The sequence below is a fragment of the Anastrepha obliqua genome, chromosome 1 (genome assembly GCF_027943255.1).
Source record: "Anastrepha obliqua isolate idAnaObli1 chromosome 1, idAnaObli1_1.0, whole genome shotgun sequence".
NCBI classification, from domain to species: Eukaryota; Metazoa; Arthropoda; class Insecta; order Diptera; family Tephritidae; genus Anastrepha; species Anastrepha obliqua.
In genome coordinates this window covers 137,985,440-138,273,797 of record NC_072892.1, presented here as the reverse complement: position 1 = coordinate 138,273,797, position 288,358 = coordinate 137,985,440, and the positions used below count along the sequence as shown (strand labels likewise).

At 37.2% G+C, this 288,358-nt stretch overlaps 4 protein-coding genes across 5 annotated transcripts; 1 reads left to right on the top strand and 3 right to left on the bottom strand.

Moving 5' to 3' along the window:
* Nucleotides 1-2,832: 2,832 nt before the first annotated feature.
* Nucleotides 2,833-4,171, bottom strand: LOC129252882 (uncharacterized). The gene is made up of 2 exons (XM_054891022.1): nt 3,623-4,171; nt 2,833-3,373 (listed from the first exon to the last, which is right to left on the bottom strand). Exons 1-2 carry the CDS (start codon nt 4,169-4,171, stop codon nt 3,020-3,022), a joined length of 903 nt encoding a protein of 300 aa, XP_054746997.1. The 3' UTR covers nt 2,833-3,019.
* Nucleotides 4,172-39,489: 35,318 nt separating this feature from the next.
* Nucleotides 39,490-40,605, bottom strand: LOC129252427 (uncharacterized). Its single transcript, XM_054890926.1, has one exon. It carries the CDS (start codon nt 40,304-40,306, stop codon nt 39,902-39,904), a length of 405 nt encoding a protein of 134 aa, XP_054746901.1. The 5' UTR covers nt 40,307-40,605; the 3' UTR covers nt 39,490-39,901.
* Nucleotides 40,606-46,232: 5,627 nt separating this feature from the next.
* LOC129236299 (autophagy-related protein 16-like) lies at nt 46,233-85,075 on the top strand. 2 transcript variants are annotated; one of them, XM_054870602.1, is made up of 6 exons: nt 46,233-46,736; nt 46,908-47,181; nt 47,303-47,465; nt 72,220-72,308; nt 84,221-84,585; nt 84,659-85,075. In XM_054870602.1, the coding sequence occupies exons 1-6, from the start codon at nt 46,640-46,642 to the stop codon at nt 84,979-84,981; spliced, it is 1,311 nt and encodes a 436-aa protein (XP_054726577.1). In that variant the 5' UTR covers nt 46,233-46,639; the 3' UTR covers nt 84,982-85,075. The 2 variants fall into 2 exon arrangements, with proteins under 2 accessions (XP_054726577.1, XP_054726576.1); XM_054870601.1 differs by having other exon boundaries at nt 84,197-84,585.
* Nucleotides 85,076-91,854: 6,779 nt separating this feature from the next.
* LOC129237429 (uncharacterized) lies at nt 91,855-192,340 on the bottom strand. The gene is made up of 8 exons (XM_054872180.1): nt 192,296-192,340; nt 191,191-192,041; nt 168,251-168,411; nt 158,221-158,422; nt 104,747-104,998; nt 100,795-101,726; nt 96,696-96,998; nt 91,855-92,118 (listed from the first exon to the last, which is right to left on the bottom strand). Exons 1-8 carry the CDS (start codon nt 192,338-192,340, stop codon nt 91,862-91,864), a joined length of 3,003 nt encoding a protein of 1,000 aa, XP_054728155.1. The 3' UTR covers nt 91,855-91,861.
* Between the last annotated feature and the right edge of the window lie 96,018 nt (nt 192,341-288,358).

Genomic DNA, 288,358 nt, shown 5'->3' with positions numbered 1-288,358 from the left:
CCTGGGATCAGCATATGGCCACCATGGGGGTCGTCGACAGCCCGATATGCCTATCCTGTCTTGAGGATGACAACACGCCAGAGCATTTTCTCTGTAACTGTCTGGCGTTTTCCAGAATCAAACTTAGGATATTGGGTTGCGATATACTGAGTATGGATAAAATTCATACTCTTCCTCTTTCGGATCTCTTAAGATTCATCAATGAATCCAAGAGATTTGTGGAGGAGTGACCTTACACTTATTTTTCCATCTTACCACCCACATTTTATCTTTCCTATCTATCTATTCTTTCTACTGAAATCTATTTGGGTGTAGTTTAATGGACTCCTAACTTAGTGCTTGGACTTGCCCAATCCCCCACAAATTTAATCTAATCTAAACTAACCAATTTGTGAGTCGTTCGTTTAGTATGCCCTTCTTGATTTTGGTTATTCAGTTCCTAAAGATTGAGGAATACGACACTAGTTTTAAAAGCAACATGGGCGCATCCAGATTATATATATTCTAGTGTAGACCTTAGCCAACTCATCGAGAAATTGTATATCTGCATTAATAAAGAATTCGTATGTGGAACTTTTCACGATTTTTTTATACAGCATTTGGAAGATTTCTGTCGCAGGTATCGGCTTATCTAAACTCTCATCTGATATTCGAACTATTCTGAGTTAGTTGAACTAAGAAGCTCCTTAAAATACTCACTGAGTTGTCTGAGCTTGAGCCTCGTATCTCCCTGACTAGGTCTCCCTACTCTGCCCTATCACTTACCTCATTTATACTTCGCTCTAGATCTTCATAATATTCCTTCTTGCTTATTTCGCATTTTTCCTTATATGTTTTTGTTTGCATTAAGATAATTTTATTTGTGTTCTGCATAACTAATTTTTGTTAAATTTCCTTAATAATTTATTAGCAGCCGCCAAGCATTTCCATAATGTTTTTCTCCGAAAACTCCGATTTGGATTTCATTCAAAATGATGCAGGAGCATTATTAGCGTCAATAATAGCTGGACTATGCACGTGGAAGAGAATAAGTTTTAAACCAAATCCCAGAAAGACATTTCCCAAGCGCGGTCGAGGGTTTGCTTTTGCTACATTGCAGAATCGGCTACCACTGGTGGAGCCAAGGATGGTATTATATGAAACTTTTAATGTCGAATTATTAGTACGAAACAGTGCAAAACTACCCACTTTGATAGGCGATTCAGTTTTGTTGAATTCCAGGCCGTTCCCCGTTCTCAGCAGAAATTAAGAGATCTACATATCCTTTCCCACGGCACTCGAGTATACGTCGTGGGAACCAAGGATGATAGATTTATCAGGTTTACTCATTCACTATGGCGAAAAAGAAGATTGTGAGGGGAACTTCGGCTGCCACGTCACTTGGGAGAATCAGCCGAATTCTACACGATCATTTCACACCTATTCACGCACTCGTCCACTCATCCGTGTTGTTCAGATGGCAACGAAGTATCATTGGTTGATTTTTGTGTTGTTATCATCAATAAAATCTTAGTTTTTTTCTAAAGACATCGCAAGTGACGTCAGCCCATCTGCTAACGAGCACACCTCTAAAAATCTTTTCAACATGGCGGGACCGCCGTGCGTTGAATTCGGCAAAGCAACATCACTTCTGCGGCACTCACCGAAACTTATAGGAAATGTTTTATGGTATTGCAACAATAACAACAATAAAAGAGCTTCGCATAATGTCAATTTTGATGCAGCTCGAGATACATTGCTGGATATCTAACTTCTATATAACTGATTTCAGTTATAACGGGGCATTGCCTAATCAGCAGGCACGCCCAGAAGATGGGTGTGCAAACACATGACTTCTGCAGAAGTTCTTTAGATGAGGAAGAGAAAGAGACGATCCCGCACCTTTTGTGTCAGTGTCCTGCTCTATTCAGAAGTAAATTTACCGTTTTAGGTGGACAATTCTTTCATGAATTGGAAGATCGATCTCAGTACCGTAGAAGTCGGGAATTTTCTAAAATGTTTGAGAAGTATACACTGGTTTTAGGAGAGATAAGGGCAAGTTCTCCAACCGCTTCAACCTGATCTAACCTCACTTCTAGTCTTGAAAGCTATTTGTAGGCATTAAAGCAACAATTATGGGTAGTGGGATTGTACTAGGCTCCATGTGAATTTGGTTGACTTGCATATTTCATGGGTACTGTAAATAGTTGAGCTAGCAGTACCCCTTTCACTACAGATATGTGCTCTCGTTGAGCAGATAAATATAACTGTCAATAATTTAAGCAGTTGCTACAGACCAAATACCTGAAAACTTGGTGGCAATGAATTTATAATGTAGTAGTAATATGAGAGCGCTGGTATTCATTGAACGCTACTTCCACCAAAAGTGCCCAGCTCCTTGCATATCTGATGACATCGACATCAGAGGCAACTGAAAGCGAGACTTTGTCGAAGCAGTTACCGCTATCAAAAGAGAGTCAACTAGAGTGGGTCTGGCGGTTAACGAGGGCAAGACGAAGTATATGCTGTCCACTAGAAGAGATACACGGTGTTTTGGATCCAGCATTACACCGCACAACTATACCTTTGAAATGGTCAAGGAATTTATATATCTTGGCACCGCCGTCACAACAACAAACGATATCAGCCTGGAGATAAACCAACGAATCAAGCTAGCTAATAGGCGCTGAAGCAGGGGTTGTGTCGCAGAGTGAAGCAGCCGCTCTTGGCAATCGACTTTCATAAAATTTGGCTCCTTTTGGGACCGGCTAATAAGCTTCCGAGTAGGTTGGATTAAGCAATGCGGTAATAATAATGAACGCAAATTTTTTTATTATTTTTTTTTATTGTAATATCGAAAAACGATTTCTCTAATTGCTTACTTTTTATTGGAAAAATTTCGTAAATTTATAGAAAAACTTTTGATATCTCGTTTTTTAAATACTGATGAAGCGCAAAATATTCCATTTCACTATAGAATGAACTAAAGAAGGGCAATAAAATGATTCCTTCACTGCTTTCCAACGAATTCACATTTTTTTTAAACAAATCTTAATTCCAAGCAGTCTTGGCTCCTAGACAAGCCTTGTATTGGATTTGCTATGGTCTTATTTTGGAAGTCTCCATCCTTCACCTCCATATAGACCACATTCGGACAGCCAGCGTAGACCGTCGTGTTATTAATCTCACATTTTGGTTTGTTTTCTAAATAACCGTTAATGCACTCATCGATTAAGCGCGTTGCTGCACCAATCGACGTCAAGGCTGAATTTACATAGTTGTAGCTACAGCTGACTGCCACATCGATGCGACTATTCAAACTACAGTCCGATGATTGCATAGAAGATGCGAAATTGACACGATTGGTATTAGTATAAGTGTTGGCTTGGGCAATCTAAAATTTATAAAAAAACACATAAAATAGTATTTTTTAACCTTTTAGTACACTCAGATGTTATGCCTGGTTTCCGTTATGCCATTTTTTGTTTTTGTTTTTTGGAAGACCAAATTTTACACGACATACCAATATAATGGCATTTTCACAGCAACGGTCTGCTTTGCCATAAACAAATTATGGCATGACGAAAACCAGGCTTGGCCATAAAGAATGGCATGATGTCATCCAGGCTTTAGTTATACTTACCACCGTTGTGACGCAAAGTGTATAATTTAACGAGGGATTACTGTGTGATTTTGCGCAATTGTTTAGACCAGTTTTCAAGTTGCTATTGTAGTAGCTATTCAGCTGACTGTAATAAGTATTGGGCGTGCTGACGATGCTGTTCGAGTAGCTGCGTGCGCTGGTAATGCAACTTTCAATATTCGCTTTAATAATATCGCCATATGGAAGCTCCGCGCGGTATTGTTGTACGCAATACTTCGAAGGCAGACTGAGCACCTCCAAGGGATCGATCCGCTCATAGGTTTGCTGTATTGTGTTGAGCAAAAGCACCTTTTGTTTGTCAATCACTTTCAATTGATCCTCCAGGCTATTCTTCACGCCATTTATTTGGTCCAAATAGCTTTGAAGTGTAGCATTGTATTGACGACGATTCTCGTTGATGTAGTCCTCTGTCTTCGTGGTTACATTCTGGACGCCGATTTCGGTACTTAAAGTCGCTGGGGATTGTGCCACTGTGGTGGCGATAACTTGAAGTGCGACGAATGCGCTGATAACTTGTCTTACGGACATCTTGCCAACTAACTATCACAATAAATGAATTCGTACACTTTATATAGCGAAAATTTGTTTTTCGTGCTTATCAGGTGGCGAATAAAAACGCGTTAAATTCTGATGATAAAACCCCCTTTTGATGTGATAAAGAAACGTTTGTCGAAAGTTGATATGAAAATCGTTGTGTTTGTAAGGCAGTAACAACAAAGAAGCATCAAGTGGATACCCGGAATTTCTTACAGAATAGCACTGTTGATATGTTCATTCACTTTTCGAGAGGAATTAATTTGATATACTCGTACACGCACAAGTACAAAATTCACTTTTGAGTGGGTCAATATAAGGAACGTTGCCAAAGTTGTGGTCCGGAAGATAAGATAGATAGATAGATATCTTGTGAAGTTTGCACTTCGACCTAATGGTCTTTTGTGCCCTCTACTCATCACAGTACTTCATCTAGACCCTTCCCTTCTAACTATTCCCTTGTTAAACTCATGATAGAGCTGGGTTGGACTGAGCAAATATGCCTTTCTTCTGGCTGCAATCGGCCGAGATATCTCAACCTTCTCCCCGCTAAAGCCCTGCATTTCAGCAGAAGGTGCATTGGAGTCTCCTGAGATTGGTCGCAGAAACGACAGGAGTCCGTAGACCAAATCCCAATCATGTGCAGATGACTACGCAGTATACAGTGGCCTGCGAGAATGCCCGCGATCTTTCTCAGTTTATCTTTGGTTAGGTTATGAGCTTATCAAACCTCTTTTGGTTGTACCCTCCCATTAAGGATTTCACCCGGCGTATCCCCATAGTTTGGTGCCAGCAAATCTCCCTTAGCCTTAGCTCTTTACTCCTAAGTTTCTCCTTGATGGTGTGTTGCCCCATAGGAAGGAAGGGATCGGGTCCTATTGAAGGCGACGCCGCATTCTATCTTGTCAATGCGTTCGCAATTTCGTTCCCAGTTATACCCCTGTGTCAAGAGACTCAAATTAGCCGGCAATAATAATGGCAATTCGCTCATTCCTAAGTTTATCTCTGTACATAGACAGATGGCATACATCTCCGCTTAGACGATTCTTGGAAAACTACCTATCGGTTCATTGCGCTTGGTTCTGGGGCCGTAGATTCCCGCGCCTATACCTTCTAGGGGTCGTCGAACCATCTGTGTACCTGTGCAGGGTACACAAATGCAGGTCTACTCCAGTTTAACTTATTGTTCAGTGGTATCACCTCTGAGAGCTGCATCGGTAGATTTACAATTTTTCCAAATGGCGTCATACGTACATATATCATATTTGACATTTGTGTACTAACCAAGCCAGCAAGAGCTACTTTGGACTGTGAGGCTCTCATCATGCCCGTCCTAACGTATGGTGCAGAAGCTTGGTCGATGATAATATACAATGAGGCCCTTAGAGTGTTTCAGAAAAAGATTCTGCGGAAGATTTTAGGAGCTGCGCACGGTGGTGACTACAGCAGCAATGAAGTTGGGTCATGTCATCCGAATGGAGCTGCGGCTCTAAAAGTATTCGATGTGGTACCAGCTGGTGATAGCAGAGGACACGGAAGGCCTCCTTTGCGTTGGAAAGATCTGGTGGAGGAGGACTTGGCTTCACCTAGTGTATCCAACTGGCGCCGGTTAGCACGAGAGTTACTTACTTACTTACTTCTGGCGCGCTTTGTTAAACTAGACCAAAATCGCGTAAGCCAATAAAGAAGAAGAAGAACTAGACAGACAATGGAGCGCGTAAAGGTTAAAGTAAAAATTTGTATCACACGAAATTATGGGTTTTTATTTAGTAAAAAGTTATTCAAAACCAAAATTGGATGATTATTTTTGTGTCCCCTTATATAAAATAATATGAACGCGAGAAATTCAAAAATTTTAACTAATTTTTTGGATATTTTTTGTTTTTTCAAATTTTTTTTATAAAAGTACAGTGTATTCCTCAACAAATACCATATAACTGAAAGCTTCAAACTTTGTATAAAATTTAGAAACAAACTTCAATATAGCAAAGTAAATAACAAAATATGTAAACAAAGCGCACATTTTTGACATAAGTGCCCAAGGCGAATTCTACTGAAAGCGAATCTATTAAAGGTGGTGTTGGTAAATCAGCTGATTTGTTTTTTTTTCTGTCCAGGATGTTGTCTGCACAGAATAAAACAAGGCGAGTTAATTTTTTCTACTTTTCCAATACTTACAAAACATTGTTGTTGGTCCAGTGCCCTCACCTTTAATATATGCTCCTTTCCTTCTATAGATACGCTTTGGCAAAAACAAAATTTATTTTCTAGGGCAAATGAATTCGCTTTGACAAAAATGAATTATTTTCAGAGCATTTTTGATAATTGGATTGAAAAATACAAACAAAATAGTGATTTTGCCTTACTTGTTCTAACTCAATTTTTTTTTATAATTGCAATTTGATGCAAATATTCGCATTTATGCAGCTTTTATTGGAGCACACCACCATTATTCGCAAAATGGCAGAGAAATACGTCGAGGTATGGGGCTGCATTACGAGATATAGGACCGATTTATATGTCTGGATGGAAAACTATCCACAAAATCGCTTACAAGCGTTTGCTCCATTTTAATTTAATACGCGATGGACGGATTAAACGGAATCAGTTGGGACTAGGAAATGCTCCATTCGGTTCGCAAAACACACTTGCCCATGTTTAAATAATATATGTGACCTGGTCTACGAAAAGGTACCTTACGTGCAAAAACAAGTTTTCGAGAAAACAGCAGTTAAAGTTTAAACTTCTAAAAACCCTTGTAACTTTTTTAAATATTCATAAATATTTTTCCATCGGGTTTGGCTTATTTTCTTCAGCATAGATCACGGTATCAATAAAATCCCAGAAGCAGTGAAAAACATTTTTTTATATATAAATAAATAAGAAAAAGTTAATGCAAATCGCAGAAATCGTTTTAAAAAATAAGTTAGCTTTTCTATTTTCGTATTTGTACTTTTCTTTTTTTTTTTACTTTTAACAAACGTTTAAACAAATTATGACTTTCTGGTTTTCACCATTTTAAAGACCCTTCCACACACTATTAGAATCAACAAAAAAGTGAAAAATGATTTTTTGACACGTAAGATACCTTTTCATAGACCAGGTCACATATATATTTTTTAAAATTATTTTTCACAAAAATATGCCGACATAATTGCACACAATTTTCAAATTAAAATGTCAACAAATATCTCATTTTGACAATCCCCAAGCCAAAATAAATTTGAAAAAATCAAATCAGCTGTTCCATTGAAATCACCATGAATAGATTCGCCTTGTGTCAAACTTTACGATGGTACAAACTAATTAATTTTACATGTTCACACCGGTGTTGCCATATCTCCAAACTTAAGTAGTGTGTGTTACACAAGGCACTTTCTCTTTCTCCCTCTGGATCTCTTAGTGCCTAAAACAATTCATATTACAGTAGGTACTTAGCAGGTTATTATAAAGAACTATTTGTAGCTAAACTCATAAAGCATGAATTATAAAATAAAAGTGCCTCTTCATACTCCCCTTGCCCATGAAACTGCTACGCAATTGAGACAATAAACCATTGGGGGAAGCACCCACTTGGTTTTAATGGGATTGAAGTAGTAAAGCATTGATATCGGCAGGGAAGTAAATTTCAAGAGCTTTTTATATTGAAATTCAGTCAAAATAGTGCACCTATTTATAACTCATGAATGAATGAACGAACACATTTCCTTCGTTCGTCACTACTCTGGAAGCAAGGCAGTGTGAGGGTATTATACAGTGAGTGTTAGTAAAAATCGTACAGGGAGTTTTTGAAGTGAAACTTCTTAGGCGTCGATGGACGAGCGAGAATGGAGAGTAAAACTTTAAGGTCATGCAACGTTTTAAGCACTTCCGTTCCGCGAGAGAGACAAAAGATATAACGTAGAGGAAAAGGAGAGAGAGAGAGCTATATTTTATATATAGCTTAGATACAATTTAGGCTATTTTTTCTGAGTTTTTCCTTGTGGTTGCTAATTTCTAGTGAGAAATAACACTGCCTACTTTTTGGCGCTTGTTTGTTGGTGCAAACTTTAGGAAATATATTTTTCGTGGCTACTTTTTGGCGTTATATTTCCTTGGTGCCTCCTGTTTGAGGCGTTTTTTGGTCCTAATTTTTTTTTCGTTTTTTTTTTTGGCGCCTACTTTTTGGCGCTCATTTCCGTTTTCTGGCTAGTGCTTGTGCGTAATAATAATTGCTATCCATTCCGGAGTAGGATTTATTGGTATTGCCTTGTGGTAATTTGTGCTGTTGCTGCGGTCCTGGAATCGATTCGTTTGTGCTGGTGATTAACGCTCGGAGTAGTGCGCGTTGTTGCCGCGGTTTGTGTCCGGTGTGTACCTACACCGATCGACCCTTCTCCGTTTTTTGTAAATTTTGTCTCTTTGTATTCTCTGCAAATGTTGTGAATTTATTTAGATATTCTTTCTCTCTCTCTCTCTCTCTCTCTCTCTCTCTCTCTCTCTCTCATTCTCTCTCGGGTCACTCCCTCTTTTTTTTCCCGCTTCGAAAGTTTCACTTCTGTTATGTGTACTACTTAGTATGAAATTTTGTTTAATTCTTTAAGTTAGACATTGATTTCTTCTGCTTTTAAGGAAGTTCTAGTGCATTAAGTGCCTATTTGGACTACAAGTGGTCTGAGTACAAATTCCAGAAAAACTGAACTCTTATTCTTCACTACTAAAACTGAAGTACCAAGCTTCGATTTCCTCAAGCTGAATGGTGTCAGACTGACACTACCAGCACTAACCAAATATCTTGGTGTAATTCTTGACCCCAAATTTAGTTGGAAATCTTATATAGAGCATAGAGCTAAAACCTGCAAACGAGTTCTAGGTAAGAAGTGGAATATCCAACCAAAAATCACACTCTGATCTTACACTGCAATTGTGAGGCCTATTCTTACAAATGGGTCACTCGTATGCTGACTTTTTAAATTTTTTTGAAGTGAAACTTCTTTTGTCTCGAAGGATGAAACGCTGTGAGGAGTAAAACCATAGCGTTTCATCGACATGTGACGCTACGCCAGCGCCATCTGTTAAAAGCGTGGCGTGGATGAAACGCTGTGAGGAGTAAAACTACGCTAAACTACGTAAAACTCACGCTATGCCAGCGCCATCTGTTAAAAGACTGGCGTGGCGTGTCGTCGTGAATGTAATGCGGTCGTTTATTATTGCATTCTTATCGAAATATGGCAACAATGATTGCAATTTGTAAATATGACATTTGATTGACGGCCGCCGTAGCCGAGTGGGTTGGTGCGTGATCACCATTCGGAATTCACAGAGAGGTCGTTGGTTCGAATCTCGGTGAAAGCAAAATTAATGAAAACATTTTTCTAATAGCGGTCGCCCCTCGGCAGGCAATGGCAAACCTCCGAGTGTATTTCTGCCATGAAAAAAATCTGCTCATAAACATATCATAAAACAAAATGAAATAAATGTATAAAAAAAAAAAAAAAAAAAATTTTCTTGTGATTCGAACCAAGGATTTCGGATCGGAAGCCCACATTGCTAGCCGCTGGGCTATCGCGCTGTGCTGTCGCCGCAAAATAATGTATCATAAATCTGTTTACCATACCAAAGACCATACACCTTGCGAACGCATTTCGGTGGAAACAGTTGACAGTTCTCCCAAACACAATATTATTAGTAACGCGAGACGCGTCATAGAGTGTGTGTGTAGTTTTGAGTAAATCTTACAAACATATTTTGTTTTGTTGATTGATTTCTGTTAAATATGGCATCAAATCAACAAAAACGGAAACCGAAAACAGGTGCTGAACGGCAACGTGAGTATTTGGAGCGTAAAAAATTAAGAGCTACTGTTGAACACCGTGACAGTGAATCCTCCGGTTGTACGATAAGTGATAATTTGTCATCTGTGCATCAGGATATCGATGAAGAACATTTCTCCGTAAATCGATCAGTCGATGGACGGTCATTTCATCAGTATCATGGACCTAATTATGTTGTCTGAGTTGCTAGGACAACATGATCATCAAATTCCGATGATTTTAAGTGGCGACTTTAATGCCAATTTTGCAGAAGAGCGATCAAAGACTCTAATAAGTTTCCTCAAAGAAAAATTAAATTTAAATATGGTTAATGATGGTGAAGTACCAACAACAAGATGCGGAACTACCATTGATGCAGTATTTCATCGATACCTTGATAGATTAGAATGTAGATCATTTTTTACGTATTTCAGTTACCATAAAGCCCTTGTTTCATTTTTGGAAAACGAATCCAATAATGATAATGACAATGCCGAGAACCAAATGTAATTGAGTACAATAAATTCATTTCTTTTTATATTAAAATAAATAAATAATTCTGTTTAATAAAATTCCATTCCATGCTGTCCATGACTTCTGCATGCATTATATTGAAATAATAGTTAAATTATTGATTTGTTGATAAAAGAAGTTTCACTTCAATCGTGCGGGTTCCGTGAACTACCACACATTTTCTTTTTTTATAATTGGCGCTTACACCCTTTTTGGATGTTTGGCCGAGCTCCTCCTTCTATTTGTGGCGGGCGTCTAGATGTTGTTCGTCAAATGAAGCGGCCTGACTCCAAACGACAGATATTTTTTATGAGGAGCTTTTTCATGGTGGCTTGCTCTAGCTAAAAGCTACAACTACACCAAACTCGGGAGAATACAAATACTACTGTGGGCAAAAAGTCAGGTGAATTTATTTGTCAAACTTCGCGGGATTAAAATTTCGCTCTAGTTATTTTTTTCATGAGTTGGCAGCACTGTTAATAACATCTGGGCCAACTTTCCTGTGAATCTCATTATCAGTAATATATTTACGCTTGTGTTTACCAAACGACCAAGAGTGCATTTTTCGATTTTTACAATGTCTGATTTGATTGAGCAGAGAAGTGCCATCAAATTTTGTTTGCGGAATGAAATTTCGGCTGCGGAAACGTTTAGCTTGTTGCAGAAGGCATTTGGTGATTCGACCATGTCGCAGAAAAATGTTTATAAGTGGTACAAAGACTTCAAAGAGGGTCGAGAACGTGTTGATGACTTGGAGCGCTCCGGACGACCATCGACGTCAACAGATGACCAACACGTCAATAAAGCGAAGGAGATAGAGCTCAAAAATCGTCGGTTGACTGTTAAAGACCTTACTGATATGATCGGAATATCAGAAGGATCTGTGAAAACCATTTTGAAAGACCTTTTGGGCCTACGAAAAGTCAAATCTCGTTTGGTACCGAAAACTCTCAATTTCTTGGAAAAAAGTCGTCGCGTTGATGTGTGTGAAACAATGCTTTCAGATTATCAAGACAAGCTCAAATGCATCATTACGGGAGATGAGACTTGGATTTATGCTTACGACCCTGAAACAACCGACCAATCAAGCGAATATCGTGTCAAAGGCGAGGCCACACCGAAAAGAGCACGTCAAAGTCGTTCAAAAATAAAGGTCATGATGACAGTTTTTTCGATTGTCGTGGTGTGGTGCACTATGAATTCCTTCCACACTGTTAATAAGGAATATTATTTGAGCGTTATGCGTCGTTTACGTGAAGGAATTCGTCTAAAAAGACCAGAATTATGGGCCAACAACTCTTGGTTTTTGCATCACGATAATGCATCGTCTCACACTGCACTCGTTCTTCGTGACCATTTCGCCAAAAATTCCACGCATATCGTTCCGCAACCACCGTATTCGCTTGATTTGGCTCCGTGTGACTTCTGGCTATTCCCAAAACTCAAGAGACCACTCCGGGGAACGCGTTTCGAGTCGACTGAGGAGATAAAAGGTGAATCGAAGAAGGTGCTGATGGCTATACCGGAAATGGACTATTTGGCATGTTTCGGGGACTGGAAAAATCGTTGGCATAAGTGTATTTCATCGAGAGGGGATTATTTTAAAGGAGATGAAATTGATTTACAAGAATAAATAAAGATTTTTCATTTTACTACCAAATTCACCTTACTTTTTGCCCACAGTAGTATTACCATGTATTTCAGTAACGGGTTCATTTTTTTCGAGTTCTGACAATACACTCAACTCACTCACTCATTTACTACCAATAGATCTACACATCCGTCTCTGCAATTAGTGCATTCAGTTTAAGGGAAATGGAAAACGTATGATCACAGCAAGATCCCTTTGCAAGGACCATCATTTGCTAACATCACCACCGCGTACCTATGTATTACCGAGCTTTCACTTCACAAAACATTTCTCTGTGGTATTTCCATTTAGAGCAGATTGGAAAAGTAGGCGAATCTTTAGAGATTTCAATGCAGAAATCTTCACCGGTGGGTCCAAAATTTACTACAGGCTGCTTACTAAATTGGCCGTAACAACCCACTACCTGCCGAATAATGAAGCGCTAGGTGTCCCTGGCGTCAAATAATCAGATTCAACTACTCTTGGAGTTTTCGAGAGGACAGTACTTCAAAAGATTTTTGGCCTTGCTCCCGTAGGTCATCTACGTATTTCGATGAACTGCATGAACTGTACGGAGATATTGACATAGTCAAACAAGTCACTTGCAGCGACTAAGGTGACTGAGTCATGTTGTCCGTATTGAAGGAATTGCTCCGGCGAAGAAGGTGTTTGAGACGGTAATTGGCGGTGAACCGCGAAGAGGACGTCCCCGTGGAAGGAACAAATTGCCAAGCTGCTACAAAAGCGGTAAATACAATCATCTTACTAATACTTCAAAATTCAGTGTTTAGAGGAACTTAGCTCGCTCAGTCAATGGCTCGATATTACCCTACATTGAATGGATTCCAAACCATAGAAATATCGAAGGTAACCAGAAAATGGATGGATGATAGGCTAGTATCCTCCTTAAGCTCGGCGAGGCAGAAGCAGTAGAAGTCAATACTAGAGTCTCAGTATTACTGCATTGCAAGTAGACGATCAACCTGTGTAATATGCAAAAAGACATGGCCTGTATATAATGCCTAAAAGATTAAACAACTACTTGGGTATGGTGGACCCGATGTTTCAAGACTAACCGTAGTTCTTAATGGACACTGGAAGGTGGGAGAGCTCACGACATAAACGTACCACACAACAATAAAAGCCATAGTTGTGGAGAAGTGGGGAAGAAGGAAACTCATTTTCAGTATCTTTGCAATTTTCCGAATTTCTCCAGAGAGAGACTACCAGCTTTCGGCAAACCATTCGCCAACAGCATTGAATAAATTCCCCAATTGGAATATATATCTATTTTTAGAAATACGAAAACAATGACTTCTGTAGACGCTGCACACTGTGACTTTTTATCGTTTTAGGATGCCAAAATTAAAAAAAAAAGTTCTGCGAAAATGATTTTCTTTCGGTATGTTGTGTAAAAATGACCAAATTTTACGACAGTGTACTCAAAATTTATCAAAACAATAGTTTTAAGAAAGATAACCGTTTACAAACACAAACCGGTGCGTCAATTGAATAATTTTTATTTATTATCCGAACATCGCTGTGAAGTTTGTCAAAAGATATAATACGAATAAGTATCAATTTCATAAAATTGAGTATTTGCTGATTAAATTTCAACAATTTTGTACTTCAGGGGTAAGTAAAAGGATTATAAAGTTTTTATTATCGATACAAATCCGCTCAGTAAAATATCACTAAAACAGCCATAGCTTAATATTATTTTTGATATTTTACTGAGAAAAACTTATATTGGTCCATCGAGTTCCGTCTATTCTTTAACAGCGAAACGACCTTTAGGACTCTGTGTTTCAGATACTGGAAAGAAATTTTGCAACAATTTGCTACCACAGCTTTAAAAGAAGTTTTCATGGCGATTCCTCGGAAAGAACTTTTTGAAATTTGGCTGACGAGCTCAAAAGAAACGCGTCGTGATGCGGTGTTAGAGAAAATTTTTGCGGTGATCGGAAGAGACGTGGATACTAAAAAGCTAGGAGAGCGTATAAAAAAACTGTTTTACCAATTTTCTTCAAAGTGGGAGGGGTCTTGTCGAGTTAAGGCCCGTGTTCTAGCCCGTACTCTAGTTAATGAACGTAGAGTTGTTATATGGAGGAACCCTGTTCCATCATCAACCAGATATTGCCGTCCCATTAAATTTTTGTTTGAAAAAGAAACGCGAGATGCTATTGTGAGAGAAGTAAAGATTGTGGAAGACCAAACTTCTAATCTTCTTCCTACAATAATTAAGATGAAAATTTTAAACTTTAAAGTTACTAGTACACTAATTTTGTGTATGATTGACGGTAAAGTATGTAATGAACTTTCAGCATATACCTCATCTCAAGCGTGTTATAGGTATATGTGGTGCTTCAGCGAAGGATATGAATAATTTTAGCGCTTTGTCGGAAAAACTGAAACAGAGGAAGGAAAGCATTCAAAGCAGATTTAGAAACGAAACTGGGCTTTTAATTGATATGCCAAAAGAGAAATCTTGCAATACAAATGACGGAAACACAGCACGACGTTTTTTTAGGAATGCAGAAGTTACTGCAGACATTACAGGCATTAACTTATGTCTCTTAAAAAGGCTTTTCACCATATTGTCTTGCTTAGGGTGTGAATTTCAGATAAATGCTGAGGCCTTTGAGGTATACGTGAGAGACACACGCGATATTTATTTGAGTGAATATGAGTGGTACCATATGCCAGTCAGTCTGCATAAAATACTGTTCCATTCAAGACATATAATATCGTCATGCATGGTTCCTATTGGTCAGCTTTCCGAAGAAGCGCAAGAATCGAGAAATAAAGATGTCAGAAATTATCGCGAATGGTATACAATGAAAAGTTCACGAACTCAAACCAATGAGGATTTATTGCACAGGCTTCTAATATCATCCGATCCCTACATTTGCAGTATTTAAATTGGCACTGGAAAATGCTTTTAAAGTAGAAAATATGATTATGGGCGTATCACGCCCATTTTTATTCTCAAATCAGGTTTAGGTATCTGCAACCACACTGCAAAATTTGAAATGAATTGCTCCTTTGGTTTGGCTGTTATTAATTTTGGCATCCTAAAAGTGAAAAAAGTCACACTGTGCGCTGTGGAGATGAAGAAGAAATTGAATCGTGAATGTTCTACTCTTCAAAGAAGACGTGCCAAATATCTTGCCGTTTATTTCTTTGAAGACCTGGGAAACTTGCAAAATGTCTCTCAAGTGGTTTAAGCACTTAGTTAGCGGATGGAAATCAAATGCAATCAAATGTACAAGGGCCTTAGGGCCACCGAATGTCTTGTCTTAGACAAGCAACCTGGCTAACCTAACTTAAGCTAGTGATTGGCAGTGAGCTTCACATATTATTATTGGGAAAGCTAGACTCTAAATGCCTGAGTTCAAATTGCACGTTTTTGGAGATCATTGCACTAATCCGAATACAAAAAATCTCATCTTTCGATTTACTATTAAAATCATCGAATTTAAGCATTCAATCGCACAGCTGACAAATTCATTTCGGGGTTCATACCAGAAAGTTCTCTCTTTCCAGAAATAAGTTTACGAACGCATCGTTGCCAGTTTTCGCGACATAACTAAATTTCCGGAACTTAATTTTCACACCTCGCAGTTATTACTACTAATATCCTCCGAAAAACAAAAACAAAATGATATTAAGTTTACGAAAATTCCATATGCACTACCTTAGAACCTCATAGAATAACTTTTATATAATCTAAAGATACTTTTTTTTAATTCTCTTCCCGGTATCATAGATTACCGACTTTTCTCTAAATTATTTATCTTGCAATTCATTTATATTTTGGGTATGAGCGAAATGGTCAATAGATATGCTTTTTAGATTTATCTCAGTTCCAGTCTGATCTGCGCTACGCATTACGGGCACTGCTCCGAAAATTCAAATCCAATAGCAATCGGATGAGTGGCTCAGAAGTGCATACGTGACAATCTTATAGAGAAACCTTAGTAACATTGCAAAAAAAAGGTGTGATCTTAGTAGCACTCACTGTATGTTGATGTACAGATACGGGCCAACGGATAATTTAAAGTTACTGGTGTGGTAGTCTTATCTGTCTATTTATAATGTGAAGATACACACATACATACATATAGACATATATTCGTGTATCTATTTACAATTCAGTTATGATCTTTGTGCGCATAAATCAGCGAACCTTTCGAGTTCAAACGTCTATAAAAGCAGATACACCTTGATTTGATTCCCCGAAATGCTTATACCCAGCGTCCATCAGGTTAGTTTTAAAATTGGTTTGAATAGGATAGATATTATATAACAGATAAGAAGAAGAATCGATTTATTGTGCCAATCTAACTGCCGAAGCTGGGGACAACTCGTTGAAAAATGTATAAGCCAAGACAAAATTGGATAATCATATTACTCCTGGCTGAAGGTTGTTATTTACGTTCAAGACGAATATATTAAAGGTGATATGAGTAGACCAACTGTTTTTTTGTTTGGTCTTTCGCCGTTTCATTCGGAATCCCGAAATAAAATTCGGAAAAAATAAAATAAATAACTTCAAATGCCTGTTGGCTGTTCAACGCAGTTTGTCCTTTTCTTTCTATTTCCTTTTGTAGTGACATCCTAATGAACAAAACGTTGTTGCTGGCCTAATGCCACCACCTTTAGTGAATGGTCTATTGCGATGGTCTATTTATTTTTCACTCCTCCCTGACAACTTTTTTGTAGCAATCAATAGATATAGAATGCTTTGCCGTCTATTGTAATACCACGAGGTTAGAAAGAGTAGAAGAAAAACAAAGGAAAAGAAATAGTGCAGAAGCATTTTGGAAATATTTTTGAACGGCACTCTTGCGTCGCATACAGATCGTAAGGATATTAAATGTTGATCAAATGAGAGCCAAAGCAAAAGAGTTGATGAAAGTATGGTATTATTTCATCTCATACTCATCCACGAAGCCATATCTGTAGAGACTAGAAATGCTGTTGGTCAAGGTTACCATTAAAATGGAGAGTTGCAACTTTGTAAGCTGAAAAAGCTCCCGCCAATAGTTCCCCCTTAAACATAGCACTATGTTCCCATTTCACGTTGAAAAGCTGATGAAATCTATATAAAATTCTTCGCCGTGAAAGATTCAAATCAAAATGCATATCGCGCACTTCGTGAAGAAAATCATCTTCAATGATGAGGCACATTTTCACCTCAGTGGACTCGTCAATAAGCAGAATTGCCGCAATTGGGTGAATGATAATCCAAGAGTGATTGCCGAAAAACCAATGCACCCACAAAGAGTGACTGTTTCGTGCGGTTTATGGACCGGCGGCATCATTGGGCCGTATTTTTTCCAAAATGAGGCCGGTCAGGCAGTTACTGTGAATAGTTTTCGCTATCGTGAGATGATAACGAACTTTTTATGGCCCGAATTGGAAGATATGGATGTGGACGATATGCGGTTTCAACAGGACGGTGCCACTTGTCACACAGCTAACGAAACAATGGCTCTTTTGCGCGAAAAATTTGATGGCTGAATAATTTCACGTCGCGGCGATGTCAATTGGCCGCCAAGATCATGTGATTTGACACCGTTGGACTCTTTTCTTTGGGGTTATTTGAAAGAAAAGGTGTACGTCGATAAGCCAGCAACAATTCAAGAGCTAAAGGATGAGATAATTGGGCACATTAACGGCATAGAACCTCAATTATGCCTCAGGCGTCATCGAAAATTTGGACCATCGGATGGAGGTGTGCCGCCGAGGCCGCGGCGGCCATTTGGCCGATATTTTGTTCTATACGTAATTGAACCATATCAATATTATCATAATAAAGAGAAATGATATTACTTTTCTAACAAAATTGTATTTTATTCAAAATCAACACCGGTCCTTGAAACTTAACCACCCTTTACATTTAGAATTTTCTAAAAATAATTTTTTTTTTTATTTTGCTTCTTAATGTACATATATCAAAGAATACACAAAGAAAATTTAATATCGCTTCGAAGTTACACGCAAATTTGGCGTGCTTGAAAGGCCAAACTTTAAACGCGTTTTTCTCAAAATTGTGTGTTCAAAGTCGGTGACCATCATTACGCGAAAACGGCTTAACCGATTACTCTCAAATTTTAACACGAGCTTCTTAAATATATTTTTTAGTATTTAATCGAAGATTTTTTCTCACTGATAAATCTTTTTTTTATAAACAATTTAAGATCAAAATTTTGGTCAAAAATCGACTTTATTTTTTAGAAAGCGCCATTTTGGCAAAAAAAAATTTTTTACATATTCCTTCGACTAATTACTAGATTTAACATTACTTTAACGAAATCTGTTTGGTTTTTGAATTTCAGAGGATTCAGTTCAGAGATATAGTGGTCACCGCAAAACGTCTTTTTTGAGAGGAGCTCCCGGAGATCAGCTGTAGCTCCTTTCCAAATAAATATTTTTACTAATACTAAGTCTTAAAATACAGTTAAAAGATAGAATAATATGTGTACAAGTTGTTAGATCAATAAATTTAAGAGTTTTCTCAAAAAAAAATTCTGAAAAACTCGCTTTTTTTCGGCCTTCTAACTGTATATAACCCCTTAAACAGCTCGTTTTGGAGATATCCACTTCTGAATGGCAAAATTGCTTTACAATTTGGTTCGTAAATTGATAATAACTATTGACTGTAAATACGGGTTGCCAATATTCGACGGACCCATCTGGCAACCCTGTATCTTTTGACAGACACGTCAGATCGCTTAATGACATACCGCGTTAGAAGCGTCTGTCCAAGCAGATTTTTACCATGGAACAGTACACGCCACGCGAGCGCTCCCAAATTGTTGAAATTTACATTCAACAAAAGAAGTCAATTGTGAAAACTCAACGTGCGTATAAACATTTAAATAATGTGAAAAGTGCACCTTCTAAGAACACCATTAAACGTTTGTACGAAAGGTTTTCGACTGGTGATGCTCTTTCCAATCCAAAGAGGCCAAATCAAAACCGACCAAGGCGTCGCCAAGGACATCCCAAAATCGGCGTTCTCAGCAGTTAGGCATTGCTCGGACCACTTTACAACGAATTATCCGCGTCGATTTGCATTTATTCCCGTATAAGATTCAATTGACGCAAAGATTGTTGCCTGCGGACAAGCTTCGTCGATTGGAATGGGCCCAAAGAGTCATCGAAATCCGTCGGGTCCGTCGAATATGGGCAACCCTGTATATAATAATTAAGTTGGAAAAACTCTAATAATATTTAACTCAAATATGCGCTGGGTATATACTTATGTACATATTGATAGAGTTAAAAATATTTTACTTTAATTCAAGTAGAACAGGTGTTTTTTTTGCTTTATCACCAAACTGAATTGTTTATTTGTAATTTGCTTATCAGCCACTTGATTGGTATTTAAACTTTTTACTATTAGCAAATATTAATGTAGTTTGTAGGTGTGTATATCTATAAATAATCAGTGCCCAGTTAGGCTGGTTATCTTAAACAGATTTCCGCTCTTTTATTTACACTCATATAATTTTCTAAGAATTAATACAATTTATTACGAATGTTGCTTTTTTAACGGAATAGAGGCAAATTTGATAAAAAGGCCAAGTTTCAGAAGCAAATAAACACCATTTGAAATATCATATAATATTTATACATCATTTGTATGGATATTTTTGTTTGTTTATACACTCAGAAGGCCCACATAACGATTGTTTTTTATCAGAGCCCAGCACAATCAAAAGAGATATGGACATTTTTATGGCAACATTTTTAAGAAGACGAAATCAATCAAAGGACGAGCTGCTCTCCCCTAAGCTTATTTAAAGGATATCACAGATGAAAATATATTTGAATTTGCGAAATTTGGCGTAGAAGTGAGATAGGTTTTTATAGAGATTAATGAGGAGATTTGAGTTGTTATAGCCTATTGAAGTGGGGATATGATATTTCTATATATAGGATGCTGATAATGAAAATCTAATAACTTTTTTTCTGAGTGGCTGTTGTTGTCGTTGAAGTGGTTGAATATTTCCACTCGTAATTAGTGACCAGCACCGTTTCACTGTCATGTGTGATGATGTCGTTTGTTTTTTTTTTTTTTGTTTCGAAGTCAGATCCATTTAGTGAGGTCTAAGTATAACAGCAAATCCTTTATCTAGATGTCTGAGATCTCCTTAATTTGGATCTCCTTAAAAGGCTTACCGAAGGAGCGGAGTCGTGCCCTAGCTAGCCTCGGACATGCACATAAATAGTGGAAAAGACTTTCCTTCGCCCCTTCCGCTTGACAGCTTCTGCAGATGGGATTAAAGGGGAGGTTGAGTCTGGCTGCATACTCCCCTACTTTCCAATGACCTGTAAGGGTTGCAGTGATGCGTGAGATGTTTGGCCGAGAACATCTTAATAGGCGGTTCGTCCTTTGGATTTTGTATGACGGCCATGTGTTTTTGGTGTAATACATGTAGTTAGTTGCTTCCATCTTCTTTCGGCTAAAGTATGATAGTGTGAAGCAATGGATGCTATTGAGTGGGGTGGAGACTGCCACCGCTTCTGCTATGTCTAGGGTGCTAGCTCATCCGCCATCTCATTACACCGTATGATCCTATGATCGAGAACCCATATCAGTACACTGTAAGACTAGCTTGGATGAAATGGAGTGGGAGTTTAAGGCCTTGATAGCTGCTTGACTGTCTGAAAAGATGCTACCCTTGCAACAACTTCCTTGTAGAGTTTTAGTGATTTGCATGCTTCTCTGATCCCTAGAAGTTCTGCCTGGAACACGCTGGCATAGTCAGAAAGTCTAATTGACTGAGATAGGTTGAGTAGCTCCGAATGGAAGCCAGCTCCCACACCATAGTTCATCTAGAATCGTCAGTGTATATTTCAATGTCGTATCTACCTATCACCTTCGCTTTGTTCCATTCGGCTCTCGATGGAAGACGTACCGTAAAGGCTTTCTTGATGTTTAGGTCGGGGACTGTGTAGTCTGATCTGTTTTTGAGCAGCGAGGGTGCCTGTAGGAGGATCTTGTTGTCCAGCTTCCTATGTCTCTGAGTCTCACCGCGCTGCAAGTAGCGATTGTTTTTATATGTAAGTCTAATGGTAATAGATGAGTTAGTACATTGAGCGCTTCAGTAGGACTGGTGCTAAGCGCTCCTGTACTTAAGATACACGCTATTCTTTGTATCTTGCTCAGCTTGGTTTGGTTGTATTTCTTTTCTACTGCGGGCCACCAGACTAGTGCTGCATATGTTAGTATTGGCCTAACAATGGCTGTGTAGGACCAATAGGATAGTTTTGGTTGGAGACCCCATTTTTTACCCAACATTCCCTTACACGTGTAAAGCGCTATATTCGCTTTCTTTACTCTGTACTCTACGTTGGAGCTACGTTCCAGCTGAGTTTGGGGTCTAGGATAACACCTAGGTATTTTGCCTGTAGGGTTAGCGTGAGACTGAGTGGTACTAAGTTCAAGAATAATCGAGGTAGGAGACAAAACTAGAGAGAATTCAAAGGTCTGCTCTCATTGGAGTCAGTGGAACGCTGCGAACCACTCTTAACACTTAATGTAATGCTAAATGTGGTACTTGTAGACATCGCAGGAAAACTGACGCTGTACGTGCCGCAATCAGACTGAAGGGCTCGGTCTACAGACTTGACATCACTTGACGGTCACTTGACCTCAAGTATTCTCCGAAGCTGTGGGTTCATCCCACTGGCGACTGATTAATGTACACCCTCGCATAGTCCAAGCGGGACATTCTCCATTCACATTCAATCAAGAGAAGAGTGGGCAGGGTGTGGCATTTCACCAAGCCCGGTGGGGAACCTACCATCTTGCCCCAGAAGTTCCCGGAACAACCGCCAGGTGGCGGATGATTTTGTTTGTTTTGTAGCTAACGATTTGGGTTTGCTCCGTTTTGCTGCAAAGTTGCTCCCAAAGCATCTGAATTTCAAAGGACCAAAGACATTATTTCCATAGCTGAATCCGATCCAACATTCATCAAACGCAAAAATACTGAAGACGAGATGTGGGTTTATGAGTACGACTCGGGATCCAGACAACAGACAAGTGAGTGAAACAAAATACCCCACGAATTTTTTCCAGAAGATCAGACAGTTAATAAGAACTATTATTTGGTCGTTATGAGACGTTTGCGCGTAGCAATTCGCATAAAAAAAGGATTTATGGAGAAACAACTCGTGGATTTCACACCATGAAAACGTCCTTTTGCACAGGGCCATCAATATCCGTGAGTTTTTGACTAAGAACGAAACGAATACCTTCCAACAGCCATCAAATTCACCTAATATGGCTCTCTGTAATTTTTTCTACTTGATCGAGTCAAAAAACCACTAAGAGAAACGCGTTTTAACAGCCGAAAGGAAGTAAGGGAAAAAACGAAGATGTATCTGATATAGAGCTCCACTGGTATACTGAAGAGCTCCAGAAATGTTTTGAGAGCTGGATCAAACGCTGGCATAAATGCGTTGCAGTTGAAGCGGTGTTCTTTGAAGGCGATAATATCACTTTTGAGGAATAAATTTGTATTTTAAATTTTCTGAATATATTTCGGTAACTCTTTGATCAAGGTATTCACGGATGGCTTGAAGTTGGATAGAAGGGGTGACGAATGAGTATTTTGCGAGGAGATCTTCCTCAGAATCAAGTTCAGGTTACCGGGCCACTGCAGTATGTTCCTAGCAGAGATAACTGCAATCGAAGAAGCCGCTCACTTCTGTAATAACTGTCACAGAAGTAAATGTCCACTCCGACAGCCAAGCGGTAATCAGGGCCCTGGGCTTGATGATAGTACACTCGAAACTGGTCGGAGAATGCCTAACTTCACGATCGCATCAAAATTCTTTAATATAAGGATTTGTATACCTGATTTAAGCGAAATCAGGAAACTACAAGGCGGATGAGTTGGCTAGACAGGGGACTGGTGAGGTAGTTTCCCCGAGAAATGAAAGGATTGGAATACCCTTGACTACTTGCGGTCTGCTCCTGGAAGGGTAGGCTTTGCGTCAACTCAGCGTCAATTCACAAGCTTGTAAGGCCACGTATGGATCGGAAGCGCTCGCGGAATCTTCTACGGAATCTAACGTTAACAAAATCTCGTTTCTTGAATTTCGTGGGTACCTTTATGGGGCACTGTCCGCGCGAGGTACACATGCTGTGAGAATCGACGTTACTTCGAGTCTTTTTTGTGTCAGCAAGTCCGTCCTCCTTATTTCCTATGCAATGGAAGGACAACTTGAATTTCTTCGCCATCACTAAGAACGAATTTAATTTCTTCGTCCAAGTGTACCCACCCCGAGTACTGGGCACTCATTTAACCTAACCTAACCTATTGATTCTTAAGCTACTACTCGCTGTCTACACGCAAAAGCTCATCAATTTCATTATGCTTCGAATTTCTATAAGCTTTGAGCTTATATGAACATAACTGCGTCTGGAGTAATCAAATAAAAAAATTTCATAGACACAAAGTTGAGTTCAGTTTGCTCAGTTTGAATTTGAATGCAATACTATTCACACAGTTCGTACAAAGTGACCTGTTTGCTTGATGTTTTTCTATTAAATGTCGCATATTTTCAAACAATGCATTCATATTTGCTTAAAAATAAGAGAACTAGGCATTAGAAACCCACTAAATGAAATGGAAGAAGCGCTTAAATTTGCAAAATTGTCAATGAAAAGGTGATTCTTTTTTGTTAGAAATAGAATAGATGTAGTTTTAGAGTTACAGAGAGTAGCAAGGTGTTATTTTTTTTTTTTTTTTTTTGAAAATTGTCAAATTGTCGTACCAACCAAAACTGTGACTCCGTTGAAAGAGTGATGCTTAAGACTTATTTTTCCCCGAGGACCAAATTCATATATCCTCTGCAAATAAAGCCACACTTTTATATGAACTTTTTTTAATGGCAACCTACATAAATCATGAGTCATCTATAGTGTAGATATATCGTTCAGATTTAGTTAAACGTAAAAATTTACAAACCGATTTTACAAACCGTTTGTTAAGTTCTGAAACGCAATCGATTTCAGATCAGGTATTCGTTTTGAGAAGATATACGATTAGATTTTGAAACCAAAGATAACAAATACTGTGGGTAATATGGAACAAAATGAAAAATCCTGGCAAAATAACTGTGGACCCCCAATTCCTTTCAGTTATACAATTTTTTCTAGATCAAAATAGATTGGATATGAAGAATTTAGATACAAGAATTTTCATGTAGCACTGCATAAAATGCAATATTTTTTGGGTTGCCTCTTTTTTATAATATTAGAAATAAAAACATATTTTTAACAGCTCTGCTGAAAATGTGATCAAATAAAAATATACTTATTTTTTTACGCCTAAAAAATCCCCTAACTTACTTGTTTAGATAGCGACTTGATTGTGACTTGCAGGTATTTTGGCCCGCCCACGGACAATGGCTTTTTTCAGCGTCTAGAGACTGGTGAATCTTTTAGTTCGGACTTTGCTCTTCAAAATGGCCCAAAGAGAATAATCCATCGGAATCACGTCTGGTGAATTTGAAAGCCATTGTGTGAACTTTCTGAAGTTCGGAACCTTGTTTTTTAGACATTCTTGGTTCACTCGAGCTTTGTGAGGCGATGCCAAGTCTTGTGGAAACTTCCATTGTCTGCCACCGAAATGTTTGTCTGCCCACGGCTTCAAAGCAACCTCCAGAATACTTTCCCGATAATATTTCGCATTTACCTTGACGCCAGGCTCGAGGAAAACAATTGGAGAGCGCCCATCTGCGGTTACAGCTATTACATGTAGTGGGTGCTGCCTCCTGGTGGCCAAGCGATTACTCAAATTCTCGTATGAACGGTCGATCAAATAAACCCTATCGTTTTAATAGTTTACGAATCGCTCAATTTGAAAAATTGTCTCGTCAGAAAACACAATGTTCGAAAATTGACCGCTTTCGGTCAAGCGAAGCAAATCCTTCGCTTGCTCAAGTCTGACTTATTACTGATTTGGTGTAAGATCATGCGTCTTTTGGATCTTGTAAGACTTGACTTTGAGATCGTCTTTCAGTATGCGGGCGATGCTACGGTCAGATATTTTTAGTTCTTTCGCCATTTGATTGGCACTTCGTCGAGGATTTCGCTCAAGTCGCTTCTTCATTTTACGCGACGTTGCAGTCTTTTGATGACCACCTCCATGACGTTTCGCGATGCGACCAGTATCATTGTAAGGAGCAATGATGCGATAAAGAAAAACTTTATTTACTTTAAGATGCTCGAGCTCACGAACAATCGCTGGTTGTGATTTTTCAGCAGAATATGATGCAATCAAACTATTGCGTTTGAAATCCATTACTGATTTTCTTTTTTCGCGTTTACTCTCGGTAAAATGCTTCCGCCCGATTCTAAACAATACTCTGAGCTGTCATTTAGCCAACTAACAGACAGCTGATGCTCGTGCATCAGCTGCGCAGCGGTCTGAAGTTGGTTACACTTCGTGCGCCGGACCCTGTACTCAAAGTAAAGAAACAATTGATTTAAGTTTTGTAAGTTGATATTTTTAAGTAAACTTTCTTGTTCCAACAATTTGTGAAATTTTAAAATTCTAGACCGTTTGTCAATTTTAACGAACTGTCAGTTTTCGCTCAATTTTAATGCCATTCTGACGTCAGCTCCTTTCATAATACAAATCAAACAAAAGTAGGAGAAATTATATGTTTGTGAAAATATAGTGAGTGACTTGGTAGTTTTGTTATTTGTGAGATTTAAACTTATCAAACTAATGAAAACGAAGTGGCGTTCTTAAATTGTGAAAGCACAAATTTTAATAAAGCCTTCAAATGCAGTTCGCAGAGAACGTTAAATATAGAGAATTCTCACGAGCTACGAATAGTGTGAATTGTCAAAAATGAAGTGAAACCGCGAACACTATTTCACCTCGCTTAACTCGACAGCGGGGAAGTTCTTAACAGGGCTGATTACAGTGAATTATGTACAAGTACATTGGCTCTGCTCAGTTTTTGGTTTCTGTATGAAATCAAATTGACGAATGCCGACGGCATTTTGCAAGGCATTTGCTTGTGCATTTTTATGTTCCCTTGGTAAACGAAAATTTATTCAATTTGTATTTTCAAACAAAGATGATGAAGAAAAAATGATTGAATTTATTATATGCGCCAAATAAAATCAAAGTAACTTTAATATTTTGATTTAATTTAAAAAAATACATTATAAAACGACCTCTCACATTTTGGTATGTGCGTTTTAGTAAATTTAAAACTAAACAAATTTGATGAAAATTTTTACTAATTTTTTGAGTCGAAATTAATTCATAGCATACAAGTGTTTTGGTATATCGACATATGTATTTACATTTGATTTATTTGTTCCTTTGGCAAACCAAATCTTTTTCGATTTACATTTTATTACAGGGAATAATAATATACATACATTTGTATGTATGCATTTTCTAGATAGTATAAAACTTTAAAATAAATAAAGGAAAACTTCAAAGAAACGTATTTGCATATGTATATGGGACAACTAAATTCAATTGCATCTTTATTAAATATGTATATGTTGCACGCATATGTGTGCACTGAAGCAACATGACCTACCTCACGAGCATCGCCTTATATTTCATGTAAATAACCTAATGATCAAATTCCTGCCTCAAATGCTAAAACAAATTTCTTTTGAATACTCATGTACATATTTGTATGTGCGTATGTACACTTGGTGCCCATATCCCTTCAAACAAATCAAAAAATTCTGTATACAAAACGCTTCATTACCAGGCACACAGAAAGATGGCATATGCAAATATAAATATTGAATTCAAGCAAAACAATGCTTATTAATATACACATATGCATGTACATACAAGCGCACACACAGGGCATTCGCTTTATTCCTCAAAATGCGTATGTCGTTCAAAGCTAAAATTCTATGCCTAGCGACTACAAGAACAAAATGCAGTCATAGACGCAGGCGTAGCGGCCATCATTCTAGTTGCCATAGCGCTGAACAGTCGCGGCGGCGCCGAACAGTTTCAACTATTGTAGTGTGCAACAAAAACTCATCTTCAAAAAATTCATTGATAAATTCGAGCTCATAGTTCTAAGAGCAAGAACTTTCATTCATAAAACGAGCCGCCCATATGCCAATTTTCTCGACAATTCGAAATTAGTCAATATTGGAATATTTCGCGAAGAATTATTTGCCAATATTTGATAAATCTTCAATTTTTGTCAAGTCGAGTGCCCGCGGCATCGTACATATGTATGCACAAATATATGTATGTAAATATGTGTATATGTACAATGCTGTGCTTATGAATGTGCGCAGCGCCTATGAGTGCGCGCTGGATTTCTTGAGAAGTCTACCGTTTTATTTTGAGCTGTCGCTAGTGAGCATACATACACACGCATATACACATGCGCAAATGTATATAAATTCACAAATTTACATTTGCATATGCCATCTTCCTGTGCGCCTAGTAATGAAGCGTTTTCTATAGAGGATTTTGATTCAGTTGGAAGGGATTCAACAAAGTTTTACAGACACCAGACAGACAGACATAACATATGTATATAATTTTGGATGATTTGGAGAAATTCAAATATATACATAGGTCATATTAAAAAGCTACCTAACATTCTTTGCTTCTAATCACCAAGAAATTCTTATCGACTGCTGCTAAATTTACATAATTCAGCCCCTCACTGTTAATTTTTGTTGAAAAATGTGTCAGTGGTGAATTGTCTTCGCGAGACGAGTACCCCTCGAAAATGAACACTTTCCAGTCATTAAGACTTCTCTATTCATTAACGTTCTCTGTCGTAAGAGCCCAAGAATGAACAAGCAAAAGGAAGGAGAATTACTTGTTTGTGAAGAAGAAGAGGAGGCGAAAGCAATGGAAACAACCAAACACAAGAAATTATAAGCACACATACACACTTTCTTGCCACGGCGTCTTCCGCATAAACTGCAAACGAACTGCAGAGAACGTTAATGAATAGAGAAGTCTTAATGACTGGAAAGTGTTCATTTTCGAGGGGTACTCGTCTCGCGAAGACAATTCACCACTGACACATTTTTCAACAAAAATTAACAGTGAGGGGCTGAATTATGTAAATTTAGCAGCAGTCGATAAGAATTTCTTGGTGATTAGAAGCAAAGAATGTTAGGTAGCTTTTTAATATGACCTATGTATATATTTGAATTTCTCCAAATCATCCAAAATTATATACATATGTTATGTCTGTCTGTCTGGTGTCTGTAAAACTTTGTTGAATCCCTTCCAACTGAATCAAAATCCTCTATAGAAAACGCTTCATTACTAGGCGCACAGGAAGATGGCATATGCAAATGTAAATTTGTGAATTTATATACATTTGCGCATGTGTATATGCGTGTGTATGTATGCTCACTAGCGACAGCTCAAAATAAAACGGTAGACTTCTCAAGAAATCCAGCGCGCACTCATAGGCGCTGCGCACATTCATAAGCACAGCATTGTACATATACACATATTTACATACATATATTTGTGCATACATATGTACGATGCCGCGGGCACTCGACTTGACAAAAATTGAAGATTTATCAAATATTGGCAAATAATTCTTCGCGAAATATTCCAATATTGACTAATTTCGAATTGTCGAGAAAATTGGCATATGGGCGGCTCGTTTTATGAATGAAAGTTCTTGCTCTTAGAACTATGAGCTCGAATTTATCAATGAATTTTTTGAAGATGAGTTTTTGTTGCACACTACAATAGTTGAAACTGTTCGGCGCCGCCGCGACTGTTCAGCGCTATGGCAACTAGAATGATGGCCGCTACGCCTGCGTCTATGACTGCATTTTGTTCTTGTAGTCGCTAGGCATAGAATTTTAGCTTTGAACGACATACGCATTTTGAGGAATAAAGCGAATGCCCTGTGTGTGCGCTTGTATGTACATGCATATGTGTATATTAATAAGCATTGTTTTGCTTGAATTCAATATTTATATTTGCATATGCCATCTTTCTGTGTGCCTGGTAATGAAGCGTTTTGTATACAGAATTTTTTGATTTGTTTGAAGGGATATGGGCACCAAGTGTACATACGCACATACAAATATGTACATGAGTATTCAAAAGAAATTTGTTTTAGCATTTGAGGCAGGAATTTGATCATTAGGTTATTTACATGAAATATAAGGCGATGCTCGTGAGGTAGGTCATGTTGCTTCAGTGCACACATATGCGTGCAACATATACATATTTAATAAAGATGCAATTGAATTTAGTTGTCCCATATACATATGCAAATACGTTTCTTTGAAGTTTTCCTTTATTTATTTTAAAGTTTTATACTATCTAGAAAATGCATACATACAAATGTATGTATATTATTATTCCCTGTAATAAAATGTAAATCGAAAAAGATTTGGTTTGCCAAAGGAACAAATAAATCAAATGTAAATACATATGTCGATATACCAAAACACTTGTATGCTATGAATTAATTTCGACTCAAAAAATTAGTAAAAATTTTCATCAAATTTGTTTAGTTTTAAATTTACTAAAACGCACATACCAAAATGTGAGAGGTCGTTTTATAATGTATTTTTTTAAATTAAATCAAAATATTAAAGTTACTTTGATTTTATTTGGCGCATATAATAAATTCAATCATTTTTTCTTCATCATCTTTGTTTGAAAATACAAATTGAATAAATTTTCGTTTACCAAGGGAACATAAAAATGCACAAGCAAATGCCTTGCAAAATGCCGTCGGCATTCGTCAATTTGATTTCATACAGAAACCAAAAACTGAGCAGAGCCAATGTACTTGTACATAATTCACTGTAATCAGCCCTGTTAAGAACTTCCCCGCTGTCGAGTTAAGCGAGGTGAAATAGTGTTCGCGGTTTCACTTCATTTTTGACAATTCACACTATTCGTAGCTCGTGAGAATTCTCTATATTTAACGTTCTCTGCTTACGACACGGCGAATTGGGTGATACGAGTACACACGAAATTTCACGTGAAACGCGAACATAATACTGCCGAAGTGTCAGAAAATAAACAAAAAAGTCTTTACTATTTCCATCTACTATTCCGTCTGGGCTTTACACATCTGGAAAAAAACACGTTTTGCATACACCGTTGGACAAAGTTCGTACATGTTTGCTTAAGAATAAACAACTGTTTCGTAAATGTCATTATTGTGCTCATAATTCTTTTATTTCTTTACAAAACCAACAAAGTGTTACAATAGTACACAATTGCGCTACCAGACAATCAGTGTTGGTATTGCTTGAGGAAATGAAACTTGATTGTTGTGTGAATTACTTTTCAATTGAATTTCTTGCTTTTTTTTATATAAAACTTACTTAAAATATTTTTATGATCATATTGAAAAGTGGTCTTTAAAGGGTTAATTTTGGGAAACAATCACTTAAAAAGTTAAATATTAAAAACTGCCACACATAGCAGGTACTTATAAATACCTAAAGATGGTTCAGTAAAAAGTGTTGACCTTTTTTCACTTCATTTCTACGTGGAAGTTAACATAGGATCATCTGATTTTGTTCGGTTATACCCGGTTGTATCCGATATCATTCGACCAATTTGAAAGCAGTTTTATAATTTCACGGTTGAAGAAATCCTCGTTCCCATTAGTAAAAAGTTTGACCAACTCGTTTTGAGAAGTCTCTCTTGAGGCCAGTTTTTTACCATCAGGAAGATTTTACAAGGTAATAATAGCTTGGTGCCGCGTTAGGAATAATATAATATATCGGATGTGTTTTCAAAACCTGGGAGCTTCTGACAAGTCATGAAAATTGTGTGGAGCAATACCCTTCCTTTTCGTCAACTCTGGTCACATACCTGGTCGATAGGCTGTTTTAATCTGTATTTTAACATATGTCCACTAAGCATTGAGACTAACTTCAGACATATATTTGAGTGCATAAAAACACACAGATGTAGCTCCATGCACTTGTCATGCCCAAGTGTGCTTATGCTTAATTGTCAAACTCATATTACGCGAAAGTTTCCATTCAAAATGCCGTACAAGCTGGATTTACGTAAATGTGTCGCCAATCTGTTTGGACGACTCAGTACAAGTGAAATTCTGAAGGTGTTTGAAGATAAACCAATCTCCCGTCCGACTATTTCTCGAGTTTTGAAAGATTGCCGGAATGGAAAAGAACCGGAAAATAAAGTTATACCGGGTCGCATCCTAAAAGTAAGTGCCGCAACAACGAAAAAACTCTTGAGCTCTTCTATGTTCTTTGGCTTATTAATATAAACCTCTGATTTTAAATATCCCCACAAGATGAAGTCAGGTGGCCTTAAATGGGGCGAACGCGGTGGCCAGTCAAAATCGCCATTTTTCGACATCAAACGACGAGGAAAGAGTTTCTTCGAAAAATCGATTGTGGTGCGAGCTGTGTGTGGTGGAGCGCCGTCTTGTTGAAACCAGAACTGCCTCATACGCTTTCGACGAATAATTGGCATCACAAAAGTGGTTATCATATCGCGATAACGCTCCCGATTCTTCTTCTTCATTTGACTTCTTTTGTTGAATGTAAATTTCAACAATTTGGGAGAGCTCGCGTGACGTGTACTGTTCCATGGTAAAAATCTGCTTGGACTGACGCTTCCAACGCGGTATGTCATTAAGCGATCTGACGTCTCGGTCAAAAGATACAGGGTTGCCAGATGGGTCCGTCGAATATGGGCAACCCTGTGGCAACAAAAGAAATTAAATATACTGGGTGAACGATATGGAATTCTACCTATTCAAAACACCATAACTTTTTTGTGTGAAATTAGTTTTTATTGATTTCAAAGACAAAATTGTTCAAAAAAAAAAGAGGTTGTCTGTAAAGTCGGTTTACTGACGATAGCTTAACGTGATAACGTCATAAGAAAATACTGATTGAATGGTTGCATTTTCAAAAGAAAATTTTAATTTTATTTGTTTGATAGATATTTTGTATGGATATAGAGAATGAGTTAACATTAACATAACATAATATACTTTAACATAACATAACATAACATAACATAACATAACATAACATAACATAACACAACACAACATAACATAACATAACATAACATAACATAACATAACATAACATAACATAACATAACATAACATAACATAACATAACATAACATAACATAACATAACATAACATAACATAACATAACATCACATAACATAACATAAGATAACATAACATAACATAACATAACATAACATAACATAACATAACATAACATAACATAACATAACATAACATAACATAACATAACATAACATAACATAACATAACATAACATAACATAACATAACATAACATAACATAACATAACATAACATAACATAACATAACATAACATAACATAACATAACATAACATAACATAACATAACATAACATAACATAACATACCATAACATAACATAACATTACATTACATTACATAACATAAAAAATTACCCCGTATTAAAGCACTTATCAACAGCTTTCATTTGATACCCATATTGTACATACACAACCAAAGGTTACCCGGGTCCACGTTTTGACCTATATCTCGAGACCCCAGTCACGGAGCGGCATGAAAAATACTCTGTACTAAAGCATTCACCAACAGCTTTCATTTGATACCCATATTGTACATACACGTCCGAAGGTTACCCGGGTCCACGTTTCACCAAACTATACGGAAATCATCTTCAATACCTACTTAACAATGTGTGTAAGTTTGGTTTAATTCGGTTCAAAGACACGGCGGGTCCACGTTTTGGCATATATTTCCAGACCCTACTCATCAATAGGTATGAAAACTACCCCGTATTAAAGCACTTATCAACAGCTTTCATTTGATACCCATATTGTACATACACAACCAAAGGTTACCCGGGTCCACGTTTTGACCTATATCTCGAGACCCCAGTCACGGAGCGGCATGAAAAATACTCTGTACTAAAGCATTCACCAACAGCTTCAATTTGATATCCATATTGTACAAACACATTCTAGGGTCCACGTTTTGGTCTCTATCTCGAGACCCTAGTCACGGAGCAGCATGAAACATACTCTGGACTAAAGCATTCACCAACAGCTTCCATTTGATACCCATATTGTACATACACATCCGAAGGTTACCCGGGTCCACGTTTTGACCTATATCTCGAGCCCTATTTCCAAAATAAAATATAATCCATGTTACTCGTGGATGATGTAGCTTTCGAATGGTGAAAGAATTTTTAAAATCGGTCCAGTAGTTTTGAGCCTATTCATTACAAACAAACAAAGTTTTCCTCTTTATAATATTAGTATAGACAACATATCTTATAAGGTATATGGTAAATATTACCATACATTTTTTCCTTCATATATAATAAAAAAATTAATAATTATAACATTAAAACAACAGGTATTATTAACAAACTTGGTTTTATTTTAAATTCTTCAAGTGAATCAAATTAATAATAATCAATAAGAAGGCATATGCAAATAAAAATACGTGAATTTATATATGTACATTTGCGCATATACATACATACATATATACGCTCACTTAAGTAGGAGAGAGCAAGATATCGAACGTTGCCGTTCGTTTGCTTTGTTTGCTTTGTCGTTCGTTCCGCCCTTTCGCTTGCAGTTCATTCAATGCAATGAGCAAGGTAACGGCAATGAGCAAGGTAACACTAATATGAGCAAGGTAACGGCAATGAGCAAGGTAACACTAATATGAGCAAGGTAACTACATATGAACAGTAATGAGCAAGGTAACTACATATGAACAGTAATGAGCAAGGTAACGACACATTTTTTCGTGCGTGCAGCCTGTTAAATCGAATTATAAGACGTTATCACGTCAATAATTACAATTTTAACATATATTCACTTTAGCTCGATATGACCACCTTTTTTTGCCTTGACTATAGCCTTCAAACGGTCAAAAAATGAGTTGCATGCTGCACGAATGTGATCTTGAGGTATTTTGGCCCATTCTCGTATAATCGCTTTTTTCAGCACATCCATACTGGCATATTTTTTAGTCCTCACCTTGCTCTCCGAAATGGATCAGATGGAATAGTCCATCGGACTTGCATCTGGCGAATTCGAAAGCCATTGTGTGGACGAAATGAAGTGTGGAACATGATTTTGTAACCATTCTTGGTTCACACGAGCTTTATGAGACGGTGCCGAGTCCTGTTGGAACGTCCATGGTCTACGACCGAAATGTTTGCGTGTCCACGGCTCTAAAGCAACTTCTTAAACATTTTCCCGATAATAAGTCGCATTCACTTTGACACCAGGCTCGATAAAAAACGATTGGAGAGCGTCCATCAGTGGTCACTGCGGACCAAACCATTACTTGCGATGGGAAATTGCTTCGAGTGGCCATACGAAGGCTCAAATTCTCGTATGAGCGTTCGGTCAAGTAAACACGATCGTTTTGAGTGTTTATGAACTGGGACATTTTTTTCATCAGAAAACACAATGTTAGAAAATTCGCCACGTTCGTGCAAGCGCAACAACTCCTTTGCTTTTTCACACCGAACTTTTTTTTTGCTGGGGTGCTGTTTGGAACTTGTAAGTCTTGACCTTGAGCTCATTTTTCAATATGCGTGGAATGCTGTCTTGCGATATTTTCAGTTCTTTGGCCATTTTTCTTCCACTTCGACGTGGATTTCGTTCAAGTCGAACCTTCACTTTCCGAACCACTTCTGGCGTTGTTGCGGTTTTTTTTTTGGTCCACCTCCATAGCGTTTGGCAATGCTACCAGTATCATTGTAACGTTTTATACTGCGATACACAAACATTTTATTCACTTTGAGGTGACTGAGCTCACGAACAATGGCTGGTTGTGATTTTCCAGCCAAATATAACGCAATCACACTTTTACGTTTGAATTCCATCACAGAATAAAAAATTTAACAAAACTGAGACGCAAATGCTTTTGATGGCTTATAAACAATATACTGGACTGTGGTTAGAACAGTTTTGACGTTGATGTCATGAGCTGCTTTACAGATACAAGCAGTGTGAAGTTAGTATCACTTCATGTCGTCCTACCTGTGTATTAAAAGTAGACAAGGACGAAAAATTTCAAAAATATATCGCATCACTGGGAGCTGCTAGAGCTACAAACTATACACTATGGAAGGCCTGCAAAAAAATCGACAACGCAGTTATGCACCAACACCCTTTAAAGATAAGAACAAATTCTTGGGCAAAAACACCAAAATAAAAGGGAAAAATACTCGCTGAATATTTAAAAAAAAAAAAAAAAACATTTACAAATCAACATAATAACCAAGGCATTGACAACTCTGAATTTCATCCTCAACTCACGAATAATATAAATATATATATATATATATATATATATATATATATAATTGACGCGTACACCTTTTTTGGGTATTTGGCCGAGCTCCTCCTCCTATTAGAGGTGTGCGTCTTGATGTTTCAAGCCGACTCCGAACGGCAAACATAAATATACCAATTGAGAATATAACTTCGAAAGAAATACGAATAGCAGTTGAGACAAAAATTGACGTAAAAAAATCCCCAGGATATGACGGAATCACAGGAAGGATTCTAAAGGAGTTACCTGACAAAGCCACTTTCTACTTAAGAAATATATTTAACTCAGCATTACGAATGAAGTATTTTCCACTGCCTTGGAAAGTTTTCTGAAATCATTGCAATACAAAACCTCATAAAGACGTCTCTGAAGCTTCTTCATACAGACCAATTAGTTTATTACCATCATTATCCAAACTTTTTGAGAAGCTTATACTTGACCGCCTTGAGCCACACTACAGGCGCGAAACTTATTTCCTTCACACCAATTCGGATTTTGTAGAAAACATTCAACAATAGAACAGGTACATAGAGTAACAAATAAAATATTGTCAGAAATTGATAAAATAAATACATGCGTTGCTGTGTATCTTGATGTAGCGCAAGCTTTCGACAGCGTGTGGCACAAGGGTTTAATATTTAAACTTAAACAGTATTTTCCACTCGACTACTACTTCTTAATGAAAACTATTTAGCAAACAGATACTTTTATGTGAAATATAGAGACAAATACTCTAACATTCAACTCATGGAAGCCGGTGTACCTCAGGGCAATGTACTAGGGCCTGTACTACAGTGTTGGAAAAAATAATAGAAATGACAATCACTCCATATTTCATATAAAATTTTAAGTTTGTAAGTATGTACCTATTTATGCAGATACACACTGTGTAATACTGTTTGATAACGGTACTGTATTTTGTCTTGTTTTTATGTGCATAATCGCAAATATTTAGGCTCAGTATTCTTTTTGGTGCAGAACCGCGTGTTTTAGTTGGAAAAAAAATAGAAACGTTTCGGAAAAATTTGAATAGCTACAGTTAAAATTAATAATATACTGTTATTTTTAAACTGTTTGATATTTTGTTGGAAAAGTATGTAAAAAATTATATTTATTATTGTCTTGTTCATAAAATATTTCTTATCTTATGAATATTGCATTCAGAATGGGACGTGGTAAACACTGTACTGTTAATGAAAGAGAAATTATAAAAAAACTAAAAAGTGATGGCCTTTCTATTTCACGGATTGCCGATTTAATGAAATGCTCAAAAAAAAGGTGTTTTCTGCGATTAATTTTAAAATTACAGAGGAAAAACGAGACGAAAACAAGCGCCAGTAAGCAGTCGAACAATCCGAAATAGATTAATATCTGGGGGATTAAAGGCCTATAGTGCAAGAAAAGTACCATACCTTAGCAAAAAAAACATAACCTGCAGATTATCGTTTGCAAAGAAACATCTACTGCGTGCAAATTGGAAAAACGTATTATGGTCAGATGAAACAAAGATTAATTTGTTTGGGTCTGATGGCAAGGTACATGTAAGACGACCAAAAAACTCTGCATACGATCCAAAGCACACGTTGAAGACCGTGAAGCATGGAGGTGGTAATATACTACTTTGGGGATGTTTTTCGTCGGCAGGAGTTGGTCCTTTATTCTGGATTAAAGATAAGATGTGCGCTGCGGACTACGTAAATATTTTAAATAATGTTTTGCTTCCATATGCCAAAGAAGAAATGCCATTGATTTGGGAGTTTCAACAAGATAACGACCCAAAACACTTCTCTAAACTGGCGAAGAAATGGTTCCAGGATATCAATGTAAAGTTAGTAGAATGGCCTTCACAATCCCCGGACTTGAATCCAATAGAGCACCTTTGGGGCATTCTGAAAAAGAGAATTGCCGCCTATAAGGCAAAAAATAAAGCAGATTTGTGGGAAAAAGTCCAGGCAGAATGGTTTAGTATAAACCCATCAGTTTGTGCCAAGTTAGTGGACTCAATGAGCCGGCGTTGCACCGCAGTCATTAAAGCCCAGGGTGCAACAACCAAATATTCAGTTGTTTACAATTTTAAAAGTTTTGTTTAATTATCTTAAAGAAAAATACTTATGTTTATTAGCTTTAAGGACGTCGTTTCTATTATTTTTTCCAAGGACAATAAAATGAACTTCATGATTTCTTTTTTACAAAAATGTAGCAAGAGTTGAGTACCTCTATTTTTATAAATAAAACTGTTTCTTTATAAAAAGATATGAACTTCAACAGCAAAAATTATTTTGCAAGAAATATACCCAAAAGAAAGAAAAATTCACATCGTTTCTATTATTTTTTCCAACACTGTATATGTGCTGTGCACAGCTGATATTCCCTTACCTGCAAGTATCGAAATGATAGCAACTTTTGCAGATGACACCATCCTATTGGCAACTCATAAAACCTTAGAAGCAGCAACAAACAAGTTACAACAGATTTTGAACAAAACACTAACATGTTTTAATGTTTGGGGTATACAAATCAATAGTGGCAAAACAATTCATGTAGTTTATTCTAACAAGAAAGTAGGACATAAGAATCTGACAATAAACAATTCACAAATCCCGATAGACACTAAAGCAAGATACCTTGGAATGACTATTGACTCCAAACTTCTCTGGAAAGAACATATCACTTTGAAAAAAATGAGATAAAATACAGATTCCGACAACTATATTGGCTACTTGGCAGGCGCTCGAAACTGTCATTGCTGAACAAAAACCCTTTTATACAAAACTGTGAATGTGCCAATATGGGCATACGGCATAGAAATCTGGGGAACTGGAAGTAAAAGTAACATTAACATTATTCAACGACTACAATCAAAAATACTCAGAACTATAACCAGTGCACCTTGGTACGTCGCAAACGAAGATATTCATCGTGACCTCAACATCGATACAGTAGCAGAAATCATCCGCAAACGCAGCACAAATCATATTGTCCGTTTGATGTACCATACGAATACTGACATGCGACAACTCGCATCAGCAGAAACAGCAAACTCCAGACGGCTCAAACGACCAACCCCAACTCAGCTGATAACTAGAATAATTTAAAGCTATGTACATTAGGGTGGTCCAAAAATGCATGGGAAAAAATTTATATTAAAATTTTTATGCTGCCGCCCCCCATAATGGTAAAGAATGAAAAATAAAAAGACCCGTATTTTTTTTTTTAATCAGACCATATTTAATGGTGCCGCCGGGGCTTTGAAATATCCCATGTATTTTGCATGGGAAAAAAATACTTTTTCGTAGATTTCATGTAAAAACCTGGAAAATGAATATATTTTAACCGGATACCTCAGTTTCTCTTCATAATTGGTCAGGGAATAACAACCAATTATGAAATAATTAATTTTTTTGTATTAACTATTTTTTATAGAACCCCAAAAAGCCCCCATAAAACGAAAATCTAAGAAAAAATCGAAAAACAATATTTTATATTACTTTTATGAAAATAGTTAATACAAAAAAAAATTAATTATTTCATAATTGGTTGTTATTCCCTGACCAATTATGAAGAGAAACTGAGTTATCCGGTTAAAATATATTCATTTTCCAGGTTTTTACATGAAATCTACGAAAAAGTATTTTTTCCCATTCAAAATACATGGGATATTTCAAAGCCCCGGCGGCACCATTAAATATGGTCTGATTAAAAAAAAAAAATACGGGTCTTTTTATTTTTCATTCTTTACTATTTTGGGGGGCGGCAGCATACAAATTTTTTTTGGACCACCCTAATGTACATACACTTGTAAACTCACATAAAAACTTAACCAAAAAAATGTAATATTGAATAGAATGTAGTTAATGTTATGAAATCCAAAACACAAAAACACAATGGACTATGAGCCTTAGTGTGTACCACAGGACAACCGCTTCAACCTAACCTAAGGACTGAGTGAATAAAAAAATTTAATATCCTTGACACAACTTTTTTTTTTTTATTAAAAAACAAACATTTTATTAATAATATTTTGCATGTCAGTGCAAAAATCTTGATGATCCAAGGAAATTTATTGCGATATTTAAACTTTAGTGATTAATGGTCACTTATAGTGGCTACAAACTGTTGTATGAGTGCCGACAGAGGCAATATAAACACAATTTATAATTTCACACACAATTTTTGCACCGCAATATGTATGTATTATGTATGAGTAAAACGTAAGTGCACAAAACTTCGCAGTTCAACTAAAAACCGAAAATTGTCGAAATTCACTTTATCAGCCTTCGGCTTCAATCAGCAAGTAAAGAAGGTCTCGTGTGCGAGTGGGCGTGTAGTTGTAGCAATGAATGTGTTAGTAAAACCTAAAACAGTTTTAGCACTGAACTCCGAGAAATCTCGCTATCTCCAATACCCGCAAGCGTACTTTAGCTGACACGCTTGAAACGACTGGCTTCGGCATAGTCACGCGGATCTGAGTGGTTGCGCTCTGGTTTGATGCGTACATCGTTGGGATCGAGCTGAAACTCGCCATTCCATTGTACAGGCAATACTGTGGGCTCCGTATTGTATTGATAGTATTCAGAGTCATCGGAACGATTGCGATCGGGTTGAATAAATGTTTCGCCACTCTTCACAAAATTGCCATCCCAGCTGACGGGCAGAATGATCGGTTCACTGTTGTAGCCATAGAAATTTGAGGTATCGGTGACATTTTGATTGTGACGTCGCACTTTCGAAACATTATTCGTAGAACCGTTATTGTAGACGAATTTGCCATTCCAACCCTCACATTTGATAGGAATATAATCGCTTTTCTTCTTTAGCGGCATCTTAGTGACGTGTAAGTAATTATTATTAATTTGAGTTGTGTCTCCTTTTGCGTAATCCTTTGCACGGGAATATCCTTTGGTTTGTTAATAATTTTTATTATTATATTTATTTCCGTTTCTACGAGCTGTGCGCACTCTGTTTGCGTTCCAAGTTTATACTGGGCAAATCACGCTGTTTACCTATTTTAAAATATGAAATTGTTGCGAAAGTTGTTCGACCAGCTTATGATGATTGTTTGAAAAGATATTATGGCCACGATAAATTTGCCTCGACACTCCGCAAATTGTTATTGCCTTGAGTGCGGCTGCTGCTGTTGTTGGCGCCCACACTAAGCCGTGCTCTGTTTTTCGCTCCATTCGTGTTTTATTTTTTCTCAAACACCCCAGAAAATGATCGAACCAAAGTCATATGCGAATGAGAAGCCAAGCCGTTTCACCATATAAGCTGAAAATCTCGACAATTCGGAGGTGTGCGTGTGTGTGTGTGTGTGTGCGTGTTCGTTAAGCGCAGGGGCGGTTGTTTTGTACGGACTTGTAAATAGTTGTAGTTAATTGGCGCACGAGCTGAGCAGTATAATTATGACGTGCCAAACATGATTCCTCATGCTACAGGTCTACACACACGTGCATACACAGCCAATGGCGTGACAAGCCTGACTCATGAATACGAACACTTACTTGGTTGGCGATAATTTTCGCTTTTGGTCTATTTTTAGCTGTGTTGTCGCGTTTTTCGGCATTTGGCTTGGGCTAAGACTTATTTGCACATCTATTTGCTTTATTAATTCACCTTTTTTCGGTTGTTTACGCGCGATTGCCTCTGCTTCAGTGCGCCTGCGCGTCTGCTGAGCTGTGCAAACTATTTTTATTATTACATTTATGACTACAATTTGTTATTTGTGCTGTCGTCAGTCTGGAACACGTCTAATTTGTTATTTAGCGTAATTTGCATTTGGTATTTGTTGTGAGAATATTTAATTTTTTTCCGCATTTACAATGCCAAAGCTGACTGCATTCAGCGTGGGCGACAATTTCAATTTTGCATTACTGCTCGCATGCGATATATGGCGAATTTCTTGATAAACACTAATTTTTATATAAAGAAAATGTAATTGAACGGTAGCAAGTAATCATAAATGGGCATTTATTAAGTTTATTTATATCTTTCTCTATATAAGGCATTATATGCATCCCTAGCAATGCTACTTCTAAGTGTGAATTTAAAAAAAAAAATACCAGTCTAACGATTAGACGCGATAGAAGTGAAACCTTCCGTAAAACAATCTGAGAGAGAAAGAGGAAAGCAGCATTAGGAGCGGGATAATTATAGGTTCATTATAATATTGCTATAAAGTTCATATTTTATTTTCTTCATTTTATTATTATTCATCCTCAATGTTTTCAATTTCAACAAAAGATACGAGTGGCTTATGACAGCTAAAATATGATACAAATGCTTTGGTTTCGATGTTGTCAACATATCTTTGAAATACCGCGTCAATTGTTGTTTTTGATCGTGTTGTCGATTCAGTGGGATTGTTCAATTGAATGTTGTATTGAGAAAGTCAATTAAAGGAACCGCTGTGTCCAATTCAAAATTTACGTTAAAATCGCCACTTAAAATCATTGGAACTTTATCGTAATCTTTTCTAAGTATCCGCGATACTTCTAGTGTATACTTTATTAAATTTTCGTGAATGAATTCCGTAATGCTATTTATTGATTTTTTTTCTGTCGATATTCGCGACACTTTTCTGCATTATTTTTCGGCATAATTGCGGTAAATATTTAAAAATGAAAATATTTACGAATATAAAAATTCGGACGCAATACAGCACACGCGGTTGCTATTATGAGCGTCGTAACGCGTATATTACACAGATGTACGTTAAAAATTCGTAGGACGCTTGGTCTAAGCAAGTATTAGGTAGTGTAGTATAGGTATACATAATGCCTTCTCGCTCACCGTGGCTCTGTAATACGCAAGCGCGCACACATACGTACTAGCATACATACAAACATACATACGTATGACGCTTGAACTAAACACCAAAGCAAGTAATAGGCAGTGTAGTATACATACTACAATACTCACTATACTAACGTGGCTCAGCAGTACGCAGCCACACACATATACGTATATCAACATATAACGCTTCGTAGCCAAGAGTGTCGCTTTTTCGTTTCATCGAGTCTCAAATCACTCCCAACGATTCTAAAGAAGTTTTCACTTCAAAAATCATTTAAGTGTCTTTGTCGCAACTATACAAACCCAAAATTATCGAGTACATGGAGAACCACGCCACACCATTATTTGAGAGAGGGATCAATTCTGTAAATCAAAGATGGATTAGTGCCAATACCCGTGAAATTGCAAGGCAAACATGGTCAAAGCCAAATTGAAGTCTATGCAAGGATATTATACAATTGAGTAGACCTGAAACTTGGACCTTAGTAGGACCCCTCACAAGGCATTGGTCATAGGAAATCATGCAAGGAGATTAGGCGTTTACATGTGTTATTTCCGTCATAGCTGTAGGTAAGAGGAGGAGCTGGAAACCATTCAACACCTTTTTTGCACATGCCCGGCTAAAAGTGCGATTGCATCATATTTGGCTGGAAAATCGCAATTGCTTATGAGTTCGATCACCTTAAAGTAAATATAGTTTTTGTTTATCGCATCATTACTCGTTACAACGACACTGGTAGCATCGCGAAACGTCATGGAGGTGGTCATCAAAAGACTGCAACGTCACGTGAAATGGTTCAAAAAGTGAAGAAGCGACTTGAGCGAAATTCCCGACGAAGTGCCAATCAAATGGCGAAAGAACTGAAAATACCTGGCCGTAACATCTGCCGCATACTGAACAATGGTCTCAAAATCAGGCCTTACAAGAGCCAAAAGGCGCATGATCTCACATCAAAGCAGCAACAAGTCAGACTTGAGAGAGCGAAGGAGTTGCTTCGCTTGGTCGAAGCGGTCAATTTCCGCACATTGTGTTTTCTGACGAGAAAATGTTTCAAATTAACCAATTCGTAAACTCCCAAAACGATAGGGTCTATTTGACCGACCGTTCCTACGAGAATTTGAGTCATCGATTGGCCACCAGGAGACAGCACCTGTCACAGGTTATGGTTTGCGCCGCTGTAACCGCAGATGGGCGCTCTCCAATCGTTTTCATCGAGCCTGGCGTCAAGGTAAATACGAAATATTATCGGTAAGCTGATCTGTGTGTGAATTGTGGTGTCCACGATGGCACAAAACCCAAAAACTTCGTGTGTCAAATTGTGCGAGACCCTGCAAAATTCATTTGCAATCAATTTCAACCTCCAAACTATTCGGAATACCCTACATAAAGTTGGGTATCATGGCCGAGTTCCTCGACGCAAACTAATCATTTCGAAGGTAAATAAGAAAAAGAGGCTAGAATTTGCTAAACAGCATTTAAATAAGCCCAACGCTTTTTGGAACACCACCACATTTAGTGATGAATCAATTTATTTGGGTCAATTGGAGCATAAAAGATTTGGCGAAAGCCAAATAAAGAGCTTCAAGAGATCAACCTGCTCAAAACAGTTAAACACGGTGGAGGAAATGTGATGGTTTGAGGGTTTTTCACGGCATCTGGTGTCGGAGAGCTCGTGTTCATAGATAAGACAATGGATAAGCATGTGTATCGCGACATTCTAAAAGAAAATTAAGGTCCAAGTGGCGAAAAACTGGACAATAATGGAACAACCTGGCAATTTCAACAAGATAATGACCTAAAACATTCATCTTATCTTGAGTAGGAGTGGTTGATATACCATTGAAAACAGTTTAAAACACTCCCCCCAATCACCGGACTTAAATCCTATTGAGCATGTGTGGCATCTTCTGGAACGGGAGATACGGTCTCACCACATAACGTCAAAGGATACTCTAAAAGAGGCAATAGTTGCTGAATGGAATAAAATAACACCTTCAAATCTGGTAAATAGTATGAAGAGACGTTTGCTGGCCGTTATTCAGTCTAAAGGAGGACACACAAAGTATTAGCGCATTACAGCTGTAATGGAGCAAGCTGATTACGCTACCTTTTTTGATGTGAATTCGTGCCTTATTTTACCTTTCAAGGTTGAGCTTATAAACCTAAGTCGAAACTAATTTTTTTTTGTTCAGATACGTAATAATTAAATATATTTAGAAAATACCGTTTTCTATTTTTTTATACTTTCATCAGAAGAAAAGTTATAGCTCTGAGAACTTTGATTTTCGGAGTGTGCCAATACTTTTTTGGCTCACTGTACCTCTTTAATATCTTTCCAACTAAGAATGATACAATTTATTCAATTCGCCTCGAGTTGGCTCCATACAAATTGTAAGTGCATAAGAAATTTTTAACAGAAAATTGCCGGCGTGCATGAATATTATTCCACATCTCGACACCCAATTGTTCATTTTATAATAGGCCTCTTCTATTCACCACTTCTCGGCTCGACTAACTTGACAACAAATTTGAATGCAAAACCAGCAAGACAAGAGCTTTTCTTTTTGCCATGCGTTAGCCAGTATCGAATAGATGAAGGAACTGGTAGAAATGCACATATATTGGCAACGCGGTAAAAGAGCTGCTTTAAATTACAAGTGTTGGTAAGGCTGTGCGGCATACCGGTCTAATGAGCTATAGCTGTATGGTGCTCACACTCACCAACGTAAACGTACGCCCGTTTCAGCTGCTACGATGAATATAATGAGAGCCCCATATAAAAGAGGTAAAAGAGAGGAGATTGTTTCATCGTGCCAGCTGATGCGGGTGTGTGTGTGTACGTTTACGTTGGCGAGTGTGGGCACCAATACTCGCTTGTGGCGAATCTTGCTTGATAACTTTGTTGTTGCTTTCGCATGTAAATTTTTTCATTAAGCTAATCGAGCATAAAGATAGTGAGCGGGAAAGTGACGAATTGAAGAGGCGTAATATTTCATTACATGAACTGCCAACTTCATTCAATTTGCTGTCTCCCTTGGCACTTTCATTGACATTGAGCATTAAAAACATCAAAAAGGTAGTGTCGAGGCGTTAAGTTAGGCTGTACTGTTACAGAGTGTTTCTATACTACACAACAACAACATTTCCAAAACAATAACAAGAACAAATGCAACAGTTGTTGTGCATACATGTTTATTTTCATGTAAATTTGAATATTCGATTGAATTATTCATCGATATTACCAAATTATTAGCGAAGCCTTTGAATAATCGATATTCAATTTGAATATATCCCAACTTGGTTCAAGCGAAAAGCGCAAATTTAAGTTAATTGTATGCTTTTATTATTTGGTATTATTAATTTGAGATCTAAGAGTTTAAAAAGCAAAAAAAAAAATAATACGATTATTATTGAAAAGTGGCATATTTATTACTACAAACGATAACATCCGCAAATGTTCGTTGAATAACGCGCAACTTGCGAGCAAATGTCACGCCGAAAATCATTGTATAGAGTTGTCGACTTTTAATGCCAGTAAAGCCTGAAAAACTTAAAAAATCAGAACGCCTGAAATGTCTGCTGCGGGATTTAGGTTAAGCGCTTGTTTGCTATTTTTAGACTGTTTTGCCATTTTTTTTTCTGTTTTCTCTTTTAATTCGTTCCCGTTAAATATTATTTCTCTGTTTTCTCTTTTAATTCGTCCCCGTTAAATACAGAAGTGCGCAATATTCCCTCTCATCATATCTTCCCCAAGAGCAATAATCGCTGTATATTCTTCGGTACTTTGTATTAATCGATAAATAATATAATTATTGAATTATTGGTTATTTTTACTTCTCCACCACTGTACAAGTAAAAGCTCAGTATGCTTTATTAAGTTTTTCGGCACGCTTTCAGGCAACCCTGCCGCTAGCACATCCTCCACCCAGTCAGCTGTCAAACATCAAAACAAAATTTGTGGGAACTTGCGAATAACACGAATTTCGTTCCGCTATTTTTTTTGTAGTTTTTGTTATCAATTTCATCAAATTGTATCTGCATTTATATCTTATTGATATGGATTGCAAATGAATTGGAATGATTTGCAATATTTATCATGTGTAGAAAAGTGTGATGATAATCTTAAGCTGAAAGTTTAGTGTTGTATTAGAAGCAGCAGTCCAATAAATTACGGATTGACCACATCACAAAACAACACATACGGCTGGGGCGAGTAGTGGAGAAAACTTTCACAGTTATAACAACAAACAAAAAGGGAATTCACAAAGTTAGTGCAAGGGAATAACGCGTCATTAGAGCGAAGTGTAGTAAATTGCAGCAAATCGTTTACATATACACCCACTCGCCCAATAGCTAAGCAAATATGTCTACAGAGGAGCCAGATTGGCGCCGGTGCATTGCGACACGCTTACGCGAACGATGTCACAATGAGTCGAGGTGCAAGGAAATCATCCTGCAAAGTGAGTTAAGCATAGGTCTGCTGTCAGACAGCTCAAACGAAATTTGTTACTTTCAGTCCCAGGCATTTGTTATTGGACTCTAATAAAGTGATAACAAATTTGAACTCTCTCGCCTTCGCTTTTATCTTAAAAGTGCACGATTTAATTTGATACATCTTATTTGCATTGCAGATAATCGTTTACTTGATCAGCTATCGCAACAAAAGGCGGAGAACTTAAAGATTTCAGTTGAGTATGAGCAATTGCGTGCAGCTCTTTCAACAGGTGGCGGTAAAGACTCATCGGGCGCACACATCGCTATTGCGGCGCTCGAGAAGAAATTGTTGGCGCAGCAGGAAGAGCTGACCGATCTGCATAAGCGCAAAGGCGAGAATTCACAAATGATTGTCGATTTGAATGTGAATCTGGAGAAGCAGAAGAAAAGCATAGCCGAAAAAGACCAAAAGTGCGAATTGCTACTACATTTTTTTTTATAAATATCTATCGATACATTTAGTTACTATGCAAAATGCGAAGCCAATCTTAACTAACTAATGTACAAACGCTTACTTATGCCTCTTTTGCAGAATCACCGAACAACAAATTGCCAACAGTTCATTGCGCGCAGAGGTGGATATGCTGAAATCGAGCTTGGAACAATTGAAGAAACTTAATACGACCTTACTCGATGAACACACTGCATTGCAGTTGGCGTTCAGCTCTTTGGAGGAGAAAATGCGTGGCGTGCAGGTGAGTTAGTTGGCGGCGAATAAAATTGTGGTTGGGTTTTAAGTGGGTGGCGAATTTGAAACGCAGCCGAAATTATTGCATGCATTGGGTGGGGTTGTGTATACAAGAATTGAGTTACCATTTTGGCTTAACGTTTCATTGCCAACTGAAGCAACATGTACAATGGTTATTTAGATTAAATATGAGTTGATGGATGAATTTCGTCTAAAGCCAATTTTCGTATATAAACTAAAAACTTATTTAGTATTAGCGCCTGCAGCATATTATATATTAAACTTTCTGCCATTATAATAAAAATGTGTCTTCCATATCTTCTCGAGAGCACGCCACATCGAGAATCACTTACATGCACGGCTTTGTGGACGAGTTGTAAAATCGACTTTATCTCAACCATCGGCTATACGTTAACGGAACGAACTGGATTTGCAGTCAACCAATTATGCCATTTCCGCAACATTTGCTTCAAAATTTAATCGAAATGATTACGCTGTTACAACAATAACAAACACTGTACTTCGGGCTTGTTCCGATGTTTTCGTAGTATACAGTAACCCGGGAAAATGCCTATAAACATCCTCCTGGTTCAATCAGCACGAAACATCACTTCCATTCCTATGACAGTCGGTTTTTGCGCCGCCGGAAGTATACAAAACCCACATCGCGTTTCGTTTGACTACGTCTTGTTGTTGTTGTTGTTGTTGTTGTTGTTGTAGCAGTATCTTCGCCCTGTCAATGTAGTGTAATTACCGGTCGTCTTCGTCTAGCTCATCTAACTGTAGGCCCAGGAAACTAGCTGTTTTGACGGGTTGGGTCCAGAGGGAGAGAGGTGTTAGTTGAGTGGGTTTGATGGGGCATGTGAAAAGGTGGTTAGTGTCGTGCGGGGTGCCTTCACATGCTCGACATATGCTTAGTATGTCGGGGTCGATTCTGGATAGGTAGGAGTTTAACCTGCTACAGTATCCAGAACACTAGCCCTGTCTAGTGTACCGTATCCTTTGACTACGTCTCGATTATAGTGCTTGAAAGTATGATATTATCGGCCTTAGGGCTGGAATAGTGCTGCTATAGCAAAGCGCTTTATAGTCGATCGCACTAGATCTAGTCATCATAAAGAGATGTTGTTGTTGTAGCAGCAAAAACATTCCCCATACATGCACGGGTGGTGCTGCTGGAGTAACAAGTCTTAGCCGAATATAAATCCGGGTCATTCCGGTTACGTAGATCGGACTGTCGTGACGATCGCTCTCCCTCTTGGCGCACACAACCACAATTGCCACTAAGGTCCAAAATCGCAACAAGTTTCCCAAATCGCTAGCCGGTAGGCACTTGGGGCATAGACAAGGCAATGTTACTGTCGGCATATCTGGCAATCGGCCGATCGGTTCAAAATTATGCTGCATCCGTCTGGTCGTCTACTTGCCTGGTACTAGTGAGTTGCAGTGGACAAAGCTTCAGACTTGTCAGAATACTGTCATCAGAACAGCCAACGGGATGTCTACTGATGTTATCCCTGCAACATCTACACAATGAGTGCTACCGCAGAAATCGCCAATGCAGCCATTTTCTAGAGGCTGAGCCACCTCCCCGGCGAAAGGTGGATACATCTTTTCCTACCCGGACAATTGGTTCTACTAATCGACCAGAGTCGGCTGCAACTACTGGATCGTATATATATTTATATATGATTGGCGCCTACAGCCTTTTTGGGTTTTTGGCCCAGCTCCTCCTCCTATTTGTAACATGTGTCTTGATGTTGTTCCGCAAATAGAGGGACCTACAGTTTCAAGCCAACTCCGAACGGCAGATATTTTTTATGAGGAGCCCTTTCATGTCAGAAATACACTGAGAGGTTTGTCATAGCCTGCTGAGAGGTGACCGCTATTAGAAAAAACTTTTTCTTCATTTTAGTCTTTCACCGAGGTTCGAACCTACGTTCTCTCTGAATTCCGAGTTGTAGTCACGCACCAACCCATTCGGCTACGGCGGTCGCCGTATAGACAGACATTAAACGATATTCATCGGGAGTCTCTTACCACCTTCCTAAACTCCCGATCTCCGAATGCCTCCATCGTAATCCAATCGCGTCCATCGCAGACAAATAACTTCAGCTTCAACTTTGTCTCGATACGTTCTGGATATTGTAACAGAATCGACCGCGACATCCTCTGTATATGTCCGGCATGTGAAGGTACACCGCACGACGCTAACCACCTCGTTCCCACGACAGTTGGCTCTACGTAACCGGATCGACCCGGATCGACCCGGATTTATATCTGGCCAAGGACTGTCACTTCAGCAGCATTCCTCGTTTATGCATGCGGAATGCTTATGCTGCTACAACAACAACACTAATCACCACTGACCTTACACCGCTCTCTCTCTGGACCCAAGCCGCCGAAATAAATTTTTTCCTGAACTTACCGTTAGTTGACATATACGATGCCGATTGGTGACTGCACCACATTGGCAGGGCTTGTTGCACTGCTACAACAACTACAACATAGCAGATGCATAAATGTACCCTACGAACCAAGTTCTAGTTACTTATTCTTATTTGTATTTTAACTCCCTGTTTTGTTTTGATTTAGAAAAATTTATTGAACGTCAGTTTTTTTTCATTATTTTCATATTTATTTACTTGAACTTTTAAATTTTTGTTTTTTTGAGAAATTCTAGTATATTTTGCTTGTATAAAAGACATAAAAGATATTTGGAAAAGTGTGCAAATTCAGTGTCTGTGTGCTTTTTGGTGTAATCTGTTAAATTGGAACCAGTCAAGAACAGTGCGGAACAAACCTGTAATATCGGTAAAAGGGCTATGTCCTTCACAACATTTTAGACCATTCGAATGAATGTCAACCTCCATCTGGAAACGCTGGAGATAATAAGCTCTATGCGTGGTTTAATGCCAGCTGGGTTAAATTAACGTACTCTGTGAATGTTCAAGCGTTAATGCTGAAAAAATATTAATTTTTGATCAAATTAGGTACTGCTTTAGTCGTTAGCCAATGCATATTTGTATTTTTTTATATTTCAACATGCAATTAGAATTTTTATTGTTCGCTTTATTATCGCGCGTCATGATACCCTTCCTCCATAGCATTAAAAGCAATCGAGCCACACAGCTGTTTCTCTAATTGATACTCTGGAGCTTTTCAACAGTTCGCACATCTTAGTTGATAAGATATATGTATGTGCACAAGTGGTCATTAAAATAGGTACCTCCCACGTTCATACGGAAAAAACAGGTCCGGTGACTGCCTGGGCTAACCATAACTTTAACATTACTTTGTAAAACCCATTCACGTACTAACATTGAGCAGCGCTTTGGGTCATTATCTTGCATGAAAAGCCACCGAAGTGGTATATTCTCCTCAGCAAATGGTATCATCACTTCTTGAACTATTTCCTTGCAAATAAATTGGTTGTTGTTGTTGTAGCAGCATAAACATTCCCCATACATATAGGAGGAAGGCTGCTGAAGTGACAGTCCTTGGCCGGATATAAAGCCGGGTCGTTCTGGTTACGTAAAACTGACTGTCGTGGGAACGTAAATAAATTTGTCCATTTTATTGGTTATGAGGTGAATAGGTTCTACTACATACCAAGAGAAGCGCTCCAAATCATTATGTTGCCACCTTTGTTGTTGTTATTGTTTTTTAGAAGCTTACTAAACCCTGTCAGTGCGATGCAGTTACCGGTCGTCCCCGTCTAACTCATCTAACGGTAGGCCTGAGAAACGTGTTGCTTCGACAGGTTGGACCCAGAGGGAGAGGGGTATTAGGTGAGTAGGGTTGATGGGGCATGTGAAAAGCTGTTTAGTATAGTATGGTGTGCCTTCACATGCTGCACTTATGTCGGGGTCGATTGGGGATAGGTTAGTCTGCTACAGTATCCAGAACGCAGTTGGATCAAAGTTACGCGGGTCTCTCGGGGTAGCTGAAGCCCTTCATCTGGTGGAGGTTGGACTCCGATGACGGCCTTCAGAAGTGAGGAGTTTAGGGAGGTGGTAAGCGTTTCCCGACGAATGTCATTTAGCGTCTGTCTATATACTGTCCGGTCCTGTAATTGTAGATTCGTTTTGTCCTGGATCTCGTCAGAATAGTTTAATAGATGCCTCCTGACATGCTTGGAAGTCGACTCAGGTTGTAGCAAGTGTCTGCAGGGGCTAAAACTTCGGTAGCACCCAATCAGAAACAGCTTGCTGAGCATTTTATTGTGCTCCCTGACCGGAAGCATTAATGCCTCATTGTGTAGTTGTTGTGGGGTTGACATCAGGAGACATCCTCTCGTAGCTATCCTGATTGCAGTATTTTGACACGCTTTATCGACTGCGAATCACTAGTGCTAGGCGACCAGACATACGCGATATAATTCAGAATCGCCCTGTTTTCTTTTATTTGTGAACCGCGGTGAGAACTCTTGTCCTTTAGGACGTTTCAAATTTTATACCATTTTTTCATATCCTTTAGTCTATGACTTGCGGTTTTAAGCAAAACTTTTACTCTTCCTTAAATTTGCTTGTTTCAACAGAGGAATTTTACGAGCTATTCTGCCTGCTAGGTTCATGTTGTACAATCGACGCAGTACAGTTGTCGCTGATACCTACTATGTTGTTGATTTCAGCTGCAATGGGCTTTGATAACTTAAATGAACCGTTCTTGGCAAGAGACGCAATTAAATTATCAGTATCTTTATCGTTTTGCCCCCACGTCGTTCTGTGGATTTTTTGGGCTCAAGGGCATTTGCAACAATTTTTGGACCGCCAAGTGACTGCGTTAAATTTCTTAAATTCCTACGATTTTTCGTTTTTGTTTTCGAAGATCGAAAACAGGTCTCCGCTGTGCAATGCTGCGCACGACTCATCTTTGAAAGAAATTTATATTCACTCTCCGTTGGGCACCCGGGTCTGGCCCGATTGGCTTTTTCGACTATGAAAGTGAATTTAATATATTTCTATTATAGCTAACGACTTGAGCTTCCTAAAAATTAACCGTCTCTCGATTTAACCTTTTAAAAAAGATCTTCGAACAGGCGGAAAAAATGCCAGACCCGGGTGCAAAAGCGAAGAAAAGGTGTCCAAAGATGTTATTAAATGAACTATCTAATTCGGTAGAATTCTCTTACGTTACATTCAATATTTTTTACTTAATTAGTTAAAAAGCAAGAGTTATAAGCAAAGTACCTGTTTTTGGACCATTTACTGGCCAAGCAAAATTACACTTAATGAAAATAACCGAACCTGTACAACCAATAACGCAACGAAGCAGTGATGCCATTTGGAAAAAAGCGGAAGTTTAATAAAGCTTTACATTTTTCTGGCCGCCGTAGCCAAATGGGTTGGTACGTGACTAGCATTCGGGAGTGTAAAGCATTCGAATCTCCGTGCATGAACATCCAATAATAGAAACATTTTTTTCTAATAGCGATCGCCCCTCGGCAGGCAATGGCAAACCTCCGAGAGTATTTTTGCCACGAAAAAGCTCCTCAAAAAAACCATGTGCCGTTCGGAGTCAGCTTAAAACTGTATGTCCCTCCATTTTGAGAAACAACATCAAGACGCACACCACAAATGGGACCTTGAGCTTGACCAAACAGAAGTGTTCGCACCAATTATTCATTTTTCTTTTTAACTGACCTATATTAATGACCGTTTGTGTATGATTTGTACATCTATAAGCCAGTATGTACGTTTTGACACTTTCCCTTTTTCGTGCGCTCTTCCTGTATTCTTCGTCGCCAAATGCTGAAGCGTTAAATGCTTCCACTTTGGATACTTGGGCATGCACATTTTTATAATCAATCATATCGAGTCGATAATCTCTGCATATATAATAGTTTGTATATGTATATGCACTTATGCTATAACAACAAATTATTTATGCGAATACATACATACATACGTATCTAGATGGTTGCCTACTTTTGTGGTTAACGGCTTGGCTGCTTGACTAGCTAAATCATGTTTTTGATTAAGTATGCCAATTTTTTTATCTAATAGCCTAGCCCAGTGTGGATGTGATATCTGATATCTGTTGTAGATTTGGCTATCAATGTGTCTGCTAGTGCTACAGTAGCCTTTGTTGCAATTAGGTGGTTTTAAAAATACACTACAATCCATAAACATCGCAAACTGTTCGTGCTCAGTGAATAATAAAAACGGTTTATCAACAAAGAAGAAAAAACAAATTCGGCCTGGTTGAAACGAATTTTAAACAGTAAGTCATTTACAACTTTCAATTTAGATCAGGTCACTACTATAATTGCAGAGAAGATCCATATTTGCATGGCATAAAAAACATTTAAAATTCGTAGTATCGGATGTTTTTTTAGCTGCACGAGAACTATTGTATATCTCTGGTTTGGCAGCTGAGAATGGCACGCAGGTTTGACATTTCTGTTCATTAAGTTGTGTCGAGTTATCATTAATCGTCTAACGCCAGAACAACGCTTCATTCAACGATTCATTGTAGAAATTTGCTACCAAAAAATTTAATTTGTTCGCGGAGTTCATAGAGAACTGGCGGCATCATCGATTTTTATTTCTTTCGAAATGAGGAAGGAGCTGCCGCGACTGTGGCGCGCTTAACAATCGATCTATTGCAATATTCAAGCCACCATTCGTACCATATGGCTAGATTGATTGGAAAGTGTAGTGAAAAATTGGACTGATCGAAGCTGTACAAAAATCCGTACCTTTTTAAACTACATAAATACTTAACTATCCTTAGGCATTGACCTGATTTTTTGAGTTTGCGGAGTGCATAGTTGCTAAGAGTGGCATGTTGTTGTTGTTGTAGCAGCATAAACATTTCCATACATGTGCTGTAGTGACAGTCCTTCGCCGGATGAAAATCCGGGTCGTTCCGGTAACGCAGAACCGACTGTCGTGGGAACTACTCTCTTAAGAGTGGCATAATCTGCTACATTGCATGTCCAATGTGCCTCTCTTCTCCATTTCATACCCACCGTGAGATCCTAATAATTTCCGGAAGATGCTGAAAAGTCCAGCGCGTGATGCCGTATTGGCTAAATCTCTACACCCATTTCGCAGTCTAAAATCAGTCCAGCTATAGAGTCACCTTGACACTAAAACATATTTTCCAGTTTCTAAGATATGCTTCTGGATTTATAATTTTCCATAACTAGCATTGCAAATCTGCACAGTATTGGAATATGCTCCCCTGACCCTTGTCGATATCGCCACCAATCTCCTGAGACTCATATATGCATTTTTTAAAAAAAGTACCGGGTATTGTTCAATAAAACGCAAAATAATTGTATAGTCATCAATATTTATTTTGTCGCCTCCAAAAGAGGCTCCATTCGAAGCAATACACGTATGCCAACGATTAGTCCAGTCATCAAAGCACCTTTTAAACGCGTTTGAAGAGATCTTCAGCTCCTTCAGGCTTCTCTCTTTAATAACCTCTATCGACTCAAAGCGGCGTCCGCGGAGGGGCAATTTAAGTTTTGGGAAAAGGAAAAAGTCACAGGGGGCTAAATGGTTGTTGTTCGATGATATTTGTCGCGTTTTGGGTAAAAAAACTGTTCACAATATAGGCCTTGTGAGACGGTGCGTTGTCATGGTGCAAGATCCATGAGTTTTCTTTCCACATATTGGGCCGTTTCCTAGGCATATTCTCTAGCAAACGTAGCATAACTTCCAAATAATATTCTTTATTTACCGCAGAACCATTTGGAACGAATTTCGCGTGCACAAGACGAGCATAATCAAAGAAAACGAGTAGCATGACTTTCACTTTTGACCGACTTCGACGTGGTTTTTTGGGTTTCGGCTCATGTGGATAGCGCCATTCAGCCATTCAGCCGTCTGTTGACTGGTTTGCATGCCAAACTCATGTAGCCACGTCTCATCAACTGTTATGATGCGCTGGATGATGATGGATAAACGTTGGGTCCGAATTCACATTTCTGCAACATTTTAAACGATTCGACTCACGAAATCCCGTTCAAAATACAAAATTTAAGACAAATTCTTTGTTCGACATTTTTATCCATTATCAAAATCGCAGAGCACACCTGCGGTTGACTGATATAATTAAATGCCAAAAACAAGCAAATTGACAGATCCAGCGAAAACTCTGCGACATTATAGAGGACAGTTGTACCAACACTCCAGCAAAAGAAAAATTAGACATATGACGGAATGTACCTTCTCCTTGAGTGTAGCATTATAACACGGAGAAGATTGAGACATATCGGCCAATTGAAGCCAGAAAAAAGGCACATTCGCTCAATTCAACTCGCCTCTATCTTAAATCTAATGAAACACTATGTTTGGATGATATACTGTGATGAGTAGAGGGCACAAAATACGATGAGGTCGAAGTGCAAACCTCCAATTGAATCTAATCTAATCTAATAACTAGCAAATACAGCATCCATGCACAATTTCCTTGCATGATGACAGCTTTGAATATTTATGTAATTTTTTGTTTGTTTATAATTTAGGTAGCAGTAGACAAAAGGTGATTGAAATCGGCCTCTTCAGATTAAAGTCGACCTAAAGTCATACGCTCTGCAGTTATTATAATAAGTTGTATCGCTGTCTGAAAATGAGCATCGAACCCACATTTATAAGTCGGTTTACTCTTAGATTTAGTAAAAATTTGAACCCATATTTGAATAACAATTTTCGCAATCGTTCCCACGACAGTCGGTTTTACGTAAGCCGAACGACTCGGACTTATACCTGGCCATGGACTGTCATTTCCCGGCTGAACAAACAATAACAATCTACTTTATCGAAACTACTGGGATTTATATCAGGTCAAGATTAAAATATCGCAATTTTTTATAGAGAACATTCTGTGCTTTGTAACAATAAACAACAACACATTCATTTGATTGTTTGGTAAAGATCAGTCAACATCATCATTCGACTCTGTGATTTCGTTCCCACGACAGTCGGTCCTACGTTACTAGAACGACCTGTATTTATGTACAGCCAAGTCTCCTCTTTGAGACACATAATTTTTTAGAAATTTCAAAGATATTGATGTAAAAATTCAAATTCATAATTACAATAATAATCAAATTCTTCCGATGATTTTATCTTTGACGAAAACTGCTCTCCTCGAAGTGATAATTTTACCTTCGGGTACAGCAAAAAGTCCGATATTAAACCGCTGGCTGGCAATTGTTGACATTTTCACCAAAAACTTTTGTGAATTGGCGCCAGAATGTGCCAAAAATTCTTCAGGATTTGTTTTCCGTTCGTCTTTCAAATTTCAGATCCCCCCGGGTATTATTTCAAGGCTCTATTCCAATACTTCGATATTTCCCTGCAGCTGATTTATAGACGAAAATGTATAGCTGTTGTTTATTATTAATTAGAAGACACTTGGCAGCATTTCTGGGGAATACCGTTAGCTCTTAGACGACCATAATTCCCTGTCGTTCCGGTAGTTTAGAATGGATTCTCGTGAAAACGTGCTGCTCGCTTTGGTATGCTGGAGTTGGATCGGAACAATTTTCCAAATCAATATTGCGTTGTGCTTTTATTCCACCAAATGTGCTTCCACTCTTCACACGCATATTCTAATTAACATTTTTTTTCTGAGCCTGAGCCAGTCGCTTAAATTTTAAAAAATAATTTGAATAATTTTTGTTTTAGTTCTAATCCCCATCGTACTATGCATCTGTGCGTGGAGGCGAATCCCGCTGTTGTCTATTAATAAACCAAATAAATTTCGAGCATTTCAATTAAAATAAATTTGAATAATTATTTGTTGCTACTCATCGGAATTGTGACCAATTAGCTCATATGTATGTGTGAATATGTTAATCAGACAATAAAAATTAAACACTTGTTTCCACTTTTGGAAATTCATATACAGGCTACGTGCGATGAAATATAGCCTCACTTAACATACATATGTTTTCATGGATTTCAAAAAATGTAGAGTGGTAGTGTTAGCATTTCTTTGGTGATAGGGACAGCCCAATCGCATAAACCTTGTTTGCTCAGATAGGGAGTACCGCATGAAGGAGAGATTGACAGTTGGGAGAAGAGGTCTTTGTGGATTAGGAACGGTGACTAATTTGCGGCTGTGTTAGCCGCTTTATGCTGTTGATAAAGTTCATCAGATTTTTGATATCAAGGCCTGCTATGTCAGCAGACGTAGGAAAGAGGTGAGAACCAAGATGCTTAAATGTTAGTCCCGCGATAGCGAGACAGCCTAGCAGCAGGTGCTGAGATGATTCCACTTCATCCTCCGTACAGCTGCCACAAAAAGGACTCGAAGTAATACCGAGTCTCACCGCATGTATATCCCGCGCCGATTAGTGCCCCGCGAGGACGTCCACGAAATTTGAGAGCTGAGATTTTGTCGTCCTCAGAATATCCCTCGAACGTCTCCGATCTACGCTTGGTCAGAAGGATTTCGCGACTTTACACGTTTGTGTACTTACTCAACGCTCGCTGAGTTGACGCATAGCCCATCTTTCCAGGAGTTGAGCGCGGGTTGTCAAGGAGATCCCGATTCTCTCCTTTTGCGCTGACACTACCTCACATATCCCTTGTCTGGCCGTAGATTCCCGCAATGCCACTATGACCAGGTACCTAGGTTAGCCTTATGCCAAAGAGTTCGGATGCAGTCGAAAGTGAAACCAGGCATTCCCTGACCAGTTTCAGTGCAGCAGGTCCCTAATTGCCGCTTGGCTATCGGAGTAGATGTTTACCTTCTTAACAGTTATTTCGCAAGTAAGTAGCCAATCGGCAGCTTCTTTGATTGCGACCACCTCTGCTTGGAACACACACACAGTGTTCTAGTAACCTGAATTTGAGTCTGATGGAAAGCTCTTTGCAGAATACTCCCCGTGCAACCCTACCGTCCCACTTAGAGCCATCCGTGAACAGGTTAATCAAGCCCTGTCCCCAAGTGTTGCATCCAATCCACTTCTTCCCTGATGGGATATGAGTGGAGAAAGTTTCGCTTGGACTAAGCGAGGGTACATCCTGGTCCGTTATCGAGTGGTTCAAGCCAAAGTTTCTGAGGATACATGAGTGTCCGTAAGTGAAGTCGCGCCCTAATCCTAAACCTCTCAGCCTGATTGCAGTACGTGCAGCGGCAGTTTTACTCGCGATGTCTACAGCTACCACATTTAACATTACATTAAGCGCTAGAGTAGGAGCAGTTCAAAGCGCCCCACTGATTGCAATGAGTGCAGACTTTCGAACTCTCTGCAGCTTCTTAACCGATGCCATCCTCTCGAGTGTGTTCCACCAGACTATAAACAGGACTGATACTTTCCGAGGAACTTTCTTCCATAATCAGCATTTTTCATGTTGTGGAAGTATCGTCAGTATGGCTGGTATACTGATTTTTGAGAGCTGAAGATGCCGTATTTATCTTTACGAAGAAATCGGCTTGAAAAGTAGCAACTAATTTGCGCTTTTAACTTCTTTTTTCTGGACGTACTTGGTAATTGACGCCATTTTCGAAGTTGTCTTTTGAGAACCTAACTATTGCAGCGGTTTTTTTGCACTTCCGGTGTTAATGAAGTTTTTGTTTCTCATAGTTCTAATATATCAAATTTTATTTTTAGTTAATTAATATACATATATATGACCCAAATCGAACCATAAACATGAACCCAGCACCTTCTAGTAAAGTATTTTTTCCCCAACACAAAGTCCCTAGCGCCACCTAGGCTCGTCGTCCATTCGTTACATGGGGAAAACGTGACACTTTATTGTACTCAAATTTAAGAGGATTCCCCCAAAATTGCGGCGATACCCCATTTTTGTTTTTTAAATTCTGATTAAAACGTTTGAAAATTGTATACTAATTTTTCGAATTTTTATAAATTTTGTATATTACAAAGTTTGAAACTCTGGTTTATATTAAATTTTTTGCAGAATGATCTAAATTTTTATAAAAACTTTATTAAAATTAAGAAAAAGGTAGCCAAACTTAGTACATATATATGTAAATGTCCCCATATTTATGAGACTCTTGCACAATCACTGGATTTGAACGTGAGTATTGTGGCGCATTGAAGTTTTCCGGAGAAACGCTCGGATTGTGCTGCCTTAGCGGAAGAGTGAAATTGGCATTATTGACTCTGTCACCTGAGCCATTGCATTCATTGCTTTGTGGCGAAACACCAGAATCATTTCCTCAGTATTTCTGTAACTTTCTCTCATCGAATGACGAACTTATCAATAAAGTATTCCCTAACATCATTAATAACTACAAAAATAATGAATGGTTGAGTGAGCGAGCAATTTTAGCGGCTAAGAATAAAGATGTAGATGACCTAAACTACATAATTCGAAATGATATCATTGGAACAATGCATTCATTCAAATCCATTGACTGTGTAACAAATGAAGATGAAGCCATCAATTATCCAATTGAATTTTTAAACTCCTTGGATGTGCTTGGCTTACCACCGCACAATTTACGCTTAAAAGTTGGCTCCGTAGTAATCATGCTTCGAAACAAAAGCCCACCAAAACTCTGCAACGGTACGCGATTGGTGGTAAATGAATTGATGAACAATGTGATTTACGCGACGATACTCAAAAGAAAATTCGAAGGTGAAGAAGTTCTCATTCCGAGGATCCCGATGATGCCAACCGATCTTCCGTTTGAGTTTAAAAGACTTCAATTTCCGATTCGTCTTGCATTCGCCATGACCATTAACAAATCACAATGCCAGTCTTTGAAAGTTTGTGGTCTGAATCTAGAAAATCAATGCTTTTCACATGGGCATGTTCACGAATCGGAAAAACCATATGCGTTGTTTGTTCTTGCACCTGATAATAAAACAAAAAATGTCGTGTATTACAAGGTGCTTAACTGAAGAGTGCAATCTATTACAGCTTCATTGAAATACTTGATTAATAAAAAAATTAACTTAATAAAATCAAAAATCTGCTTTTTTATTGCCTCTAGGGCGAAACACAGTTCGCCGGGTCAGCTAGTTAGAAATATATAGTTGCTCTGTTTTAACTGTATTATTTAAGCTGCGACATGAATTCTCCATTTTTTTTGCATTAGAACGAAATGAGCGGACACGTTTTTGTCTTTTATGTTGAGAAACGACTTGACACAAAATAAATAAAAATCTGCATTCTCTGTGTTTCCATTTTCGCCAAATGTTATGAAATATAGAACACTTTACAAAAAAATCGTATCTGTATCAAATAAGGTGTGAGTGACTGTATGCATAAATGCTGCTAAATTTTTTGCGAACCATGCAAATAGTATTAACAGCTGATTTGAACTGATGAATGAACTGATTTTTGTTGTTTTTCTACTGTCTGTTTCATGTTTTCAATGTTCATGCAAAATCACTAACCACCTGTGAATGAAAACATTTTTGTTGTTGTTGTTGAGTTTTACTCACATAAGGCAGGCGCACATGCGTTTCTACATACAACTGATCATTTAAATTCGTAATGAATTTGCGTAATCTAGTGGCAGCAAGCCAATAAGGCGCCACAAGCGCAAATCATACTCGCAAGTACAAATGTACTCTCATTTATATGCGAAATTTAAAAACTTAAAAAGCAAACGTACACACATAATTAGTATTTATGTATACTTACTTACCCTGCAGTAAATCGAACCATCCCCAAATCAACTTAGAACTGGTCCTTTCTGGAGCGACACAGGTCATCATTGTTCAGCAAATGCTTAGGCTCTCTTTTCTCTTAGACTCTCTCGTTTCCACGACAGTCGGTTCTACGTTACCTAAACGACCCGGATTTATATCCGGCCACTGGACTGTCACTCCAGCAGCATTCCCCGTATGTAAATATGTAAACAACACATCTCTTTTTTCCACCTTTTGGGTTGTGGCAGTTGGCATATTCCATACTGCAATGAGGTCTGCACAGTAGAAAAACTTGTGTTCAAGTCCAAATTTATAAGAAAAAAAAAATGGAATTTTGGTAGACTTCACTGGATTCGACACTTTCGCTTTTACCTACTACCGTTATGTGCGTCTGCAACTTTCTTACTTATTTACTTTTCTGCTTTGTGAACTGGCACACTTCACGTTCACTTGTCGTTAGTTTGAAGGCAGTCATTAAACTGAGATTATTGCAGCCTTTACTGTGGGGTAGTTACACACTCGTGTATGCAAAAATTTATTAAGTATTTGAAGGCCTCTTGGGTGTGTACTTATAGATATGTAGATGTACTTATATCGGTTATTGGCCCTTGACTGATGACAATTACCGGATGGCGTGCGCTACTCGTACTAGGCAAGTGCCAATAATTGAACAAATGGGTTTGGCATTCACTTTTTAAATAGAACACGATGGTGTTTTTATTTTGTATTGTTTTTATTTTTTATTTTAATTTTTTTAAGTTTTTTTGTTTAAATAGCAAATGCACTCGTCATTATAAATTCTTTGGCAGACTTGCTGGCCAAGCGGTTGAGCAAAACCGAAGAAAATTTGTTATTATTGGCGAGCAACTGATTATATGGAACGAAAATTGCAAGAGAAAGTCGAGAGAAAGGGGCATAGTTTTGTTTTTGATCTCTACCCAGAGCAATGGATTTATTTAAAGCTAAACATTTAATTACTATACAGCTTGCAGCGCATCTGCTTTCACTAGTCGCCTCCACGTGTCAGATGGCCTACCACATCTCCGACTGCCTTACGGGTCCTAGTCTAGGGCTGCTTTTGTATTTATTTCCTTGTGGTTTTCGCAGTATGTGACCGATCGATTTCCTTCTTCTCCGCCGGATTTCAAGATGAACGGGTATCTGCCTCGTTAATGTCCAAAGGTCGGTGTTAGTGATGGTATCAGGCCGGAAAACGTGCACAATTTTGGGAAGACTGCCATTGATAAAAACCTGGAGAGCTTGTATATCACGCATTGTTGTGTTCCATGTCTCACACCGCTACAGAACAACTAACTTTACATTAGATTCAATGATCCTCAATTTCGTGTGCCTAGATGTAGGTGACACAAATAGGAGGAGGAGCCCGGCCAAACACCCAAAAAAGGGGTGTACGCGACAATTATATATATATATATATATGTAGATGATCTCTACACTTTGTCCAAAAGACCAAACACAGCGCGCCCCTTCGATATTCGACTATGAATGTCGGCTGTTGAGCCGCAATTTTTGTTGATGACGCTTCCGAGATAGCAGAACTTGTCTACTACTTTGAGTTTAGTTCCGTTTATCTGAAATCCTTCTCTTCGCAATGTTTATTTTCAAACCTACTTTCGCCGCACATTCGCTGTGTCTCGTGCTATGTGTAAACGTAATATAACTGGCATATTTCAAAGTGAAAAATTTAAGAAATAATATACAATTTTAATAGTATAATGGCAACATAGTACCAAAATAAATTGCAAATAGAATGGGAATATTATTATTTGCCCAATGAATGGGGTTAGTAATCTCTATTTCGCCTTGTAGAAGAGTGATTAGTTTACGCTAGATTCCAATAGAAACATAACTTTTCGTCGTAAAAAAACTTCTTGGACAGTTTTGTGATTGCTTGATTCTGTATTATTTGAGCGCTTGGCAAAGATGGACACCAGCCCAGAAAAAAACGCAATATTTTCTTTGATAAAGACGGTAGCGCAAGCCAGGCTGCTGAAAATGTCAGTAGTGTTGCGACTCTGAGACTGCAACAGCCAAGCGTGGCATCAATCAATCGCTGATTTCATTAAGTTAATTTTTAAAATTAAAATTTGCACAACGCTCTGAAAACCCAATTATGAAAAAACGTCGACAAATTAATTCGTCTAATTCTATCGCCTTGTAAACATTCGATTGCTCATGAGCTAAACTTTGTACAAAATACCATTTAGAAGCACTTTAAAACGGCTGGATACAAAAGAGACTCGAGGTATGAGAGGCATACGAGTTAATACAAAAAACCTGTATGCGCCAAATTTCCATCTGCAAAGCGCAACAAAATCGTCTCATATCTGAAGCGGGTGATAATTGGTGATGGAAAATGGGTCACTTACGATAGTGTCAATCGGCATCAATAGTCGGGGTCAAATCGCAGTGAACGTTGGCCAAGTCAGAATTGATGATCGGTACGTTTTTGTTGAGGGATTGGTGAGATTGGCAGGGTCATTCTGCTGAGGGCTACTCCTTCCTGGCCAAACTTTTAATTCGGATATGTACTTTTAGCAATTGGCCTTCTGAGAAAACTAACCACTCAGCTGTGGTCAATGCGAGGCGAATTTTTTTCCATCAGCGTTACGCCAGACCGCACAAATTGGTAGTGACTTCCCCGAAGCACCGGGCGCTTGGTTGGGAAATGTTTGCACTCCATTTCATAGTACGGAAATGGTTATCATCTATTTATATCTGTCTGTAGTGAATGGTTTTGCTCAGGCACATTCATTAAATTTGGTGGCACTAGACCAACAATAACGTTTCGTACATTGCAATATTACGACAAAAGAAAGTAGAAAATAAAAGAAACGAACTAAGTTGCATAGCCGACATGAAGTTGGAGCTAGAAGCTTACGACGATAGTGCTAACATTTTATGTTGACAACCGGATGGAACCAGATGCTGGTGAAAAATTCGCTTTAATGTAAGCTTTGAAAATCTATTGTTTCAATTTTTTTGGCATTAGGCACGAGGAATTTTAGGATGAGAGCCATATTGGAATTACCCTTAAAAAGGCAACAAGTTAGCTAAGGAATCGGTGCGCATTTGACTTAAATCGGATCATTTCAAATATGCTAAATAAAGCTTTTAATGTCTAATAAGAAATAATGTACTTCTTTACAACACTGTAAATAAGTGTGTCTCTTATTTGAATTCTCAATAATTTTAGCATACTATATTTACTATTTGACGTCAAATAATAAAATAAGCAATATTTATACCTCCGATATGGTAATTATGAATTTCCTTCATTTCCACATTGTTTCGATCTGCTTTTTTATGTGGGCACGTGCAAATAGTCATCATCGTATATATACATCATCTTCGGAAAATAATCAACAGCCGTTGCGCTCAGACTTACTTTCCATTTCACAACTTTTGCTTCACATTCAAAATTAATGCAACAACTATTTATACACCGACCATACGTTTGCATTAATCAAATTGTTGGCAGCCACATTTGCGATGGAGACTTTTGCAACCCAACAAGCACCAAATATTGCTTTTTCAACTTTTAAGAAATTTTAATTCTCAGGAATGTTTCCTCAAACTCTGGCATTCCAGTTCACTTTAACAGTCGAGAAAAGTATTCTCGTTACTCGTTAAGATAAGGATAAGGATGAGGATAAGAATAAGGATAAGGATAAGGATAAGGATAAGGATAAGGATAAAAATAAAGATAAAGGTAAAGATATATATAGAAATAGAAATAGAGATAGAGGTAGAGATAGCGAAAGGGATAGGGATGGAAATAAGGATATGGATAGGGTCTAGGGATAGGGATAGGGATAAGGATAGGGATAAGGATAGGGATAGGGACAGGGATATGGATAGGGATAGGGATAGGGATAGGGATAGGGATAGGGATAGGGATAGGGATAGGGATAGGGATAGGGATAGGGATAGGGATAGGGATAGGGATAGGGATAGGGATAGGGATAGGGATAGGGATAGGGATAGGGATAGGGATAGGGATAGGGATAGGGATAGGGATAGGGATAGGGATAGGGATAGGGATAGGGATAGGGATAGGGATAGGGATAGGGATAGGGATAGGGATAGGGATAGGGATAGGGATAGGGATAGGGATAGGGATAGGGATAGGGATAGGGATAGGGATAGGGATAGGGATAGGGATAGGGATAGGGATAGGGATAGGGATAGGGATAGGGATAGGGATAGGGATAGGGATAGGGATAGGGATAGGGATAGGGATAGGGATATGGATAGGGATAGGGATAGGGATAGGGATAGGGATAGGGATAGGGATAGGGATAGGGATAGGGATAGGGATAAGGATAGGGATAGAGATAGGGATAGGGATAGAGATAGAAATAGAGATACAGATGTAGAAATAGAAATTAAGATAAATATAAATATAACCATAGAGACGATAACTGGCCGCACATTACGGTATACAAATTTCCAGATTGATCTCCAGTTCAACTGAAACCTAAATGTTTATTGGGATGCTACACCCACTCTGCAGTATATGTACGTAAGTGAATACTCACATGCATACATTTTGACACATATGAAATGATTGCCGCATACAAGAAATACATCTACAATTATTATATACAAGGTGGTCCCAATACAAGCGAATCCCTAAAATTTTATATAAAACTAGCTGTACTCGGCGTGCGTTGCTACGCCAATAACTAAAATAAATTTAAGAAAAATAACTTTAAAGAAAAATCAGTATAAAAATATTCAATTCATTCTAAACCATTTTAAATTGTGACATTACAAAGTTTAGTTTCAATTCGACGTGTATTGAAGTGCTGTGGGATGCACAATATTTCTTGTTTTTCCATCTGGTGCGTAGGCGAAAAAATCAGGTTTTCCAACACGTGAGCACAGTACATAGAGCTGTCCATGTGAGAAGCATGGATTCTCTAAATTTAATCCATGCGCCACCTGGTGGCGTGTGGCATCAATGAGCATATTCTACAAACCTTCGCCGTAGAAAAATACATATATATAGCAATTTTTATAATAATCGGTCCAGTAGTTTTTGAGTTCATTGATGACAGACAAACATTCATTTTTATATATAATATACATATATTTGTGAACAAACAAAATCATTGGTAATAGAACACGATTTTATTGATGTAACTGGCTTGTCTGGTTTCGTAGTTATGCATCCTCTCAATTTAATTTTTTCCTGGACACTTGAAAAATAAGATATAGCGGATTCGAATGGTTCCGTGGCGGCTAAATATATATCTTGGCCCCCTTTCTGATCGCCCAGCGCTTATCTTCAAATTTCAGCCCACAAAAATCCGCTATTTTAGCACTTTAATCGAAATTGTGTTTCTTGCGAAATTTTCCGCAATTTCAGCACGCAAATATATTTCAAAATATTTGTTCCACCCGGTATAGGTACTTAAGTATGTATGTATGTATGTTTTGTAATTTATAGGTATTTTATAGCCAAGATATAAAGTGTAGCACAACGACCAGCTAACGATTCGAAACCCATCAACCCGTCAGCCGCTTGATTTACCAGCTGAAAAGTTTTGGTTTGGTAACCCTGCTTGTGTGTATTATTTTTAAATTCTTCTAGCACACAATATTTTTATTTGGCACAGTACGTAGGTATAATATGAGAATGAATATAGTTGGTTTTTGATGGAATTCCAAGCATCAAAAATCAACTTTAATAAATATTTAGAGAAAATCAATTTTTCATTGCGACATTCTTAATGCGATATTTTGCGGCGAAAATGGGCTATTTTTATGTTTAAAAAATTATATACATAAATGACAGCATTGCCCAGCAAATATTCAAATGGGGTCGGATAAACAGGAAGTCATTTCTGAAACTACAGTTTTGTCTCAATAAATTGATTTTACTATCATCATTGGGGTTATGCATCACAAAAAAATGTGATCAAAATTGGTTCCACTTCTTTTAGATAGGTCTAACAGTTAGTGCTGAATACAGGGTGAAGTCCAAAATAAACAAGCCTCGCGTCATAAAAATGTTTTTGATAGCGCCAGCAATTTAATGAGTTAGTGCTTTGGAAGTTACATCCCCTGCTGACTTCCAGTGAAAGCTTGCTGACACTCGGTTCAATGCAAGCGAAGTTATTGCGTCTAAAGTGTCAGTATGTTTGTGTCATCGGTATAAAAATGAGTTGGAACAAAAAGCTAATATGAAATTTTGTTTTAAAATCGGTAAAACGTTTTTCGAAACATTTGAATTGACGAAAAACGTTTATGGCGATGATTGTCTATCTCGTGCCAGAGTTCATGAGGGGTTTACACGTTTCAGAGATAGTTGTGAGGACATAAATCACAATGAACATACGGGCCGTCCAAAATCAGTAATCACCGAAAACTCCATCGAAATTGTTCGTAAATTTATCAAAAATCAACCGTTATCATCGTTGAAATTCATGGAATCGGAGTTGAATATCTCTAAAACATCGTTGTATCTCATTTTAACTGATCATTTCGGCTTACGAAAGGTCTGTGCATGTTTCATTCCGCAGAGGACCAAAAATTGCTCAGAATTCAACATTCGAAAGACCTCATTAAATAAAGAGGCGAGAAAAGACGAGAACTTCCTTCACAACATTGTAACTGGCGATGAAGTGTGGTGTTTCCAACATGAACCTGAAACCAAGCGTCCAAGTGTCGAATAGAAGGACCCAGACGAGCCAATACCCAAAAAATCGCGTTTGGAGAAGTCAAAAATGAAGTTGATGCTCATTTGTTTTTACGATTCCAAGGGAATTGTCCACAGGAGTTCGTGCCAATGGGCCAAACCGTCACTGCAATTTTCTATCTTGGCGTTTTGAGGCGATTGTTGCATTCGTCGAATTCGCCCTGGATACCGCGAGGGAGGAAGCTGGCGCTTATTGCATGATAATGCACCATCTCATCGATCCACACTTGTGAGTGATTATCTGACTGGAAATCGCATTTTAATCATCACTCACTCACCGTATTCGCCTTATATGGCTCCCTGTGACTTCTATCTATTCGGAAAATTGGATTTGAACATGAAAGAAAAACGTTTTGCGTCCGTAGAGGCCATCCAAACTGCTTGTACCGACGTCCTGAAGGACATTCCGGATTCCGGTCAATGACCTCAAACACTCTTTCGAAAAGTTTTTAGACGGCGCAAAACAGTGTATCGAGGCCAGAGGGACTATTTTGAATAAATAAACTCGAAGTTATCAGAGCAAAGCTCCTGTCGTTTCTATTTTAGCTCAGTCTTGTTTATTTTGGACTTCATCTTTTTGTATTCTAAGTTACCCTGCCATGCAGACGGAAGAGTTGGTGGGGGAGTATACTGCGAGCAGGCACCCACTAAGCTCCAATTTAGGATTCCCCACCTCTGTAGTGTTTTCCAAGCGGAGGTAGTCGCAGTTAAGGAAGCAGTGAATTGGTTGCTTACTTCTGCAACTACTGTAAAGGGCGTAAATAATTACTTCGATGGTCAAGCGGCAATTAGGGCCTTGAGCTCGTTGTTTGTGAGATATGAGACATAAATCGCTGGGTTTATTTTAAAATATTTATTTCAAATTTAAACGAAAAAAGTGTAAGTACCCACCACTCCCATTCGAAGAAATTTACAAAATACTTTATTTTTATAAACCTTTAGGCAACTTTTATAAAGTGTAGAAAAATCCTGAAGATTAAAAAAAGTGTTAGAATTATCGCGCATTGCATATAAAAAAGTTCCGTTTTAACCCGTATTTTTTACTGGCACTTGTTTATTCCTTCTTCTGCACAAGCTTTAGAGCGACTTAAATGGGGTTGAAGACTACGTAAAAAAATCTCATTGTCCAATTGTCTTCCCTTTCGTTGAACACACCTATTTTTACTGCCACTGTACGAGTCCGTGGCGGTATTTATTAATTAAATTGACTTATCAGCCTTTGTTGCGTAGCATGAAATTATTTACACACACGCACATCCACGCCTACAGTGATACAAAGCATAAACTTTGATATACAGTTGCGGACATTGAAATATGGATGCCTAAAAAAGTCTATAAAAAAATCAAAAAAATTATTGCGAGTGATGTTGCGCTGGGGAAATATTACCTGAAATTCTAATTATAGTCTGATTCGACTCAGTTTCAAGCATATTTTAAATAGATGAGAACGAAAACAATATAACAGTAAATGGCGAACGCTATCGTGCCGCACAGTGCGGCCGATTCCCGAAAAGCTGGCAAAAACTCAAAAAATTAAGTAATTGATTCAAAATTTCTTACTCGGGGGTTGTCGGGGTCGCTGATTACGAATTTGATCTTAAAATTTTGAAAATCCACCCCCTTCCACCCCTATTGGCCACCCCCTCACGTGAAATAGCGTATATTCTAGAACATAATCAAGATGCATGTTAATTTATATGTTTTCGGGGTCGCAAGGTAGCAAGTGGTAGCAGCTGAATCTTGTTTTATTCAGTAACCATTACTTTTTTGAGTAACCTTTAATAGGTTTCAAAGCAGCATATGACGGCGTTGTATTACTAATATATACAGTTTGAAAACTCAAATTTTATAAAAAAAATTGCAAAAAATGTATCTACGTATTGCTGGAGCTAAAAATTTTGTGTCCAGGTATTGATATGTACTAAAGATTTCTCGTATTTTACTAACCTTCCGAAGATGATTCCATTTGGTTTTGTTCAATTTACTCCATTACAAAATCTTTCAAATGTGTACAACTTTCACTATTCATCGACAGTAATACGATGCTCAAACGAAGGCCACGTTGCGACTGAAAATACAGAGGATACTTAAGCTACAGGACGTTGCTATGAACGGTTTTCACTGCTCAAGGCATTACTGTAGCCAACCCAAAGACAAAAAAACTCTATCTAGAAACTTTTTTTTCGACTTTTGGTCAGCTTTTTGGGAATCGGCCGCACTGTGTGCCGTCATAAACGACTTTTTGATACCGGAAATTGAAGCCTGTGATCTGCAGAACAATTGGTTCAAACAAGACGGCGCTATTTGCCATACAGACCGTGAAACAATGGATTTATTGCGACGTCGTGGATTGGAACAAACTGCGTGCAAAGACCAAATTAGGATTTCACTGCGCCAGAAGTAAAAGAATAATTTTTTTCCTGCGGAATCTTAGTAAAGTGTGAGACGTCTGTCTACATTTCATTGCCCGTAACTGTGTACAATATATACGATGGCTTTCTCATCTCTGCATATACTCACATACCTGTACATATATCACTTTGATCAAAAAGTTCCCGGAACAATCGCCTGCTGACTGACTGAGTTCAATATTTTTTAGTTAGGTTCCCACATCTGTGATTAACATTTCTACCAAAAAATCGTCATTGCTTGACATTTGTAAAAGTTATGCGCCTCGAAGAAATCTGTTTTTGCACGTGTTTTCCATTTTCATTTGCAACAAATAGTTTGTATAATTTTGCATTAAAAATGAATTCAATGGTGCGAAAACCTTAGAAATGTTGGGCAACTTTTTCGGCAATGACATTCTAAAGAAAGCAGCCATTTACGCTTCAGAAGAGATCGTGAATCCATCGAGGATGATTACGCAGATCGTTCACATCGAAAACTGATAAAAACATCAATAAAGGGAAAGAAAAGTTGATCGATAACCGCAAATTAACCAGCAGAGAGCTGGAGAAGGACTCGAACATTGCTTGTGGATCCTGGATTATGGATATTGCAGCTAATGATTTGAGTTTGCGCAATGTTGCTTCAAAGTTGGTCCCTAACCAAAGTTGGACCTAACTTTCATGCAAAAAAGGGATCGCGTTGATATCACGAAATACCTGATTTCCAAGGCTGAATCCGACCTAACATTCATCAAACGGATCATTACTGGAGACTAGACGAGACGAGAAATGTGTTTATGAGCACGACACACAATCCAGGCATCTGGCGAGTGTGAGGAGAACTCCGAATTAATCAAGACCAAGCAAACATATCGTTTCAGTCAAAAAAGAAAGCGATGCTCACGGTTTTTATGGATTACAACGGTATTATGGTACACCACGAATTTTTGCTAGAAGGTCAGACAATTAATAAAGACTATGTATTGTGCGCTATAAAAAATGTATGTGAGGTAATTCGCCAAAAAAGAAAGGATTTGTGGGAAAAGAACTCGTGGATTTTGCACCATGATAACGCATCGTCGCACAGCTCCAGTAAATGTTTTACCAAGAGCGAAACGAATACCATCCAACTGACATCGAGTTCATTTGATATGGCTCCCTGCGATTTATTTTCTGCTTGATCGAATCAAAAAAAAAAAAACTTAGCAGAACCACTTCGGCGTTCCAGCAGCCGAAAGAAAGTAATGAAAAAATTGAAGACGCCTTCAACGGCTATATCGAAAATAGAGTGCCAGCAATGCTACGCGGGCGGAATCAAACGCTAGCATAAATGAGTTGCAGTTGATGGCAAGTATTTTGATGGCGATAATATCAGTTTTGAGAAATAAATTTGTATTTGGAATTTTCCGAATATATTCCGGGAACTTTTTGACCAAGATGTACTTTCGATCCGGCTGTTAGACTCTTACAGCTGACGAATGGCACATTCGCAAGCAAAATAAACAAACTGTTAACCAACTGACCAGCAACCCACTAACTGACCAAGTCACTAAGTAGTCTCCGCGTCACGTCAACAAGCCAAGCCGTTACATACTCAGCACTTTTCGCTAGATTTTCACTACCACACTCGTAATTGTGTATTGTGTGAGTTTGTATTTTGGCCGTGCCTCTTGACGCTTCCATTTAGTTGTTGGTGGTCGGTCGATGTTGGCCACTTGACGTTGGCTAACAGATAGATTTTCCCCAACAATTCGTTCGTTCGCGCATTTTAGTCGCGTCCAACGCATTTCGTGCGATTTTCACGGAAATTTACAAGACAATTTTGTTTAAATGCTGTATTTTCTGCCTGTTTGCTGCGCCATATATTTGATTTAAAACATTTTAGTGCAAAAAAAAAAAAAAATATTCTTAAAAAATACAAATTGTGATTTTGTGCAAGAACGAATTATAAAATTATTTATTTTTAACCATAAAAGGGGGAAAATTACTAAGTGCCAAGAAAATGCGTAAAGCAATTACTAAACGTCTTTCTATTTCCATGCAGGACGAAAATCGCTGCCTTCTGGACCGTTTCATGCGTTACAAATCGAAGGATGCCGACAAGTTGAACGAAGAGAACGAGAATTTCCTAAGGTGAGTTTGTATGGTGTGTGCCCAGTTGTTATTGTTCTTGTTTTGTTGCTGTTGTTGTTAGTAAAAATAGAAAAAAAAAACAGTTTCTTTGATAAAATGCTAAAATTTAACTTTTGCTTCTTAAATAAAACTTTGTTTTTTCCAATACAAACTGAATATTTACTGATTTAATTAGAATCTTCTACGTTTAGTTTTATTACTCCAAATGGTGTGTTTTTATTTAAATTTAATTCCAATTTTCAATTTTGCATTTTTAATTTTTAATCAAATTTAAGAATTTTTTGAAATACATTTAAAAAAGATAAAAGTTAAACAAAAAATATTAAAAAAAAACAAGGAAAGCACTTTTTGGCTCTTATCATTCGGTAGATGGACACTTTGTTTTTAATCCCCTATCTAAGCACTTGTGGATGCGGGAATACCAAACAAAACAAAAACACAAAAATGCAAACAAAGTCTACACAAAATAACTGTGCTTCCGAAAAAACTAATTGCAATCATTAAAGCAAGCATAAAAAGAAAGAAAACAAAAAAACGAAGATAAAAAACAAACAAAAGTTTAAATCTCACACAAAAAAAAATTGAATAAAATAAAAAAATTTGCTTCGTTATGCGCGCGCCATTGGCAACGTGTGTATTGGGATAAGAACAACAAAAAATAAGAATAAAAATAAAAAATAAAAACAAATACATCATGTGGAATGTAGTCTCATGTGGATTGTGTCTTTTTTTATGATTGCTCGCGCTCTAAGCTCTTTGTTTATCATAGACCTAATTAATGTATGTTCATACCTATAACGGTACGGTATAAGTATCCAAAGTATATTTAGAAATTTTAATATTTTTTTAAGCGCATATTCTTGTTTCTTTTTGGGAAATGCATACATTGTGTCATAAATTGCTTTATGTACATACATATATATACAGTACCTGGCCATTGAATTATGAGCGATGATAAAAATTACATATTTATGGCTTTGAGAGCGAATAAAAAGCAAACGGTTTTAAAGCATTTAAAAAGTTTACATATTTGTTTTTATTAAAAGCTTCTTGACGTTTTTGCATTAAAAATATTTATTTTAAACTAATATTTCGTGGCTCCTCCACTTGCTGTTAAGACGGCCGCAATTCATTGAGGCATACTGGCTATGCACTGTGTTATCTTCGTCTTAAGATTTTGGTCATTATACCACACATCTTCGATGTTTTCCTTAAGCTGTTGTATTGTGGTTTTATTCCGCTGGTATACTGTCGATTCTAGGTGTTTGACCCTTGGAAGTTCGCAATCTTCAGAATATCGGTCTCCGGCTCTTCTGCGAACAAAATTTGCTGTTTTTGTGACCGCTTCCAATCGGCATTCGTCGCTAAAGATGATCTATAAGAAGAAAAACACAACCACAAAAAAGTGTGAATATTTACATCTTCTTACTACTGCTATTTGATAAAGGAAAAACATATTTTTTTATAATTTACTTTTTTCCAATATTCCGCGTCGAAGTCTCTGTGAAGTTGTGCCCAAAGTTTCCGCCGATTTCGCATACACGGTGTCACTTTTGGCTTTATTGCTGGTCGTCTGCAAAAGAGTCCATTTTCGTATAAGCGTCGTCGTACCGTTCTTTCCGAAATATTTACTCCAAATTCCTGAACCTCTCTTAAAATCATCCGACTTGAAGAATTTCTGTTCCAGAGTCCGGTCTCGGTGACAATTTTTGCGATTATTTGAAGTTACCGCTAAAACGTTGTTGGTATTTTTCAACTTTTTGGCAACATTTACCACAGACGCCTTGGATATTCCAACGGTTTTTGCTATGGCTTTCAAAAGAACTGCAATTTGTTGCTTTTGTCTCGATGTCAAATCCGACTTTCGGCCCATTTTCTAAAAAAAACTGGTTAAATTGAAAAACAAGGATAATCCACTTTACAAATTCAAAAGATATGTATATTTTGTACTTACTAAAAAATAAATAAGTAATTGGCGCGTACACTTCAGTTAGGTGTTTGGCCGAACTCCTCCTCCTATTTGTGGTGTGCGTCTTGATGTTGTTTCACAAATGGAGGGACCTACGGTTTCAAGCCGACTCCGAACGGCAGATATTTTTATGAGGAGCTTTTTCATGGCAGAAATGCACTCGGAGGTTTGCCATTGCCTGCCGAGGGGCGACCGCTATTAGAAAAATGTTTTTACTAATTTTGGTTTCACCGAGATTCGAACCAACGTTCTCTCTGTGAATTCCGAATGGTAATCACGCACGAACCCATTCGGCTACGGCGGAACTAATTGTACTTACTGTTGTTTTATTTCAGATATATGAATATTCACTATTCAATTCTTTCACTTTTCAGACGATCTCAATTAGTTTTTTTATGCTCCTCACACAAGATCGAATTAATTCGCACTAACACTTGCACACTTAACTTTTCACTTGTAAGCAAGTAAACTGATCCTTTTCTAATCGTCGCAGGCCAATTGACCGGAAATTCTTAAAAACAGCTAACAACAGGTTAAAAACCCCTTAATATCCTTTTTTACTTGGAAAAGTCCAAATTAGATTGAAAATTTTACCTGATATTTGAAGTTTTCAGAAAAAATGCCATCGGTCATAAATCAGTGGCCAGGTACTGTACACTCCTCTCCCCTCACTGTTCCCATGCATTTGCTAATGAAGCTATTTGTTTACGTAAAAAAAAGAAATAAAAATAAACTTTTATACAAAACTTTTATATACTCTTATAAAAATATGCATGCACGTACAATATGTATTGGTAGCATCTTTGTAGTAATAGCCCCGCGGTAAAAACATGAATTAGTGACGAATTCCTGGCCATTGCACCGTGCGGCAAAATTTAATTTTTTTTCTTATTCGAGAAAGATTTCTTCAAATGCACGTGAAACTACAGATTTTGTATGTGTGGTAATGCTGCATACTCAGTTTTTAATTTGCTCATCAATTTAATTTTTTAATGGCCTCTAAAGTTTGAAAGCGCAGACGTATGCGGAGGTGTCCATTGCGTATACTTAATTTCGTGGGAGGAAAGTTCAATTTTTTTTTTTTTTTACATTTATATAAAACAGCCAGCAGAACGAAAGTGTGAGGTATGTATTAAGTACATATAATATTTAACAATATATTGTGTATTTTGTTCAAAATAAATCATTAGGGTATTTAATGCCACTTTTACCAAAGAAATTATTCTGCTCTATTTGTCCTGTCCTATATTGAGCTGCTGGTTAGCTAGGCAAATTCTCTTTCCCTTGACATCCATACTAATGCCATAGATTGGGTATTAGTATATAAAACTGTTTTTGGAATTATAGTCCTCTGACTCTTTAACGCCATTTAAGAAATTAACTTGATGAGAAAACGAAACAATTCAACATCAGGTATACAGTAATTGAAAAAAAATGTTAATGTAGTTTTTTTCGGAATTCATATTTAACAAAAAAATTAACAAAACTACAAAAAAGCAAATTGACAGAAGTCTATACACAGTTCAATTAGCTTTTGTTTTTTTTTTTTGTTTTATTCCTTGTTCACTCCACTCGGGAGCATAGGGCATCAACAAGACTCATCCATCGTACAAGGATCTGTGCTGTTGTTTTTCCACCATCCCATGAGATGTCGGCATTTGCTAGTTCGCAGCATCGACCTTCTCCAAGTGTTTTTAGGTCGACCGCGACCTCTGCTCCCTTGTGGGTTCCAGTCCAGTGCCATTCTGGAGATGCTATCTGGTGGTTTTCTCAATGTGTGACCTATCCATTGCCACTTTCTCGTTCGTTAATCTTCACAGTGCGCCGTTACTGACGGTGTTTGGCCGGAATATTCTGCAGATAATGGGGAGGCATTTGTCGATGAAGGGTTGTGATGGTGTTCCGCTTCCGTACAACAATACGGACTTCACGCATGAGCCGACTATTCGTAGTTTAGTGCGCCTGGAGATTTGCGAACTCCCGCATACTGTATGCATTCGCCCGAATGCCGCCTTTGCTTTGTTTAGCCTGCAGTTGACATCTTCATCTGCTCCACCATCTGCCGTGATGATACAGCGGAGGTAGTAGTAGCTTTCGACGAATTCCACCACGTATCCGTCAACCAATATCTGCCTTGCGTTATTGTGGTTAACTCTCATGACCTTGGTCTTGGCGATAATGACCTTCAGTCCGACAGTGCGTGCCAGCGCGACTAGTTTGCCCGCCCTCAAAATGTCTGGTGAAACTCCACTGTACTTATATCAAATCTACAGTTTGACGTGCATGTGAAATTTTTCGTCATTAACTTTTATGGTCGCTCGTCGTTTTCGTAAATGAGCGCTACCCTGGAGATGGCAACGTTAATAGTTTACTGGCACCGGCATTCTCACGAATTGGCGTATAAATTAAAATCCAACCAACGCGGGACATTCCCACACATTTCTTTGAGTTGCCTTGTCGTCTTTTAGACCTTCTGTCCCAGTAGATCAATTCAATTTTCTTGAGTTTTATTGAGTCATAGCGCACTGCGATCTCTGATGTGACCTATTGTGCTTCACCGCGAGCCTATAATTGTATATTTCTGATGAATTTGAGCACTTCCTCAGCGTTTTATTCCATAAATACCAATGAATCCAAAGCTACATCACCAGAGGTGACTTCGTCTCGGTAGAGCTGCACATTCACTGCACTCTGGTGTTTTATGATTCAGCTCATGAACACGAAAGACATTTGATTCTACTAATTCTAGTTTGCTGACATGATGGGGAAGACTCTAATGCCTCGAAAATCCATTATTTTCTATTTGGTTTTAAGAGCCTACTTGACGCTCCTCTAAAAGCAAGCATTAATTGTTTTACTTGCCCCTGTCCCGAATTTTCCATTCAGTGTAGTATAAAGTCCGTAGTCTCCCAGTCGTTGACAATTTTCTTTTCGTGGGCTTTGGAAAGCCTGCGGAAGGGTTTCGGGCCATGTAATTTTGATGTAGCGCCAAATTTTGCTAAGCAGTCTGACTCATCCGTGCCGTCATGACCTTCATGTTCTGGTACCGAGCTTAGCAAGATGAGCAAAAAAGTGCTCTGTGGTTTGCGTGAGCTTGCCAATGGCTCCCATGTCTGCGAAAGTCAAAGAAATTTCAAAAGCCTAAAACAATGCAGTATTTTTCGAAACCTACTGTTGAGTGAAAAATTCAACACAATCAAAGGGACGAAAAATCATCTTTATTTTGACTTTATTAACATAATAAACCGATGCCAAACCCCCGAAAATTCTTGGACCCAAATGAAGTTGAGGCTCCACAAAACTGGGTCAAAACTGGGTTCACAGCAGCTCTCTCAACAAATTTAGATAAATTTGGGATTTTTTTTCGAAAGATCAGGACAGAAATCTCGTGGAGGCTATGTGCCGAAGAAGGCAGTCCCTTTTTTTATTTATTTGGTATTAATAAAATAATATTATGAATACTCGATACTTCTTACTTTGTTTCTGCCAGGCTTTTTTTTAGTACAATACTTAGATTAGGTTAGGTTAGACAGGTTGCTTGCCTAAGATAAGATACTGAGAGGCCCTAAGGCACATACCCTAAGTAAGTTGCTTAAAGCACTTAGATCTTTTTTAGTAGGTGACTGATTCCTCCGAGGCTTTGTTATCGCTTTCATTGGAGAAGTATTTTTGCGAGGCGGCCCCGAAACCAACGCGCACAACCAGATATTCTGGAATGTTTTGCCTTCTCACACTGGCGAAGAGAGACTAATTGGGCGGAACTATTTCGTGGTATAACGACCCGGTTTCCCTGCTTTGCGAATAAAGACCACACTGACTTTCCTCCATGAGTTAGGGATATTGACTGCTGTAACATATTTTGTATAATTCCATCCGATCCTCCTGATGTGTAGGGTTGGAGGGAGTTTACCGCCCAGGTTACCTTAGTTTCACAGATAATCTTCCTTGCAAGTTCATCTTTTTGAATTCCAGAAGAGCTCGAACTTTGTGCATTGTTCGTCCATTCTTGGCATCCAGGGAAGTTTGTTTGTATGAGATACTCAAGTGTTCAATACTTAATATCGATAATTTTTAGAGTTGAATTTTTTATGGAAAGGAGATTTCATGAAAAGGAGATTGTCCTGTAAGCGTAGTCGTGGTGGTCATTTGCCTGATGTTATTTTCCACTATTAACTCTCTAGAATGAAATAAAATTGCATTCTCCTTGGAATATCAAAATAACACCTCTTATTGGAAAACCGTATATAATGTTTGCCTCCTTAAAAATGGTAAAATATCTTATTTGATAGCGGTTCCTTAAGCGGCGTGGGTGAAACTCCAACTTTTAACTCTGTTCGTGTCTCATAAATGTTTACTTATAGTCGCTCCATTTGTTCGCTGTGATAGGTTTACCTCCAAAGTAGTTAATATGATATAAGGTGACCTCCTTTCTTATTTATTGTGGTGAAATACTTGTAAAAAGTACTGCGTGTTGTTTCGCTTGATTTTGATGATAAAATTATCGTAGTCAGGATTACCCCATTCATATAAACAATTTCGTGTCTAATCTTCAGATCCTGCACAGTGAATAAGCGCTCACATATTGAGCCGTCCCCACGATTTTTTTAATTTATCAACACTTTCGACGATAGGCCTATCAGAGCGTGCGTCAATTTCGACGCCCATAACTCCAGAATGGAATCATGGCGAACTAAAGAGATTACTTCACCCAGAACTTGTCACCTCACTTCATACAATAATGCCCGAAAAGAGACATCAGGGAAATAATTAGAAATATTTAGAAAACCACATGTATTTGGTTTTTGTAAAATTAAACCATAAAATAAAATTAAAATTAAAAATAAAATAAAAATTAAAAATACATCTTTTTTTCTCTTTGCTATAATTTTTTCCCATATTTCCATCTCTCAGCACTTTTTTTCGCACACTACACGCGAGTATACAAGAAATGCTCGCTAACCACATTTAAGAACCTTTTGAATAAATATTTTTGCACAAGGTGGCCAAAAATTATTCATTCAACTTTGTTTTCAAATTACTTTTTCACTATAAAAAAAAATACTTTGCAATACTTTGCACAATGAAAACCTTATTTTAACCCATTCGCGCTCCATTCATTACTGCAGCTGTCTAGCTCCCAAGTGTCAAATATGATTGAAGTACGCCGCCATTTGCAAAAATTATAAATCTTCCGATAGGCTGATAAATTTTGCACCACCTTGTAAAATACTGAATGTAGGTATGTATTGCGATGCAATTATTTTGCTTCAGCTCGTTAGAGAAGCTCATATTTTTCACTTTTCACGTCCATGTGCACACATACTTGTATATTATTTGCGAGTACATTACAAAAGTATATGAAAAAATATTACACAATTTTGCAATTAAATTTCGAAATTACCAATTAAGAATTTTCATTAAATTTGCGGAATTTTCTTATATATATTTTTTCCATTTTATGATACTTTAAAAGTTTTCAAAATATTTTGGTTCACTATTTTTTTCAAAGTTTTTGGCAAATTCATACATACAGTATTTTCCAAAAGTGTTCACGAAATTCAAAATTTTCATACTACTGCCAGTTGTCCTTTTTTACTGGTTATGGGAACAAGTCTCCGTCCTTTCTTAGCCAAAGTTAAATAAAATATGATATTATGTGAAGTATGTCCAGACAGCATACGGATTCCTCTGTCGAAATATTCGAGTTCCTTTGATTTGATCCATTCATTGAGTCAGTTTGCGATGCTAAGAAGTAAACCGCTTTCTAATAAGGGCTGGCTGCATTGATCGGAATTGATGGTAGTCCGAAGGTGCAATGTCTGGGGAATACGGCGGGTTGGGTAAGATTTCTCAATTCAGTCCCTATAAATATTTCTGGACCGATTTAGCAACGTGTGGCCTGGCGTTTTCATACAACAAAATCAGTTTGTCATGTCTACCGTCTTTCTTGGATAGTTCGATTCAAACGCATTAGCTGCAGTCGGTAACGATCGCCAGTGATGGTTTCAGATGGTTTAAGAAGTAGATGCCACTCTTCCGATCCCCCCAGATGCGCAATACAACCTTTGAAGCATGAATAGTTTTTTTCGCTGTCGATGGAAAATTAAAATATTTAGTTTTTGTGTAAACCGAAGCAAATCGGCGTTTCTTCTAAAACCTCAAGAAGCCGTGCCCAATATTTGTCATTCTAAATTGTATTTCCCATCTGCAAATAAAGGGTTTTCCAATAACAGGTTTATCTATCGCTATCGAGAGATGATTAACGATTTTTTATGGTCGGAGTTGGATGGTGTTGATCTGGTTTATTTTCAACAAGACGGCGCTACGTGCCACACAAGCAACGAAACCATTGATCTTTTACGGGAACAGCTTCCGGACTGTGTTATCTCTCGAAAAGGTGATCACAATTGGCCACCGAGGCCACGTGGCAAGAGAAGTTCTGCGCCAACAGTCCAGGGTCGATTCAAGACATCAAAGATGGAATATTCGTGAGGCTATCGAGGAAATAGGGCATCCTCGTTGCAATTCGGTTATGGAAAATTTCATGAAACGGATATTGTCCTGTAAGCGTGGTCGTTGTGGTCATTTGCCTGATGTTATTTTCCACTATTAACGGCATACCTTCCTCTTTATAATGAAATAAACATTCTATTATAAAATAGAAGTTTTCTTTGAATATCAAAATAACACCTCTTATTGGAAAACCCTTTACTTAATTTTTGTGGAATCCGAGGCAAATCGTCGTTTCTTCTAAAACATGAGGGAGTCATGAGTTGGGGACGATCTTTAGTTGGCCAATATTTGTCATTCTAAATTGGACGAGGCAGGCGGCCGCCGTAGCCGAATGGGTTGGTGCGCGACTACCATTCGGAATTCACAGAGAGAACGTCGGTTCGAATCTCTGTGAAACACCAAAATTAAGAGAAACATTTTTCTAATAGCGGTCGCTCCTCGCAGGCAATGGCAAACCTCCGAGTGTATTTCTGCAATGAAAAAGGTCCTCGTAAAAATATTTGCCGTTCGGAGTCGGTTTGAAACTGTAGGCTCCTCCCTTTGTGGAACAACATCAAGACGCACACCACAAATAGGAGGAGAAGCTCGGCCAAACACCCAAAAAGGGTGTACGCGCCAACTATATAATATATATATATATATAAATTGTACGAGGTGTGTTTAAAAAGTATCGCGAATTTTGTGGTATTTCAAAAATTATTTATTTATTCATTAACATTTATTTTGTCCCCTTCACAGTAATCCCCATGAGATATTAAGCACTTGTGCCAACGTTTTTTTTTCAAGCTTCGAAGCACTTCAAAAAATCATTTTTTTATCTTGTTCAGCTCCTCCTTCGATGCCGTCTTTATCTCGTCAATCGTAGCGCAGCGTCGGCCTTTCATGGGCCTCTTCAGAAAAATTCACAGGGGGTCACATCTGGAGAATACCGTGGCTGTGGCATCATTAACGTGTTGTTTTTGGCCAAAAAGTCGCGCACAACCACGATTTGTGAGCAGGGGCGATATTGTGATGCAAGAGCCAATTTTTTTTCTTCCACAAACCTGGACGTTAATGGCGGATTGCTTCGCGCAAATTGCGCATAACTTGCAGGTAAAATTCCTTATTGACCGTTTTACCCTGTGGCAAGAACTCATATTGCACAACGCCCCTGCAATCGAAGAAAACGGTAAGCAAAACTTTTACATTCGGTCGAACTTGGCGCGCTTTTTTCAATTTGGTTCGTGCGGCAGCTTCTATTGAGATGATTTCCACGTCATAACCATAAACCAACGATTCATCACCAGATATGACCCTCTGGAGCCAATATGGGTCATCGCGGGCATTGTCCAACAATGCATTAGCAATGTTAATGCGATGCTGCTTTGGTTCCAAATTGAGCAGTTTTAGTACGAATTTTGCGACGACCCGTCTCATGCTCAAACTATTGAAAAAAATCGAATGTCACTAGCCAATCGATATGTCTTGGTCCTCAACAACGTCTCTAACGGTGATTCGACGATTGGCCAATACCATTTTCTTCACTTCGTCAATGTTTTCGTCTGTTGTTGAAGTGCTCGGGCGTGCGGCTTTCAGCGACGCTTTTCGTCGTTCATATCTTCTTGGCATTCAGAGAACATTTTTCACCACCGATAAACGTTGTTTGGATCCAAAGTAGCTTTTCCGTATGACGCACTCAACATTCGGAATGCATTCGCGCACTTAATTTCATTGTTCACACAAAATTTGATATAGGTTATTTGATTAACAGCTGTCAACAATTAACTGAACAGTCAAAATGGCCAAACTCGTCGGCATGAGTTGCCTTCATTTTTCATCGCAGAACCTGTATTTTTCGAAAAATCCAAGCTCGGCGAATCTATGTCTTGGGGGAAAAAAGCAGATTTGGTGCCTCTTTTCTACGACTAGCGCGAATGTCGTTTTCAAATTTTCGTGTTCTTTACCTATTTAGACACTTAGCACTTAAAACACGCATTCAAATTGCTGCGATAGCTCGTGCATATGTCTACAGCTTCCTTGCAGCACATTTGAAATTTGGGTATCAGTTTCTTGTTCTATTCTATTCTTCCTGTTTCTAAAAGATTTCTCAAAAAAAAAAAAAAAAATCGGGCGGAGTATTTGTAATTGTGATCGAAGGAATTTACGAATGAAAATTATAGTTGTAGCGTTGCCGTATAGCAAATCCTGCAACAAAGTATCGATATCAAGTGCCGAACTCGAAAAAAGTATCGCGTAAAAAACGGCTTGCTTCAGGAAAAAAGTATTGAGTATTTACTTGCAAGTACAGGCATCGAGGCATAATTACATCTGAGATGGCAATACCCACGTTAGAAGGTTTTTTTCAACCACTCTCGTTCAAATAATTGTGTTCTATCAAACAGGGAGGGTATGAAGAGGAAATGGAATTTGTGGGGTTTGTTGAAAATAAAATCTGATAATTTTGCATGTCTCTACTTATTTTTGCATTTACTTTTAGCAGTCGTTTCATGTATTGCGCTTTGAGGTAGCTAATTGGCTTGTAATTGGTGTTATTTAATTGCATAAATATTTGTATTATATCATTCACTGTACATACATACATATACATATATATATAAGCATGTATGTATGGTATGTATATATCCATGTGTGTATGTATGTGTGCATGGAAGTTAGATCCTAAGCGCGCATCCCGTAAAATTTTCAAATTTTTAGCATACAACTTAGTTCTATATCACTTATGTGCATATGTATGTGTAGTGTATTTGTATCTGTGTTTCCTGCTATTTTATAATTTATTGTATTCTCTTATTTTCATTTGATTTTGAAAACAATGCAATTTAGTAATTTTACTTTTATAAATATCGTTAACATTGTTGTTAGCCATTTGATCGTTTCAAGTCCATTTAACATTGCCATCGAATGCAAGCAGAAATCATCACAAAAAATAACAAAAAAAAAAAAAAAAAATGTTTACTACTCATTGCGGAAAAAAAACATTAAAAGAACTAAAAATTATTTTGCATCAATCTAACCAAATTCGCCTGTGCCATTTTGACATCTGCTCTCGATACTACTCACCATTCGACTCACTCTCATCACCTTCCTGTCACACGTGTACCCAACGCTTAATGGCTTAGCAAAATACTACACTCTTAATTGCAAAATAATCCAAAGCAGAATTTTGAAAAAAAAACAAAAACCAGAAAATCTTAAGTGTAAAAACAACAACACAAGTAACGCTGATGATAGCCATTAAATGCATCAAAACACCACCACCAAAGAAAAAAAAAGCAATTTTTTTTTTCAATAAATTTTTCTTTTGTTGCAAACGTACCGAAAAAACAACTATTTTCCTTCTCTTCTTCTTTTCTTTTTGTTTTCGAAATCATAAACAAATTGTGCACTCCCACTTTTAAATATCTAGAAAAAGACTGCCGTCAATTTTCAGAAAACGTTCGGATAAATTGAAACGCGATCTAGAAGACGCTGTCCGTGAACCAGGCTCACCGCGTCGCGATTCGGCTAGTCCATCGTATTTGGGCGACGACGGTGATAGCATATCGCTGACAGGTGGTGGCAATAACGGTGCAGCAGGCGGTGTTGACTATTTTAATCTCGATGATATGTTGGGACCATTACATGAACTACCTCCCTACAATCCATGTATAATATCTTCCACAACACCAACAACAATATATGTGAATTTCGAAGCGCACGAAAACGAATCACATGCGGTGCGTTGGAGTCCGGTGGAGCGCATGGTGGCAACTGGTGGCGCCGATCGTAAAGTAAAACTGTGGGATGTGGGGAAAGGTAAGCGCGATTGTTGCAATATTATTTCAATTCAATAAATGGATTTATCTTTTTCTGTTTTCTTCACTTACAGTTGTTCAAGATCCGCGTGCGGTTTTGGGTGGCAGTAGTGCCGGCATTAATTCTGTGGATTTCGATTCGACTGGCACGTATATACTGGGCACCTCGAATGATTATGGCGCTCGCGTGTGGACAGTGGCGGATAGTCGTTTAAGGGTAAGTGGAAAAGGTGAAAAAGCGCAGAATGGCAATGCCAATGACAATGACGAGTGTGCCAGTCAAAATGAAAATAATTTAGCGGATATTAAGGCAAATAAGACGTGTGCTGCACGTGGCAACTGTGCAACGGATAGTCTGATGATCAACGCTGATAGTCAGTACTTTAGTAGCGTTTGAATGTGCATACATCGAATGTCAACGGAATAAGAAAAATTAGAAAGTAGTTCTTGGTTAATGAAAACATTTTTTAATTTAAAAAAAAAGAAAACAACTTTCACCACACCCACCACTAAATATTTTATCCGTTCATATTGGCTACTTTTAATTTTAATATGAAAAATATTAATATATTTACAATTTATTGTTCATTCATTTGTTAGTTGGAAAATGAAAATAAAAAATAGTAATTACTATGGGCTGAAAATGTCAAAATCATATGTTAATATTATATAAAAGTAGTTTCGTGCGAATAAATATTTTGTATTAAACATATTTTTGACAGCTAATCGGCTTAAAAAATATTATCGAAGTAGGATGCGTACATTATGTCAATTAATTTTTTGCAAATGCAAACACAACTTGAAGTAAAACTGCAGCCAGCTAACGACACTTTTTTGTTTGAACGCAAATACACGCTGGTTATAATCGTAAGTTTCTGGCACACATTAAGTATGGCTGATGCTTTTAAGAGTGAACATTTTAATCAGTTTAGCAATGCCGGGCAAACGAATTAATCAAAATTTGATTCAGTTAGTTTATTTTAATTATTATAAGGGGAAGTCAGCTAAAGAGTTGCCGGAGAGTTTTTCAATTAAGCTTAGAACTATTTACAATATTATTCAACGCGCATAAAAAGAAAACAGGCTTGAATTAAAGCACTCAAGAGGCAGACCACCAAAGCTCTCTAGACGCGATCATTCAAAAATTTTAAAAAAGTTCAGCTAATCCCCACAAACGAGTCTCAGGCAGTTGGCATTTCATATAAAAATGGATTGCGGAAAACCAGTAAGTCACGAGACTGTCCGGAAAGTTTTGAGACTGCACAAATATTCTTCGATGCTTTCCATTTCAATTCAACCGGGCTATTCGGGTCATGTTCTTCGATTTCGTTGTAACTCAATAATGTTGCTCTCTGGTCAAATAACATTGAAACAATATACCGAAAATCGGCTCCGATTTCGAACTTCGAAGGCCGATTAAAAAAAAATTCGAACTAACATAAAAAAACGGCGCGATACGGGTCTTCTAATTTCGCCTCTATTTTCACCCGCCACTCTCAGAATGGACCTAATTTTTGCTAACCTGAATTTGTTCCACAGTGTAATGAGACACGTATTTTTTTGTTCGCCCGAAAAAAATCTTTTTCAAGAGTTATCGGCAATTTTGTTTTTCGGCTCAAAATCGATTTTTTTTAATTATATAAGAATTTTTTTTTTAAATGCCCATTACATTAAAAAGAAAAAAGTTGAAATTTTTTCGAAATTCAATATTTCAAAAAGTGTATTTGACTCAAACTTCAATTGAGCTTTATGCCCAGTAGCTAAAATGAGTTGTTTTTGAGTAATGAATTTTTTAGTAAAAAACCTGTTTCGCACTTTTTGTTTTTTGGAAAATAATAAATGTTCAACTACTTTTTTGCAATTGTTTCTACATGAAGTCGTTCGTGTAAGTAATAACGATCATTTTGAACCCAGAATCATTAAAATCGGTTAATTTTTGACTAAGTTATAAGCATTAAAAAAAAAATTCTTATATAATAAAAAAAAAAAAAATCGATTTTGAGCCGAGCGGGGCTTTCTCCAACGAGATTTTACTATCTTACTTTCTTTTTTGGTCCAAAATTTGCGCTAGGTCTTATATTATTATTTAATATTATTTTATACAGAATACTAAAATTAAATTTATTCAATTACAGTCAAGTCATCTTCTTCTGGAACATCGACATAAATAAAATTCTGAATTATAATATATATCTTCTTTTCTTTCTTCCAAATCCAACCCGAATCTCTTATCACTTGCAATATAGCTATCGATAAATGAATACTTCTTGTCTAAGTAGCCTGTTCGTAGTGCATTGGAAACACCCCTATCAATCCCTATCCCATGTATTTTTTTCCCAATTTACAACTTCTTGTAAGCTTGGTTTTACAAAATTACCCCGATGATTTCTCGCCATTCTATTTTTAATATTATATATTCATTGATTTCCATCCGCAAATGATCCTTGAATGGCTTGTTCATTGCAATGTCAAGTGTGTGGAGGTAGCCAGTCATTCCTGCCGGAATCTTTATCAGATCAATCTTCTTCTCAGCAAGAAAGTTTTTCATTTCTTTAGCGCGGTGAGTACTGGCTGAATCTCATACTAGTAAACCTCTATTTTCACCCCTCAACAGTGGTGGCAGCATAAAATCAACCCATTTTCTTATAACTGCTTGGGTGCAGTAGGCTTTTTCTCTTTCAATGACATAAATTTCTGAAAGACGTCTGTTTACCTTTAGTGATTAAAAATTGCCTTTTTTACCTTTAGTGATTAAAAATGGCGATACTTTCTTGCCATCTAGACGAATCGCCAAAATACAGGTAACACGTACACTATCGTAACCGGTAGAAGCAAAGAAATAGACGAAGAAGCTTTGTGGTGAACTGTCATTTGAGCACCTTGGCTTCGGATATTTCGAAAAATCGATGCCATCAACAAAAAGCTTAAACGCAAGTGCACGTTTAACAACTTCATTGCTTCCTGCATAAACACTGTTCTGATCTCCTTAGAGACAGTTCATATCGTTTAAAGAAGTTTTCCAAACAGTGCGACGATGCTTTAAGTTCTTCTGTGGATATATCAAATTCAATTGCTGTTTTAAGGGAACATTTTTAAATATCAGCCCTGCGCACAGCCATTGCTCCCCCGCCTATAATCCATTCCAATTCTGCGTTTTTTCTCATTTCCTTTTTCCACCAGTTGACACAGGTAATCGTAGTCTGCACGCCATTTATGAACTATACGGAGATCCAGCATCTTATCTTTACAGAATGCTACTAGATTTACACCCCTGGAGTCTTCCATGATTCCCTCTTTGTACTCGACGGAATAGCTCTTTCTTACTCGTTTTAACTGGGGTTCACAGTTATTCATTTTATTTTTAAATAAAATTACGTATGAGGAAATAATCAGACTTACAAGACTGAAAGGAATAAGCGTTGTATACCTGCACTGTCGCTCAATGTAGACTGCTGCCTTATGTTGTATTTTAAGATAAGGTCCAAGAATTAATTGGAAACGAACTTCATCGAACTTCTCGAACTTCAATTAGTGATTTTATATATATATATATATATATAATTGGCTGGGTCAATTCTCACTGCACTAAACAGGGTATGGGTAGAAAAACCTATCTACCCTTGGATCACGTCCTTGCTGGGTTGTAGGAAAATTAATAATAAATGCTGTGGCAGGTGGGACCAGAATCACTGGGTTCGTACATAGGAGTACACCGCAGGGCGGCTACCTCTCCTCGCCCCTAGCGAGACAAAGCTTTAACTCGTTTAAACAGGGGTCGAGTAAAGGTGGTAGCATATGCTGATGACTTGGTTCTAATGGTTTAAGGGCCCTTCCTATCCTGTCATGGCTAAGATTTTAGAAGGTGCATTAGCTACACTCAGTAGATAGGCTGCCAGTTGCGGTCTCAGAGTCAACTAAGGGTCAACAGAACCGGTTTCAGTTGTTCCCATATCAGACATCGGTGTCCCCTTGACCGTTGTTAAAGGGAAACAGCACAATTTCTTTTAAAAAAAAGCGTAAGATAGATGGGGGTCTGTCATATCGTGTGCTATCTCAAAAACACTATGGCGTAAATACAGCAGAAACAGACGCTTAAGCTGATGGGAATGTCCCGCCATTCAATTTCCAGCGATGTTCGCTGATCACAGGGTGATCGAAACTCATGCGGAGAAGCTTGGACTTCAGTACAACCCCTATTGCAGAAGATGTGGGGATCGTGCAGAGAAATAGACTGTTGGGCACTTTCTTTGCAAATGTCTGGCTCTGGCGGCGAAGCGCTTGAGATTCCTTAGCGTGACCAGCCTAGTTCCCTTTTCTCCCCTTCACTACATCAACAGTACCAGATGGCTGTTGATAGTTTCTCTTCCCTAAACTTTTCGCAGCTAGTGGTCCACATTGAGGTATCATAACGACACGTTAGTGTACCTGCGGTACTCTTCGCATCTAACCTACTTACCTACCTGTATTTTTTACGTTGCACTTTTATGAACATTTTTAAAGCATGATTTCTCCATAGGCCCAATTTTTTATTAGGGTTGTTCACAAGTTAGTGAAAATCCGTGTGGGGGTATTCTGGTATTTACAATTTACAGTGATAATACAACAACAAAATGTGTGTGTTTGTGTTGACGGCTACTCGCACTTAATTCTGGATTGCCCTATTATATTTTTAATTTTTTTTTTAATAAAAATTTAAGAAATAAAACCATTTGAAATTATTTAATTACTATGTCATTTTATTTATTTATTCATTTTATTAAAAAAGAGTACAAAATCATGAATTGTATAAAAAAATTTAAATGATAAAATAAAAAATTTCACACAATTTAAATTAATATTTTTTGTTGCGTACATTTCTGGGTTTAGCACAAAGAGGCGATTTCAGCGTTTTAATCACTTTTTTACGTTTGTGTGAACTAAAAAATATTTTTGCCTATACCAACGGCCTTCATACTGCACCCGTAATTAGTAGTTAGGTTGCATATATGGAAAATACAAACTAAACGTTAACTAGAAGAATAAATTAAAGAGGCAGAATTTTATTCCGAAATCATAATTATTATAAATAATTAAATAAAAAATGCGCTATTAATTATTAATATTGTTTTTTTTTGCTTTGTTATTGCCTGACGTGTTAGAAAAAAGGACAAGTGAAAAGTAGTGGTGGCATACAAAATACGCGTTCAAATTTTAAAACTAAACTAAAAAAAAATTAATAAAATAAGAAAAGAAAAACTGCATAGCTAAATTAAATTATATTGCATTCAATTATGGTTTGCTTAAGCGTTACTAGATTGCTGATTGTGTAAGTGTGTGTGTATGCGTGTGGCTATGTTTTGCATATGGACGTTGTAGGGGTTCCTACTAATACTAAATAGAACCACTGCTCCTATAAAATTCATATTGTATGTCCCAAATCCTGTAGGATATGGTGACAAGGTAGCTCAAAATTAATCGCTCTAACGGAAGATTTATATTTAATTGTTGCAATGTTTGACACTTGTGAACTAGACAACTGCAGTATATAAATAGGCGGACATACCAGCATTGGTCAAGCTCAACGATCTCCATCTTTCGAAATGATTTCAATTGTTTTTTCTTATTTATCGAAAAAGTTATTCAAAGACAAAAAAGTTATTCATTTAAAATCAATTCGAATTTTTTTCTTATTTATCGTAAAAGTTGTTAATTCAAAATAAATTTGAATTTTTTTTTTATTTATCGAAAAAGTTATTCAAAAACAAAAAAGTTATTCATTCAAAAGCAATTCGATTTTTTTCTTATTTATCGAAAAAGTCATTAATTCAAAATCAATTCGAATTATTTTTTTATTTATTGAAAAATTTATTCAAAAACAAAAAAGTTATTCATTCAAAAGCAATTCGATTTTTTTCTTATTTACCGAAAAAACAAAAAAAGTTATTCATTCAAAATCAATTCGAATTTTTTTTTTTCTTATATATCGTAAAAGTTATACAAAAACGAAAAAGTTATTAATTCAAAATCAATTCAAACTTTTTTCTTTCGTATTTATCGAAAAAGTTATTAAAAAAAATAAAAAATCGATGATTAATTTTGCGCCACCTTGTATCTGCGTACAAGGATGAGTGTGCCGGTGACTGTTCTGCTTAGATGTGTGTGCATGTTCCTGTTCGCATGCCTATTATAAATCTAGTATTCTACGAAAATAAAACTATTGCAGTGAATTTTCTATTTTAAATCCGCCATAAATGCAGCTTCTCTAATAGCTAAGTTTTCATGTATGTCACTTTTCCCGCTTCTGAGTGTAACTATGTGTCAAATGCATGTAAGTATACTCTTACATACATACATACATATGTATGTGTGCTGCACTCGCATGTATAAAATCTACTTAAGTCTACGTTTTGCTTGCAGCTCAACTACGCCATAGTTTGCTAACCGATTTTGTGTCGTATTAATTTTCTTTGACGCGCTGCATTTTCAATTTTGCAATTTTTCCAAAGAAAAATAATACAAACTTCAATAACCATCAGTCGTCCTTTTTTCTCAATATTCTCGCATTTTCACTATTTCCTATGTTTTTTTTATATGAAATGTCTTATTGCGTTCGTTCGATCGATTACCGATTACTTAGTATTTGTTGAAGGGTAATTAAATATTTTGTTTTCTTGCATAACTTAAAAAACTAGTATTTTAGACTATTTAATTCCCAACATTTTGCTGGCATCCAAATGCGCTTTTGCTTCTTTGCGTTCTTCGTTACAGAACGGCTATAAGAATTTTATGTTTTTTTTTTAATTTTTTTGTTTTTTTATCTACCCTCGATAATAATAATAATAATAATAATGTACCTACTATTAAATATGTAATTACTTTAATCAATATTATCAATATCGTTAATATTGCCCACGAGTTTCACTATCCGGCACCATGTAAGTTTCATCTGCTGCGCGCACCTCAATTAAAACTTCTTCGCAGTAACTTTTTCTACTCCTACCTAAGCTCACTTTGTTTTCGTTACTCTGTTTAATGGCGTCATCGTTATGCATTTTTTTTTAGTTTTATTTCTAATTTTTTGTTTGCTTGTTTTGATCATTGCTTCAGCTGAGGCTGTAATAAGTTGTTACTCCTCTTGTGGCAAGAAGTCTCGCATTTTTCTACCCCCAAACCAATCAGCTAACACTTGCATCATTTCAATAAATCCTTTCGAGGTGGTTTATCGTTTGTTCTCTACGTTAAGCCGTCGTCGTTTTCATGTCGTTTTTTTGTGTGTTTCCTTTATTATCCCCTCGCTTCTAAAATTGACGTCCATGCCGTCCAGCGAAACCAGTGTCATATAGTTTGCACAACGATTCGGATCGCGCATTTGGCACACTGGTCACCATTGTCGAGCCATTTACCGAACTGCCATTGTGTGAGCCATAACTGGAGCCGCTGCTGAGCACATCGTTGCTGTAGGGTTGTTGCTTTCGGCGTCGTTGATGCAGATAAGTCCAGATGGCAATAACGGCCAGTTGTGCTAGCAGGAATACTGTGACAGCCACAATGAGCCCTGGAAAATGAAAGGGAAAAAATTAAGTTTTCTAAAAGGTGTTTTTTGGTGGCGCAGTCGGTGTTTGTTCGTCTGGTTAAGATCGCCTTTGACTGTGCGGAAAAATGCTGATTATTGTCGTGAAAACTTTTAGTCTTGATTCTGTCTAGATGGCTTTGTGTATACTCGTACACATACATATGTACAAGGTACAGAATGCCCAGTACTTTTTATAAAGCGCAATGCGTTTCCATTATGTAGCAATACGTCGAGATCGTGATTGTATCTTATACGATATGTTGCGTCATCTCGCAGCATCTTTCTTTCAAACCTCAGTATTGGTCGATGTCACGTTGCTGCTGTATCTTAGTATGGGTCTTCCAAGCGTTTTATACATTGCCATCTTTCGAGCTCTTAATAGCAATCGAAACTTTAATAATTTTATGTGTGCAAAGAATGCTTTAATTGCCGCGCTTACTCGGTAATTTATTGCCACGGGAATGTCATAAATACTGCTCATACAGAGACCTAAGTATTTGAATTTGTAGACTCTGTAAGCATTCACCCTATCGGAAGATTTATAATTTTTGCAAATGGGGTGCATGTCAATCATATTTCATACTTGTGAACAGACAATCAATGGGGCGCGTGAAGGTCAAATAAAGGATTCCATCGCAATAAACATTTTTTTATATTAACTAAAACAGTTTTTTAAAATAAACGCCAACTTGCGTATAGTCAGTGACGGAAAAATCAATGCAGCAAAGGATCCGTTATGCTGGTGGCTTGAGACTATCATCACTCTGTTAAAAGTGCCGTAGATATGCCCAAGCATAGGCCCGGCCACCGATATAACAATAAAATTGGTCAAAAAGTCTATTAAAGGCCAAAATATTTCCGTCATATATTTTAGCGAGCTGGCTGGAGGGACAGCTCTCCACTATTTATAAATTAGAGTTTTTAAGACGACATGAACTCTAGACTCTCTGGAGAACGAGAACGGTATATCGCGAGTTTTGAGAAGAAACCATACTCTCCATTTATATTTTTTGTAATGCTTTTTCTTGGCGGCCGTTATAGCCGAATGGATTGGTGTCTGCGTACTATTTGGAAGTGCCCGGAGCAGAAACTCCTGTCCTAAGCCATGATTGATAGACACATTTTTCTAACACCTTGTCAAAACTGGATCCCAGACAGGAAGAGTGCTGCTGAAAAATATTTCTCACCTCGAAAAGCTAATAACGAAAAGAACAGTTGAACCTCGATTGGCGGATGCAGGGCCGCACGGTCGACTGGCGCGGAACAAGCCATTGGTAACAGCATCGCAACGACAACACCGAATTTAGTTTGTTCCGAGAGCTCATATTCTGGACTCAAAATCAGTTGGATTTTATTATATTTAGCGGTGAAACAAAAATAATAGAGTTCATTCAGATGGTAGGAAATACCTGCGGTGGCTGAAAACGCGCAACATTCGACCCGAAGTTGATCTCACCAATCATAAAGCACCGGAGAGACTCAATAATGGTGTGGGGCTGCTTTTCGTGGCACGGAAATGGTCGGGGCCAATTCATCGTAACGCAGGTAATATGGATGGGGTCAAGTACGACCGTTCAGATACTTCAAAATGTAATGCTACCTTATGCGGAAGAGAATTTGCCGGTGATTTGGAAAAGTCAACAAGACAATGATCCGAGGCACACTTCTCGTATGGCAAACACGTTATTCGAAGACAATTTGTTCATTATGTTGGATTGGGCATCATCGAGTGCCGCCTTAAATCCAATAGAAGATCTTTGAAACGACGTAAAAAGTGCGCGCAGTACGCAAAATATCACAGATTTGGATGAGTTGTTTGAAAAGGCCAAAACAGTATTGGAATCTACGCCTGTTGAACGTTGTCGAGGTTTAATAATGTCAATGCAAAGGCGCTGTGGTCGGCGTAGGGTTGGTGCGTGACTACCATTCGGGAGTGCGTAGGTTGGAATCTGAACGTGCATGAACATTAAATAATAGAACAACTTTCGTCTAATAGCGGTTGCCCCTCGACGTATCTTATGCCTTTACTTTTACTTTGGGAGGTATGGAAGGTAGGTAGGTAGGTAGGTAGAAGAGGCAGTTGGTCGCTGAAGTAACTTACTTAGACCGTTGCCGATCAAATATGATATGACAACAACTACTAATCGTTAAACCATTTGGTTTGAAGTGCAAACCCATGGATTTGGCTGACTCTTATGTATATCTTTAAGGTCATCAGCATCATTCAAGAGCGCTGAGCCAAAATGTCTAAACTTAGACATGTCTGACAGACTCTTCCTCATTCTTACAGCTTCTGCAATAGTCGCAATGAGGTATGTGATCAAAGCAACTAACAAAAAGACGTTTTTTCCTTGACCGATTAAATAGCGCTTTTGAGTATCTCACGTCCAATTCTGGCCAAAATTTTTTTTGTAGCATTACATATCCGACTATCAACCCATCTCGTGTTGACTGAAGTGGTAATACTATTTGTATCACGCCGTTTGAGTGGGGTATGCCTACAATCTCTATACTAAGAGGGAGGTAAGTGGTAGTGCCCTCTTTCGCTAACTGGGAGGCACAGGTAGGCAGGGAGGTAGGATGGCAAGAGTACCCTAGGTACACTACAAGTAGCACTTACGTGCCGTTTTGATACCATAATGTGGACCAATACCTGTGGAAGGATTTAGAGAGGAGAGAAAACCGTCTACAGCCATCCAGTGCTGTTGATGTAGCGGAGGAGAGAAAAGGGATCTAGGCTGGAGAATTTCATCAAGTCATCCTCAAAGGGCACGCTAAGGAATCTCAAGCGCCTAGCCGCCAGAGCCGGACATTTGCAGAGAAAGTGTTCCACAGTCTCTTTCTCTATAGGATCCCCACAGCTTCCGCAATAGGGGTTGTACAGAATTTCAAGCTTCTCCGCATGGGTGCCGATCACCCAGTGATCACCGCAATGAATTTGGAAATTGAATGGCGGGGGATTCTCATCACCTTCAGCGTTCTGTTTCTATCGTATTGAGGCCATAGTGCTTTTGAAATAGCACACGATGAGACAGACCTCCATCTGTCTTGCGCTTTTTTTAGAAAGAAATTGTGTAGTTTCCCTTTAACGACGGCCAAGGGAGACCGATGTCTGAGAAGGAACCGGTTCTGCCGCCCCCTTCCTGACAAGGTCATCGGCAATTTCATTTCCCTCTATGTTCCTGTGCCCACGAACCCAGATGAGGGAAATGTTTCCTGCACGTTCGAGACGTTTGAGTTCCTCCTTACAGGAGTTCACAAGAAGAGAGCTGCAATACGGCGACGACAGTGCCTTGATTCAGCTTGGCTATCGGAAAAAATATTAATGTCTCTCTTCCAACAGCGATCCCGAAGCATTTTGCATGCCTGCAGGATCGCGAAGACTCTGCTTGAAAGACGCTGCTTGTCTCCGGCAATTTAAAGGAGACGAAATGCTGGCTGATTTAGAGTAAAGCCCCGCTCCCACTCCAGACTCCATTTTGGATCCGTCAGTGAAAACAGAGGCATCTATATCCGGCATAGTAAATTGAAAACTTTCAGACCGTTTTTCTCGATTATTTTTAATTTTTGATTTATGACGTTCTTCCAGCAGACTGGCGATATATACCCACATCTCTTAATGTAATGCAAGTATTTTTGTCTCTTCGTATCTCGCAAACATTTCAAATGTTCGGTTTTTGTTTTCTAGCTTGCCACACCTTGCTGCTGATAAAACGCATCCAATTCAAAATGTCAGTTTTCTATTGTTGTAGTGGCGCCAACGACACTATCAGCTACAGCCACCAATTTCCCATTACGACGCTTATCACATATCATTTATGTAGAAGCATTTTTCCCGCAAAACCAAACCATCAGCCTTGAACGACGCCACTCTCTCTATCTTGCCTACATACATACATACATGCAACTATTCTGCGCTAATCTGTGAAAACAGACACTTGAGCTCTCGCCCATTATCGCATTGGCGCTATCTGTTAGCAACAATGTTTGCCGTATATTTGTTGTTTGCATTAACAATCGCCGATTGAACAATATCCAACATGTATTATACGTATGTGTGTGTGTACAGTGACGGTAAGAGATATCACAAGCAATTACGTCAACGCTTAACGCCTGATTGCGCTCGCTGTGACTACTCCGTGTACAAATATATGTAGGCACTGGACAGACGCAACTCCAATCTAAGAGTCTCTGAGTACTACATACTAACTACCGACTACAAAGTTAGTTGCTTTTGTCTCGGTTGATCATGTTCAGCAATAGTTTATAAATGTACCTTCATACACAAGATTAACACACCTTTGCAAAGGTTGGTGTTGTTGCTTTTGTTGTTGTTGTTGTTGTGTTGATCGTCTTGATTGTCTCGACGATCGCCGTTAGTGTGATGATCGTCTGCCCTACCACGATCATCAGTTGCGCTTGTCGTCTGCACGTCTGCACTGTACGACCAACTTAGAACTGTGTATGAGTATGTGTATGGGTGTATGTATGTGTATGGGTGTGTGCAGTATTTGTCTGCATGCAGTACTACTGTCTATTGTCTGTCCGGCCTTACTTACCGATCGCATTAACACAGTATCCTTGTCCTGCTTCGCCGTTAATGAAAATCATCTCATTGCCATCGTACGCTGTTGACTTGGGCTGTTGTTGTTGCTGTTGCTTATCGAAGCCAAATTTGTCAGTGATCTGAATTGATTGTACCAAAAGCATATCCTCTTGACTAGGTTTGCTGCTCGTCGAGGCGGCTGTCTCACGTCTGGTGCGCAGGCGCAATTGCTGTTGTTTACTATGCAGGCGCTGTTGTTGCTCCACCTGTTGTTGTTGTTGCACGTGGCTGCTCTGCACAGTGCCGGCAAAAGTTTCTACATGTTTACCGGCATAGCAAGGGGCAGGAGGCGATGTCAAATAATGAAAAGAAAAATGAGAATAAAAATGAAAATATAAGAAAAAAATGTAATCAGTGAGACAGATACAATTTTTCATTTGCTACCATTTTTTTTAGAACCTTTGTTTTTACTCTTATTTTATACATTTGTTTGGCGTTTTTTTTGTGACTATTTACTTGTTGTTGTAACAGTTTATTGCAACAACAGGTGATAGCATAAATTTACGTTTCGTACAGAATGAAGCCATAAAAAATGAAATGCCGTCATTAAATTGAGTTCCACTCGTACAACATAGAATTGCTTGCCTTAACCCTTGTAAATTATTTGCTATTTATTCTTTTTTGTTTCTAATGCGAATTGTTTTTATTTTATTCCGGCGAAAGCTAAAATGAGGTGGTGATTCCATGTATTATTCTGGAGAAAGGTTGGGTACTGTATAGAAAAGGATGTGCGAACTGTTACTGTCTGTAATTGCTTTTGAGTCAAACTACGTAGTTTTGCACTTTTAAATTTAAAAACTTATCGGCAATAATCTTCTCTAATCGAAAGCACTTGATCTTTAACTTCTTGCTTCGGCAGATCTTTTACTGCGCGAGCAAAAGGCGTTGGCAAAGATTTTCGCAAACTATTGAAATTATTTCATTTATGCGAAAGTTCGTTTAGCTGTTTACTTTTCATATCAAATTAATGCCAGTTAAGAGACGTTGCTTTCTGGACAAAAAATCTTCTTGGCTGTATATATTTTCTGTAAAAATTCGCAATGCAGTGGAGTGGAGTAGGCGAGAAGGTAATCGAATACAAATACAGATACAGACTGTGCCATTAGTCCATGATTTTGAGAATCTTAGCTTGTGTTACTACTGATCGCTCTCTTCCACCAGAAAGTTCCAGAAGTCCAAGAAACAAACTTCCAAGGAACCTCTTTGCGCTTGTGTTTCGCAAAGAGAGCCTTTGTTGATAATATTTTTTTGGCGTAAATGATGCTTTCACACTGATTGCTGTTCTTCAGACTGGCTGCTAGTGAAGCAAACCTACCCCATCAACACATGAAGCTTACCAACGAGAAGCTCGAGCGAAGCGAACATAGACTGGCCATAGAACTCAGCAACTCAAGAGAAGTATTTTACATAAACCTCTTATAGCCAGCGACAGACCGTGGCGTTAATTGGGATTAACGACTTAATTCGAAATTATCTCAGGAATTAAGTTCAACGAATGCGGATTGACAACTAGACTTAATTTTCATAATTTAAGCGGATTAGGGGTATTTTCGATGGTGACAGTTAATATCTGCTGTGAATGAAAAATAATGAAGCTTTTAAAGAGAAGAACAAGAAAGACTGAATGTAACGCTAGTTTGCACTAACACGTTCGAAATTACATATTTTTGATGCTTCGGAGCACTTTGAGAAATTGGAAGTAAAAGATGCGTTTATGTAAATAATTATTTCTTAGTATCAGGGCAGCTAATACCCGTATTTGTTGTCTGCGGCCCTTCCGTTACTGACAAAACTACCCAATAAACAAATCAGCTGTTCACTAATCTGTGCAATAACCGTCTGTTACACTACAATTTTATTTAGATTAACTGCCCAGGTAATCCGTATTAACGCCACCGTCTGTCTAGGCTGTTAGATAATTTTTTTGTAAGATCCAACTGACTGAGGAATTAAAAGCAAACGATCTTCTCAGATTGGTTCTTACGTGTAGAGTTGTATAACGAATCGAGTTGTATAACGAATTGATCGGAAAATCATTTATGACAGAAAAAAATTTCACATTACTAGTGAACAATGCCATAACTGGCCGATATTGCAGATATATGTTGGCTTGGATGGTCAATGATCTGAACAGGTGGCGCGACATGTCATTCTGTTAAAAAATAATCGATTTTTCTGTCTGAAATGAAGTTTTAACTATTTAGCTGGTATTTTTTTACTGCTTCCGAGCTGCGATTGGACTCGGCTAGAACATATTTTTCGTTGGGTGTGTTGACAGAACGATGTCATGTCTACAAACTAGAAATTATTTAGGTACTGAATGCTAAGATTCTCCATATCGATCGCTAGATGAAGTTAGAATTAGCCAAAATAGTCTTAGCAAACTGTGCTCAACGATTTTTCCGCGAAACATGCCTAGACTTTCTTATTGTCTCGGTTTTAAGAATGATGGTCCGGCTTTGAACACTGCAGAACTGCAAAGTGTTTTGTGACTTGTCCTAACAGAAAACTGTCGAAATGTCTTCTAAAACTTAGAAGAAAAGACATTCGGTTGATCTGAGGGGTCATTGAAATCATTGAGGACCCGATTTGCCTGTCTTGCTTAGAGGAGGCGGATATCACTAAACATTTTTCCTGACTTTGCTATAAATTTTGGGTACCGATGTCATGAGAATTAGCATTATTCCTAATCTCAAACCGGAGGATATTTTCAGATTTCCCAAAGAATCTGGAACATTTTCACAGGACATGCTATCTGTTTCTGTCTCTATTATATCATATCTCATTCTCCCTCTCTCTCTTTCTCCCTCTCTTTCACCCTCTCTCTCTCTCTCGCTCTCTCCTTTCCTCCTTCACTATCTATTCGCTTACGGGGCTTACGCTAATGGGCTTTTTGATCTGAGTGTTTGAGGAGCTACCATTTTTCAATGCTTCTTGGCTCCCCTTCTTCAAATTCCATTTCAAATAATGTCCTGTTAGAGCAAAATATGCGTCCTCATTTTGAAGAGAGCCCATTGCTGTGAGAGTTTCCGTCGAGGCAGCTTGCTTAACAGCAAATTTCCTCAGTAGTGGTCTGAGAGTAGAATACAGCATCTTTTCCACGACCATCTGTTATGTCGTAGCTTACCCGACAAGTTCAACTAACCTTTAGTTTCTCTCAGTATGCCCATGACTTAAGCTTAGTCCAGCTTTTTGAGAGTTCGGAGACAGTATAAAACGAGTTTAGAACTAGACGTGGATATGCTCAGAGCTCTGGAAAACGTTACAGTGATCGGTGAACCGAAAAGCTGACGGTGGACACCATCTTTTTGCTCGTCCATGAACTAATATACCAATTGGAATATAGGAATGAGCTCTCTTGCAACTCTTCTGTGAAGTCCAGTAATCGAACTTGTTTTTAACTGAACTTTTACTTACTACTCTTCAATCAACTACCAAGCGGAGTATAGTAAATACTTCGGTTAATTCGGGGTAATTAGATCGGACTTGTTTTACTTTACTTCGGTGTCAGGTCACACGATTGCGTGTGGAAAAGCAGCATTTGACGACACTGTCTGTTCGGCAAAAGAAGATAATCGTTAGATTTTTCTCGTACTTTTCTCGTCAAACAAAAATATGACGAAGTTATAGTGTTTTTAGAATTTTTGTTATATATGATGAACGAGCGGTCACATAAACGCTTATTAAAAAAAGCTTCTGAGGTTCTGATTAGTGAGAGGTGAGAAACTTTGCTTAGTTGCATAGGAACGGAGAAGCTTACCAAGCTTTTTTGAGGTATCACCTTAATTTTGCTCGATTGGGTACGAAGACATGGAAAACTGCTGGGCGGACATTCCGTATATTTTCTCAGTGATTTCAAAAAGGGTTAAATAATTTTCCATGGCTTGCAAATTGTACGAATATTCTCTCAAACAAATCGCACCAAATTTAATTTGACTACGGGATTCACGGCTTAAGGTATCACATTTTTTTTAAGTATACATATATTTACAGTTTGCAATTTCCTACCTATACTCGACGAAACCTCGATAAAACTTTCCAATCGTACTCACCTGTCACATTCAGTGAACGCCTCCTGCGTCCATATGAAATCAATGACTTGAATTCACCACCGATATCTTCTTGATCGCATTGCACCGGCTCGCATGTTGGCATACAGGGCGTGACGAGTGCACGGAACTGTACAACTTCTGATGAGGGGAATTTGAATGCATCAAAGTGTGAGAGTAGAATTTTACCAGATAAGGAGCTCTTGTAGATCGGTCCCATGATGAAGTGGTCCGTAGGACAACCATTCGAATCGATGAGCGTAATTTCTGCATTATCACTACCATCCATAGCAACCAATTCGCGTACAAATATCTCGTAGGGACTGTGTTCATCAAGTATTTCGAATTTGAGCGCCAACGGATCACCAACTTCAGCCGAGCGCATCACATCGGAACCATCGCGTGAGGTGATCTTCATAATCACATTCGGTGAATCGACAATTACCTCCTCACTAAGAGCTGGTTCAATGTCACCCTTCACGCCAAGATCAACTTCATTCGATACCGATTTGTTAGTTAAGTCATATTGACAAGTGACAGCCAAACCCAAATCTGAGGAGGTGACAATGGTATCATGATGTTGTATCACTACATCGTTCATGTAACGTCCAGAGCCGCTTTGACGTACATTACATTCAAGATCCTGATACCCCATGCGCAGTTCAAAGTCTAGCGAGTTCTTTACATCGACAGCGCACGATTTGGGTGAACCCTTAGCGTAAACTTTGCCGTCAAAGAGTTTTGAGGTACGTATGCGTGCAATCATATCGCCAGCGCCGCATTCGATCGTCACATTGTAGCAAGACGAGAGTTCGTAAGTGGCTGCTTCGGGTACTTCCAGGTAAGGATCTTGAACATCGGAGAGAGTAGCGCGGCTGTGATGCGAAAGGCGGCAAACCATGTCGCCGGTGTCACCATAGTCGTAGGAGTGGCATCTGGGGTAAAGAGAAAGAAAAAAATATGTAGAAAAAAGGAATAAATACAGAAATTATTGATCGAGCTTAGTCGACTTATGGTTGTCTGCTGGTGCCTCTTGTGCCTGAATAAGCACACTATGAGCCTGATAATTCGAAGCTAGGCTCATTTGCGTTTAACACGTTGAGTGCCACCATACAACAAAAAAAATGGGGTTCGTCCGGCCACGATTTTTTTTTTACATAATACAATAGAATATTTGAATTTTTGAATAGGCCATATGATGCCACATTGGTCTCATACCCATAGGCCAAGCAGCATAAACAATGCAATGGCTCTAGTATGGCGTGAATACACTACTACTAATAGCCTCTATGAAGCAGCTGATGCACAAACCGAAATCTCACACATTATACCGCGAGACCAAGTGTCACCACGAGGCCTGAAAGTCTCTTCGCACTGTGAGACCAACCTGGACTCACATGGCATTCAACGTGTTAAGCTTGAGAGAGCTAGCAAAAGTACCCAAAACCGCCTGTTAAAAACCTACTGTGCTAATTTGATGAAAGTTTTGTTGCACGGAAGGAAACAGAACCTTCAAGCTTCACAGTCCTCGAAAATTGGCTGGAAGGGCTACAAAAATAAATTTGAGTAGAGTAGCTCAGGACTTTCGTTGTCGCACAGTTAACTGATTCTCTTTTGTATTTACTCAACCGGAGCCCTCAATTAACTTCGAAATGCCATTCACTCCGCAATGACGGTTTCTAGCCAAGTGTTGGATCATCCGTCTTATTTGACAGCTTTTAAACCTTACAATTTCCATCTGCTTCCTCAGGTGAAACAGTATTGAGAGCGTTTGAGTTATAATTTCTCCTGCAGCTGACAGAAGAATACGTCTAAAAATGTTTTGAGTATTGGAAGATTTGCATGGAGTGTCTTAGAGATAGAGAAGGGGTTTGTTTGGAATCAAAGTAAACATTTTTTTGCGTCAGTATCGTTTTTACATCATCTCCTGCGATGGTTGCTATTTATATTTCTGGCCTGGGAAATGAACATTGGTGGTAGAAAAATGTTTTTCAAAATATTATCCGTGATGATTAATACACTTTTGCATTCTTGGACCAATTTTCGAAACACCTTGTCTAGTCGCGTTTTCAGGACGAGGATTTTTAAATTGTTCGAGATTCAACGCGATGGGCTGGAGGAATCATAGGCCCATATTTCTTCAAAGGCAAGGCTGGCGCCAATGTAACATTGAGTGGCGAACGCTATCGCTTTTTGATGCCGGAAATTGAAGCCAGTGATCTCCACGCCTCTGACCAGTAGATTAGCCACCAAGATCGTGTGATGTCACACCTTTGGGTGGGAAATGCCTTGTGGGGGTAAACCTGCTTCGATTGAGGCATTGTAAGCCCGCAATTCTAAAGCTATTCCAGAGATATCGACCGAAATCCTCCAGCTAGTCGTTCAAAATTGGTGCTTACGGATGGCCGAATTGCGGCGCAGTTGCGACCAACATTTGCAAGGGATTAGAGATATATATAATTGGCGCGTACATCCTTTTTGCGTGCTTGGCCGAGCTCCTCCTCCTATTTGTGGTGTGCGTCTTGATGTTGTTCCACAAATGAAGGGACCTACAGTTTTAAGCCGACTCAGAACGGTAGATATTTTTATGAGGAGCTTTATCATGGCAGAAGTACACTCGGAGGTTCGCCATTGCCTGCCGAGGGGCGAGCGCTATTAGAAAAATGTTTTTCTTAATTTTGGTGGTGTTTTACGGAGATTCGCTCTCGCTGTGAATTCCGAATGGTAGTCACGCACCAACCCATTCGGCTACGACGGCCGCAAGGGATTATCTTCAAAAAATAAACGTCATGAATGTTTCTACACAAAAAAAAAAAAAAGAATACGCAATCAATTTGAATTTTCGTTGTCCGATACTTCTAAATTGATTAGCCTTTACTTGTAACTATTTTTTTCATTTATTTTATTTCAGTTCTTAAAAACCGCTCAACTATTTCCATCTTTCTCACAGCGAACTCAAAATGTGATTACCGCCAACGAATTACACAAAAATTCCAATCTTATCGGTAAGCAGCTGTCCTCCACTGAATCCCAGTTGGCCAACTCTGTGAGTGACAGCAACATTTGCTCTCATTGATTAGATCGGCTGCCTGCATTGTGCTGCCAATAACTACTATGCGGTAATAAGTGACAACGAAACTTTGACATACTGCATGCACGCATACACACATACATGAAAAACTAGCAGAGTTGCACTTTTTGTGTTTTGGCATTTAATCTAATCGTACATCTTGAGTTCTAATCAAATTCAAATTTTCCATGTCAGCTAAGCGCATAAAAGTGGCTGGGAGCACATTTGCACCCACTGCAACACAAAATAACGGTATACCTAAAATACTTGTTATTGCAATTGCGATGGCATTAATTTGCACAAAATCGCAATTCCATTGAAATTTCCCAGCAAGAGACAGTGGATTAGCTGCGCGACTTCTTTTTTCGCATCACATCGCGTTAGCATCAACTGATTAAGCAACACAGCAACACTGCAATACTGAAACACTTGTAGCAACATGTTGCGGATACAAGCAACATGCATTCGTGTTATGGCAATTGTCATGCTGTTGCCGCATCAAATGTTGACATGCTAATGCATTGGCATTGGCATTGGCATTGTCCGAATGCAGCGACTGCAGTCGATGATTATATTGGCCATTTGCGGAGAAGCATCTTTGTGGCCGTAAAAGATATGACCAGTTTTTGGCTATAATTTGTTGGCGCTGAGTGGCCGCCTACTGAATGCACAACTGACTTGACCGCATTTGGTGGCAGCCAACGGCTTTTTGTTGCTGTTGTTACGTGCAGCAATATTTAATGGCAGTGTATTGTTAGCCATTCTTCTATTAGTTGTCAGTTTTTTATATCTACATATAAATTTCTTGTATTTTGTTTTTGGGGGGGATTTGGTTTTCATTGTCCTGCCACTGCCACTGCCACAGCGGCTGTCTGTCGCACTTACCTGTACGGCGAATTCAAACATAAATCACGACACTCATCAATGCTGCCAACATCCTGATACACCGAATCCACCGTCTTCAATATGCGGCCGGACAAGCGTTTGAACTCGCACAATTTATTTGGCTCATCGGCGCAGTTATTCTCCAGATAATCGACAGCATCGTGCGGCTGGAATGCGCCTGTGCCGGCCAGCGTAATGCGATCCATTTCCGAGAGCTCACAAGTGTTTGTATTGCGATAGTAGTTGGCCGATCTGTAAGAAAAAAGAAAAACAAGTTGGGGGATTAGCGAAAAGTGCTGCATAAGAAAAAATGAAATACAAATGCAGTGAGTTATGAAAACAAAAACAATCGTTAACAAACTAAAGCAAACAAGCTTGACTTGACCGACCGAGCGGTTAGATATGCCCATTTTGTTCTATTTGTTAGCCAACTACCATCACCAGCTTAGCTGTATCCTTTTTTGTGCTGTGCAATTTATCGCACATTAATCTGCCACCACTGACGTTGTTGCACAGTTTACGCGCAGTCCAATTTTGCTATTTATGGCATTAACACGACCGTTGACTTGACTGTGCATTCAGTGAGTGAGTGAGTGAATGAGTGAGCGTGCAAATGAATGGTGTCTGCTTGAAGTTTATGATCGCTCATTGTTGGCAGTTTTTTTTTTGCGGCCAAAGCAAAGAAGTTTGTGTTAAAAAGCGATTTACTCTATGTTTGGGCGGACGTGTTGTTGTGTTTTTGCAGCAGGTGCAATATGAAATACGCCCCAATAAATAAGCGCAATAAATAAATCTGGAGAATAAGTGGCGATTAATTCGTCGTTAAGCGGTTAAGTGCAGAAGGTTAATAGATTTAATTTTTGCTATTGCAGATAGTTTCGTGTGATGGTTTGAGATTGTTTTTATTTAAGATCTCATTTAAAGGTGAGATTGTTCAGTAAAAAAATACTTTTATTAATTTAGCTGATGCACACTCCGCAGTTCATCAATGTTTTGAAAATATGTGATTGTTTTCCGATTTTTTTGCAAGTTCATTATTTTTTTTTAGAAAAGGGAAATAATAGAAATAGAAAAAAAAGTTCATTGACTAACTAAAACCATGTAAATCCAATTTTCAAATTTTTTACTAAAATTTGAAAAATTCCACAAACTTGTTATCAAAATTCTCCGGTTTTCAATAAGAATTTCCCGAAAGATTTTTGGTATGCAGTTTTATATATTAGTTAATCAAATCTTAAATTTATTAAAGTGCAAGTTCGAGGTTGCTGAAAAACCCCGTGGATTTAATTTAATTTTTTTCTTTGACTATTAATACGCATTGTCGTTCGTTTTTTATATTTAAATCCAGTACTCGGGTTCTATTCGACCTGTTCCTACTCATTAACGCGTTGGGTAGTTATTTAGTTATGCTTGTATTATAGTGCAAGACTTTTGCGAAGAAATATTAACGCAGACAATAATACGGGACTTGAAATCCAATGAAGAATATATCTTCTTTTGGAATGATAAGACTGATTAGAGAATTGGGCAGTCTCTCGATGAGCAAAACCCCTTATCTTACCCGACATTGTAGGTAGGTAGGTTAAATGGTTGAAGTCCCACTCTGGCGCTCCCCAAGTAGTACTAAACCGCCGTTTTGATACCTTGAGATCTCCAACAGGCAGATATATACAGCCAACCAGAGCTGTTGATATAACAGGGAAGGTTGATGGTGTTTAGGTTGGAGCACTGCCCGAGGCTGTCGAGCAAAGGAGCACCCAGTGACCTTAATAGTTTGGCTGCCAAACCTGGACATTTACGGAGAAAGTAAAGTAAGTCTCCTTCTCTGAAAGGTCTCCACAGCTGCTGCAAGGGCGATTAAATGGTATGCCTTCTTCTGCATTTCTAAGTGAGCGCCGATCGCCCAATGGCCGGTAAACACAGCTACGAGTTTGGAAATTGAATGGCGGGGAGTCCCCAAGACTATTTGCGTTTTGTGTCTACTGTACTGGGGCTAAAGGTTTCTCGTAATAGCACACGAAGCAATGGAGCTTCATCTGTTCTGCGCTTTTCTGGGAAATAAGTTTTGCAATTCCCCTTTAACAACAGTCAGCGAAGTGCCGATGATAGAGCGGAAGACTTCTGAGACCGATTCAGTCGACCAATTCCTGGCAAACTCATCACCAATTTTCCTCGTATGTTCCTATGTCCTGGGGCCCAGATCAGAGAAATGTTACTACGCACCCGAAATATGTGATCTTCTCCTTACAGGAGTTGACCAGCTTGGATCTGCACCACTTGGCTCGACATTTATTTATTAAGAATTATCGATATCATTGAAAAATTTCAAATCTCGTAAATTAGATATATCTCGAAAAACGATATTCAAAAGTTTGAAATTCGTTTAATCAACGTAAGTTAGATACTTGTATGTATATATGGAGAACTATTGATGTGCGTATATCGGGAGTTTAAGGTTATCGGTTTCCGCAGAGTTATCGAATAATCGATCGATACCTCAAAAATAACGGTTGTATCGAAAATTATGTTTTTCTTTTAGCCGTTAGTTAAAACATTGAAATTATTGAAAGTTATCGATTGCGATTAAGTTACATATGCTTTGAAAGTGTGCAAATTATTGTTGCTTTAGTTTAATAAGATTTCTCAATGAGTTATAGAAAATTGCAGATTTTGCAAATTATAGATTTCTTAAAAATTATTGATTTTGTAAAAGTTAAATTATCGATTTGTTAAAATAATCGATTTTTTGTGGTATCGATTTTTAAAATAATCGATATTTTTAAATGATCGATCACTTGAATAATAAATTTTTTGAAACAATCAATTTTTTAAATTTCGTTATAATTTCGATCGATTTTTTTAAATATCAATTTCTTAAAATAATTGATTTGTTAAATTACTGATTTTTTAACATAATATATTTCTGAAATGATCGATTTCTTAAAAATTATCGACCGTTTAACACACAATTTACTACAAGAATGCCTCTAATCTCGATAATTTCCGAAAAAAAATATAAAAATCGTGACAAATCGAAATTTCAGACATAAGACTATTTTTCCGAAGTAAATGTCTTGGACAAGGTTCTTCGAATAACTAAATTTAAAGGGTTTTAAAACGTTAGTATGTTCAAGGTTGGTTACATTTGGATTCTATTTAGATCAAAATTCTAAAACAGCAGTGATAAATGAAATATAAGAACTCTCTCTCACCAAATTGTTCAAAAAATGCAAAAATGCTTACTGAACAACTTTCCAAAAATGATCCTCATCTGCCCATTTGCGACATTTCTGTGGTAATTTTTTTTTCTATTTAAGTGGAATTTGGACGCTTTGAGTTTATGAAAATTCTACAAAGGAGTGCTGGTCAGAGACTAACCAAAGTTCGCTTAGTGTGGTTGGTAACATGCGGTTGGTTGTAGTTGATCAGGAAACCATATTTGTAATGTTTCACTAAAGCTTCACTCCTGTCCGGTAGACATGGTTCAATTCAAACGGGCGTCTACTGGGAAGGAGTTGGCAGTAATTCCAACGCCATCAATAGGAATAGATTTAGTTTGCCATTCTTTATGGATTTCGGTGCAATCTCAGGTCTCTTTAAATATTTAATGAGCGTCAAGTTGCTCTTCTGAAGAATTTTAGACTAACGATCAAACCTTTAACCAAAAAGTCGTTGTCTAGATTGAATGAGAGCATGTCATTATTGTATTGCGAAAATGCGGGGTTTCTCTTGGTTATGCAAAGAAATCAGTAAGATAGGCTCTCTGAATTAGAACTGATGCTCAAAAAAGGGAGCTTTGGCATTTTTCCACTATTTTGTGCAAAAATTGAGAAATTTAGTGTCCAACAGTTTCAAAATAATTGTAACAAAAGCTTGCTGCTTAAAATGTTAGTCATAAACTAGAGAACAGTCATTGATTTGGAACTAATAAGCCGCTAGTTCATCCATTTGTAACTAAGCACGGAAGTAAGCGGCAAAAATAGTGATGAAATTTGGCGTCAGGCGGCAACAATTTTAGTTGTTTTTACGCTGAATATTGAACAGATGGCAGCTACTGAATGGTATACCGAAATCTGCTTACCACAAGTATTCAAAAACTTGCTTTTGGAGGCCAGCAAAATATTATATATACTAAGTTGCTGTATCCAGATTTCTAATAACACCTCAGGTCAAAGCTGCTGCAAAAATATACAACTTTATTGCGCTCCAAGGAATTACGAAATCCATCCATCTCCTGCACCCAGCGGATACTGCAAACCTAAAAAAAAAACGATTTTTCGAAGTTGTTCCGTTTGCTTTGCAATGATGAGAGATTACCATGTTTATGCATGCGCTATGGTGAATAACAAAATTGTGGGAGTAACAGAATTCTGCTCGCTCATTTCACACGTACATATTCACACACTCGTCCAAAAGCAGTTGCTCTTCCGATGGCAAAGAAGTAACATAAGGAGAGACTACGTTGATTTTTTTTGTATATTAACAACACAATCTCAGGTTTTTCGTAAAAAAAAAACACTGTCATCACCCGGGTTACGTCAGCCAATCAGCTGTTTGCTTCAAAATTGCTTAGACCCGGTTGACGATCTGATGTTGATCGCACTTTTGAATTTCTTTCATTATGTGGGCTTTGAAAATCTATCGAAATCCATGACAATTAAGCAACTCGAAAAATTTGAACCTGATAAATTTTCAAATTGTGAATTTAAAATTATTTGTGGAGAACTTTAGTTAGTCCCCTTGTAAATATATTACACATATATACACACACGCACACACACAGTGCCAACATTTGCAAATGCAGTGAAAGGTAAAGCACCACTATTACTACCCCACACACCACACCGCGTCTGTGTCGAGTGTTAGTGTGATTTAATCAACAGTTTGGCTGGCAAACAAACGACCAACCAAATGCAAATACTAGAAATGAAATAAAAAAGAAAAGAAAGAACGTTGGACCACACGCAATGTTACTTTGCCACCAGTTCAAAGTGCCACTTCAGTAGCCAGCCACCGTAATGATACACATTTCAAGTTGCACGAAAGAGACCAGCTTCATTTAACAAGCTGACATTGCGGCCACTGCAACATTGGCACATCTAACAATCCAATTCAACTCAACAACAACAAACACACGAATACCATAGCAAAGTAAAGGATTTGTTGCAAATATTTTGTATCTATTTTTTTATTTTCATTTTTTGTTTTTGTGTTAAAATGCAAAAGTTCAACTTTAATTGACATAAATAAATGTTGTTGTCAGTTTGTCTATTTAAGGTAAGCGAGTACGGCGCACTTGTAGTAGTCATGAAGGTGAACGTCCTTGTCATCACTACTATAGAGCACCTCTGCATTTAGTTTTTTTTTTTTGATGTATTTGAGTGTGCGTTTATGTGTGGTGATATGTTGCGCTGCTGCGCGATTTCCTGGAAGCATTCAGCGGTGCTGATAAGCTCAGATGACCACGAGTGAATAGGTTTGCCTGGATATAATCATGTGGGTATGTATGTGTGTGTGTAGGTAACCAGCAATGTCTAACGCTACTTATTGCCTAACAGGTAGTGTGGTGGGCAAAACAGTCTGCTAGAAGATTATTGATAGCAGTCAAAAAGGATAGTATATAAATATTTAATTTTTTTTCTGTATAAAACCTGCTGCAGTCAAATATTGAAGAGGAAGAACAGAGATTTTTGAATTTTTTAAGCTGTACTTGTATATTTATGGTACATTAGGGCGGGTTAAATTGCTTATCTACCTTGTTTCGGTGACTGAAGTATTCTATGGGCAATTCTGAACAGAAAAGCCCGTGAAAGCGTAGCTCTAAAATGGATTTCGAGACCTCTTATTTTTAATTTTCTTTATCGATTATTAATTTTTTTTTTATTTTTACTTAATTTTTTTGGAAGAAAATGTATGTACAAATTTAGTCTTTGGGAGTGAGCGATTCATTTCTGATTTTTATTTTGTTTAAAACCCGCCGCTAGAGAGCGTAGGATTGCGAGTCAATTAAAAATTTGGTGTACTTATGTAGTTTTTTCTACTTAATTTAGTCTGAGAAAAAGGAAAAAGTTCCAGTGGTATCACAACGGACCTACGACAGGTCTACCTAAGTCTGAGAAAAAGTCTATTTAAATTTTTTTTCCCCGCACAGTGTAATATAGAGTGAATAATGTTGTGTTGATGCATTCTATTGCTAGCGTGTTTTTATAATCTTTATTATTTAAATATATTTTTTAATGATTTTCAATAAAATAATGGTAATATATATGTTTTTCGTCAACAGTTAAGGGTTTTTAGTATGAACAGAAAAAATTGAATCTCTCGTACCCAAAAACCACATACAACCGTTTTCTTCCACCAAATTTAAACTAAAAAAAAAAAATAAATTTAAAAAAAATGTATTTGAGATTAATAACAAAAATTAAAAATTAAAGAGGCTGAATATCCATTTTAAACCATTCGCTACGGTGCACCTCTACCATACTTTGCCACTTCCCAATTCTGTGTTGCCTTAATTCGCATCCAAAACTCTTAAAAATGCTATATTTCTCTAACAAATTCTGCCGCTGTCACTGCAAACCGTTAGGTGACTACCGTATCTGGATGGCGTCAGCCGCTGTAAAGTAATAAATTACTGCCGTGTACAAGCGACGTCAGTCTCTGTGGACCAAAAAGTGATTGCCGTATATAGACGGCATTCGTCGCGAAAGGTTTATTGCAATGCTTCTTTTAACTTTTTTGCTTCAAATTGCAGGCAGAATACTTCAGGTACCCAAACAAATTCGGTTTAATTTGCCAAAAATAGATTAACCCGCCCTAATCTACAAACCTATATAAAAAAGTGTATTCATTTTACGCAACTATAATTTACGTGCGAGAAGAGAATTGAACTATCACTTTTTTAACCTAATTTTGTCAGTTGATGATCCACCAGCAAAAGAAAAAGTATTTTTGTATATCATTCCCGACTGCCAAACCGAGTGAAGTACGGCACTTCTACTTCTACTTCATCTACTGTCTAGATAAAATATCAAATCGAAAAAAACAAAACCTTTTCTATGCTTGATTTGCTCCCCTTGGATCTTAAGATACAACAGAAAGCAATAAAAGCAATGTGTAGACTCCATAAATATAGTTTCTGGCACGAAGACGGAACTGCGGGACACAGAGCAATCTTTAAGTTGCTATCTGAGCGGTATCCACTGTTTTTGGCACCTAAAGACGACTTGATACCAACAGTTTCATTTGGCAGGAAATTTGATGTCAGATTTCCTTTGCCTGATAGAAATTTTTATTTTGACCTTTAAGAACTCCGTTGCTTGTCTGTTTGCATTCTGCAGCTGTCTAGTCCACAAGTGTCAAATATGAGTAACGTACGACGCCATTTGCAAAAACTAATAATCTTCCGGTAGGGGGATGCGCCAGCTTGTACTTCGCCGAAAGCTGATTCGAGTACAATGGTCTATATTCGTATGGTATCAATACAGCGCGTCAAAAGTGGCACCTCTGTAGGTTACTTTTTCGTTTTTTCCATTGGGCACAAACAAATTACTACGCAGATAAAAAAAAGTTCCTGGTGTGCCGAAAAATGCTCATATCGAGAAGCTTACTTGTCACTAAATAGTTGGACTGTTTCGAATACAAATATAATTTATTACCCTATGATCAGAAAGTACCGGAACTGTTTAATTTAAACGAACCGCGCACGTGGGAACCGGTCCATATTTTTTTCTTATGTTGGTAGGACTGTAAGACACACATCTGTCACTTTTTAGCGCCATCGGATCATTAGTGTCTGCCAGCCGGCCGGCAATGTGGGCAAACAATTCTTGGATGTTGCATGATGATAACGCACCATCGCACCGAACCCAAATTGTGCTGGATTATTTGACCAAACACCAAGTAAATACCATCGTACAAGAAACGTATTCGCCTGATATGGCCCCGTGCGACTTCTTTTTGTTTCCCCAAGTTAAAGTTACCACTTCGTGGAAGGAGATTTCAGTCGATAGAGGAGATCAAAGAAAATACGACGAAGGAGCTGAAAGCCATCCCTTCGTCGGCGTACCAGGTCATATTTTGAAGAAGACACAATAAATTTGCCTGAAATTTAACCCTGTTTTGTTTTGTTTAAACATTCCCGGTACTTTTAGATCATAGGGTAAACCTCTACGGTTGTAAGTATTCAGCATTCTGAAACCATATCAACAAAAAGCAAAAATAAAAAATGAAAATCTCTTGAAAAACCACATAACATAGAAATCGAAGAGCAGGAAATAAAATCGTACAATACAAACAGTTATGAAAAATTCTAAATTGTAGTGGCCACCAGAATTTGCGTGAGTACAACTTATTTTGCTAGCTAAGTGTTGGCAGGCAGGTCGACTGACTGGCTGGTGGCTGGCTGGTTGTCTGAGTGGGTTGGGGTGATCGGCTCGGATAATTGACTATCAGTTCACACGTAAACGTAAACAACTACAAATAACAGTAATAAAAACATTGTGCGCACAACAACTTTTGAGTTAATTATAAATCAATGTTGCAGAAACCGTTGCTCTGTTGTTTGCCTGCCACTGCTGCAAGTGTAAGCGCAAATGCAAACGCAAATGTAGTAGCTGCGCATGTGGACGCTGTCGTTGGAGTGAACCGACGCAGTTCGCAAAGCGCAAACACCTTCTCATTTGATGTAGGAAAAAGAAAAAGGGGTAATATAAAAAACAAAAACCAAAAACAACAAACAAGAAATAAAAATTGGATTACAACCCACGATACAAATTACCATTGATGATCACTGGTTGTGGCCGGTGCTGCTGCTGCTGGTGCTGAACAGGAGCATCCATGTAAATGTATGTGTGCAACATGAAAGTAACGGATGCGCGCACCATCACCAATAGCACACACACGCATGCGCATGCTCACATTTAAAAAATTACAGCATTGCAACTGATTAAGTGGTGCACATGCGCAACAAATCAAATGCACGCGGTGCACGCAATCACAACAACATATTATAAAAAAAAAAAAAAAAATATGAAGTAAAGATAGTCAAAGATTTTGCCACTGCCAACGCCACCGCCACCACTACCGCGACTACCAACAACATCATTAGCGCTGCTGCAACGCATGCATATAATGCAACGCATAATAATTTTTTGTACAACGGCGCGGCGCATCAACACATCAAGAAGAGCAGCGCGCATGCGTACTGCCGATAAGGCCGTTAAACGGCCGGCGAGTTGGTGAACTCGATTGGCGGTGGCAGCAGCAGCAGCAGCAGTCACATCGATCTATTTGAAACTTACAACAACCGGCCAGTTAGTCAGTCATTCATTTGGCGTTCAAGTGCGCTATCGGCGTCTCAAGCCGAGTAATCGTACGTACATCAATTGGCTCAAACGTGATTTGTAATCCTTGTGAAGAAATGTTGTTGGCGTTCGCATGCAATCTAATTGGATTAGATGTGCGGTTTTTACGTAGCAGCGTTTGAAGGAAGGCGTTGCCATTTCTTGGCGCAAAACATTTCCGCTTTTTCCGTACTGCATGCCTTTTCAACACGCATTTTTAGCATTACATAAATAATAAGTTTCTTGCACTGGCATGAATTATGAATCCGAATACAGATTTTGCGTTTGATATTTGTTGCAGGAAGATCTTATCTTTGGCATTCATGCTTTACTTGTTACGTGATTAGGTGGCAAAGCCAATGATTTCCATAATAAGTCTAAGAGAAATATTAAAATCGATTGAATTTAATGGGTGGTGGTGAGCACATTATGTGCGGTTGGTACAAAGCGTCTACAAAGTCTGAAAGTTACATTTTGTGTAGGGAAAAGTGCAGACTTTTGTGGCCAGACTTTTGCGACTTTGAACGTGAATTTAACAAATTTCTGATATAGCTAATAACTTGAGCTTTCAGGTGGCATTCTAAAACTTAATTTTCTATCGATTTATGGATATAACCTTTTAAAAAGGATCCTCGAACAGGACGCAAAAAAAGCCAGACCCGGGTGCCCAACGGCGTTTTTAAAAAAGGTGTTCAACGGAGTGTTAACCGACTTGAAAAACCTCCAAAAATACAGAAATATCACGGCAGGTTAAATTCTTGTTAATAAGCCATTGGATGGAGCTCCATTTCATCGTGCGCTATTTCGAAAACCCCTCGGACCCAGCACAATAGACGCAGGACGCAGATAGTTCTGTGGACTCCACACCATTCAATTTCCAAACTTCTAGCTTTGCTTCTTACTGGTTATTGGACATTCTGTTGCTATTTATGAAAAAAAAAAATATTTTTTTGCTAATTAAAGTTCAACCAAAGTTGTTTCAACAGCGTTGCTTTCCTCAAAAGTGAGATTTTTGTGACGAAAATTTTGTTAATTATACCGATGTACTGAAATTACACTACAAAATCCCCCGATTTAAATCGATTAATTCCGGTAGTTGCAAAACGTAAAATAGGCAATGCTCTCGGAATTTTGAGATTGGCATCCGTATTAATATTATGCAAGCGCGACCCCGGACCCTGGCGACTGGCGCTGATCTTTCCTCGTAGCCGGCTCCGGTCCATGGGGAGCGGTGTTATACTTTTTGTGAGACCGACGGTATTTAAGTTAAAAGATAAACGTAACCCGAATGTAGTCAAATGTTCTTTTAATGAGCTTTTTTGAAGCATTCTAAGCAAAAGTGTGGCTGGGACTTACACCTGCAACAAAATATAACTTTTTTTTTGTTAAATTTTTGGCTTTCGCAGACCCAAATAAACTTGAATTTTCGTCATAACAACAGTATTTCCGAACTTTATGGACGTCTCCTTCCTTTTTCTGTAAATTGTGAACAATTTTTCCTTGCCGAAGTGGGATTTGTTCATCTACTCGCCGTGTCAGTCCATTTACCAATTGCCTCCGAAATTCTGTAACTGATATTGTTTCTCCGGTTCCCTCTTGAAAGAGGAACAGGGAATTGTATTTTTTAGTATTTTTCGCTAATTTAATTTTACAGCTCATTATCGGAATCTACCTGTAACTCTTTCAGAGCCTTTATTGGTATGCTTGAAATTCAACAAATCTGAGATATTCTAAGTTACAAGGCATGGTGGGATCTTGTAACTGTCTTTGGTTATTCAACATCCGCAAGCCAACTGCTGAGCTCAGATTTCGATAGTATTATTTCTTTGGTTACTAATTTCTTCGGCAGAAATAACAAATGGACGCTATGTCGGAGGTAGTCTTTATTTAATGTATAGGTAAAAAAAAGAAACTTAATTCTAATAGTTTGATAATTTTTTTTTGATATTATGGGCAAATTTAAACTTTAAAATATGTTACTTTTGTTGTGTGTTATTTTCGTGAAAAAATGCACTGTGCCAAAACTTTTTTGGCTCACTGTATGCATATTGAAAATGAAAATAAATTCATACTCCTATCTTGATACCAAACTTAGTCTACTTCTGGTCTACGGGTTCTATTAGAAACATATCTGCATAGAAAGATGTATGGCTGCTTAGCCGCACTGCTAACTTTTCTTCCAAGTGCGTGATTGCCAATTAGCCGAAGTTACTTTTTTATAGTGTGCCACAATACTAAAAATACTAAAAAACTAAGTGTGCTTGCCACCACACTTTTGGCTGCTCACACATATTGCAACTGGTCATATTTCTTCTAATACCAACATAAGTCCGCTCTTGTGTCCAAATTTGCAGATAATCATCAAAAATCACGCCAAGATGCTGAAGCGCTTGCGGCGCGCGATCACTGATGATAAATTATAAACGCTTGCAGAGCACTTCATAAAAGACGCGATGTCAATAAGTACATAGTTCAATTAAACAAGACAAAAAAATTTTTTATGCTGTTGTAAATAGAGCTTAAGACAGTCACGAAAGAGGCGCAAGATTGTGAGGCGCGTAAGACACTTCAGAACTAAGGCTTAGAAAATATGTTTTAAAGCTCACTTGAATGGTTTGGTGCGTGACTACCATTCGGGAGTGCGTAGGTTCGAATGTTCGTGCATGAAGTTCAAATAATAGAAACAGTTTTTTTTAATAGTGGTCGCCCCTCCCAGTGTATTCCTGCCATGGAAAAGCTCTTCATAAAAACCATTTGCCGTTCGGAATCGGCTTGAAACTGCAGGGTCCCTCCATTTGTGGAGCAACATCAAGACACACGCACGTCACAAATAGAAGGAGGAGCTTGGCCAAACACCTAACAGAAGTGTACATGCCAATTATTTATTTATTTTGTTTTAGAATTTATTTGTTTTGCTTACAAATAAAATTTTTTACGTGCGAAAAATTCATTGCTGCTGCTGAACAAAATTATTCGAGTTTAAGCTAAAAGTTTTCAGATTTTTATTGCGCAAGTACCTTTTTTGGATGGTAACTAATTTTAGTTTGTTTCATTTTTGAATATTCAGCCAGTTAGACCGCTTAGATCTCTCAGTAACTAAGATAAGACAAAAAGAACACAAACCAAAACTCCTTTACAACATCATTATTCCTAGCGATGAAAAGTGGTGTTTGCAAGGTGCCGAACAGAAGGGAAAGTGAAAAGTGCAGGCAATGTTGATTTATTTTTACGATGTCAAGCGGACTTCATGAAAAATTAGTAACTTAATTCATAATTCTGTGAACATAAAATATTCACGTTGCGAAGCATTTTGAGTCTGGCATTCAGCCATTAGTCATATGGTGCAGAAGAATTCAGACTTGTGCTCTTCAAATTTTGCCCACCAAACGCTGAAATGTTACGCCGTGTGCAACCTGTGTTCCAAACTGTATGGTGCTCGAGTTCCAATATTTATTTTTGCTACAGCTTGGAATCACATAGCGCAGCGCCAGCCTTGATAGCCTTCCTAGAATCACAGCCCACATTTCCGCTGCAGACAAACTTGTACCTAATATCAGATCGAGTAGATTTGATACTTCAGAAAAGGGCCCAGTTCATTTTGAACTTTGAGTGGTATTGGTGCACTCCATATTGTGAATAATAAAATAAATAAATAAAAAAATTAAAAATTGAATGAGAATAAATTATAAAATAAATTAAATCAAAAAATTTAACAAAAACAAAAAAATCAACAACAAAAATTTTATAAAAAAAAACTTTTATTAAAAAAAATTTATAAAAAAAAGTTTATAAAAAATTTAATAAAAAATTTAATAAAAAAAATGTATAACAAAAGTGTTATATAACAAAAAAAATTTAATAACAAAAATTGAATGGCATAAAATTTAATAGCATAGAATTTAATAACTCTCGAACCTGAAAATCGAATCTCTCATCAGATTCTCGAAACGAATTAATATCTTTGACCAAAATCTACAATAAAAATCTCGGTTAGGTGGGGAAATCATATAACATAATGAGCTCTAGGGCAACACAACGGACCCAACTTGCGGTCTATGTGGCACTCCGATGCGGGGTCACCCTTAAACCAACCAACCAACCATAGAATTTAATAACAAAAACTACTGATGAAAAGAAAAAAATAAAAAAAAAACATAAAAAAATACTGTAAAAAGAATAAAAAAATAATAATTGAAAAAAAAGAATATAAAAAACAATAAAAAAATAAATAATTGAAAAAAGAATAAAAAAATAAAATAAAAATATGTGAAAAAATAAAGAAATAAATAATTGAAAAAAGAATAAAAAACAAATAACTGAAAAAGAATAAAAAAATCTTATATATAAAAATGGAGACGTTTTTTTGTGTTCGTTAGTCGCCGATTCACGCCTAAACGCATCCACCGATTTCAATCAAACTTTCACAGATCATTGGTATTGGTCCATAGATGGTTTATGTGAAGTTTTAAAGAAATCGGTAAAAGTATGCGTGCGTTGTGTAAGTGTGAAAAATGCAATATTTGCGTGTTTCCCTTATACGGACATTAGGTATACGGAATGAGAATACACGCGAATGAATATAATATACACAGACATGAATAACATTGCTTCGATGTCGAGTGACGTATGGGACTGTATTATTCGTAACGCAATAGTTGTCCTCTCTTTTGTTTCCCTTTTATGCATGCCTGACACGGCATCAAAGCACATTGCTTTTTTTTAAACTGGAAAAATATTTTGAGCTTCATTTGAACGTTTTATGATTTAGATAAAATAAAAATTCGTTAAATATATTTGATTCCATTAATAACCATAAGACTGTATTTTTCGAAGTTCAAAGCCGACGAGCAAAATGTAAAAAATAAATCCTCCTGTATGTATATATACTCGAAAAAGTTATGCTAACACTTTTTTCATGCATTTAGGTAGTCAATTTTATATGGGCAAACGTACGTTTACGAGATAAAGGCGCTGAAGACAAATGCTCAGGATATAGTACAAAAATGCATATTTCACATAGTAATATTATCATTGTTAAAAGAGAACAAGTTTGTATTAGGTAATAATTAAATAATGCAACCTTATGTTCTGCTTTGACGAGTGGAAAAACCAAAATAAATAATTATATTTGTATGTGTGTTTAAAAGAGTTGGATTATTTTGTGAGTGTAAGCGGTTTCAAAGCCAAAGAATAGTTGCAACATTAAAAAATTGCTGAAACACATTTTCATTTAACAACTAAAATAACAAATATGAGCAAAATATGTACTTTCTTCAATTTTCTTCTGTTGCCAACTTTCTGAAAAACGTGAATTCACCGCGATGCGATACAGAAACAAAAAGACAGCGACAGCGCGCAGAGGGTTTAGAGCAATAATATAAATTTGTATCAAACAACGCATTAAATAGTCATTTTAGTATACTTTTGGTGTTTACTTATTCAACTAAATGCATGTATTAGTTTTTTTTAAAGAAATTAATCTAAAATTTGCAACTTTTTTTTATGATTTCTAAAGATTACTTTATTTTTGCCCAAGAGCAACCTTGCGTACAGAAAATTTTGTTGTACCTAAAACTTCACCACTATAAACTTGGTCCTTATAAAGGACTTTCACCACAGTTTGTTTACTGGATATACTGAGGTCAAAATAATCAGCTGTATCAAAACCATTTGATGAGTGGTCAACAATTTTAAAGTGCGTTTTTCATTGTTGTTTTTTTTTTTTTTTGGGAAAAAATGTATAAAAATAAAATATATTGTGCGTAAAATTTTAATAATCAGTGAAAATAAAAACACGGTGGTTTCGTTGTTGTTGTTAGCGATTGTAATGCACATTGTGAGTTTTTCATGTTTTTTTGATTAAATTCAAATCCGAATAAATGATATCGGTCGTCGGTCGCCTAGAACGCAAAATAGATCAAATGAAAGGCAAAATCAATCACAAGAAGAGCGAGAAATTAAAAACCAAAATCAAAGGGAACGTATGGCCAGATCACTTTCAGGCCATTCACCTGAAGAACGTATACAACGTAATGAGCAAGATAGATTAAAACAAACACAATAAACAAAGCACAAGGACAATCGCTAGAATTATGCGGAATGGACTTAGAATATCCATGCTTCTCCCACGGACAATTATATGTATCATGTTCACGTGTAGGAAAACCATCAGTTCTGTTTATTTATACCACAACTCAGGGCAAAACAAAAAATGTAGTTTACGAAAAGGCTTTGCGTTTGTTTAAGTTTAAAATTAACATTAATTTTATATTCTAAAAAAAGAATAAATACACATAGAGTGAATTTAAATCGAGTGTTCATTATTCATTCTTAATTTTGATATGCCTAGCGAAGCAGGCGGAGGGTCCGCTAGTAAAAATATAATAATTAAAAAAATAATAAAAAAGTGTAGCAAATTTTTAAATAAATCGAAGTGAAATTTAAATTAAAACAAAGGTAAAACTAAACTAAGAAGCACAAAAATTGTATTAAAAAAGGAAAAAAAGAAAAAAAAATTAAAAAATAAATAAAATAAAAACTGTAGCATATAAAAATTGTATAAAAAATGGGATATAGGTATATATTTTGTTTGATAATAGCACATTTTTCCGTCAATTATTAATCCTTTCTTTACGTGCGCAAGAACAAAAATTCTCAACCTCGGCGTCATTTATTTGGCGGTCTATTTTTTGCAAGCGTATGTCTTCTAATGTAAGTAGCCCATATACAAACAATTTTAAAGTCAATCTGTGAATACAATTTTTAGAAATATCTCTATCTACATACCTATTTAGCTATAGGTTAAGAATCATCCAGTCGACTCCATGACTTCATCAAAGTCGGTTGCGTCGTTTAGGAGCAAAATTTATGACTAACACACGCGCAACGAAATTTTAAATTAAAGGTCTGTTTTATTATAAATATAATATTTTTATTATACATTTTTTTTTGACTCTTGGTGTTTTTTCGTTAAATTTTGAGAATCAAAAGCGTTTCTTTAAACAAAAAAAAAAAAGGTTCGAAAAATTTAAGGGTAGAAAACACACATTTTGCTATTAGTGAACGAAAATGTAGTTATCTACATAAAATTCGAAATCAAATCACGCTTGCTATTGAAACTAGATAAAATTTGATGATCTTCTCCATACAACGGTAATTTTCGAAAAGCATAAAAATTGCGTTATTACAATAGATAAAAAAGGAAATTAGCTTGAATGTCGTGTTAGAAATGAATTCTGACAAAGAAATGGGATTTCATACGAATAAAAGTCTTCAAAATTATGTAACAAAATGTCAGTTTTTTTATAAATTTTTTTTTTTATTTTTTTTATTTATTTTTTTTTATTTATTTTTGTTTTATTTATTTTATTTTTGCTATGAATCGATTTTGTGTTTTGTGTTTTGTGTTTTTGTAATAAAATCGATTTTAAATTATTTAATTTTTTTATTTGTTATTTATTTTTATTTATTTCTTTTTGGTTTTTTTATTTATTTTTTTTTATTTATTGATCTTTTATTTTTTTATATATATTTTTTTTATTTAATTTTTTTTTGTTATGAATCGATTTTTTTTTTGTTTTTTGTAATGAAATCGATTTTTAATTTTGCGGGTTCAACGTTTTTAGTACAATTTTTTCCAGGTAAAAATTAATTCGTTTGGTGAGCCAGAAGCTATCCATCCATCTTGCACACGCATTTTGGCGGACATTCCGGCTGACAAGCTAAAACACTGGATTTAGTCACTGCCTATCACTGTATTTAGTCAGAAAGGGGCGTACTTTGAATAAAATATGTTAGTTTTACAAAAAGAAACTTTTTTCTCACTTTGGGTTTCTTTACTTTGGAACATCCTTCAATTCGTTTCAACTTAATTTCACTTAATACTTTTATTTTTAAAAGATTCCTGCCTATCTCTAGTACTCGAAATGTCAAAATATGGCACCGCCCTACTACATTCTTGCATTGTTTTTCTTTTATGCCTACTTTTTTTTTGTTACTTTCTTTACCACAGTTTTCATTATAGTCCAAATGTAATGATTTTCGCAAATTGCATGTCATTTTTTCAAACACACGGGGACAGCATTTGTACTTTGTGTGACGGCGAGCTAAACAAACAAAAAATAATAATAATAAAAAAAAGCAAAAAAAAAATTTGGTGAAAAAGCGTGTTGTGCATGCGCCTAAGCCGTTTGTTATCCGTTCTTTGTGGTTTGGCCCGTCGTCGAATAGCGTCGAAGAAGTAAAAATATTTGTATAAAAACAATAACAAAGGAGTCATCGCCCGCAGTTGAGAATAATTGCGCTGCTAGCTGAGGTGTGAAGTTGCAATAATTTATTTGCAATTCAAAAGGCAGCTGGGCGGCTTTTCTGTGCGTTTATTTGCCAAAGCGCAACTGTTTAACATTTTTCTTTGCCAACTATTTCTTTCTATAACTTTTTCTTCGCATTTTTTTTTTTTTAATTTTTTATGGTTTTCTTTATTTTTTATGGTTTTTTTTTATTTTTTATTTTATTATTTTATACTTTTTTTATATTTTTTGTTTTAATTTTTTTTTCTATTTTTTTTAATCTTTTTTGTTCAAGTTTTTTTTTCTTTTTTTCTCTGAAAATTTTTTTCATCCTAACTTTTTTGACCATCACATCCGCCTCTTCATAACTCTACCGCTGCCAAACAGAGCGCAATTATCATTAAGCCCAGCACTATTTCGCATTTATAACAGCCTCGCAGCCAATTACATTTTGACACATGCTATATGCCGCATTGTTGTCTACCGTATGCCGGTATGTGGCAGCATGTTTGTTGCATGCAACACGCGCACAACATAGAAACATTGCTAGTTTCCTTAAAGTGAATTCAATTCTATTGCATTGTATGTATGTGTATGTGTGTGTGTATGTGTAGCCGCGTGCGCCAGTTGAAATGGCATGCCCGGCAGGTCAGCGCGCTCAAAATGTCTCAGTTAATCATTATGTGCATATAAAATAGTGGCACACAACAACAGCACATTGCAAAATCAGCCTCCTTCTTCTAAGCGTGTATTTGTATGTTTGTATGTATGTAGTTACCGTGTTTTGTTGGCGCACTAACAGCTTGCAACACGATATAATTTATTGATTTGGTTTAATAACGAGTGTTTGAGCAGCTGTGTGTGTGCCCAAATATACGTTTGTGTGTATGTGCTTCCGTGCGTGTGTATTGTTGTTGTTCAATCTGCCGAGCGCACCCGTTGCTTTGGCGCTCCTTCACATCCTCGTTTCTTCTGCGTCCCATTGGCAAGTCGTGCAACAAGTGTTGTGATCAATTGCTTTACAACACCACGTATGCGGCTGCAACAACAACTGCTATATACAAAAACATCAGCAAACCGCTTGACAACTGCAATAAAATATTAGTTGAGCGAAAAAAAGCCAACACTCAGGCGGGCCTAAGCCGCTAAGCTTGTTAAGCCGGCGCTGGCGGTGGCGGAGCCGTTGCAAATAGAAATATCGCCGCACTGCATGCGAATGTATGTATGTATGTGTGCACATCTATTTAAAGCCATCCGTTGTCTTGCTACTTTGCTTGTTGTATGCGCTGCAGCAGCAGGTGTGTTCGCACTTTGCGCCTGCGCCACTGCCTTTTGCTTCCGCTTCCTTCTACCTTATTGGCACGCAATGTGCGGCAGGTGAGATTTATGTGTTGCAACACACTTTGAACAAAAACAAAAAAAAAATTGGAAATCTAAGCAATAAAATAAGAAATAATATAATAATCAATCTGGCGATACAGCAAAGGTGTGGATACAGTTGCCAGTCGTTGCATCCATGCGGCAGCCCTGCGCTGTTCACAGATTTTATGAATGAAATGTGCCCGGTGTGCGCCAGATCTTTTATAGAAAGTGAGCTGCAGTTTTATGCTGCTCGTCGGGAAGCTTTCTGATTGCAGGGGAGCTCTTACAGGTACGGCTGGTAGTTAATGCAGTTGTCGAATTTTATGCATTACTTTAGGGGTTTCTTTTATGAAGCGTTAGTGTTGGTGTATTTTGGTGTAATCTGCCAAATCTATTGTTTATTATACACAGTCACTGATGTCAAATCATCCTAGGCAGTTATACGATGGAGCAGCGAAGGTGATTTGAATTGGCCGCCAAGATTGCGGTACTTGACTACGCAAGGCTTCTCTTCATGGGTTGTGGAGTTCTCTAAAGTTGCAGGTCTATGCAAATAAGCCGCATGCGGTCCATTGCCCGCGCAGTCAATATAACTCAGGCCATTGCATTGGGGTAATCGAGCGTGCAACTGTAGATTAATTCATACGTAAATTTAAAAAAATTGCTTTTGTTAGATTTGTATAACTAGCACCAAATTTATTTCCGATTCGGTTTCAATAACAAATTCTGTTCAGAAGCGATAGGTTGTTAGTCTAGGGTCCTATCCGCACGTTTGGCCTGTCATCTTAGATTTACCTGATGGGAGCAGCATTACCATTACGTGGTTTAGCCACTTGCTACAAGGCAGATGCTCTTTTCGGCTAAATGCTTACTGAAAGGCGGCACTTCCAATGGATTTAACCCTGCAGTTTTTATAAGATTGTACAGAGCCCACTGCACAACCTCATAAGTTCGTAAACAAAACTCGCTGCGTGAATGAAACTTTTTATTTGTTAGGAAAAACTTTTTCGCAGCTAACCTCCATATTTGAAAGTATTTCTCTATCCGCAATCTGTGACCCGTTCGATAGCCAGTATGTCGGCAGCTAACATCAAATACAGTAAAAGTAAAAACGAATCCACAAATAGTTTAGGGGGAAATTTTGTTTATTGAGGTTTTTAAAGTATTAAGAAAAAGCGAGAAAAGGGAGCGGTCGCTCCTGGCAGACAATGGCAAACCTCTAAGTGAATTCCTGCCTTGAAAAAACTCCTCATAAACAACTGTCTGTCATTCGGAGGCGGCATAAGACTGTCGGTCTTCTCATTTGTGGGAAACAACAACAGGCAAGCCACAAATAGGATATTTCACCTAATTCCAAGTTCTAAACTCCAAAAGAAAAAAAAAGCTTGGCAACTAAAACATCGGCTCAAATGTCCTGGGCCTAACACAAATGGCACTAGTTTTATTGTATTCACCTCTTTTTCAGTTAGTATAGGGTTTTTCAGTAAGAGCGCTTCAACTTTTGAACTTTTTTGAATAAAACACAAACGGTTTGACTTTTTTAACTAATTTTTTTTTTTATTATCGAGTTTGAACATATACATTTAAGTATGACCGCGTGCACGTTTTACGAAGTCCAATCGTTGAACCCAATTTTCGACCACTCTTTTGCTTAAATCGGCCGAAATTCCAGCAATTTCGCGTTCAATATTGGCTCTGAGCTCACAAATCGTCGCCGGCTTATTACTGTAGACCAATGACTTCACATAACCCCAAAACGGGGCGGCTTGTTAAATGGACCGTAAAATGGCCGTAATGCTCTTAAAGTAGCAGCAACAGAACGATTATTTTCATAAAAAATTTGCACGATTTCCAATCGTTGCTCAAGTGTGTAGCGTTCCATGATGAAATGTATACTAATGAAGTTTACAAATAACAATCGAAAAATAAAAAATATTGCGTCGTTCGCCCTCTCTATCGGAAAAAAGTTGAAGCGCATCTATTGAATAACCCTATACTAGCCTTAAAAACGACGGCTGCTAAAATTTCATTATATTCTATTCATTAGTTCGTGAGTTGTGACGCTACTTTTGTTATTTTGAAACAATGGATCAGAAAGAGTTTCGCGTTTTAATTTTACACTGCTTTTGCGAAAAAATATCGCTCAAGCGAAGCAATGGCTTGAAAAGTGTCATGGGGACTTCAAACGTGATCGTAGAGACAGCGATGGTGCACAACGCACAATGATCGAAAAGTGCAGTTGCGTGAGTTAGCTGCCACCGTAAAGATATCAGAAGAATGTGTTGGCTTTATATTGCATTTGACTATGAGAAAGCTCTGTTCAAAGTACGTGGCGCGTTTGTTCATCATTTTGATTCATCAAGGCAACCTACCGTGTCACAAGTCCATTAAAACAATAACAAAACTAAATGAATCGCACTTCGAAATGCTCCCACATCCACCGTATTCGTGAGATTTCGCTTCCACCTCCTCCTCGCAGACTTAAAAAAATTCTCCTGGCTAGAAATTTCGCTCGAATAAAGAGGTTATCGCTGAAACTGAGGTCTATTTTGGGGCAACAGATAAATTGTTCTACACAAGAGGTATTGATATATTAGCGCTGCGCTGGAATGTTTGCTTTGTTCCTTATGGAAATTATGTTGAAAAAGAAAGAATGTGCTTTCTTTGTTTGGCTCGGGACTTTTCAGCACATATGTTAATTGTAAAAATATAAGCTTTTCTAATATCGTCGTCATCTTCGCTTTCGTCATTCTGATCATTATCATTTCAATCAACATGTTCATCACCCCTATAATTCTCCATAATTATCAACTGTAGAGCTTCTCATACTTGTTATAATAGAGCCGAAGTCGTCAGGTGTCCATTGCCTATATTCGTCTTCTTTCTGCTGTACTTGCGAGAAAAATGTTCCCTGCAGCTCTTAAAATCTGTGTTTCCTGCTAACAGAGCTTTTGACAATTTCTCGTCATGATTGAGTTCTTAACTCTCTCCAATAGAATATCGTTTGTAGAAACTGATTACAGTAAATTCTATACTTTTGTAGCCTCCTCCTTGAGCTCCACAGGATCACGCAATTCTATTCTTGATCCTATTTTACCGTCCCCATTTTTATTGACACATGATTTAAAGCTGTTTAGAACATACAGTTTTTGGTCTGCACGCTATTTGTCTTTTTCTAGTCTCGACAGAGCCATTGAAATTTTTGCGCCAACCGCTAAATTGTTGACGCATTCAGATGATTATTTCTACAAAAAAAAAAAAAAATCACGAATTTTGCGATATGTTGTGCTTAGAGATCGACCATTTTCATAATAAGTTCCAATAATTTTAACGCGTTGCTCTATCGTGTAAAACTGTTAATCTTTCTACTTGGCAAATGTCAGAGATGGCATAAAAAAGGTAGCGTCTCGAAGTTGTTCACTACTGACATTTTATTTTAAAGTATGCTTTGCTTTCATTAAAGACTATTAAGTCGAACACAGTAACTTGTTGCTGGTTTTGTTTTTCTTTTTAATTTTTTTCAATGGCGTCTTGCACAGTAGAGAATCAGTTCTGAATTTATCTTAAGTGCAATTTTTTTTTAAATCAAAAATGTGTTTACGATATTCTCTGCCTTCAGTATTTCATACACCTCCTTGGAATGTGGGAATACTTCTTTTCACAGTTTCTTTGCAATAACCAATTTCAGTACAATACACAAACTCACACCCTTTTATGTCTTTATCATAAAGGAGTTTGTAACGTATGTATGCATGTGTGTATGAAGTTATGCGTGCTCCTGTGTAATTGCCGAAAATGCTTTTTGACCGCCCTTTTACCATTCCCGGCAATTATGTGCTCTTGTGCTTGGTTCTTACTGCCCAAAAACGCCGAATTGCCTTTCTAATGACATAAATTAACCAAGAAATTTCTTGTTCTCCTTTAAAATTAAAGTCTCTTTAATGCCCGCTGTTGCTCTTCATGTCACGTCTGCCTTTGCTGTTTCGTTCTTAATTTTGCGCGAAAATTCCTTTCTTGATTTTCGGGGAATTTTTGATTTCTTTGGGCGTTTATAATTGACTGCGAAGAATTCTTTGTAATAATCTTTTTTCGGATGGCGATTACTGAAATTATTTTGCTTCTGCGTTTTTTCAGGTTGTCAAAGGACAAAAAATGTGTAAAAAATCAATGCTTGAATTCAATTTTATATGTATGCACATTAGGGCACACTAATTTCGTACTGAATTGATGGTAATAATAAAAGCCATGGCACTGATACAGTCTGATGCGAAACTTCGAGATGATATCTACATTTTCACTTCACTGATAGCCAGACGGCGATAAAATTCCTCGCTAAGCCTCTGGATAACCTCTAAGTCAGCCATGAAATACCGCACATCTCTTAATGGGATAGCTGGGTCATTTATCCTAAAGGATTGCTGAACTAACTAGCGATATTTGGCACTGCAGACAATGGCATATACACCGACTTATTTTGAAGAAATTATTAGAGCAAGCGAATGAAAGATGGCGTAATGCAACCACTTGTAGAATCGCCCGACAATTGTCGCCCGACTCTCGAAGCTAAACGCATAGAATTTCTGCTAAGGCAAAATAAGCCTAATCTCAGCGCACTGATTTTCGTTATAAAGGGGCACTGCCTATTTAAGGGGGGACCCTCATTTAGACGGTCGAAAAATGCATCATTTTTGGGAATTTTTTTCTCAGGTAAAATAACTTCAAACGTTTTGTAATTCATAAAGTACTTTAATAAATGTCTTGACTGTCTACAAAAATTTTCGGAGAAGAAAAAAAAACATTTTAAGTATGGAAATATACACCTCGTCCATGGCACCTCATTCTATCTGTGTACATTCTAGCGCTCTGAATTTTTTTCTGAAATAAAAAAACCAAATTTTTTTTAAAACTTTAGGATAATACCTTCGATGTGACATTTTGATTTAAAAAAAAAATGTCGAAATTGATATTTTTTACCCAGTTTTATGTTAAAAGTGATTTTTCATGCATAAAAATTGACTTTAAAATTACAAAAAAATATGAAAATCTTTTTTTTTTAAAAAACACTTAATGTCACATTGAAAACAATTTAATTATCTTTAAAATGAGCTATTATAAAGCCTGATTGGTTCAATACAGCGTTCTCAATTGTGTACACAAAATCGAAAAATGATGTTTCGAGAAAAACGCGTTTAAAGTTTTGGATACAGGCGATCAGGCCACCCGTCGCGTCCTGTTAAAAATTTTGTCACTCCTTCAAAAATACAGATATCGACTTGAAATTTTGAAAGTATATTCTTAAATAGTTGTAGAATAGATTAAAATTATTTCCAAAAAATCGATTTTTTTGACCCGATAAATGAGGGTCCCCCCTTAATAGGCAGACACTCGCAGAGGATGGGCAGGCAAACACCTTCGCACCTTCTATGCCATTGTCCTGCTCTATCCAGATGTAGATTCCCCACTTTAGGTAGACATTTTTGTAATGAGTTGAAAGATCTTAGTACTACGAAAATCTTGAGAAAATTAATTTTCGAAAATTTTCGAAAAGTTCACACTGGTTTGAGGGGGACAAGTTCCCTCTGCGTCATCCCACTGTGCTATGAGCCTGAGTTTGTCCCATAGTCGTCGACCGTTCGCTACAACCTTGCGAGAAAGTTAGGCATACGGGAAAATTTCCGGTTCTATCAGAAAAAGGAAAGCAGGCAGAAATCGGCGATTACACAAAATTGGCCCATTTGAATTGTGATCCTATCTAGAAAAAAATATTATACAATATATATCGCGTATAAGGTTGTAGCGAGCGTGTTGTGTGAAAGGCTGAAGCCCACCATCAACCAACGGTTTGGAACTTATTAGTGTGGCTTGAGATCTGGAAAATCTATAATCGACCAGATATTCACCGAACTGGCCAAATCTTGGAAAAGGCCCATGAAAGGAGTATCGACACATACCATCTTTTTGTCGATTTTAAAGCTACATTCGACAGCACGAAAAGGATGCGTCTATAGACGTTGCTCAATACCAGGAGTACCCGTCAGAATTGGGAAGGATGTCTCCGATCCGTTTGATACCCAACGAGGTTTCAGACTAAGATCCACGTTGTCGGGTGACTTCTTTAACCTAATGTTGGAAACTATCGTGCACGTCGCAGAACCTAATCGCTCAGGTACAATTGCAGACGTATGCCGATGATATTAGCGTCATCCGCCTTAATAACCGAGCTGTTAGTTTTGCCTTTTCCAAACTAGAAAAGAAGCGAATGGGTCTGGTGGTGAAGGAAGAAAAAACGAAGGACCTTCTGTCATCAAACAAACAGTCGGCGCACTCGCGTATCAGCACCCAACTCATTGCTGACAAATATGATTTCGTGGTTGTAAGAAACTTCGTTTATTTAGGAACCAGCATTAACACCGATAACAATGTCTGCCTGGAAATCCAGCGTAGAATTTCTCTTGACAGCAAGTGCTACTTTGGATTCTCGACCCCTCTGTCGACGAACAAAACTAACACTCTATAAAGCTCTCATCATGCCCGTGCTAACATCTGGCGCAGAAGCTTGGATGATGACAATTTCCGATGGGGCGTCGCTTGGAGTGTTTTGAGAGAAAGATTCTGCGGAAGGTTTTTGTACCTTTGCAAGTTGGCAACGGCGAATATCGCAGGTGATGGAACGATGAGCTGTATGAGCTTTACTACGATATAGACTTAGCGCAACGAATAAAGATCCAGTGGCACCACTGGCTGGGTCATGTCGTCCAAATAGATGCAAAAGCTCCGGCTCTGAAAGTATCACTTGAGCTGCTATCCCGCTAATCAAGAAGAAGAATCTCAATTTTTGATTTCAAAAATTTACTGCATCATTTTAGCTGTGAGTCACTTTAGACCCACCTCTGTTCCTATAACGCGCCATGTAAACCTGCGATTCTTCGAGACAAGACTCTCTATACTCTAAAGACATTCAGTACTTTTTACTTCACCTAATACTTTTCTTCTTTTTATTTCAATGCGCAAAAAATTTTCATACTAATTGCCCAGACACGCGCCAAACAATCCACTTGAGTAGATGGATAGTAGAAACAAAAGTCGTACAAATTTGTAGAACGTAAAAACATTTCAAATAATTGCAACTAATGGATTTTCATGGCTGATCAGTAATTTTCATGGTTATCAAATTATATTTGTTCAAAACAAAGAAAAAAAAAGGTAATGATTTTATGTAATACTCAGCCAACTTTTCTTCTACACAATAAGATCTCTATTTGGTTTGGCCTGTTGCTAATAAAAGCAATTTAAAATAGTGCAGCAGTTGCAGCATCGCCATTAAGCACACTTCTGCTGCACCACGCCAACGAACGTGACTTTCACCAAAGCTGGAAATTTGTTGTAACACCAAAAATAATGTTGAAAAATTGCAATAAAGCAACTGGAAATTTTTGGTTGCAAATAGCAACACAGCAGCAGCAGCGGTAATTTGCGGCAGCATGCTAGTGCTGTGGCTGTTTCTACTTCGGCTACTTGCCACTAAAATACACACAAATGAGAAATTTCCAATTTGGCGCACAATTTTTTTGGTTGGGTTTTATTTTATTTTTATTTTGCTATTTTATTTGCCAATAGACACACACATACATACAGATATGTATATGGGTGTACTTTTGGCTTTTTCTGTGTTTGTTTGTTTTTGTTAAGTTGTGTTTTTGTCTCTCTTCGGTTAACGAACGAAAGGTGGCTCTAGTTGGGATAATGATCAAATATTATTCGCTATGCTTTTTCAGCAAATCAGTTTGGCTCTTTCTTATTGTTTGTTTTTCTATTTGTTTGTCGATTATTGTTAAACTTTGTTACTGGCATTGTTATCGTTGTTATTAAGTACGTTATGCAACAGTTATGTTGTAATTTTTTGTGGCAAGATGTTTTTTTTTTCTATTTTTTTTTCAAATTTCTTTCTTTACGAGGTTGCAAATTGTGGGTGGCTCAATTGCTTTTTTATCGCAAAATTTCAATTAAAATTCATTGGCGTGGGCGCAGAGTGCAATAAAGGGCATGTGGCGTGGCTGTTCGATTAGTCGTTTGCTTAGTTGGTTGATTGGTTAGTTGGTTGGTTGGTTGGTTAGCTGCTGCTGCTGCCTTTTGACCGCAGCGCTTGTTGGTCGATTGCGATTTGGCGATTGTAAGATGAGATATAACAGGCGAATACTTATTTGTGGTTTTTACTGCTTGAAAATTAGTTTTGAGTTAATTTTTGTTGCATGCAATACATTGCTTTCGTAATTGCGTTAACTGTTGCACAAATCGGTGGAGAATTTGGTGAAAAATAGCAATGTTTTTTTTGGTGAAACAAAACTTATTGCAGTAATGAATAATGGCAAAGGAATTTGAAGATACAGGCGCGTGATTTTCTACTATATAGTGAAAAGTATTCAGGAAGGAAATAAAAAATATATAATAAACATGCGAAAAATAGTATAGCATAATTTCGGTAAATGCTTGGGAGTTTATGAGTGTAACGAAGCTCTTGGCTGGAGTTATTCAAGCAAAATTTTCATATCCGATATGACGCCTGAGATGAGGTTCAACGACGTCCAGATACTTTGTCTAAAACGTGAGTTATGGCTCAATAAACGCATCTAAGGAAAAATGCTCAGAACTTTTTGTTCCACTTAGTAATAATTTGAGCCATTCGTTGATTTGAGAATCCTTTTTCTTAGCTTTTTGGGCGGGTTACTAGCAAACTTGGAAAATTACAGTTGCTGGATGTGGCCTTTCGCAAGGTCGTACTATTAGATTCGTAGAGAAATGCATGGAAGTTTATTCAGAGAATTACATATCAATTATTTGTTGTTGCGAAAATTGGATTTTCATAAGTTTAAGTCGACAAGAGTTCGCTCTCCATATGGAGCTGAAGATGCATTACTACTTCCTTTAACCACTGGGAATTCGTACCCGCGCGATTTATTCTCATATACACCCTACAAAATTAAAAACTCGCCACAATTTTTTTATGAAAATATAGTTCATACTACCAAAAACCCATGTAACATTTCAAACGTTGTGCAAAGATTTTTGAAGTTCCATCAAAATTTCCCGCTTTATACGCAGAATTTATTATCATTATTATTATCAGAATTATTAGAATTTTATTCAGGGTATTCAGTTTTATAGCCCATTGCATTTTGGTATAACAAAGTGCAAGTTTCACGTAACTACAAAATACCGTTGATTTTTGACAATTTTTTGGGGGTGTCACGACTTTTCTTCTAGCAAAGTAGATGACGTTTTATATCGAAGAAAATTGTCAAAGCGATTACATTGTCTACTCACACATACGCCTAGAGTTACATACAAGGTGGCGCAAAATTAAGCGTCCTATTTTGCTTTTGAATCACTTTACTAAATAAAGAAATGATTTTACGAATTACGTGCAATTTCGGTTTCGTCAATTCCGATCAGCTATTTTTGACGTTAAAGAAATATATACATTTTCTAATCGCAGAAATTTTCGAAGTTGACCGGCATATGCTGGTAGTCGTAGCATAGCCAAGGAGCTAAAGATCGACCATAAAATAGTTTTAAACCATTTGCGCAAAAATGTTTTGCCAAAAAAATGGATTTCGTTTTCCACAATATAATATTCAATTTGTTTCTTTCCTTCATTCATTATTTATTTTTTATTTAATTGATTATTATTCCATCGATCCACATTTCCAAACATTCATTGGAGAGCTACTGTCGTAAGGCACAAACGTCAGTATAAGTTTTTTATTTGAAGCGTAAACAACAATATTTTTACCACACTTGAAAATGTCGAATTTCGTGCCAAATAATGTGTTTTTGCGGGGAATTCTTCTTCATTATTTTAATATGAAGAAAAAAGCAGCCGAAAGTCATCGTATCTTGGTGGAAGTTTATGGTGAGCATGCTCTAGCTGAGCGAACGTGCCAGAAGTGGTTTGCACGCTTTAAAAGTGGTGATTTTGGCCGCGCCGCCAAAGTTCATGGATACCGAATTGGAGGAATTGCTCGATCAAGATCCGGCTCAAACGCAAGAAGAGGTTGCAAAAACTTTGGGAGTTGATCAATCAACCATTTCCAAACGTTTAAAAGCCATGGGAATGATCCGAAATTCAAACTTCGAAAAAAAAACCGCACGAACTTATTCATAGACCTATTAGTTCTTTCATTTTTTTATTCACTTATTATTAATATTTAAAAAAAAAAAATTTTAATTTTTTTATTTTATCTTTTATTCACTTAATTAATTAATCTATATATATAAAAAGAAGTTACATTTCCTTGGTAATCTTATAACTCAAGAACCGCCAAACCGATTGACACAAAAATTTTAGAGTTCTTTTCTATCTTTGAGGAGGTGGTTTGTGTGAAGTTTGATTGAAATCGGTGCAGCCGTTCCTGAGTTATGACATTTTATGTGAAATGCCTGTATGGGAAAAACAACAACAAACACACAGCCGCTTATGAGCGTTTCTGTTGTACTGTTGTGGTTGTAAGTGTATTATGTTAATATTAATTTTGGACGAAAATATAATAAAAACTGGAGCATTCAAGGAACTGGAAAAACATTTTTAACTTTATTTATTTTAGCATAATTTATTTAGTGTAAAAAATTGAAATGGAAATTAAAGAATCAAAGTTTAATTACAAGTTTTTATCGGCTCTTTCACCTTACCTGTATATAGGTGACCACCACAATCAAATTTTAAAAAAGTACAGAAAAGGCTATTGTGACATCTTTAGAAAGTATGTTGAATGAAAAAAATCAACTAATTCAACTGTTTAAACATTTTACGAGTTCTATAAAGAAAACTTAATATGAAAAATTTCTTGCGATATAAAAAAAACATTTTATGTATGGTGGTGCGAAGCCCACTGGGAAATGCTAGTCTTATATATAAAATAAAGTCAACTTTTTGTGTGTGTTCGCTAACCGGCCGTGTCTTTGCACCGAATTAAACCAAACTTACACACATTGTTAAGAAGGTATTGAAGATGGTTTCCGTATAGTTTGGATACCTATTGGTGGATAGGGTTCGAGATATTGGTCAAAACGTGGACCCGGGTAACCTTTGGATGTGTATGTACAATATGGGTATCAAGTGGAATGTTGATGAATGCTTTAGTTCAGAGTATTTTTCATGCCGCTCCGTGACTAGGGTCTCGAGATAGAGACCAAAACGTGGACCCGGGTAACCCTAGAATGTGTTTGTACAATATGGATATCAAATTGAAGCTGTTGGTGAATGCTTTAGTACAGAGTATTTTTCATGCCGCTCCGTGACTGGGGTCTCGAAATATATGCCAAAACGTGGACCCGCCGTGTCTTTGCCCAGCGAAGCGGGCCGGGTTTGCTAGTATTATTATAATTTTTTTATATTGTCTTTTTATTTACATTTTTTTTATAATTTTCTTATATTTTTATTTAATTTTATAAATTTTTGTTTTTTTATTTTTTATGTTTTTATTTATTTCTCAATTTATTTGTAATTTTTTTTTAGTTGTTATTATTATTTTTCTTTGTTTCTAATTGTTTTAATTTTTTTATCTTTTCATATATTAAAATTTTTTTATTATTTTTTGTAATTTTTTTTTTTATTTTTTTTTAATTTTTTTATTTTTTTTTTTATATTTTTAAATTGATATTTTGTGTCTTTATTTTTTACTTTTTTTATTTATTTTTCTTTATTTGTTTCTCAATTTATTTGTTATTTTTTTATTTTTTTTAGTTGTTATTATTTTTCATTGTTTTTTAATTGTTTTAATGTTTTTATCTTTTTATATTTTTTAATGTTTTAATTTTTTTTAAGTTTTTTTTATTTATTATTTATATTTTTAAATTGATATTTTGTGTCTTTATTTTTTAATTTCTTTTTAAAATATTTTTTTATTTGTTTATTTGTTATTTTTTTATTGTTTTTGTTTAATTGTTTTAATTTTTTTATACATAAAATTATTTTTTTATTTATATATTTTCTAATATTTTTTTTATATTTATTTTTTATATTTTTAAATTGTTATTATGTTTCTTTTATATTTTACTGTTTTTAATTATTTTTCTTTATTTCTTTCTTAATTTATTTGATTTTGTAATTATTATTACTGGTTTTTTTATTTTTTTATATATTTTTAAATCTATGTGTTTTTTTTTTTTTGTTTTTTTTTTTTGGGGGTTTAGTTATTATTATTTCTCATCGTTTTTTTAATTGGTTTAATTTTTAAAATTTTTTTTTAATTTTTTTTTAATTTTTTTTTAATTTTTATTTTTTTTTTAATTTTTTTTTAATTTTTGTTTTTTAATTTAAACATTTTTTTTTTTAATTTTAAAATTTTTTTTTTTAATTTTTAAATTTTTTTTGTATAATATTTGTGTTTTACTTTTAATTTTTATTTTATAGTTATTTCGTTAAACTTTTTTTTGTAGTTGCGCTTACATATGTTTTTAATATTTGTTTTGTAAACTCAGTGTTTTGTTTTCGTGCACTTCAAGTTAATCTAAAGTCGGGAACAACTTCTGCATTAAAGAAAAAACGAAAAGCAAGAATCTTATCCTTTCCCATACACAGCCGCCACAAGTCTTAAACTATCCAGATGCGTGTCAATATTTTAAGTACACTGTCAGTGCTTTATCACATTCTTATGACGTGCAAAGCCTGCAATGCATCCACTACGACCATCTTTTGTGCCGGACCACATATCGTTTAGATCTGCAGTGCATTACACTAACGACACTTTGATTATAAATATAGCCAATAGCAATCGCAACCAGATTGTAGTGTATGGACAGCGTAGCGCAGTTAATTTGCGATACTTGGAACAACAACAAAAATCTATAGAAAGGAACCAAGACCAATCACTTCTACGCAGCACAGCGGCGGTGCAGAGGATGCTCGTATGAAGTGAGTGAAGTAGCAGCCAGCTGAGGAAATGCTTTAATCCGTGACAGCATCTATGCTGGCATTAAACTAATGCCACCTTTCAAATGCTAACTACCTTATAATTTCTCGACAATATTTTTGCATTTATGTCACAATTGCGAACATCAACACGAAGGGCGAACGGACGGCGGGACGGCAAACGAATGAGGTGCGTTTCGAAAGGAAGGGATAAAGACGCCTGCACTTGGTGGTAGCTAGGCGCTGGAAGCTGTGTTGCACAACGCTCGATTACAACGTTTCCGAGAAGTAGTTGCCGCATATGCATGGATGTGTGTTTGTGTGTACATGTGTAATAAACTACACAGCTGTCATTCCCATCATAAAAACGTCACACAGCGTTGAAAGTTGCTGGATGGTGGATGGCGGCACATGCGGCTAGGCGAAAAGCAGCTTGAAGGTGGAAAGGTGGATTTGTTGATAGGCTTATCGAGCCAATAAGATTGCAATGTGTGCAATAAAGAGTGTAGAAAATTGTGGCACCAACAGCAATGGATGTTATGGATGCTGCAGATGATGGCATTTAAGCGATTAACATGCCACATGAATACATACACACAGACGCGCGCGCGCACACACACTTACACACCGGAACGTGCTTGTCTGCGCGTATGAGCGTGTCCAAAGCTGAAATGCTAACCTGCTACATAATACAGTTAATTAATTTCTATCCAACAGCCATCGAGCTGCGCGCTCGACTAGGCGCACGAAAGCTGATATTCCTGGCGTCACCATCGCCGCCACCACCACCGTCACCGTCCATCGCCACCTTTTCGCTTGTCGTGCTGTGTCGACGGCGACGACTGCGCCATTTCCGACTTGCAGCTGACGTCTAACGTGCGCCAAATCACTATAAAGAGCACAATAACAAAAACAACAGCAGCAACAACAAAAACAACGGCCACCAATATGCATGCAGAAACAAGAAGAACAACTCGTTTAGCAGCAATGCTGTCAAAGACAGGTCCAACAGCCGCAACAGGCTATCCCAGTATAGCAGCGCAAATAAATCAAGGCAGAGCAATAATTATTTTTAAATAACGTCGCTGGTCGCTGGTCGCCGCTTGACTAGCTTGTTTACCTTGCAGCAGTGCCGGCGGAGGCGGAAGGTTGTTGTCAGGCTTTGTGGCTTCTATCGCCACGCTGCTCTCGCCAACTACGCATATTCCATGTGTTGCTGTTGTTGTTGCGCTTATGTATTTGCAACATGCCAATGTAGCTGTTGTTGCTACTGCTGGTTCGATTGTTTTTGCTGTTGTTCCATTACACTCAGCGGCGTAAGTTGCAGCTTCTTGCATAAATTTTTCATTGGGTTGCCTGTGTTAACGAGGAACATTTTCATCTTGTTACTGTTTTTGCTGTAGTTGTTGTTGTTGCTGTGGCATTGTAACATTATAATGTTGATAGATTTAATGGTAATGAAGCTGAAGGGCATTGTTGGCTTGACAATAAATTTGCTTAGACACATGTTGCCCACTTGCAGGGAGACTGCGGGCGTTGTTTTTGTAGCTTTTGTTTTCCACACCCACTGGCAGTCATGTCAAGTTACACCATAATCGCCATGAATATATTTCGCCTATTTATGTTCATTGCGGATGCGTGTGTGCATGATTGCCTGCTGGAGTAAATCCGCACTCGTAAATCGTTTTTGGAATTTAAATTTTTTATATTAATAGCTGCGTCTGCTTTGCTTGTGGTCGTCCCTCTCTAGTGCGTATAACGCATGCGCTGTAAAGGATCACACGTACTCGGGTAGGTGACATTCATGGGAGTTGGTATTTATTGAACGGATCTAAAGATGCGGGGATAATAGATCTTCCGCAAGGTTTGAGCGAGGAAAGGATAAAGGAAGCTTGTAATACTCTCTTTAACTGTAAGAAAACATATGGCAAAAAATGGGGGTGCAATATAAATCACTGGGTGTACAATACGATAATTAGATCCATTTTGCCTTATGGAGCTTCCATGTGGTAGGAGGCGGTGCAGACAAAATCCTACCTAAATAATCCCTTAAAAGTCCAATCAAAAACGGACTATCTGGTTTCCAAGATTAGAGCTGAACAAAAACTATAAAATACGAATACCCGACAAAAAAGATTGACAGACAAGAGTCATATCAAATGATAGTTGTCACCATATTTATACTGACGGCTCAAAGATGGACAACGGCGCTGGGTCGGGAGTGTACTTAGAACAATTCTCCTTAAATTGCTCTTAAACCGGTGTAGCGTCTTCCAAGCTGAGATCTACGCGATAGGCAATGCAGCAAAAACGATAAGACTAATGGTAAGTCCAAACACTCCGGCAAACTTCACCATTTTTGTTGATAGTCAAGCAGCGACCAAGGCACTGACCTCAGCGCGCATCCATTCAAGAGGTGCTAAAGAATGCAGGAAGTCGCTTTCACTTATCCAGCAACTCAACACAACACTTCGCCACTCTTGAGTGGCGGGAGAAATGAAAGAGTGAAAGAAGAAAGGCTCTGAGCTTGACCTTCAGTGAGTGGTAGAGGGCATTAGCATTCCTCTTAGCGAACTGTGTGTTGCGATTGTCTTGAGCGTAATAGCGGAAACCAATAAAAGTAGGTCTCTGACTACTAACGGCAGGCTCTCCAAAATGCGCTGGTCTGGCCAACACTAAATCTTAAAAGAACAAAATGTCTGGTTGCATTCAACAGATCAACTACCAGCGTCCTCGCAGGTGTTATAACGGGCCAATGGAGCACTATTGGCACCCTAGGCAGTAGAATGGGTGTACCTCACAACGACTTCTGCAGGAGTTGTGGAGATGAAGAAGAAATTGAGTCGGTACAACAGAGGAGGTCCTCTGTGAATGTCCTGCACTTCAAAGAAAACGTGTGAAATATCTTGGCAAATTTGTGTTTTATATTATACAAGTAGTAAAAGTTAGCACTTAAAAAAATTCCTTTCACAGGAATTACAAATAAAAAATGTTTATTTTTCATTCAAAAAATTCCGGTTTCATAGGTATATCTCCGTATATGCTGCCATTTTTTAGCTATCCACATTAGTTCACTGCCTCAAAAAAGTAATCATTTTACGAACTTGCGATGCATACGTTAGCCGCTAGAAAATGTTTAGTACATACTTTACAGCTCACATCTTTCACCACTAAGTGCAGCTCGTTTATGGCTTCTATTTTGCTTTCGGGCAGGATACGCAGCTGTGGTTGCAACACTTGGTGGCTAGTGGTGGAAAATTAAGCTTTCATGTTTTAACTACAAGTTAAGTTAAGTAGCTAAGTTAAAGTCAAAACAAAAGAAAAAATAATAATAAAAAAATAAAAAGAAATTCTCGAAAGGAATGTATAAAAAAAATCTCAATATCCCAATTAATTGCAATTAGTTTTTTATAGAAATATAGTTCACCAATGCAAAGGATGCCTTCCTCTACCTCTGCTACCACCAGCTGGTACCGCATCGCATACTTTCAGAGCCAGAGCGTGTGTATCCATTCGGACGACATGACCCAGCCAACCTAGCCGCTGGATCTTTATTCGCTGCGCTATGTCTATGTCGTCGTAAAGCTCATACAGCTCATCGTTCCATCGTCTGCGATATTCGCCGTTGCCAACGTGCAAAGGTCCAATTTTTTCTCTCAAACACTCCAAGTGATGCTTATCGAGAGAGGACTTTTCTGCTCAGTTGCCTATTTTGTCCAAAGTAGCACTTGTTGGCAAGTGAGATTCTACGTTGGATTTCAAGGCTGACATTGTTATCGGTGTTAATGCTGGTTCCTAAATAAACGAAGTCTTTTACAACCTCGAAATTATAACTGTCTAGAGTGACGTGGGTGCCGATACGCGAGTTTGTTTGATTTCAGGAGGTACTTCGTTCACCACCAGACCCATTCGCTTTGCTTCTTTATCCAGTCCAGAATGTCAGTATCATCGGCATACGCCAAGAACTGTACGCTCTCATAAAATATTGTACCTGAGAGATTAAGTTCCGTGGCTCGTACGATACTCTCCAACATCAGCTTAAAGAAGGCACACGGCAGCGAGTCACCCTGTCTGAAACCTCGTTTGGTATCAAACGGCTCTGAGAGGCCCTTCCAAATTCTGACGGCGCTGCTGGTGTTGAGCAACGTCATCTTGCAAGGCCGTACTCGTTTTGTGGGTATGCCAAATTCAGACATCGCGGCATACAGGAAACTCCTTTTCGTATGGACGAATTCAGCTTTGAAGTCCCCGAAAAGATTGTGTGTGTCGATTTTCCTTTCATGGGTCTTTTCCAAGACGTGGCGTATTGAAATATTTGGTCGATGGCAGACTCTCCAGGTCTAAAGCAAAACTGATAAGGTCTAATCAGTTGGTTGATGGTGGGCTTCAGCCTTTCGCAGAATACGCTCGCTAGTACCTTATAGGCGATATATAGAAGACTAATCCCGCGGTAATTGGCACAGATTGCATTATCACTCTTCTTATGGATTGGGCAGAGAACACTTAAATTCCAATCGGCAGGCATGCTTTCATCCTTTCTTTTGCATAGAAGCCGATGTATGCATCTTACCAGCTCCTCGCTGCCATGTTTGAATAGCTCAGCCGGCAGTCCGTCGGAGCCCCCAAAGAAACAAAAGTGTTTTAATTTACTCGAATGCAAAGCTTTTAATTATCTCCTAACAAAAAATATATGGGCTCCTTGTTTAAAACTCAAGGTGACTATGGATTTGATGTGCTATGTATATTTGATTTTCGAAGGTTTTTTTTTGTTATCTGCGCCGGCATAAGTGGATTATATCTGAATTCACAATAGTCAATAGTTAATCGAAGAGTCAGTAAACTAAAGTTTTTTTGTGAAAACTAAAAAATCACCTTTTTTGAACAAACCTGGTATGTAGATTCAGCAAAAGGTTTGTGTAACGAAAGCTTCTTACTAAAATAAAAATCTCAAAAATCTTTAATCCGATATACTCATCCCGCTGCTATTTGGTGAATGCGCAATTCGTGAATTTCTCAGATAGTTCCTAAAATAGTTGCATTCCACTTTTTTGTACCTTTCCATTTCAGACTTTTCGTACATCAACATTTGTATTTCTATCTACTATTGCATCACCCATCGCAACCTTTAACTTACGGTACATTGTGGCATATAAGCAGTGCAGTAGTTGCAGTTTTTGCCGCTATTGCTGTTGTTTGCATACTACAGTTGCTGTTACTCGTAACAGATCTGCAATAAACCGACCGAGAGAGTTGTAAACAACACTAAGATTTTATTGCGCAGATTGGTTTGTTAGTAACTGCGTGTGTATGTGTATTTGTGGGTTTTGTTGTTTCATACGAAGTTACTGACCGCTGTCTAACTGCAAAGCATCTTAGTCGAAATTGCTCAGCGCATAAAATTGATCATATTGCGTTGGGTGGAGCCAAATGTACTTATGACATATATGTACATATATACACATATGCTGAACATATTTGCATTCGGATATTCGTCATTCCTGGTGGGAAAAAGTGCTGAGGAAAAAGTGCAGATTTGGCTGCTTAATTTCTTAAATTTCTTCGCAACAACAGCGTCACTGGAGAACAAAGTGATACAGTGTATGAACGGATAACAAAGGCCAATCAATATTTCATTCGCACAAGGGTTAGCTTATGTGCCTTCCCTATTCAACAGTTTTCCACACTGCTCTGCACACATTTGCATAAAAATATGGCTACTTAGATAAACGGAGTTTTTATGCCCGGAAATTTGGCTTTTTGCAGTTAGTAATTTAATTATTATGTATTGAGTTGTCAGTCACTCAGTCAGTCAGTCACTTATTGGAATACTAGTCAACCAACAAGTCAATTCCGATCGATTATTTTTCAAGTTCGTGTCTTAAGTCTTTTGTTTTTTCACAAATTGCGAGTATTAAAATTAACAAAATTATGCCAAAATTGATTATGGAGTATCAGCCTCTTTTTATGATTTGAATTTCATTCATGTGCCTTTCAATTCAATTTTCGCAGACCTTCATGCTCGTTCCTAGCTTCATGCCACAAATGACTTTTACGATATGCGCCTTAATAGGCGCCAGGTTCGATCTTACACATACTTTAAGAGCTCAAATTGTAAAAGAAGCAGCATCTTCTGCCAGTATCTGCCATAAAAAATGTTTCAAAATGCAGCTCGCTTTTCGCTCCCAGACAAAGACAAATGCAGAAGCGAGGCACGTGTTTTTAAACTATACAGAAACAATTTGGCGGTAGAGAGAAATAGGCTGAACGGAACGCTTTAACGACATCTGCACAGGGACGCCCATATGCTTCTGGTTCAGTGGCTGAAATTACGCTCAATAAGTATATAGTTTCTGTTTGGTTGCCTTAACTTGTCACCCAACAGGCACTCAATAGAAGCCGACCCGTCTGTCTTGACATAACAAAAGTAATTTCTTTAAAGTTAAGATCGCGCTTCAGTAACAAGTACACCAGCTGCTGTACGCAACGGACTATAGCTTCGAACGAAATTGCAAGATAAATATTTAACATCTTTACAGTCTCTCGTCGCATGAATAAATGCCGTAATCGGATAGCAGCCACAAAGCAATACAGAAAGATGTGGGATTGGCTTATGCGGCAAGTCTTAGGCTCGTATTAATATGTTTTAGATGTTTTAGTGGGTTAAACGCTAACTTATCCTTTATAGATTCTTGAATATAAAACTTATAGCTGAAGCTGGAGAGGTCTTGCTTAGTATCAATCACCTTTTCAAATGAAACCACTCTTCTAAATCCCCTTTCTCTTAAGTTCAACCTCGAACTCGCATGCTTCCTGGGGCCTCCATTAGGTGATTGGTGGAACACCCAAATAAGGCGGAGCTCAATGGGGCTGGTTGGTTGGTTGAAGTGGTGATTCTCCGAAAATCCAACTGGTGTTTCCACACCATTTGTACGGGTTATATCTAGCGATTGCGAAACCGAATAAGGTTGCTAACGTTTATACCAGCCAGCTCTGGAGGGTTTCAAAAAGCTGTTTAACGAGGGTTATCATCCTCACCTTTAATAGGACAGCGCATTAACAGAGGAAGTTGAATGTAGTTTCCTTTTTCTCCCATTAATTACAACTATGCCAGTTTATATTGTAAAGGATACCCATTTTCGCCGCTTGCCCTCCCATAGATTAGATGGCTGTAGAGCAGGATTCTTACATCTTAATAGTGGCTTAAGTTACACTTTTCAATGATCGATGATGAGTGCTGTAGCCTAATGTAGCTGTGGACATGAAACACTAAAATGATTAAAAAAAAAATGTTCAATAGCAGTTGCCCCTCGGTAGGCAATGACAAACCTCCGTGAAAAAGCTCTTCATAAAGGACCATCTACTGTATGGAGACGGCATAAAACTGTACGTCTGTAAGGTGTTGTTTTATCAATGGTCCCATATACGAATTAAGATGCTAATAAGCAAGACCATCAGCTCACTTTGGTGCAAAAATAAATTGCAGCATTTATAAATATGTAAAATTTTTTATATATAAAAGGCACTTAAACCCTTTTTGGGTATTAGGCCGAGCACCTGCTCCTATCTGTGGTGGGCGTGTTGATGTTGAGGAGAGAGGATATTCAGTATTTAGCTCAAAGATTTAATCGATAGCAATTAAGTAATATTAGCGTGATCATGGGAGACGGATTGCATAGGCAATGTCAGAATAGCTTCTGGAATGCCCACACAGACAAGGGTACGACTGCTCTCTCCTAAGAGGCAAACTACGATTTTGAGTGTAGAGTTTGACCAGGCAAGGATTTTTTATTTATTTCTATTCCTTTATTATGCTATTAACTGCTGTTCTCTTTGCGACATCCCACGTCTAAATCTCGAAGGTTAGAACGCCTACATGTATTTCGTGGACGACTGGGTCGTCTGTGTTCCTGAGGGTCTCATTCCAACGCTGTTCTGCTTACGCTTTCTCTGTCCTTTCTGAAAGTGTGCCTGTTTCATCATCCTTTATGGCCGCTTTTGATCTTTTGGATTGGTTATTGTTCGGTGATCTCTCGCAAGTCCGCATTTCGCATAGTCTTTCGTCAAAAAAAAAAGTCTTCGGCATAATTCATTCTAAAAAGATCAGAGTTATTTACTTACTTCTCTAAGTGTTCCCATGGTTATCTATGCAAGCCGGGAGGCCATGCAAGGGTTGACGCTACGCTTCATGTGCAATAGAGTTCAGCGCCAAGGCAAGAGCTAGTCAAAATTGTTCAGCTGAGCCTGCACCACCAACTTAATGGTGACGTGTAAGGAACGTAGCCGGCTTGCCGGAGTTTTAAAGGGACAGAGGCGATTAAAATATTAGCCTATCAGTCAGTGAGGTGTCACCGTCCTGTGCTGAGGTGACAGAATACTACTTCCACCAGCCCATAGACTGTCTAATATGAAATATTTACCAGTATAAATCAGGATCTTTCTGTTGTCGTTGCTGATGAGCTCTACAACCCTGCCGCTGGAGGTTTTCGCGGTGTATGAGACCTTTCGAGCCGAGCCCGTTCCTCTCCTGCCAGATTTTAGTCGCCGCTTACGACAGGCATGCCTTACCGCGAATGTATTATTTTCCCCGACCCGACTGTAGTTCTTGGAGACCAACCGCTACTTATGAAGCAGAACGAAGAGCTGAGGCTACTACGGGTAACCTGCTGCATACAATATAATACAATAGCGTAGCAATAACCAAAACCACTTAAGCATATTCGCAGGCATAAACATCATCCTCATCATCAACTACAGTTACTTCAATCATCGTGCACTTCGTGAATTGTCTATGGCGACATGCAGCTTTTGTTATTATAATCCTCTTAGCTGCATACTGCATTTGCACTGTTAGAGTTTATTTACTTAGCAACCATAAACAGCATCATGCACTTAAGATGAAATGTGAGACATATGCACGAGCTTGAATTTTTCCTGCTGTCATAATTACTCATTCCAGTCCAACCGCCAACAATCAACCTGCATGTAATGCAACTCAACTCCGACTGCCAAGCGGAATGCGAAGACTTGCTCAGGCTGTCAAATACCTGTATTAGATCTGCCGCCAGCACACCTGGGCATCTCTTGCTTGTTTCTATTTTTAAAGCTAAGCCAGAGTTTAGGCAAAATTGTCTGTATTGGCTGGCCACTGATAATCATTTGCATAGCCGCATTTCGTTTAATTTTGATTTATGATTTTTACAACCATCACCAACGTCAGCTGGTGTAGGTGTCTGTTATATGCACAGATGGTTTTGTGCATTTGGCTGGGTGTTATTTTTAACAGACAGACCCTCCCTTACGTGGTTCTTTAATTAATTCGTCTGACATGCAGTTCGTTTTCAATTAATATTTGGCAATATGTCACGACTTGTGGCCAAAGTGCAGTTGTCCAGTTGCCCAGTTGTTCAGCTTCCGGCTACAGTTATGCAGGCGCATATTGATATGTACGTGGTTACATACTTAGCGTGTAATTGTTATCAGATTTTTGATAAATTGTTTATTTCTAGCGAAATTAATGATGCACCGTAAATTGAGCGTGACACTTCGGAGTTGTTCAGAAAATAAGAAAATTAATAACAATCCATATATCCATTTTATTTTTTTATAGAGCTACAGATAAATGATAGTAAACTGCAAATGTTGGTCTGACTAGAGAAGAGAGAGCAAATCAAGGTTGTGCCTATCGACTTGTTTATTTGAGCATGTTTATTGAGCATCGTCATCATTAAGTAGCGGTTACAGCTCAGGGTGAGCTCTAGCCTCTTCCAATTTGCACGGTTCATACCAATAGATTTCCAACTCCTTACTCATAGCTTTTTCAGGTCGGCTATGATCTGGTTAAGTCACTCATAGTGCCCGGCTCGTTAGAGAGTTTGTTGTTAAAAAGGATTTTTGAGGGCGGCTGTCCCCGTTTTAGCATTTGGTAACTAAAGGATGTACCTTTTTTAAACGCAACGCTAGTCTTGCGGGTCTGTCGACTACGCGTTGCTACCACAGCCTTTTCTGAAGTTCTGGTAGATACTAAAAACAAGAGAAGCCACGTTACTGTTGGCAGTTCTAATTTTGAAGTTGTGAGGTACTGCTGGTGAACATAGTCAAACGCATTAATATTCAGCGCTTGCGTTGGCTGGGCCACGTCGAGCGTATGGCTGCAAGCAGTTCTAGCATAGAAAGTGTTTGGATGGCAAGTTAGAGGACACCGACCATGCCTCCGATGGAAGGACCAAGTTGAGGGAACCCTATCAGTGCTTGGTGTAACAAATTAGAGAAGGCGCGCGCAAAGCAGAGACGCCTGGCGAGACTTGTTACAGTCGTGCTTAATCCGGCAACAAGTTGTGATCCTTGATCAGGCCATATAGTAAGTAAGTAAGTAAGATACTGCTTTTTATTTTGCATTAACTTAGTCACCCCATCGGAAAATGTATAATTGTTGCCATTGGCGTCATACGTGAAACTTATTTTATGCTTGTAAGCTAGACACTTCCGTATATAAACCGCCAAGATATAGAGCTCGTAATGGCCAAAATAAAAGATTTCTGTCACTCAAAATATTTTTTTTTTTTGAATGAATGAAATTGAGGATTCCTCTTCGACCTCATGGTCTTTTATGGTCTCTACTCATCATAGTACCTCATCCAAACCCAGGTCGCTTAATAAGCCTAAGTTGGAGTTGAGTGGGCTGAGCGTACATGCCTTTCTTCCGGCCTCATCCGGACGAGGTGTCTCAGCTTTCTTCACGTTATAGCATCATATTCGAGAAGAAGTTGGGCTGTAGTCTCCGGCGACTGGTCGCAGAAACGACAAGAGTCAGTGAACCATCTCACAATCCTGTGCAGATGACTACTCAATTTGCAGTGACCTGTGACAATGTCCGGGAGTGCGCTCAGGTTATCCTTAGGGAGGGCTAGGAGTTGCCTCATTCTAACCCTCCCTCCCACCAGTATTTTGACTTATTTAGTAAACATTGAACAATTTCAAGAACAAATTTTGCGCCTCATTCATATACCACATTGATCAAAAAGCTCCTGCGATAACCGGTTGATATTTGTGAAGGTTATGACGTCTTGAGTAAATTTACCTTTGCGCGTGTTTTCTATTTTGTACAATTTTTTTTTGAATTCGTAATAACTATTAAATTAAATAAATTAAGTTACTATTAAATTTTGTGGTAAAAATGGATTCAATGGTGCGAAAACCTTAGAAATTTTGGGAAACTGTTTCGGCATGTTAGGTTAGGTTATGGTGGTACATAGTCGGTTTGTACGACCAACTCACTTAGACCTTACAGGTCCGTTGTGATGCTACTGTCCTGCACGGGAACCTCATCTACTTTCCCTTGTGGAACCATTTTGTAGCTCTTATGAAACACAGAATTGGTCCCCACGTCACACAGCTCTGTAAGAGAATTGAAAAAGTATTTACCTAGACAATCTGATCTGATTTTAGCTAGGGCTGAACAATTTCGAAGGAAGTGCTCAACTGTTTCTTCCTCTTCCTCATCTCTACAACATCTACCATATTCATGGGCGAAAACTCCTAGACTCAAGGAATGCTTACAAAATAGCCAACGACCGATTATACGAGCCGCGACCTTCGTGATATCTTCTTTTGAGACGCTAAGCAATTCCTGTTCGGTAATGAAACTCTACAGAAAACAGCCGTTTACGGGTGACATGAACGCCAAAGAACAAATCGCGAGTTCATAGAGAATGACGAACGGCCTGCATATTGGCATTCCGTCGATATCGAATACTGATGAAAACTTCAATAAAGTGAAAGAAAAGTTTATCAATAACCGCAAACCATCAGAGAGCTCGCAGGGGTCTTGAACTTATGCTTATGAACCCATTAAGGGTATTAGAGTTAATGATTTGTTGGTCCCAAAAGACCTGAACTTCATCCAAAAAGGAGACCGCGTTAATATCGCCAAATACATGATTTTCAGAGCTAAATCCGATCCAACATACATCAAACACATAATGAATGGAGACGAGTCATGGGCTTAAGAATACGACACGCAATCCAGGCATCACGCGAGTGAGTGGAGAGCTCCGAATAATAGGATGAAAACAGGCGTCGCTTTCAGTCAAGGAAAGAGATGAAAGGAGTCAAAAGAGCGCGATGCGCACAGTTTTTATAGATTTCAACGGTTTTATGGATTTCATTTTATTTTAATATAACTCTTCACATTTAAGTTAGTTTGCGGTATTTTATACAAATCATTAATTTTCAGTTCGTGAGAGAGATACATAAAATTACAAAAAAAAAAAAGAAAAATTTGAATAAAAAAACAGATTTCGATTAACATTAATCTCACTTGTAACCTGAGCTGCATTCGCATTTCTGTTTTAATGAAATTTTCATTTATTTCCATGCAAAAAGCGTTAAAAAGGCCAATAGCTGTATAATGAATGAGGTATGCAACAGCTTGCATAGTGGCCATGACCGCTGAGAATTAGCAGCTGAGAAAGATTTTGCAACAAAAAACGTGCGGGAACAAACATGTACTTGCGCGCACACACTCACACACAAACACAGTAAGCTTTGCAAACTAATTACATAAATTTGCAGCGCCAACGCGAACTCTACATAGTTTCATGCCACACCAAATGTGGTAAGGCAGCCACTAGATGCACATACATACACACATATGTAAAAAGTTGTCAGTTGCCGGTGCTGCGAGTGGCGTTTGCATGTGTGTTTGTTTTTGTTTTGCTGCGTTTGTATGCGCGCATTTCGCATTTCGCGTTTTTTTTCTTTTCATAAAAACTGCATTGTTTTTGCTCCCATTTATTTATTTTTATTTCTTTAATCTATTTATTTCCCTGTTGTTGCTACTTGCTTTGCTCTGTTGTTACGTCGTGCAATTTTCAAATGCGCCAATTTGCTGCATTCTTGCATAATATCACACGCCAAACGTTCAAGCTGCTACCAAGCCGCTGATTGGCTGGCAACAACAACAACAACAACAATAACAATAACAATAATAAGAATAAGAGCAGCGCCACCACCGTCACCATCACCATCACCGCTACTGTGAAGGCGAATTTAATTTAGAACGCAATTGCTGCGCAGGCGCAAATATTGCCACCACTGGCAATAATGCACTTACATACATATGTAAGCGTGTGTGTGTGTGTGATTTGCTTGTGCTTAACACAGTAGGCAGCAGACAAAAGCATCTAATTAGATTTTTATTTGTAGGTGCTGGCTGGCTGGCTGCCACTGTGTCGGCTGATTGTTGTCCGGCAGTTGCATGGAGGTGCTGCTGTTGCCTGAATGCGGCGTTGGCTGCAATGCGCGCTTCTAATTAATTTTAGCGGTAAATGGCCCTCGCCGTTGCACGTTTGCCTGCAACATTCCATTGTAGGCTCATATAGCCGTTTTTTTCGCGTTGCGTATGCGACGACATTCGTTGCACGACTGTAGTCAATAGTCAGTGACCAATTGGCAGCCTGTTGCTTGACTCATTCTGTCGCGCTTCTTGTGTGCTTCTATTTGTTTTTTTCTTCTCATTTTTGCCATTTGCTTGGTTTTTTGTTTTCTTTTATTGCCGTTTGTCCATTTCTGTTTGCTGTCCACTTTTTTCGTAATATTCTTTTTTTTTTTCATAGCTGCTACTGCAAGCGTCTAATTTGGAGAAACACTTTTCGTATTAGCTTAAGGCGCGCCAAACTACTTAGTCATATGGTCATTAACGTAGCCACCAGTGCAGTAGTTCTGTCCAATACGGACATGTTGATACTGATTGGCCGTTATGTGCGAGCTCTGGTTGTTTTGCCAGCTCTTGCGGCCAACTTATTGCAAGACAATCGTAAGTAGAGTAGACCAGCAGGAAATTCCATGCTTCCATTGGGAGGATGTTGGAAAAGTATGTTTCATACTTCTAACGCTTTTGGTGGATTATCATATTGGATTATTTTATATTGGTGGAAAAACTCAGAAAAATTTAGACCGAAAATGTGTGTTCTTGTTTTCTTGCACGCGAAGTTCGAAGTCCACTTTGGTTGTGATTCATGAGCGAGCTGAGAGTACAGAAAAATTATGTACGAGTATATCGCTGCTCATAGTTCTGATATATTCAAATAAATAGCAGAGCATCTTTACTTTAAATCTCAGCTTAGTTACCAACGCAATTTCGTGTGATTTGAAAATGTGCTCTAACAGATTTTTTCAAGTGCGTTTAAACTTTTTACCGCCTAGTCAAGTCCAACTCACTCAAGAATTCCCTCACTTCTTGTACTAACACCGATAGACGCCGAATCAAACACTTGCCATGAATACTGAGGCATAAATATATGGGTAGATAGATTTAATTAGGAGAGATTATTAATGATGGCTCATGCGCTCAGCCATGGATGCTTATTGTACAGATAGGAAAAACAGGAGGAAAGGGAGATATTCCATGATTAATTACTTACTAAATTTTCCAAACACTTTGAAAAAAAGAAAGAGAAAAGAGAGAGTACACTGAATTGTGATTGCCCTCTTGACAGGAGTCACATTTTGGCTTGTCGCTGACGGGTAATGGGCGTTTTTTTTTTTTTTTCATTCAATCAATGAGCAATCGTAGGTCTTTACTTCTCAGCTTGAAGAGCAATTCCCTTACCGCCATTCTCGGATTTTCTGTGAATCCTTTACTTGCTGCGTAGTAGTTGAGGCTGAACTAGCGGTGCTTGTTTCTTTGGACAAGACAATCCGCATCTAAACAACGATTCCTGCAAAAGTTAACCACAACTGGCTCTTGTTTTATTAAATGAGCCACAGTTTGGCAGCTCTTCAGCTAATTTAATACCCTGAAATCAGTACTCTGGGACTCAAATATTCGCGACTGTATTTAGCTTTCGTTGATATTTAATCAGGCAACCCGATGAACGAAGCTTAAGAACCCTCGAAGAGCTTACCACTGAGTACTTATTCAGCCTTTTCGCGCTCCCACTCTTAAATATTTATGTATGTATAATCATAAATGAAATAAGCATGCTGCTCTATCGACAGGTGTTGGTGAAAGCTCTCAGCTCGAGATATTTTTGAGTATCTCCTTCCTCACGTTATACACATCATTTAAATTCTTGCTTATGAAATCCCTGCACATCTTCACAAAATCAAGTGTCAAAAGAAGCCTCAGTAGGATATATAAATACCTAAGATATACAGGTTGCTCCCAAAATGAGTTCAGTCGTTGGTTACGAGGACTCATTGCTCAGTCTGTGAAACATTTTTTCGTACTGATCTTTATATGCTTTTAAATCATTGGGATCTTTTGACAAATGCGATCGGCACCTCCCCCTAGATTGGGTCTGCACTGTCCACGTACTCGAAGAAGTGGCTTCCCAGAACACTGAAGTGTATTCCTCGCTGAGCGAGGCATTCGCGCACAAAGTGCGAAGAGACCGAGCTTCTACAGAAATCGTTATGCCGAGAAGAATGCTTGGGCGCAGAAATGAATTGAATGGAATGGAAAAAAACTAGGTTTTACTAGAATATTTTGGTTCCGACATCATTGGAAGATGTCTCACTACAGGTTATTGCATTGATAGTTTCTTTTCTTTTATGGATCTCCTTTTACACTTTTGATTTATGCAAAAAATGGCACGCCCTTGATTATCAATTTCACTTGGCTTAGCCCCATGGTTTGATCCCAGCTCACACACGCACTTAGCTTTAACTCTTCACTCCTAAGTTTCTCCTTGATGGTGTGTTGTCCCATAGCAAGGAAGAGCTCGGGTTCTATTAATGATGAGACCGTAGCTTCTTTACTTCGTTCTCAGTTGTACCCCTGTGTCCTGGGACCCAAATCAGCCGGATGCGATTGTGCGTTCCTAACAGATTCAGTTTCTCGATACACTCAAGAACCAGTTGGGACTTAATCTCACGGGATGATAGAGGCTTCAGAGCTGCCTGACTGACGCACAGAATGGTCATTCTCCTATTCCAGAAGTTCCGGTCTAATCTGATCTTTGCACATAGACAGATGGCATACACCTCCGCATGGAAGATGCTTGGAGAACTACCCATCGGCACTGGTTCTGGGGTTATATATTCCAGCGCCTATGCCTGCTGGTGTCTTCGAGCCATCTGTGTACCATTGCAGGGTACACTTCTGTAGTTTTCTATCAAGTGCAGGTGTATTTCAGCTTCCTTGTCGTCCAGTTCTGTTCTGAACTTCTTTTCGTATTTGCTGACTTTAGTTATATCTTTACTGGGTAACGGGGTAAGTTGGAGCTGCGGACTTAGCATAGATCCTTAGTTCTTGCATGAAATAGTTCTGTCATATGCGCCCAGTGGTTTTTGTTTTTCCCCTCTACAATTCCATCCTTTTACATTTCCTACTGTGCCGCTTTCAAGAGCTTTTACGCTGCCGGCGAAGAAAAGTACTGCACAATTGCCGCAGTTATTGCCTTCGTAGCCGTTTTAGCTTTTGCGTCATTAATTTGACCATTTTACCGTGAAGTAGTGTTTCGTTAGATGACTTCCTTATGTGTTTTGCGATATGCAACCACGGTGAAATGTTTAATATATGCGAAAGTCAAACAATTAGTTTAAATGATAAGAACCATTGCAGAAAAATTGGCTTTGATGCTTCGCTGGGCGACTGAGCGCAAGCCTGTAGTTAATTTAGCTCCCAGCAGATGTAAGCTAAAATATTTTAATGAAATGCCATTTAATGCGCGCTCTTAGGTATTTATGTGTGTGTGTGTTAGGAAGGTCTCTGCTAACCGGAGCAGAGCCTGATTGTGTATGGGTGTGTGTGGTCATACCTGCAGTGAGGACTTGAATTACATCAAAGGCACTTTTAATATTAGTATGCATATGATAACTGGCAGTTAACTGAAAATTGCCCAGCACTGCTGATCATGGCGTCATATCGTGGATACTCCTTAGCCTGTGAAACTACAACACCTACTAATTGGCGTTGCGCAGGACTATGTTTTATCCTCTTTTTTTTTTTTTTTTTTTTTTTTTTAATTATAAACAAATCAGTATTTAGTGCTATACAAATTTCTCTCAACTAAAGCCGGCCGTCAATAAATCCTTCTATTTTACACTTAAGCGATTCATCCACTAGCTGGTTTCACTATGCCCCGTAGTTGCATGCAACTTTTGTCAAGCTATTAAAATACCAAACATATTGCTGCTGCTGGTTTGACAAGCGGAAGTGCGCAAATTAGTAAAGAAATTTCTTTGAAGACAAATAATTACTCATAGAACGCAGAGTGATTGCTGGTGAAAAATTCCATTTCTATCTGAGACCTGCTACGCCACTTTCTGTGCGTCATTCAATGCGCTCTGCCGCTTTGTTATTGTTCGTCGCTTGTACTGCTACGATTTTTATCCGTTCAATAAATTTGCTATTAATAATTTAATTACACATTTCCGCCATTTGCGTGCGAAAGTGTTGTTTGAATGCCACTGCAGGCTATTAAGAATAACAAAAGACTTAAGCGATAAACTTGAAATCCTGTTGTTTTCAGTTTCGCTCATAAACATGCGTTCGCGTAGTTTCATGGGGAGAATTCATTGCTAACATCAAACATAAATTTCACAATAACAACAATATTAAAAGAAAAAGTCTTGGCAGCGCATATGCGTCTGAAGTTTCACTATTAAAAACTAAGCACATTGCGCTCATGTATGGAGTGCATTCGTCTAGCAAATTGGAAGAAAATTTGCTGGATTTTGCGATAAGTGGCAGCGCTAGTGTCGAGATGTTTTTAAAAATCGTATTTATAATCTGATCTGGCTCAAATTTGAGACGTAGTTAGCGATACGAAGGCAAATATTTTGATCATAGATTGACTCGATAGGTGGCGCTGGTGTGGAGATATCTCCGAAAGTCGTATTTATGGTCCGATTTGGCTCAAATTCGATACATGTTTTAAGTACAAGAAGAGAAAAATTTTACTTCACAATTGGCTCGATAAGCGGCGCTGGGGTCGAAATATCTGTAAAAGTCGTATTTATTGTTCGATTTGGCCGAAAATCAAGACAAATCGAACTACAAGAAGAAAAATATTTTGTTTAAAAAGTGATTTGATAGGTTTCGCTGGGAGATATCGCTATAAATCGTGTTTAATATCAAAATAACTCCCATTTAAGTCAGTTCTATGTTACCTGAGCGACCTGAATTTTATCAGGCTAAGAATTATCAAATCTGCAGCATTTTTCATGATTATGGGAACTATTTTATGCTGCTACAACAGCAACAACAACATTCAATTAAACGCTATGCTTTTCTTCATACTATCAAGTCAGTCCATAAGTTCGTGCGTATTTTACCCATAACTTCACTTTTGTATGATTTTTGCATACAAAAAATTATTAGCGAAATATAAGGGAAGGGTGTTTTTTTAGAGGTTAGGTTTTCAAGTTGGCACTACTTTTTTCGTAGATGGTCTTTTTGACAGCTGTCACTTGATTTATGCTCAGTTTGGTTTGCCATTTCATAATGAATAGACTTACACCTGAACAACGTTTGCAAATCGTGCAAATTTATTACGAAAATAATGGTTCGGTTCGCGCGACGCATCGAAGAAAATTTTGTTCAGCGATGAAGCTCACTTTTGGTTAAATGGGTATGTCAATAAGCAAAATTGTTGCATTTGGAGTGAACATAATCCACAAGCCATTGCTGAGACGCCGTTACATCCTCAAAAAGTCACTGTTTGGTGTGCTCTTTGGGCAGAGGGAATCATTGGTCCATATTTCTTTAAAAATGAAGCCGGCCATAATGTTACAGTCAATGGAGAGCGCTATAGAGCCATGATTAATGACTTTTTCGTGCCTGAATTGGAAGATGTTGATGTGGACGACCTTTGGTTCCAACAAGACGGCGCTACATGCCATACAGCCAACGCAACAATCGATTTATTGAAGGAAACTTTTGGTGAGCGCATTATCTCGCGCCGTGGACCTGTGGCGTGGCCTCCAAGATCGTGCGATATAACACCGCTGGACTATTTCTTGTGGGGATATGTGAAGTCGCTTGTCTACGCAGATAAGCCCGAGACGATTGACGTCTTGGAAGAGAATATTCGGCGCGTTATTGCTGACATACGGCCCCAATTGCTGCAAAAAGTGGTCGAAAATTGGGCCTCTCGGCTGGAATTTATTCGAGCCAGCCGCGGCGGCCACTTGCCCGAAATCATTTATTAAACATAATGGCAAACCCTTATCTTTATAATAAAGCTAAATTCTTGGCCATAACATTAAATTATATACTTTCTATTTCATCTTGAAAACCTAACCTCTAAAGAAACACCCTTTATTTATATTTTCTTTGATATATTGTGCATTCAACAAGTGATTTTAATCGCGGATAGAAGCACATGTTGTTAAAAAAAAAAATGGAATCTTCGAACGCGTATAAGAGGCATATTTTGTATTTTTTTTATAAAAGTGCTAAATATGCAATAACTGCTGCTGCAGAAACAAACACTGTTCACGGAGAGGATACCGTGAGTGTAAGGAGTGCGCAAAAGTGGTTTTCAAAATTCCGAAGTGGTGACTGCGACGTGGAAGATGCCCCGCGCGCTGGTCGCCCTGAAGTCTTTAACTCCGACGCCTTGCTCGAACTCGTGGAAGTTGAGCCAAATTTGACAGTCGATATGATAGCTCAGAGGTTAAATTCATCGCATGGAACAGTTCACAGGCACCTGGTTCAGTTGGGAAAGGTTTCAAAGCTGAGAAAACGGATTCCGTATAGACTTTCCGTCGCCAACCTTCAGCAGAGAGTGAATGTGTGTTCTCAGCTGCTGTAACGGGTTGAAAATGACAGTTTATTGGGTCCTTTACAATAATCCTGTTCGCAAACGCCAATGGTTAGATAAAGATGAAACACCAGAACCGAGCCCTAGAGATGGCCTTCACCCCAAGAAGATTCTCCTGTCTATTTGGTGGGATATGACCGGTATTGTTTATTATGAACTTCTGGAATCAAACCAGACGATAACTGCTGATTATTATTCCCATCAGCTATCAAACCTGAATGAGGCACTTAACAAAAATCGACCGTCTTTAGTGAATAGACGCAAAGTTTTGTTTCACCACGACAACGCAAGACCTCATACCGCAAGGCAAGCTGAACGAGCTCGGATGGGAGCTAATGCCGCATCCATCAAACTCTCCGGATATTGCACGTTGTGATTATCACCTTTTCCGTGGACTTCAATTCCATTTGAGTAACAAGAACTACTCCTCAAAAGAAGCTATAAAAAGGGATATCGAAGCGTATATTGGCTCCAAGGACAAACAAGTTTTTGAGCAGGGAATTAAAAATTTGCCTAAACGTTGTGAAGACATTGTAAATAATGAAGGAAAATATATTTTTGATTAATAAATACTTTAAAAATCTTTTTTATTAATTTTAAAACCAGATTTAAAAAACGCACGAACTTATGGACTGACTTGATATACAATCTGTTCCAAAATCATTTATGAAAATTAAAAAAAAATTTAAAATTGGTCGAATAATCCCCACTGTACAAAGGTACTACAACGACTATAGGACAGTTTAAATTGGCTTAATTAAATTTCGTTGAAATTGTTTTATATGTCTCTTTTTTCGTTGTTTTTTCTATTTTTACCTTAATTCGATTACGTTGTTGTGCCCCCAATAATTTTTTTTCGTGCGGTTTCTTTTATTGTAATTGATTTAGTTTATTTAAATTATGTTAAACATTATTTTATTGTCTTAAGTTCACTCGTTTTTAATTTAGTATTATTTCCTTTCAATTTGAAATATTTCGCGTTACAGTTTTTTTTAATTCTTAGTCTGTTATCAGAATATTTTCTTTTTTTTTTAAATTTTTGACAGTTTCTGCACGTAATTTTGACATCTTCCTAAGTTACTTCCTGTTGCAAACGTTCACACGCGAAGTGTTGTAATGACATGCTTTGCTGCTGTTTGTCGTGTCAAGCATGCAGGCACGATCGATGCTGCCGATTTCAAGCGCCGCATGTAGCAGAAAATGAGATTATTGGAAGTGAGGGAAAATACAAGTAAATGTTTGAGGTTCTCACAATTTGTTTTTATTTGCTTGAATTTTTCTTGGTACTCATAGGGTATGTTACCATTTTTTTGTTTTAAAGGAAAAGAAGGGAAACTGTTTTCCAGCGAAAAAAGCAGAGATATTTAATTACAACAAAAACTGTTAAAACTCTGCACATTCATTTTTCGAGTGGCTGAACTTTTAGGCAGTAGAAGTAGAAACAAAATTGAACGTTTAAAAATGCTTTTATATCCCGGGCTTGAAAAGGAAAAGTAGTCTAAATGTTATTTTAGAAAAAAGCTAACTACGAGTTACTAGAAAAATGTTTTGCTGATATTTTTTAATGAAATTGATTCCAAAATCTGCTCATACTTCATACTAACATGTATAGCTATGACTACAAGAACACTATCCTCACATAGAAAACCTAAAGGTGAGAGTGCTTTACAAATTTAAATACTTTTTGTATATTTTTTATTTGGGGAATATTCCCTCCGTCCGCTATAGTTGGCTGGTAATTTTTTTCATACGTTGTTTATGCTTTGAAAATTTGAATATGCATATGCAAACTACGTTTACTCACCTGCACGTGAATTCGTTTTCGCCCAAACACAATTCCAGGCAATCACGTCGCGATATCACCGGTATCGTGCGCTTCGCATAGCCATTCAGCTTGTAGCTCTGCACGCGATCGACACACCAGGCACGTGCGCACGGCCGTATGCCGAGACATGATTTTTGTGCATAAATTGTGAAGACAGGGAATTGCGATTTGGTGAGAGCGCCTGGTGGGGAAAACGAAGAAAAAATAAAATTAAATTAAATTAAAAATCAAATAATTATTTTAAGGGAATAAATGCAAATAAATAAAAAGGTGCTTCTAAAATATAATTCTCACAAAATATTTAATAATAACTAGAAAATATTCATTTATTTATTGAAATGAAATAAAATTACAAATAATTGCATTATAAGAGTAAGGCAACTAGTTGCTGGGGCTAACGGCCTAAACTAAAATATAATTCACTATAATTTGACTATACAAACTAAACTGAAGAATGAAATTAAATATTAAGAATATCGAATACTTATTTAAACTTTTTGAAATACGAAATGCACGAAGTATCTTCTTCAAAGAAATGCTACCCTGATTGAAAAATAAAATTAAATAAATAATAAAAAAAAAAAACTAAAAATTTGTTTTTCGTTGTTGTATTTCAAAAAAAAATCCGAGGTATCGGATCAGTATCACCCTTTATATGCCTTGTAGTTTAGTTCTCTGCGTTGCTGAATTTATCGATTTCACTCAAATGAATTCCCTATTAGGAGTGCAACTAAGTTCTCGCTGTTTTTTCGATGAAAATACAACTTTATTCTGAATCATTGAAAGTATTGCCCATCGCTGGCTACTACTTTTTCCCATCTTTCTGGTGGATCTCGTATATCGTCGCGGCAAAACTGTTCATCTTTCGAGGCTATCTACGGATCAAACCATTTTTTGATGTCTTCGTATGAATGGTTCTGCTGGTGAGCTAGACCATGTGCCATCGATCGGAACAGGTGATAATCGGACGGCGCAATATCTGGAGAATATTGCGGGTGGGGTAGGATTTCCCATTTCAGTGCTACTTTATCCAGTTAGGTTTTAACGGATTTGGCAACGTGAGGCCGAGCGTTGTCAGGCTGTAGAATCCCTTTTCCATGCCTCTTCGCGTATTGCGGCCGCTTCAATCGCATCAATTGAAGTCGATACCGATCCCCAGTGATGGTTTCGCTTGGTTTTAACATTTCATAATAAATAACACCAACTTCGTCCCACCACATACAAAGCGACGACATAGAAGCATGACCTGGCTGTCCCCAAGTCTTTCTTTTTTTTTGGATTTCTGTAATGGATCCATTTTTCATCACCCGTCACGATGCGATGAAGAAAACTCTTCTTTTTTTTGCCGCCGGAGCAGTTGTTCATAGACGAAAAAACGACGTTCAACTTCCCTTGGTTTTAACTCACAAGGAACCCAAGTCCCCTGAATCATTCCCAAAGCATGCCATCGTTTGGAAATGGATTGGAGGGTAACTCCTAATACTGAAGTAAGCTCTTCTTGCATTTTACACCGATCCTCATTGAGCAATGCCTCCAATTCAGCGTCTTCGAAGGTGTTTGGCCTTCCTTCTCGCGGACGGTCGCCAACATTGAAATCACCGTCTTTGTAGCGACGGAACCAATCTCGGCACGTTGTTTCACTTAAAACAGCATCTCCATAAACTTTTTGTAGCTCTCGATGCGCTTCAGCCGCCGTTGTTTTTGAATGAAACTAGCAAACACTGCTGGCGGCATCTATTGACAAACAGCGGAAACTTAGTTGCGCACCTAATAGTTTACTTGAGTTATATTTAACAGCTACAGTACAACAAATCCTCAAAATAAATTACTAATTTAATATTTTTATTTTAAAATCCTTAAGGGGTTATATACCTTGTGTTTTTCAAAAAAATCAAATTAAATTTTATTTCTTTATCGTAAAGTACAATCCCTTGAGAACATTTTCCAAAAATTTCATAGAGATCTGAGCAATAGATCGAAAGTTACAGCGTTTTAAATTGTGCGTCGTCACGTTCTGAGCGTACGGCCTCATGCGGCGCTTGAAACTTTAAACGCGATTATCTCAAAAACGTGTTTTTCCAAAAATGCTTTTGCGGTGGACGCGATTGCAAAAAAAGTATTCAATCGATTTTTATAATTTTTTTTTTAAATTGTTCGTAATTGATGTCGCCTCTTAGTGAACGATCAACTTTTTATGTATAAATTTTATTTTGCAGATATGAATTTTTTAATGCCAATTTTAGGACTGTAGAAGTGGAGTTTTTTAAAAACATGTTCCTATTTTCACAAAAATCAAAATATTTAATATATTGATCGTTCACTAAGAAGATATAACCCTATACTAATGAAATCTTTTCGATTTTTTGATTTCAGTTGACTTGGTGGACTTGAATCGCGTCCACCGCAAGCCTCTTCCAAAAAAAGGGTCTTGGGGGAAAACGCCATAACTCCGCCATTTTTAAATATTTTTACACAAACAAAGCCTTTTTTTTTCTTTAAACATTGTAATATCCAATAATAAAAACTTTTATACAATAAAATTATTGCTACATATCTTTAAAAAAAACCCAACTTTCGCTAATTTCACCGGACCACAAGGTATATAACCCCTTAAGTCACATTTCTTTTACCGCTCAAACATCTACAGATGTAAAAGTTGTCATTCCTGATTTCACGTCATACATCGGCCTTACATTTCTTGAAACCAATCTTGCAAATATTAAAGTGAGAATAACTTATCACTCTGCACCAAGAAACACTGCAACCATTTAACGTGCAGTCGTTGCTACTGAATTACGTAAATGGGGCATTACCACACCAACTCACTGAAGAGTGTTCGAATGCGTAAATTACCCTTCTTTAGGCTTTACCTCAAGCAAATTTGCGTAATTTGTACGATCTGCGTAAGATTGTAACAGCGCAGTAGCTGAGCACAACGCTGTAGTAGCTTGGCAGCACTGGACTGAAAAGTTGTTAGTGCTCTAAAATTATTACAACTACAACTTTTAACCGAGTGCGACTGGAGCTTAAAGCAGAGGTAAACGATTTTGTTTTCGTTTTGTTTTTTAAAACTGGTGAGAAAGGCAATGATAATGGTTGGTAACATTAATAATAATAATGATAATAATAATAATAAAGACAACAATAAGAATAGTTACTATAAAGCGCCTAAACAAGCGTGTAGCTTAGCCTGGCATTTATTATAAATATTTTTTGTCTGTTTGGCTTGAGCACTTTGCGCCTTATTCCTAGTTCCTTCTCTTCTTGCTAGGCGCGATAACCACTTAAGCGGCTCCTTGCTGTCATATAAATATAATACCTCAATGCACATGCTCAGCTCGTATCATTACGCAGCATGTAGCCGTATCATGTCGCTACATTGTTGTTGATTCTGTTCTTTTCACAGCTCGCTTTTTTTGCACGATATTCTTAAATTTATTTATTTTTTTGCTATTTTTAAATCTGATTAATTTTTTAGGTTGCCTTTTAAGATGATTCTCGTTTCCTTCTTTGTTTGCAGTGTTTTGATTTCTCACTTTTTTCTCATGAATTTTTCCATAGCGCCAAAAAATGGCTCAATTATTTTCGCGTCTCTTCCCACCATTTCTGCAACTGATACATACTTTTGGAGAAGACAAAAAAATATAAATCTCAGCTCACTGTTTATGTTTTGCTTGTTAGCTTTTGTTCATTTGCACTGCTCATGATTCGCGGTTTATGTTTTTTAAAGTTGAAATATTTTGCTGCTTTGTGTTTGTTAAGCTTCTTGAGGCTCATAACCTTTAGGATTTGTTTGGTTTTTGTAGAGGTAGAAGTCGTGTGACGATGTCTTTCATGGATTGTAGCAAAACTTTTAAGCCACATTGAAGCGACTCTTAAGCAGGGGTTCGCAACTTTATTCGGGACTGAAATAATTGTTTCCAGGCTCGTAAGCAGTGCTTCCCAATTTTTTTTTTTGGTACTGAATTAATGTGTTTCTGATGGGTATCTGATACTGGCACCTTCCATAGCAAACATCAAAGCGACTTTATTTCTTATTTAAAGGGATCTCTGGGCTGAAGAACTTTTATTATAATTATTAGATAATATTTAATATTTTTTTTGTTAAGCAATTAATGCTCTGCTCTGAAAAATTTCTCCAGTCAGGGCTTAAGTTTTGATATAGTTTCTCTTATTTTTTTCCATAAATTGCATTGCGACCTGCGTTCCGATTTCATTATAGCAACTGCAGTAAAACAGATTCTACAAACGGTAAAATAATATTGACAGAGAGGGGGTCGTGTTTTCTCAAACATGTTGTTCTTAAGACCACCAGAAATAAGAAAACCATGACTAGGTAGTTCTAATTTTTGCGCTGTGTGTGCATGTACAAAATTTACTAAAATTTTTGAAATTTCAAAAAAACAAAAACCTCAAAATTTTAAAATTTTTATTCAGAATATTTAGAAACATTCAGGAAAAAAACCCATAAAAATTAAAAAAAAATGCGTCAACATTTTTTCTTTTTATTCACAATAATTCGGAAAAAGTATATCAAAATCTCGCAACAAAACACAACAATTGTAATAATTCAACCAGAATATTTTATTCACAATATTTAAAAAAATCCCAGAAAATTAAAAAAAAATTATAACAATTTCAAAAAAAAAAATTAAAATGTCCTACTTTTTATTCAGAATATTTAGAAAAATACGGGGAAATTAAAAAAAAATACGTTGTAAAAATAAAAAATACGTCTAAAATTATACAACAAAAAATAATATATCCAGAAACAAACCATAAAAATTTTAAAACTAAAAAAAAAAAAATGCATCGAAATGTCTTATTTTTTATTCACAATACTTAGTTTCGGAAAATTACCAAAAAATAAGTACATTAAAATTTCTCAAAAAACACAATAATTATAATAATGCATTCAGAATATTAAAAAAAATCCCGGAAAATTAAAAAAAACAAAATTAATCAAAATTTAAAAAAAAAATACATAAAATTGCTTACTGTTTATTCAGAATAGTTAGACAAGTAGCGGGAAATAAAAGAAAATACCTTATAATTTTACAAAAAAAAAAAACTACATCCAAAACAAAAAATTGATTGAACCTGCTTATTTTTTCAGAATATTTAGAAAAATTCTGGAAAATAAAAAAACCAAAGTCCATAAAAATTTCAAAAAAGAAAATCGAAATTTCTTATGTTTATTCAATATATTGTAGATAAATACGCCAGATTCGTACTAGAAAATACGCCCTGTCTAGAAAAGAAAGCAGAACTATCGTAGGTATACTAACAGGCCACAATTTGTTAGCGGCATACACATACAAGATGGGAATTACAAATGATGATAGCTGCAGATTTTGCAATGAGTTAGAAGAGAGAGAAACTCAAGAGCATCTTCTATGTTCTTGCCCTCCATTAGCTAGCACCCGAATGATAAGTTTAGGAGCTCTATAATATGAGAGGCTAGAAGGTCTCTCGGGGTTAGAGCTTCAGAGCTTACTTAGATTCGCAAAATACGCAGGCTCACTACAAGAGGCCTTCTTCAAGGAAAGGTAAGGGTCAAGCTCCGTCTGGTATCATCAAGGACCAATAGGTCTATATGATGGCTTTCAGCCAGCCTAACCTAACCTATTCAAAATATTCAAAATTTCCTAAAATTAAAAAAAACATGCATTAAAATTTCAAAGAACACATTTACATATAATACATCCAGATTATTTTATTCAGTATATTTAGAAAAATTCTGGAAAATTAAAAAAAAATTCATCGAAATTTCAAAAAATCAAAATTTCCTACTTTTTGATCGGAATATCTAGAACAACTCCGGCAAAATTTAAAAAAAAATATTCATCAAAATTTCCTACCCTTTTTTCGTAATATAAGGTTGTCAAAAAAGTCTTGCGGTATTTCCGCAAGCTTGTCTTTGCAAGCGCATAGCTCTAGTTGTATTCGTCGCATCGGTTCACGCTAGAGCTTTTTGGAAAGCTCTTTTCACGTGCTAACACGTGTTTGATTAATTGTTGTTTGCTTTTAGTCGTTCGTGAGTTATAGCGTCGCAAACATGGAGCAAAATAAAGAGAAAATACGGCATATTTTACAGTACTACTACGATAAAGGCAAAAATGCATCTCAAGCTGCCAATAAAATTTGTGCAGTTTATGGACCCGATACAGTTTCCATTTCCACCGCCCAACGATGGTTTCAACGTTTTCGTTCTGGTGCAGAGGTGATCGAAGATGCGCCACGGTCCGGAAGGCCTGTCGTCGAAAATAGCGATAAAATCGCTGAATTGATCCAAAGAGACCGGCATAGTAGCAGCCGTAGCATCGGCCAAGAGCTGGGTATGAGTCATCAAACCGTTATAAACCATTTGAAGAAGCTTGGATTCAAAAAGAAGCTCGATGTATGGGTGCCACACGACTTGATGCAAAAAAACATTTTTGCCCGTATGGATGCATGCGAATCGCTTCTGAATCGCAACAAAATCGACCCGTTTTTGATGCGGATGGTGACTGGCGATGAAAAGTGGGTCACTTACGACAACGTGAAGCGCAAACGGTCGTGGTCGAAAAGCGGTGAAGCTGCCCAGACGGTGGCCAAGCCTGGATTGACGGCCAGGAAGGTTCTTCTGTGTGTTTGGTGGGATTGGCAGGGAATCATCCACTATGAGCTGCTCTCCTATGGCCAAACGCTCAATTCGGACCTGTACTGCCAACAACTGGACCGCATGAATGCAGCACTCATGCAGAAGAGGTCATCTTTGATCAACAGAGGCCGAATTGTTTTCCATCAGGACAACGCCAGGCCACACACATCTTTGGTGACGCGCCAGAAGATCCGGGAGCTCGGATGGGAGGTTCTTTTGCATCCACCGTATAGTCCGGATCTCGCACCAAGTGATTACCATCTATTTCTGTCCATAGCGAACGAGCTTGGTAGTCCGAAGTTGTCCACAAGAGAGTCCTGTGAAAATTGGCTCTCCGAGTTTTTTGACAATAGGGAAGCGAGCATCTATAAGAGGGGCGTTATGAAGTTGGCATCTCGTTGGGAACTCGTCATCGAACAAAACGGCGCATATTTGACTTAAATCGCATTATTATAACCAATTTTATGAACAATTGAAAATTCAATAAAAATACCGCAAGACTTTTTTGACAACCTTATATAATATTTTCAAAATTTTAGGAAAATTAAAAAAGAAAAATTTAAATTTATAAAACAAAAAAGCATGAAAGTTTCCTACTTCTTATTCAGAATCTATAGAAAAATTCCGAGTATGCAGTTTGATAGCCCATTCAGTATTAGTAGATTATAATTATTAATTGCTTTCGCGCCGGCTTGTGCGCATAGTGCCGCATATAAGTAATAGGTAGGTAGGTAGGTAAAATGATTGAAGTGCACCTGCCACCCCTCAAGTAGCACTAAAGCGCCGTTTTGATACCATTATGAGAACTCTAACAGGCAGATATCTACAGCCAACCAGAAAATGTTAGTATCTCCCTCGTTCCCGCGTTCCCTAATCATTTTATATGCGTGCAGGATCCCAAAGACTTCTGCTTGAAAAACACTAGCAGTGTTGGGCAGTTTAATGGAGATAGATAAATTGGTTGATTTAGAGAAAACCCCTGCTCCGACTCCCGATTCCATCTTGAAACCGTATATTAGTAATAACGAAAGGCAAAATTCAACTGGCTCAAAATTCGCGTCGATTTTGGAGAAGTCTTTTTTTCGTTGAGCAATTTCTTTTATAACATTGACTTCCGAACATGCGCTTTATATCCAAAACAAATTCTCAACATTATTCGTACAAAATTGTTAAAAATTAACAAGATTTTCGAGCGACTTAAAGCATGCATCTTCTGCTATTTTACTCTTTCTACGCCAACCATGTTTTGGCTTGAAAATTTTAATTGCGAAATCTCTTCAAAATTTGCTATGTAATTAATCCATGCACAGTTTATTTATGCTTCTATCTACAATTTAATTTTTAACTTTTTAATTTTTTTTTATTATTTTGCAGCAATGATTAGGTAGTCGATGAAAACAGTGAAAAATTTTATGCTAATTATTATGTTGGATTTTTTTTTAATACAAATTTGTGAAACGCCTTTTTAAAACACTAAATTTATTTCATTTATAAAAACTGTATCATGTCAATATAAGTTTATTTAGTTTTGAAAATGATGAGAAAACAAAATAAGACGAGCTGAATTTTAAATCACTTCTATAACAAAACCAAAAACTTCGAAAATATACCGAAAATCACAAATATCGAATTTTGAAAAGCAACATTAAGTGCACTACCCAAGGAAAAAAGTAACATTTGATTCGTTGAAAGCCCTGTACAGCAAAAAATAAAATTAAAGGTTTTGAAAATGGATTCTGCAAGAGAGGGCAACAAAAATATACGAAAAGTGTACATTGAATTTTTTTAAGGATTTAAGGGAGATGAGGAGGGCATATTTTCCACCACGTGGACAACGAATTGTGGTAGGGAGGAAAAATTCTTTTTGTTAATTGAAAATATTGTGACTATTACTATGAAGGAATGTAGTACTGCGATCTGAAAGATCTATTGTACTCCCTTCAGAGATTCCGAGTATTTCTCTAGGCTCAGTTACCTCAATAAATTTTAATTTTTTCTTACTTTATTGAGTTTCATATTACCCTTTGTTAAAATATGTTTATCGAAATGTTTGTACTGCTTATGCATCAGTGCTGTGTTGATGCCAGCAAATGTGCTAAACATTATCAAATTTCATATTTCTATGTTCGATGTACGCAGTTTCCGCTTTGATTTATTTCTGGTGTTTAAGTTGAATTTTGGGCTTTGGTGTATTAAGAGATTTATAGCAAAATTGTATGGCAAACATTTCTGTAGTACATTTTAATGCGTTACATCCCTCTGTTATGCCTATTTTTGGCACATTCTCACACATGAGACAGAAAATACGACTCTATTGCGGAGTTAAAGGGCTAAAATGCTCCACAAAAATGTTCTTTGCTTCTTTTTACACAGAAATGCTGAACGGCTTATATATCTATATCTATGTAAGAATCCCATATCCACCAATTTGTATATATAAAAGGTGGCGCAAATTAATCACTATCCGCAGATATATAATTTTTGCAAATGGACGTCAGTCACATTTGACACTTGTGAACTAGGCAGCTACAGTAAACAAACAGGCAAGAAATGGCGCTCGTAAAGGAAAAAATAAAGATTTTCATCACCCAAAAAAAAAATCTTGTTCTTTTAGTAAAAAAGCTGCTTATTTCGTGCTTGTTCCCTTTTCTAGAATACATTGTGCGAATCGTGTTATTTAGAAAAAGAAAAAAATACACACTCAATGAATACTCACATACGTGACATAAACAGTTAAAGGGTTAATAGCATTCGTTTTTTTTCTTCATTTTTTCCTAACACTTCTGATTTTTTTCGCCGATTTTCTCACGTATGAAGATGATTAATGCCTTATTGCTTTATTGCTGTAAGTCCATCAGTGACAATCAATTTGATTTTTGTTGTTTATATTGAAGTAGTGCCAAAAATGACTAATGGTTTTTGGTGTGAGCACAAAGTCAAGGTCAATGGCTAAAATAGATTTCATGCTTGTTGAGAAACAAAATTTACACAAAAAAATAAAATAAAATAAAAAATTGTATTTAATAATGAACCAGCTCGCGGTAGTTAACTATGAAGCCACTGTTGATGGTGGTTGCCTTTAATTATTGATTTTTATCTTATTCATTCCTAACTTCTACAACGCTCGTTAGGGTCACAGTTTTTCTAATTATGTTTTAAACATTTTTTCTATTAAATTAATTTGGCCAATTACTTCTAAGATGATTCGTTGTGTTTTTTCTGTTAATATTATATATTTTTTTTGTAATTTTTTTTTGTTTGAATTGCTCACAAAACCTTCGGCTAGCACAGAATTTTTCCTTATATAGCATTAATACTTGAACGAGTAATAATATTATAGTTTTTTCTGTAAATGTGTCTACTTACCAGGCAATTTATCTGCATTGGCCGAGAAGAGTACACACAACCCGGTCTCATAGTTCACTGCACGACAGGCCTCATTCGTTTGACACGCTTCCAAGCAATCGGTTAGCATTAATGTGCCAGGCAGTGAGTTCAATAATTTTCCGGGAGCAGAGAAAACATAGCTGTGAGATAGATAAAAAATAAAAAAATTTAATTAAATAAAAAACATAAAATTAAAGGGCTTTCGCTTAAAATAATTGATTTTTTTGTATAAGAATTAGATGTATTGAAAAAAAAAATTCTAGTTTTAAAAACTATTAGCTTATCAAGGGTAATTTTTTTCCATTATCAAGAGCTTCTTCTGTGTTTGCAATATTTCACTTTGAAACAACTTTTACTTAAATTTAGATATGAATCAAAAATCTAAAATTTAACGTATTGGAATTCGTTCTGCAACTTACTTCTCAAACAAAAAAATAAAAATTAAAAGAGGAAAAGAATAAAATAATATAAAACAAAATAAAACAAATAAAATTAGAATCAAAAAATTAAAAAAAGTATAAAATAATAATAATAATAAATGAATAAAAATTTATAATAATAAATGAATAAATAAAAAATTAAAAGTTATAAATGAATAAAAATAAAAGAATAAAAAATGAATAAAAAATTAAAAATAAAATAATAAGAAATGAATAAAAAATTAAAAATAAAATAATAATAAATGAACAAAAAATTAGAAATAATGAATGAATAAAAAATGAATAAAAAATAAAAAAATAATAAACGAATAAAAAATTAAAAATAATAAATGAATAAAAAATTAAAAATAATAAATGAATAAAAAATTGAAAATAATAAATGAATAAAAAATTGAAAATAATAAATGAATTAAAAATTAAAAATAATAAATGAATAAAAAGTTAAAAAAAAGAAAATTAATAAAAAAATAAAAATTTTAAATGAATAAAAAAATTAAAAATAATAAATAAATAAAAAAATTAAAAATTTTAAATGAATAAAAAAGTAAAAATTAAAAAATTAACACATTTTCTCTCTTTCGTTGGACGAGACAAGAAGATAACACCACAACGACATAGCCCAGTTTTTTGCATTTTTAACAAATAACCTAATAACTGATTATCCAATCTCAATTTAGTTGTATGTATTTCTATCCCTAGAATCGATTAATTACTGTAACCGATTAATACTAAATCTGGTAATAAATTAAAGAATCGATTATTCAAAATTATTTTTGTTCCACTATGAACATTAGAAACGATTTTTAGTAATCGGCTCTTTTTGTACCTTATCTCACTCTCCTGAAGAATGAAGAAACGCTCTGCTAGCTTAACTTAGAAGCACGATAAGAGGGTCTTGCCGCAACTTTTTGTCAGCCAGCAGACAGAGTTCAGCAGACAAATCAAGAAAGAAAGCATACAATGTGTGACAACAGGAAAAGTGGCCAGGAAATTGCGCAAGAAAGATCTGCGAATTGCACAATTTGTCAAGATCGATGCAAGTTTGTGTTGACTAGTTATGCATCTTTTTTATTGTACGGGATGATTTCTGTTAGCAATGGCAACAATTACAATTACGAATGATGGGAACAAACTAATCAAAAGTATTGTTCGAATTAATCGAAAAGGCTCAATATAAGTGAACTCACTCAAAATTTTCGAGTAATGATCATTGAACAGGTATGCGAGCATTCGTTGCTCATTTGCCCGGACGGTTCGAAAATATGCGCACAAAACCGAGAGCTTTAGTATTTACCTCCTATAATTAAACGAATTGTGGTAGGGGATCACTTATGCTTAGGAAATAATGACTGTCTGTGAATTTATGTATGTATGTGTGGGGGTTGGGGCTGATAAAAGTCAAAGACGCGGGTATCAAGCAAATGTTTTATTCGACTCATAACAATTCCGCCGCATGGAAGATTTTTCATTGCAAATACTCGTACGACCATGGTTAGAAAGGTGTTAGGTCCGATTCGGAGATTGTTGTAATTTTTTGTTTAATAGTTCGCTGAAAGGTGTATAAATGTATGAATGTACATAGAAGTGGTATTCAAGGTGTTCGCCACCATAGACACATTTTTCAAACGAGAACTTCTATCTGACATTAGCTGTGTCATCAGAGAAGATTCTAATGCTTGAGCCCTTCAAGTGTTTTGTTGGTTTGTTCTGTTGTGTAAATACCAATTGGAGAAGGATGTGACGTAGTAGGCCTAATTAAGGCCAAGAAGAAGGCCATGATTTATCGGGCATGAAATAAATAGAACTCACTTGTCTGAGAGTGTAATTAACAACTACCTAATTACTTTTCCACATATCTACTAAATTTTAGTACCTTCCCTTCTAATACGTGATCAGCCCCTCCCCGCTGCGTCTGCTGATGAGAAATATACCAACTACACCAATATTTTATCTGTGTAATCTGTCATATTTGTGACTCGCATGATTGTTTCGTGTCATTCACAAAAAGGGCGGTGACGATGAATGCCATTTACTTTTCTCTTTGCTTGGAAAACTAGTTAGCTATGCATATGTATGGACGTGTGCTTCTGTGCTTTGAAGACAGTCATCGTGCAACCTATATATTTTTTGCATGTAACAACTGCTTTGTGTGTGTGTAGGTATTCAAAAATGAGATATCTATGAGTGATGGTGGAACATACTCCTTACTGCTTGTATGAATACTTATCATATGCAGAAAATGTATGGCTATCTACTTACACTAAGCGTCAGTTGAAAGTTTACGGCAAAATGTTTTAGATCAAATTGAACATATTGCGAAAAGTTCGCGGTCTTTTTTATTAATGGTTTTGACAGAGTCAACGCAAGAAGCATAACAAAAGAATGTCAGAGAATTTATGCTTTAATATTTGTGGATTGGATAAAAAAATTAAAGTATAGGCTGGTATATTAAGGCAGACAAGGAAAAGAAAAAGCAAAAACTAAAAAAAGGTGTATCTTTCGTACATTTTCTTCACGTTACAATATTCGACGTTTACGTGATGCCCCAAGTAAACACTTGCTTAGATTATGGGTGCAAAGGTACTGAGCAACAAGTTCGGTGGCAAACAGCCCACGGCCGAGCATCGAGAACAAAAGAAAATATTGAACCCATTGCTACAAGTTTGCACGATAATTCACGTCAGTTCGGGCGTAAGAGAGCGACTGCCTGCTGTACTGGAACTTCCAAATGCAATTTTTGTATTGAGGCAGGGTTGAAGCTACACTTCACCGCTTCAAAATTTAAATCGTACAAGCCCACAAGCCTAACAATTTGCGTTAAAATTTCTGCGAGATATTGGTGGAGCGATTTTGTATGGTAACCATCACGTTTTGGGGTGATGATGCCCATTTTCATTTAAATGAAAGTGTAAATAAGGAAAATTGCCGTAACTGGTCACCTAAAACATCAACATCCACTTCACAGAGGCAAAAGTGACGATTTTATGTGCATCGTCAAATAGTGGAATAATCGGACCAACTTTTTTGAAACTCGTCTAAGGCAAGAAATTACTGTGGACGCTGTCTCTTATCGGCGAATGCTGAACCATTATTTTCTGCCAATAACGGGAGAACATTCATCCTTCAGTACACGCAAATGATTTCATGATGCTATCCCGCACACGACCAGAGTGATCATTGTTATACCCTCGTAATTTCTTCCTTAACAATTTGATAAGCCGTTCCTGGTCGCCTAATCTTATGGATTGTTTTTGCTGGAGTTGCCTCAAACGTGAAGTCTAAGAAACAAATGCAGCGACCATTTAAAAAAAAAATATCGTTCGCGAAATTAATCGCATTCCAACATCAGTTCTCCAGCGAGTGGCACGGAAATATACTTTCGTTATTTAATTTAGCTTCTAAATCCTAATTCTGCCATCGGACATTCAGGGTTGACAGAATAGTTTTAAAACTGACCCAGCATATCTAATGGATTTGTAGTACTATTGACTGTTCCGAACCATATCTAAAGGTTGGGTTCAAGCGGTTGCCTTGTGGGTCACACTCAGGCTCATAGCCCATTGGGATGCCGTGTGGGGAGCTTGTCCCTATATCTTCTAAAACCAGTGTGTACTTTTCAAAAATTTTAGAAATAGCCTAGAATAGTAAATCTCCGTCTGGATAGAACACGACAATGGCACAGAAGGTGCAAGATTGTCTCTTCCTCTTCTTCATCAAGACAACCTCTACAGAAGTCATGTGCTTGCACACATATTCTTTGTGCCTACCTATTAGGCAGTGCCCCGTTATGACTGAAATCAGTGTGCTTAAACTGTGTTTATTTTGGCTTAGCGGAGATTCTGTGTGTTTAGCATTGAGAGACGGCCACAGTTGACGGGCGATTTTGCAGATTTTGCAAAAGCATCATTTGACATCACAATTGCCCAAATTCACTGTGATCTGCAAGTTGCCACAATAGCTGAAGAAATGAAAAGGCATGTCTCGTTACACAATATAAGACTTCAATTGCACACAAACCCCTTAATTACAGAAATTACCACCAATCCCATTTCCTTTAACAGATTGAAGGGAATCACCAACAGATCTCATATGCGTTGAAGCAAAAATTGAGGAATGGTTGCACCACTGAGTGCCTTCCATGCGTGTCTCGTAGAGTATTTTAGTTTTAAGTATAAATCTTGTTAAATGTAATTAAACAGATCGCAATACATAAATAAATGGATAATTAAAAGAGAAAAAAAAACTTTTGCTCGTTCTAAACTTTTTGTCCATATCAGACTACAAACTTCTATTTCGGTCCTCACAGTTCATTATATTGTGACTTCTCTTCATTTCCTTGCTATTTCTTACCGTCACAATTTAAAGACCTGGACATCCTGAGTAAACTGATAACTCACTTCAAATGCGGACACAATTTTTATTTTTATTTATTTCTGCTAGTAAGAGTTTATTTTATACAAATAATTTTTTACTTTCGACATTCTAACTTACATGACTAATATTTACACAACTCTATGAACGCCGGCATTCATTTGTAGACTCTCCAAAAACAATTTTTGTTTTCCTCTCGGAAAGACAAGACAATACTCTTCAATCGTACACGGTTCTATGCTGTTGTTTTCGCACCGTCCCATGAGATGTCGGCATCTGCTAGTTTGCGCAACTTCGACCTTCTCCAAGTGTTTTTTGGTCGACTGCGACCTCTGCTCCCTAGCGGGTTCCAGTCCGGTGCTATTCTCGTGATGCTATCTGGTGGTTTTCTCAATATGTGACCTTTAACCGCCACTTGAATGCCCAAACAAAAGTTCCTTGCATAGAATCGTAGACTTTCAATTATCCTCTACTGTATAATATATTTTTATGTTTATTTTATGTGTTGAACGAAGAAGATTTATGTTGCACTTAAAATTTTCCTATGCTGATTCTTCTTTTTTGAAATAACAAATCACAAATGTGATATGATAGGTGTTGCCCTGTCTCTGTTCTGCATTTCCACGAGTACTGCTGCTGCTGATGCTGGCCTGGTTATGGCAAATTAGTGGCTGACATCAGTTTGGCTGACATTTTGACTGATGATTTGTTGGGTTGTTGCACGATGTTGAGTGTGTGAGCATGTGTGTGTGTGTGTGTGTGTGACAGGTTGTAGAAATCAGAAGCCGAGCACAGTATGAAGTAAGTAATAATATTTACAGCTTGTAGAATAGAGTAGGCGAGAAGGAGAAGGGGGGAAGTTAAAGAGGTGGAAGAAGTAATGCAACTTGTTGCTGTAAAGTGAGTGCTGCTGTCATGTAATTGGATGATTTGAAAGTAATTAAATACTAGCATAGGGGAATGAGACGGCACAGCAGCTGCACTGCGCTGGCGTTGGTACGATTGCCGCCCCAACTACTAGTCGAGTAATTTCATTTTCTGTTCTTATTTTACGTACAACTGTGCTCACAATAATAGCAGCACGATATATTGCAAAGCCTATTGATTTTTTTTTTTAATATTTTATAAAAAATATACTTCTTCTTCCGGTTCTGAAACCCTCGTGGACAAAGAGTATCAAAAATCTCACTCTCTGGGGTTTAAATCATACTCTCTGCTTCCCGAAGCAGGCGTAGCGCGAGTTAACCATGGGCAATACAGCGGGCGATGAACGAAGATTGTATTCCGCAATAGCATGAGAGCAGTGTGGGTAATAGCAGTAATCTAAGATATCTGTTGCATGATCTCTGTGACCATTAGTCAGCATTAGCTCAGAGAGCAAAAACGTTAATTGGAGGCTGATGAGAACCAGCTTTCTTTTTTGTATGTTCTGAGCTTCTTTAACTTATGTGAAGTCGTGATTAGGATAGGCGCTAAGGGCTACACCAGGGCCTTTGGTCATGTGGAAAGGGCGGCTTATGAGCCCCTTGCGGGTCAACTGTGGCGTTACAAGCCCCAGAAGCCGGTTACTTATAAACAAGGCTGTTTGTAGTCAATAAGGAGGACAAGATCTGCCACCAGAATCGAATTAAATAGGCAGGCGTCCTATGTTTCGCAAAATTTTTGCGCCAACGAAACATATACAGTGTATCCTGTCCTAACGGATACCTCCCTTGCGTGGACATTTTTTTTCTATACCAAATCTTATATGTGTCGGAGGAAGTTACCTGCGTTTGAATGGACACCTTGAAATTGGAATTTAAAAAAAGTAGTGCCAAGAAGCAACTAAACATTTGGTAACTCCTAAGCACTCAAGCTAAAAAGCCCATTGCATTTAAAGTTCTGGAAAATAAAAGGGTAGCTTGTGAAGGAGGAAAGAAGATAAGTAAAAGAACGGAAGAGATAGGATAGAAAAGAGACATAAAGATAGCTAGACCTGTGAGAATTTTCCATATTCTTTGTCAAATCTTCAAATATTCTCGCGTTTGAGAGAACGAATGTGACACATTCTCAAGACACCGGAACCCAAATTTGCAGCCTGGCTCTAGTTAAGCGAAAATGCTCAGTGGTATTCGCCTCCTCTGAGCAAGGCAAGCAAATTTGGGTTCTCAATGATTCCAATGGTGGTCACATGAACACCTTACTGGGCAGAACAAATGCTGACTAAGGGTTACTGTCCGCCCGAGGGAGGATTCACTGTAACTCATAGTTTGAAATTGAAAAAAAATTTTAAAATTTAAAAATTAAAATAAAAAAATCTTGAAAAAGTGTTCTTAAAAATTTCTAACTTTTTCTTCAGAATTCATAAAAAATTCTGAGTATGCAGTTTTGTAGTCCATTAAATTTTGATATAAAGCATTGTAAGTTTGAAGTGACTAACAAATCTGGTTAATTTTGAAAATTTTTTTTCCTGCCGATTTTGGGTGTTTTCTGCCATATAAAAAATATCGAGCATGCGTTGCATGGAGAAACTACACAACATCATCACTAAAAACAAAAACTAAAAATGTTTAAAAACCAACGTTTTGTTTTGTTTTAGCTGAAATTAACCAAATTAAAAAAAAAAAATAGAAGTATGTATTACAATTTTCAAACATTTCATTCAGAATTCATACAAAAATTCAGAATTTGACTGAATTAATGAGGGTTGCACTTCGACCTAATGGTCTTTTGTGCCCTAATTCAGAATTTATACAAAAATTTAGAATTTATACGAAAATTTAGAATTCATACTAAAATTCAGAATTTATACAAAAATTTTAGAATTCATACTAAAATTCAGAAATTATACAAAAATTAAGAATTCATACTACAATAAAATACAGAATTTATACAAAAACTTAGAATTCATACTAAAATTCAGAAATTATACAAAAATTTAGAATTCATACTAAAATACAGAATTTATACAAACATTTTAGAATTCATACTAAAATTCAGAATTTGTACAAAAATTTAAAATTCAGAATTTATACAAAAATTTAAAATTCATATTAAAATTCAGAATTTATACAAAAATTTTAGAATTCCTACTAAAATTCAGAATTTGTTTAAAAATTTGAAATTCATACTAAAATTCAGAATTTGTTCAAAAATTTAGAATTCATACTAAAATTCAGAATTTATACAAAAATTCTGGTTACGCATTTGTCGCCCATTCAATTTTTGTATATGCCTGACTAAATTGGCTCAAAATTTGCATTGGTTTTTATAGTTTTGTTTTAATGATGTTGTTTTCCATGTAACGAATGCTCAATTTTTTTTAATAGGAGTATAGCGAAAATGCACAAGACTCCCATCAAACAAAAAAAAAAAAACAAAAAAAAAAATTAAGTAATCTCGAGTTTGAGCTACTTCAAACTTGCGTTTAATACCCCAAAATTCAATGTACCATCCATTGAATACCCAATTTTTTTGAGTTCTGATTAAAAAGTTTGAAATTTTGGTGAACTTTTTTTAATAAAAATTTTTTGTAATTAAATTTTTTTTTTTTAATTTTATAAAAGTTTGAAACTTTAAGTTATTAGGTTTCTGTTCTAGTTGAAACTGTATTAAAAACAAAATTTTTTAAAAATATTTAACCAAAAATTGCTGCTATTATTGTGAACACAAAACTGCTATTATTGTGAACACAAGTTCACTTATCTACATATGCATATATGTGTGTGTGCATACAATATTTCTAATTTTTAAATCCACTATATTCGCATGAATTTGTTTTTGTTTTCGTGCGCAACTTATTTCTCCTGCATTTATTACCCAACTTTTCTTTAATCGGCATGTTGGGCAATCTTAATTGAAAATTTTCGCCTGCCAGCCTGTGCCAAAAATAAATGGAGAAAAAAAACAAGAATGTTGAAAATTGCTGGCATTTTTTGCATTGCTTGCTGTACATCTGTTTGCGCAAATCATTAACTTTTATTGCATAATTTTCACACAGCTCAGATGTCAGTGGCAAAAAGTGTAAAAAACGCGCATACCAGTCTTGCAACATCTCGCGGAACATGGCATGTAACATGATCAGTGTCAGAAAAGGTTATCGAATTGGCAAATCAATATCAATGCCATAAAATCAAAATAACATTTGAAAATTGCTGCGGGGTCAGCGCTAGCGTTGCCGTTTTTTGTTAGTTTTTGCTGTTTTTATTTTTATTTTTATTTGTTCTTTTTTTTATTTCTTTATGTTGCATAAACATCAAAGGCAAGTTTTATTTATGCCTTTGCCTTGGCTGATGATGACTAGCCGCTTGTCGGCCTGCGCCTGCTTGGCACAATCAGCAATGAATATGAATTGTCTGCCTACTTGTGCGCTCTTCTTACACCACCCGCCTGCTTCCAATTTACATCCTCCCCCTGCCACTTACATGAAAGTAGTTGTCCTTAGATTACGCTCTTGTGCTCTTGCCAACCAACATCCACCACCGCCAATGCGCCAATTCGCCTGAGGCCAATGACAAAATGCGCTTTAACTTAATAACAAATTACGTTTGGCTTTCAACGTAGGCATTTGTTGCATTTGCTATGGCCCACAAAACGAAATTGTAGCCAGCCATTTGCCACATTTGCTCGTTGATTGTCTTACTACTGAATGTGGCAACTGTAATGTTTCAACATGAAAACGAAGCAGCAAAAATAAAAATTTTAAAACTAAGCAGAAAAAAAGAAATAGAAAAAAAACAATCACACAAATCGAGATGAAATCAGCACAGCAGCAATAAATACAATAACTGTAATAAAAAAACGCCGATACCGCTATGATTACGCCACGAATTTATTGAATTCACGGCCTATAATTGCGACAACAAGAAAAACAATAAAAGTTGTCTGAAATCTTTGCCACAGATTCTAACAGATCCCACAAGATGCTCGTATCTTTATATGTACTGTGTGTGTGTATGTATGTATGCATGTATGTATATGCGTTTATGTATCGGGTGTTTGTTTTGTTTTGACTGCATGAGAACTATTGAACCACAGTTATCGATGGTTTGACAGCTGAGAAAGGGAAACTGTATTGGCATTTCTGTTCAGTAAGGTTTTTCAAGAGGCTTGGAAACAAACGTTCCGGTATTCGATGCGGCAGAGAAAGAGGAAGGTCCCCTCTGCGTTGGAAATATCAGGTGGAGAAGAACTTGACTTCACTTGGAGTGCCCAACTGGTGCCGGTTAGCACGAGAAAGATACGACTAGTGCGCTTTGTTAAACGCGGCCAAAATCGCGCAAGCGGTTGACGCACCAATCAAGAAGAGCAAGAAGAAGAAGAATTCTGCCAAGCCGCCATGAATCGTTTAACGCCAGAACAACGTTTCCAAATTGTGAAATTTACTTAAAATTTCTTCATGAAGTTCATAGAGCACTGGCGGAGGGCATTTCTGGCGAAGTTCATTTCTTTCGAAATGAAGAAGGAGTTGGCATTACGGTGATTGGCGAGAGCCATGCTTACTGGCTTTTTGTTTCCAAAAATTAATCAACTAAACATCGACGACATTTGGCTCCAACAAGACGGCGCAACTTGCCGCTTAACAATCGATTTATTGCAATATCCAATCCAGCATTGACGCCAGATTTATTGGAAAAAGTAGTCGAAAATTGGGCCGATCGAATGGTCCCTATAACTTGTATCTGTGGCAAACTCCACCAAAATAAATGCCATGAAATTATCCACCAGATTGTAATAACAATATGTCTTCCAACAATATATATGTTTTGTCTTGTTATTTTCAAGCCTTTTTTGTCTTATTATATTCATGCTCTTAAAAAATCACCCGATATATATGCGCGATCGGACACAGTTGCAAACGTGGCACCGCGCAATAATCGCACATTGATTGCTACAATCAAAGGAGTAGTAAATACAATTACAAAAACAATAAAAATTCCTCCAATAACAATAATTCGTTCTAACTCTTTTGTGTTTTTTTTCTTTTTCTTGTCTTTGCAGGTGAGTTATTGCATTTTTTCGCGTACTGGGTCTCTTCTGGTCATTCCTCTAAAGTGTTGGCAGCTTTAAGGTAGTGACATATGCACGCGCTCCTATTTACTGCTACAACAACATGCCACATAACTAAGCAACATACTAAAAATGCCGTTTGAAAGTGGTGGTCACCTCACGTACCGTTCTAGCGGTCGCTGCCCACTGCTCACTGCGATTACCACGACGCTCCGTGATGCAGCGAAAATCACTCGTGCGCACACAACACATACACACATATATATATATATATATAGCAACACTGTCATTATGGTTGCTGCTGCTTGTCAGTGGCATACTGTTGCTGCTTGTAGGCTGGTGTTGCCAATATTCTAATGGCTTTTTGCCATGTATTTCTTAAGCGTGGCCCTCCGTTAGGGGCTCGGTCATTTGCATTCGTCATTTCAGTTTTATTTGGTAAAAGATAGTGAAAGTGCTGTATGTAGTTTTTATAGCCCACACTAATTGCGGCTATTGGCATTCGAAGAGTTTTAGGTTTTAGTGGCGTAAGCAACAAATGGTCCCATATGCAGCTAAGTGCGACGAAATATTATTGGTGTTTATGTAGCGTAACTCACAGTAACCGCAGAACTGTTCCTATGAAATACTCAGTTTATGGTGTGTTAGAACAACGACGCCGATTCACGCATATTTAGGCTGTGCTTTTCCAAAGGTGTGGATTTGGTCATTTGCCCGATGGTTGTATTAAGTTCCCTTAGGTGAAATACAAAAACGTTAAAAGCTACTCGGTGCGATATCATCACAGAAATGTTAAGCGGTTTTAGTAGCGCAACTACTACCTATGCAAAGGGTTAAGGAAAGTTTCTTTTAATTAGTCGCAAAAAGAAACTCAATACAACTCAGTAAAATCGTTTCATTAACTGCGGAGGTATCGCAAGATAAAAAAAATTAATTGGTAAAAAGCCGCCAGTTCTGGTGCTATGTACAAATTCCTCATCCAGCACTCAAGACCACAACACATCGAATTGGTAGATTTGCAATCTATTTACGGGTGCTCGAGCTCAGCAAAAACAATGATTTGTAATTGCGATAGTCTACACAAGCAAGGTGGAAAGTCTATTATTAAGATTATTACCATAGAAAATGATTGCGGTGACGTTCTCATTGTTGAGAATTCGAATAAGTTAATGTTTACTCTGTTTAAACTCACTTAAACTTTTTGTTTATCATTTAATTCGCCGTGCAGATCGCTGCATCTCGCAAAGGGCTTATGAAATAATAAACTTAGAGCGCGCACTGCATTCATATGACAAGCATAACGAATGCGTCAACACGCTGCATCAACAAGCTGTTCCAATACAGAGCCCCTCCACGAGGCACAAAGCTCACTGCATTTATGCGAAGGTGTGATGTGGTACGACTCCTCCACTCTCCTTGAGCTAATCCCTTAAGATTTTTATTAAATTAAAAAATTAAAAAAAAGGAGCATGAGAAGAAAAATTACTAATGACACTGAATTAAAATTGACCATTTTCACCTCTTCTCTCAACGAGTGAATATCCCAATTTATGAGTGTCTCATCACAAGTTTCTAAGGGGCATGAACGATCTCCGGATTAGGTGAGTTGGTGCGTACAAAAATTCTGAGTAATGAAATCTGAATGAGTGAAACAAGGTGAGCGCTATCTCGTAAGTACTTAAGAGGAAATATTTATGTCCGTACAAGGTGGCGCAAAATTAATCACCGCATTGGAAGATTTATAATTTTTGCAAATGACGTCGAACGTAAATCATATTTGACACTTGTAAACTAGACAGCTGCATCTTACAAATAGACGAAGTGGACAAAGCTCCAGATTTGCCAAAAACACTGCTATTCGGACAGCGACGGGTTGCTTCCTGATGTCTCCTCTTCAACACCTTCACGACGACACACAGTAAAGGAGCACAATAACTACTCAGCAAACAGTTTCTGCTTGGGTGCTACCGCAGGTTTCACCCTTGCATACACCTGCTTCAGCCAGAGCCGCTTCCCAGCCACGTCAGGAGACACCACCTCAATTATGCCGACGAGATCCAGGACAAAACGAACAGAAATCTACTGTACCAGACAGACAATAAACGATATTCATCGGCAAACCATCACCACCTTCTTAAGCTCCCGACCACCGAATGCCGTACTCGTAGTCCAACCACCACCTACAGCAGATGAACGGCTCCAGTTTCTCCATGAGACCCGCTTAACGCTGGCACAATTACGTTCTGTTAGGTTAAACTCCTACTTGTCCGGAATTGACCCCTACATACCAAACATATCTCCGGCATGTGAAGGCACTCCGCACGACACTAACCACCTTTCCACATGCCCCTCTAAATCCACCCATCTAACACCCCTCTCCCTCTGGACCCAACCTTTCGAAACAGGGCTTAGTATTACCTAGTATTGCACTACACTGACAGGGCTTAATATTGCTGCTACAACAACAACAAACCAGTTGCAACTCCAGCCCAACGAACAGATAAGCGATGGAGCGCGCCAAGGTCAAAATAAAGATTTCCATCACTCAAAATCATTTTTTTATTTAGTATAAATGTTATTTAAAAACAAATTGGATGATAAATGAGAGCGTTTTCTTCTGAGCTTGCAATGAGCCTGCCAATCAGGTAGTAACACTGTGCTAGGATTTCCAACTTTTTTTTTTTGCAAACGTTTTATAGGTGACCCCACTTAAATGACCTTTCTAAAATCAATGGCGGCTCTCGTTGTGCCAGATTGTGTCCAATTTTCGAGATGAATTTGCTTAAATATTTTATTTCTGTATATTTTGAAGAAGCGGCAAAAGTTGAAAACTTGTTTAAAGAAATTTACTGACCCTCAGAATGTAATTTTTCCGGTATTCGATTTTTGTATTGATTGATAATGTATTTTTTAGTTCATGTATCAACCCTCGTTAAACCTCTTTATTTTAAGCGCAAGCTCATTGATGTGGCCATCAATATCATTCAAGAACGATGAGCCGAAGTATTTAAACCTAGTAGCCGTGCCGCGCGGGACAGTGACAAAGAAGATGTCTGATAGACCCTTCCTCTTCCTCATTCTTGCAGCTTCTGCAATAATCGAATTGACGTACGTTCAGTCTTTGAGCATGTTGACCTAGGAGACGGTGGCCTGTGATCAAAACAACTAATATGGATACCTTTTTTCTTGGCCGATTAAGTAGCACCTTTGACCGCCTGAGCGCCCATTTTGGCCAAATTCTTTTTGTGGCGTTACATGTCAGACTGCCAATCTATCTTTTGTCGGCTGAAGTGAATTGTACTACTTGTACTCAGCAGTTTTTAGGTTGAGAGAGGTATGCCTACAATCTCCATACTAAAAGGGATACGAGTGGTAGTGCTCTCTTACGCTAATTTGTATGTCACTGTGCCCAGTCACCCATATCGAACGGATGCGGAAATACCCTCCATCTCGTTAAGAGATGTCCGGCATTTGCGAACAATGATGAAATTAGTGACAACCCCACCAATAGATTTAATGGACGCTCAGCAATCGGAGTAAATAGGCATCTCTAAACATCACATTTGTGCTTGTTCATTGTGCTATTTCATTAATGGCTGGGATTTCATCCTCAAATACGCTACAAAGATTACGAAGACGAGCCGAAATGCTTACTTTTGGCTTCATAGCGTAGACGCCAAAGCTGAGTAGTAAAGTTCTCTCTCAACGAACAAAACTAAGATTATAGGGCTCTCTTCACGCCCGTCCTAACGTATGACGCAGAAGGGTGGACGATGACAACATCCGATGAAGCGACGCTTGGAGTGTTTGAGAGAAAGATTCTGCGCAAGATTTTTGGACCTTTGCACGTTGACAGCGGCGAATATCGCAGGCGATGGAACGATGAGACATAGAGCAGCGTGAGACTTACGACGACATAGACATAGCGCAGCGAATAAAGATCCAGCGGCTACGTTGGCTGGGTCATGTCGTCCGAATGGATACAAACTCTCCGGCTCTGAAAGTATTCGATGCGGTACCAGCTGGTGGTAGCAGAAGAAGGGAAGACCTCCACTGCGTTAGAAGGATCTGGTGGGGAAGGACTTCGCTACAATTGGTGTGCCCAATTGGTGCTAGTTAGTACGAGAAAAAAACGAATGACGCGCTTTGTTAAATTGGGCCAAAATCGCGGTTACCGCGCTAATTAAGAAGAAGAAGAAAGCAGTTTTTCCGACCAGTTTTCCCGACCATGTTAACTCTTTCACGTCTAGCTGGCATTGATCCAGCCTTATTGTAATCCAATTTAACATACAAAAGCTCAAATTATTAATTGCCAATTGACAATAAATCTCTCCCAGATTCTCCATGCGACCTTGTGAAGTCTACTTAATGAGAAGAGCAAAGCGTCTGTACAGTGAAAAAACGAACCGCCATGCATATGAAGCGACATTGAAATCAAACAGAGAAAAATCAAAACCACGAATTTTCAATGAAATTATGTTGTAGTAATCAATTTCTTTTGAAAATGATTCTCTTTATGAAAGCAAAACCCCGAAAGTGTGTTTTTTGATTTTTAGTGGGTGAGGAAGGGTTCAAAATGTCTCCGCACTTACAGCGACCGTCGTCTACTGCGTTGAGTGGTGTGCCCAGTGAACCAATCCCTCTTTTTTTTCTGGGGAGACTCACGTCCGGGACTACTTTCGACATTACTTCGGTAAGGCCCAGAACGGCATCCATTAAGTAGGCAGCTTCCTTAGGCTCGTCTTTTTCTGTCTATCTGTTCCCCGTTTGTGTCTATTGACCACAATTAGTTCTTGCGTGGCGAGCCCTCTCTTTTTGGCGTATGGAGCTTTCAAAAGGAACATCGGAAGAATGCGATATCAGATTTGTCAGTATCGGGACTGATATAGGGTCGATATAGCCGTGAGTCAGGTGTTCGTGAGTGTCGTACGTCAGTCAAACAGTTAGTGCCTCCTTTGCAGTCGCTGTTCTCGACTTATGGGCAGAGCGTGTGGAGAAGCTCGGTAGGTTGAGGAAGAACGCAGACGTCCAACAAAAAAAAAAAAAGGAAAAGGAAGCCGTGTCTATAGTAAAGCATAGGTTATTGTTGTTGGCTGCGGCAACCACCTTTGAGTTGCGTTTTGTTTCTAAAGCAGTAAGGAGCTAAAAGCTGCCTCCTTTCAGCTCTCAAACACTTAACTAAATGGTGCAATTTCAAGCTTAAATCGCTCAGCTAATAGGACTGTTTGACTGTCTTCATCTGATAAGAAAAGCTTTAGGTGACTTAATTTAAGTCAAAAATGAATTAAATTTTTTTGTGACAATTTTTTTTCAGCAGATTTTATTATTCTGTTTCGAGAGCAACCAACTTCGAAATGCTGCAGCGGCTAAGGAGATGCTTCGAATCGTTAATTTGTTTTAAAGATCTTCATTAATTTTGTTAATTGCAAAGTGCGAAGTGAATTCCAAATATAAAAAATCTGAAAGAATTCAGTCGAGATGATCAGCTAGGCTGTCATCACTAAACACTTTATTAAATTTCAAAAAATATTATTCCCGCAGCTAATTGAAAAATTGCTGCTTCTCCGATCTAAATTCGAGCACCTGCTCTTTAGAATTTTCCCAACCTTTCATAATTGCTTTTAAATATGGCAAAACCAGCAATGAACAGCTGTTCAGCTACAGAGAATCCATGAGAAAATAATTGATTGGTTATTTATTAACTCAATTAAATTTGCGCTTGTAATGTTGCAATAAAAATTCTTAAAAATGTTTGCTGATGGCTGCGCATATCTCCCGGCAAGCATAAATAAACGCATCTTTATTTAGTATGCATGTATGTATGTATGTATGCATGTGTATACATATGTATGTACGTATGCATGCAAGTTCATCAATGCGTTCGCTTGTAAGCATGCAGAAAATGCCGAACGACAAGCGCTTGCAGAAAGTATGACCGCTGATCTGATCCATTGCTAATGTTTATGACATGCGGAGCATTCATAGCAAGCCGCAGCCCACAAATGCCGCAACAAAAACAACAACATCAGCAAGAACAGTAATACGTAATAACAGCACGTTAAGATATTTATGTAAAAATATTTTGTAATATGTTGCTATTATTATGTATGATGCCCTCCCCTGGTCGGCCCCTCATTTGCACAACACACAATGGCACTTGGAACAATTGCAGCAAATAACCGTAGCGACGACAAACAACAGCTTCCGGCTATGCGTTGCTGCATCATTGGCAACATGGCAATAACAGCAATTGTTACAATTGCCATTTGCTGTTGGCTGTTGGCCATTGGCTGTCGCCTGCCGCTCGTTCGTCGCTTAAGCTATTGCAGCCTTGGCGTTGTGGCAGGCGTAGTGACAGTTGTCGCTGCACTACCTTGACTCTAATGAAAAATGTCCTACCTTAACTTGAGCTGCAATTTCAAAATTGTTGGCGATTTTTTTTCTCCATTCCCCTCCCCGCCGACACTCGTTTGCTATGATTTTGTTGGCTACCAGTCATGCGCAGACAATTCGATGCGCTCCCCAGCACACCCTCAGCAATGTGATTTAGCCAACTTCAATGGTGCATGAGTTGCTTTGTTCCCTGCATTGGCAAAAATACTTCGACTGGCTGTGGCGGAGGAGCTCACCAAAGGCTGGGATAACGAACTGCATGAACTGAATGAACGTTCCCTTTTGAGTCATTCGTGCGGCTCTAAATGTATGTGTGCCATTTGTTTGTGGTTTTTGTTGTGCCGGCAATTTATTGAATTGCGCTTTCTAATGTAATTGTTGTTGTTGTTGTTATTATTGCTTGCAGTGCTCGTTTTATTGCGATTCGTAGCCAGTCACTTTTATAATGCGAACGAAATTCCTCCCGACTTGTCGCGGTAATTGTTTATGTTCGTTGCAGATATCTTAAATTTCCTTTTTAAGTTATTCAATTGCCACTGCAACTACAACAATTGCTGCTCGATTTGGCTAAGCACTTTGCGGTCACCGGCACGTCGCTCCTTCTTGATGCCAAGCACCAAGCACCAAGCTGCGATTCTAAGTATTGTATGCGTTGACCGTTTTTGGTCTTATTGAATGTATTTATATAAATTTTTTTCGATTTTTTGTTTGCACTGCAGGATTTTTCACGCCTTTTTGGCCGACACGCAATGAGGTGTTACGGACATGTGTACGTATAAATATGTGAAAAAAAACTTAGCACTGGGATTGATAAATGTGTGTGGAAATGTGTTAAATATATGATTGCCTGCGTGACAGGTGGCTTTGGGAAATGCCAAGTAGCAAAAGGTGGGAAAATTTATGAGCTGCCGGAAGCAAAAAAAAAAAAAAATAGAATGAAAAAAAAGTCAAATGTGATGCTGTTTGGAAAAAATCGTATATAATATAGCTTTTATAGCACCAGTTTTCGGAGTAATACAAAAGTACGTACAAATGACTGTGTGTATTCCACAAAAATTCTACTAATATTCTAAACGTTAACGCAAAAGTTTGCCTACTTAGATACTTGGATGTTATGTTTGATAGTTAAGTTGGACTTGCGTGAAATTCTGCGCATAGACGGACCATGAACTGGAAAAAGTTACCGGTCTTTTGAGATATATTTCTTGTGTTTATAAAGAGTGATATGATTGGAAATTGGAGATTTTTCCAATAGGTAAACGTGACCGATGTCGCGTGACTACTGTTAAACTAAATAATTATTATAATTTGTTTCAGTATTCATTGAGATTTCATCATGGAAATGCTTATGCCTCAACAACGTTTACAAATCGTATGATTGTTGTACGAAAATCGACGCTTAGTGAAAAGTGCTCATAGCGCGCTCAGGTCAACTTATGGTGTACATAACCGCCCTACCGAACGAACTAATTGGTAAAATTGAAAATAATTTTACACTATTGGATGATACTCGACCGACCAGACCACGAACAGCCCGAAGTGAAGAGAATATTGAGGCTGGAATTGAGAGTTTTGCTGAAGACCCAGAAGAATCGATTCGGCGCCGATCTCAACAACTTGGCCTATCTTATGGCACTACTTGGGCGATTTTACGCAAAGATTTTGGTTAGAAAACGTATAAATATAGCTAGTCCAAGATTTGCAGCCAGCAAACCTTCTAAATCGTTTTAATTTCAGTTGTTGGGCTCTTGAAAAACTCGCCATGGATCCGCATTTTGAGACCCTGATTTTGCTCAGTGATAAGGCCCATTTTTAGCTTAATATTATTATTATTAGTGTTATTACTGTTATGAGGCGATTTAGCGCTGTTGTATATCCTCCTCTGATAAAATATGTTTATCCAAGTGTTTGTACCGCTCAGTTATTAAATTTTCAATATTCACCACGCGACATTAACTGTCACTAGCACTAGACATCATTCCAGTCTTTGCTCGAACTGAACCGCCGTATCCGAACGAGTTGGCGCGACAGTACCATTCGGTAGTGCCGAGGTGCGAAACACCGGGCATGAACCAATAAATGATAGTAGTTTTTTTCAAAAAGCGGTCGTCCTTCGGCAAACCTTCAAGTATATTTTTGCCTTGGAAAGACTGCTCATAACCACGCATCCGCTGTAGGTATCTCCATTTGTGGAAAAATATCAAGACGCACGTCACAAATATGAGGACATCTATACATATACCCTATGATCAGAAGGTATCGGGAATGTTTAAATAAAACAAAACAGAGTTAAATTTTTGGCAAATTTATTTTATCTCCTTCCAAATGTGGCCCGTCTGAAGCAACACTCATCTACTAACGTTTAATCCAGTCCTCCATGCACCCAGGTAAACCGACGAAGGGATGGCCTTCAGCTCCTTCCGGCCATTTGCGACGTACAGAATCTCGCAAACGCTTCAAACGGATAAATAATAGCATTTATTGACTGTCTGGTGCGATGGAAGGTACTCATGGCTACTACGCGCCAATAGAATTTTTCAAATATTTCAACCTGATCTAAAGGATACCAGTAATAATATTTTTCGAAATATCTCGATCCGAGTCAATGTTTTTGCACACTTATTTGGTATTACCTAGGCAGTATAATTAAAAAAAAAAATGAGCCGTATCGGATCAAAAATAGTAGTTTTAGAATTATTTCGCTGGCAGCGCCACCTGGAGTGTAAAAACTCCAGAATGAAAAACAGTATGTTGCCCACTCAAAATACTTCTCAATCAGCGGAGTTTAGTTTAGAATTATTTTGACTACGCGGTTTAAAGCTCTTTTAATAAAAAGCAGAGGTCCTCTGTTGGGAGGGAGACATTAATATTGCTTCTGGTAAACTCCTGTAAGGAGGAACTTAAACGTCTGGAGCGTGCAGAAAACATTTCCCTTATCCGGGTTCCTGGCCACAGGAATATATAGGGAAAGGAAACTGCCGTTGAGCTTTCCAGCAAGGGGTCTATAGAACCGACTTCAGTTGTCCCCTACGCAGACATTGGTGTACCTTGGCCGTCGTTAAAGGGAAACTACACAATTTCTTTTTAGAAAAGGCGCAAGACAGGAAGTCTGTCTCATCGTGTGCTATTTCGAAAACATTATTGCCTCAATACGATATAAACAGAACAGACTTAAGGTGATGGGAGTCCCCGCCATTCAATTTCCAAAGTCATTGCGGTGTTCACCGGTCACTGGGTGATCGGAACTCATGCGGAGAAGCTTGGAATTCCGTACAACCTCTATTGCAGAAGCTGTGTTGAACGTGCAGATTAATAGGTTGTTGAGCAGTTTCTTTGCTAGCGTCCGGCTCTGGCGGCTAAGCGCCTGAGATTCCTTAGCGTGCCCTTTGGGGATGGCTTGAAGAAATTCTCCAGCCTAGATCCCTTTTCTCTCTTCCACTACATCAATAGCACTGGATGGCTGTAGACGGTCTTCTGTTCCCTAAATTTTTTCGCAAGAAGTGGTCCACATTATGGTATTAAAACGGCAAATAAGAGTTACTTGTAGTGTACCTGTGGTACTCTTGCCCTCTCACCTACCTACCTATGCATGTTGAGCTTCTCCATTTTCTTATTTCCTCTAAGATTTAGTTTGTTTGTAAAAAGTTTTTATTTTATACTTCCATTTGTGATTTAAAGCTCCATCCTTGCATCACATCAACGTCATACATTTCACAGATCTTTCTGGCTGTCAATGTGATTTCAATGGTTGAATTGTTAGGAGATTGTAATTATTCTTTAATATTTCTGCTCCTTCATTTGAGCGCACTGCTATTTTCCAAAAAAGGACAAGAGCTTAGCAAGAATTTTATGCTTCAAAAAAAAGTCAGCTAACTTGTCATCTGTACTACCATAAAGAGTCGATAATTGTGGCATTCCTGGCGAAGGGGCAATCAAAAAGTGTCAAATATAAGTCACCAGTCATTAAATGAGTTTGTTTGCCTGTTTCTAAAAAAAGTGAAAAAACAAAAAAATAAAAACGATCGGTGGAAGGAAGCAAGAAACTGCTTACATAATGGGTCCTATTATGCGAAGATTATTAGAAGATTACAACACAATTATTAGCTTCTATGTAATATGAATACAAAACTTGATCTCTGCAATGTTTCGCTGACGGCAAATATACTCTAGAAGATGAATACAGTGTTTTAATCAGCAGAGTGCCAACTAGTCCTGTTTTGTTTTGCAAGAAACACAAACTACCCAGAGGTTTGGGATTCGAAACAGGAAGTGAGAAAACTGAACGTATTTGGCTCTTATATGTCACAAGTTAATTAAAAGTTATGTCCGATCTTCAGGCTGGTAAACCTACTGTGTAGGCGCTCTAAGCCACACCCCATGGTGCATTTGGTATTTAACAAATCAGTTCGAAAACTTTGAAAGATATGGCTACGCTAACTTAGACAAGATGCGCTCACAAGTATTTGGATGAGCTGTAAGAACAGCTTTTCCCCTGACGTGCTCCTTCTTATACTTAAATCATCCTGGCGACTCTATTTGTTATTTTCAACGAAAAATCTCTTCCTCGAAAAGCTGGTGCTTCAGAAACCTAAAGCGCGTTCTTCGGACAGCTAAAGATACGTGAAATGTTGACTAAACTGCACCGCTTTCTCATCTCAATAGCTCCTAAAGAAGCTGTGTGAAGCTCCAACCGTGTGCCATGAGTTCTTCCGTATGTTCTCTTTTGAAAACTTCATAAAATTGCATCTTCTTCGTTCATCGTGTGCCGGCGCAAGTACTTCTGATGCTCCTCTCGCGGTGTCTAGGTGAATCTTCCTGCTCTTAACAACAATCCTAGCCTCTCCTTCGCTAGGAAACCTTAGGCAAAAGTGTTGCAAGTTTATGTTTGATCCATCAAACCCTGAACACCATTACGTTTCGAGGCCGAGTACGAGTACAGATTTATGTGATAAAGTTAAAGAAGCTTTAGACAAGTCGAGGTCATACTGTGTTGGACACAAGATGGGTAGAATCGATTTTAAAAAATATGCACATAGTTTATAGGAGCAGTGGTGTCTAGTAGTTTGAGTTCCTTGCTCATAGTCTTGGCTCGAATAGTAGAGAAGCTTCCAAGCCCAAACTGGATAACTCGAGAAGCTTCGTAAATACTTCTGATACGGAAATAAATTATAAAAAATCGCAGCCATATTGAATTAAAGTGAGAAGGTCAACAGCCGAATTTGAAAACTCTAAACTCGCTTTGAACGACGAGATTTCGAGATTGAAAACCTCTTAACTTTTGCAATTCCAAAATCAACTCAGAAGAATGAGTCGCAAATCTCACAAACTTATTCTGGTATCCAGCTGTTTTATAATCTTCAGCGTATTATCGATACCCTTAAAATGTTTTTAGATTTTCTCAAAATTCATACAGCCTTGGGATTTATTGCAGCTATCGAATCATCAAATGATAGGAAAAATTTGTCTTTTAGCGGCCCCTCGTAGAAAATTCTGCCATGCACACAGTTTCTCATAAGCTCAACTTCTCAGGTTCTAACATACATTATTTCAAAGCTGTGCCAAATCAAATGTAAATGAGAATTTCAGTTCTTAGTTTAAAATTGGTGTTATATTCCGGCCCTTTATTTCTCAGCTTTCAGACCTCTTACCCCTATTCCCATTATTATTTTCTATACTATTCATTTTTATGATTTTCCAAAGTGCCCAGCCTCCCCTGCGTCTACTCACCCCGTTACAATTTCGAAGCCAATCAACTCCGGATCGCATTCCTCAACAGTGTTGCCATGTCCGCCGCTAGCTGTCCCAACGCTACTGCCACTGCCCAGCAAGTCAACGTCCTCATCGCCAATCTCTGTCGGCAATTCTTTCTGTTCCTTTGGTAATTGATCCTCCTCTTCATTGGCATTGTGGAGTTCAGATGCAGCCAACTTTTCAGCGGATGCTACTGCAGCACTGGTTGTCGAATCGTATGCCGCAGGTGGTGCAACGGCCGCCACCGCTGCTGCCGCCGTATCTGCTGCTGTTCCACCTACTGCCGCCGCTGCCGAGTTTGCTGCATCTAGTTCTTCACTTTCTGCATCGCTGACTGCTGAGTTGTCAATGGCATGTTTTGCCTCGGAGCTGCCCCCCAAATCGGTAGCAACAGCTGGCTGTTTGTTGTTGACTAAAACCTCTGATTGACGCTTTACATCATCGTTGGTTGCTGCATCAGCGGCAGTGGTGGCTCCTGCTGTACCTATGTTGAGTGAAACTGGTGCCGCCACAGGTGCTGCCGCTGCTGCTGCTGCATCGACGAATGTTGCTGTTGCAGTTTGTTGCTCTGCAATAGGTAAATTGCTGTCCTTAGTTGTGGTGGAGGAGACTGCCGCAGCGGCAGCGGCTGGAGCTACAGGTTGTGCGCTCGCAGCTAAATCCAGACGCGAACGTCTGGCTGCCATGGTGATGGCAGGTGAGGCTATTAGCAGACATAGCAGCAAAAGCCATGTTGTGTTGTTGTTATTTTCGTTATTCAGCGTTCGTTTACTGTGCCGCATTTTTGCGTGGTTGCTGTTGTTGTTGTTGCAATTTGTGCCCGACAGCTGGAAAACAAGAGAAAACAAATGTGTGGGGAATAAGTAAATGCGAAACAAATGAGCAGCAAATAATCGAAATTGTTGTAGTAAATGGTAGGGAGAAAATTTACAAAAGTGTTGCAAATGCGATTGACATGCTGCCGGCTGTGGTGTTGCTGCTACCGCACACATATGTATGTGTGTACATGTACAGCAGCTAGACAGCGTGAAGGCGTTGCGAACTAACTGCCAACAGCCGCGCACTTGAGAACTCAATTTACACGGTATGTGCGATCACTGCCCTCCTCCAGTTGGTGCGCCACCATCGCCTTTGCGTTTGCCTTCGCCCTCGGCTATATGGCAGCGCATTTAATTTGAAGTTATGTCTGGCCAGTGGCTCTGAAGTCGGGCTCGCCTAATGAGCTTCTTGCTTACAACTAATTTATGGTTCCATTAACTTTTCATATTTCTGTATTCACCGCATTGATATCGACGGCTGCACACAGCTTTTATTCTTTGTTTTGCGGCAAATAGAAATTAACTTAATATATTTCATTCCAACTTTAATAATAAAAACTCTACTCTATTATTATGGCTCGGAGGTTCTGTTGGAATTTTGCTTGCTTTACTCAGCTGAGCATCTTTGATTTCCGCCCTTGCGCCTTTTGTTTCGCCCCTTTACTTGTTTTTATAACCTTTTTCCCGTTTTGCATCAATGTTCTCCGTATATTCGCTTCCTTCTTAGCTCGCGGCCTTCGCATTCGTTTCATTTCACATTTCCGCTTGTTGGCTTAAGCAGAAGCTTTAATTTGAATCAATTAACCGCGCACGATTGCTTTGACGGCAGATAAATTCGCAAAAAATTACACCTTTTGTAATGGTAATGGAAATAAATTGTTTTTTAAATGCCTTATGGTATCGCTGAGCAATAATTGAGTTTGGATTTGGATGAAAAGGGCAATGATAAAAATAATAAAATAAGCGATATTTTGCAAATAACTTATGAACTGTTGAATAGGATTCTCATTGATGTTTATTTTAATTGTAATTTAGCAAATTATTATCAGTTTTTTTTTTTTATTAACGAGACTTATTAATGTTTTAGAAACATTGTGCAATTCCAGCTGGTATATGTAAGAGATCTCCTCTATATGGCTCCCAGGTGGAACATAGGGCTAAGGATACTAATAAACAATTATCATTTGATCATTTTACTTCATTTAAGAAGCAATTTACAATTTAATTGCTATTCGCTCTCCATAAGATGCGCTACTGTTGTGCGGTTTAAAAGTCTTCGAGAAGAATGCAATCAAAGTAGGCTGGATGCTGCATCGTTGCCTAATTTCATGTTAAACAAATCGTGAGCAATGCAAAGTTTATAGAAGTGTATGCCATGCAAGTTCTGCACACATAACTGTGGTAATAAGAATTACAATGGAACCATTCTTTTTGGGTCCCTACTATGGACGTAAAAGATCAAAATTGCAGGAAAAAAATATTTTTCTAGTTACAGTTACAACTCCCCTTGATTGGTTGTGTTCCATTGGTGATTTCTGATAAGGTGAAGTACATAGGTTTAATCCTTGACAGTAAGCTAACGTGGAAACCCAACATTGAGGAGAGGATAAGGAAAGCAACAAAAGCCTTGTAAGGATGCAAAGGCGGTGAACTCTCGCTTAAAGTTGTTTTTTGGCTCTATAATACCATTATAAAGCCAATTCTGTAGTATGGAGTCGTAGTCTTGTGAAACTCACTGGAAAAGATGGAATCGGTGAAGAAGCTGGATAGAACCCAAAGGCCTGCCTTCATTAGAATCAGTGCGGCGCTTCGAACTACTCCTACTCTAGCGCTTAATGCAATGATAAATGTGGAAGCTGTAGACATTGCAGGCAAAGCTGCGGCTACACGTGCCGTAGCCAGACTAAGTGGCTCACGCTACAAGTTTGACCGCAATCACGGACATTCAAGTATCCGTAGGAATTTTGGGTTCATCAGTTTCGCGACTGATCAATGCGCGAGTGGACATGTGCTGTATTTGGAGGCACGGATGGCTCAAAATTAGATGAAAGGGTTGGCGAAGGAGTATTCTGTAAGGAGCTCCCCAGCAGACTCAAGTTCAGGTTACCGAAGCACTGCAGTGTATTTCAAGCACGGGTAGCGGCAATTAAAGAAGCAGTTGATTGGATGCTTAATTGTGTAATAACTCTCACGGAGGTTAATATCTACTCCGACAGCCAAGCGGCAATAGCGGCCCTGGGCTCGATGACGGTGCACCTAATAGGGGTTGAGGACTGCCGGATTTCACTTTTGATTGCATCTGAATGCTTCAATATAAAGTTCATCTGGGTTCCTGGTCATAGCGACATCACAGGAAACTGCGAGACAGATACGCTGGATAAACAAGGAGCACCGACTTAGTTACCGCGCAAAACGAGAGGATTGACATCCCGTTGAATACCTGCGGTCTGCTCCTGGAGAGGTGGACTTCACGTGAACTCAGCGAGCATTGGTCAATTACATAAAGTTGTAAGGTTGCGAAATCTTTCTGGCCACAAGTGGATCGGAGGCGCTCGTGCGATCTCCTGCGGTTAACAAAATCTGAGCCCTCGAATTTCGTGTCCTTATAGGACATTGGCCGCGTGGTATACATTCTGTGAGATTCGGCATTATCTGGAGTTCTTTTTGTGTCAGTTGCATGGAGGATCACGAGGTAGAATCATCTCAGCACATTCTCCTCAACTACTCTGCTTTCGCAGGGCTAAGATTTAAGTATATTGCCACGTTTACTGATATGGCACGCATTGATCTTAAAAACCTGATGAATTTCATCAGTAGTATAAAGATGCTAACACTACCGTAAATCAGTCATCGCTCGGTTGTCTTCAACAAGTACGATTGTATGATTTTCGTCCAAGTGTGCCCTCTCTATGTGCAACCATTTCAACCTAACCTAACAGTTACCCTTCGACAGTCTATGGAAAGCCACTGACTCTGTTTCTGTCATGGAAAAGTATATTTAAAACCATCTTTTATGCGGAGGAATCGTAAAATAAAATAGTTTTCCTAATAGTTTTTTACTTATACTTATACTTAGACTAATACTCATAAGTATATGGTATATATTTTTTATACTAACTAAAATCTGTACTATTGGATAGAAAGTGATTACTTGATTACTTGGGTGGAAAAAATCTGTTCCAGCCCTACTGCATTATTCTGAAATTCAATGCGCCAAAAATTTTCATCCCCAGATGTCTTAAAAATGCGCATTACAGCTGCGAAATGCCATAGGGAGAGAATATCGGCAAATGCTGTTGCAGTACATGTTTAGTAACTTACAAAAATTTACACCGCGAATATCAAAATCTCACTCCAGAAAATATGTCAGCACTCCTATATCATTCATTAATAGCATATTTTCCAGATTTTCAGATTTTCATTGAAAATCATGTGTTTATATATAACTTTATTTTTCTCTTCATTTTCTTGACCCAACAACTTCTGTAGAAAAAAAACCTAAAAATGAAATAATTTATGAGAAATATTTGCGGCGCTTAATTTCATTAAAAATTCAATGCAGCGCATCCTTCACCGTGCATTTGCTGCAACATTGTTTTTCCCACACAAAATTTCCATACTATTGCACGTGCCTGCCTACATTACAGCGCATTGCCATGTTTGAATGCATCCATCCACCCACAGGCAGACTGATGCAAAAACAAAACAGCGAATCCGCCAAGCAGCTGAAACAGGCAACAGGCGACATCACGGCAAAGTTACTTGCAAGGAAGCTCGAAAATTTTTAAAACAAAACGAAACATGGAAAATTGTTGCGCTAAGTATGGTGCAACAAGCAGCGTGGCAAAATACGTTTGTGACGACAGCAGAAACTACTTAACTTGCCACTTGCAACATCAGTGATAGATATTGCCGCCCTTGCTGTTGCTGCTCGCGCTGCTGCTGTCGCGTCAACGTGCGTAGGCTGTGCCGCACTGTGTTGCACTTACTCGTACACAAAAATATAATTATATATGCAACGCTGGCACCCAGCAGCCAACTAGCAGCGCCCACAGACAGTTAGCGTTCGCAACGGCAAAGGCAACAGCAGCAGTCGGTATTGTCAATACATAACTGCTGTTGACTGCCTGAAAAAATGCTATATATTAGACAGTGGCGTGTGTTGAGAGCGAGGCAAGAAATTGGATGAGATAAAATATGGCATAACTAGTGCAGGTTGCAGTTGTGTTCCCCTTTTTCAACGTACTTTATTTTATTGTATTTCTTTGTGGTTACAACGTCTGTGCACTTTTCTTGCACTGTTTGTTGTTGTTAGTGAAATATCATATTATAATAAATTTCTTGTGTAATAAAAAAAATTTAATAAAAGAATTGGAATTAGAAGAGATATTTTTCATTTTATTTTTTGCTCATTCTTGAAAGGGAGAAAAAAAGATTTGCCTTTTGTTTTCGGCCTTTAAATGTTATGATATTTGTAGACCAATTAACGTTTGCATTGCAGTACAGAAGATTTAAGAATTGCGCGCCATGCACATCGATCCACCCTAATACTCATAAGTGCAAGTAGTAGGCATTAGCTTAATCTAAACTTTCTTACGCACTTAACGTGCACGAGTTTTTCATCTTAGGGACCTCTAGTAAAATTGTCTGTTTAAAATTTTCTTAGAACACTTCAACCCTCTAATTGCTTTTTTTTTTTAATTCGGTACAGCAGTTCTGAAAACGGTTCAGAAATTCACATTTAAGTAGAAGTTAGAGGGCCAAACTCTGCCACAAAAATTTCTCTAAATTCTATTTTAGAAGTCTGAGTATAGAAATTGTATTTGATTTCATTTTAGACATAATATTTTCGTGAGTTAATTGTACTTTTGATCAAAATGTTAAAATCCGACGGGGTTAACCCCCCTGAAAAAGAATCCCACCCCCTGAACTAGTACTATGAGATGTCCCTCTCGGTCTGGGAGATGTCCTTTTTCATAATTATTAGCGTTGGTTCGTGTTGAGTAACCGCTTTTAGACGGTGTAATTAAGTAAGAAAATTAGCTGTAATAGAATAAAAGAACAGCATAAGCAGTCTGATGTGTGCCCACAATAGCCGCTTAACCCCAACGTTTTTCGCTTTTCAACCTCTTTATTTAAGTGAAAGAACTCCTAACGTTTAAGAGCTCGACTAAATGTTCCAATATCTCTCTCGGTAGAGTCTGACATTTTAATAAGATTCACAGACATCGTTCTCAAGTAAGAGTCGACAATCTTCTATCTCAGTAAACAGGCCGCAGGCTGCAACGAAAGTTGTTTCTCCGTAACCTAAGCGAACCGGATTTAAAACCGACCAAAGACTGTCACTTTTGGTCAAAAATGTATGCGGAATATTTAAATTGTTATAACACACAGATCGATTGTAAGTGGTTAGTTAACATAGGGTAAGCTACCTCTTAACAGCTCTGTCTAACAGCCTAATACTCTTTACAGAATGGTTCCGATCTCATAAAGAAGTTTGCCGAAGCTGCTCTTGCTAGCTCGTCGGTGAACTTATGGCCTTCAAACGCAACCTGGCTACCTGGTCAGCAGAACATTCCTATGCTTTTTGCTAGCGGAAGCGAAAGAGGAATATCAGACTATCCTCTCGAGCTCGCAAACGACCACTTTACAATAAATTTGTTTACACTGCTCTGATACTCCGTGTCCCAGGAGTCGGGAATATGTATGGAAATAAACCACAATGTCTGCATGATAACGAGATCGAAAGCTATTATACAAAACTATGGTAATAAGAATTATACTGGATCTATTCGCTCTTGACCCCTACTATGAACGTAAAATATCAAAATTGCAAGAAGCAATTTGTTTTTCTAGTAACAGTTACCCTTCGACAGGCAATCGAAAACCTTTAGCTGATCTCTTAACTTTCCGGCCTTCCGCCGGTCGTATGCTACGTATGACCAAATTCAGCTAAAACGCTCACTCTTTCTTTCTGCTTTATTTAACTCTATACCCTTTTTCCATATTTTTTTCTCCAACATCACAGTTTTTCTTCTATAACGCCATACACGTCGAAACGCTTGACCACTTCACCCCTACATTCACATACTCGTACAGTAACGCACACTCTTGTGTGTGTGTGTAGCTTGAGGTGTGCTCTTGCGTTGTTGCGCATGATAGATCTGCCACAACCAACCCACTTTATTTTTCATATCTCTACACCACGTGCACGAGACCTTCCGCCATATGCCCGTTTTTCTATGAATAGATAATCAAAGGAAGTAAGTGGCTTCGCTTCTCGCGATGGGAAAGCTTTTGTTTGCATATATTTTACAATATTCCTTTAAGTATGCACTCAAGTGATCTTGAAAGTAAATCAGCTCACCCACTGTGTGGTTAAGGGAACAATTTGCCCGGCGGCATAAACAGTTTTTGAGAATTTGCAAACAAGCCTCGGACAGCATGAATTTGGCTTTGTTTGTACTGAAAGGTCTGGTTGGTTGGGCATTGCCATGCATTGCATTACCTTGTATTGTATTTACTTTTGGTCAGATTTTGTTGTTTCGTTTTTCTTTGCAACTTACTGATTTACTTCAGCTAGTATTGTTTGCATTCGCTTGGGCAGGTTGAGTGAATTAATGCCACATATCAATGCAATCTATCAGTTTATTAACTAAATGCTGGCCGAAAGCATGCTGGAGTCCTTGCGAAATACATACATACTATACATACATAAACATTAACTGACTAGCGGATTAACTGGCAGGATGAGCGGCTAGTTAGTGGAGTTGGATGTGACTGTAGGCATTTTTCGGCATGTTATTACTCTGTAATCGGTGTGTTGGTGATTTAAAATAATTCAACGAAATGTTGGCAAAAAAATAGAGAAAAGCGATGAGTTTATCCCTTGGGAAAAAACAAATAAAAATAATTTTAATATTATCTTTTCTAAATTAGCAGTAAGCAAGTAACATCTGCTTTTGAAGGAAGAAAAGGAAAGAAACTTCACTCTTCATAAAAACTTCTGGACTGTTCCAGAAAAAAAAAAACCTGGTAAATTTTTTGACTGATAGGAAAAAAAAGGTCCTCTACCACACTTCAGTTGCCCATGAAATGTGGTGTTTGACGAAGTAGAGCTTGAGATAAAGAAATGTTGGTTAAGCTGATTTGACGTGAAAGGTGCAAAGGCTGTTAGTGCCACGTGTGGTTCCTTCGTAATCGAGATACACAGTGGCGAAATATATAATTGATGGCTTTTTTTTTTGATAGTTATTATGTTTTTTGGTGTAAACACTTGTTTTCGGGCACGCAGTAACGTGGCTTACAGTTTTATGAAATAAGTGTGTGTGTTTTTTTTAATAATTTTGTTTTCGGTGACTGTTTTTTCTTTATTCCATGAAAAAGTTAATTTCTTGTAGAAGAAACTCCGGAAGACTGTCTAAAAAAATTAAAAAGAATCCACTTGAGTTTTTCTTCCATGAATTAGACATGAATTTTCATTTATGGAACATCAAGACGCTCGCAAAAAAAGAAAACTTTTTAAAAATCAACGCCATTGCTTAGCCGCTTGCATTTTATCACACCGAAATTCAATAAGCTACAAGTCTGCATACTCGAAATTTTCCTAAAATTACAGATTATATATATATATAATTGGCGCGTACACCCTTTGTGGGTGTTTGGCCGAGCTCCTCCTCGTATTTGTGGTGTGCGCCTTGATTGTTCCACAAATGGAGGGACCTACAGTTTCAAGCCGACTCCGAACGGCAGATATTTTTATGAGGAGCTTTTTCATGGCAGAAATACACTCGGAGGTTTTCCATTGCCTGCCGAGGGGCGAGCGCTATTAGAATTTTCACCGAGATTCGAACCGACGTTCTCTCTGTGAATTCCGAATGGTAGTCGCGCACCAACCCATTCTACTACGGCGGTCGCCTGATTAAAAAGTTCGGCTACAGATGAAAAAGTTCAAAAGTTAAATGGAATTTGTGGAGTTTTTTAAAATTTTGTATAAAGTGTGATTTATGTGGTTTCGAAAAAAATATAACACGAAAAAATGTGAATATTAAAAAAAGTCTTCATGTTCTCAGTTATGCTCGCCACTGCATGAAACTTATCGGTATTAATTTTGAATAGGTAGAAGTTTCATTTTGCTATTTTCAGAAGCCAAAAATGAAATGCTGTGCCACAATTCAAGTGCCACCTTAACCTCTGTAGACTGCTGTGCTATGAGGTCCTCTCTCGGCGAACAAACACTGCTCTTTGTACGTAACTATCTCTCTCTCTCTCTCTCACTATTCCTATCTCTATCTATATCCTTCTCTTTCGATCTATCTCACTCTCTCTATCTCTCTCCCTCTCTATCTATCTATCTATCTATCACTCCCTCCGATGGGAGCCAGCTACTCTTGGCGAATTCGAAAAAAATAATCTGCTATAGGTAAACTGTACAGATCCTAAAATTCCTGTGTTATCGTTGGCTAGAACAATATAGTACTTGCTGCTGGTGGAGGAGAAAGATGTATTCTGCTTATGTTGGGAATCAAATACAGAAGGACTCAGCTTCATTTGCTGTTTGTAGAAATAAGAAATGGCTTTTGGATGTCTTTATTGAACTCGGCCAGATTCTACCACTTCTTTCTTACTTTTCAATAAATAGCTTGGTTTCTGGCCTGCCTGTGCGACCTTTGCTCCAGCATTTTATCATTTTTCTTTAGCTTAAATTGAGTGCCACCTTGGACAAGTCGCAGTAAACTGTTCGCCACTTGCACGAATGTTTTCAATCGGTTTGGTTTCCTGTAGGAAATTCTCAACTGTATTGAGTGGTTTAATAACAATTCCTCTAAATTCGTTACTGACACTTGACACTTGTGAGCTAGTCAGCTTCAGTAAATGAGCAGTGGAGCTCGTAAAAATCAAAATAAATATTTCCACCATTCAAAATCATACTTTTTTGTTTTAATTTTAGTGAAATGATTATTCAAAACCAAAATTAATTTTGATTCATCATTAGCGTTTGGCGTGACCGCTTCTTGTGAGCTTTGGTCGGCTGAATAGCCTATGCTGTTCTATCTGTGCCGCTTCTTTCCAGTTCTTTAGATTAAGCTGTTGCAGGTCTTCTTTCATTTCATCTATCTATCTCGATCTTGGTCTTCCTCTTGCTCTACTTGTGTATGCATCCGCCTCCAAATTTTCTTTTAGGCTTTTGAACTGCCCATTCGCATAATGTGACGTAGTTTTGATTGCTCTTATTAATTTTGCGCCCTGTTGTATTTACTCGCTGAAAATGGTATTTAAGTGCTAAAAAATTTCGTCTTATAAAACAGGAAAATGTAAAATGGTCCGAATGTTTTCCTATGTTAAATATCCATCTGGAAATTCTACATTCTTCTTCTTAAAAATCTTCATATAAGAAATTTCCATTTGGCTTAATAAATGTTTTTTTTTTGTAGTAAAGCACTATTTTTTAAATTATTAATGGAAAAGTAATCATATCTTTCGGCTTGAAATATCACTACCCCAGCGCCACCTGCTGGTTCTTCAAATACGATTTTTAGAACCATCAGCGCCCCTTGGCTGAGAAGAAAAAATTTACTAATATTCACGAGCATACCACAAAAATTCATCATTTTCATCAAAATCCGTTCAGCGGTTTTGGTGTGTATACGAATCATACACAATTACATCGATCCAGGTTTATATATACAGTTAAGGAAAAAACTCTACATACACCCCCTTAGTTTGTATTTCTAAGATATTCGTAAGGTAAATTAATAAAGCGTTTGCTTTAATATTTAAAGGACCAAAAACAAAGTTTATTTACATAACAAAATGCTAATTCAAAAGCATAACAATAACAGAAATAACAAAAACAATAAAAATTCATGAGAAAAAAGTCTACATACAGTGTTAAAAATCGAATAGAATATTTGATTTCTTTTAAATAAATAAAAGGAAACAATATATATTATTTTAATATTTTGTAGGACCACCCTGGGCTCCAATAACCGCCTGAAGAAGACGTGGCATAGACATCACCAAATTCTCCGTAATACTGGGCGCAATTTCCGACCACGCCCGAGTTAGGGCAGTTTTCAGTGTTTCACGACTTCTGATATCATATTTGCGAGCAGATTTTTCCAAAACGTCCCAAATATGCTCAATTGGGTTAAGGTCTGGTGACTGGGGAAGTGTCTTAAGCTGTCTTGGTGCATGATAAAGAAGCCAATCTCGAACAATATGCGCAGTATGCTTGGGGTCGTTGTATTGTTGGAAAATCCATTGGTTTCCCAGGCCCAAGCTTTCCACAGATGGCTTCAGATTTTGTTCCAATATTGTCTTATACTGATATCTATCCATAACGCCTTTAACAAAAACCAATCGACCAGCTCCAGATGCCGCCATAGCTCACACTACAGTAATATTCGAACATCTTGCAAGGTATTCGGCTAGTTTTGGGGCACTTATTTTTGGATATTTGTGGACTTCTTTAAGGACACTACTGACATCGCGTCTTGAAAGCTTCTCGGCCTTCCAGATCTTGGCTTGTTTTCGGTACTGTTGGTTTTTTTTATAGTTTTTGACAATAGTTTGCACTGTAGAGCGACTTAATTTTACTATTTCAGCAATTTCCCCGTAAGATTTGTTTTCTTTTCGAAGAATAACCACCAAATTTCGAACTGATTGCTGAATTTCTTTTCTATTTGCCATTTGTAAAGTTAAAACGTGTTTTACGAATCGCTTTCTGAATTTAGATAATTGTAATGTTTGACAGATAAAGCAAATCAAGAAAACTAACGGGTTTTTCCCTTTAAGTTCTTCATTTTCCAATGTATTTTAAGAGTTGCCCAAGCTGTATGTAGACTTTTTTCCCACCGATTTCTATGTTTTTCGCCAATAGTTTATAAGTTACCAATACAGGGTAGGCCATTTAAAGCGGGCCCATTTGTTTCTGAAAAAAAACATTGAAAAAAACATTTTTTTTTGTGTTGATATAAAAAATCATTTATTTTGATTCAAGGAGATTTGTTCCAGCTAGTTTTTGAAAATGATATTCTTCAAATGTTTGCCTCTGGCCTTGATGGCCAAATGTGTCCTTTTTTCGGCGTTTTCCATCGTTTTGGCCAATATTTCGGCCGGTATGGCGGCGATTTCGCGTCGGATATTGTTTTTAAGTTGAGTTAGAGTCCTTGGCTTGTTGATGTATACCTTGGATTTCAGATAACCCCACAAATAAAAGTCCGGTGGCGTCAAATCTGGTGATCTCGGTGGCCACGGAAAATCACCATTTTTCGAAATCAACCTTCCAGGGAACAATGGCTTCAAAAAATCGATTGTAGCGCGTGAATTTGAATTTTGTACGGAAACATTTTCAAATCGATGCGAATTATGCGCCTGAGTGTTGTCCTGGCGATGCCTAATTCCTGAGAACGACGATAACTCGATGTTCGCGGAGCCTCCTCAACACTGGCTCGTACAGCCTCGATATTTTCAGCAGAACGTCGTGTACGTTGTCTGGATGCGTGGCTGGTATTGCTGAGACTACCGTGGTTAATAAATTTTGCGTATAAACGCTGTAAAGTGCTTTTGGATGGCGCACTTTTAACTTTATTTTTTTTTTTAAACGCACGTTGAGTTTTCACAATTGAGAAGTTATTTTGGATGTAAAGCTGAATTATTTCAGCGCGTTCTTTTGGAGTGTACTGCTCCATGGTAAAAATTGTCTTGGACTGACGCTTCCAACGCGCTATGTCATTAGTCGATCTGACGTTCCTGTCAAAAGTTATAGGGTTGCCCGATGGGCCCGCTTTAAATGGCCTACCCTGTATTTTCAAACTTTTTTTTTCTTCCAACATTCTTAACTATTAATGTCGTAAACATTCACATCAAAATTATGTTGAATATTATCACTAGTTCTCTAGAAGTTGAAAATAGTCGGGTGTATGTAGAGTTTTTTCCTTAACTGTATATATACATTTGGGTACTATGTAGATACTGATACTTTTATTGAAAATATATGAAAACAAAGTTCATAGATTCATTTCTATACCAGCGTCATTGCCATTCACACACTCATATTCATTTATGACGCTCACAAATTGCGCATCGCACAGAATCTGAAAATGCTAGAAAGGAGTTAAATTGGTTCATTAGATTTTATTGAATCTTCTAAATCTCCACTTGGCTTCAAAGGGTTTGGCCAAACGTTATTCTGTCATGCCAGAGTAGTCATAATTTCTTGAATATTCCTCAATGGCCTTTTACAGGCAAGTGTACGACAAAGCATTACAACTGCATTTGCCATTTGCTGCTCAAAAATGTGCAAGTAAACAGAAAGAAAAGAATAATAAAAACGACGCTGAAACAAAAACTAAAACAAGCCACGCCAGTGAGTCATAAATTTAAATGTTTATTGTTTGTTGCATGCAATTTGCCAAAGCAAACACACTCATGTGGCAAACATGGTGCTGTGGTGTTGTGCAACACAAACTAAAAACAATAACAACAACAGAATTAAAATAATACCATTGCGCAGTGTTGTCTTCTCAAGGCTCAACTGACCGACCGGCCGTCTGCAAATCGCTGGGCATTCGCAATTGTTCTACTAGACAATGGTCATTCAGCATTTCTGCACTCACTATTCAAAATTTTTCTCTTTTTTTTGCGTTTCTAGCTAACTTTACACTCGCATATTTGCATTTTCATTGTTTGTTTTGATTTCGTTCGTTTTTTGTTTTTGCTTTTCAGTTTTATTTTTTGTTTGTTTGCTTGGTATTCTGTTTTCTTTTTGCTTTCGCCAAAGCGCTGACGCTTTATTAGCTGCACTCGACTGCAATGATTGGCAATAAATTGGTAAGTGCAGCTGTTGTGGAGAGAATTTTCTTGTTGTTGTTTTGCATTTTGCTGTCACTGCTGCTGTGGCCGCGTTTATTGCAGCATTCAATCAACTTTCTTGATCTCGCATTGTACATTGTATTACTTCGTTATTTTTTATTGAAATTTTATTCATATCAAATGGCTGGCGGAAGGGCTGACTGACTGTACATGGAGTGGGTACTGGCATTTGAGAAATCAGATACAAAAATACGGATTTTACAAATCATACATTATTTCTTATAAAGTACAAGTATTATGAGACAAGCTGTCATCCGCAGAAATTGCATAAAAGCAAGCTGAAGTGTAGAAAAATACCAATTACATGGCTGAGTTGTAAGTAAAACAAAAGACTTAAGCAACAAACTTTTTGTACTCTAGAACGCTGCTCTTTTTGGGCTGGACTTTATATTCAAAAATTGTTGGTTGAGCGTTTAAAAATTCATATCTGCAATAAATGTGAAGGGGGAAGGAGTGAAGTGCGGAAGAATAGAAATTTTTAAAAAGCATTTTAAGTTGAAATTTGTGATTATGGAAGTGACGTACCATTTTTCTGAATTACGAAACTAACCGAAATTATTGGCAGTGCTAATTATACCATAGCGCTTTGCGACCTCTGATGTGGCCTATTGTGTTTGAACGTGAGGCTGTAATTGGGGGCTTCTAATGAGTTTGTGCACTTCCTCATACAATGGATTTGGAGTCACTCCACCTAGGTGAGAGGGTTGTGGTCTAGAGAACAGAAAAGATGCTCTGGCGTTTCTTCGCCCAGTTCGAAAAAATGTATAAATGCTGGTTTCTACTAATCCTAGTTTCCTAAAATTTGAATGATTGTTCTAATTTGCAGCTCTATTATTATTTCCTGTAGAAATTTTCGAATATGTTGAACTTAATGAGTGCTGATTTACTGTAAAAATTTTTGGCTTACAAAATATTTATACATTGTGACAGAAGCGAAAATGTGCATTTTCACATAAGTTTGCCATTCGTAGGCCAACAACTTGAGTTTAATAAATCGTGAAGGAACCGTCAACGAACCGGAAGTCGAAAGGAAAGTAACTACCTGGACAAGCAGAAAAATCTTCGACTTTGCAACAGATTTGATGAAAAAAGAACACATTTGTAATTATAAGTCGTATTGCTAACAAAGGTTAATATGTCGGGATACCAAAGAGAGATATGCGAAAAAAACTAGAATAAAAAAACAAGGATGCTAGATTACAAGGATGAGCCATTAGCAGCAAAACTGTTAGATCAACTTCAGCTGTTAGGTCATTGGGGATTCGGCAGCAAGATTATGTCCGCAAATACGTATTCTTACGCTCGTCTATTCAGTCGTTTTTCCGATGGCAATAAAGCAATATGAGTAGTAGCTGCGTTAATTTTTTCCTTTATCATAAACGTAATCTCAGTTTGATCGTAAACAAACCGCTGTCCCATGTGACATCAGAAAATCAGTTGATTCCTTCAAATTCTCTGGGTGCCGATTAATGGTGTGATTTTCGCCACACCTTCAGAATTCTTTTCATCCTGATAACAAAATGTATAGAGAGAGAATACAATTCATATCTAAAGACATCCACAAACTAAATTTTAGTCCACAACGATGGTGTTAGCTGCGACTGCAGACGACATATATCTGTTGATTAGCACTCTCGGGCAAAAAGAAGTGTTCGGATTGTGGTCGTTATGGGGCCGCCCAAAAACTTTTCGATATAAATGAGAAATCGTGCAATCGATTAAGTAAAAAAATGGTGTAGTGTAATACTTGAAGGGACGATATTTTATACGGGTGTACCTTACAAGTCTGGCAAAGACGTCATTTATATGAATTGCATTTAAATAACCATTCGCACCTGGAATTCATTTATACACACTTTTGACTTGGAAGAGTTTGTTATGTGAATTCATGTATTTTTTGCATTTCAGCTCCATTTAATAATATACCTACATGTATACAAGGTGGCGCAAAATTAATCATCCAATTTTGCTTTTGAGCTTCTTTTTTCCTAAAAGAAAAAAATGATTTTGATTGATAGAAATCCTTAATCCAGTGCTTGTCAGTTAGTGTAGCTGCCTAGTTAACAAGTGTAAAATATGATTGGGTGATTAATTTTGCGCCACCATGTATAATGTAAAATTTTTTAATATAATAAAAATAAAAAGTTGAAATATGTATTGATCAAGCAGCACCTCCAATCGAAATTTTAACGTGAGATATTCTTAAGCGATGGAACATCAATTGCGAATTGATCTAGAGCTACAAAGAGGCTCTACCTTACCCTAGCCCATCTCAGATCTACCCGCTTAAAGCTTGTCTAGGACCTGTCAGGGTATGTTTTTATTTACCTTAGATCTAGAGATCATGGTTGTTTTTAGGTTCCCGAAATTCGGGATCTCGAAAAATTATTTTAAAAATATTCCGAAATCCCGGAATCAAAATTTTTCGCTAATATTGTCGTCCCTATTACCCATCATGCAACAGCAGCCCCTTAGACTCGACCTAAGAAAATGTGTTTGAAAGAGTTCCGCATCAGTCAGTTTTATGTGACCGAAACGACCCAAACTTATATCCATTGCAAAATCCTTTGAACGATGTAAGCCGGTGGGCTGCATCGAGTGCTCTTGAGATAAATCCCAACAAAACAGAACTAATCATGTTCACCAAAAAATACAGGATACCTGCTCTAAACCCCCTTACCCTTGAGGGAATCACACTGTCAATTAGAGAAGAGGCAAGCTACCTAGGACTAGTATTAGATAGGAAGCTCTTATGGAAACATACGATTAATGATAGAGTTAAAAAAGCAGCCACAGCACTCTATACATGCAAAAGAATTGTGGGGGGAAAATGGGGCCTAACCTCAAAAAATAGTTCACTGGCTATATACAGCAGTGGTAAGGCCTATCATGACATACAGTGTCTTAGTCTGGTGGCCAACACTCGAGAAAAGAACAACAGTAAAATGCCTAGAAAATATTCAAAAGGGTGCTAGTCTCTGCATAAGCGGGGCAGCAAAGACTACGCCCACGGCAGCAATCAATGTCATGCTGCACTTATTACCGATTGAGGCCTACGACAAACAGCTGACGGCGAAATCGGCACTTAGGTTAAGAAATACCCAAGTGGAGTTGCATTTAAACACATCCTTTACCACAACTTTCCCAACGAGAGAAGATTGGGATAATGAGGTAATGGGCAATAAAAGCGGAATCAGCATCTATACTGATGGTTCCAAGCTAAATGATCAAGTGGGCGAAGGCCTTCATTCTGAAGGAATGAATGCCAACATCTCATTCCGGTTACAGGATCACTGCAGCGTATTTCAAGCTGAAATATTGGCTATCAGAGAAGGCCTGCTAGTCCTAAATAAAAGTGTCCTCACAACAAGAGATATAAACATATATTGAGATAGTCAATCGGCCCAGAAAGCTTTAAAATCGCCTAAGATTAACTTGAAGACAGTAAAATAATGTATCGACGTTTTGATAGAACTATCACAGTACTTTGTAATAAACCTGCTCTGGGTGCCGGGTCATAGAGACATACGAGTAGAAGGCAACTGCAAAGCAGATGAACTGGCGAGATTGGGTACCACATTACCGATCCAACCAGACAAAGCGAACATACCTATACCTTTAGTAACTTGCAAGATGCTTATAGATAAACACACTAACAGTGCTGCCAACAGGCTATAGTCTCACCCCTGACCTGTGTAACTAGTAGAATTACGTGGCCGGAATGGAACATGGACCGCACAAACCGACTGTTGAAACTAAACAGGAAGAACATGAGAAATCTTCTCGGTTTCCTAACAGGGCATTGCAGAAGCAGTAACGACATTGAAGAAGAAGAGACTATAGAACACTTTCTTTGCGGGTACATGGCTCTGGATAGAAGAAGGTTCAATATTTTAGGAAAAGGCTCCTCTTGGCAGAAGTATACAAAATAAAAATAACACATCTTGTTAGATATATGTATCAAAGCCACAGGTTGGTTCAATGAGGACGATGTAGAGTGAGGAGAGGGGACAGCCCCGGTGGTATCTCAATGGGTCTACAGCAGGCCTCGGTGTGTCAAACGACAACCACTATACCTACCGACCTATATCCGGCAAAGAACTGTTTCTTCAGCAGCATTCCTGTCGTGGAAGGTCCATTCGTGTCGAATGTTACCATAAAAACAGCAATAAGCGAAATTCATTCTATGATTTTTCCTTCAAATATGAATTTGCATGAACTGAAACAATGATAACACCATTCATATGCCCACATTCGGTTATTCCTATGAATGAAATTCGTTTGTACCGGTCTTCAGATTCAGTTCAGTCACATTACATTTCGCTATCCGGTAACTCGGTAAACTTTCTAACTCTGAATGTACTGCTCTTTCTCCTATTGCGACCACAATGTCATGACGTAAAATTATTCTTCTCCAACATCATCATCCACCGCATCATTGGAATGCTCAGTGACACGATCTCTATTATTGTTACCATCATAACTAAGAAAACTGTAAATAAAGGCAGTGAAACTGCTGAAGAGAGAGAGAGAGAAAGAGAGAAAGAGCAGAGAAGAAATGCATAGCTCTCTAAAATGTAAGCAAACATATTGCGTGCTGGTATGGACGTAGTTAAATAATGAAAAAAGCTGTAGAAAAAATATTTGTAAAAGCGCTGGGGAAACAGGCGAATAGTTCAATGATCGATCGATGCATTGCCGGCTGGACAACCTACAATTGAAATGCACGTTGTCACTCTGACACGCTAAAAGTAAACATATTTATTTATATAAATATTTGAGCTCACAAATATTCAAGTATGTGTGCTTGTGGATGTGTGTTTGTATGCTGCTGTGCATTTGAAGTTGTGTAAGAATTCTTATATCGGTGCCCAACAAACCTTTTTGTTTGGTATTTAGCTGAGATACGTTCGATATCGAAAAGCTTTCTAAAGACTCCAATTTAAAATTCACTTTTTTTAGATGGAGGTTTGCTCATAATGTTTTAGTTAATATGAAAATATGTGGCCCATTTTATATAAAAAAGCATTCTATAAAAAAATAAAAAATAAAAAAATAATAATTGCCGTGTAGGCTTCTGTTAGGTGTTTGGCCGAAATCCTCGTCCTATTTCTGGCGTACGGTTTTATGTTTTTCGAGGAATGTGGGAGGACCTACAGTTTTAAACCGACCCCGAATGGCAAATGTTTTTCGTGAGAAACCACTATTAAAAATAACTTTTTCTTCATTTTGCTGCTTCATGAACAGAGATTCGAACCTACGCACTATGAATGATTGTCACGCTCCAAGCTACTCGGCAAGCTTCAACTTTGATCCTTTGTTTAGATGGCGGTTTATTCTTAGTGTTTTCATTTCTACGAAAATATTTTCGTCTTCAACGGTTTACAAATTGCTCAATTTTTTTTGCACTCAACCCTACAAAAAGGCCAGTATTTTGCCGAGCATATCGTAATATTAAAGTTTTAAATAGTTGACTAATTTTCAGGGCAACCAACTGCGCTGACAAAACCTTTCACGACATTCGGTACTACGTTACCGGAACGACTCGGACTTATATCCGGCCAAGTACTGTCAATCTTGCAGCACGCCCCGTACATGCATGATGAAAGTTTATATTGCTACAACAACAACAAAGCTTTTCAAGGGAGAAAATTTGCCTTCTTTGTCTTCGTTGAGTACAGCATATTTGGAATCGAACACAGCATCTTCTTGCCGGACGACAGTTATTGTAGGATTAAAAATTAAAAAAGGGGAGGGCAATTAAAAGGCAACATTTTTTGTGAAAAACGAAATCGGCGCTTAAAATATCAACTTGAGAATTTAGTTATTTTCCATTTCATCTTAAAGGGGTTTCTTCAGTTGGTATCAAATGAATTTTTTTTTTTACTTTTTTATTAAACATTTTTTTATTTTAATTAATATCTTATTTTCTGAAAAGGTCTCAATCTCAACCATAATTTTAGACACTTCTTTTGATAAAATATTAGCAATGTAAAATAAAATTAATTCAATTTTCGCCATTTAATTGATATAAAAACTTACAAGGCAATCGAAAAATAGGTTTACTGGGAAACGGCACTGAAAACAAAATTTAAAAAAAGGTACTCAAGCAGGGTGCATTCCGAATCAAAATACGAGCCTTTTTATAAAAATTTTTATAAAAAATTATATTCATTATAATTAAAAATAATTATCGATAGAAACAAGCTGTCTTTAGTACTTTGTCGGCAAGGGGTGTCGTAGAAACTCGCATTTTTGGTATCATTGACCCTGGCAGGAACAACACCCAAGGTGGTGATAGAAGGAACACCTTCAGACTCATTAGATCTTGTCACAGTTGTAAAACAAGGAGGCACACGTTCTAGCGCCATATTTAACCTAGTTTTAAATTTTGTAGTCAGCGATGCCGACCCTTCACGAAAATCATTCAGATCTGCTATTTGCTGACGTCCTTGCTACCGCGAAGCAAAACTAGGCGGCTATTAAATGTCGATAGGACAAAATACCTCGTTAGGAGTTTCAGCGCTACACACTATAGCAACCTAGAGGTCGGCCCATATATTAATTTTTTACAAAGTGAAAAGTTTTAAATGTGAGTGTAAACCTGAGCATTGCAGCAAACCCCCTAATCAGCGTGAATGATAGATTACAAGTTGCTTATAGCAGTTATTTTGCTCACCTGAAACTTCTCAAAAACTAATTACCCTCGAGGTCGTGTAAGCTACAAATCTACAGGACGCTAATAAGACTAGTAGCAACATATGACTGCGAAGCATAGATACTAACATCCAACATAAATAACTACCATCTCCGATTTGAACGCAAAATCCTGAGAAGGATATTTGAACCAGTGAGAGAAGCTAAGAGAACGAACAGCTAATATCAGCAGAAAATATTGTGCGTTTCACAAAAGCTCAGCGGCTCAGCGAACTCAGGATGGCCGACAGCACAATTATGAAAAAAACCTTCAACTCTCTTATTATGGGCAGTAAAAAGCATGGGAGACCGCCAAGAAGATGAGCAGACGATGTTGTTGCAGATTTACAAATGCTAGGAGAAGCAACGCAATGAACCCTGTCGTATGGAGCGCGATTGTGAAGGAACCACTGGATAACTCACAGCTGCAATTGCTATGATGATGATGAGGATGATATAAACTAAAATTGCAAGGAAAGTAATATATAAGCGCTGCCAGAAAGTTGTTAATGATTTCTCAAATATTCATCAACTTCAGCTCAAGTTGAGGAATATGGCTTGAGAAAATGGCAGAACTAAGTGTTGAAAAATATTTTTCTTGTGCTTGTTGGGTATTCATTTATACATATGTATGAAGGTATTTGCGTATACATACAAGGTGGAGCAAAATTAATCATCCTCGCGAAAGATTTATAATTTTTGCAAATCGCGTTACATCTGCTGTATACAAACAGGGAAACAATAAAGCGCTTGAAGTTGAAAATAAAGATTTCCATCATTTAAAATATTTTTTTTTTTATTTATAAAAAAAGTTATTCAAACGCCAAAATTTGCGCCACCTTGTACGTACATAAAAGTGCCTGCATAGATAATAGTTACGCTGCTCTCGGCTGCCACAAGTAAAGTGGCCGCAAAGGCGCAAATATTGCACAGCAGCATCATGACAATGGAAAAATGTCACTGGCGTAGACAAGCAGCGGCATTTGGGTAGTTATGCCGGTCAACTAAGCATCGAAACAGGTTGAGTTGAAGTGGACTGGGCAGAAAAGAGAATTAATGAAATGAAAATAAATCAAAACCAAAGAAAACTAAGCGTTCATTGTCCACACACACACACACACACTAAGAATGCGAAAAAAGTGCTCAACACCAACAACAGCAACCACAAGTACTACTACAGCCAATTGCCATTTAGAGTCGCTATGTAACTGAAAATAATGCATTTGCGCAGTTATATTTGCGCTGTGGCAGCAAACAGCTACTAACCTCATCAGAGTTGAGCTTTAGGTGAGGTGCTGAGGTGTTGTTAGCGGAGCTGTAGATGCAGTGGACGTAGTAGAAAGGTTATTGCTGATGGCTGTGGCAAGTGTTGAAGCAATTGACTGACTGACTGCTGCTGCTAGCGGTGGAACGTCGTACAGTCACAAGTAGCTGTAGCAATTACTGTACGACTGTTAAGAAGAACCACACAGCATAAGATAACATAATATTATATGTGTGTGTGTGTATGTGAACATAAAAACCTATAAACAAAAACATAAACAACGATGACAATAGCAAAAATATTAGTTAAGCAACCAGCATGATTTGCGAATATTTCAAATTTTCAATGAAATGGCAAGACGAAACAGTTGGCAGTAGTGAGTTTGTGGCTAATTGATGGAGCGAGTGTTGCTCTTCAAATGTGTGTGTCTGGATGTATGTGTGTGTAGAGTATTCCCTACCAAAAATGCAACTTGTCCCAAAGGAATATGCGACGACTACCACTTTATATGAAATGTTAGAGCATACCCTATAAAGAGACTAATTGTCCCTTTTTGTACCCGAATGAGTATGAAGTGAGACTAGTCAGTCTCGAAATTCGAAATTTTATATTTATGGAGGGGCCATGCAATAGCCGGTGGGTTGTAGTAGTGATGCGCCACACTTGAGATACCGGGTGAAAACAGCAACAAAAAAAAAATACAAAAAAAAAAACTACAAAAAACAAAAAATAAAGTACATAAAATAAAATACAAAAAACAAAATACAAAAAATAAAATATAAAAAATAAAAAATAAAATACATAAAATACATAAAATGAAATACGAGGGGTGCCTTTTATATGTCGGGATTAGAGAACAAAAACAAATTTTAATCATCGAAAATCACTTTATTGTTTTTCAAAATATTCTCCATGAAGATCTATACACTTTTGCATGCGTTTGAATCAATTGTCGAAGCACTTTTGCCACTCTGAATGAGGTACCTCCAAAACATGCATTCTGAATGCCGCAACCGCTTCTTCAGGTGTCGAAAAACGTTGACTTCTCAGTTTGTTTTTTACGTACGGGAATAAAAAGAAGTCCTTCGGTGCCAAGTCAGGACTATACGGCGGATTACCCATTAATTCAATGTTTTGGGTGCTCAAAAATGCCGTTGTTTGAGCCGATGTGTGAGAGCTCGCATTGTCCTGGTGAAGAGTGATCCGTCTTTGGCGATTGGTTTTCCTAATTTCTTGGAAGACAACTGGCAAACAAATGGTTGTGTACCACTCAGAATTTACTGTTCTGCGTTGTTCTAGTGGTACGGTTGCGACATGTCCGACGTATAAAAGGCACCCCTCACAAAAAGTAAAATACAAAAATAAATTTATACAAAAAAATAGAAATGAACAATTTAGTAAATTTATTACTTAAGTTTTTTCATTCTAAATGCTTTGAAACTTCAATTATGGCAAAAATATTAATATATGCTTTGAAAAATTCACATACCCGAAAGCAGACTCAAATCAGAGCCGTCAGAACCTCAAGGTGCAGTCGTCACATGATGCCATTGTCGTTAGAATTGATACCCAATTTTTATTCCTCGTATCATTTTCCTGAGCATTTTTCCACAGAAGTCTATCTCCTACCATTGAGTTGGGAGCTTCTTGAGCTTCAGCAGAAGTTAAACTATTTAATCTATTTCAATGCCCTCTATTAAATACAGCCATTTTATTGGCCTCAGTAGTTACTGCAACATGAGCAAAGCATAGATTAACAGAAGGTAATCGTTTTGTACCCCATAGAGACTAATCCCGGAATACTCCCCTTTTAAAAAATAGTTGCACAATATTTTGCATTGTTGGATATGAAAGGTAAAAAATACATAAATATGTTCATTTTGATTCATATGTGTCATATGCGGGCCCACCTGGCGAACTTCTGCCAATTGGCTGCTTCAGTGTTTGTTTGAAAAATGCGCTGAAGTGACGTAAACAAATGATGTTCAATGACAAAAAATACAAAGTACAAGTAAAACGGCATTTGTAATAGAACAAAGATAAGGAAAATGTAGATAGAAATTCGGTCGCCCATATTTGACTGCCTAACGGTGCACAGTGCAGTAATTGCGATTGCTCAATCAATGTTAAGAAAACAACTTCTATTGCCCGCTGGCAAAGTTCGTTGCTTAAGTCTTTCGCTTGTTGGGCTGAGATGCGAGTATAGATCGTAGGTAGCTAGGAATAGAGAAATTCATTTTATTATAGAGAATTTCATAGTTTGATATGAAAGCAAAAAATATCGGTTCAGAATTGAAAATTGGAATAAAAAAATCGTGGTGTGGAAAAAAAATCCCTTATTTTCTCGGTAGATGACTGTAGTGATCGATATCTCATAAAGTATCTATCAAACAATTTAAAGTTTATGCTCGTTGTCAAGGTGGCTTTTCGCCCTAAACAAATTATTTTGCTGTTTTTTGTTTATTCCGTTCAGTTGGGAGTTGCAGAGTGCTAACAATGGAAGTCAACTGAAAAATTCGTTACATTTTAAAGTTTTTCTTAACAAAGGTGAAAATGCAAACCAGGCCGCTGAAATGGTGCCGATACTGTAACAGCCAATTACGTGCAATTTTGGTTTGGTCGATTCCATTCCATTTAAAGTAGATGTCGAAAAAGTCGATAAAATCACCGGCAAGTTAGTAGTCGTAGCATTGCCTAGAAGCTAAAGATCGACCATAAAGCAGTCTTAAACCATTTGCCTAAACATTTTTCGCAAAAATAATGGATGTCTTTTTTCCGGCACCAATACATCAATATCAGTACCTTCGAATTGTGGCTTTTAAGTAAGGATAGTGATACTTTCCAACAATTTTGTTTGCATTAAAGAAAATTATCTAGCATCAACGCGAAAGAACCGCCATCTCCTATCGCTATAACGCTCCATTTGCACCTTCAACAATCTGAATCAGTGCTGCTAGTCTCCTTCTTTCGGTCACTCTTTCGGGCCTGCCTTTCCACTTTCTTTCACTGCTTCAACGAACTCAAGTTGGAACATCACACTAAACTTTCAGAGCGTTGCGACTCTCAGCGCTCTATTGAGCTTCTTATGGCATAGCGCCTCAAATGCGAAATATGTATGCAGCGGCGGCTTGCAATTTGGTCACTTTTATCACATTTCTGATGTTTACAAAGCGATAATAATTGCACAGCGTAACACCTGCGTTTGACTGAAAATGCCTTGATAGACATTCACCAATGGACTAGTGTCTTGGTAATGAACTTATGATTTGTCCTTCCGCAAGTAGTGTCGTTTATTGTCTTATTCTATCACGGAGTTCAGCGAGAACATGAAGAGGTGTTAATGCTTACTTTTAGGTTGACCTTCTCCAATCCAATGAAGGAGAATTGACTTTATATATTCATTCACTTACTCGAGCTTCTTTGGCTTTCGGTGAAGTTGATTGCGTCTTCTGTTAGAATGGCACTTTATTTTCGGATATTTATTTATTTATCTTAGATATGTTGGTGTATATGGCAAGCTTAAAAAAAAAATAATAAAAATTGGCGCGTATCGGTGTTTGGCCGAGCTCCTCCAAACCTCCTCCTATTTGTGGGATTCATCTTGATGTTGCTGCACAAATAGAGAGACCTACGCTTTTAAGCCGACTCCGAATGAGAAATGGTTTTTTATGAAGAGCTTTTTCATGGCAGAAATACACACGAAGGTTTGCCATTGCCTGTCGAGGGGCGACCGCTATTAGAAAACACTTTTTCTATAATTCTTCCTGTTTCATGTGCGGAGATTCGAACCTACGCGCTACCGAATGGTAGCCACGCATCAACCCATCCGGCTACGTTGGCCGCCATGCTTTTAACCTTTTACAATACATGTATGGATATAATCTTTTGTAAGAAATCTACATATCCTCTTCACATTTTACATATGAAACGTGGAAATAGTGACCGATACAAACCCACAAGTTTTCACTCATCGCTGCCTTCGCGAAATCATTAAAATCGTCTTCCAAACTCTATATTAAATGCTGATTTGGAGTGCTGGAGCAAAAGCTCAACAAACCATTTGTTTTGGCCGTGTCCTTCGTAGACAATGTGACGGCCTAACATGAGCCGCTATTGAGTGGTATCCCCAAAGCAGCCGTAGGCGAGGAAGGCCATCGAGCACTTGGAGACGATTGCTGGATTTGGAAATGTGCGCCATGAATTTAATCTGCTATGAAGCTAAGAGGTTGGCGCCGAACGGATCTGAATGAAATGAATGTGTTGTGGCATTTTGTTCTTCCGTGGAACCATATGAAATAATAATAATGATAGTACAGATCCACAGGAAAACCAATTAAAAAGAAGAAAAGTAAAAATAACCACAACTCGTCGGGTGTTAGTATCTTTTTATGGGTTTAAGTCTTATTGAATAAAATTCAGTAGGTCAGCTCAAATATTTTTCAAAGCTTTTTAATATTTAGATATGATAATTGTACCAACTATCTGGCCACACATTAGCAGGTGTGGGATGACAAAAAAAAAGAAAACTTTAATTGAAGCAAAGTCAAGGGCTACAAATTCTTTGCAGGAACGAGAGTCAGTTTTGTAATCTCAATATCATTATCAATATAGTAGATAGTCACAGCAATATAAATATCAATGTGAATAGAATTTTTTTTTTCAAAATATGTGAAGGGTAATTGAAATCTCTTCTCTGCCCCCTTCTTTTACATAATACCGAATTAAATTTAAGAGGGAACACCACTGTGATTTTTAAAAAAATCGATTTTATGTTTTTGCATTTTCTTAAAGCAGATATATTTAAAAATATTTAAAAAAAAATTTTAACTTAAAATCTTGAATATTTTCGAAGGTATACCCAATACAATAAGTGCAGGTAGTGAGTTACAACGGCCAATGAAAACTTTAAACGCGTTTTTCTCAAAACGACTTTTCTGAACACGGTGGCCTCGATTTCTCGAAAACTTATGAATCGATTTAAATTTTTTTTGTTTATTTTTTTTTTTTTAATTTTTTTTTTAAATTTTTTTTTAAATTTTTTTTTTTTAATTTTTATTTTTTAATTTTTTTTTTTTTTATTTTTGTACATGTATTGGCTACAGTCGTACATAGCCTTTTTTAAGAACTTAAAAAATAGTATTTTTTCAAGCCTTTCGAAAGCCAAAAAACGGTAAAAACACAAACTCATTTTTCAAACCTGCACCAATTCTCAAGAACAAGAAAAATTTAAGAAAAACCGCCAGATACGACAATAGCCATTGATGTAGAGATTGAGAATTTTTCTGGTTTTTTGCTTTCAGATGATTTTTCACCGCTGTATCGTGGCCACCAGGGTGCATCAGTTTTTTATGACGTCATTGCATTAATATTAATAGCAATTGTAATTTTTAATATTTTTTAATAAAAATTCGTGTCAGTATAGTTGAGTATATGTTAAATAAATTAGAATTTGTCCGATCCTCAAATAAACATGCCTACTTATAAAAAAAAATTCATGAAAATCACTTAATTTTCACGCGTTCACAGTGGTGTTGCCCCTTAAAATCTTTTAAACAGCATACCCCCGAGATCATTCACTGCTCATCACGCTGAGCGCTGACTCTAGTCTTACCACCTGCTGTGACATCTTACTGTCCAAATTGTATGACACGTTTTTAATAGTTTTGCTAATTTTTTATGTTAATTTCCTTGTTACATTGTATTTGTGGAAGAAAAGCCGACACATTTCACAAGCGCTTAACGGTTAATCAGCAGTAGCCAGTTTTCTACAGAACTCATCCGACAGCAGATATGGAGCGAGATAAAATTCCGCTAAGGAACACACGAAAAAAAAAATACATGCTTACAAGTCGCTTCTGTTTCCATTACTCAATGTTTAAACATTATTTTGTTTGCATGCCGCTATAAATTAAATTAACATAATAAAAGCCAACAAGGCAGCTGCTGTGGTAATCTGCGCCACCAACAACCAAAGCAGACAGTTATTAGTCGCCCTCTTTCTCAGACAATCGTGTACGTAGTTAGCCTTGGGACGCCACTAAAGAAGCAAGACAGCACAACAACTACAACAACTATACACGGCACACTTAGTGCTGGCTTTTCGTTGCTGTTTATCTAATAGTACAGCGAGAAGAAAAGCAAACAAGAGCTGCGATTAAAATTTGAGGAAGAAACAAATTTCATAATTTTTTGTAGATTTTTCATTTGCCATTTGTGAAAAGCGCCATGCAGAGCAGAAAAAAGAAAGAAAAAAAAAACACAACAACTACACAGCACTGCGGATTAAAAAAAGTTATGCAATCAGCATTGAAGAGCGGCCATTGACTTGCAAGGAGCTAAAATCTACCAATTCAAGGCAATTTCCACCGTGATGTTACAATGCGAGTAAAAGTTCAAAAGAAAGGGCAAACCGAAGTCATAATCACAAAAGAAAGAATCTAGAAGAAAAAGAAGACAACGAGCATTTGCTGCCGTTGGCTGCCATAATTTAAAATATTCACTCAACAAAGTTTTTTTTCTCCAGTTTTTCTACAAGTATTATTATTGTTATTATTGTTATTAACAAAAAAGATTTAGTTTTGGGTGGCACTTCAAATTCACGTAATGGCAGGTACTTGAACTGAGAGTGCGGTTTTTGTTGCTCAATATTTTCTTAGCTGTTTAGGGAAGTTGTTAAGCTCATATAACAGGACATTTAGAGGTCATAAACGTGGGCTGTGCCAAAGATGCGAAGGCTACCTTTTTCGCTGGCTTGTTGTGAGTGTAAAAAAGCAGTTAGAATTTTACAATTAGGGCTTAAATTATAAATTTTGCACAAATATGTTTTTGTTTTTTTTTTTTTTTTGAATTACCCACAAATGGTTTTTGATTGCCTGCTTTTTACGATTTGGAAGTAAACAAAAAAAATTAGGTAATTTAAATCTACCTTACATTAAAATTACCTTCTTTTTTGTGGAAAGAGGAAAAATTCATAGCGACATTGTTGCTTTTATTTCATTAAGAGCGCATCAAATTAAGTATATGTGCATTTTTTATACAAAATATAAAGTAATCACACACACACATCACTGAGCCAAAGCCATTAGATTGAATTTTCGCCATACCTGTACCGGAGGGTACTGTTTGAATGTCTCAAATTAGTATGGCTGATAATAACCCAAAGCAAAAAAGCTGAAGTACCGTAATCGGCAAGTACATGGTGCCGTTAAATTAATTATCCAATTTTGTTTTTGAATAACTTTTTCAATAAATAAAAAAAATTGATTTTGAGTAAAGGAAATCTTTATTTTGACCATTGCTTGTCTGTTTGTATACTCCAGCTGTATAGTTCAGAAGTGTCAAATATGATTGATGTGCAAGGCCACCTGTAAAATTTATAAATTTTCCGATAGGTTGATTAATTTTGCGCCACTTTGTATTCACGTTTTCAAACAAATATTTTATACACAAACTATAGTAAAAACACTAGAAAAAATATATAACAAAACAAAATAAAACTATTAAGAAAAATAATAATAATAATACAAAACTATTTAAAATAAAACTAAAAGTAAATATAATATAAAAAAATTTAAATAACAACTTAAAATAATAAAATAAAAAATAATAAAATCCAAAAGTAAAAATTATACAAAGGTAAAAGAAGAAAATAGAAAAGTAATATAAAAAAACTAATAAAAATTAACATAAAATTAAATAAATTAAATAAACCAATAAAAACACAAAATAAATAAAAGGAAAAATAGGTACGAAAGATGGTTGGCGTGGGAAAACACAAAGACCTGTAGTAGACCCATTGTTGTACCACTGGAACCTTACACTATGGTCTCCTTTTTATACTATTATGTAACTTTTTTTCATTATTTTTAGATGCGCTGTATCCGCTACATCTGTTAAAATGCAGTAACATATAAAAAAAAATTTACAAATAATAAAAAGTAAAGGAAGTAATAAAATTATAAATAAAGAATTAATCTAATAGAAAATGTTACAAATAAATAAAATTAGAAAGAGAAAAAAACGATAAAAGCTTTAGTTAAGCTTCAAACAGTTCGATTGATGTACAATAGTAACCTTCTGTGAGCTTTACAAAAAACAGTTATATAAAATAATAAAATAAAAAAGATTAAAATCCAAAAAATATAGAAGTACAAAAAAGAATAAAACTAATGTAAAAGTAAAAAAAAAAAAACAAAAAAACAACAAAAAAAAGAATATCAAAGCAAAAACAAAAACACAACATGAAATCAATATAAAACCACAAAAAATGAGAAGTAAAAAGCAAAAACAAATCAAATGAAAAACATAAAGTAAAAAGAGAAGAAAAAAACTAAAAGAAAAAATGAAAAATATAACATCAGAAAAAGGAGAAAACAAGACATCTCTAGGTAAGCTTCAAAAAATTCTATTAATCTAAAATACTTGCTTTCTGTGAGCTTTTAAAATATCAATATAATAAAATAAAAATAAAATCATAGTAAAGCAAAAAACGAAATGAAATGAAATAAAATAAAAAGTAATAAAATAAAAAAAAATAAATTAAAAAGTAATAAAATAAAAAAAAAGTGAAATAAATAAAAAATCAACAAAAAAAAAAAAAACTAAAAAAAGGAAAAACAAAAATAAAAATAAAAAAATTAAGAAAAAAGTAAAAAATCTTTAATAAAAAAATGAGAAAAAAAGAAAAAAAAATTAAAAGCAAAAAGAAAAAATGGCGAAAATACATATGATGCGATTCGAGCCGAAAACAAATTAGCTTAATTCAATTAAAAGGCGTCTCGGCTTATCTGTTGACGGCCGCGGAAACCATTTGAAACTAGTTAAGCCATCGCATACGCATCAGAATTGACATCCCATTCTGCTACTAAATGCCTAGATTGGACAAATAATATAAAAAAATATTTAGTAAGGAAAAACGCACCCGTTTCTTTTTAACAACATTTTGATAAAATTCAGTGGGAGTATAAAATAGAAGATGCGACATAACATACATCTGGCAAACTTGACTTTGAACTAATCCCAGAACTAAAGTTTACACTTCAAAAAGAGGTCTCTTCAAAAGAGGTGCCAGTTCAAAATGTTAACAAATTTGTTAAAAAAGTATTTGCAGCTGTCAGTCGCAAGACTTGGAAAATATACAGAAAAGTGTGCTTGCAGAAGCGGTTGTTGCCTTTTAGACAATTGAAGTTAAGTTCTGGAGCATTCAACAACATTCCGGCAACAATGAGTTGTTATGAGGCCAACAATGTGGATATGGCGTCAAAATATTTCAGTGCACCAAAATACCCTTAACTTACACCGAATCGAAAGATACTTGTAAAAAAGAAAAAAAATATAGTGCAAATGGAAGGGCTGTAATTACACATGAATTATTGATAGTTGAATAGAGTGATTTCGCTGCTCCGGTCTGCAGAAACGTTGCTACGACATCAACGATTAATATCAATATAAATGCCCAAAATTTCATACTCATTAATGAGTTATAAATTTTTGTTTCATTACTTTTTAGTAGCATGAATTTTCTTTCACCTAAGTATCAAATATTATTTTCCCAATATTTATCAAAAATTATACAGCCGCATTTCGGCGTACCAATTTTAAGTGAACACTACTTTATAAGCAGAAAATTAGGTAATTTGACCTCCTGTGCGCCACGACACCCAGGATCTTTAAGAGCAGCTATTTGGTTATGTTCTGGGGTCATTCGCATGCCCTTCAGTGGGAATGGAATGTGGAGTAGCTTTCTAAGTGAAACATAATGAGCATGCAAATTCTTCTTATATCTGGCATAGGCCTTCATCCAGTAATGCCGACCAGTTTCTAACTTTCAAATTTGTTCTTCTATCTGAAACTTTTTCCTCATCCAGTAGTGCCGCTCATTTTCTAATCTTCAAACTTGTTTTTCCTTTTAGAACGGTTGCATTCCTCCACATACAAAAGACCTGCGCATATTTCTCAAATCAGGCTTATCCTCATCTAGAAATTTGATACCTATTATTGGCGCATTACAGCTAAACATTTCGCATAACTAAAGTTAAAGGGAAAAATCGTGTTATGAAAAATCTACGTTTTTTTGCAGAGACTCTGTCTACTTTTGGGACTTTGAGACCATAAGTTTTTCGTTGTGTCACTAACTAAAGCCTTAAAGAAACAAAAAATCATCTGGAGAAGCAAAGGCTAAGGGGTAGGCACTGACAGGCTGCAGTTCTTGACAACCTGTATTTTGGCAAACAGCCAAACTCGAAAACTTCATCGAGATACCTTAATTAGATAACAGGAAAGCGAATTGTTTTCAGTGTTTAAAATAAAAAAACGAGACCTAACCTAAATGCTACAAAGTCATCTCGACTGGGCGGCACCAACAAATCGATCAACAACCTTTCCGAGCTCGCGCTACTAAATGCACACATTGATACGAGTATGTATACTTGTATGTGCATAAGAACCGCGCAAGCGGAACAAGATGCTCCCCACCAACTCACTCATACCAAACGCCAGCACAGCCAACTTACATAGCAACCATAATCATAGCAACAATACCAGCGCATTTCGTCGTCAATCAATCACGTGCGCAGCAGAAAACCAAAGCAACAACGACAAAGCAAGAAATCTACACAAACTACTAGAAATGAAAAAAATCGTCAAACAATGGCGCCACTTTAATGTTGGAAGTTGGTGCAACAAAGTGTTGGGGTGGGGAAGTGCTTTTGTTGAGTAGACAGCAGAGGCTAAGCAAGTAGAACGTTTTTGTGAATTTGCTGTAGTGAGCAGAAGAGTTTGTTAACAAGTTAAGCAGCGGCGGCGACATTGAGTCAACTACTGCCACGATTGACTTCGAGTTGTTGTCTGCCACTGCTTACCTGCTGCGCAATGCGCCAACACGAGACTCCCTTTCATGCCCAGTGGGTATGCCTAGAAAAAAGTACATAAATAAAATAACAATATATATGTATGTCTAACAAAATTTAAAAATTTCAAAGACTCCTGGGAGCGCCTGAATGAATGGTGGTTACTGCTTGCTTGTGTTTACATTTGCTTTCTGAGTTGTTGGGTGTCGGGCGTATGTGTTGCTGTGCTGTATTGACTGCTTCGTCAGTATCACTTTTCAATAAATGAAAGTTAAAGGTGAATTGCAAAAGTTCAAGCGAAAATTTCTTCCTGTTTGGCGAGTAGGCAAAAAAAAAAAGCAAAAACTTGCGCTTTACAGTTAAACAAAAATATAAAAAAGTGAGTAATTTAAAATGCATAACATGCCGGGTAGGCCGTGATTAGAACGGTTACGGAAATATGTTGAAGTCTATAATTTTGCTTAAGTTGTATTTTTCAGCGTATTATCAGTAACGATAAAGTTCTCATACAAGTTTAACGGCTGTCTTTGCAACAAAAGACTTAAGCGACGAACTTGCAGACTTTGTAGACAGCAATTAAGTTAATCCAGCCGTAATAAAGTAAATTTATTTATTCCAAAAGAAATAAAAATGCATGCATTTATACCACCAAATCCTAGGCGGCGGCTGTCATGTATTCGTGCGTGACTCATAGATACTAGATCCTGAAGCCTTCCTACAGCTTCTCATTGCAAACTCTCTGCCGTGCAGAGGCGACATTAAAGTTAGGATAATATATCCAGATAAGAAAATTGGTCTAAACAGTAACCAAGGCAGTCCAAAAGAATTCTTCACTCTTTGGTATGCGAATTACAATAAGTGGTAATTATGCACTTTAGCTTCTTCACTCAAAACTCCCGTTTCGAATAAGTCGTTTTGAGTGTTGTGCAGTAATCGTAATGTTCTGCCTTGCCTCCTGTCCCAACTAGACTATAGAAATTCCTAATTTATTTTTTTCTTAATTTGCTTAAAAGATTTTCCATACCGGAAAAATTACTTATTCAAAAGATTAAGGTTGCAAAAATGTCTAAATACGTCTGTTTTGAGTTTTGTTCCTGTAATATGTCGTAACTCTAAACTTCATTTTCTCAAAGTCAGTCCATAACTCCAACAAATTCTAACTTGAGCAAAATTGACTTGAAAGTATAACTGTAAACTGGCATCGAGGTGTTGTTTTCAACATTTCGCAGATTTTTTGAGGTAATTTGTGTTTTTTCTTTCTTGTTTTTTTTTTTGTTATTTGTCAAACTTTATACAAAAGTTACAATAGTAAAATTCAACAAATTTTCATCTAAATTTTGAAGTCTTTCATCTTAGAATTGTGATATTTTATCTTCGAAATTTTAGAAAATTGTTGGGTATTATGGGTGGTAACATGGCTCATATAAAATATGTGCAAGTTTTAAACGGCTAGAAAATCGCGTAAATGTATAAAATTTTTTTTGGTGCGATTTCAAGCCCATATGTTAGCCACTTAACACAATATTAAAAAATTAAAAAAAGGACAAAATTTTAACTCGACAACCATTAACAACATTAAGAAAACCACTAGGCAATCATCTACGTTCGCGATTTTTTATGCACTAGTATGAAAAATTTTTCTTTACAATACATTTTTTTTTATTAAAAATTTTTTTTTTTTAATTAAATTTTGTTTATATAAAAAAAATCTCCATTTAATAATTTACGTGCGTGATAACTTTCGCGAAAGAATTTCTTTTACAATACATTTTTTTTATATTAAACAAATTTTTTTTGATTAATTTTTGTTTATATTAAAAAAATCATCATTAATCATTTACGTTGGTGATTACGTTTCCGGAAGACTTTCTTTTACAATACATTTTTTTTTATTAAAAAACTTTTTTTGAAATAAATTTTGGTTTTTTAAAGAATCACCGCTTAATCAGTTACATTCGGGATTTTTTATTCACTAGTGCTGAAGAATATTTTTACAATACATTTTTTTTGTATTAATAATTTTATTTATTATTATTTTTTTTTATTAAATGTTTTTATGAAAATTGTTTTTTTAATAAATTTTTTTTTTATAAAAAGTATTTTTGAAGAATTTATCATTTTCTTTAAAATATCTTAAAAAGAAAAAAATTCAACAGTTTATATAGAATAACGAATATTTTTCGGAAAATTTATTTATTTCATTATTCCGCTGCAGTGGTAAAGAGAAGCTAAATTATTCGTAAATTTGAACCCTCGTGTTGCAAAATAGTCAGGCGTTTCATCGACCAGCAGGAAGTATTTCTTATAACTTGGTGGTGGTTCAGTGGGCGAAATAACTATTTTTTAACAATGATTTCATTTCTCTGGCACAGGTTTTCCATGAAGGGGTACTAATGTGTTTTAAATCTACATGGCAAACATAATTTTTTTTTTTCAAATTAATGGTGTGTGTAAAATCGGCATAGTTGTTCAAAACATATGAAAAAATTTATTTTTGAAAAATCAATTTTCACCACCAAAGTTAAATTTTCATCTGCGTGAAATTCTTCGCAATGAACCAAAAAGAAGTCTGTGTGATCAGTGGTTGCAAATAGACACACTATAGAGAATTGTATAAAGATCTCACCGAGAACTTATTTTAGAATATCTTTTAATTGAAAACACACTTTCAGTCCCCCAAGTAATAATAAAATACTATTTTTTACTCCATAAAATTTATGAAATGCACTTTTAATTTTTTTATATTCACTGAAAATCGGCGCACTCCCATTGAAAACTTTATTTGTTGTAAAGAGCGGTGAACTTTTTCAGTTCTCAAGTCTTTCTCCTTTCTCTCCGCTTTTGAAAGCCAGCGGACAATCATATTTTATCATCAGTCAATTTCTATAGACAATCCGCCATTTGTCTCAAAATTACATCACTGCACAGCTACCGCTAATCTAAATAACTGTAACAATAGCCGACTGCTGCGCGAAGCTAGGCAAAAACGGTTATTTATTGGTTATTCAAACCCACTTTGTCACCTGAGCCTTTTGTTTGTCAAAACAATGAAGCCGGAAAAACGTTTCCTTTTAATTTAAGCATCTCCGCCTGTGAAGCGGAAATCGAATCGCCCAAAAATGTCATAAGTCACCACAAGCAAAAAAAAAATAAAATAAAAGCAAAAACAAAAAACACCTAAAACAAAATCATAACAGTATCAAGAGCCGCTAAGCAATAACCTCGACTGGTCACAGAATTTGCAACGACTGCACCGTTAGAGATGACGGCAGCCGCAGTGATCCTGCTTGCCTACAGTAAAGCATTAAGTGCCGCATTGAGCTTCTTCACTTTTACCTCTACAATAAAATGCAATTATTTCCAATTTCCAATTCAACAATGATTGCTTGAAAAGAAAAGTTTCCAAATTCTTTACTTAAATGCACTTCGGAGGTTCACTTTGCTTCACTTGTAGCTGGAGTTGGTAAGTCTTATGTATGTATTTGTAGTGGCAGCAACCATCGATAACCGTTACGATGCGGCTGCGGTCGCTGATGATAGCTTTTAAATAAATTGGTTTTCCTCAAGCGCAACATTACACACACACACACACACACACACATACATAAATACCGATGAGTATTTGAAAAATCGGCAAAATGGCAAAAAACCAAAAATCACAAGTAAGGGTGGCTAATGTGTGGCAGTCACAGCTGCCTCAACCGAGATCACCTCTTGGCTAATATGAAGATCACACTAGGCACGTATGCGATGCAAGCCGCCGCATTGGAAATACAAAGTACGACTGAATCAGTCAGTTCACATACAAATACCAGTTCACATGGCTTCAAACTCGTACAAAGCACTCAGCAATCAGCTAAGGTCAGCTGTGGAGACCGCTTCATTACTATTTTCTTCATTCAATAGCAAATGGCAGAAAATATTTTTGCAGAAACGAAAAAAAAAATTCCATTGAATCACCAAAAATTATTGTATCGATTTGAGGTCGAGTCGGTGCTGTTGAAAGGCATCTAAATTAAAGTTAAACCCTCAGTGGGAGAAAGTTAATAAAACTGCAATTGGCACTTGGAATTTCGTGCAGTTATTTGGTCTGCGAACATTGAAGATGTTACTTTTTACTGGGCAGCAGTTACGCCCTTGGCGCAAAAGTTGAACTGCAAAATGTGTTTCGTTTTGTGTTAAACGGTACTTTTGTGGGTGGAGGCAGGTTTTTAATTTTGTTTTTGGTTTTTTGAGAATAACACAATCATTTTTTTTATAAAGTTTGATTATTTATATTTGTTATTTTTATGGTTCAATATCCTCAAGAAGTACGCGGTTTCTTTGTACGTGAAAAAATATTTCTCAAAAATATGATCGCGGCTTAAATGAAATATTAGCAAGATATTGAGCCTTAACTCTCGATTTCGTTGTGTGTGCTAACCGGCATTACTTCGAACTCCTATTGCGGTAGCTGTCTAGAGAATAAAGTGGAATCATCTCAACTACTGCTTCGCAGTTGTCCTGCTCTCGCGAGACTAAGATTCAGTTATAAAAACAAAACGGTGATACGCAGAAGCATAGGAAGTTAGACAACGAGATCGTACGCTCACAGCAAGATCCTCCTACAGGGACTTTCACTGCTCAAAAACAAATCTGACTTCACAGTGTCCGACCTTAACTTCAAAAAGATTTTACCGTTGGTTTTCCACCGAGAGTTGAATGCAGGAAGAGTCTATTTCGAATCTACTGAAGGTCTACCGAAATTTACTTATACACTGACGTTTCTAAAATGAACTGTGTTGTGGGAGCTGACCTCTATTCGGAGCCGATCAACTCATCCAGATCAATTCGACCTCCTGAGTATGCGAGAGTGTTCCAGGAGCAATTAGTCAAGCAAGCAAATCACTCAACAATTACAAAAAAATTGGTGCAAGAGTAGTTATCTTTTCAGACACTCAAGCAGCTATACCTTAAAATTCCATTTCCTCCAAAGCACAATAAAAACACCCGATGCTTGACACTACTATACTTTAGCCAAAAGAAGGTAGAAGGAATTAACTGCATGCAATAGAACAAGAAAAACATGGCCATCGTACAACATCCAGAAGACGAGGCTCTCGCCCAAGTATCTCAAGCATCACGGCAACCCTTACAGGTCATTGGAAGGTAGAGGATCATGCAGCCAGACTTAACTTTCCTTCCAATCCCATATGCAGACGCTGCCAAGCGGAAGGGGTGAAAGAAAGTATTTTCCACTATTTATTCGAATGCCCAGGTCTAGCTAGAGCAAGACTTCACTCTTTCGGTAAGATTTTCCTGCAGCAAATTAATAAAATCTTAAACACAGAGATAAAAGATTTGCGTCATCTGTGGAACACCATCAGTACGCGCACTAAAAATTTTAGGAGTATCTCGGGGGAAATGATTATTTTTAAGTTTTTTGGCAACTCTATAAATTTCTATTTTGATTTGAACGACTATTTAATTTTCAAAGCTGTACCAATTTTTTGCAGCTATAAATTTAATGTTCAGATTTTCAATAAATTACGTTAATCCTGTGAAAAAAAAGTTGTCAACTATCTTCAGAAATAACAACAAATGAAAAAATATTCCAAGCTATTGGACTATAAAGTTATTTTATTTTTGTATTTTCTTAGCACTGAGCGGAACATCAAAGCTAATCCTAAGTCGTTTTCGTGTTTTATCAAAACTAAAAAGTCGAGTTCGAGTATACCTGCTTCGGTGATGTCGGATCATAAATTTGAAAATCCACCTGCCGAAGCAGTTAACTTATTTGCAGACCTTTCTATGTCAAATTATGTCTCGGTATATGAGGCTAGCCCTGGTCTTTCATAAGTAACCTAATAAACATGGGTTTGTAAGTAGCCGCTCTACAGTTACTAATCTTGTTGGCTTTAGTGCATTCTGCTTGGAATCGTTTTCCAAAGGACTTGCAAGTTGATTGGATTTACACAATATTCTCTAAGGCATTTGACAAAGTATTGTATTGCCGGGGCCTCCACTCTACCTTTCTGCAGTGGCTTATTTTATATTATGAGGTATATACGTATGAAATGAGACTTTCAGCTATTTGTCCAAAGACGTCACTAGGAGTATTTTTAAACCTTCCCAAATGTCTTGTTTTTTCCGTATGTCATCTGTCAACAATATTCAGTTCATTGTTTGTTACGTTTCATACAACAATGTATTTTTGTCGCTCTTAAAAATGTCGAATTTCGTGCCTTCAAACTACGATTTGCGGACATCGTTGATTTTCTGTTATCAGTTGAAAAAAAAACGCTTCTCAAGCTCATGTTTTTTGCATCGAATCGTTACGGGTGCTGAAAAATGGGTGTATCTCTTCAATCCCAAGCGTAAACGATCGTATGGTCCGCCCGGCCACAAGCCAAAAACAACAGCCGAACCAAATCGCTTCGGCCGCAAGGCAACGCTGTGTGTTTTCTGGGATCAGCGCGGTATGATTTGGTACGAGCTATTAAAACCAGGTGAAACAGTTGACCGTGCATGCTACCAACGACAATTGGCCCTTTGAACAGCGCTATACACCGAAAACGCCCAGAATATGCCAATCGGCGTCACAAAGTAATTTTTCTTGATGACAATGCACCGCCACATCGAACAAGAGCGACCCGGGAATTGGTGGAGACATACGATTGGGAACCGCTTGTGTTGCGCCTTACTCACCAGACTTGGCGCCGTCCGATTATCATTTGTTTGCCTCGATGGGCACTATCATCGCACTATCCGAGCAGCGCTTCAATTCTCACGAAGAAGCCAAAAAATGGCTCGATGATTGGTGTGCGGCCAAAGACGGCCAATATTTTTGGTGCGGCATCCACAAATTGCCTGAGAGATGGAAAAAATGTGTCGCCAGCGATGGCTACGGAGACGGACAGACGGTGCGTGGTAAAAATTGATGGAGTATTATCGAACCACTTTGTTGCTACTTCAGGTGTCCCTCAAGGGTGCATTTTAGGGCCACTGTAAATAGCGGCTCTACAGTTACTAATCTTGCTGGTTTTAGTGTTGTTTAGGTTTGCAATGACCTAAGCAAATGTTTTTCCTTTTTGAATTTCTTGCTCTTCGCGAATGATTTGAAATGTTCCTCATCTGTTATGGACTCAGTAGATGCGCAGAAGCTTCAACTCGACTTGGACAAATTTTCATCAATGGTGCATTAGGTCGCGTTAGAAACATTTTTCCTTTAACATTTTCGAGGCGTCATGGCGTACATTTTTACCACCAACCATCCAACACCAGTTCTAATAATGCACTGCGAAATGTAACAGAGTTTAAGGATCTTGGAGTTTGATTCAATATGAAGTTTTCCTTCAGTGTTTACTTTAATTTTTGTGCTTTCAAAATCTTAATCGGTTCTAGGCATCATACGTCGCAATACATCCGAGTTTTCTGATCTGTATACCTATAAACTGCTGTTTACGACTATTGTTCATTTCCACTTACAGTAATCGGTTATCATTTGGAGACCTTACGGCCACCTTTAGATAATTAGAATTCAAGCGTTCAAAAAATATTTCTTAAGTAGGCATTACGTTCCCTACGTTTTGAGTCGCCTGTTTAATGCGATAATACTTAGCTAAAACTAATTAATTTAGAATCAGTAGAAAAGAGAAGGACACTCCTTTCATCTCCGTTTATTTTTCGTGCTGTTAGCGGCATCGTCGACTGTCCAGATCGATTTAAACGGCTAAACTTTTATGTAACACAAACAAGTCTGCGCTATTTTTATACTTTTTATGGGAAAACTTTAAGACTAAATTTGCGAATACTGCACCTATTGCTCGTGCACTTCGAGGCTATAATTTAATATCCAATGCCAGGCTGCTTGATTTCGCTTTATCTAAGTATAATTTTGTAAAAAAATTAAATTTATTTTAGTAGCCAAATTTGGTTTGTTTTTCGTTACATTTTCGTCCAGCCTGTACTGTAATTTCTAATGTAGACAAGTAAAAAAAAAAATTTAAAAAAAAAATAACAAAATAAAAAAGTGCGTGTAGCGTAGTACACATAACAGAAGGGAAACTTTCAAGGCAGACAAAGAAAGAGGGAGAGACCCGATAGAGAATGAGAGAGAGAGAGAGAGAGAGAGTGAGAGAAAGAAAGAAAGAATATATATCTAAATAAATTCACAACATTTGCAGAGAATTCAAATAGACAAAATTTACAAGTACCAAAAATATATTTCCTACAAGTTTGCACCAACAAACAAGCGCTAAAAAGTAGGCAGTGTTATTTCTCACTAGAAATTAGCAACCACAAGGAAAAACTCTGGAAAAATAGCCCAAAGTGTATCTAAGATATATATAAGGTATAGCTCTCTCTCTCCTTTTCTTCTATGTTATATCTTTTTTCTCTCTCGCGGAACGAAAATGCCCAAAACATTGCATGGCTTTGAAATTTGACTCTCCATTCACGCTCGTCCATCGACGCCTAAGAAGTTTCACTTCAAAGTAAATAAATTATCAATTCTATTATAAATATTTTTAGTCTAAAGTGTCTGTTAAGTATTTAAATTTCAATTATGAAGCTTAGTGCCAACCCTCAATTTCCACCACCGGTTTATGCAGATAAAATGCTCACATACTGCATATTTCTGTTTGCAACAAGCCAGCGAACTCTTGCCGGTGTCTCCGCAATGTTGCTACAAACAACAAAAGCTGTAACAAATTAGCGCTTATAATTTCTTCATAAAACTAGCGCCGTCTATGTGTGATTTTACTTGCCACATGCTACACACATTTTTATTATCTACACTCTTTATTGATCTTCAATTAAAATTTTTAATATCTTACTCTGCCACGTCTCGTACACGTTTTATTCACGATATTTAATCTTTGTATTTTTCTAAATTTTCGTTTTACTTGAATTTTACATCCATTATATTGTATTTTCATTATTACCGTCATTGCCGCCAATGTCATATGTGACATTGTTTCCAAACACTTCTTGCGGTTCTTCAATCGCATCTTTATTTGATTCAATGCTTTGTTGTTTTTGTGGCAAATTATGCCATAACAATTTGCAGCTAGCAATTTACAACTCAGTTTCTAATCTACAACTCGCATGCCAGATGTCATTTATTAGCTAAACAAAATTGAAGATGCTTTGCCGAAACATTCACCGCATCCCGGCTGCTGGCTGCTTACCACTCAGCGCTCACCGCTGATGACTGACGACTGACGACGCCAATTGGTTGGCAGCGCTCAATATTAAGGCGGGGTATGTAGAGCTGTCGAGGCAGAGGAAATATTTGTGCCACTGCCATTTGGTGGTAAACATTAACTTCAATTGCTGCCGCACTCCAGCCACACAACATTTCCTGTTGCTGTAGTATTTAGCTAATAGTCATAAGTGTTGTGTTATTCTGGTGTTGGCGCGCACTTTGTGTTTACGATGACAGCGATTGTGCTCTTTATGGAACAATAAATCCTTGAAGATGCCTACATGCATGTTGTGAACTTGACAAGCAATTAGCCAAGCTGTCAGTGAGACATTAACCAGCTTTTGGCTTCATTGCATTTCATTTCGTTTATTTCATTTTGGCTTCTGCCATTCATTCGTCTGCTAAGAGTTGACCGACTACAAATTCTTATATGTAGTAATTATTATTAAGAAAACGGGAATTTTAATGCCGTTGGGCCTAACCGCGCAGCTGTTTGGTTGACTTATTGATCGATGGGCTGAGTGGCGGTGAGCTTTTTGCGGTATTAATTATTTGATTGCTGCGGAGAATTTGAAATTAGATCTGGTCAATTTGGGTTACAGTTCGGTCTTTCTATATATTCAGCCTCAAGTAATGCCAGCGTGTTTTTCGGGGGGCTTTTGTATAAAACTCTCCTGATGTTTCAAGAAAAAATTAAGAATAAAGCAAAAAAAAAAAAAGTAGTCTAAATATATTGTTTAAAAGGTGTGAAATTTGGGTGAAAAGTTGTTGACTTTTTTTATGTTTACACAGTTTGTAGGAAAACGAATTATATTTAAAAAAAATGTTAAAATTACATGAGAAACAAAGAAATTGTCAAAACTTTTCAACAAGTGCCTGTGCTATTGTTTTTAACGCATTCTTTTTTATTGTTTTTTTAAACTAGCGCTGCATATAGCGACCAGATGGGTCACTGCAAAATTAGTGGGCGACTATTTTGTGCCTAGATAATCTACAAGGCTAACTGTTCCAATAACATCTTTTGGTGGCAGTTGAAAAAAGGTTGGATTTTTAGTGATGCTGGATGGTTAGATGGTGGTTAGTTTGATAGTTGGATGGTGAGCCTGTGAATCGTATTCTTGAAACTTGCTGCTTTTGTTGTTGGGAGCAATACTTTAAGCTATACAGCTGCTCTGTGTACAAAAGCCAACAAATTGTGGTCTTTGGCAGATAATTAATTTTTGTATATATTATTTGCAACTGCCACAACAACAATTAAAACAATTCTATGAATTTTGTACGACCGAACTAAGCACTCTATACAGTTATGCCAGGAGGAGTGATACTATTTGAAATTACCATTTTTACAACATAATAAAATACTTAAATTACCAATACTATTTTCTCTATTTATTTTACCTATGAAACAAAAACCGTTTGCCAATTTATTTAACATTCAAAGCAATCAAATTTTATATAGTTCCCACATTCCCACTCCACTTGCAACCTTTGCCCATTGACTGGTTAAAAGCACAAACCAATAATAATGGCATTTTAGACAAAAATAAATAATAAAAAATATATGAAACATTGCCTCAAATACAGGCAAACACTTATTATGTGCGGTAGGTCACACCGTTGGTGGCACTGGCGGCAAGAAAGATAGAATAAAATCTCAGAGCTAAAAGAAATATGCGAGTATATAGGAATTACATCAACACATCAACAATGCGTGGAAATTCATGCTTTGGCCGCTGCCAACTATGCTGCTGCTGCTGAAGATGATGATGGCGATGAAGATAATTACGATGCGCGGCTTCTTCAGCTGCTGAGGCTTAGAGTAATTGCCTGCTTGTACTTGTATATGTGTGTGTATGTAATTGTTTGTACGCAGGAATGCAAATATTTGCTCAGTGTTGCAGCACGCTAAAGGCCATTCAGCGTAACGCTAGGCGGTTCAGTTGTGTAAGAATCTAAATGAATGAATACTTCTGTGCGATCTCGATGACAAACGTACCTGGTACATGAACGTACGAGGGGCGGTTGATAATATCGCGACCTCGGGTACTTGGTAATGATTACGCAATCTAATTATCGATTAGTATAAATAACATTTCCACCAAAATAAAAGTCGAAAAATGACTTTTGGGGAGATTACATGTCAAATGATCCAAGTAATATATTTCGGAGATTGACGTAAATTTTGCTGAAAATTGGTGTATTTGTAGGCTTGAGTATAAGAAGTAACCAGGCCAAATTTGATAATTTTGAGATTTAATCAATGTTGAATACTTTGGTATAGAGTCTCGAAAATGAAATTTCATCGTTTGTTAAAAATATTGTCTTCTTTTATTAATTTCTATAATTTTTGTTTTAATTTTTATATATTTGGTTTTTAAATTTTTCTAATTTCTAAATTTGTTTCTAATTTTTATAAACTAAAAAAATTTTTTTTTTTGAAATTTGGTTTTTTAATTTAACATTCTTTTGTCAATTTTTATAGCTTTTTGTAATTTTTTATAATTTTGCTTTTTAATATTTTATAGTTTTTTTTCAATATTTTATAACTTTTTTGAGAAAAGGAAAAAATTAATAAAAAAAAATGTTCTTTTTTGTTAAAAATTTCTGGGGAATTGTTTTTCTACCTTATAGAAAAAGTATCTGCCGCCCCTAAGGCAGCCAGAAACTGCTGAATCCTGCTTATGTGAAACAACATCAAGGGGCATACCACAAATTGGACGACGAGCTCTCCCAGAGCCAGACACTCAACAGTAGATGAACACCCCACTTGTACATGTATGCGATTATACATAATTCAGAATGACTTAGACGAAACTCGTAGTTGATAAAAGTGGTATAAAAATAGTTGATAAAAGTAGTATGATAAAAAGTATATAAAGCCAAAGTCCACCAAAGAAGCTTTGGTTAGGTTAGGGTGATTGTCTCTATCCGTGAAAGTGTTCGAGTTCCCCGCCTAAATAAGAAAATAGCAAAGAGCTTAGATAGCGATATCGCGTTCTGGCTAAAGCGATCAGTGGCGGAGGAAGTGCTCAACGTTCCCCACCTAACCCTCGTTCCTGCAACTGTTACAGAAGTCGTTTGAAGGAAACCCCCATACTCTTCTCACGTGCTCCCATTCGGCAGTGCCCGATTATGATACCAATCACTGTACTAAAGGAAGGCCGGCCTAGATTGATGAGGAACCTATTTATGTGTTTATGACTTCTGTCTAGTAGTGGGATCCGTGGTCTATCTATTGTGGACTCCCGCTCTGTAAACTGATCTGATCAAGAGCTTTCATGGAGATAAATAGATGCCCATATAATAGGCAAAATTGACTGATTTAAGATCAGTTTTTCTCTTAGACAGCTCATTAGCGATGCAATTTCTAGGAAGGTTTCTATGTCCAGAAAACTAGACAATGTTCGGCCTGCACCGCTTATCCATCTCATTACGAAAAGCTCCGCATTGAATTGCTGCTTTGAAGAAGAAGAAGTACTATTGCACTGTAGAGATTTTCTGGCAGTTTGACTGTCAGAGTAGATAGTGACCGGTTGTGATGCAACATACGAGTTCTTGACTTATAACGCAGGTTCTTTTATAGCTATTAACTCAGCTCGAAAGACTCTGCAGTAGTCCAGTAGCCGTCGACTTCGGTTCAGCTACAGCACTTCTGAGCGGATATCACTCCCGACCTTCTTATTTAGTAATGAGTCGTCAGTGAAAATAGTCACCGAACCTGGGAAAAAGGGTTCATATCTTTCTGGTATGCGTATGAAAAAATGGGCCACCCAAAAAGCTTAAAGTGGAAAATTCGATGTCGAAGGTTATGACTACAATATTCTGCGATAGTAAATAAATTTTGATGATTGATTATTTCCGTGAAGGACCACCGAAAGAACAACTGAAGGAACGCCGGCAAAGAATGGCTTGTATATTGCTAATTTATTAGATCCAGCTGAATTTGCTTTGAAAGCATGCTTTGAAAGCAAAGGAATCCATAGGAGTCGGCCACGTCCCTTACATATCGTACCTGGTTGTCAGCTATTTTTTTTGTTTTTAATTTTTGTGAAGATTTTCGTAGAAGGCGGCCGTATAAAACCATTTTGAAGAGAAAACTAAAGAATATTACTTTGGTAGCATAAAGGCATTATTTCACTAGCGGAAAATTACTTAAGAAAATAAAATATTCAAAACCATTCATTAAGTACCTTAGGCCGTGAACTCATCAGCCACCTCTCGTACATAGACAGCTGTGAGTATACACCAAATATTTCACTATTATTAAAATTATCGTGCACATCTCATGACTAAAAGTAAATTCAAATATGTATTTTTGATATTAGTGCATTTCGCGGAAGTGCAGCTAGCATACCTCAATGCAATGCTTCTTTTATGTTTGGTTTCAGAAAAAAAAAAATAATAATCTCATAAAAATATGTATTCCTTGTATTGCTATGCTTGTAGCATGCCGCAACCATAAGTTTCCAACTGCTACACATGTTGCACCCATGTACAGCGTACTTACTACGGTATTTTTCAGTTTATTTAAATTTTTATTATTATTTTTTTTTTTGTTTTTTGTGTATTCATCTACAGCAGTGTATTTACCCAGTGTGTTGCCGCTGGTCAGGTAGTGTGCATACACTCGCCGTAAAAGAAAAATAAAATTGAATATAATAATAAAAGTTCCTAAGCGAAACGAAAAGAGAAAATGGGTAGAGTGCAGTCACTCTCAATTGCAGATCGTCTGAGTTCTCTACTTATTGTTGGTTTTAGAAGTTCTCGAATCACTGAAGCAAACAGTGAGCAATGATGCGCAAATAGTTAGCGGGCGCTAGACAACAGGTGAAAGACAGTAGATAACAAGAGAGGGGGGCAGTCAGTCAACCATGCAGTGCTGGGCGTCGGTTGCAAGGCAAACACAATGTGCAGAAATGCAAGCGGCTTTTAAAAAAAGAACAAAAACAAAACAACTTTTTTTCACCAATTTTTTTTCTAAATCCTATTCCTTTATTTCTTCCATCTGTAAAGCATTTGCTCAGTATGCAAGTGAGTAGAGGAAAAATAATTTAAATTCTTACTGTGTGTTGGTTAAGGCGCAAACTTGGAATAATTTAATGTATGTGTGGTAGAACTTCCCATGATTTATGTAAACGTAGTTACATTTTCTTAAGGCCTAAGTAAGCTTACCGAATGTCCTTGCATGAGACACCAAAATGATAGAAAAAGTTCTTTCTAATAGCTGTCACCCCTTGGCAAGCAATTGCAAACCTCCGAGTCTATTTCTGCAATGAGAAATATCTTCGTTTTCTTCTTTTAAATGCTAAAATGCATATTTAATTCTGAGATATATAACAAAATTTTTACGATGTTTTCAACTTTTACTAGCCCGCGAAATATCGTTTTAGCCTTTTTTCAGGTCTCAAAGGATACGTTTGTCGCTAATGCAAGGTGGCTAGAGGGTTAAATTGTTTTATGAAAATTGCAATGAGGCCTTCACACACAAATTTTGAATACGAAAAAAGCAAAAGGGGGCCATAGCAAATAAAATGGTGGAAAGTTTCTCTGCAATTATGCCGAACTCATTTCGGTTTTTATGTTCATTTAAGTTTTTAAGTGATCGATATCGCGTAAAATATCGATCAAACAATTTAAAGTTTATGCTCGTTGCCAAGGTGCTATTTTTTGTTTGTTCCATTCAGTTGTGAGTTACAGAGGGTCAACAATGGAAATCAACCAAGAGAAAATTCGGTACATTTTACAAGTTTTCTGTTTGGGTGCCACACCAAAAAATAGAATGGTTCGCATTTCCAACTGCGAAGCTTTGGCCAAACGGAATGAAATCAACTTCTTTCCGAATCGGAGGCTGACAGGGGATGAGAAATGGTTCACATACGACAATATTGTGCGAAAACGATCATGGGGAAAGCACGACGAAGCAGTTCAAACAGTGACCACACCAGGTATAACGGCCAGGAATGTTCTGCTATGTATTTGGTGTTAATTGAAAAAAATAATTTATTATGAGTTGTTACCGTTTGAAGCTGACGATTGACAAGAAACGGGCAAAATCGGCCAACAGAAGAGGTGTTGTGTTTCATCAGGACAACGCAAGGCCACGCACGTCTGTAGTGACTCCCGAAAAACTCCGGGAGTTTGGTTGGGAAGTTTTAATGCATCCATCTTATAGTACGGACCTGACACCAAGCGATTACCACCTTTCGCGCTCATTGCAAAACTTACTAAGTGATAAGAAATTCGTATCAAAAGAAGTTTGCGAAAATCGTTTACAAGAGTTTTTCGCCAATAAGGACCACGATTTCTCTGATAGAGGCAATATGAAACTACCTTTAAAGTGGCAACAAATTATACAACAAAACGGTGATTATTTGACACAAATCAGACAGTGTGAAACGTCTTAAATAAAGTTTAGAATATTATTGTGCTCCGAGGGTAGCTCCTTTTATGCAGCCTCTTTCCCTGATGTCATTGAATAACATGGAAATCAAGCTACACCTGTCGACAAGCAAACAAAAACACCCACGCACCCCTTGTTATCATAAATTTTGATTCTTTTTGCTTGTAAATTACCTTTACATAATTTTCAAAAAAAAAAAAATGTAGTTCATTCTTTAATAAAAGTCATATAAATAAATATTCCAAGCTGTGTACGAAGCTCATCATAAATTCATTAAATTTTCATCTGAATATACAATTTTTTAATCAGAATTTTCAAAACGGTTTTGAGTATACAGCAAAAAATGTATTTGATGTAAAAAAGCTGGCCAATAGGTCCTATCGATAGTGCCTTTTAAATGTAACATTACTATTAAAAGTTTTATTTCTAGTAAATAGATAAATAAAAAAAAAATATGTGGAAAAAATACCAATGCCAGCACCAAAAAAATGTAATTTGACTTTGTTTTAATCAACACGATTTCTGCGATACTTAAAACTTTCACTTTGACTACTAAAATTTAATGATCTATAAAACTGCGTACTCGAAAGTTTTTTTTTTTAATTTCTTTTTAACGTCTGTTGGACACCATTTTCAAAATCTTGGGTTGGGCAACCAAGAATGACCTTTTTTTCGTCCTGTTCAAGAATCCTTTTTAAAACGTGATATTCATACATCGATAGATAACTAAATTTTAGGAAGCTATCTGGAAGCTCAAATCGTCAAAGTCGAAAATGTCTGGTCAGATCCGGGTGCCCAACGGAGGGTTAAAAAGTTAGACTTTTTTTTTGAAAATTTTACGAATTTTTCTGAGTTGCGCACAAAGCTTAGAGTTTTGATTCATATAGCTTTTGTTAAAGATTTAACTATATTTTTATCGAAAAAGTTAAAACTACATAACAAATATAAAATTTCAAAATTCATAACGACATGCAGCGCTGGACTTTTTTCTTCGACGAGCGCATACGTACATATAATTATAGATAAGCTCAATTTGTCTTGAGGTCGCATGTAATATTAGCGCAATTCCGTGCAGATATAAGAATGCGCCCTAAAAAAACAGTGGTCTACTAATTGGACACCCATTTTGTACCCAATAGATCATCCAACTCATCGGCTGGCTATAAACGGAAAACCTCCCACGAAGGCTCGGTAAATAGCTAAAAATATATGGGATATGCTCTTGATATCCAAGCATACAAAAATTTGGAAAAATAGTGGATCCTCTTTTAGGCATACTTTTATTAGTTTGCCTACTTTCGAAGACACAATTCTAGCAAAAACTTGCGCCGCTCCTCGTGTATGCTCACATTTGCACATAATTTTTCATATTACAAAAATAATATTTGAGCATAATTAGTATATTTTGAGGAATTAGGATGTTTCGCGAAGCAAACTGTAAGAAAGTTGAAAGCATTTATATGTGCAATTTTTTTATCTCTTTTAATTTTTGCTACACTTTTTCACCGAACGAAATCACTGCACTTAACCGTATGCCAGCAGCTGCTTCCAAGTATTATTTTTACTTTTACTGGGCTGGAGATTGCGCAACACTGCACAAAAGCGCGTCTGTGTGTGTGCAAGTCCAACAGAACAAGTGCAAGAAACAGAGCAATGGCCTTTTTACTTTCAAAATTTACGGCGTCTATTATTTTGTCGATTTGTTTTATTTTTGTAGGCTCAACGCCGCCCATAGCGTTTGTTGGAAAAATTACAAGTGCAAACAAAGGGGCAGCTACGTGTTTGGGTAGGTGTGTTTGTATGCTTGCTTGCAGCTATTTGCAGAACCTGCATCTCTATCTTTAAGCCGCATTGTGTACTTTTCACAAACTAATACGATTTCTTAGAGATTTCTCAAATATTTTCCAATGCTTGTTTTTTGGAATATTTTTCGTTATTTTTATTGTTTTTTTTTTTTTAGTGTATAAGTGACATGCCACATGCGTGTCTAGTCTGTGTATTTTAACGTAAGTCTATGGTGGTGCAGCTGGCAGCCAAGCAGTCAGCCAATTTCGCCATGCGGCTGTTTGATTTTTGTTTTTTTCTTAGCGTAAAATTATAGTTAGATATGTATGAAAAAGGGAGAGAAAAAAAATTAAAATAATAACAAAAAAATCGTTCAGAAGATCTCTACTTATCCGCGTGCAACATCCACTCAACGTAAACACCAACTGTGCAACATATCATGTGGCCGGCAATTTAGTTTCATTATTTGCACGGCCCGCTGTCCATACAAAGCAGAAGCGCTGGTAATCAAGCCACCATAGAGCAGAGTCGCGCTGGCAACCAGCTAGCCAAGCCAACCTTGCTGCACCACCGAACTAACAACAAACCAAGCTCAATTACACTAATTTAACCCTATTTTATGACTTAATTATGCACTTCATTCATTTATATACAGAAAACGAAATAATAGAATTGAAAATAATAAAAAGTAATAATAGAAAATAAGAACAGTGCACAATAGGCGGCATGCTGGTATCGTGATATTGTTTGTTGATATTGCGCATGCACAGCGCCACTTGTGCCATCTTCGCTAGAGCAGCAACATGCCCAACAACATATGTGTAGATACATATGTTTACAGACACATGTTGCACTGCGCCCTCGTTAGATATTTGATAGGCTTGCATTGTTGTGCAAATATGCGTTGTAACAAATCACTTAGACTTGCACTGCTGAGTGCTTCTGCATGGCTGCAGCTCTTCTGCGCGCTGCATACTAACTTACGCCGCAATGAATAGAATAACAAAAAAAAAACAAAAAAAAAAATATTGCGCTTAGACACATTTGCAATACTACAAAAAGGCAATGGAAGTTTATAATTGTTTGTGCCTCCTCAATAACTTTGTTTCATTCAAATTGCATTTGTTGTGGTCTGTCTGTGTATTGAGTTGAATGCAATAAAAATTTCATTACAAATGTTTATGTGGCAGCAATTATTGCCGCAACCAGATATTATACGCTACAAGTAGTCGTATGCTCGCTTGAGTATCTTTGCTACATATCTGTTGCCTGCTCTATTGCCCATCCTCCAGCTCATTTGGTCAATTATCTGATTGTTCCGCCATATTGGGCGTTGCTCGCTATTGGCAGCCTTGTGCTGCGCAAATTGACAGCTTCTATTTGTTTGGCTTTTGAGGAAATGGAGTAGTTAATACGCGACTAACTATACCGTTGGTTGGTTAAATACAGCACGTGTAATTAGTATGCTGACTAACTGGCATGTCGATGGCAATGAGATAATTGCAAGAAGATACAGATATTGGTTTATTACTTGGTGAGAGTCAAGCGTAAGAAATTGAAAATCGTATAGGGAAGTGATTGTGTTGGATAGTCGAGAAATTTCTTTGAAAACGAATGATAAGAAATGCTAACGGACCACAATAGACTATAATATTTTTATTTTAAGGATCTCAAAAAAAAAAAAAAAAATCAAGAACGTCAATTTATAGCAGATCTCGCCTTAAGAGAATTTAAATTAAATAATAATGCGACCTTACTTGTTTTTTATAAAATTCAGTTGATTTAGGTGTTGAAAACAAGTGGTCACCTGTTCCAATATCGCTTCTCTGTATGGACTTTATCGCTTCTCTGTATGGACTGTGAAGTATCTGAAAAATGACGTGATTTGCGACCTTATTTTTTAAATAAAATTCAATTGATTCAGGTATTGTGAACAAGTGGTCACCTGTTCCAATATCGCTTCTCTGTATAGACTTTATCTCTGACTTTGAATTATCTGAAAAATGACGTGATTTGATATGTTAACACACAAAAGCGGCCTATTTGCGGTACGAAATGGTTAGCCTCCATTCATTGAAAATCGAATGCATCCCGAAGGTGTGACTGTTTGGTCTATAAGCATACATTTTTTTATATTAGGCTTCTTTGATTCGCCACTTCTCTGCTCACTAGCTCTCTGCTCGGCTCACTTGACGAAGAATTTGCATGTGAAAGCAACAACAAAGTTATCGAGCAAGATTCACCGCCAGCGAGTGTGAAACTGGTATAAAAAATGTAAGTTAAGGCAACTCTATTCCAGCATTGCCAAGATATATTTTTTTATCCCGAACTTCCAATACTCTCTTTTGGATGTTGTTAGATCTCCAACTTATTATTCCTTTCGATGACATACTCGTCATTGTAATCAGCTAAACTTTGCTTAAGATATGGAAGTACCCGTACATGTATAGCAGGTGGCCTCCTTAAAAAAGTTTCAGCGGTTGAAAAAAAAAGCTAGAGACTAACTCACTTAGACCATACAGATCTGCTTTGATGCCACTGTGCGACACGGGAACCTCATTTATTTTTCTTCATGGAGCCATTATGTGGCTCTAATGAAGAGCAGGATAAGTCCCATCGTCACGCCAGACAGTTCCGTAAGAGAATTGAAAAAATATTTACGTAGAAAAGCCGCTGTGATTTTAGCTAAGGCTAGGCAATTGCAAAGTGAGTTCTCAACAGTTTCTTCCTCTTCCTCATCTTATACGGTATTCGTGGGAGAAAACTCCTAGTCACAAGGAATGTTTGCCAAATAGCCAATGATCGATTTTACAAACCACGACCTTCGAAGGTCTCTCCTTCTGTCTCCAAAAAATCGACTTTCGTTTGAAAATAAATTTTATACCAAATCTCTCTCTTTCATTTGCAGATTAGAAATAGTCACGATAGTCCTCAATGAATCCTGTTGTTACTAGTGACGTCCGCGTTCGAAAATTCGTCCACTAACAATTCGCATTGCAGTATATTGGCATAACTGCGAGATAGCTGGTGTGTAAGGCAATGCTAAAATTCAGTGTTGCCTTCTTTGATAAACGAAAGCAAACTGCGTACATCTCACTTGCTTGTGAGAACACTGAATTAAAGTCTTTATAGCTATAGTCAAGTTTATATTTACTCCTTATTGGATTAAGTCTGACACAATGAAAAACTTGGTGTGTAAAAGTTTACCTCTCCAGTGAATTCAACTTCGTGCCATTTTCTGCTGCTTCTTTTGCAACTTGATCTGTCTTTTCATTAAGCGGTATATCAGAAAGGCCCGTAGACCTCACCACATGAACATTTTAGAATTCAAACTCTGAGAGCTGCGCGTGTAACAGAGCCATACAGTGATTGCTGGAACAACTGATTTTTAAGAGCTCGCAGTCTGTTTGGTTGTCCGAGAAGATAACAACTTTGACCGCGCGCGCCTCATGAGCAAAATCTAATGTTTTTAACAATGCACTCAACTCTTGGATGGTGGAGGACGTGCGATATTCTATTCGAAAACCAAAACTTTATTTTTTGCTCTGATGCCAGATTTTGCAGCCAACCGAGTTGGTCGAGATCGAAGCTTTAACTGCAAAAACATGAAAGCTATCAGCTAAATACTCATGCAATTTTTATGCAAAGGTAGTTCAAATTTTTGCTATGGTCACTTTGTTCTTTACGTCCGTGAGGGCGTGCGTGCCGACGTACATATATGCTTTCAACAAACTCGAAAATTTCACCAATCTTGGTGCTGTTAAAATCGTCTGACAATTTTTAAAATACCCAGTTTTAACTGGATTTCATGCCAGTATTATTGACGATTTGAATTGTTTTCGCCTCCATGATTTCTTTGGCAGTGAGCCATATTCCTCTCTCAGCTTTAGTAGCTTGTGCGCGGGCACATAGCGCACCTCGACCGAAGTTGATGGGGGACGCCCAAACTTCTGTGACAAAACTTCTATACAAGTTTAAGGCTACTTGAGGGTGTAGACCTGGTTTGTTTGGTGTCAGATTTTGAAAAGATTAGAATTGGGTTTCGACTCCTCAATTACATCAGCATAGTGATAACTTACTGCCAAGGACGAGCTGATAGCTTTCCCTAAGAACCTTATACACTTGACCTGCAGACTATCACCTCTCCTTAATTTCATATCGACATCAGTGCGTACATTTAGGACGCACATATACTCGTACATATGTATCTACGTACATTTGTATTAGTGTCGTTTTGACTTGATTATTTCGCTTTATTTTAACTATTTTCAAACTTGGTTACTTTTCTCCACTCCAGCAACAAAGCCCTTTTGAGAAACAATATAATTTTTTATGCCTGAGGAATATATTTTAGACGTAAAATTGATGTAAATGAAACTTGTTTGCCTATTTATATCTATGCATAAGATTATTTGCGAAAAGTATATTATTACCAGGGACACTCGTCAAGTTTCCGGATTTGAAAAATAATATAAAAATATGTCGCATTCTGGAAGCAGAAAAATGATGCGCGTCCTAAGCTGCAAGGTGAGCAAATATTCATTAAATGTTTCTGAAAGAAACTGGCTTTTTGCACAACACTTGCCATAGAACAATTTGACAACCCTACGTCAGCAGGAGCTTTCAAGTCCACCAACTAAGGAAGTAAATACGTCGAGTGCAGGCCAAAGTAGTTTTGCCTTATAAGGCTAATAAACAGCAAGCACCGTTTCTTGGCAACAACAACAACCAGTGCAGTTTAAAAAAATAAATACCGACCACAATAAAATCAACAACAGCTGGTATAATAAAATGCACAATCACCATAAGTGATGTACATACATACAAACATACATCTGAGCACCGCTTACATCTGTAGTATTGGCTATTGTGGCCGCTTATCATGCCGCACCACAGGCGAGAAGTTGAAGTGGTGGAAGTATTTATTTTGATGTCTTATTTTATTTGTTGAATGTGCGCATTTTTCGCTTTTTTTCTGCTTTTCTGCTTTTCTACTTTTCTTAATTTTTTCTTTTTATTTTGTTCGGAGTTCATTTCGAATTTTATGCTTTTTACCACTTGAAAATGCGCCGCCGCTAGCAATAATGAGAATAAAAAAATTGCTATAATAGAATAACCAACGTTCAGTTGCCAAGCGGCAATGACAATGCAGTTTCTGCTGCGCTAATGTCGTGTTTTTCTCTCGGTCTAAGCTCAAGTGCACAACACAGCTTCAATGAGGAACTGCGCGTACGAATGTGCAGCAGCGCTAGAAGTGTGGCATGTGCACCAACAAAACTAACTGCAACGACAACAGATTACAATTACTGCACTTTGTACGCGGATATCTGCTGTGCTGCGACACACTGACTTTTTAGGCCACCGCAACAGCAGGAACGGCGGTAGCCAGCAGTAGTGCACGCATGCGCCAAATGGCCAATGGCTAATAAAGCTTGTAAAGATCGTTGGCTCGCAGCTATCAAGTTTTTGAATTCATTGGTGCGCAGAGATCTCGGCCATTGCTACCAGCTGACCTTTGGGCCGTTTAAGGTGACTTTTGTCATATTTTTGCAACACGCATACATTCTCATATGCGTGTGTATGTGTGCGTGCGAGTGTACAGGCAATTATAGCTGTTTGGAATTTCAACGGCTTGCTTTTTAATTCCTTTTTGATGGGCTCTTGCTAGTTGTGTGGCCATATTACTGCATTCCTTGCGTGCAGAGAGTGAGTCTGTGTGCGCATTTACTGATAATAAAATTCAGGAGACATCTTTAATTGGCAGAAGCATTCAAAGATGGTGCCGAGTGTTGCGTAAAATTGATGTTAATTATAGAATTTAGTGTCACAGCCACATTCGCTTACATCATTATTATGTACAGGGTTTTCAAATGGAGACAAGTGGGTTTAAAAATAAATAGGAAATTATTAAAATTATCTTTGAAATTTATGTCGTTGACGCAGATGTACAAAGAGAAGCTCAAGAGAAGTATTAAACCAGATGGATATAGTGTAAGCTAAATTTTTCGTATGGGAAGAGTGAAATCGCATGCGCTGGATTAAAAGTGTAAGTCAGCATTCATAAGGAACAGCAGGACTAGGGCGTGTAATTTTTGCTATCTATCTGTTATGCAGCGTAAATTTGAATGACGTCAACACTTCCCTACATCATGGCATGCATGGGTCGCTCAAAAAAAAAAAAAATTCTTTAACTCCTCACAAACAGTTTCTTCTATTACATTATTGGCACCATCGCCATTGGAGGGCCCTGTATATAATATTTATATGTACGGTGGCCGTGCGCATGAAAAAATCTTTTGAATTACTTGAGAAATGATAGGCAGTTGCGTTATGTCACCCGGTTCTATGATAGAGTGCATAAAAGTTAGCTTAAAATGCGTAGTACCACGAATGGATGTATAATTTTTGAAGAATTATACTTTTATAAAAAAATTAACAACACATCTCAAACAAAGTAGGCTCTGCTATGCTAGGCACTGTGAGTATAACTTTACTATTTGTCGACAGAAAGATTTGGCAACTTTGTGGAAAAATATTTCGATAGTACTGTCTAAATACAAATATTCCCAGAGAAGTATTGAAGATCGAAGATCAACAAAAACAAAACGAAGTAGCTCGCAAGACTTAACACTTTGAGAAAAGCGCCAGATCTTAGAATAGACGATGATGAATTTGAAAGCGTGGATGAAGTTAAATACCGTGGACTGCTTTTTAGTAGAACAGATGATCCAACGATTGGTATTCAAGACCCTGTGCAGACTGCAAACAGAGCATATTTTGCCCACGTTAAACTGTTAAAAAGCAAGCTCTTGAGTAAGAAAACGTAAATCAAAATATATAAAACTCCGATGCGGTCACTAGCAAAGTATGGATGCGAAACGTGGACATTGAAAGCGAATACAAATAAACAATTAAGCACATTGGAAAGAAGAATAATGAGCAGTATACTGGGTTCAGTACGCGCAGAACATGGGCTCTATCGCATCAGATCATAAAACAGCAAGCTAGTGACATTCCTACAAGGGAAAAACGTTGTGCGGTTTGCCAATCGTAATGCATCCGATGGCTAGGACACGTTTGCAGAAAGCTAAATGAAGCAAAGTTCCCTCCCTAAGTTCTAGATGCGCATGCTTGATGAAAAGCGAAGAGCAGGACCGCGAAAGCGTTAACCATCGCTCAGAAGCATAGGAGTAACCAACTATCACTCTATAATGATGCCATTTATAGCACTACTACTCGTTGTGAGCCTTAGCTTTCTCCGACAATTCTTCTCCATGCATCCTATGCTTCTGAGCTCGTCCTCAACGTCGTTTAACCATCGCTTTCGCGGCCGTTCTCTTCACTTTTCATCAAGCACGCACGCATCTAGAACTTTGCGAGTTATTTTGTCATCTAGCATTCTGCAAACGGCCATCTAGCCCAGCCATCGGATGTGTTGCGATTGGTAAAACTTCCTAAAATGTCATCCCTTTGATACCTTAAAATATCATTCATTTGATACCCATATTGCGATATTTTTCAAATATATTTAAACAATGAACACCAAGCAAAGCTCGATCGCCCAAGTATTATTGTTATTATTATTAATCTTATTAAACAATTATCACATAGGTATTCCACCAGGCACCAAAAGTATGTAAATCAGCCATTTCAGCTCATTGAGTTATGCAAGTTTTTGTCTTAAGTCTTTTGTTGGTGCAGGTTTTTACTTGTAACAGAACATTTTTATTATTGGTTGTTGTTGTTATTATAAAGACCGCTAAGGCTACAATAGCCGATTTGAAACCCTCTCTGGGCACTAAACACCAAATGGTAGGTAGGTAGGTAGGTGAAATGGTTGAAGTGCCGGTCTGGCACTCCGCAAGTAGCACTAAATCGCCGTTTTGATACCATTATGAGACCTCCAACAGGAAGATATCTACAGCCAGTCTGTCGAAGAAAGGAGCGCCCAGTGATAGTCGTCTAGCTGCCAAACCCGGACATTTACAGCGAAAGTGCTCAGCAGTCTCCTCCTCTGAAAGGTCCCCACAGCTTCTGCAATGGGGGTTAAATGGTAACCATAGCTTTTCCGCGTGTGAGCCGATCATCCAGTGACCGGTAAACACAACTGCGAGTTTGGAAATTGAATGGCGAGGAGTCCAAAGAACTTTCTGAGTCCTTCATATATCGTATTGGGGCCAAAGTGTTTTCGAAATAGCACACGAAGAAACGGAGCTCTATCTTTTCTGCGCTTTCCTGAGAAATAATTTGTGCAGTTCCCCTTTAACAACTGTCAGGAGGATGCCGATGACCGGGTAGGAGATCTGTCAAGCCACACCAAATGATAGTAAAAATTTTTTTTTAACAGTGGACGCCCCTCAATAGGCAATGCGAAACCTCTAAGTGTATTTCCGCCATGAAAAAGTGTCGCCTAAAACCGCATTGCGTGAAATAGAGCACTGTGACCTTAAGTTCTGTTGAGCGCTCCTCAGATTGTCTTGTAATTCTGCTTTCGAGAGTTTACTTTTGTTTATCTTTTAACCGTTTCAATTAGAGCGAACAGCTTTACATATATATCAATAGCTTTTACATAGAACTGTATGTATATAAAAGCGAAAAAACCCCGCCACTTGTATGCGCGATTGCAATAAGAAATTGTTCTACTTTTTCTTATTGACAATACCTGCTGTTGTCAGCGTTGGCGATCTCGTTGTATCATACCTACATATATAGGTTTTGCCGGTTGTCAATTTAACTCAACTAACTCGTTGAGCTTGACCTATCAACATGCAAATCAGCGCATTTTTACGGGCTTGTCGCAGGTAAAATCTTTGGCGGCGAATGTAGCAACTGGCAATTGTGAATATAAAATTTAAATTGCCTCTTTAACTGGTAGCTAAAAGTAAGTAAGTTTATCTTTTAAGCAAAAGAAAACATTCGATTTTTTTTTTAATCTCTTCTGCAGAAACTAGTAGCCAATAAAGATTCGGTTCCCTCTTTTTTTAAGTTATTTTTTTCACCCATATAGTGATTGACAGTTTTCGATGCTGATATGCATTTATGCCGCATTAAACAGGCTTCACAATGCGTGGAATGTTCAAGTTGATGAAATAAGGTAGCGGACGTTGATGTCTGGCTTTTTGGTGTTTCTGTTGATTTTTGCTGCCTTTTCTTGCTTAATTGCATTATAGAGCTCGTAATAGAGTGGTAAATTTGAATAAAATATCTTTCGAGGGAAAAATTGAGGCAAAGAAATATATTTCAATGTTACATAATTTCAACATAACATTGAGATGTTCGAACGTGCATTTAGACACACCATCCACCATTTAGTGACGTATTTTTACTCAGTACCACGAAAAATGTCGACTCACTAATGCATGCAAGTTTTTTTTTAAACACTCAAAAACGCGTTAAGGCAAATGCAAGTGACAGAAGAATGCATTGAGCAAAGAAGCAAGAAAAAAAGTGAACAAAAACAAAAAAACAGACAAAAAATGGAAAACCAACACACTCAATATTCACAAAAGAAAGAACGAAAAAAAATGTCGCTAACAAATGTCAAATATTGTCAACTGATGGTGTGAAAATAAAAAAAAAATTATAAGAAAAAAATAATTTTCTTTTTTTTTTAAATAAACATAAGTGTATGTGTAGCTTTGGGAAAGGAAACAAAAAACAAACACACATACGCTAAATTTTATATTATAAAGGTTGGTTAAATTTCAAGGGCCGATGTTGAATGTGAACCACACCTCAACGTCAACGACACCGTTGAACTTCTTTCTTTGGAGTTATTTGAAAGAAAAAGTGTACGTCGATAAGCCAGCAACAATTCAAGAGCTAAAGGATGAGATAATTTGGCACATTAGCGACATAGAACCTCAATTATGCCTCAGCGTCATCAAAAATTTGGACCATCGGATGGAGGTGGCCGCCGAGGCCGCGACGGCCATTTTAGCCGATATTTTGTTCCATACGTAATTGAGCCATACCAATATTATCATAATAATGAGAAATGATAATAATTTCCTAAAAAAATTGTATTTTATTCAAAATCAACACCGGTCCCTGAAACTTAACCACCCTTTATATTCTACATATTTATGCATGTGTAGTTGCATGAGCACTTTGCATTTGAGTTATTCGTGCAACACTTTGGCACTTTATTCAACAAAACACAAAAAAATAAATACACAAAAAATGCCATCGAAATGTTTAATAGGTATCTAAAGAAATACGAGTATCATGCACACACACATCTACACTACCTTTATATAATATTTGTCATGCAAATGCTGAGGAAACTCGCATAGAAATGTGTGTAAATAACAAATATTGAAGAGATGTTTTGTTGTTGTAATGCCAGAATATTTTCAAAGGAATTTCACAGCGTAAATATGCATTCACATCTATAATAGGTATGTAAGTGGAAGGGTTTATCCATAGTTGCGCTTGAAGCTTCACAATGTCCGCTCAGGACCAGCTGGGAAATGTGGCGGAAATACTTGTACGAGGTCGTTTAAAAAGTCTGCGCAAAGTCAGAAAGATGGCACTACTGGCGGGTGTCAAAGTCATGTTTAGTTAGTAGCCTCTAACACACACCAAGTTTTAGCCAGATTGGTCTATTTCTTTCTGTTTGACATTCGTTTGCATTGAGAAGGTCGAGTGATTTTCCTTTTCCATTACGACAACGCACCAGCTCACGCCTCAGCAGTTGTGGTCGCAAAATGAATGGAAATAGAGCTTCAACTCATTTTACATCCACCATATTCTCCAGATTTGGCTCCCTCGGAGCTCTCGGACTACTATTTGTTCCCCAATTTGAAGAAATGACTGGGCGGAAAAAGATTTTATTCAAACGAGGAGGTGATTGCAGAAATGAATGGATACCTTTCAGACTTGGGCAAATCCTATTATTTGGAAGGTATCATTGAACTAGAATAGCGTTAAACGAAGTGTATAAGCCTTAAAGGAGACTCTGTTGAAAAACAAAAAAGGTTTATCCCAAACAATTAAGTAGTTTTTATTTTTGCTCGAACCATTCAAACGAGCTACGTAATGTCAGGATATTTAACAATGGATCGCTCCATAATTGAACAAAGTGTCATAATTGTTAAAATGTTTTATCATAATGAATCCAATTTGTGGTCTTCATGGCTTCCCTGCACTACACGGTGCCAAATTAAGAATTTAATCCATCAATTTCAGACAACTATCCGTAGCCGTTAAGGCTGTGCCTATTCGCCAGAGAAACGTAAGAGCGATGCGGGATATTATTATTGTTTGGGATAGTGTACAAAAAAAAATCAAGTTAGTTGACATCGCATCTTGCGCAAGAGCTTGACCTTTCTGCCATATCAACACGGTGGATTAAGCGTCGAGATCTGAGAGATCTTCAGACATATAAAGTTCAATTAATTCGAGTGCTCAAATCACAGATCTCAAAGATCCCAGCCAGCATCGTGCTTTCGCTGACTGAGCTTTAAAAGAATTTCCAGCTGACCCTGACTTGATCCTAGAAAGAAAATCATTCATTTCTAGTTAAGTAAGCAAAAATTCCAGATTATGAAGGAAAAATGCATCAGATGATTCTATGTTCTGAAAAAGTCACTCTGAATTTTGGAACGGTGGCCCTTATTTCTCTGCAGATTTTCCATGAGCTGCGCTTACTCTCGGTCGATGATAACCAACTTTTTGCGGTCTTGGATGGAATGTATAGATCTTACATACAAGTGGATTATTGAACTTGGTAATGTTCGAGCGCTTCGCTATCTCTGGAGCGAGCGACGTTCACTGGTCACCTAGGCCGTTCTTCTATTTCATGTGGGACTATGTGAAATTTTATGAAATAAAAAAAAAATTAACGAGCATTTCACTTTGTTATACTAAAATTTAATGAGCTATAAAACTGCTTTGCCAAAATTTATCAATATATCGCTATTCTATATATCCAAAAAACATTTGGTGGTACTCCTATGGATGCAAGGACATTTTTTTCTATTGAATTTCCCCTTTTCAGTATTTTTTTAATACATTTTGTTTCTAGTACTCTTTACGATTTCTATTGCTTTTTCTTTTTTCTCTTATTTCCGCTTTTTCTACTACTTGGGATTTTTTCTACTACCTTTTTATTTTTTGTGGAACTTTTTACTTTTTTAGTACTTTTTATTTTTTCCACTACCTTGCAGTGTTTCCACTACTTTTGATTTGTTTTTTACTTCTCTGACTTTCTATTACTTTTGATTTTTCTACTACTTTTGACTTTGTCTAATTCTCGTACTTTTTTCTACTCCTTTTTTGTTTTCTACTCCTTGTTCGTTTTCTACAACTTTTGATTTTTTCTAGTACTTTTGGCTTTGTGTACTACTTTTTTTTGTCTACTACTTTTGATGTTTTCTACCACTCTTGACTTTCTCTATTACTTGCCCCTTTTTATACTACTTTTCCTTTTTCTACTACTTTTGATGTTTTCAACTACTTATGACTTGTTCTACTACTTGTAACCTTTTCTACTACTTTTCATATTATATTTTCTACTACTTTTGAGATCTGCCTTTTTCTACTACTTCTTCTTTGTTTACTATTTTTCCTGTTTTCTACTACTTTTTTATTACTCTTATTTTCAGTGTTTCCTTGCCTTTTTCTTGCCTACTTGTACCTCTTTTTACTACTTTTTCTTTTTCTACAACTTTTGATTTTTTCAACTACTTTTGATGTTTTCTACTACTTTTCATTTGTTCTACTACTTTTGACTTTGTCTACTACTTCTACCTTTTTCTACTAGTTCTTATTTTTGTACTACTTTTCTTTTTTTCTACTACTTTTATTTTCAGTGTTTCTTTGCCTTTTTTTGACCACAACTATTACTTGTATCTCTTTGTATTAATTTTTCTTGTTCTACAACTTTTGATTTTTTCTACTACTTTTGATGTTTTCAACTACTTTTGTCTTGTTCTACTACTTGTGACCTTTCCTACTACTTTTTCTTTTTCTACTACTTTTCATTTTTTCTACTACTTTTGACTTTGTCTACTACTTTTACCTTTTTCTACTACTTCTTTTTTTACTACTTTCCCTCTTTTCTACTACTTTTTTATTACTCTTGTTACAGTGTTTCCGTTCCTTTTTCTGAGTACAAGTATTCGGTTCGTCTTTCAAAGTTTTTCTTTTGAATTATTTTCTTGTCAGTTCGATAAGCTTAAAAAATTGTGCGCAAAAGCAACAACAATGCAAATGCTTTAATGCTAACTTTTGTTTGCGGCAGACTGAGTGGCGACATGCAGCACGTCAAAATGTTAGTAAAGCACAGTGAGCTAAAAATCGAAAGAAATGGTCAAACTAAAAAGGTGTTGTTGGAACTTTTTTAAATGTATGTGTGCATTTTTAAAAAATGCAAGAGTGCGAGGAAGTCTAATATAAGGCCTCTTCTTTTCGCCAAGTAAAGGGTGTTTTTTTAGAGGTTAGGTTTTCAAGATGAAATAAAACGTATATAATTTAATGTTATGGCCAAGAATTTAGCTTTATTATAAAGAGAAAGGTTTGCCATTATGTTTTAAAAATGATTTCGGGCAAGTGGCCGCCGCGGCTGGCTCGAATAAATTCCAGGCGAGAGGCCCAATTTTCGACCACTTTTTGCAGCAATTGGGGCCGTATGTCAGCAATAACGCGCCGAATATTCTCTTCCAAGACGTCAATCGTCTCGGGCTTATCTGCGTAGACAAGCGACTTCACATAGCCCCACAAGAAATAGTCCAGCGGTGTTATATCGCACGATCTTGGAGGCCACGCCACAGGTCCACGGCGCGAGATAATGCGCTCACCAAAAGTTTCCTTCAATAAACCGATTGTTGCGTTGGCTGTATGGCATGTAGCGCCGTCTTGTTGGAACCAAAGGTCGTCCACATCAACATCGTCCAATTCAGGCACGAAAAAGTCATTAATCATGGCTCTATAGCGCTCTCCATTGACTGTAACATTATGGCCGGCCTCATTTTTAAAGAAATATGGACCAATGATTCCCTCTGCCCATAGAGCACACCAAACAGTGACTTTTTGAGGATGTAACGGCGTCTCAGCAATGGCTTGTGGATTATGTTCACTCCAAATGCGACAATTTTGCTTATTGACATACCCATTCAACCAAAAGTGAGCTTCATCGCTGAACAAAATTTTCTTGTGATGCGAACCGAACCATTACTTTCGTAATAAATTTTCACGATTTGCAAACGTTGTTCAGGTGTAAGTCTATTCATTATGAAATGGCAAACCAAACTGAACATAAATCAAGTGACAGCTGTCAAAAAGACCATCTACGAAAAAAGTAATGCCAACTTGTTGCTTTCACATGCAAATATTTCGTCACGTTAGCCGAGCAGAGAAGCGACGAATAGAAGAGGCCTATAGTATTGAGTTGTTTAGAAAAAATTTGCCAAAGAAGTAGTAGCGTTAGTAGCTCAATTTAGATTAATTCTTTATGACTTTGTTTGACATCAATCTCGGCTTTTTTACCTCATGATAGGCTTTATTTCGTATGCCATCTATTGTAGCATGTTTCGGTTTTCATAGGCTCGCTGCACTGCTCGCACTTTCTTAGCGAATTGAGGTTTTTATTTTGAACCATTTTGATGGTTGTTTAGTGCTGAGCTTTCTCATTTTTTCCAGTGATTGGATCAAAAATGTGAAGAAAATGTTCAAAGTTTTCATTGCTGCTCTTAATTAAAGCCATCTGTTGATGATTTTTAAGCGTACTTTTTATTGTATTTCCATGTAAATCGAAATCGAACCTGATGCCTTGATGCTTTTAACTTATATTTTGCTATAAGAAACTACTTCACTTTGATTGGTAGGTAGCTGGGTAAGTTGTACGATTAGGGACAGTTAAGCGGCTTTATTTAGATTCTATGGTAAATTTATCATATACTTCTAGATTTCTTTAACATTTTTGGCCTGTGCTAAGTATATCTCAAATCTTCCAAGGGAATGTAGCCGTGAGAGTGAAAATGTTCAATGTTCTCTTTCATTAAATGTATGTCCCACCAGAGCTTCTGCATACCTCGGAATCATCTGTCCACGACTGTCCAATATTAACAAAAAATTTTGCTCTCGGGATCGTGGGATGCCAATATTAGTGAAATATTTGAATCTCGGAATTTCGAGATGCCGATTTTAGCGAAAAATTTTAATCTCGGGATTTCGGGCTTTTTTAAATTAATCCTGAAATTTCGAGATTTGTGTCAGGATTCACCTTGGGGCATACCTTTTTTAATATGAGAAAAAATTCAATAAAAATTTCGAGCGGTCGCAATATGAAAGAAAATGCATAACACCGCCAAAAATAATTATCAAAAATCGACGCAAATTTTGAGCCCCTTTAGACTGGCACAATATTACATTGAAATTAAATGAGCTAAAAAACTGCATACGCAGAATTTTTCTACCAATTCTGATTAAAAAGTTTGAAACCTTGGAAGCTCTGCAGTGGTGAATTAAGCGGAGAATAAAAACACAACCGATTTGGTATCCTAGAAATTTACAAAATATTTCTAATGTTTTATGGAACTGAAAAAATGTTATATGAGCTATAAAAAAGTATGGCTTTAGAACATTAGTTTCATCCACTTTGTCCAATTTTTGTGCCTTCCACACCACTGTGCCGGTGTTGCGATTATCTCAAACCGACCGAGTTGCCAGCGAAATGCGCAATCAGCCAGTTTTTATGCGTGCCAAGCAAACGTACAAAAGAGCCCACATGGAGACAATTATAAACACATGCAAAAATTTATAAAATTATGCACGCTGTTGTATGCCACAGCACGCAGTGTTTGACTTAATTTCGAATGCGCCGCAACTGAGTGTCATAAATTTCGCCATCGACTAATGTCACTTATTTAAGCATTTGTTGTTCTTGTTGTGTTTTATGGCATTTGTTGTCGATTTGCATGTGCCATTTGCACTTGTTGATTGCATGTGGCGAGGCGAGTGGCCCGCATATGGAGCGAGTGTTGTGTGCGTTGCACGTGTGCGCATATGGCCGCAGTAGCCGCGTTGGGGCGACTAAAAGGGCTGAGTGTCAGCATTGTTTGGCTTTTTGCGTAACGAATGCCAGCAGCAGCAGCACAGTAGCTTCGCATGGCAATTGGTGTGGCATGCAACTGACTTTGAGTACCCTGGGTCGCAATGGTGGCTCGCCCTCTTCTCAGCCATACACACATACATACACACCCAATAATGACAACACTAATGGCGATAAAGTGGCAACAGCAGTAACAGCATGCCACAACAAATTCGCTGTGCAACAAAAACAAATACATGCATATATATGTACGTGCGGCAAACAAAGCGTTTTCATGTCGGTAGCGGCAATTTTCTTTCGCCAATTCTATGTATTTTATTTGTTTTGTATTTGTTGTTTTTGTTGTTTGTGGGGCAGAAAAATTTCACCCGACAACATTGCGCGCATTTGTGGCAAGTTTTCTCAGCTGCGCGTGTCCCATGTGGCGACGCATGTTGTTGGTGTGACTGCTTGTTGTTGTTTTTGTTGTTGTTACAAAAGAACGGTAAATTCTGCGCGCCACAGAAATTAACTGTCCGCAATACTTAGCCTCAGCGTTGACACAGACACACATTTGTTGCGCTGGTGGCAGAGAGCGCGGCCGGCATGCGGCCGTCGACCCTCAGCAGCAGCCGCGCGCAGAAGTCTTCGTTGTGTGACATGCGCGTGTGGCACAAAAAACGAAGGAAAAAAAACAACAAAAAGCAATAAATAAATAAATAGAAAAAATAGAAAAAACTAGCAACCAAAATGCGGGTTAAATTTTCTCGATAAATGAAGAAATGTGCAACAAGTGGCAGCAACAGGCCAACACCGCCTTGCGCCTAACACTCTGTGCTCTTTTTTTTGTTTTTTGTTTTACTTTTTAGGTTATAAGCTGCATGCTGCCATTTTTTGTATTTTCGCTTGAATTGCAGTTGTTGTTGTTGGTTTTCTTGTCATTTCTGTTATTTGGACAATTTTTGAAATTTGCCCGTAGGCCATGTTGCTCGCCACAATTCGCATTTGCAACATTTGTACATTGCAACAACAATGCAAAAATGCATTTAATGCGGAGCAAACAAACAGTCGACATGCAACAGCAATGCGGTAGTCAGCGTTCCACTGGCGGCGCTACACAGCCCAACGGCATTCCAGCATATATTTATTTAACACACACACATACACCCATACATGCGCACATATTTACGAATTGTCAAAGTCTCACTGTCAAGTGTTGCAAGCGTTACACCGCCCGCTGTCAGCGTTATGGTATTTTCTAAAATTTCGTATACGCTTATGTGTCTGTGAGTGTACATGTGTGTCAGCTCATGTTGCATGCTGTTCCTTTGACAGTAACATGCAAAAGGCGTATTGGCATTTGTTGCTTGTTGATTTATTCAATTTTCTTTTAGCTCACCAACTTGGACAGGTGACATGCCACATGCAACAATTATCGTTTTCGGCATATCTAATGAGGTGATTACGTTGAAGAGGCGGGTTGTATGACAAGCGGCATGACAGTTCGTAAATGCCAATATATTTTGCGTATTAGTTGGGGTGTAAAATTAAAAAAAAAAAAAAATTAAAAAGAAATACAAATAAAAATAAAAATTAAAGAATAAAGAAATAAAAAATAATACTACGCCCAAGGCGTTGATTTTTGTCCGATAAATTCCGGTTTATGATTTGTGCGTTCTTTTTACTATATGAAGGCTACACTAAAGCCTTATTGAAAACTTTTTAATAATTTCGAAGCGTCAAAATATTGCACATAAATTTCTGTACTTGCAATGTAGACCTCATTAAAGAAAATTGTATAGACCCTGGTGGTGGTGGAGGTGCTGTCTGAGTGACACAGCCCAGACCCAAATTAGCACAAAAGCTGCCATTTTGATACTTGACTTGTAGAACCACTCCTTTTTATGAGTTGAACCATCTTGATTTGACTATGAATCTGCCTCTGGCGTTTTTTCCCTTTCTGTAATTTCTTGCAAGTTAACCATCGATAATTTCCACAGCATTCTATGTCGTAGAGTACCCTACCTGGGGCACTTATGCAGAAAGTGAAAAAACATTTCCTTAGATTACTCTTGATTGCAGCTTCTACATCTCTCGTTGTATGACCACCCCATCTTCCTGGGTCAGTGGCCGGTTATTATTGACGTAATTCTGAATACGGCTGCTCATGGCTTTCTTAACAACTCGCCAATTCTGGATTTGTTGAAATTGGGCCACGTTTGTTCAGTTATTTTGTAGGTAGCCGTGTTAGTCCATCTGTCCACGGCCTGCTGCTGGAGGAGCGAGAAGATCTCCCTTTAGCGCACGCTTAGGGGACACCATATTTCTACCGCTTCGGATCCGTTATAGGATGCCCCCTGTCTTGCCAGTTCCTCACCGTTTTCATTTCTTTCTATGTTCCTATGGCCAGGTACCCAGATAAGAGTGATGCCTCTCATGCGCGCTTAAGCATTAAGTTCTTCTTTGCATTGTCTGACAATTTTTGAATCGGTTATAGCTGACTTTATAGCTAAAACGGTTGCTTGACTATCTGAAAAAACACATACTTCCGATAGTTGTTGTGGAAGGTTTCTTTTTATCCTGCGGGCTTCCCTTGTCCAAAGAACTTCTGCTTCAAAGATACTATTCCAATTACAATTTTATAGACCTTAATACATTTTTTTTTTCATTCTCATTGTTAATTATTAAAGGTTAACAGTACCCCGTTGGTCGCTTGTATTAATATATTATATATAAGGTGGCGCAAAATTAATCATCCAATCTTATTTTTTAATAAATTCTTTACTAAAGAAAAAAAGTTGTATTTTGAGTTGTGAAAATCTTTATCTTGACCTTGATGTGTTCGATTGCTTGTCTGTTTGTTTGCTGCTGCTATTTAGGTCTCAAGTGCCAAATACGATTGACGTGCGACGGCACTTGCAAAAATTATAAATCCTCTGGTAGGGTGATTAATTTTGTGCCACTTTGTGTATATTTGTATTTATTAAGCATTTGAAAAAAATCGGAGTGTGCCGTTAAATGTTCATATAATATTTTGCATATATTTCATATAAAAAAATTACGAGCATTCGTTGCATGGAAAAAAGCCCACTCCTTAAAAAAAAAATAAAATAAAAGGTAAATAAATCAAAAATTAAAAAAAAAAAAATAATAATAAATAAAAAAGGAAATAAATAATTAATTTATTAAGAAAAAAAATAATGCAATAAGTAAATAAATAAGAAAAAAAATAAATAAAAAAAAAATTAAAAATAAAAAAAAATTAACAATAAAAAAATTTAAAAACAAATGTATATATAAAAAAAGAAAAAAAAATTGTCAAAAGCGCTGTGAATTTCTAGCCACTCTAAATATTTTTGAACGTTTAAAAAAACAAAAAAAAAATTAATGCATTTAATTTTTTTTATAAAAATGTGAAATTTGTAATACAAATTTTTAGAAAATTTTAAATTATGCCGTTTTAAAGCTTATTCAATGTCAATTTGAATAAACTGCAGATGGGAACCGGCTTACAATTCCGATTGATTTTTGGCAATTTTTTCGCAAGTGTCTCGCGTTTTCAGCCATTGAAGCAAGCATGAAATATAAGCTTTAAATTTTCATTTATATGCTTTATGTCATTGAATGAACTATATTTCTTTAAAAACAATAACAAAAATATTTAACTTAAAAATCATTGTGAATATTGTTGAAATACATATTGTACACATACTTTTGCAGCTGGGTGTAAATAGCTTTATTTACAGCTGAGTGACAATGAGGCTTTAGACTGGAGAAGTAGTATGGGATAGCAGATGGAAGGAAATAGGCCAAATATTGGTAACTGACTGCCAAATAGCTAATCTTTAGCTGATTCGAACTTCGCTAAAGTATGCCGATGAACGGAGCGAAACACTTTTAAGTAATTTTTTACATTTAAAGTATCTATATTTTTTTCTCGCCGTTCCTAGGTAAAAGATAGGAATCGCAACAAACAGATTATAATTTGATTTATTTGAAGCTAGACATTTTATTTCTCTCCATGAATAGCCTGCTTTCTGCGACACAGGTCTTAGTATGGCTTAATTTTCAGTGTAAAAATCCTCTACTGAGCTGATTTTTCTTATCGTCATTCCTTTTAGGTAGATTTGAGCGAAATATAACAGCTCTGCAGTCCTTTTTTATTACTTTTTTATGGGTAACTCCAATGCGAATGTCCAATGTCATTCGCTGTTCAATAGTGTAATATTTTTCTTTCAAGAAGTCAACATTTATTTCCTTAGCCAAGCAGCAATCACAGAACCGGGGTGACGTGCCTACCGAAGTGACTTGACTGTTACTTCAATGGCCGCTGATTACTATTTTATTAAATTAATTAATAGTGAGATTGTTGGAAATCGCAATTTCGATGAACTGCCTAGGCAGTGCACCCAAGCACTACCTAGACAGCCTACTATTAGGCAGGAGGCATAAGTTCAAAGCAGTGTGGCAAGACGTTAAGAGCATTTTAATCTGCTCGTAGAGCTCCTAACCTTCTGGTTGCACAAAATTTCTCCAAACCCGAGTTCATGACCTACGATCCAGTTCGTTATGTAGCAAGTGCTACCGTTAAATCGATTGCTTTAGAATTAAATCATTTCAGTTCCTACTAAAATACCAAAAGCAGTTGCCTCTAACAGAATTAACTATTTTCTAATTGAAGTCTGCAAAAGTTTCGCTATTTCTTGGCTAATTTCTCAGAACTGTCTTAATAGCATCAATAAAATGTGGAAAATATTGAGAAAATCTGCTGTTAACTGTAACATTTGTCCAGCGTCGTATTGACACTAATAAAAGTGCATGAGTGTTTTCTAGGTTAATCGCTCACCTAACATACCGATTTGTAGTCTGTGTGATTTTTTCAAAGGCAGTATTTCCAACTTTATTACTCTTTCTTATTCCACTTTGTGTATGCCAAAGGCACATACCTACATACGCGTACTCTCCCAGTTTTTTATTTTATTTATTTTCTTATTGCTGTCATACCTTGGTTAGTAATGGGTCACCTTGTTGTTTTATGAATGGGTTTACGTGTTCACTTGCCTCTGTGATGCTCTGTGTGGATCTTGATAAGACCTCGTAAGGCATTTTTGTGCTTATTATTTGACAGAAAGGGGTAATTTGAATTTTATCATGCTTTTTGATGTGTTTTGTTATGATAAACTATTAAAATTTGTTTAATCTATTGGTGTCGACACTAATCAACAAATGTTAAATTTAATGATGAGAAAATTTTAATTTAATGAGACATGCTGAGGTGCCAGTAATTTAATCTCTTCAGGGACGAATTTTTTAAAGTGAAAAACGTTAATTTTATTTTTTATTTTATTACGAGTTATTCAGCTTACATTTATAACATTTCGGTAAGATAAGAAAAAAATAGAAAAAAGAAAAAAAATAATGTCCACATATGTGGCCATTTAGCGTAGAGTTCATCCATGAATAGAAAGATTTCAAAAAACGTAAACGTACACATATGTGCCGATGTCCCTGAAGAGGTTAAGGCGTGTGTATGTGTGGCACGTTACACCACACTTCATAAATACAAAAAAAAAGAAAGTGTGTGGTAGTTCACGGAACCCGCACGATTGAAGTGAAACTTCTTTTATCAACAAATCAATAATTTAACTATTATTTCAATATAATGCATGCAGAAGTCATGGAAAGCATGGAATGGAATTTTATTAAACAGAATTATTTATTTATTTTAATATAAAAAGAAATGAATTTATTGTACTCAATTACATTTGGTTCTCGGCATTGTCATTATCATTATTGGATTCGTTTTCCAAAAATGAAACAAGGGCTTTATGGTAACTGAAATACGTAAAAAATGATCTACATTCTAATCTATCAAGGTATCGATGAAATACTGCATCAATGGTAGTTCCGCATCTTGTTGTTGGTACTACAAATTATCACTTATCGTACAACCGGAGGATTCCCTGTCACGGTGTTCAACAGTAGCTCTTAATTTTTTACGCTCCAAATACTCACGTTGCCGTTCAGCACCTGTTTTCGGTTTCCGTTTTTGTTGATTTGATGCCATATTTAACAGAAATCAATCAACAAAACAAAATATGTTTGTAAGATTTGCTCAAAACTACACACACACTCTATGACGCGTCTCGCGTTACTAATAATATTGTGTTTGGGATAACTGTCAACTGTTTCCACCGAAATGCGTTCGCAAAGTGTATGGTCTTTGGTATGGTAAACAGATTTATGATACATTATTTTGCGGCGACAGCACAGCGCGATAGCCCAGCGGCTAGCAATGTGGGCTTCCGATCCGAAATCCTTGGTTCGAATCACAAGAAAATTTTTTTTTTTTTTTTTTTATACATTTATTTCATTTTGTTTTATGATATGTTTATGAGCAGATTTTTTTCATGGCAGAAATACACTCGGAGGTTTGCCATTGCCTGCCGAGGGGCGACCGCTATTAGAAAAATGTTTTCATTAATTTTGCTTTCACCGAGATTCGAACCAACGACCTCTCTGTGAATTCCGAATGGTGATCACGCACCAACCCACTCGGCTACGGCGGCCGTCAATCAAATGTCATATTTACAAATTACATTCGATAAGAATGCAATAATAAACGACCGCATTACATTCACGACGACACGCCACGCCAGTCTTTTAACAGATGGCGCTGGCATAGCGTGAGTTTTACGTAGTTTAGCGTAGTTTTACTCCTCACAGCGTTTCATCCACGCCACGCTTTTAACAGATGGCGCTGGCGTAGCGTCACATATCGATGAAACGCTATGGTTTTACTCCTCACAGCGTTTCATCCTTCGAGACAAAAGAAGTTTCACTTCAAAAATAAAAAATTCTCCTATTATTTGTTCGGAATTATAAAATTTAGTATTCAAAATCTCCAGAAAAATATTTCAGAAAACTACTTAAGTCGAATTAAAAAAATAAAATTTTTAACAGAATTATAAAATTCAATAGTCAAAACGGTCGAAACGTTGAAATGGAATAAAATTTCGTTTGCTGTGTGGCACGTAGCGCCGTCCTGCTGGAACCACATGTCGTCTAGGTCCATATGGGCCATAAGAAATTGGAAGGGCCACCACGTCTACCGAAAAATGGGCGCAATGCGCGCAACGTTTGCGTTAATGAACACTCATTTTGATAATAAAGTTTTATCATTTGAACGTGCTGTTCAATCGTGTAACTTGCCATGATGATTTGGCATAAACAACTGAATAATAAACAAAAGATTTGACAGATGTCACCAAAACAAAATGGCTGCCACAGGGCGCCAAAATCGACCCGCGCCAATTGAAAAACTCTTAGAAGATATGCATCAACATTACTTACGAAAGATTTAGCCTCTTAATAGTATTTAGTAAATTTTTTCTGTTGACATACCTGAAAGAAAAGAAAAATAAAATCGTTAGCAATAATGTTTGTTTTTTTTTTTCTTTTGCTATTCTGAATAATATACGGATTTTGCAAACATATAGGTAAATATAATATAAGTAATACTCATTTGTGCATAAATGTATCTGCAATTTTCACATACAATTGAGTGTCTTGCCAAAATTCTGTTGAGTACTTCCTCAAGGAAATGAATCTTATGATTAAGTCAATAAGAACCCGCAAATCACGTTGGCCGAACCAAAAAGTGTTGTAACTATCCCAATAATCATAACAAAAGCCATTATGTGCCTATGACAAAAGTCGGCTGATTGCAGTTTTCTGTATAGCTAACCTGCAACCCGAAATCAGTCCGCTGGCAGGTTCCTCTGTCTAATGCATTTAACTGTTCTATTTATTTGTTGTTGTAGCTTCACTTTCTATTTCTTCTACGAGTAACTAATAATTACCTTTTTTTCTTCTCTAATTGCAGGTAAGCAATAAAACTTAAATGAGAACAAAATATCAGCACAGTGTTGGTAATGATATGGTGTCGATTTCCAAGCCTTAATGCTGATGACTCGTAAGTAAGCGAAAATAACTACAATTACTTTAAAGATGCAGAGCAGCGAAATGTGAAATTAATTTGTATGAAGTGGATTCCTTTTTGCTGCTATACTGCGAAGTTTTCAAGGTTCAGAGTTTCACTTTCAGACAATTTGATTGAAATAAAAAATAAAAATAAAAATTAAAAAGAAAACAGCAAAATGAACTAAAGTAGATGCACGAAACTCAGCTAATAGATTCACATGGGACCAGCCATTAAGTTAATTTACTTAATGCGCCCACGACATTTCACACACACACGCACACACACACGGACAATGAATTTGTCTGCAACTATATTACCCTAATACCTCCTACTTGCACTCGAAACTCCTAGGTAGGGAAGTGCCCAATTCAATGGTCAGTGCAATTTCCACTGAGCTGGGAACATAAATTTTCACTGATTTGCGCGAATTGTATTATTAAGTGTGTGTATGTATTTGTTTGACTCCACATTCAACCACGCAAGGTACTAGCAGTGAGAGTAGTAACTTAACCCACAGCCACACATTCACACACACATGCATTCATGCATATTTATATAGTTAAAGACTTGTCTTTGCTTTTTTCGCCTGCGACAGGCAATGGACGTGCTGTCAAGCGGAAGACACTCGCAACTCACTTAACTAACGCCCAGTAATGGCTTGCCATGCAATGCACTCACACTAACGTCATTGCGTGTTGAGCACTTGATATGGCCCACTGATGACCCAGTGACTGCGTGATTTTCGGTCACAGTGATTTTCACGAAACGAAACCGAGATTCGCATGCTGGTGGTGTTACCATATGCATGCATACATACATACATATACACATGCATACATACACGCATACATGCATATAAATGTGGCGCCACTTTGGAGCGCGCTTTGGACTTTTTCAAATTCATACTTTGCTTGGCTGCCACAGCTCTGGCCCAGTTCTGTCAAACGCTTTGACATTGCACTGCAAAATTATTTGAAAAGTTAATCAAGGTAAAAACAAAGAAAATGCAAATGAGAAAAGGTAAAACGAAAAGAAAACAAAACATAGAAGCATACAAGTTAAGAAATGCGCTCAGTTGTGTAAACAGCAAAGAAAATTCCTATTCGGCCAATTAGTTTTTTATGGTTATTACTCGCATTGTAATTATGAGTCATTTTCATTTGACCTCTATGTATGTGTGTACGCATGAATAATATGTATACATAAATACATACATAATATACGTACATACATACATGCAAGTATGTGTCTATAAGCATATTTATGAAGTTAATATTCTATTCGTAGGTACAAAAAAGCGAAATTTCACACCGCAAAAAATTAAAGCTCATCCTCATTTTGGTAAATTTAGACTTTTTTGTTTTGAATGTTAATTATTTTCCCACGAAAGCTTTGGCTTTATATTGCCTGAGCATTTGACTATGAGAAAGCTCCGTTCAAAGTAGGTGGCGCGTTTGGTCGTAATTTTGTTTCATCAAGACAACGTTCCGTGTAACAAGCCAATTCAACCAATGGCAAAATTAAATGAAGTCAAGGTTAGTCGAGTTCTGTCGGTAGGCATAATAGGCTGATGCTCACATGGGTCCCAGGACGTTTGGCTATCGTGGGTAACGAGATCTCTGATTTCTTAGCTAGTGTAGGCTCTGAGGTCAATTTATTTGGCCCGGAACCCGTTCTGCCACTCCCTTCTGATGTTACCTGTCATGCCCGACCGAATGTCGCAGTTCCTCCTGTCACCAAGCACAGGGGACTGTAAGCAGTTGGTTGGATTGATGACGAGCCATTTTCTATGGGTAAAGCACATGGGTCAGTACACTCTGCCCAGCATGCAAAGAGGAGAATGAGACGGCGTACCGTTTTCTATGCGTTTGCCTGGCCTTCGCTCAAATCAGGCTTGAGGCTTTTGGCACTGATGTGTTAAGAAGCGACCACACCTCAAGATCTACTCAGATTTCTTCGGAAATCGGGTAGATTTAGAGAAAATTAAAAAGGGAACCCGAGTTCAGTAGAATGCACTTAATTGTGTCTGAGTGCTGTACTTGCTAGTCTGTCCCGACAAAAGAAATGAACTGAACTTTGAACTTGACTCCCAGCGACTACTGACTGTTCGTAGAACTAAAAAATGCTCGTCGTTAAGAAATTTCTCTCGAATAAAGATATCGTTGAAACTGCGGCCTATTTAGAAGCAAAAGATAAATCATTCTAGAGCGTTGCGCTGTTCTCGATGAAAAGTACTTTGATGAATAAAAGTAATTTTGAACCAAAAAAAACGTGTTTTCTTTGTAAGGCCCCTAACTTTCCAGCCTATGTGACCGTAGTTAGGTCTTGATTGAGTCCGATTAGTGCTTAATTACACCTAAATTGAGTCAGATTGCCCATAAAACCCTTTGAAGTCTGTACAATGAGAAAATAATATTCCATAAAAATGAAGTTTATAACAAATTTTTAATAGAAAAATATGTTTTATTTTGTAAATAAAGTTGAAGAATTTAAGTTAAAGAATGTTGCTGCTGTTGGAGCCAAAATGAATGGAATTGGTCCGTGGCAAAGTAAAACTTAAGTAAATCTGCGCTAAGATGGCGCTTAGCTTTCGAAACTAGGCGGTTGCAAATAAAATTGAAATCTTAATATCCAGTTCCCATAAAAAATCGACAAAAAACAAAAAAAAACCCAAACAACGAAAACAAAAAAAAATGAAACATTATTGGCTGTGAACTGCTAATTGAGTGGCTGTGAACGCCAAAGTCAACAAATCAATTGAGAAATTTAATTGCTTTCATTAAGGTACTTGCCTGAGTCGAGTTCTTACACGAAACTGGCTTCAGGAGATGATAGATATGCACAATTTTATGCACAAATCTCCTGCTTTTCCAATACCATCCCTGAATGCTCAAATTACGGGGTTAGGAGGAGTCAGAATTTTCAAACAATGAGATGTTGTTTTTTTGCATATCCTAAAAGCATAATATCTTAAAGAAATTGTGTGAAAATTTGAAGTGAATCCGACAAATACTTTTCGAGTTATTCAAGAATTAACAAAGGGCGCTCGGATGCTCCGGAGCTCGATAGCAAGACTTTAAATGCGTTTTTCTCAAAACTATGTTTTTTGAACTGGTGATCGCTGTAACTTAACAACTGTTTGATAGATTTAAATAAATGTGAGGATTTTTCTTTTTCAAAAATTTCGATTTTTTGAAACAATTAATTGTCGGTTATTTTCTCGAAAATCTGAAAAATATTTTCTGAGGCCGCCATATTGTTAATTTTGAAAAAGAAGCTTCGATCAGGCACAAGATTATCTATTAATAAAACTAATTTCTCTTGTCCGCTTGATTTTAGATGAATCTCCAAGGACTTGTAATGATCATCGCAAGTGACTTCTGGAGAAACGGGCTCCACACAAGCAGTGATAACTTTTACAATTATTAGTTTTTTTTGTTGTTCGCTAAAGCGAAATCGAAACACGATGTATTAATACTATGTTTTTCGTTTTGTAAAATAAAACAATTGACTAGCAAAAACAAAAAAAAATTATTGGAAACCATCATTTTTTCGGGCCTCTGACTACCCTTTACCACGAGGTGGCGCAAAATGGGTCACCCTATTGGACGATTTTCAATGTTTTTAAGTTTTATAAATGGCAAACAGTAATTACATTTGCATTTGCAAATGGCGCTCTGGGTCAATCACATTTGACACTTCTGACCCAGATAGCTGCAATAAACACAAAGACGAGCATTGGAGCGCGTTAAGGTCAAAATAAATATTTCCATCAAGAAAAATCATTTTGTTTTTTTTTTACTTAGAAAACAATTTATTCAAAAACAAAACAATTAATAATTTTGGGCCACTTTGTATTAACTAGCCTCAAAATACCTACTTCATTTGGTAGACACAACAAACTTGAATTGGCCTTTAGAGGCCGGTAGAGGCCTGAAAAATGATGAGACAAATTGCCCCAAACGGCTGTTCTTACTAATTAATGCTAAAATAAATATATAATAATAAATATATTCATATATACCTATGTATGTGTGCGCTGTCCGAACTATGTGCTCGTATTAATTGGCGGGCCCGCCCTCGCCGAAAAAGTTAATTATAATAACTACCCTCAGGCAATTAGATCTTCATTTCTAAGCCAATTGAGTTAATAACTATTATTTTCGGTTTATTTTCCAAATAATAATTAATTGTAATTTTTTGTATTTATTTTTGTGGCATAATTTTAAATGGCAAACATAAAAATAATGAGCGTCCATTAAAAAAGTTTACTGCACCACTTCTTCTCAACCATCATCTAAGGAGGCAAAGCCAAGAAACTGAAAAGAATTACCTGCAAGTGTAGGAACGAAATAAAAATGATGCCATATAAAACAAATTATGATTAAACGAAAACGTGCGCTTGCTCATGTGGCATCCTGCAAGCATAACTGAGGCTGCTCACCGCACTTGATCTTAAGAATACCTTAATACAAAATGATTGCTTGGATCTACACGTACTCAGTTCATATGCTGGGATTTCTGAATTTTTTTTTTCTTTGCTGTTTTTTTTGTTTTCGTTTACTTATTTCTTTTTTTTTTCCTTGGATTTAGTCTGCTCATTCATGTTGGGCTGAAGTGAATATGGGGAGGGGGCTTAAGCTGGCAACTTAATTCCGTCTTTGACCAATATTTACGAGTAGATGTTTCTTGGGCTCTCCCACCTACCTGAGTATGAACATACAGGTACGTATGCATGTGTGCAAGCATGAATAAGCTGATATTCTGACAGACGACAGTTCGAGGCTTGACTCACAACCGCAACTGTTGCACACCCTTCTTTCTGCCTTCCTGCCTGCCTGTAGCTGGTGTGCTCTTCGTCAACCCACCGGTGAGTTGTCAGTTGGTGTGTGTGGCCTGCCGGGATTTTGTACGCTGGTTCTTTGGTGGCAAGTCTTATTTTGTTTTATTCATTTTTGCTTTTTTGTTTTGGTGTGATTATGTTATCATTTACCTATTAAGGTACGTGGGTGGGTGCTAGAACTTTTAGAAATTATGGGTAATTTGCGTTGAGTGTTTGAATGTGTGCTTGATTAAGATAACACATAAGGAGGTAAAAAGAAAACGAAGAAGCGAATAAAAGTAGAAAAAAAAAAAACAAATAAAAAAAAAAAATCTTCTAAAATAGAAGAACAAAGCAGCAGCTCGTATATGCAATTGGAGCTCGACAAGTCAATTTTGAGAAAGAGCCAGGTGCAGGTAAATGTAGCGATATTGAAGCCGATATTGGGTGCCACAGCGGACATGCTTTGCTTGCCGAATAGCAACGAGAAAATTAATAAATATAGGCATGAAAATTCAAAAAAAAAAAAAAAGGAATTATGATATTTATTCTCATTTCAGTTAAGCAAAAATTTGTCTCATTTTTTATATTATTTATAAATAGATAAATAGAGCGCACGCTGGTTGCACTCCGATCGTAGTCAATACAAGATGATGGTGTTAAAATAAGATGCAACAACACTGACGTACATTTTTGTGCCTTCTATTCACCTCCAAGACATAACATCACAACACCGGAATATGAAAACTTTGGTACCAGATTTCTGGTAGCCGGGGATTATAATGCTGAACATCACTGGTGGGGTTCGCGTCGTACTCCCAACCAGAAAGGGAGAGAACTTTACAAGTGCATTGTAAGGAATAATTACAAAACTTTGTCGACTGGTGAACTGGCCAAGTGACCCACTTAAAGTTCCAGATCTTCTTGACTTTGCGGTACACCTATAATAGTATCCAGACTCCATTACTAGACATTACTAGCTCTGAAGAACTGAGCTCAGACCACTCGCCTGTCATTATAAGCTACACCAGTCACATTAACACAAGGCAACGGAAGTATGCTGTGTTAAACAATCAAAGTCAAATGACTGTTTTTCAAGAACATAAAGGGTGGTTAAGTTTCAAGAGACGGTGTTGATTTTGAATAAAATACAATTTTTTTAGGAAATTATTGTCGTTTCTCCTTATTATGATAATATTGATTTGGCTCAATTACGTATGGAACAAAATATCGGCCAAATGACCGTCGCGGCCTCGGTGGCACACCGCCATCCGATGGTCCACATTTTATTAAATAAAGCTACAAGCGAACTTAAAGCAAAATTGAAAGATTTTAAAAATAAATCGATAGCCGACTATATTTAAAGTTTAAACGATAATAATAATGACGAATATAAAATATGGAAAGCTATGAAATATCTTAAACATACGAAAAAGAGAAATGTACCTATAAAAGATTGCAATGGCATATAGTGTAGAACAGCTAAAAGTAAGGCGAATGCATTTTTTTGATGCTCCATGTCAATTATCATTGCCCATCAAACATATTACTCCCAAGGAAGTTTCTACAGAAATCTTAAAATTGTCTAAAAATAAGTCACCAGGGTATGATAAGATTGATGCTAAAGTAACTAAGTGCTTACCAAAGAAATGTATTATGTTTTTAACACTGATATACAATTCTATATTAAGGTTAAGCCATTTTCCCTCGCATTGGAAATGTGCAGAACTAGTGATGATTTCGAAACCAAATAAACCAGAAAATGAAATAACCTCCTATAGGCCTATCTGTTTATTGGCTCTATTCTCAAAAATGTTTGAGAGAATATTTCTGGGTAGAATTTCGCCAATATTAAAAGAAAATAATATAATACCTGGACATCAATTTGGATTTCGCCGACATCACGGCACACCTGAACAATGTCACCGCGTTGTAAATTTTATTACTGATTCTTTTGAACTGTTCAGCTGCTTTTTTGGATATATCATATATAAAATAAAACATAAACCACTTTAGGAACCAACGAAATAAAAACTTAAGCTGTGTTTAATTGAATAAAAAAAATTTTTTTTTTTTGTTTCGAAAACGAAAATGGCTTCTTGATACTAAAATATTTTGTTTCTTATTTAAAAAATGAGTTTTGAGTTATATCTTAACATAATAAACATAACATATCGTAATTTTTATAAAATTTTATTAAATGCAATCTAAAATTTATTTTTAATAATAGTCTTGATGTGAAACATCTATAGGCTCACTTTTAAACCGAATCGTTGGCGTGGCGTTATGTGTGCGTTATGTGTTTTTGAATGTGTTCGGTAATTTGCTATGTAGATAATAGGAATTCGATTACAGAGAATTCATGGGAAACTGGAAGGCTGGCTAGAGTGGGCACCTTTGAGGCGCGCTCTCTGTGCGAAGAAATGACGAAGGTCAGTGTTTGAGTTGAAAAATATCAAAAGGTCACAGAAAGCAGAGCCACAGCAGAAAGAAGTTTCATTACTCAATTATTTAAACCAAGTGGAACTATTTTGCAATGCCAAATTTATTGCTTTATTAATTCGAAATGAAAAGTGCAAACTTATTTAATAGCAAATTCGAGATATGCCAGCTCGTAATGAGCAAAAGTTGAAATTGAATAAAAAGTTTAAGCCTATGGAGGAAGGCATATTTTAAAGACACATTTTGATTATCATACAAAGTGACACAAAATTAATCATGCTATCGGATTATTTATATTTTTTACAAATAGTGCAGTACGTCAATCATAATTGAAATTTGTGAAGTGTAGAGCTGCTGTATAAAAACAGACAAGCAATGGCGGGCGTAAAGGTGAAAAGTCATCACTCAATATAATTTCTTTATTTATTATTTTTTTAATTTTATTTAATAATTCTCAAATACAAATCTGGATGATTAATTTTGCGCCACCTGAAAATTCAAAAATTTCATCACTCAAAATCATTTTTTTATTTAATATTTTTTTAATTTTATTTAATAATTTTCAAATACAAAACTGGATAATTAATTTTGCGCCACCAGAAACCTCAAAAAATTTCATCACTCAAAGTCATTTTTTTTTTAATTTTTTTTTAATTTTATTTAATAATTTTCAAATACAAAACTGGATGATTAAGTTTGCGCCACCTGAAAATTCAAAAAAATTCCATCACTCAAAATCATTTTTTTATTTAATAATTTTCAAATACAAAACTGGATAATTAATTTTGCGCCGCCAGAAACGTCAAAAAATTTCATCACTCAATATAATTTCTTTATTTATTATTTTTTTAATTTTATTTAATAATTTTCAAATACAAAACTGGATGATTAATTTTGCGCCACCTAAAAAATCAAAAAATGTCAGCACTCAAAGCCCACTTCAAAAAGAATTTCAATTGCAAATCAACAACAATCCAAGAGAATCTACTACCAAATATGGTACAACAATAGATGCTGTATTTGTGAGATATCTTGATAATATTTCATTCAATACTTTTGTAACGTACTTTAGTTATTATCGACCAATCGTCACAGTAATGCCGACAGAGGAAACATCGAATATAACTATTACTGAAGTCACAGGTGAAAATATTTAAATTGTGTTTATAATAAATGTTTATTAAATAAAGTTACCATTTTCTGTAAGAAATTCGTAATACTTCATTTTTTCATTAGGCTGTATTTAATTCCTGTAATAATATTATCTTTTATGCATATTACGTGTACACGCACGATATTTCACATCTGCCAGGCGTCCCATGACGGCTCACATTTTTTTTTAATTAAAACAAAATAATAATTTGAGTAAAAATTGAAGCTTTTTCAGAATATTTTTTTTTAATTTTTAATGCAGTGCACTTAAAATAAGAACAAAATGTGAAACATTAATTCCCTTAAACATCTTCAAATTTTCAATTTAATAAATTCCATTTAAATATGAAAAAATTTGGTTAGCTCTCACGTGCTAATAGTAATATTTGTTATTGTTTATGTTCTTGTTTTCAGTTTTGCTCTTAGCCTAAGTTTAAGTGTTTCTAGGGTTTTCGCGAACGTTTTCGGTCTGTAGATTTTTTAACTTCTTTTATTCTTAATTTTTCTTTATTATTATTTTTTCTTTAACTCTGATTGAAGCAAAAGGCGTCAACTAGTCATAGGGCGTTTTCGTATATATATAAGCAATTTATATGTATAAGTAGGAATGTTTTGATTTAATTCAAAATCGAATTAACTTTTTTCAAACCAAGTTAGAATATGAATCAAGTCTCACTTGCCGCAAATTCTGCAAACTGAAATGTATTGCATTTTCTAATCAAAGTCAAAATCGCCAAAAATCAATCCAAATTTTTTCAGAGTATTTTATATGTTTTCTTAACGTAGCCTTCAGCAAATTTGAGTGTTGCCATTGCTGCAGTTGAGTAAATTTTTGCAGTTCGCTGAATTGATGAAAATATTTTTTTTTGGTTTTTTGCTTCCACTCCGTATGCTTTATTGGCTAGTGCAATATTCCAACTTTCTTTCCATTTCCACCACAATTGTGCCCAAAATTCTTCATTGTATGAATTGAAATCGAAAAAAAAGCGAAACAAAAAGCCTCTTGACACAAAAAACGAAATTGTTCGTCTTAACCTAAAAGAAAGTCATATTTTCCCAGGCCAGCAGTACTGAAATGGAATCGGCAGCAGCATCGGCTGTGGGATGCTGCTCCGTTGCTACTCCTCATATTGCTGTGGGCTTCGTGATGATGTAAATCACAATCACTTGCCGCAATGGCAGAAACAACAAGAAAATAAGTCAAACAAGCAGGCTGGCAGACAGACAGGCAGGCCAGCGACGAGGTGGACGCAGCAAAGAATTTCAAACCGAGAAAAATACTTGTGCACTCTAGAAAAATGCACCAAACTCTCTTGAACGTGACCTAAATTCGGCAGAAGGCAAGCCAAGCAAGCAAACCGCAATCAGGCAATGTTGTCGTCCGAGTCGAACATGTTGACGACATTGCTAACTGGCTAAACGACCAGCAACGGGCACATCAATTTCCAGCTATGGCACCAACGCGGTGTGCAGTACCGCCGCACATCAGAAAAAAATAAAAATAAAATAATCATACAAATGCAAATGCAAAAGCAGCAAATCTGCAAACAAAAGCAACAAGGCCCAATAAAAGAAAAATTAAAAAAAAAAAATAAACATACGAAAAATTCGATTACCGCCAATGCACAACACAACAGTCACCAAAAAAATATATTTTCGCTGTTAAATTATGACCGAAACCGCACCGCAGCACACACACAGACTCGTGTGGATCGTAGGATTGGTTGTTACAAATATATTTGCACATACATGCATCCGTATACTTGCATGTATGTATACTTGTATGTATGTGTGTATATATGTACAGCATTGCTTGGGCGCTGCTGCACAGCTATGAGTGGATGTAAAAATGCCGCCACGCAAACCGCATGTAATTTTTGTTTTTGTGCTGCCGCCAAGTGAGTTGCAATTGTCCGAATTGTTCTGCTCGCTTGTCGCCACGCCAGATGAATATGTATGAATCGGTGAAAAATTCGTTCAAATAAAATTATGACAAACGAAGCTTTGTTGGCCGCTGCTACTCATTTTCGTTTTTTTATTTTTCCATCATTCGTTGCTTACCTCCAGCAAAAATTCTGTTTTGGTCTTATGTATGTATATGTATATTTCAAATACATACACACAAATATGCGCATGCCTTTACGGTCATTTGCAGTTGCAAGAAATGACTAACTTATTCATATGTGATTGTTGGATGAAGACATTTTTATACACTTAAAATAAAGAAAAGTGCCAGTTTGAAAAAAAAAACGTAAGAAACTAATTTAAAATAAAAAACGGTATAAAATTTATCGGTACCTGCTGCCTATACAAGGCATAGATACTGTATTATTTCTAAATCAATCGCTAAGTTTTTCATCTTTTTCGCCAGTTTTTTTTTTTTGTTTTAATAAAAATATAGCTCTTATTATAAACAAAAACCATGCAAATATAAGTTTCATACTTTCTTCAAAATTCAAAAAAAATTTCAAAATTTTAACAAAAGTCTTTAGAAAACTTCTAAGCTTAATTTAATTTATTGTAATTTTACTACCCCGTAGTGAAAGCTTGCAATTGTTAAAAAATCGCATTAATTTTTGATAAATTTTTTTTCGAACTACGACGCATTTTCTGTCATATAAAAAACTTCCGAATGTGCGATTTCGATGTTTATGCCAGCATAAAGGTGGGTAGGTGAAATGGATGAAGTACTCCAAGTAGCACTAAAGCGTCGTTTTGATACCATTATGAGACCTACAACAGGCATATATCTACAGCCAGCCAGAGCTGTTGATGTAATGGAAAAGATTGATGGGATTTATGTTGGCGCATTGCCCCTGGCAGGCGAAGAAAGGAGCACCCGGTGACCTTAATCGTCTGGCTGCAAAACCCAAACATTTACAGAGAATGTAAAGTAAGTCTCCTTCTCTGAAAGGTCCACACATCCTCGGCAATGGGGATTAAATGGCTAACCTAGCTTTTCTGCGTGTGTGCCGATCATCCACTGACCGTTAACCAAAGCTATAAGTTTGGAAATTAACTGGCGTGAAGTCTCCAGGACTTTCTGAGTCCTCCGTCTATTGTACAGCGGCGGAAGGGGTTTCGAAATAGTGCACGAAGAAATAGAGTTCCATCTGTTCTGCGCGTTCCTGAGAAATAAGTTGTGCCATTTCACTTTAACAATAGTCGGGGTGATGCCAATGATCGGGTAGGAGATCTCTGTAATTCATTCAGTCGAGCGCTTCTGGGAAAGCTCATCAGCAATTGCATTTTCCTCTATATTACTATGTCGTAAAACCCAGATCAGAGAAATGTTACCCATGTTCCCAAAACATTTTGCATGCCTGCAGAATTGCAAAGACTTCTGCCTGAAAAGCACTAGCAGTATTTGACAGTTTCAAGGAAATATAGTAGATAAATTGGCTGATTTAGAGCAAACCGCTGCTCCGATTCCCGATTCCGTCTTGGTTGGAGCCGTCAAAGAAGACAGAGGTACAAGTTTCGGTGCAGATTTTCCCCTTGTTCCAATCTTGCCTATTTAGAAAGATTGCTCTCGTACGGCTCTCAAACTCCAGTTTGCGGATAGAAGTTCAGAAAAATACGGTGTTAACTGCCTAAAAATGATACCTTGTCCCTTGATAGATCGCCTCCAGAGGCCAATCCCCTTTAACCTGATTGCACTTTGAGCAACGATGGAAATAAGGTAAAAGTAGATGGGCAGTAAGTCTAAAACGCAGGGCAGCACTGGGGAAGGTTTTACATGCTCTAGTGATGCCAATGCTTGCAGTTTCTATTTTCGAATAACAAAATAATAAAAATAAAACAAAATTTTATTCAAAAACAAACAAAAAACTACTGAAGGGGGAAAAATGATTTTAAGTGAACGAAATCTTTATTTTGACTTTAATGCTGCACCTCTTTAGGAAAACATTTCTGATTTGATTCAAATTAGTTGAAGAAATGCTCCGAGACATACAATCAACTTTCACTTTTTCAACATACTTACGGTGCCGAAAAAAGTCGCGTTTTGATTCTGAAGTATTTTTCTAGGCTAATTTCGTAAAAAAGAAAATAAACATTGATATGCCAAACTCTAAGATCCAACTCTAAATGCCGAAGATAAGTTGAAAAATCTTTGAAGGCGATAGGGGTCCTATTGGCATTAGATCCCCTATAATAGGTTAGGTTAGGTTATGGTGGTGGTCGATAGGTCACTTTGACCTTCCAGGACCGTTGTGCTCAACTGTGTCTTCGTCTTCCACATCTCTACAACTTCTAAAATATTCATGGGAGAAAACTCCTAATCCCAATGAATGCCTGCCAAACAGCCAATGATCGGTTATACAAGCCTCGAGCTTCGAGATATCTTTTCTTGAAAAACTAAGCAGCTCCTTTGCCAATTGCTAGATCATCTTCGTAGGCTATGAGATGGCAGCCCCCTCTCTAAGGTCAACAATAGAGAGTTTATCGTTTATAATAACTTAACTCTTTAAATGACTTAAAAAACAAAATAATCGCATCTTGGATCACTAATTAATATGACAGAAAAACATGGAAATTTATAAATTTATTTCTGCCGTATGTACTGTCCATCAAAAATGTCACATCAGTAACCTCATATTGCCTGAAATGTGTGAAAGAACTGTCGAAACTTTTGACGAGTCCTCTAAATACGAAATAACGTATGGCGATTGGTTTAAAAGTTCCGAAAGACGGGATTTTTGTGTGAAGACAAGTTTGGTGGCCCTACTGGACAGATGCAACAAAAAAATTTAACAATTATTGGGCGTGCTTTAGAAATCCATTTCACTCGAGAGCTTCGAAAATTTACGACAAGCAAAGAAATTGGCTGCCGTAATAATTGGATTCGATAGGTGACAAAGAGACCCTATTCACGCGCGCACTGTTGCTACAAAGTAGACATAACAAGGCTTCTTTTTAACATGTCATGAAAAATTCACTGACAACAAGAAAATGCGAAAGTTTGGACCACTCGCCGCATAACCAAGTCGCTATCTGCTACTTCTACCTGCTCTCCTTGATGGCGCATAGCCTGGCTGAATGCGTAACCATTTGACTACCATGAAACTTCATACATTAAACAAAAGAATAAATGGATGGTCTCTACATATTTCTACCAAAAAATGATAAATATAACAATATAATACAATAATAATAAAATATAAATAAACAAAAAAAAGTAAATAAAAAAAAAAAAATAAAAAAAATAATAATACAGGAAATATATACAAAAAAATAAAAAATCGAAATATAATGCAATAAAAAAATAATAATAAAAAGAATAATAATAAAAAGAATAATAAAAAAAAATATATGATTTTTTAATGAGTTATGCGAATTTTTTCTGAAAAATATTCATAACGAAAAATACGAGTTTGTGACGTGTTTTCGGTTATACCATTGAAATTTTGCTGTTTCGCCTCTACCAATTGGCCCATAAATGTGCTAACAAATTATTATATTACGAAAAGAAAAATCCAAGCCACCGAATGTTTATGTATCCATGTATGTATATATGCTCTGACCACGAATTGACCAAAATCACATAAACAAAAAATATTGAACTAAAGTCAGTCAAGTCAGTTTTTTGCAGTGCATTTCCATTACAAAATTTTCATTAGAATTCCAATCGTTTGTTGTGCACTCCACCTATTCGCTAACCGTTGGCTATGCGCCAATGAAGTGCCCCCATAAGAGTGCCATACTGCACGCTGTCAGCGAGTGCTTTTCCCCATAGTAAATATCTGTAAAGTGAACAACGTAAAAAAGGGAGAGGGAGGAAAGCCGCATTCACGTCTTGTTTTTGGGTAACGAGTGAAATATGGGTAATGCGCCGCTTTGCTTGTCTCATTGTAACACTCATTGGCCGGTTGAAGCGTCGGTCATCTACAAATCATAACACATCCCCTCTCAGTGGTGGAAAAAGCTAGCAGCTCAAATGCCAATTGAAATGAAAATGGCTATGGAAATTTACTGCCACTGCCTACGGCGGCTGAGCTTGCCACTTATGAGGGTGTTCTTCTTCTCTACGTACTTGTAAAATTTGCATTTCGAAAACTTTCTCAGCCGCTTCACGCTTGCCAACATTTACGTTATGTTTTTATTTTACTCAACCAAACCGTTCGAGCTAACTTTTTGTTTCGCTTTGCATTGTTTTTAAGCGCCTTTTTAGACTTGCGATTATTCTCCGCGCACAGTTGGCCAAACTTCTGCTTATTGTTTGCCGTCATCTTCGCTTAATGCAAACTGTCATATTGCTGGCTGCCGAGCTGCCGTATTGTGCCGCTGACTGCTGTGGCATTTGTTGGCTTGCCGCCCCATGGGTTACAACTATTTCATTTAATGCATAAACTTACATGCATACAGGGTCTTTCAAATTCGAGTTTTTTTAGCTTTACTTTGACAGCTGTTACACGGTGAAGGCAACTTTTTTGACAGAAAGAAAGTAGGAAACCTACGGTTTACTAAACAAAATTCTATTTCGCTCGAAAAAAATACGAAATACGAAAAAATAACTAAAATTTTATACTAAAATAGAGAATCTGTGAAACTTTACATTTTTGTAAAATATTAGATATTTTCCACCGCTAATAGAAAATTTTTTTCTAATAACGATCGCCCCTCGCCAGGCAATGGCAAACTTCTGCCATGGAAAAGCTCCTCATAAAAAAATATCTGCCGCTCGAAGTCGGCTTGAAGCTGTAGGTCCCTCCAGTTGTGGAACAACATCAAGACGCACACCACAAATAGGAAAAGGAGCTCGGCCAAACAACCACCAAACGATGCAGGAGCCAGTTAGATATGTATATAATAGAAAAATTTGAATAGACTCGGCGCAAGGCATAAAAACACCTGCATCCGCTCGTTTCGGGCGCTTGAAAATATGTCTGAAGTAAGGAAAAAATATCAAATTTTTTTAGTTGAATGAAACTTACAGGAAGTTGGGTCTAACTTTAACTACTGTAATGCCGTTTTTGGGATTATTGTTTATCGTATGGATAACGACGATATGTGGCTTCAGCATGACGGCGCAAAATTCAAGTTAATGCGGAGAAATTTCCAGAGGTATAATTTCACGATAAAAATTCAAAAATATTGAAAGATTGGCCTTTTCGCGTCTACAGCTCCAAAAATATATGCAGCACCTCAACATTTTGACCAGTTGGGACTGGCTTTCTTTTAGTGTTGATTATTTTTTTACAAATTTTTATGTTGATTATTTTTTCTTTGCCTATCAAAAACCATATAAATCCAATTTTCAAACTTTATACAAAAATTCGAAAATATCTACGAACTTTTCTTTCTCTTTTCATTTTTTTATTAGAATTTCTAGAAAAATCTTTAGCATGCAATTTTATTGCTAATTAAGATTTAGTCTCATAGAGGCAAATTTGGAGTTACTGAAAAATGCAAACGATTTTTCATAATTTTTTTTTTTCCTAGGCGATGTTGCCTTTTTTCGCCATATAACGAATGCGCGACTTGTTTTTATTTATATTTTTTTATGTAAATTTTTTTTTTGAATTTACAATTTTTTTTTATTTTAATATGTGTTTGTATTTCAATTTTTATTTTTAAATATAAAAATGTTCTTGATTTATAAATCCATGACATTTTTTTTATTAAGAAATTTTTTTATTTATTTTTTATATGTATTTTTTTTTCATTGTTTTTTATTTATATTTTTTTTATATTGTCTTTGTTCACAAAGGCACACTTATTTTTATTAAACTTTTTTTATTTCAAATTTTTCTTTATTTACAAATTTTTTATCATTTACTTTGTTTTATATATTCTTTATTCACAAATGCACAGTTTTTATACTGAAATTTATTTTATTTAAAAGAAAAGGTGTACGTCGATAAGCCAGCAACAATTCAAGAGCTAAAGGATGAGATAATTCGGCACATTAACGGCATAGAACCTCAATTATGCCTCAGCGTCATCGAACATTTGGACCATCGGATGGAGATGTGCCGACATACCAATATTATCATAACAAAGAGAAATGACAATAATTTCCTAAAAAAATTGTATTTGATTCAAAATCATACCGGCCCTTGAACTTTTAACCACCCTTTATAAACATTTTTTTCTCATTTACGAAGCACAACTAGAGCTAACTGTTTGTATAAAAAAAAGAATGGACATGAGAAAATCTATAAGTTTAAAAGTATGCTCACATCCCTCAATTGTAGAAAAATATATTATACTTTAAAATACTGCTAAATATACTATTAAGGAAGATATTTTCAAAGAAAAGAAATAGTCAAAATTTGTAAAAATATTGAGTTACTATAGGGTTTTCGCGGACTTTATGTTCTGTCAGTTCATCTCTAAAGCAAGATTTACCCAAATACTTTACATGAACAAGAAACAATTGAAGCTTTGGAAGTTGCCAAGAGCTGTGAAGCTGTCGATATAGAGCAGCAATGTGCCTAAGTCCCATTGAAAGTTTCACCAAAAGGCATTCACGTGTGGGGGTGATTGAAAAATATAATTTATGGTATTTAGCTTTTTAGCACTTTACACTTTCACATAAATAAGTATGTGAAAATATTCATTTATTTTAGTTAAACAAAAAATATTAGCTCGTACTTAGAAGACCCTTTACTTTACCTACTACACTGCTAATGTTCAGCAGCTTTTATTTGTTGTTCTTGCTGTTCTTCTGCTGGCAATAGTTGCATATGACAAGTTTATAAAAAAACGCCTGTTTGGCAGAAAATTATGGCCATGCTTGGCAGAGATAAGCAGCCGCTGTTTTTGCTTTCTGTCTGCATGTGGTTTGAAGTTTGTGTCTTAAGTCTTTTGTCCGCGACCAAATGTGCAAAATTGGCGCTGATGAAAAAATGCTGCCATCATGTTCATTTGTCTGTCTGTCCGTTTGTTGGGGGCTTGTATTGTTTGCATTTCTAATGTTTTGTACGCCTTTGTGTATTTTCGCCTTGTACTACTCTGCGCTCTTGGACAGTGGAAAGTGTGCCAGCAGCTACATCATATTTGCCTCTGAGATATTCACATGTAATGCAAATGTAGATTGTGCCGAATGAGATTAGAGTTTTCGGCTGAAAATCACAATTGTTGGGTATGTTTGGAATTCGCCATGTTTGTATGTCTGTTTTGTATGTTTTTTTTTTTTTTGTTTTGTGATGTTGCTGGACACACACATTTCCACTCAAACCCATGCGCTTAGCCGCTTATTTATTACTTTAAAGTTTCTATTTCCATTTTCGTACTGGCAGGGCATACAATTTTCTGAGAGCATACTCTTTTTATTTTTGCTTTTCTGTTTTTTTTTTGTTTTTCTGAAGCTTGCATATTTAAATTTAATAAGCATGTTTTTCGTGTCAAATTAAATTGACAGCAGTCCGAATAGGTTGAAATGGGAGATTCGCAGTAACCAATAATTGCTGAAAGTGGGTTTATAGCCACTTAAAAGGTGAGCGAAAACTGTAAAAATGTAACCTAATTCAATCTGGCTTGAAGCTCCTGCTCAAATGCTGCTTGTAATCGATGAACAGCAGAAATCTTAATTAGCCTAGTTCATTCAGCAAAACGGCGGGAAAACAAAAATAAACAAAAAATTATTCATGTGAAAATTCGAAAATCTAATGCGATTAAAAATAAATCATTTCTGAATCAGAAAAGTGTAAATCTCCGTAATAAAATATGCGATTTAATCTTCAATGGGCATAGCAAAGCAAACCTAAGTTCTTCACCTGGGTTCCTGGTCACAGCGACATAGAGGGCAACTACTCAATCAGCTGGCTAGACAGGAGACTCTGAAGACGGCTTCATCGCAAAATGCGAGGACTCGAGTTCCCTTAAGAACCTATCATCTCCTCCAGAAAACATGGCCCTCGCGCCAACTCAGCAAGCGCAGGGCTATTACACACACGTGCAAAGTCGTGATATTCTTCTGGATCGAAAACGTTCGGGGGAAATTCTAAGGCTCGCAAAGCCGCGGCTCTCGAATTAGGTAGGTATCCTTACCGGACATTGTCCGTTAGGTGTCCATGCGGTGAGACTTGTGCTTGCTTTACGTCCTGGACACCTAACATCCTGGAGCACGAGGTGGAATCATCTCAGCACTTCCTTTTAAGCTACCCTGCTCTCGTCGATCAAAGATTTCGACATCTGCGCTCTCACCTTTCTAGACTCTCATCCTCTAATCCAAAGTCTCTACTTCCTTTTTTAGCTTATTTGGTGCCCTTGCAGGGGCAGCTATTTATTCCAATTTTTTGTAAATTATTTTATCATTAGGCTTGCCCTATTGTATGGCGACAAAGCTTGGATGACAACATTCCAGAGATTATGCGGACGGTTCATATACCTCTGCTATTGGCGTTGGCACTGGCGCATGTGAGAACTAAATTCCAGTGACTCCACGAGGTATTCATTAATAAATACAAATGCTCCAGTTCTGAAATTATTCGATGCGATACCTGTTGGTAGTAGCATGAAAAGAGAATGTCTCCCTACATCTTCTTCTCGATTGGCGCGATAACCGCTGAAGCGACTTTGGCCGAGTTTAACAAATCGCCGCTAGTCGTTTCTTTCTCGTGCTAACCGGCGCCAGTTGGGCGCACCAAGGGAAGTCCAGTCTTTCTCCAACTGTTTCAACTTTCCAATTCAAAGGTGATCTTTTTCTGCTACCACCAGCTGGTACCGCATCGAATACTTTCAGAGCCGGAACGTTTGTACCCATTCGGAGGACATGACCCAGCCACCGAAATCGCTGGATACTTATTCGCTGCGCTATGTCTATGTCGTCGTAAAACGCATACAGCTAATCGTTCCATCTTATGCGATACCTGCCGTCGCGAAGGTGCAAAGGTCAAAAAAACTCATACAATTAAAGGACTATAAACAGATTGACACCTGTATAGCAGCATCAGTCCAGAATTACTTAGCAGCCAATGTTGCCTTAGCTGTTTTTCTCGAAGGAGAAGCAGTTGGTGCTCAGTTGTGAGCAGTTGGTGCTCGATTTTTTTTGCGCGTTTTTTCATTCCGCGCAAGCTATCCGAAAATGCTCGAAAAGTGTCAAAAATGAACACTTTTGCACAAAACCCAAATCTCTCACTGTTGGGTATTCCAATGCACATCCTGTCTGCCATTTATTATGACAGGCTTGAAGGACTGGGAGATGCATACACCGACTTAGATTTTTTGTAATGTTTATTGTTTTTTTGTTTACAATTTTTAGAAGTTGCTGGTTCATAACCTGAACCTTATAAAAAACGTATGTCTGAAAGAACGCGTTTGACCGGTTCAAAAAACTAAAAGCAGACCTTTACGTACGAAGACCGTACTGCAATATTTGGAACGTTCCTCTGTACCAATTAAAAATTGTCTCTTTTTTCTCAGGCTTAAATCGCCTTATTTATCTTTCAGCGTTCCTTCAAGCTTCAAGCTCGATTTCCTTAACTCAAAACTCATGTAAGTCTGGGGATACGTGGCTCAGCTATGAAGCATAGGTTAATTGTGCAGGCAATGAATTCCTTCCACTAGATTATTTCCTTCTTAGAGTAGCAGATTTTGGTCAATGCTGTAAAATAAAAGTTGATGCATTGGTTCATTAGTTATGCCTACTTGAGCACATGAAAATTAATTTAATGAATGACCGCTTGAGATATTCGAGGTGTCGGTTAAATTGAAATCCAACTCAATCATTCAGCCAACGGCGCGCAAACTCAGTGGCATTGGGCACAGGAGCACGACTCTTGGCAGACAGAATAACCGGAGTGCCAACAATTAGAAATATTTCAGTTATAAAAAAAAAAAAAAAAAATTCAAATTGCGCTGATTTTCCTTCATTTCCGCTGCTAACTAACACTCGAACTAACTAACCGAGTCAAAGGCATGAGTCGTGAAAAAAATACATTAAAATACTACATTTCTAGCGCTCACAAAATCACAACCGGCTGTCTATTGGCCTTCCTGTCTCAGCGCTTAGGATTTGTCTTGTCTTGTCTGGTCTGGCGTGCGCATGCCTTTTTACGCCTGCCAGCCACTTGACTCAGTTTCAATTTCGCATAGTGTATAAAAATAGAAAACTCGAACGAATTGCTAATGCCACACTGGCGGCATGCCACACACACACACACATACATATGTGCATATAGGTGTGCTTACCATTCAATTGCTAATAAATATTTGAAATTTCGCAGCAAATTATGCCCCCAAAAGCGCATCGAAATGGTAGCTGAGTGGCGGAAAACATAAGTAGAAGTGGGGTAATTGAAATGTATCGCCAGAAGGTATTAAAAAAGTTATAAATGTAGAGGAAACAAGCTGTCGTGCCTGCCATGCTGTGTTCGAACGAGGCTGATTGTATGCAGAAAAGTGATGTTGCAAGCAACGACGCGCGACCTACTGCGAGGTTTATATAAATACGTGCAACACTGTGGCCAAAGCTGTAAAGAATATACGCCACACTTGATTGTGCTGGGCGGAAAGAATTATATTTGCGGCCATTTAACTGTTTCGTATTCCATATATTAAGCGCTTAAATGACTAGAGACATGTGTATGTATGTGTGTATATCATAGCACAGCCTGCGGTAGTCGGGCAATTGGGTGGAAACGTATTGATTTTTTGCCCCAAATTTTAATCTATTCCAATCACTAAATAAATGCTTCTAAAATCTAACACAAATATGCTCCAAATGTTAGGCATACATACATACATACGCATGTGTGCTCGAGAGATTGTCGTATAAACGTACGGTAGTTTCTTATGAATAAATATCAGACCTTGCCATTCTTGCGCTTTACATATATCGACAATGGAATTGACATAATTTGGGCCATCCGATTTAGATAAATGTTTTTGCTGACCTTTGCTGATTTTCAACCTCTAGGGGTTGTTTGAGAAACTTTGGCGCATTATCACTGGTCTTAGAGCACAATTTAGTTAGAGTAATTTGAAAAGGCGTAAGTCCACTATATTTTTAAGCACATCATAGTCAGTTCATTGAGATGCTTTAACAAGAGCCTACTACGCGCAAACCTCTATTAATTTACTAAAAATCTATTACCCCGTACTGTCAAATATGTGCGTTGAGGTTTACTCAGCTTTTTGAAAGGACAAAAAACATGAATAAACTTAGTCTACCTGATAGAGGCAATGCTTGCGCGAATAAAAGTAGAACAAAAAAATTATCTGTAGACTTTTGGCAAAACAACTTGCACTTCTGTTCACAATAATAGTAGCGCGTCATATTGCAAAGTATGTATCATATCTTTATTTTCTATTTAATTTGTTTTTTATACTTTATAAAAATATTTTGCGTTTTTATAAATTTTTTAAAAAAAGTATTAACATATTTTTTATAAAAATTTATTTATTTTTTATAAAAATCTATTTAGTTTTTTTATAAAAATTAATTTAATATATATATATAAATATGGTTTGTGTTATAAAAATATGTTTTATACTATAATTCTTTTTATAAAATTTTTTTTTAGTATAAAAATATTTTTTTATAGAAATATGTTTTGTACCATTAAATATTGTTTTATAAGAATATATAATCTTCAATAGAATTAACATATGTTTTGCACTATAACACTTTTTTTTATAAGAACATAATTATAACATAAATATGTTTTTTTTTATAAACATATTAACATATATAAAACATATGTTTATTAAAAAAGTATTTGTATAGTGCAAATATTTTTTTATAAAATAATGTCTTTATAAAATATTTTTGGATAAATACATACATATTTTCTACTAAAACAATATATTTTATATATGTTAACTTTTTTATAAGAATATATTTTACACCACGAAAACAACCACATAATTAAAAGTTTCAAACTTTGCACAAAATTAAAAAAAAAAATAACGTAAAAAATATTCATAAAAATTTCAAATTTTTTAATCAGAATTAAAAAAAAAAATTTTTTTTTGTAGTTCATCTAAATTTGCTAAATACAATTTTGTTAGTAAATTGTTGTCATTTCTTTTTATTATGATAATATTGGTATAAATGGCCGCCCCGGCTCCGGCGACACAAACCATCCGATGGTCCAAATTTTCGATGAGGTTCTATGCCGTTAATTTGCCGAATTATCTCATGCTTTAGCTCTTATCGACGTACACATTTTCTTTCAAAAAACCCCAAAGAAAGAAGTCCAACGGTGTCGTTGACGTTTAGCTGTGGTTCATATTCAACATCGGCCCTTGATATTTAACCACCCTTTATATAGTAATAAAGCGCAAGTTTGAAGGGTCTCAAAAATCGTGTTGAATTTTGACAAGTTTTGGTGCTCAAGGTTTTTGCATTTCCGTCTCATAAAAAAATGTCGAGTATTCGTTTCATGGAAGAAAATGCTTAATATCGTCAGCAACAAAAAAAAACAACAATAACAAACGCAAATATTATGCCATTAGCACAATGATAGACTAAAATTGAATTGAAAATTTTTTAAAAAACAACAAAAAATAAAAACTAAAAAAATTATTTTTTTATTTTATTTTTAACATTTTGTTCAAATTTTGAAGCTTCGAGTTATATGATTTTTGTTGTAGTATGAATTAAAAATAAAAAAAATTAATAAATAAATAAAATATAAGTAAAATAAAAATAAAGAAAGATAAAGATAAAATTAAAACTAGGAAGGTGAAAAATAGTCAAAAACTCGCAAAATGTCACTCTGCAATTATTGTGAACACAAGTATATGAGAGTTTACCAGTCCTGTTGCTTAAAGGGCCAGGTTTTGCTTGCTTCTGATTGTGTGTGGAAAAAAATTGCATTTTATTCAATATTTATTAAAATTAAAATTACTCCGCTACGGCTCTGAATGATTAATTGCTTGAATATT

Bases quoted from the DNA above. Each gene is read 5' to 3' on its own strand.
- LOC129252882 (XM_054891022.1), bottom strand. From the start codon at position 4,171: ATGTCCGTAAGACAAGTTATCAGCGCATTCGTCGCACTTCAAGTTATC. The intron at 3,374-3,622 runs GTAAGTATAACT...TATAAATTTTAG, and splicing joins CACTTTGCGTCACAACGGTG to ATTGCCCAAGCCAACACTTA.
- LOC129236299 (XM_054870601.1), top strand. From the start codon at position 46,640: ATGTCTACAGAGGAGCCAGATTGGCGCCGGTGCATTGCGACACGCTTA. The intron at 46,737-46,907 runs GTGAGTTAAGCA...TTTGCATTGCAG, and splicing joins CAAGGAAATCATCCTGCAAA to ATAATCGTTTACTTGATCAG. The intron at 47,466-72,219 runs GTGAGTTAGTTG...ATTTCCATGCAG, and splicing joins AGAAAATGCGTGGCGTGCAG to GACGAAAATCGCTGCCTTCT.
- LOC129237429 (XM_054872180.1), bottom strand. From the start codon at position 192,340: ATGGTGGCGCACCAACTGGAGGAGGGCAGTGATCGCACATACCGT. The intron at 168,412-191,190 runs GTGAGTAGACGC...TCTATCTCACAG, and splicing joins GGCTTCGAAATTGTAACGGG to CTATGTTTTCTCTGCTCCCG. The intron at 104,999-158,220 runs GTGAGTAAACGT...TTTTTCTTACAG, and splicing joins GAAAACGAATTCACGTGCAG to ATCGGCCAACTACTATCGCA.
- LOC129252427 (XM_054890926.1), bottom strand. From the start codon at position 40,306: ATGCCGCTAAAGAAGAAAAGCGATTATATTCCTATCAAATGTGAGGGT.